The 252,159-nt window shown below is 45.1% G+C and overlaps 3 protein-coding genes across 5 annotated transcripts; 1 reads left to right on the plus strand and 2 right to left on the minus strand.

The window, feature by feature from the left end:
- The first annotated feature begins 4,008 nt into the window (after window positions 1–4,008).
- On the plus strand, window positions 4,009–55,206 carry CCNYL1 (cyclin Y like 1). Its single transcript, XM_077829601.1, has 10 exons — window positions 4,009–4,338; window positions 18,800–18,874; window positions 24,800–24,834; window positions 26,894–26,994; window positions 30,179–30,214; window positions 34,653–34,704; window positions 39,042–39,161; window positions 42,194–42,360; window positions 50,102–50,264; window positions 53,443–55,206. Exons 1-10 carry the CDS (start codon window positions 4,134–4,136, stop codon window positions 53,557–53,559), a joined length of 1,071 nt encoding a protein of 356 aa, XP_077685727.1. The 5' UTR covers window positions 4,009–4,133; the 3' UTR covers window positions 53,560–55,206.
- An 8,828-nt stretch (window positions 55,207–64,034) lies between these two features.
- FZD5 (frizzled class receptor 5) lies at window positions 64,035–65,936 on the minus strand. Its single transcript, XM_077829987.1, has one exon. The coding sequence runs from the start codon at window positions 65,934–65,936 to the stop codon at window positions 64,035–64,037; it is 1,902 nt and encodes a 633-aa protein (XP_077686113.1).
- A 5,729-nt stretch (window positions 65,937–71,665) lies between these two features.
- PLEKHM3 (pleckstrin homology domain containing M3) lies at window positions 71,666–224,554 on the minus strand. Of its 3 annotated transcripts, none has more exons than XR_013347492.1 (9): window positions 224,427–224,554; window positions 208,662–209,601; window positions 190,609–191,544; window positions 172,144–172,289; window positions 163,182–163,375; window positions 148,285–148,348; window positions 123,241–123,398; window positions 92,359–92,499; window positions 71,666–71,745 (listed from the first exon to the last, which is right to left on the minus strand). XR_013347492.1 is itself a non-coding variant. In XM_077829985.1 (9 exons), exons 3-9 carry the CDS (start codon window positions 209,263–209,265, stop codon window positions 101,547–101,549), a joined length of 2,280 nt encoding a protein of 759 aa, XP_077686111.1. In that variant the 5' UTR covers window positions 209,266–209,601; window positions 222,016–222,181; window positions 224,427–224,548; the 3' UTR covers window positions 95,540–101,546. The 3 variants fall into 3 exon arrangements, 2 of the variants coding, with proteins under 2 accessions (XP_077686111.1, XP_077686110.1); XM_077829985.1 differs by lacking the exons at window positions 71,666–71,745; window positions 92,359–92,499 and adding exons at window positions 95,540–101,724; window positions 222,016–222,181 and having other exon boundaries at window positions 224,427–224,548; XM_077829984.1 differs by lacking the exons at window positions 71,666–71,745; window positions 92,359–92,499 and adding an exon at window positions 95,540–101,724.
- Between the last annotated feature and the right edge of the window lie 27,605 nt (window positions 224,555–252,159).

Below are 252,159 nucleotides of genomic sequence, written 5' to 3' on the forward strand. Positions count from 1 at the left end.
CTATTCCGCCCCCAACATTCTTCTGTTCATTGAACTTTTTGAAACTTTGCACTTTTAGAGAGAGGTAAGGGATTGACTCTCTGTACACAAATTTGCAGAGGGACAATAGGGTCTGTTATTTCTCCCCTCTATTTATTTATTTATTTATTTATTTAAAAACATTTTTTGCAGTTAACAGGCATGTTACCTCTGGAGACACAAATCCACAGAGACCCCATAAGATTGGGTCCCTAATCCATGAACTATTGGAACTCATTTACAAAACTTTTCTTAAACATTACATGAATATATACTATAGAATTCATACCATAAGAATTAGAATTTATAATCCCTATTCCATGATGAGATATCTTTGAGCTATAATGTATCTTAGTTAAAACTATCTTTAGAGAGGTTTTTTCCTCAAAAAGCATTTTATAAAAAAAAATCCGATTTAAATAAAAAAAAATCAGATTTATCCACCCTAGTTCCCATCTACCTTTTATGACTGGTACTCTATCATAGGGTGAGTCCTAATGATCAGCTGGGCTGGAGTCTGGTTAACCACTTTTCAGAGTAATAGCCGTGTTAGTCTGTATTCACAAAAAGAAAAGGAGTACTTGTGGCACCTTAGAGACTAACCAATTTATTTGAGCATAAGCTTTCGTGAGCTACAGCTCACTTCATCGGATGCATACTGTGGAAACTGCAGAAGACGTTATATACACAGAGACCATGAAACAATACCTCCTCCCACCCCACTCTCGTTTTCTCACCCTGCGCCCCCCCCCCCCCCCACAAACTCACTCTCCTGCTGGTAATAGCCCATCCAAAGTGACCACTCTCTTCACAATGTGTATGATAATCAAGGTGGGCCATTTCCAGCACAAATCCAGGTTTTCTCTGGAAATGGCTCACCTTGATTATAATACACATTGTAAAGAGAGGTTTCAGAGTAACAGCCGTGTTAGTCTGTATTCGCAAAAAGAAAAAAAAAAAAAAAAAAGCTCATGCTCAAATAAATTGGTTAGTCTCTAAGGTGCCACAAGTACTCCTTTTCTTATTGTAAAGAGAGTGGTCACTTTGGATGGGCTATTACCAGCAGGAGAGAGAGTTTGTGTGTGGGGGGGCGGAGGGTGAGAAAACCTGGATTTGTGCTGGAAATGGCCCAACTTGATTATCAGACACATTGTAAGGAGAGTGATCACTTTAGATAAGCTATTACCAGCAGGAGAGTGGGGTGGGAGGAGGTATTGTTTCATGGTCTCTGTGTATATAATGTCTTCTGCAGTTTCCACAGTATGCATCCGATGAAGTGAGCTGTAGCTCACGAAAGCTTATGCTCAAATAAATTGGTTAGTCTCTAAGGTGCCACAAGTACTCCTTTTCTTTTTGGTTAACCACTGTTCCTCATCTCTGTCATTCAGTTGTCTTGTGTTTTAACCTGCAACAGATTTTTTGCATCCCCAAACCTCAGTCTTGGCAAAGTGCCCTTTAAGACCACATTGAAACATAGGGGTTACTCGGGGGCTAGGATTTGTCTACATCAGTGGTTCTCAACCAGGGGTCTGTGAGCAGGTTTCAGGTGGTCCACCAAGCAGGGTGATTTATTCACCCCCCTGAGCGACATAAATTATGCCAATACAAGCTGTAGTGTAGACCTAGCCTCAGTGTTTTGTGTACACAAGCCCTAAAAGGCTACTCCAGGGGTTCTCAAACTTCATTGAGCCACAATCCCCTTCTGACAACAAAAATGACTTCATGACCTCAGGAGGGGGACCAAAGCCTGAGCCCACCCAAGCCCAGGGGAGATGCATAGGGGGAGGTGGGCAGGGTCATTCCCCCCAATTTTTTGCTTGTACTGAGGCAGGCAGGGATCGCCTCTGCCCAAGACCCACTGCCCCGGGAGGAGAAGGGGGAGCCCAAGCCTCACCGCTCCAAGCATGGGGGCCAAAGCTGAATTTCAAGGGCTTCAGCCCGTAGTCAGGGGGCCTGCAACCTGAGCCCTGCCGTGCCACCCTGGGCTGAAACCCTCAGGCTTTGGCTTCAGCCTTGGGCACTGGGGCTTGGGCTTCAGCCCCATGCCCCAGTAAGTCTAAGCCAGCCCTGGCAACCCCATTCAAAGGGGGGTTGCGACTCACTTTCGGGTCCCGTCCCACCGTTTGAGAACTGCTGGTCTAGTCCAAACCACTCTTGTATTAAATGACACATTTCTCTAGGGTAACATGCCTTTAGACTTTAACAACATGTTACATGGACATAGGTGGTACTAAAGTTTAGCAGAACTAGCATGCAGGTGAAAAACATAATTTATCAGTATAAGGGTTTAGCCCACATGTAAGACTAGGACTATATAAATCAATAGGTTCCTGTATTTATAACACTGTTAACTCAGCTGGACTCTAGTCATATAGCATTTATAACTTCTTCTCTTCATAAGGTGGATATCTTGTTTCTAAAAGTATATGTTCATATATGCAAGATGCACCTTCAGTTACGATTATTACTACAAAACGGATATCAATTCCACTAATTTTTGGATAAATGCCTGTGTTCTAGGGTCCTTTATTTCAATATATTCCTGCAAAAATCTTATTCTCTTCAATCTTTTGTGGTTTCATTCTTATCAGGATCTAGAGTTATACATTTTTTTGTGGTGATACATTGCAGAGCCATGCATAGGTTGTACTTATCATGAACTTTGACTGTGTCATGAGGTATCTTGCCTAGTAATCCATTTTCCCTAGGGCTGTTACTCTGAAACCTTTCCCTAGGGTGTGATCTAACATTCCAAACCTCTCAGCAGCTGTCAGATAGCTGCTATTTACAAAAAACAAACAACCCCCCCCACCCCCAACATTTATTGGGGAAGGGTGGGTTTTTTTCCCCTCATTAACTGTAGGAGTTTTCTCCTCCAAACCACACTGGTTTAAAAATAGGATGGGAAATATTCAGTCCTGAACTGGTGATGGATTTATGGTTCCTTATCTCTCAAACCACCACCATAAGGCATATAGATTTTCTCATGGGAATCCCATTTCCCTACTGGGATACAACACTTGTTTCTAGCCCAAGCAGCTTGGTAGACCTTATCTTACAATGTCAAAATTGTGACTTTAGATGAATTTAGAGCCCTCTTCTTCTGATTCCCATGCAGTTGGACTTACGATAATTAAGGTTCCTGGTTTGGAGGTTGAGGGATAAATACATGAATTGCCACTAAAAATGTTTAAAACTCAAAAGATTTTAAACATACAGATTTTTCCATAAAATGAACGTAGATTTGAAACTCGGTAGGACCATCCTTTCTGGGTTGTGCATGTACACTGCGTCCGGGAAGGGAACCCCAGTCCCTGATTGGGGCCTCTGCATGCTACTTCCTGCCTCCTATGAAACCTCTACCCTGTGGGGAGAAGGGGAGAGCAGCACAAGGGGTGTCTGTGCAATATAGGCGCTTATGGACCCTAGGGAACTATTAAAACTGGATGAGCTGAACAGCTTTTAAGTCTGGCTGAGGCTAGACTGCTAGTAAACCGGGCTCGTTGGGCGGAAGTCACCTCAGATCCCGTCTACACTAGGGCTCCAGTCGGCATAACAATGAGTTGTAACGCTTGCCCCGCCTCAGGGGGCCGTACACCCTGTGGACCGGCCTGAGTCAGTCCCCTCTGCTGCACCTTTCACCCCCACGCGGGATGGCTCCGGCCCAGGGCCTTTCCCTGGAGGCTGCGGGGATTAGCCCGGCGTGCTGGGCCCTGGCACGGGCAGCAGAGGCGCCCCCCGGCCCCGGCCCCGGCCCCGCCCGGCACAGCGGAGGCGCCAGCCCGCAGCGGTCCCGGCCCGCCCCGCTCTGCAGGCGGGCGTGTGCGGGAGGGGCTGAGGGGGGCGGGGCGAGGAGGGGAGGGGGAGGAGCAGCGGCGTCCCGGATCACGCGACACGGCGGGCCCCAGCCCGCTCTTGCCCTCGGATTGGCCGCCCGGCATCATGTGACGGGCGGGGCGTTTCTCCGGGGCTCCTGGGAAGGCGGCGGCGGCGGCGGCTCCGGCGCTCGCGCTCCATGAGCCGTAGCTGAGGCAGCGGCCGGGTGCGTGGCGGGATGCGGCGCGGCGCCCGCCTGGGAGCCGCGTAGCGGGGCCGGGGGGCTCCGGCCGGGCCCCATGGGGAATACCGTCACCTGCTGCGTGTCGCCGGACGCCAGCCCCAAGCTCAGCCGGGCCCGCGGCGGCGGGGCCGCGCCGGGCGCCGAGCGCCGGGCGGACGCTTATCAGGTAGCGGCGGCCGCGGCGGAGGCCGAGGCGGGGGACTCGGATCCTGGGGGCGGCCCCCACCTGCAGCACATCAGCGACCGGGAGTTCCCGGATGGTGAGCGGCGGCGCGGGCGGCGCGAGCGGCCCGGGGGGGGGGGGGCGGAGCACAGCGCCGGGGGGCCGGGCCGGGGGATGTGGAGCGGCACCGGGCAGGGCGAGGGGGTGTCTCTGCTCGCGGGGGGCTGCATGTGGCTGCGCCCTTCTGATGGGGGGGCCTCTTGCGGTGTGATGGACCTTGCTTCATCCTAGTCCGGGAGGGAGCCCCCATCACTGGGGTGGGAGGGGGAGATGTTGCTACCTAATGTATCTCTCCCCTATTGGAGCCCCCCCCCGCTTTCTTTGGGATGGGTGCCCGTGGATACCCATCTCTGTGCAGTATCGATGGGCAAGCTGTAAGGGGTCTGCCAGGGCGACTAGATGCAGCATACCATCTTCTGCCCCTTGGGTAGATAAAGACCGAATCAGTTTCTCGTTTGGGCGTGTTACTGCTTTTGAGGTACTCTGAAGATCTGTGCTGTAATCCGTGGCTTAATTTTCTTTAGTGTTGCACCGCTCCCCTAGATGGTCTTCTGTAGATCATGAGGAAGCTGAAACAAAGATTCTTTGGGTTTTTCTAAATTTTATAATTCTCACAGATTACTGGGTTTTCTTCGTTTGCTAGAACAATTTATTTTTGGCTTGAAACTAAACATGCAAAATTTCAGGTCAAAGAACTTTTCTTAAGGAAGTTGGGGGGGATCAGAAATAAGGCTTAGAATGGAAAACTGCTGACAAGCTTAGAGGGATGTTGTTTGTTTGCAGTCTGGTCAGTGTCTTAAAAAAAGTTAAAAGTTCTACAGTTTAACCTGGAATTCACTGTCAAATGTGTGGTTTCACAAGATTTTCCTCCTAGACTGTGTGTGGAAGCCCCACCAAAGCTGGAGAGGCTAACTCAGCAGATAAAACAGTGAAGCTGGCTGTAGACAAGCAATCTCTGAAGAGTTTTTCTTTAAATTTTAGCTGCTAGTGGTAATATCAGTAAGTAAAACACTTTCAGGTGTAAGTGTTTTACATTGATGATAGCCCTTTAACTTTGGAGTCATAACTGACTTCATAAACTTTTGTGGAGCTGACAGTAGTTTAGCTGAAAGGAGGAGGAAGAGGGTTGGAGGGTAAGGGGATTATAAATTACAAAGATTGTGTGTAATGTGACACCACCCTGGGAGACAAGGACAATTTATAAACTAGCCCCACAGGGAGCTAAATTACAGCAGTAGACACGTTGCACTGAAAGTCCATTTTCACATAGCTCTTGTGGTTCTACACTTACTTCCCCATTGGCTCAAGGATACCAGATGTTTAACTGTAATCTGAACAGCAAACTTGGGTGTGCTTGTGAACATAATTCTGTAGTGAGACAAGCGTCGCAGGAAGTGCGGCTACTCCAATGAGACCCTGCCCCACGTCCTGTGCAGCTGCAAGCCTCACTCCAGAGCCTGGCAGCTGCTCCACAATGCCATCCAGAACCGCCTGGTGAAAGCCATCGCACTGTGCCTGGGGGAGGTCGCTGTGAACTGCACCATCCCCGGTACTGACAGCCAGTTGTGACCTGATGTGGTAGTCACCGACGAGGCCCAGTAAAAGATCATCCTCGTCGACGTCACGGTCTCCTTTGAGAACAGGACCCCGGCCTTCTGCAAAGCCCGAGCTCGTAAGCTGAAAAAATACACCTTCCTGGCCGACACCCTGAGAGCGAAGGGCTACAAGGTGCAGATGGATTCCCTGATCATCGGAGTCCTGGGTGCCTGGGACCCCTGCAACGAGCGTGTGCTGCGGACCTGTGGGATCGGTCGACGCCACGCACGGCTCATGGGGCGCTTCATGGTCTCAGACACCATCCGATGGTCCAGGGACATCTCCATCGAATACATCACTGGCCACTGACAATACCAGGAGGTGTGAGCCGGAATGACATCGTGCATCAATTATGAGAAAGGGACCGAGAGACTTTTTCCATTGGATCATATGAACTGGAACCATAAACTCACTGAACATTAAATCTCACCAAATGAGGGTAAATCCATCCTCATCATCGTATCCACTCATTATACTCCACACCTGAACATAGCAATTATATGAACAACATACCCTCATATCTCAATGTCTGTACTTTGATCCGTTAACCTTTTACCCCCAATTGGGGATATTGCAGATTATGTATTCCTTACGCCATCCGATCCTAAACTGAGTTTTGTACCCCTTGATAATCTGTACCTTATTCCCTGATAACCGGAAACTTCTATGCCTAAACTCTGTACCATTTTTTTTATTTTAACATCATCTAAATAAAATTATTAAATCTGTTCTTATCAGTTTAATTTCTAATCTCTCAACTGCACCTACCACCGAGGAAGAACTGACAGGGTCATGCTGTGGTGGGAATTGTTTAGACATCACCTGATGTCTTACTGGTGCTGCTGTGTGTGTGTGAACTTCAATTCAAATGCTATTACACTCAGTCTTTCACATTTCATGACTTTCTGCTTGGCATCTTTAACTTCTGACTTGTATAAGAAAGCTTTGCCATCCCATTTCATGATTATAACAACCACCACTATGCAAAATACACACAGTTTGAAAGTGACAGCATGTTTTGCCACCTGGTGTGTAGGATTCCTGCAATAACATTTAACATTGGTCTTCCATTCTTGTTCCTGAATTTTAGGGACACATTTTTGGCAGTCATTTAGAAACTGGTTGCAGAGGAGTGTGAGAAAACTGTCAGAAATAGGACGTTTTAACATCCATGGTTCTGCACACGGGACCATATGGCATAGCTGTTTTTATAGAAATGAAACTAAATAGAACAGCCAACTTTCCAGATTTCCTTTGAGACAGCTGTGTAATGTGGCAATGGGAAAAGTCACATTTATAGTTTAGGAAAAGGAAAATTCTAATCTTGAAAGAAACTGTTATGGAATCTATGAACTATTTCTCTCCTAATTCTTTTTGGGTGGGAGTGGGTGGCCTAAATTCTCTAATAAAGATTCTAGTAATCTGAGCAAAAATGCCTAAACTAAATAAAGCTGCTCAGAAATAAGGGCTGTGTTTGTCTGAATCTCTCAACTACGTAATCACTTCAGTTTTGATCCAGTGCTGAATAGCTATGGTAAGCTTAAGTGTGAGTTCATCCCAATGTCAGAATTGGCCTTGGAGAAGGGAAGCATATAATTTTCTGGGTTTGCAGACTATTATGACAGTCCTGTATAATCAAAGGATAACATATTAGCTATTTAACACAGATTGGCTTTGGGGTTGTGGAAATTTTGATCTTGAGGTTGGACATAATTCTAGAATTTGTGATGAGCACAAATTAGACATGTTATAAGAGACTTTCAGAGGCATAGTTATTCACACAACATTGCTCTTAATTCATTTTTTATGTTGCCTTTGGTAAGTTAGTCTTCATTACAATAAATCACTGACTGTTTCCTATATCTATTAATATTATTGTGTGTCTTGAATATATTTGGTTCCTGTTTATGAGGCTGTAAAACAAAACTGAATTGTCCCAGGTAAATTTGGAATGACAGTCATGCAAATAGATGTACTGTGGGCCACCACTACAACTGTATTTTTTAAAGCATTCTGAAATGAGTGAGTAACTTTAAAATGTGACTTCAGTAGTTACAGTAATATCTTGAAGTGGTTCACGTCACACCATGAAGGACTGTCAATATGCAAGATTTTAAAAATGAGCGTTATGAAGGAGGGTTTCACATAAAGGTTCAGGTTGTGCAGGTATCAGTATAATTTAAGTCTATAAAATGACAAGCTTTAACTGTAGCTGTTGTGTACTAGATACCTGTATTTATCAAAACGTTGAAAGATGCTAGCTTTGTCTCTTGGCACTCAAGACATACAAGCATCCACTATAACTACACAAGTTCCGTACTTTTGACTATTACAGCATTCCTAATATTGGTTGGTTTGCCCCAGCAATTTAAGGCCTTACATGAAAAGGGTTTTATGAAAGGAGTGATGTGATGGTTGAGGATGCTTCCAGTTGTACTAGTAACTGCTGGGTTGGAACTTATTAGCCAGTTTGCCTTTCTCTAATGATTAAAACAATTCAAGGGACAGAAGTAATGGTCATCCCAACAATTTTTTTCTGTCAATTATTCTCAAGGTTTTTGGAGCGCATTCACTTACTGATTACGCAGCAGGCAGCTAGTGTTACCAGATTTGCCCATTACTTTGGTGTACACTCATTTATTAGGGTTACTCTTCGGGGCTGGAGGGGGGTGTTCTGTAATTGTAATTCTATCAATATACTGCTTGTGTCAGTTGTGTTATCACACGGAGCACTACTTCTCCTTTCTACAAGTTCCCTCCCAATGGAACTATCCTGCAGCACCGAGGTTCCCCAGGGCTGGGTTCTTCCAGCCCCAGAATCTCTCACACATACGCACTCTCACACACCGCGTTTGAGAGGACCGGGTTAATCAGCACTCCCAAGCTGACCTTTGTATGTCCCTGGATGGTAGGCTGGGTCAGAGAGCACCTCCAAGCTGTCACCCTCATGCCATGGCACTGCACTGGAATAGAGCTCACCTGAGCAGGCCGGGTCGAGCAGCACTTCTAAGCTGCCACCTTCATGTGTCCCAGGTTCAGCACGTCCCTATCCCCACTTTCATGTCACAATTGTTCTGGTAGTAACCCACTTGATGAGCAAACTCCACAGGATTTTTGGGTGTTGCAGGGATCTTTAGCTTAGGTACGAGGAGTGTTGCTGCAGAGTGAATGAGGAAGCCAAAAACCAGCCACATGGAGTACGGGGGAGAGAGCAGCAACCAGCTTAACCCTGAAAGTTATTTATTGCCAGGTAATAACCATACAAGGGGAGCCAAACAAACAGTTATAATATTTAAATCTAACTTAAATTGGATTCTAAAAGTCAAGTTTAGAAAACTATAACTGATCACACAAGTCAGGGTCAGAAGGCTATACCTAGAGAGAGCAAGAGAGCTGAGTTCTCACCACTCTGTGAAGCTTGAATTGATCGGGGTTCCCAGGTGGTGGTGGTCCGGAGTGCTGGATACAGGCAGAGCCCCCAGCATGATCAGTCAGGAGAAGGTGAAGTTCCAGTGGAACTGATGGAGATGTTGGATACAGGCATCAGAACACTTACTTGAGCATGAGCAGGGGTTTTTGTAGGGAAAGAACAATGGTTCAGGGAGAACACTAGATTTGTTTATGGGTCAAGTGATGGCTCAAGGGAGTATACCAAAGTTGTTTTGTTCAGGCTAGACAATAGGAGCTGATCACTCCTGGCTGTGGGTGGTGGTCCTTCCAGGGAGCTCACAATGCAATTAGGCAGCTTCAGTATTTTGGATACCAAAAAAGGATTTATTACTAGAATTGGTCTAATAACTACTGAGCTGGGTGTGTGCAGGTGTGGGTTCATTAACATCTGGAGCAGAGGTCCCCCATTTTGCAGTGCTTTCCTGGTCCCATAGTTTAGTGCGGTTCTTGCCTTGGAATCTCTGTTCTCCATTCTGTATGCTAATAGGGATGCCTCCCTGTCCCATCATCAGTGCAAATGAGGCTAGGGGAGTTTCCTTGTCACCCTTGTCCGGAGAGGTTTAGGTGTGGCTCCCACTGCCTTTTCATTGCTTTTTGTAAGTCTTTCTTCTGATCAGCTTTGGTTCAAGCAGAGGCTGGGGGGCGGGGGGGGGGAGAGGAGGGAAGCTTCATGAATCAGACAGGCTGGATACTGTGACCTTGTTCCCCAAGAACATAGAGCTGACAGGTAACACTAGTGTCTGAAAGTGACAATAGAGACATCTTGCTCGATTTCTGGCTTGAACAGAATTCTCTCTGAAGTGCTGTTTGGCGGGACGATGACAGTAAAGCAGGGATTACACTTTAAATCCACACTTTAACACTCTTGCCTTTATTTTGCTGAAATTGAATGTTTCAGTGGCAACAGGAACTTGACAGCTAACAGCTGAGACTTAGCACTGTTAACCTGTTTGCAATGGAGCGTGGTCGGTGGTGTGGATCATTGGACTTCAGTATGAATACTCATTAAATTTAGTCATTTAAAAAGAAGTTTCTGTATTTATTGCAGGCTGATGGCTTACAGTCCTGATCTGAGATCAGTCGATTTGTGTACTCCTAGGGAGGACAGTATGGTGCACTGTCCCAGTGAGGATCGTTAATAGCACTACTTGCATTACATGAATCAAATCCATGTGAGAAATGCTACATGTATCAAATCTGAATTCCAAACAAGTCAGTGCAACTTCTTAAAAGCACTTTTGGAGGATATATATGGAGAAGAGAGGAAGCTGAACAGAAAAGGAAGAGAAATGAGAAGTAGATCTGAGATAACCAGCACTGGGTTGAACTAAGAACTGGGATAACCAGGAATGGGGAAGAGAACCAGGCAAGATAAGAGAGGCACCAGGTGGGATGAAATAACCACTTAAGGTTAAGATGAAGATCAGGGCTAACAAAGAATGGAAAAAACATAGTGCAGGGGAGAGAGAAGTGAAGTCTATCTGTTTAGGATGAGAACCTTACTACTGGAATACAGCACAGTACTTGGTTCTTGCTTTGACAAACCTGTCATCCTATTTTCTTCCCCTTTGTCAGCATTAGCATAATTTATCTAACTAGTCAAAGGCCCATTCAAAAGATGAAGGCTCTCCAGAGGCGTGCAGAAGCAGTTCCCTAGCTAGAGGAAGGCATAATCTGGGAAGACTCTTCCTGTTTTTTCTTCGTTATCTATTCAGTAATGTATTATTGCACTGTATATTCATTGACTAACTATGGTCTATTCGCAAATCTTCATTTCAAATTTCTAAGCACTATTCCATTTTCTAGCATAACATGTCAGCCTAAAGCGTGTGGGTGTTTTGCTGTTTTTGATCTTAGTAAAATTGTTTGCAAGCTAAATAAAAAATATCCTTTGATGCAAGGAGTCAATTTTTCCCCATGCTGGCAACTGCTGGCATCAAAGGCTTAACCAGCTTATATTGTGTCTTATTTTGTGGCTCATTGTGTGTGAAGATCAGTAGTGAAAGAACTGGTGCATTCAGTTGTCTGCTGAGGTAAAAGATGAAGTTGCTAATGGAAGACAAGCTTTGCTTGACACAATCGCAATCTCTTTTGTTTTTGTTTTTTGTCTTGTCCATTTTATGCTATTCAGGTTTGCTGTCCTGTTTGCATTCTGGGTTTTATCCTTATGATCTTCTTGCTCTTCTCTTTAATCTCTCCCTCTTGTGATCTTCTATTTTTCCCAGAATTACAGATGGTGTAACATGTTCACACACACACCTGCAGCACGTTGGCTCAATTCTTGATGCCCTATACTATCTAAAATGCATCTTCCTGGTGGTAGGTACAGTAGAACCTCAATGTTACGGACACCAGAGTTACGAACTGACCAATCAACCACACACCTCATTTGGACCTGGAAGTACACAATTAGGCAGCAGCAGATACAGTATAGTACTGTGTTAAACGTGAACTACTGGGGATAAAAAGGGAAAGCAACATTTTTCTTCTGAACAGTAAAGTTTCAAAGCTCTATTAAGTCAATGTTCAGTTGTAATCTTTTGAAAAAACACCATAATGTTTTGTTCAGAGTTAAACGTGTCAGTTATGAATAACCTCCCTTTCCAAGGTATTCCTAACTCTGAGGATCTATTGTAGTCGACACCTGATCAGAGGTCAACTTGATGAGTTCCCATTGGGTAGGTGGAAGTGAGGGGGTGGATTGAAATGTCTTCCCCATGAATGTACTGTATCCACGTGGTAGTTGACCACAAAGAAGAAAAAGGCCAGTGCTGTGTACCCATTTTATTTCTTCCATGCTTAGATGATACTAGTAACCAAAGCAGCTTTTGTTCTCCTCTCCATTTTTCCTCCATTAAATTCTGCAAATAATTCCGTAAACAGGGAATCTTATGTGATATGTTAATCTGTCTGTGGCTTGTATCTACAGTCCAGTTCATAAAAAGCCAAGTGTAGTTCATATGGAAAGGCAACTTATTTTATTAATTTATTATACTAGCTCTACTGCCCTGTGGATCATGCTATGTGGAACTCTTTTCTGGCTATAAAAATTCCAAGGAAGAGTGCTTTTCATGTAACTTTGGAAATGCTAGATAAAATATGCAACAATAAGAGCATACAACAGTAGCTTGGTTTGATGAAACTTACAAAGTAAGGGAAATTCAGGATTAAATTTCAACTCTCTGCTTTGTCCAGATATTGTGTGAGCTCTGTTTATTATCTCACTCAGAATTGTAATTCCTCTCATCTTAAATAGGACTTACTCCTTTTGATTTTTTTAAGACAGACTGATAGACCCGTCATAGGCTTACTTAAAATTTTTTGTTACTGTAAAGTATTGACCCTGCTGCAGAAAGGAGGTGGGGGGAGGACGCGGATAGCAGCAGAAAAGTGCATAAGAATGGGAAGAGAAAAATCAGTGGAATAAATTTCAAAATTTAAAGTAGGAGGAGCTTTTAAAATAACATTTCAGGTCTGCCTCCCACCCTGACTCCCTCACACTGAGAGCCCCTTTCCTTTTTTGCCTTGTTTAGGTGGCTTTTGTCTTGCTTCTCCCTGCCCAGGTCTCAGATCCAGAAGCAGCAGGGGGAAGGTGGCTAAGAGTGTGTAAGCGTCCATGGATATCACAGAGCCTGCTTAGAGCCTGCAGTGGTTTCATGCTGAAAAAGCTGGCTGATGGGAAGTCGGTGGGGACCGTGAGGCTTTTTGCTACTGGGTGTGGGAGCTAACTTCAGGCCTTTGACAGCACTTCATTTAGGAGCTGGGAAGAACAGGGAAGTGGGGCTGGGAGTGTAGGGCAGAACATTAGTGTGAAAATGGCTCTGAGATCTCGGATACACATCACTCGCCTTAGAACTCTAACTACAGCTATATTTCTCTTTATGGTTCTAGGGTAACTTTTTTTTCATTATTTTATTCCTTATCCATACAGATGGAACTGAGAATTTTAAAAAATATTGTATAGAAATAGATCTACAAAGGGAAATAAAACCCTATTTCCAGTGTCCGTAAGGAAGATAAACTGAAAACCCACATCAGAAAGAAGGTGATGGCTGTGCTCAGAGAACTCTACTAGCATAAATTCAAGCATATAGTAAAGCAAGAATACTAAAATTAATAAGATCATGAGTGTGGATTGATACAAATTAGGATTTTTAGATTAAAAAAATCCCAATTTGAGCCTAATGAAATTCTGTTGAGTTGTTAATGAAACATACTGATGTACAGAGCTGCCTGCCACTGCTGGAATTCTTATAAGACTCTTTTACTGTTTTTGTGCAACATTATAGATAATCTGGCTCAGTATCAGTTGTGACAAGAGCATGTCAGGAGTAAACCCTTTACACTGTTGAAATTGAGCAGCCCGTACTAAATTAAAAAAAAAAATTTTAAACTAAAAATGACATTTTTATCTAACCTCTTAGAAAACAAAATGTTAAAGGCTGAGCAGTTAGGCTACCAACAATCAAAACAACTATGAAGGGAGAATTTGGATTGGTGCCTGAAGTGACCTTTAAAAAGAAATTTGAAAAGTCCTCTAGTAACTTTCATAAAAGCCTAAGCCTCATATTTTAAGCATATAAAATTTTTACTGAGGGAAATTATTGTTGCATTTTCACTTCACTGTTTAAACTGAAGTTAAGAAACCCCACAACCTCCACATAATCAGGTGGCCTACTATGGAAATTCGTACGTAATACACTGCATTATTTTAATTTTATCGATAGAGACTAGATTAGAGGTGGGCAAACTACGGGTGTGAGCCAGTAAAGGATGGTTGCTTTTAGAAGTCATGTGATCTGCCCTGGGGTGGGGCAGGAAGAGATGCATGGAACAGCAGCACTGGTGTTTGCAGAGATTACGGTTTGCTTGGCTTTCAGACTACAGCCATCGTGAGGAAGATGCTCATAAATGAAAGTGTTGTAGAATAATGAAGCGTGATCAGAAACCTACTTTAGTTCCATGCCACTTTAGCTGAGCAGGGTGATCCAGTAATTTGAGAAGCTGAGGCACTTGGTGAATGAATTTTATTTTCCAAGAAGTAAAGGAATGGGAAGAAAGCTTTTTTTGCTAAATTGTGTATTTTGCTTCTGATTTCAGGATTAAATCTCTTAGTAATTTTGTAGTTACTATGGTTGTGATGTACGCTACAGTGACTTGATTTCACAATTGTCTGGGAGCTTTCCTTTCTCCTCTCCACTTCAGATTGTGGGCTTGACTGAAAAAAATTATTATGGGAAGACTTTGAGTGTTTTGACTTCTGGTCGCCAATAAAACTAAGAAGTTCAGGTTTTTTTTCCTCCCTGAAATTCTGTGCTCTTTCAGAAGATGGTCCCTTTACTTCCTCCATTTGCAAGGCCACTTGTCAAGCTTGATGATCTTTTAGTTATCGTGGAGTAGTAGCCAGACAATGACTTAAAAGCACATCTTCTCCAAAGCTGAGTGTGCTGGCTTCTGGCTCACAGATGCTTCATGCATAAAGGACTCGGTTTGGTCACGAATCCACTGTGTTACTAGCAGATCAGCCCTTTCCATGGGTTTTTCTCTCAGTGCACTCCACTTGCTTTTTTGTCTTCTTCCTCACTGCTCCTGATGTCCTTCCTATGTTCTGCTTTGTTCAGCACCTGTGCTGTTGCTCCTGCTTATAGCACTTGCCCAGTGACACAGATGGAAGTACCAGAAAAGTGAAACTGCCACAGCTGACCAGTTTTGTCCTGCTTGCGCTGTGCAGGAGGAACAATGTCGCTGTATAGATACCAATGCTCCATGGCTGCTCAGATGGTAAGGGCTTTGGAGTGGTGAGCTACCAAAGGCATCTCTTCCTCCCTTGCATTCTCAGCAGCTTTGGAGGAATGCAGCTCTTCTGTTCCTGCTAGTCCTTTCACACTACTCAGGGGATGAGAAGCTCTGGTACCCATGCAGTCCTGATCAGGTGTTGCTGGAGTTTTGTCCCAGGGGCAGCACAATGTGTTGTCTCAAAGTGATTTACTGGTATGTGTAACTAGAAGCAAGAGGGCTGTATCTGTATTTCTGGTAGTACTTTTAGCATTCTGTTACCTTCTAGTATCTAATACTATGAAAGGCTATTGAGACTGGCAGAAGAGAAGAATGAGAGGAGGCCAAAATAATGGAGGTGGTGTGGGGGTCAATTTAACCCAACAGAGTGTCTTGTCAGTTAGACAAACACCACTTTCACGAAACCTTAGAGAAATGAAAGAAGCAATAGCGGGTATATCTCATTTGGCTGACTTAAAAAAAAAAAAAAAAGAAACATTACTCTTTGGTCTTAAAACTTTTCATCCCATTTTTCATGGAGATATTGCTCCATTATGACGCATTAAAGGAGCTGTCCATCCAGTTGTCGTCTTTATGCTTTAAAACCATGATACTTGTCCCACAGCCTTTGTATTGCATTGACTTATAAACATCAGTTTGAATTGTGATATGCTATACCGTCTGCTTAGCTAATGGTGAAGTGTAACTTGCATGGTAGATGAGAGGATTGGCATCTCTTAATGAGATACAGAACACTTCCACTTCTGGGTTGCTGCTTTTTTCCATCCAGGTTGGTAGTGACTGGCAGTCAAAGTAGCAACCATCTTAGCCATCCAGACAGTCACACATAAAATGCGTTGATCCTCGTCCGTTTCGTAGTGGGCAGGTGTCCGTCTCACAAATCCTCAAAATATTAATGTGAAGTATTAAAATTAATACTCTTGTTGACAATCCTGAGCATGGAAAACAAAGGAATTAATGGGTGTAGAGGGTAAACCACCCTGTCTTCTAGAGGCGGTCCTGGCAAATTGTTATAGCCTATTGTTCAGGACTATGAGGAAGCTTTTCATGGGCACCATGAGCACTAAACTGTGTGTGTGTGTGTGTAAAATTGTACCAAGAAATTTTGGTTTAAGTTTTTTAAAAAAAAAAAGGGGGGGGGTGTCAATTTTTTAAATTATGACCTGTTTGAAGTGGGAGGACTGGAAGGATTAATAAAAGCAAAAAAAAAACCCCAAACCTTCATATTGCTAGAAGAGCTCTTTATGCACCATATTTGTATAGTAAGGTTCAGAATTACACTGTTGTGAAACTTGCTGTGTTCAATCCTGGACTAATGTCAAAACAATACTGTTGGACTGTGATCTGTGATGTTTTAAGCCAGATATTTGGCGAATGTCCAGGGATAGAAACCAATGTAGTGTGCCATTGGGGAATCTCAGTCCTTTCATTCGAGAGGAGTTGATTCGCCTAACCAGTAACTTGACTTAAACTATGTCTAAGCTTAGAACACTGTAGCAGCACACTGCTGTAGCACGTACGTGTAGACACTCACTACAGCAACAAGGGGGGTTCTCCCAGCACTGTAGTTAATCCACCTCCCTGAGAGGTGGTAGCTAGGTCAATGGAAGAAGGTCGGCTTAGCTGCATCACTCAAGGATGTGGATTTTTCACACCCCTGAACGACATAGCTGGATTGACCGAACTTTTCAGTGTAGACCAGCTCTTACCATGACACATGAGGAACAGATATATTATGGGTAGATGCTACGTAGTACAGAAGGCTTGTATGTGTGGACCTGGGGAGAATCCAAGGGAGATGCATGACGAACTGTCACATTATAGTAAGATGTATTATTTTGGCTACTAGTTATTTAATCAGCATTTTAGTATGGGGGTGGCGCCGGGATTAAGGGTGTAAACAGTTTAATCTCCGGTTTCAGAGTAGCAGCCGTGTTAGTCTATATTTGCAAAAAGAAAAGGAGGACTTGGCACCTTAGAGACTAACACATTTATTTGAGCATAAGCTTTCGTGAACTACAGCTGAATGCATCCGATGAAGTGAGCTGTAGCTCATGGAAGCTTATGCTCAAATAAATTTGTTAGTCTCTAAGGTGCCACAAGTACTCCTTTTCTTTAGTTTAATCTCCCTTCACTTTTTCTGGGGAAAGCGTATGGGGCATTTTAAGTTAGTTCGTACCCTTGAAGGAGTCACCAGCACGTTGTTTTGAGGTATTAAACTTCTTGTTCCTGGTTTGTATAGTTTATGTACTAAATGCAGCATATGTTGGAAGAGGGTTTGTCAGAGTGACCAGTGTAAGTAGTCAGGAATTTTGTGTCTTGGGGTGTAAGAGTGTAGTGGTTTTTTTATTTAAAAAAAAAAAAATAGTCCCACCAGAACATACATGAATTGGATCATGAGGCATAGGTTGGTATTTCTACAACATGAATCCCTCAGAACAACTGTTTCCCCTTTCATAAACATAGTGCCAGTTTGATATTAGCATGATGTTTACACCCCTTCAGTACTACAACTTTTCCAGGCACTATGCCTGTCTGTCTGCGTGAGTTGTAGATTCTTTTCTGATGTCTTTGATTCATCATGGCAAGAAATTTAGCAATTTTAATTCTGACGTTTCCTTACTTGACTACTTAATCTACATCAGTGTTTCATAGATTAGTGGTGGAGCAAGCTCTCGTGTTCATTTCTGACTGGGTAAGATTTTTAAAAGTAAGATTTTTAAAAGTTCTCCCCTTCCGTCTCAAATATTCATAAACATTTCCTGATTACCTAAAATTAATCTAAGTTTTATGAGATTAGTTTTCCACTAGTGCAGGCAGAGATGTAGTTAAGTATTTATCCCAGTTTGTGAAACGGCTTTTAAAGCCAGGTTAGCTTGTCCACATGGTATTCTGGGAATTGTGCGTCTGGCATAGCTTCTATAAAGGCAGGACTAGTGATGAGATGAAAATCAAACAGCTTGAGACTAAAGTGAGACTTGAGCATGCTATCGCTAAGTAAAACCTTATTTGAAACAGATGCGAAGCACCCTCATAGGAGGCAGTATAGTGTGGTGAAACAAGCACCAAATCGAAACCTGGCTGGCTGGGAATGGGAGTGTGTGAGCAAGAGGGATCTGACAACAGCAAGTACCTTTTCAGCTTACTCTGCTTTCCACAAAATAGGATCTCCTGTACTGGGATGGGGGAATTCCTGAAGTAGGGGATAACAGGAGATCGCTTCTTAGCCCTTGTGATGGCTCTAGCAAGAGGTGGCAGATCTTGCCTCTTCTCAGGACTGATGCTATTTACTCATATCAGGCAGCTTTTCTTTGTGGGAAAGGAAACTTTACTAAAGTGAAAAATCTGTTTTCTTAGTTTCTTCATTTTTTTGTCCTCTACCCTAAATAACCTGGTTTGTAAATTGTACCTCCATTTGCTTATAGTTTTAAAACTGGTAGTGTAGACTTGATTTTTCTTTGGGACATTAAGCTAAAAAGCCAGGATTTTAACACTGGCTCCTTGATTTGAAAGCTGATACCGCTCTCCAAGAGTCGGACAACCTTCAGAATGTTCACCTCAGCCTCATCAATAGTCATCCTCGCTATCCCTCCGTGGTCATTTCTTCTCTGTCCACCCCAAACTGAAATTCCATCTCTTTGTCCCTTGTCTTTCAGATTTAGCCTTGGAATCAAATCCATCTGACCACCCCAGAGCAAGCACAATTTTCCTGAGCAAGTCCCAAACAGATGGTAAGCGAACGCTTGTTTCCCTTTTTGAAAGGGGGTGGGAGAACAATGAAAAATAACTGGATATTTGAACTGCGGGTCAAGCTGAGTCTTAGAAACATAAATTGCCTTTGTATTTAACCTTAGTCACAGTAAGGAGTTACTAGCTTAAAAATTTGCAACTCTTCATAGTAGTGTCTTCATAGGCTGTTTTATTATGACAGTGCCATTTGTGCTTTATTGGTATCAAACATCAGGAGATTCAAGCTTCTTGATTCTAGTAGTCTGAGAGAACAGGTTTGCCTTATCTCATTTTGATATTTAGTTGCAGAAAACAGTTGTCTTATGACCAGGGCTTGAAAAAATCCACTTGCAAGTGGGAAGCTTGACCTGGGGAATGATGGGCCGAAGCCATGAATTCTGTAAGGAAGACTGTCTGTTTGAAATCTGTTCAGTTTTGTAAGTGTTAAGTAGTTTCAGAAAGCACACCTATTCTTGAGCCCCCCTAAAACACATGAATAGAATTACTAACTTAAAAAAAATCTCCTTTTCTGTGAAAGACCCACACATTGGAAATGGACTATTCAGGGTAAACAGTGAAGCTGTCTGATCAGAAAAGGCTGTTGAATGCACAAGCTAAACAAACTGAAAAAATGGAGAAATATATTCTCATCTGTTAGTTACAAAAATCTGTTATTTGTAACAATAGTAGTGTTAAAAAAAAAAAATCAGTGATTTAAACTGATTGGTCCCTTTAAGGTTCAGTTCTTTTAAAGTTTCTAACCCGTATTTGGAATGTTATCGTTGCAACCATAAGAGTTAAGGACCTACTTGCCTTGACAGAAAGCTTCAGTGTGTCTGCTGCTTGCTTATAGTTTTGCCAAAGAACAGTAGAGTTAAATTGACAAATCTGTTGGTTTCAGAGCTGCTATTCAAAGTCACCCTTCTAGGGAGATTCAGTCATGTCAGCATCATGATTATATTGCTTGGGAAATCTCTAAGCGATAGAGGTGGGCACTGCAGTTAGTCACGGGGAAGGAAGACTCCACCTAGTTCCCACCCTACCAAAAAGCCCCCCCCCTCACCAAAAGAGAGAGGTTGGGGCAGGTATAGAGATGAAGTTGCAAATATTAGAACTTAGTAACTAAATACCACTTTAAACTGTATCAGGGAACTTGACAAATTTGGGAATGTGGTTTCCTTCTGCAGTATGCAGTCTTTAAGCCATGCCAGAAATCTGTTAAACTATACGAAAGTCCTGCTGGCAGAGGCTCAGTCTTAAACGTGGGTCTGACATGTTCAGTATTCCTTGGAACTGATGTGTAAACATTTGTTTTGGAAAAGTAGTATGGATCTGCTAAGTGGATTAGTAACTGTTTGTGCTATGGTGGACAGGACTATTCCATGAGTAGAAGATGCAGAATCTTTTATTTAGACTGTACTGGATCTGCTTTATTTCTGAACTTTTTGCCAGGTCAGTAAAATCAATGATTTCCACTTTGAGACATTAACACTTATCGGGGCCAGTTTGTTTGCTAAAAGTGGTAGTTAGAGACTGACTGCTACTTTCTGTACAGACAGGTAGGAAGACAGTCTCTGCTTTCAGGAGCTAGCAATCCGTAAAGTCAAAGGCTGAAGGTTTGGAAAGGGGGTACGTTGTACAAGCAGCTAGCCAGACAGCTGATTATCATTCAGCTTGTCCTGTTTTTTAGAACTGTACATATAAATATCCCCCAACTGCTCCCTCTGCTTAGCCAGTTTTAGTTCTGTTTACTGCTGCTACTTTATAGTTGGCTTTTAATCCTTATTGTATTTTTAAAAAGACCAACACAGTATCAAGAGAAAATTGAAGTAGTTCTAACCCTCATGTTGACTTTCTATAACAAATAAAAGCATGGCCAGATGGCCATGAGCATCAGCTTGTGTCATCTGTGAAATGAGAAGTCCCTTTTCACCCTCTAAAGTCTGTGGCATAAAAAGACAAGTACCTCACCAAAGGCTCTTAAGTGAAGTAAGTTGTCATGGGATAAGAGAGAGGGGTCCTCTCATGGATTGTAACTGGTTAAAAGATAGGAAACAAAGGGTAGGAATAAATGGTCAGTTTTCAGAATGGAAAGAGGTAAATAGTGGTGTCCTCCAGGGGTCTGTATTGGGACCAGTCCTATTCAACATAATCATAAATGATCAGGAAAAAGAGGTCAACAGTAAGGTTGCAAAATTTACAGGTGATACAAAACTTCTCAAGATAGTTAAGTCCCAGGCAGACTGTGAAATGCTACAAAAGGATCTCTCAAAACTGGGTGACTGGGCAACAAAATGGCAGATGAAATTCAATGTTGATAAATGTAAAGTAATACACATTGGCAAACATAATCCCAACTATACATATAAAATGATGGGGTCTGAACTAGCTGTTACCACTCAAGAAAGAGATCTTGGAGTCATTGTGGATAGTTCTCTGAACACATCCACTCAATGTGCAGCGGCAGTCAAAAAACACAAACAATGTTTGGAATCATTAAGAAAGGGCTAGATAAGACAAATATCATACTGCCCCGATATAAATCCATGGTATGTCCACATCTTGAATACTGCATGCAGATGTGGTCGCCCAATCTCAAAAAATATATATTGGACTTGGAAAGTGTTCAGAAAAGGGCAACAAAAATTATAAGGGATATGGAACAGCTGCCATATGAGGAGAGATTAATAAGACTGGGACTCTTCAGCTTGGAAAAGAGACGACTAAGGGGCAGATGTGATTGAGGTCTATAAAATCATGACTAGTGTGGAGAAAGTGAATAAGGAAATGTTATTTACTCCTCATAACACAAGAACTAGGGATCACCCAATGAAATTAACAGATTTAAATCAAAAGGAAGTAATTTCTTCACACAATGCACAGTCAGTCTGTGGAACTCTTTGCCAGAGGATGTTGTGGAAGCCAAGACTTGAACAGGGTTAAAAAAGAACTAGATAAGTTCATGGAGGGATAGGTCCATCAATGGCTATTAGCCAGGATGGGCACAGATGTTGTCCCTAGCCTGTTTGCCAAAAGCTGGGAATGGGCAACGGGATGGATCACTGGATGGTTACCTGTTCTGTTCATTCCCTCTGAGGCACCTGACATTGGCCACTGTCGGAAGACAGGATACAGAGCTAGATGGACCATTGGTCTGACCATTGTGGGGAGGGATAGCTCAGTGGTTTGAGCATTGGCCTGCTAAACCCAGCGTTGTGAGCTCAATCCTTGAGTGGGCCATTTAGGGATCTGGGGCAAAAAGAAGAAAAAAAATTGGATGATTTAGTTGGGGATTGGTCCTGCTTTGAGCAGGGGGTTGAACTAGACGACCTCCTGAGGTCCCTTCCAACCCTGATATTCTGTGACCCAGTATGGCCACTCTTATGACTGTGTGTGACATAATGCCATATTTAATTCAATTTAAATGTACGATCAGTTAAGGTATTTTCCTGCTTTGTGAAACGTTTTATTTTCTCGGTGTGTGTTTATATCACTTCCATTTACTGAAACAGAAGTTACAGCAAGTTCATTCAGAAGAAATACGCCTGACTAAGACTTAAGCTGGTGAGCGTCATGCAAGTGTGTCTAGGGTTTAAGTAGGTAGGGTATCTTGGAAGAGACTTGGTTCTGCAACGTGGTGGCAATGAATGGACTTGTGGATCAAGCATTACCCTTCGCTCCCTTGTGGTTAATATGGAAAATAGTATTAGTCTCTGATCTGAGGGAATATAGCAGAGATGGCAGTAAATAAAAAGATATTAAATTAAAGATCTTGTTAATGCCCAATTTGAGTGGAATTAACCCCATGCTTCTCTCTACCTTGAGAGGAGAGGAACATAAGAACGGCCATACTGGATCAGACCAAAGGTCCATCTAGCCCAGTATCCTGTCTTCCAACAGTGGCCAATGCCAGGTACCCCGGGGGAATGAACAGAACAAGTGATCCATCCTCTTGCCCATTCCTGGCCCCTGGCAAACAGAGGCTAGGGACACCATCTCTGTCCATCCGGGCTAATAGCCAGGACCAAAGCTATTATGGTTGATAGGTAGCAGGAGAACTCAGACCTAAATACTGATATGCACATCACTTTATCCTTACCATTACTTAGTGTGAAAACATTATGAAAACTGGCTACTCATTTGGTGAGTGACTGCTTTTTCATCTAGTCTAATCGTCTTTAGCGGAAATGGCTGAGTTTTTTCTGAACCTCTGAAGTCTTCCCAAAATTGAGGCAGTTATCCTTGAACTGTGTGGTAAGGCCAGAATGCTGAGAATATTTCCATCTTGCATATGCAAATTAACAGCTATTTGTAAAATGTGCCCAACTTTGACAGATAAGATAATGTCTTGAATGTAAAACTTTTATCAAGTGTTTCTGGCTGCCAAATAGTTCAGTTAGCCTCCACACATGGTTTCAAGACTACTGTACTTTTTAGAAGACTATGCAACTGAAATACTGCAATTCTTAATTGTGGCTGTAAACTGAGTTTAGACTGTCATTTATGATTTTATTTGAACAACAGTATAATTTCCATTATCTGAATTGCCTTTATCCAGAAACCCTAGTTATACGAAGCCACGGTGCATCTCTACCTCCCCCACAAAAATCTCAGTTATCACCTACTGTTTGGTTAACATTAAGGTTGCAGGAACTGGGATTTGGGAGGATTTCTGGAGATGGGAATGAGAAAAGTGAGGTGGGGGGAGAATGAGAGAACATAGGGGAGGAGAGAGCAAGAAGGAAATGAGGGGTTCAGTGAGAAAGGACAGAGGGAGACTTGACGGATTAAGGAAAGCGAATGGGGCAGGAGGAAGGGAAAGGAAGGGAGGCAGAGGAGAGGGTGAAGGGGAGAGAATGGAAAGGAAAGAAGGAGGCAGAGCAGAGAGTAGCTGCAATGGGGAATAGCTTCCTTTGTGCTGCTTGGGCGCTTCCTGGCACTGAAAGCCCCAGTGGCCGGGGCCAGTCCTACCCCTCCCTATTTGTAGTGGTGCTTGCAGAGGTTGAGGCTGTTAAGGATGCTCCTGTGGCTACTCACCATTTCCTTTTCCTTCTCTTTACCTCCCTTTGGGCTCTGTCCATGCAGCATCACCTGGCATCGCTGCAGCATGCAGGGTCAAAGCACAGGAAGGCCCAACCACTGCCTCTTGCTTCCTCTGGCTTCTAGCACTAAATGCTCTGGCACTTCCATTTATCCAAATGCCCAGTTATCTGAAAATTTTGGCTGTCCCCAGGTCATTTGGATAAGTGGGAGCGAACTTATTAGTAATAGCTTTGTTTTTTAAATGTTTCACAAGTGTATTGATTTATTTGTCCTCAAAACTGAATTCCTGATATGGAAAGTACAAGAGCTAAAATAGCATCGTGTGTGTTGCTTGTTTATATTTTGGGAAAACAATATAGCTTGCTTGAGTGAGAGTGAGTTTGTGTGTGTGGTTTTTGGAGGGGGGTGAGGGAGTGAGAGAACCTGGATTTATGCAGGAAATGGCCCACCTTGATTATCATACACATTGTGAAGAGAGTGGTCACTTTGGATGGGCTATTACCAGCAGGAGAGTGAGTTTGTGTGGGGGGGGGGCGGAGGGTGAGAAAACCTGGATTTGTGCTGGAAATGGCCCAACTTGATGATCACTTTAGATCAGCTATTACCAGCAGGAGAGTGGGGTGGGAGGAGGTATTGTTTCATGGTCTCTGTGTGTATATAATGTCTTCTGCAGTTTCCACGGTATGCATCCGATGAAGTGAGCTGTAGCTCACGAAAGCTCATGCTCAAATAAATTGGTTAGTCTCTAAGGTGCCACAAGTACTCCTTTTCTTTTTGCGAATACAGACTAACACGGCTGTTACTCTGAAATTTGATACCACTGTGTGCCTTGCTATGGAACTTCTTAATTTATAACTGAGTTCATTTTCTTCCCCCATTCCTAGTGCGAGAGAAGAGGAAGAGTAACCACATCAATCATGTAAGTAAACAGCATCTTACGTCTGATGTTTGTTTTAAGGAATACTGTCAACTTGGAACCTAGTCATTTCAAAAACAAAATCAGAGTAGCTGTAGGTCCTTTATGTACTCCAAAGTCCCTGCTAACTTTATTGATTATACAATTACCTTTTCCAAGTTTAAAAAAACCCACAATTATTTTTTTCCTACATTGCTGTGTGAAAGATTACGCAAATGGAGGAAACAGACACAGGAGAGTACAGCGATGAGTGAGCTGTCAAAGCACAAAATAGCATTTTTTTTCAGTTCTACTGACCTTGTATATTAATTATAAACAGTCGTAGGGGAAAAATTCAGACAAGTGTGTGTGTTTAGTTGATGTCTCTTTAAAGCGGAAGTAAAACCAGGTACATTTTAAAAGCTGAGATGACAAGCTATTTAAATCTTAATTTGAGAAAGATTTGCTATTATGAGTGATGCTATCTAAAGGCAATATTAGGAAATGCAGCTAGTCTTCAGTGAAGTAATGACTTTTCTTCAATGCAAACTCTCTTGTTAAAAGGAATTAAAAATTGAGTGGTGGTGTCTAATAAACAGAAGGAAGTGCTCCGACTCTTCAGAAGTGCTGAGCATAGTAGCATTGAATTCAGTGAGAGCTGCAAGGATTCAGCATCTCTGGAAATTGGGCCCATGATAACCTAGCAGTAACTTTTTAGTAGGCAAAACTGTTCTGATCTTCTCATTTGCTGATACTTCACACATCTAGCTCACGTCCCTTTTTTTCCTTTTTGACATCGCACCAGAGAGAAATGCATGAGACTTTCTTATGCCACTGAACAGTAGGTCAAGGAGATGTCTTCTAATACTTATGTCTTCTCATACTTAAATTAGTAAAACTACCTTGGTGCTGAAGCTTTCTGGATGTGCCATTGAAAGTAAAATGTATATGCCCACATTGGTAGCACAACGACTTGTGTATTTTGTCATTCTTATTTTCATATATTTTTTTGTTTATATTAAGTTCCAGTTCTGTCTGCCAAAACTCAGGTTGAAGACTTTCTTGGTTTTGCTGAAGGACTTAAGAACTGCCATGGGATTTTTTCCCCAGGGCTCAGTGGAGGGAGTGAAGGGTGTTGGAGCTTACACAGCTTTCTCAGTGACTGAGGTTTGGTATTAAGTAGAGGTTGGCAAACCTTAAACTGTTCAGTTAAATCTCTTCAACCTGATTGTGAGGTCATGTTGCTTTAGTTGTTCAGGGAGTCCTCCAAGAAAAAGAGGGAAATCAAATCCTGATATTTTTAATACTAAAAGGCAGAAAAATCCTTTAAATATTTTTTTAAACAATCAGACTTTTCATACATCAGACCTTTTTCATACATCCAACACTACATAGTTGGAGGATAGGAAGTGGGTTATGCCTTACTAGGGAAGAGTCACTTATTGGTAATGAAATTATCAATGTTGCATCCTTCAGCATGCTTCGGTTTCTTCTGAGGTTTCCTATCTGAAGTACAGACCCTTTGCTTGAGATTACAGCTGTAGACTAAAACAAAGATCTCCAGATAGCTCACATTCTGGTTCAAAATGATAAACCGGATACAAGGAAGAGATTAATGTTATGAAGGGTTTATGGAAGTGTTGGGATTTAAAGGGAGGATGGAGTGCCCAGAAAATGGGAGCATGTTTAAAGTGCGGGGTGTGGTATAAAAGAAGGGGATAAACAAGGAGTGGGAGAAGGAGATATGGGAGCAGTTGGCATAGAGGAAGTAGGTAAATGTATTAAAGGAGGGAAAAGGCTGATACAAAACTAAAATTAGAACTCTAATGTTTGTCTTATGTTTATGTACATGAACATTTCTGTATGTGTTGCAGAATTAGCAGCATCTTGAATAACTGTACTGATACAGGGCAGCGTAGACGCAAAGAGCATTCATCTGCAAGTGCCTTCGGGTTGCTACTTAGTATCCATCTACATTATTTTGGATGTGTTGATGAAGTTGTACACCCAGAACCCAAACTTCTGTAAACAAACTTGTAGAAGCACTTTTCTTACATTTGTTTGGTGGTGGCTTTTTTTTTAGGTTTCTCCAGGGCAACTTACGAAAAAGTATAGCTCATGCTCAACCATATTTATAGATGACAGCACAGTCAGCCAGCCTAATCTTAGAAGCACAATAAAATGGTAAGTACCATTCTGATCATGCAAGAGGCAGAGTGATGTTGCGGGCTTTGAGCCTGGGATTGGCTAATCATGCTGGTCTCTGTCAGTTAAGACGTTCAGCTGGCTCTGATTTGACAGTTCATCCTGACAGTTTGGACACAGAAAGGGACTTGGGGCTAGCAGGGTTTTGGGAGGCGTGAGGACTGAGCTTTTCCCTTGCCATCCGCTAATGCCGCTTAGGGTGTTTTCACATGTCAGGGCTTATCTGCATAGGACATTACTTCATGGCAGGCTAGTGTACTGTAGATTCACACTCTGCTGCACACTAATGTCCTGTATAGACAAGACTTAGTTTAAACCGCGCTCAGTTCACTTGATGATTTTGTGCAGAACTGGAGCATCGATGTTGAATAAAAAGGGGCTTTTTAATTCTTTAAAATGAAAGCAAAGCAAAAACTCTGGATTAAAAAATGGGAAGTGGTTTTGTGTGGCGTTCCGTGTAATAGAGTCCTCTGGAACTTCTTCCCAAGCTGCCTGTAGTGCTAGTCTGCCCTCTAGTGGTAAGACTATACCTAGTGCGTAGTTTTAGTCGTCATGTATTTGAGCATAGTTCTAAAACGTCTTTCATCTAAAAAGAATGGACTCTGCAGCCTCTGTTGTTCCCCGTCTGAGGCTTCTTTTCGATCCACGTGCTGCTGATGGCATAGTGAGAACTAGTTCCCTACACAGCTGGTAGGGAGCCAAAGCTGAGAAGTGATTTTCCTTTCCTTGATGCAACATAGAGGAAGACTTGGTAGCTCCCCCATGGCATTGCACCTGCAGACAGATGCTAAAGTTTGAACAAATTTTGGAAGTGTATTAAGCTGCTGACTTGGCTATTGAAATCCAGACCTGAAAGTGAGACAGCTGCATGATGCACTGCTGCTGCTTGGCCAGAAGGGAGGTGCTGAAGGGGAGGAGTTCAAACCATCCCATCCCCTCTTGTCCTCTTACCTTGCCATATGCCTGGCTGTCCTTTTAGCAATGGGTTAGGTGGCCTGTTGGGCATGTCTGACTTTGTTTGGGACTTGATAAGTTTCTTCTTTTGGTAGGACTCTAAGGTTAGACTAGTAGAGGGCTGTGCGGCCCAGAATTGTAATGGGATTAGGAAGCTGCACTTCCAGCTTGCCTTTCACATCTGATCCAGACAAATAGAACTGTCAGACTTGTTTCAGAAGGAAGTCTTCCAGCCAAAGTGGAAAACGGAATCACCAGTTCCCCTTTTATTGGCCAGTACTAGCAATGAGTCACTGCCGTCTGAAGGCTGTTTCATTGCCCATGTGAAATGACTTGTTCAAGTTGGTAGTCACAACTGTTGTGGCCAGGACTGAACGGGCAAGAGTGAACTCTATTCCCGTCCGCCTCTGGGGTTCTGACTGACACTCCATGATGGGGAAACGGACACTGGAAGTTGCCCCTTATGCTCTTTTTCTCTGACTGTACAGATACTTTAGTCTCTACTGCTGTCAATGTAGTGTTTCATGATATTAAATTCATTACTCTGAATGTCCTGGCTTTTTAAATTTTGTACTTTTACTCAAACAAAGGGTTGTATCAAATCTCAGCAAGTGTAAGGAGAACAATTTTGTTGCATGCGTTGTAGGGCTTTAACTGTATTGGTACACCCACATCCCCCAGTATAAATGTGCTTATACCTGTTTTGGGCAGGGGGAACAAACTATACCAGCATAAGGCACATTTTGCTGTAACTGTGTCCATGCTGCGTATCAAAGTGCTATGACGCCATCAGTAAAAATAAATCATAGCCCATAACTGACCATTGCTATAGCAAAACCTGTGTAGACCAGCTTTTCTTTGCACTCTACACTCTGAGGAGCTGCGGTACCCCTTCAGTCAGTTCTGAACAATCCACTGACTAAATGCAGTGTCATTTGATTTTAGTTTTATAAAGGATATGGAAAGGGGACATCAGCTAAAAATCACTTGTCTAAAAATTTTGACTCAAGGTCATTGTGACTGAAATTACAACCATTTTTTCCAGACTTCTGACTTTGTACACTAGACATTATAGTCAGTTTTACTACTTAACCTTGTTTTTGTGGGTCTTATACACAGTAGGAAACAAGCGAAATAAATTTGGCAGGGGAGCTTGGGCAGGTGAAGTACTGAAACATTTAAAATCGGATCTTGAGGATATACTATGAATGTAAAATGCTCCTTTGTAGCGAGGGAACTTCCAAATTGAAGCTCTGCTTACATGTAATTAATTGTCTTTTTGTCTCCGCATGAGTCACAGTTTTTAAGGCTGTTCACTTCTTAGAAACCCCCATACAGAAGAACGTAGGCCCAATTGGATGATTTAAAGATAAAGTGAGACTCTTACTCAGAATTTTCTTTGGCCAGTTTTTGGAAACAAAGAAGACAACAGATCTAATTTAGAGGGTTAATGGTGAGCTAGGTATAAAATAAAAACATGACAAATTTAAAATGACAGTTTATAACTGAATAGTTTATTTTGCTAGTCTAGTGGTGTCCTGTTAATAAATGTGGAAATGTTTATTTTCAAAGCATGATACTGTCAGTATAACTCAGAATCAATAACTTGATTTGTTTCTGGTATATGTCAGTACCATACAGTAGTGGGTGCTAGCCTCTTTCCACCATTGCATCTGTTCCACTTACATGGCGCATGTCGCTGTAGTGTTTGAATACCATTATGAACTGGCTGCTTTCTGGTTGTGGAAGAAATAGGTGTTTCAGCCAATAAGCCCATCTTACCATTAAAGTACACTGTTTTTTAAAAAAAAAAAAAAAAAAATACTTCAAAGGGAGCTTATGATGAGCTGGCTTCTGGCATGCTGAAGCTTTTACGCTTGTTGCCAGTGGTTAATCAGACATGCATTCAGCTAGGTGCCACAGACTTTTTATGATACAAAGATGTATATATGTCATTTTGAAATGAGTTCAGCTATTATATCTGTCTTGGTCAACTTCCGTTCACAGGAGAGAACCAGAACCAGGCAATGAGAACTTAAGAAAAAAATGTATTTGGGAGATGGGGAATCACTAATTTCATTTCAACATCAGAAATAGAATAAAGTCATACTCTAAATGGGTTCTAGAAATCTGTTTTTGTCCTGAGCAACATCTGTGTCAAGGCAGAATATGCTTCGTAAAATAACCATTTTTCCCCCTTTCCTCACAGTGTGACGTTAGCAATATACTACCACATAAAGAACAGGTGAGCACTCTCTAAACTTCTCTCTCTAGTTAAGCAAAATCATAACTGTGGCTTAACAACAAGCAGCAGTTGTATGTCCCAGTCATTTGAGCTGTTGTTAGCATAATTAGTAATAATTTTTAGGTTCAAAACATCATACAGTTTTATGGAGCCTCTGCTTTTCCCTCATAGTTATGTCATAGGCTGATCGACCTTGTAAAACAATGCTTATGTTCAATATTCCGTCAAGGGTGAAGCACAAAAATTAAAGTGGCAGTGTTGGAAAAACATATTGAACTTGTTCTAGAACCTGCTCCTGCTTTTAAGTGTACCAGCACTTGATCTGGGCTTTGGCTTGCCTCCTTCTAAGTAAAATGGGGTTTAGATTATTACAATTTAGATGTTCATAAGAAAATTTTGCCCTGTGTACTACATTAATATGCAAATACCACATATTAGAATCCTAGAATATCAGGGTTGGAAGGGACCTCAGGAGGTCATCTAGTCCAACCCCCTGCTCAAAGCAGGACCCATCCCCAACTAAATTGTCTCAGCCAGGGCTTTGTCAAGCCTGACCTTAAAAACCTCAAAGGAAGGAGATTCTACCACCTCCTTTGGTAACGCATTCCAGTGCTTCACCACCCTCCTAGTGAAAAAGTTTTTCCTAATATCCAACCTAAACCTCCCCCACTGCAACTTGAGACCATTACTCCTTTTTCTGTCATCTGCTACCACTGAGAACAGTCTAGCTCCATCCTCTTTGGAACCCCCTTTCAGATAGTTAAAAGCAGCTGTTAAATCCCCCCTCATTCTTCTCTTCCACAGACTAAACAATCCCACTTCCCTCAGCCTCTCCTCATAAGTCATGTGTTCCCATCCCCTAATCATTTTTGTTGCCCTCTGCTGAACGTGTTCCAATTTTTCCACATCCTTCTTATAGTGTGGGGCCCAAAACTGGACACGGTACTCCAGATGAGGCCTCACCAATGTCAAATAAAGGAGAATGATCACATCCCTCGGTCTGCTGGCAATGCCCCTACTTATACAGCCCAAAATGCCGTTAGCCTTCTTGGCAACAAGGGCACACGGTTGACTCATATCCAGCTTCTTGTCCATTGTAACCCCTAGGTCCTTTTCTGCAGAACTGCTGCCTAGCCGTTCGGTCTGTAGCAGTACATGGGATTCTTCCATCCTAAGTGCAGGATTCTGCACTTGTCCTTGTTGAACCTCATCAGATTTCTTTTGGCCCAATCCTCTAATTTGTCTAGGTCCCTCTGTAGCCTATCCTTACCTTCCAGCGTATCTACCACTCCTCCCAGTTTAGTGTCATCTGCAAAGTTGCTGAAGGTGCAGTCCACGCCATCCTCCAGATCATTAATGAAGATATTGAACAAAACTGGCCCCAGGACCGACCCTTGGGGCACTCCGCTTGATACCGGCTGCCAGCTAGACATGGAGCCATTGATCACTCCCCGTTGAGCCCGATGATCTAGCCAGCTTTCTATCCACCTTATAGTCCATTCATCCAGCCCATACTTCTTTAATTTGCTGGCAAGAATACTGTGGGAGACCGTATCAAAAGCTTTGCTAAAGTCAAGGAATAACACGTCCACTGCTTTCCCCTCATCAGCAGAGCCAGTTATCTCATCATAGAAGGCAATTAGATTAGTTGGGCATGACTTGCCCTTGGTGAATCCATGTTGACTGTTCCTGATCACCTTCCTCTCCTCCAAGTGCTTCAAAATGGTTTCCTTGAGGACCTGCTCCATGATTTTTCCAGGGATTGGGGTGAGGCTGACTAGCCTGTAGTTCCCCAGATCCTTCTCCTTCCTTTTTTAAAGATGGGCACTACATTAGCCTTTTTCCAGTCGTCCGGGACCTCCCCCGATTGCCATCAGTTTTCAAAGATAATGGCCAATGGCTCTGCAATCACATCCGCCAACTCCTTTAACACTCTCGGATGCAGCACATCTGGCCCCCTGGACTTGTGCTCGTCCAGCTTTTCTAAATAGTCCCAAACCATTTCTTTCTCCACAGAGGGCTGGTCACCTCCTCCCCATACTGTGCTGCCCAGTGCAGTAGTCTGGGATCTGACTTGTTCGTGAAGACAGAGGCAAAAAAAGCATTGAGTACATTAGCTTTTTCCAGATCCTCTGTCACGAGGTTGCCTCCCTCATTCAGTAAGGGGCCCATACTTTCCTTGACTTTCTTCTTGTTGCTAACATACCTGAAGAAACCCTTCTTGTTACTCTTAACATCTCTTGCTAGCTGCAACTCCAGGTGGGATTTGGCCTTCCTGATTTCCCTCCTGCATGCCTGAACAATATTTTTATACTTCTCCCTGGTCATTTGTCCAATCTTCCACTTCTTATAAGCTTCTTTTTTGTGTTTAAGGTCAACAGGGATTTCACTGTTAAGCCAAGCTGGCCGCCTGACATATTTACTATTCTTTCTACACATTGGGATGGTTTGTTCCTGTAACCTCAATAAGGATTCTTTATGACCTAATCCCTTTCCATGCTATGACGCTTAATATTTGAATTGGGAACTGAAGCTTGAGCCTCGTAGAACATTTTGCCATTCAAATGAAGCTGCTAGCGCTGCCCTTTCAGAGAATGAAAATAGAGAAGAACACGAACTGTCTGATCATGTATTAAACAATCAGCAGCTTCTTAAAAACAAGCCAGATCCAGTCTATAAGATCTGGCAGCAGAGGGCTGCCAGCCATCTCTCTGTCACTGTCCGTCTTTGTGAAGATGTCACTTTTTTGTAGAGTTGGGATCTGCTGCAGTCTTTCTTTCACTAGAGGGCTTACCTAAGATTAACTACCTTGAGAGAACTGCCAGTGTGATGGCAGAGACTAGTCCCTAGAGTAAACCACAAATGTCTGGGGACTGTCTAGGCTAGCCTCTACAATCCTATAAACTGTCTTGATCAATTATGAATAGATTAATCTGAGGTTAAAAAAAACTCAGGGCGGAGAGTGGGCAGCCCCAAGAGTGGCGTGGGGTGGAGGCGGGATGCATATAATCTTAACTTCACCCCTACAGGTTTTACAGAGCTCTTCTTAGGGAAGGGAGAATATCCTTGAAAGGTATCCACCCTTCTTGATGGGCAAAAATGGGGCATGTTTTAACACTGTTAGCTCAATTGAGTTAGTGTAACAAGTTTGAAAAGCACTTTTCATGTTTGAGGTCTTGTATAGACTAGGATTTAAGATGTGATGTTAGCTAACATGCTGATACGTACCAAGTCTTTTGTAGACAAGACATACTGCCTTTAATGTATGTTAAACTAATCTAGTAAACGTCTAAGGGAAGCCTAGGCTTCAATGTGGCCAGCGAACATGGCTTCAAATGTGCTAGCTTGCAGAACAGTAAGAGGGCTTTTCAGTCATGTTCAGCTAACTTAATTCAGCTAACACAATTGAAAAAAAAATACATCAGGGCCTTGTCTTTACTAGAAAAAAAGGTGTATTTTCTAAAGCACATTAGCTAGCATGCTAAAATCCTACTGTAGACAAGGCTGTTGTAGTTTTACGAACATTAGCTGGCTGAGGTAGACTCTGGGGAGCAAAGGTTTCATTTTGATTAGCTAACACAAGTTAAAAATATAGTGGCTTTCCCTGTACTAGGATTTTAACATGTATTAATGATCACACCATTTTTCCTAGTGAGGACAGGGCCAACGGGAGTTCCCAGGGGTAGCTGCAGCTGAGGGAGTCACTCGTGTAATGCTTGCTATATCTTCCCTGGAAAAAAGGTGCTTTTGACATTGAGATAATTAACTCAAGTTAACTGTGTTGTAAAATCCTAATAGAGACAAGGTGAAGGTAGTTTTTTGCCTTGATGCCACTAGTTGAGGTCAACGCTATAGTCCTCACATGGGGTTTGTCTCAAATAGCTACACTGAGCGCAAACCACCTGTGCTTTGTCTCTGCTAGGATTTTACATCAAGACAGCTCACTCAAGTTAGCGGTTTCAATGTAAAAACATGTTTTTGGTTTCTTGCGGCAAAGACCTAGCAGTAGGTCCATTGGCACCATGCTGCCAGGGCTTGTCGCATTATATTTAGCTGCAGCGTACATTGTACGACTGTATGAGAAGTGTTTCTTTATAATGAGATGAAAGTTTGTTTTCAGAAGAGCCTATACAGTAAATACATTTAATATAATGTCAACTCTAGGGCCTTTATGCAGATACTTAATTTAACTTCTGGTAGTGAGAACATAGCTAGCTGTTCACATGCTTGATTTTGCTTATTAAATTCTTTCAGTTATGGAAAATCTCTTCATAACCACGCTGATAGGATTGCAGCAAATTTGCAGTGCCAAATTCCAGGAAAAACCTGCAAAACTAAAAAATGTGCTTTAATGTGGTGAACAATTTTTACAGTATCAAATGCTTTGCTCTGCCAATAGTTAAACTCCATTGGTAAAATGCGTACTCTTGTTTGATAGAGATTCAGTCAGATCATTGGATATTTTTGATGAAAAATCGCATCCTCTCACGGTAAGTGTAATTTTTTGAGCTTATTTTTGTTGTTACTCATGTATTTTCATCCTTGTCGGTCTTGTATATCCAATATAAATAGCATTCACTTCAAAAGAGTAAAATTACTTTTTGTTAATATAGATCTAAGTGCAGGCAAAGTTATGTGGTCTTCTCCTCTTGGAGCTTCTAAAACCAAATTGGTTTATGAATAGACGACCAACTATTTTATGTCAATAGGCAATTGCAATGTACCCTTCACTTTTCCTCATGGTATTTGAAGAATAAGATGTGACAAAGTGAAGTGGTGATATTTAACATGCATCATGTTGGTTCCATGTTTATTCTGATTCTTACTATTCCCTGTGTCTGTTTTTTGTTTTGTTTTTTAACACTATTTCGTGCCAAGCACTTGGTCAATGCTATATAATCATTTTGGAGGAAGCATGCTTTACCTTTACAGCCTTTGTGCCTAACCTTTAAGTGATAGCAAATAGGAGTACATAGTTCATAAAGCATCACACAAAGCAGGAGACGGTGAGTCTGGCCTTTAATGATCCTGAAAGGCAAAATTTTAAAGTAAATACGCTTAACGTCTCTTACCCTGGCAGTTTGAGGCATTCAACATATTATTCTAAAGTTATTAGTTTTCATGCTCCTGTTTACAGACAATCTTCTAAGGTACAAACCTGATAGTAGATTTGAGCTGAAGACTCTGCGCTTCAGTGTGTAGTTGTTGAGTGGTGTCAAGTTGACTGCCTTGCAGAGTCCTGGTCATTTACTTTGTTTTCCTTTTCATCAGGATTGAACTTAGAAGTGTCTGTGCTGGTTTAAAAGACTTTTGTGGTTTAGAAAAAAAAAGTTTGTCTTTCAAATATTTAAACAGATACAGCTTTGATTAATCTTCCTGCCAGATCCTAAAAATATGCTTTAGTATTAACATGACTATTAATGTTAAATAATAAATGATATTTCTGGTGTGGGGTGTGTGTATTGACTTATAATAGTTGAGTTTCATACTTTTTAAAGTAACTTTACAAGTCATTCTTTACAGTGTCTGTGTAGTGGCGGTGTTTGACCTCCTAGTATCTAAAACTTCTTTAAAAGCAGTTTAATTTGGCAAAAGAATTATTCTGTAAAGATACCTTCCATAGAGGAGTATCAACTCTATGTGTGAGGTAGGCAGAAATCTGCAAGCTCTACATCTTTTCTGTCCCTAAAGACAGTGATAATGAGTAGGAGTGCAGGCCACCTCTGCCTGTTGATCACTTGTCACCACAGAGATTAAGCTTTTGAAATTTTACATTCCTGCTTGTATCTCTTTGGCAGATGTTTCAGTACCACGTCATCCTGTCCAGCTTTGACTGTTCCCGATATCCTTTTCCATGACCCTCCCTGCCTTCCAGTCAGATCATAACTCTTTCCTTCACTTTTCCCCCTTTTATTTCCCTCCTGAATCTGCTGGCCTATGATTATCAGTAGGATTCCAGTGTCCAGCAGCCTCTGAGGAATCCTGATTCTGTGTCCTGTGTTTTATTTCCGGTGTCAGGCACTTCAGGTAGCTTTGCCTTAGAGTTCACTCACTCCACTGCTACTTGCTTCTAGAATTCCTTTGTCTGTTTCGGATATCATCCTCTGTTTCAGCCACTTGGGACGGGAGAAAAGCATCCCTTCTTCCCTCCTTTAAATCCCCCAGAAACTTATGAATCTGGCTCAGTGATTTGAAGGAGAAATCCTTGGCTTGTATGGCAGAGTCAGGTTTGACAGCTGGACACTTGGGTTGTGCCCTCCCAGACTCCGCTTCCCTTTCAGCCCAGAGATCAGAGTCCAACATCATCCCTTACAAAGATAGGAACTTCACCGTTTGCAGAGTTCCCAGTATCTTCTGGTCTGTTTTGAAGTCAGTAGTGCTGAGGTCTGTCTGTCTTGAACAAGACTTTATGTTCCCAAATGAAGCATTGGCAGGAGGTGCCAAGTGACTAGTTGCCCCTGACTAACAGCTGCTAAAGCCTTTAACTTAGGGTAGCTCCGCTTCAAAGCATATGTCTACACTGCAGTTAGACACCTGAGGCCAGCCTGTGCCAGCTGACTTAGGCTTGGGCTAAGGGGCTGCTCAGTTTCAGTGTAGATGTACAGGCTTAGGCTGGAGCCCAGGCTCTAGGACCCTATGAGGTGGGAGGGTCCCAGAGCTCGGGCTGCAGCCCAAGCCCGAGCCTCTACACTGCAGTTGAGCAGCCCCTTAGCCCAAGCTCTACAAGTCTGAGTCAGCTGGCATGGGCCAGCCACAGGTGTCTAACTGCCGTGTAGACATACCCAAAGATTCTAGCCTCTCCTCTCTATACAAGTTCAGAACCAGAGACCTAGCCATCTGAGTGCGGTACCACCTTAGATGCTCTCCTTAAAACTATATTGTGTTTCATCAGAGCTCTCTGGGTTAGAAGTCCTTTCCAATAAAGTTGTACCCTATTTCAGACCAATGAGTGAAGCTGTGGTAGATAATTCTCACCACTGGCCCTGTCTCAAATGTGGCTGAGAAAATATTGTGCTGAGCACAACTCTTGGTTAAGTCTTGCACCTTGTACCTGAAATCTTGCTGGTTGTGGATGGTCTGGCCAGATGGAAGAACAGAAACCAGGAAACCTTATGTTTGATACTGGAATCTATCCTGACAGGTTAACCAGTATGCAGCAGTAAAACATTAATTTATAGGCAACTGGGCCTTCATGGCCAAAAGGCAGGTGGACCTCAGGGCAGAGACCTTTTATCAGGTTGTCATTTCCCTAGACAAATGATAGGAGCTCAAAGTCAGGGCATGAGGGCCCGAGCTTGGCTCAGCATCAGGTGTGTGTGGCATGGCCTCTGATGCAGATGAACCTCCTGCCGGCATTATTCCCACGTTTGCATGCCTGTCCTGGAGAGGCCTTTCTTCACATATGGTTTGCCCAAAAGATCTTGGGTTTCTATTTGGCAGGAACTGTTCTCATCGGTTTTATTTCTTTTGACATCTCTTACGTAAGAGCACCATGTCTGACTTCCTGGGTTTTTTTGCTTTTTTAAGCCTAGTTTGAAGCCAGCCAGGTCAATGACAGCTCATTTGATCAGACACAAACCAGCCTCTGCCTGCCTATGTTAAGAATGTTGTTGTTAGACATATGCAAAGCAGGCATTCGATTCTCACCCCATTCATTTGCTGCCCTTTTGCTTTGGACTCGAGGAAGAACTCTTTTCCATCTCAGTCCTGCAAAACCTGTTTCTAAAATAGGAGAGCCCAAACTCTCACATGTCACCATAAAGTTTTGGATACCAGGATGTCCTATACGTGAGTTGGCCAGATTTTTGAAGACTTTGATTGTTTTTGTCTTAATCCTTATGCCTGTCTTCTCCCATATTCAAAAACATTTTATATTTGGCTTTGGCCTTGCTGTAGCTGTTGGTTTGTCTTACTGAAACTGTTTTGGGATTTCCTTTAAACTTCCTTTTTGCCAGGAGTAAGAATCCTTCACGGATGGTATCTTTTAAAGAAGGGATAGTTACCTTCTAATTTTGTTTTTCTGGGATCATTTTGCAGGATTTTTTTCTCATTCACCACCCTCCCCCTCAGCCTGGAGGGAAACCTTATGAGGTATCTGTATGGAGCTTCACTTTGTCTTTTGAAAAATCAGTGCCTCCAATATTTGTGATTGTGGCTTATTTTGGGATGGAATTTTTGCTTCCTGCTAAATCGGAAGGTTCCGTAGATGCGTTAGTCCCCCACGGGGTTCGTTCATGCTCTTGCCTGCTGCCCATAGGGAAGAATTACCTTTCAGAACTTGGAATTTCCCTTGCATCATGCTAGGTAGCTCATGCAGAGCAATGAAAATCTTGCGTGATACTTTCAGAGAAGCAGAATGCCTAGGGATTCCTGATGTATATGTAATTGCCATGTGGATATAGAAGAACGCAGCGTGGACACTGGTATGCCAAGAATGTTACCTACCATCTCGCCTGTCAAAATTACGTACTTCTAATCATCACTTCAAGGATATAACCAAGAAATGTAACTTCAGGATGACAGAGGCAGTCATCTGCCTTTCATTCAAACCTATATCCTTATAGGAGAAAAATGTGAATTAAAACTGGACTACAAAAGACCAGGTAAAACTATTGCTTTTGTTAGAGACCTCTCCTAATATTTACTCTTACGGCCAGTGCTGCTTTCTATCTTGTATAGAATTTTGTTCCTTCTCTTTCCAAAGCAAAAGTTTGTGTAGATTTGCCTTTCAGACTGGTGAAAGGAAACAATAGTGTATTGCTGTAAAAAGCAGTCCCAAGTAACATTTAGAAGTGCAGTGACTAACTCTAGGCACTTTCTATTTCAGCGGGAAGAAGTTCCAGATGACTACAGCAAGCATGACCCTGATCACAAGCACATTTACCGTTTTGTACGGACACTTTTTAGTGCAGCGCAGCTGACGGCTGAATGTGCAATAGTGACACTGGTAAGACATACTCGGTCATTCGGTTCAAGCTGTCAACATTTCTTTTCCATTGAACAAGTTGATTAAACTCTGCTGAATATAAGGTAGATGTAAATTGAAAAAGGAGTCTGTCTGGATGTAATGCAGATATAACTGCAAAGCAGCGTTTATCAATCAGCTGTAACATTTTATTTATAATTTTTCTGATATTTCAGGAATGGCACTTACAGTTCCTTTCCTGTGTCTGCATATGCAGGGTCTGGTCAGTTTGTAAAATGAACCATTTGTTCCAATTTGATACTATTAATGAAAGTGAATAGTTACTAGTGAGATGCAGTTATAGGGGAATGGTGACAGGGTTAGGGCACTTTAACGACTGGGCCACTGGTTGAATCTGGCCCCCGTCAGTAGTGATATTGAAAACAACCACTATTGAATGGCTGTTTGTTGGCCAATAAGAATGGAGTTGTGGCTTCAATATAATTCTTAAGGGAAATATCCACATTAGAAAGTTTATTGCCCTTTCTCATCGCACAGATGCCTAGGATTGAATTGACTGATCTGCTGTCTAAATCCTAGAAGCACTATGAAGCGTGCGATGTCTGCCCATGTGGTATCTGCAGTACTTGGTTTCCAGGACTGTCGGTCAGGCACGTTAATTTCAAATTCATGTATAGACTTCCCTACTTTTTCTTAACTGCAGATGTAGCAGTGACCTTCCTTTACAAGGTGGCCGAAGGCCAGTGGCCTTTGACATCACGTCTCATTTCACCTGAGGTATGCAGGCAGGGCTTGAAAAATCCATTCACCAGTGGTATGTAGGATAATTTTCCTGGAGAGCAGTGAAACTTTTCTAAAGGGATCTTAAGTAATCAGTTCCACAGCATTTTAAGCTTTCATTTAAAAATAGGCCGCTTGCCCTTACGGTGACTTAGATACACTCTTGGGTAAATTGAATCAGTGGAGCCCTTGCTGCTCATGCCTTTTCCAAGCCACAGTGTACTGAAAGTAACTGGTTTATTCAGAAACCTGTGAGCAACAGTAAAACTAATCATGTCCTATTTACTCTGCATGATACCAGAGGGATGGAGGAGTGATGTGCTGGTGGCGGAGAAACAAAATGTGGTTGTGTATAATAATATAGTAGAGACCTTTTGCAGAAATTGGGAGTTTAGAGGAAGATCCAGTAATGGACCACCACCCTAAACACTTCTAGAGTTGGGGGGGGAATTAACTCCATTTCCCTTCCATCACTTGAGGAGGTGGTCCTCTTCTAGTTTATCAGATGTATATTAGCCAGAGACTGATGTGGACGATCAAGCCCCTGAGTGGGTCCAGGAACAGCACTCTGGTAAGAATCTCAGCAGCTGAGCCACCTTGCCATTGCAACGCTGGAGCCCCTCCTCCCATTTTATCAATATCCAGCTGTTGAGTTTAGTCCTCTGACTGCTTCCAGGTATATTTGATAGTACCTTAAAAAAACCCATCCAAAACATACAACCATCTCATTATGTTCTTGCCATGTGACTTTGAAAAGTGCGGCAGATAAAAGAAACTGAAGATTGACACTGATTGTCCAAAAAACACTTCCTAATTTATAAAATTATTCTGGGGATAAGGACTACTGAAATTTGGGCTTTAGTTGCCTACTAAAACTATATGGTAATTTCAGTTTAGTTTCACATCTGGGATAGGAAACAATAATGCAGAGATGAGCAGAGGAGGAAAGAACTGCAACCAAAAAGAGGTAACAGAACTGAGTGTGGCAAAGAAGCGGACTCCTGATGTTAAGAAATGATTTAATAAAAATTGTGACCAAGAAGGCTAAATAACTACATTGAGCTACTGAAACTCTGTAAGCATTTTGTGTTGCTTTCCTAAAGCATGCAGGCATTTTTTACAGGGCAGGTCGTATCTGACCGCAGGCATTCCGGCCAATACACGTATTCGGAAATTAGCACTTCCCCTGAGCTGAAGAAGTTTGTTTTTAAAAAGTGGACTTCCGCCAGTAGGTGGCTCTATTAGCTATTGGAAAAACTCTGGGATTCCAGTCTAAGCCTACAAGCAGAAGGTTAATTCACTATTTATTAGTCCACTTTTTCCATTCAAAAAAGTCTTATGAAAAGGTATTGAAAACATTGAGGTCGCTAAGCTATAGTTCTCTCCAGCCCCTCACACCCACTTGTGAATGGAGTTTAAAATCTTGATTCACAAGTAGATTTTTTTCAAAAATAATTTTTTTCTATAAAAGTGCCAGCTGCTTGGCACAGGTAGCCCTGGAGTAAACCAGCATGTACTTGTAGGAAGCGCAGTGTCCGTAAGGAAGCAGTTGAGATTAAAGCTGCTTGGGGGCTGTTAGAAATTGTACCTGAGGAGGTAGGAAATTCATTTGGAACTTTGAAAGTTTTCTACTTGAGGCTTTGTCACCACTTACCTCTCAGTGCAGCAAGCTGAGACGTGAGGGTAGCTCTTACTGAGGTGTGTGTGTGGTGGCTAACAATCTGTTTCATTCAGATTGAAGTGGAGATGTGATGTGAAGGAACCTGGATGCCATAATGATGGGCATGGGGCAAATAGATGCAATACAGCTTAAGGCTGTGAAAATTTTTTGCTTAAATGCAGATCGCAATATGTGCTGTCTTGCTTTAAACACACCAGCCCAGCCATGAAGAGAGAAGGCTAATGCATTAGAGTGGAGTGGTTAATAATCCCGGGTTGGCATAAATGAAAACGTCACAGTGTTGTGAATCACTTTCATCATGAGTCTTACCGGTGCAGCAGAGCTTGTTGTTAGAAACTGGTTTTACTTCATGAGTTGTATTCTGCACTTCAGGATCATTCAGTCCTTTAATGTCTTGTATTTAAAATGGAATGTGTAATCTTTTTGAAAGTCTGAATGCTAACATTCAGTAATAGCCCCTAATTCTGGTAGCTTAATGGATATGGGATAAATAAATGAACATAATTGGTAAAGTCTAATTAAATCCAACTGAACGCTTGTTTGGAACTCAAACTTCAGATTGAGATGTCTAAGATGAGTTCTCTTTCTGTAGGTTTACTTGGAAAGACTCTTAACCTATGCGGAGATTGACATCTGTCCTAGTAACTGGAAGAGAATAGTTCTAGGAGCTATTCTGCTGGCTTCTAAGGTTTGGGATGATCAGGCTGTGTGGAATGTGGATTACTGCCAAATATTGAAGGACATTACAGTTGAGGACATGTAAGTTGCAAGTTTGGTCAATTTGCTGCTTTCTTAAAAACAGTGTTTTTTGGAGAGCTGCCATTATTGTAAAGTTGTCCATTCTAAGGCTGGTGTGCAGTATGGAGAATTGAAATAGTTCATGTTGTCAGGCTTCATTCCTTTGAAAGTAGAATTATCTGTCTGTTAACAGGGAAACTCCAGATAAAAGCGTTCTCTTAGAACAAGTCCATATTGGTGTTACTAATAACTTTTAATTTTTTGCTGTCTGCCATTTTCACTTCCCTTAGCCTGATGATAAAAAAAAACAAGCTAGTTACTAATCGATATCACTTTCAAGTTTCCGTTTGCTAGTGCAATAAAGAAATATTTGGTTTATAGACACAGTGGACATTTTTAAAAAAAAAAAAATCCATTGACATTTAAAGTAAGAATTGGTTAAAATACTTTTTGTTGCTTTTGGATTTTTTTGTAAGAGCTTTCAGGATTAGTTGTGATTTCTCACTCCTGGATTCATATTCCAGCTTTCAGCCAAATCAGGAACACCCCCTTCCGTTTAGTCCGGAAGCAGGTATCTTGTGCCAGAACCTACTGTGGCACATAGGCACCCCTAGTGCTGCGACTGCCTTTCTCTTCTGAATGAGTTGTTGAAAGCACTTTCCCGTGGTCTCTGCAATCAGTTCTTCAAATGTACTGCTCATCGTACAAATAAACTTGTTCCTCTTGCCTATTCTTTTTGCCTCAGGTTCTCCAATAGCAAATCTTAGGAAACTGTGAACCACCTCTGTGATTACACATAGGCCTTGAGCCTCACAGCTCCTGCTGTGTTCTTGTGGTATTCTGTGCTTGTGTTGATGGGTAAAAATGTGTGGAGAAGAGTTGGGTTGGGGGATAATACATTTTTTGGTTTACAAAACAACGTGAATGTTTTGAACGGTCACACTGTGTCCCTCGTGTAGAAGCTTGACTTGTATTTTTTGCCTCAGAGCAGTTCCTGACTGGTTTTGCAATGACACTTCCTCACATGGCGCTCAGGCCAAGACCTGACTCTCTGAATCTTTTCGGGCCTACTCAGAAGCATAGTTTGCTCAGAAGGCCTTAAAGGCTCTTGACCATGTGTGAACCAGCTGGTCATTAGTTCTTTTGGCACCTTGTGTGTTTTCCCATCAATAGGGCATCCCAACCTTTCAGCTCCTCAGTGGCCAGAAAGACCCAATATATTGCTTTCCTTAGGACGTCCTGAAGTTTCATACTACCTTCAGCGGTGATTGATTCAGACTCTTTGTTTAGCAAAACGTGTCTTCTTCTGAATTGCAAGATGGGTATGCATTAAGACTGGCCTATGCTGACTTCAACTTCAGCAAGCAACTGGTCAAAACCTTCAGGTGCCTCAGCTTCTGTCAGCAGGATTTCCAGTGCAAGACAGCAGGAAGCATCGATCAGCCTGATGCCTTTTTTTTTTTTGTTCTGAACTCAATGTTGCATCAGATTTCTACACTAAACCACTTTATGACATGGTATCTTAAGACCTAGTTGTCTCCTGTGCTTTGGAAGCAGTGCGTATATTGAAATAGAGGTTTGGACTCCCTCAGGGTGTACTGGTCTCTGGGCTGATGTCTATGGCTGAGCCTCCTGTGATGGTCCTAGTGTTAACACACTTACTCTCATAGTTTAGCTGCTCCTGCTTTTGCAGAAACCTGTAATGCTTGTTTGGGATTAAGGCAGTTTTCAAAAATGATTTGAGAGATTTAGATGGTAAGGAGGAAGAGAACTCTTCTGATGCAAAGCATCTCTTTGCTGGGGAAGAAGACAGTAAGCAAACTCTTTCCAGGATGATATTTAATGTTTACATAGTATTTTAAGACTCTGAACATGAAAATTACTAACTTTCTGGATTTGGCTTTCTACAAACTTGAAGATAAGGTCCTTTAAATTTGGAGACCATCTAGGATACAAAGCATACATATTAATGTATCTGGGAATAGGGTAATAGTACCCATCCACTTCCTTCTGAGCTAGTTGATGTTTGTGTCCTGCAACCGCAGCTGGGTCAAAGATGGTAGGTAAGTAGTACCTTCAACGTAGGAACACCAAGATGGTTGCATCACACTCCCTGTTCGATCCTGGTTCTAATGATGACTTCTGTCAGATTAGACATGTGGTACAGCACTTCAGGACCATCATCAGAAACACTGGGACACCTTTGGATGAAGATTTGCCAGTTCACCTCGATGGCAGGTGTCGTCATTGGAAACTACCTGTACTTCATGGACAGATGCTAACTAGAGCTGTGTTAGACAGCCCAGGCACTTGTTAGTTTCTCTTCCCAAACAGAATAAAGGTTCTCAAAAAGCTGATTTGGCAGGGTGGAGACAGCAGTGGTATCTGTCTCCTTGGACATCAGTGAGATGACAGTATGATAAACTATTTACAGTATTGATGTTTCCATGAGAACAAGACTGCCTTTTTTAAGACTTCACACACACGTTCAGCAGAAATTCAAGGATCTGCCAAAAGATGGATGGGGAACATCTTTTAGGCAAAAGTTAAAGACTAGTTGCAGATGCTAAGCTCGCTCAGTCCAGTCCTCCTCCAATCAAGTATGGAATAAAGAGACTGCATCAGGCAGAAGCCGGCCCACGAGTCTGGTTGCAGGGTTGCTTACTACATCCAAAACTGGTGTTCTGCCTTCCTGCGAAAAGCCAGTGTGTTCCAAGGACCTAAGACAAGAAGTAGTGTCAAGGTTTCTGAGGTAGGGAAACCAGCCAGACTACCAGGATCTCTCTTTCAGAGGATCTTTGTTGTAGGGACACCAAAAGCCTTTTTATCTCCACTTCCCCAGTAAGCTTGCATTGCTGTGGATTTGTGCCTCTTAGGCATTAGCTAGCGGGGCTAATTAGCTTCAGAGAATTCTCCAAACTGCCCCCTTGCGAATGCAGTTTGGGACGACAGACTACTCCTGAAAGGCCATCAGAAAAGGGGAAGATTTTATTCTAGCTACTTTCCTGTTTCCCCAAATGATGACAGGCTGAGGCCCATCCTGCATCTGAAGTCTTAAACACTTCAGGTTTCAGGACAGATAGTCTACACCAGGTGAGAGTCCTCAGTCTGGAAGATTCTTCATCTTGCTGCTTTTCCCCACCAGCCTTTTAAGGGCAGCAGTATGAAAGCCAGTGCAGGATATCAACTGAACTACCTGTTGTGGGTAGATTTAGAAGAAGCCAGGGAGGTAAAATAGCAGGTAGGGTAGCTAAAGAGCAGAGGAAACATTTCTTTTGGATGTGTGGGGTAACTTGACTGAGGTAAATTGATGTGGCTGTTAGTCTGTGTAACTAGGAGGCCTTTGCTGGAATACTTTCCAAAGAATTCACTTGGCCAGCTATTTGGCTTTACACACACACTAAAACTAGGTCACTCCTTCCGTAACCCCTCTTATTGGATTTGTATGGTGATTGGTGCACTCAAACTGCATGACATTTTATATTAATATGAACATAGTGATATTATTTACATCTACTCAGTACCCATGACCTTGTGTTCTACATATGTTTTTGTTCTCGTAGAAGTGACTTCATGTCAAACTGAACATCAAGCTCCAGGGACTAATCCATTTTATTTAATTCAAATAAAGTAGCGCTTAGGACAAATACTAAATTACCTACTAAAGTGGTTTTAACTGATACCTTTAATCAACCTGCTAATGTTCTAGAGAAGGCCCTTCTCCCCAGAACCAATGTCACTAGGCTTTTATATGGCGAGGACTTAAGCTCTCAAAACCCATCAGCTCTTGGTTTCAATTTACAACTCAGTAGGCTCGGTATCCAAGAGAACATTGTCAAAGCAGCAGTTTAATTATATTTCTTAGTTAATCTTGGTTTTATCTCTGTTCTCAATTATTTATCATCGTGGTATCTAAGCACCTCAGAGGATCCACAAAACATTGTACATAGGGAACTGCACACAGGATTCGGTGCTTCACTTCTCCCAGGTTCTAGCTAGCTCTTCTGTGTGTTAACAAAAACAATTAACAGCCTGACAGTTATAATTCCAAGTACATGTTCAGCCTTATTCAGCATAAGGCAGTTGTGTGTGCTATAACAGTAGGCATCTGGTTTCTTTCTCAGTGGTAGCTTTACAATGCAGAAATGTGACGTACTCTGCATATGTTCCCTAAGCACTGTACTTTGGATTCAGCCTCAAACTAGGGCTCAACATTTGACCTGTTGGTTTTAAAGGATTTTTTTCTCCAGGATATTTTTTTTTGAGAACCAGGGTCACACATTTCTCTTCCCACATAGTAATTGTACTTTCCGAAGAATAAAACCTCAGAAAAGTGTTTTGAGATAATGATCCTTTTAAAACCAACTTTGTGTTTATCATCCTTCACACCAAAAACATTCCTCTGTTACTGTTCAAGGTGTTTCCCTTGGCTTTTACTCTGTCACTGCTTGTTTTATACACACCCCTTTCCTGCAGACAGGTCTTCAAGAATGGGGCTCTATTGACTGTTTTGGAGGAGAAAAGTGGAACTGGTGTTCTTTTAGCAGATACCAGTTGTGATAAATCACCATTCACCTTAGCTCAAAGCATTCTTGAAAAATTTCACATCGGTATCACTGGTACAACTGAACTGGTGTTGGCAATACTGGGGAATCCTGCTGATTATTAACAGTCAGCATCTCATCCTTTAACCCTGCTAGGAGCAAATTGAATGGACATAGGGCTGAAAAGAAGTTTAATTTTTTAAGATGTTTTTCACTAGTGTGGACAGTTGCTGAGTTGAAGGTTCTGTGATCTTTTTGATCAAGTCTCTCATGCACATGGAAAACTTTCCACCATTGGATTGAAAGGAGCTGGCATTCTAAGAGAAGGTTCATGTTTCACTGCAGGGGTTGGCCCCTGTTTGAAACTAGAAGCTTAGAACTCCGAGCTTGGAGTTTGTGCAGAACAGACCCAATTGTGGTGGCCTAATGTGATCTAGATATTTAGGAACCTGCTACTGGTAAGTGATTTCCTCTTAACCAAACCTAACTTAGGCCCAATTCAATCTCAGTGTCCCTTTAATTAGTACTTGGCAGTGTATTTATTTGCCAGTATTAGCTGTTCTGCTATTTTAAACTGCTTTTCCAATGGTGGGAATTAAGTCCTTTTGTATGTTAATCCTACTGAGCGAAACACTTGGGAAAGAATTTCAGAAATGGTCATGTTCTGATGTTGGAGACAGCTTTGTAGCAAGTGCTAAGTTTGCCGCAAATGTTAAGCGGAGCCTTATTGTTTGAGTGACACCAGAGCAGCAGTCCCAGTGCAACTTTATTTTCCAAACAATTGGGCCATGTCTAAACACAAGCTGCTCTGATTTTAACTAAGGACTTGTCTAAATAAGGAAACTTACCAGGGACCCATACTAAATAATTATACTGCTATAGTTATTCTGCTGGTAAATTTCCCTGTATAGACAAGCCCTCAATCAATTGAGAAACAGATCTAACTAAACCGGTGTAACTCCTTGTGTGAACACTCTTAAATCAGTTTGTGTCACAAGGGTTTATACCAGTTCTACTTAAATCAGTTTGGTGCAACTTTTTAGTGCAAATAAAGCCTTTCACTCTCTACAGCTGTTGGATGTAGCTGACTCCTAGTAACCTGTATGCTTCATTTTCTCTGAGCTGAAATTTGGAAGATCGAGGACTATGATTGCTCTTTCATTCACACCCCTACCTACCTGAGAGTAAAAAGAAAAGGAGGACTTGTGGCACCTTAGAGACTAACAAATTTATTTGAGCATAAGCTTTCACGAGCTACAGCTCACTCTGAGAGTGGTAATTGCAGAACTGATGAAAAAGATGCTTTACAGTTCTACAGCCACTTATAAACCAAGTAGGCAGTGCCCCAGAAGAAGGCATATTGCAGAAATAAACTCACTTTCCACTATTTATAACTCCACTGAAGTGCTTAATTTTGCAGTGTGGTACGGTACTTGAGGTCCCAAATGCATTGGTTAGCTGTTAGAAGATTGGCTTTTTGGGGCTGTGGAAAGTGAACGCTATCTGAAGTTCTCTTAAGGGTATATGACTTTAATTTTGATATGAAGGGCAAATGGAGAGGCAACATGACCAAAAGTAAAGCATCAACATTCTGTGTATCGTCATCCTCTGCCTCACCTCAACCTCCCCAGCAGAAAGTTTGGACCAAAAGACAGTTTCTTAATTTCTTAATTGAAAGATTAAAAGAAAATTAATTTGATATTTGGAAATTCTTCTTTGCTATAAACTTTTCTGCCTTGATGGAGTTTGTGTCTAATCAGTGACCAAATTAACCATGCAGCTGCTAATCCTGTCAATTACATTGTGCAAAAGAGGGAACACGCTGTTCATTCTTTAGGCTACCTACTTTTGTACAGAAAACACATGGGTATTATGTTTTTGCTAGATTTTTTTTTTTAAACTGCTATTAATAGACTTGTTAATCCTATGAAGTATTATATTTTTACACAATTAAAATGTATTAGTGTAGCAAGAACAAAAGGGGTGATGAAGAGCATTTATTCATGGGATAAATCAAGCCCTGATCATCAAAACATTATCTGATTTACATTTCTATAGGCTTATGACCATATGAACAGGAAATTAATTTTGGCAGTAGGTTCAATGGGACTCAAGTCCACCCTGCTAGAAACAAACACAAAGCTACTATTCACATTATGAGACCAGCCATCCAACCCAAGACACAATCTGGATGATTCCTCGATTCGTTTTCCCTCCGGTGGGTAAAACATCCATCTTAAAAGCTTCCCAAGAGCAAGAATAACTTACTGAATTTTTTTGTGGCTTACCTTTCAAATTGCATATAGTTTGTTTATTCATCTGCTCACTTGTGTATTCTTGGGAACTATGGTGCTGTTCTCAGTTAGCGTTGAACTTCATTGCCTATTTCAGGTACCAGTTTATTTCTAGGTTTTTAAAACTCTTTATTTCTTTGTAAAATATCTCTGTGGTCTGTTTGATATCTGCAGTAGCCAAAGAATGCTTTTCTTCCCCTCCCTCCCCCCCAGTGTAACGGGCCTCTTCTCTCTCCCCCCCCCCAATATTTTGGACACTACAGATAGCATAGTGAGTCAAAGCTAGTGCCTGTGCTCTGACAAGTACTTTGTTATCCTGCCTAATGCCATTGAGAAGAAAATTCCTTTTCTCACCTAATGCTGCTTGCTTATTTATTTACTTATTGGAGATGAATCCATGTTGCCTCAAGAGGCTTTTTTCTCTGAGATAATAGCAGCAGCTCTTCATAGATCCATTTGTTGCCCTGGTGATATGACTACTCCTTTTGTTGGTCCGCCTCTACTTCAATAAACCCCCTTCCTGTTTTCAGCCCGGTGGAAATGTCTGCAAGTTCTCCAGAGCTAATAAACAGCATACATCATTCCTTTCATCTGACTTCTATAGTGGGGCCTTATGAGAGAGTGAGAATGGAGGACTTGTACAGCTGCACTAATGGAAGTCTGAAGAACTGACCTTCTAAGTCAGGAGAGTGAGTGTGCAACAGTGCACTAACCTTTCTCCCTAAGCTGAAGGTACAGGGGCTCAGAAGATGTACCTTGTTTTGAGCACTAGCGAAGTAATCCATTGGGTTTTGAAAACAGTAGTACATAATTTGAAGGACTGTTGTAAAACCGGTAATTGTGAAAGTGACTCGTGGTCTGTTCAGCTTGACTTGATTGCAAATGTTGAATCCCATTTCTTTGTTTCCCTACTACCCTTTTTAGGAATGAGATGGAAAGACACTTCTTGGAGCTGCTGCAGTTTAATATCAATGTTCCTGCCAGTGTTTATGCCAAATACTACTTTGACCTTCGCTCCTTAGCAGATGACAACAACTTGAATTTTCTGCTGGAGCCTCTTAGTAAAGAGAGAGCACAGAAACTGGAGGTAATGGCCTGAGACTTGGTGAGCAGGGCACTCCTGCGTCTGCATAATAACAGCATCTCTGGCTAATTGTATTATGTGGTGATTAGCAAAACTAAAAAGCTTTTAGAGTAGTGTATTAGAGAGGTTTAACCCCTTAATAATGACAGTGATCACTTGTAAAACACATCGGTGCTTTATAACCTAAGCAAATATCCTGAGGAGACGGAGTAAGAGGGGCTACAGTCTGTTTAGGTCCTTGAATAAAACACGAGGCATTAGTTTCTGGAACTGTAGTTCAGCTAGGTCACTTAGTTGTAAAAGCTGTATTTGTAATGGACTGTTTTTCTCTTTCCCTCCTCGCTTCTCCTTTCCAAGCACCCTAAAACATCCTATTCAAACCTGTTGAAATTATACTGGCTGCAGGTTTCCATAGCACCCAGTGCACAGCTCCTTTTAGCTTTAAAGGAGTTCTTAATGCTCCTAATTATGATTATTAAATTGGATGTTTGGTAGCAACTGTGAAAGTGGTAGTTTCATTTCACAACTTGAAAAAAAAAAATCACGGTGAACTAATATCCCTTTATCAATGGGAAGCACTATTTTATGAATAATCTTAAATCTCCACTTTCAGTGTTATGTACTTTTACTGACCTAGCAGAACTTGGCTAGTAAAAATACCTCCTGCCAGAGAGTCCTTATAACTGCTCAAGATCTCCATTACTGTTCTCTAGTATTCAAGTTCACATAATTAAAATAGACCTTGCTTTTCACAGCACAAACCTTTCTTCATGGTTGCTTTAACATGATACTGGGGTGCTATGCAAGGAGAACCGTTTGAACGACACATAAATTACCTGGGACTCCCAGGCAAAACTTCTGTCAGGGTCAACTCAATCCCTTCTCTTTCTGAGGTTGATACATTGACTACCATGCAGTTTGGTCTTTAATTTGAGACCTTAAAAACAAAGACTGTGTGTAGACACTAAAAGGTCCGATAGCCCCTTTCATAATAGTTTTGCTACATTAGTCTTGGCCCAAACCACTTTTCATCCACACCCCAGAAATCATGCAGCGTGCTGGGTTCTTACCTCCATTTCAGGAATGGTGGTATTCCAGGAGTTTTACAGGTGGAGTCACGTACTGACCCTTTGAAATGGTAGACAAGACATGCCTAACAATGGTGCTGTGTCATTTGATTACTTTTCTGCAGTTTTTTGTTTTGCTTTTTGGGTGTTTTTTGTTTGTTTTAACCTTTAGGTAATGTTAAAGCTCATACTGTCACTAACTGCTTCTGTGATTAGAGTGCAGCTCTGGGCAGGAAATGTCTGTTTGTTTGTACAGCACCTAGCACAGCAGGGTCCAGGTCCAGGATGGGGGCTCCCAGCTACCAGTGTATGACAAACTGAGGTTTTTTTATATTCGAGCACTCCAATACTACACTATGAATATATTCCTCAGAAAATTGTTCTCTGATCTGTCCCGTACATAGGCAGAAGTGGATGACTTCTGGACAGGTGTGAGCCCCAGTTTTGCTGCAAATATTCGGGTACCTGTTCAGTATTGCTTCACTGAGCGGTCTCAGTACAGCGTATGATTTGCCACACCATACTCACGTCTGTGTGTGTGTGTGTGTGTGTGTAAATTGTAAACGTTCTAAACGACAGGATATGCAGTAAATATTTTTCAAAGTATTTGCTAAACGTTTCTGAATTTTAAAACAAACCTGCCTTTGGCTTAAAAACACAAAAAGGTCAGTTTGGGAGCTTGTCTTAAGCAGTGAATTAGTATTCCAGCAGATTGAAAACTGATCTGCCCCATAGCGGGGAGTGGGGCTTAATGTGACACACAGGTTCCTTTATGATGGATATGCTAGCATTAATGCCAGAGAGGTTTTGTCTGGTCTTGCAGTGGGGGCTTGTGCAGCCAGTGTCTCAAAACATGCCACTCGTGAGTCAAATGAATGCCTCCAGAGGGAGGTTGACAGAAAGAAATGTAAATAATTATTTTAGAATACACTTAGCAATTTATTCATGCTGAGAAGCGCTGCTCACCTTTTGAACTTTGAGAATATTGGGCTGTGCAGAATGGGTGCTACCCTAGAGGGAAGGTGCAGTCTTTTTACTGAATGAGTGAAAGCTCATCTGGTGATGGTGGTAAATTTTTAATGGAAGTTAATGCTCACAACTGACATTCTGAGCCTAATAATAATGGGTCAGCATACAGATAAAAAGTGACGCCCTTCTGTATTTATTTATTTGCATTACATTGGCCCCTAAAGGCCCCAGTCAGGGCTTGGAACTCTGTCCTGAAGCATTTCTAATCAAATTAGTTGACACACCGATTTAATGGGAATCTCACTACTGGAATAACTGCACCCGTGTACATGCTGCTTTAATCGTTCAATAAACGGAGCTACTCTGCAGTTTAGTTAAAGCAGTTCAAATACTAAATACAATTCTCAGACCTGTGTTAATAGGACATTACTTGCGCTAAAGCAGGGTGGATGGTAGTGTACAGTTCAGCACCGGGATCTCCTTACTGGATTCACAAACCTTTGTGCTGGTTTAAATGTCAGCCAAAAAAAAAGGTGGCTGGCTCAGGAAGGGCACAAACACCAGCCCTAATAAATTTTCCCTTTCAGATTCTCCACTATACACCCTAAGACTTCTAGATGGTTGTGTTGAGCTGGGGGCAGGGGGGACCAGCAGCCAGCTGTAACCTCTTCCTTCAGGGCTTAGGAATCTCTAGAATCTCTCCTGAGCCTCGTATCCATAGCCTGGGCTCCAAACCCCATCTATTTACATGGAGTTTTGAGTGTAATTTGCACATGAACACACATACTTCAAGTTGGATCCAAGATTTCCATTAAGCTGTAGAGGCCGGTATAAGATTTAAGTTGCTTAGAGATGTGGAGATTTAACTGCATTTAAAAATCATCATCTCCTGTGACTAATAATGATACGGGTGAACATGGGGAGAGATCCTTAAAGATGCAGTTTCTACAGCCCCTTAATGTTTTCCCTCAACAAAAGGCCTTTTTTGTAATAGCATACCCAGGGCAGCAGCCAGTAGCGTCACTGAAAGACAAGGCAGTGTAAGTGCGCGGTCCATTAGCATTGCCATTGTAAGAGCTTTCTTAAAATGTTTGAACACTTCTAATTCACGCTTTCATTCTTTTGTATCTGAATGTATTTTACAGGCTATCTCCAGGCTCTGTGAGGACAAATACAAAGACTTGTCCAAAGCTGCTATGAGACGATCTTTCAGTGCTGATAATTTAGTTGGTATCCGTCGTTCTAATGCCATCCTCTCCTGAGGGGAGAGAAGGGTGCAGCACCGTGAAGCCAGCGTACGTATGAACCGGAGGAAGACCACCACTCCATGCACATAAGCCAGCAGTGATGGTGTCTTCCAGTAAGGGGAGGAAGGATAAAACCAGCCAAGGGACCCCAGGGTCTGAGGAGCATATTCCATTCAAAAGATGGGACCTTGTCAAATCAGTGCTCCTCCTTTTAATGTACCCAGAGGTGCAAAAACAAGCTCTCCCCTCCCCCCCACAGATGTTTGCTTACTGTGTAGGCCTATAGCTGTGAATGATGAGGTTTTTAATAATGAGTAGTTTTAAATTTTAGAATTTAAACACTAACCACATGACGATAGTTACAATGTTCTTCCCTCTTCTCCGCATCATCCAGAAGCTTGCTGCGTTTGCCTTTGAGTGAATGCAGTGTTAAGAAAAAGAAAAAAGGACTCTAACCAAGTATAAAACCACTCTGGAGCTTGAAGTAGTAGCATAGACAGGTGTTGAAGGGTTTTGCTATTCAAAAGCTGCTATTATTGGTGATGAGTTCAAAAGCAAGAAGCTGTTTGAGCAGGATATAATAACTGTGTACCAGCAGTGTCATTCCGGTAGAGACTGTCAAAGGATTTTGAATGTTTTGGGTGGAAGCAGAGAAATGGTGTTACATATTGATTGTTCAAATGTATAGGGTCCATGCTGCATTTCTTGTGAACTATGGTGCTTCTCACTTTCTAATACTTTTACTACTGCTTTGGAAAATATGCATCCTGTATATCTTTCTGAGGCATGGAATGAGAGAGCTGTATTGGAAACAATGTCACTATCCCAAACAATGTGGCAATCCAGTGATGAATAGCCTACTGCATTGCTTCTCTGAATTCTTCCACTACAGATCCGTTGTGCTTTATGCAGTGGAGTTCTGACGAAGTTGATGCTAAGATTATCATGTCTGTTTTGGTTCCCCTAGACTTCCTGCTTTCAGACAGGGGGTTTACTTTTGTGGTGGGACAGTAGTGAGTTTGAGGATCCTGGACTCACCGATGGGGTAGATACTTATTCCCTATTAGCACATAAGGTTTTGTTCAAAGGAGTTCTTAAAAAAAACAAAACCCAAATGTATAAGTTGTCAGACATATTTTTTGGAGAAGTGAACATTATAGTTTGTGCAACTCTGCTTTTCCTGAAGATAGAGTTTACTCCTCCAGAATGAGAATTTGGGATGGAGTTTCCTTTCAGACTTTGAAACTCTAAACAGGATAAGTATTAATAGACTTTTCCTGTTACAGGCCCTTATATACGTCCTTGTCCCAGTTCTAGATAGATTCTAGGCACTTTGTGCCATACTGAATGACATTCGTTCCTAGGACAAATTTTGTTCAACCCTGCTTCCATCCAAGGTCCAGTAAATTATCAGGTCCCCATGCCTTTGAGATTAGGGACTTCTGAGTATAACAATTTGGCAGCCTTCAAACTATTTAAATATGTATAGTATTTTAAAGTTTGCAAATCGACCAGCTCCAGGCCCATAATCCATGGAACTTGGAACTTCAGGTATTGATCACGATTCAATTTTGAAAATAATGCTACATCTTCAGGTGGTTTTCCTTTCTCATGTTTGTATTAAAAAATAAAAAGCTAATAAACACCTCTATTTTAATTAAAGCTACATGTGGTGAGAGCGTTTTGTACCATTTTCTCTGAGTTTGTTTGCAAATAACTTGTTGAACAGATTAAAATGACGACTTGGCCCTGTGTGGCTACTTTAGAATCTCACCAAATCTTAATCCTATGGTGTGTGAAATCCACCCCAATATGAGCTGATTAAATTTTTTATCTTGCTACCTCTTAGGAGCCAAAAATGAATATTAGAAGTTTCAAACAGCTTTGTGTCTGCTAGGGTCATAGAGTTTGCAGGCAACGGCGGTTTGTGTGTTTTAAGCTGAAGGAAGGGTATGACTGAATGACAGCTTCTGTGATTCCAGGTCCTATTTATTGTTAAAATCTGTGAACAATAATGTTTAAGTAACTGATGGTGACGGGTAGATTTTGGTTTAAAGGGAAGGAAACTTTCTGGAGGTAACTTGTCACACACTGCTGCATTAGTCCTCCTTCTGAATCTACGTTGGAACAAGGTTAGCTGCTTGTAATTTCCAATCTCTGGCTTTCAGGTTGACCTGTAACCTAATTCTTACAAGTCTGTGTATTAGTTAATACTCTGCAACCTGATTTGAACTTTTTGGCTTATATGAGGTGACTATAAACACACTTTTTTTCTGCTTATTTTGCTGATTGGATATACAGCTTTCACACACGTAGCAGGTGTGTGAACTTCGACGGAAAGAATCACCTGTGCCTGGTATTCACCTTTTCTTTGATGGATGAAATAGTGAAGGATGTAATGGCACAGTAAGAAAAGAGATTTATGGTCCTGGTTTGTAGGCGCATGACCGATCCTAGGATGTGTCAATAGACATCTCCCTAACAGCGTGGGAGAATTGGAAAAGAACTCCCCACAAAGTGATCTGAATCTACCGGATGTGTTGCTAATCTTTTGTGTAGCTAGTACAGGCTCTCCCAGAAGGCTAGGATTGTATCTGACTCCTCGTAACCAGACTGAAATCAGGAGCTTGCCTTTGCTCAGTGGCATTTTAAGTTACCAAGTATCATGCAGGATATGTGGTGCTGCAACATCATGAGGCATCTGATGACCCATGCAAAAGAGACGAAATCTGAATTTGAAAGTCAGTTTACCTGAAGGTAATCAACTTTCATTGATCCATTAATCTGACAGACTGGCTAACAAATTGCTACTTACTAGTCAGAATGCTCATTCTCTCCTTTCCACCTCCCCCCTATGGAAATCCACTTTGGTTCAGCCAGCCTTTGGTGACCACCCCTACAGATGTTACATGCAGTGTAGTTCTAGCTGTGTCAGTCCCAGGATGTTAGAGACGAGGTGGGTGAAGTAATATCTTGTGTTGGACCTTTCCCAGACCTGAAGAAGAGCTCTGTGTGGCTCAAAATCCTCCCCCCCCCCCAACAGAAGATATTACTTCACCCACCTTGTCTCTCCAACCTGTGAAAAAACCCTTGTATGAAATTTCTACATAGTAAGATACTTCCTAGGTTCTCTGCATTTCTACTGATATTTCAGTGTTCATTTTAGGTGTAGGTTATCATAGTTGTATATTACAGATGCTTTGAGTCTCCTTACCTATAGCTTTTAATGCAAAGATGTAAAGCCATTGAAAATGACTTAGGGAGGAATAAAGGATATGCTGGTTTTTTTGCTGCTTCATGATGTATAAAGGCCAGAATATTTTAAACACTTTCTTTGAAAAAGCAAGTCTTTACTACCCTGTTTTTGCAGGCGGTGTTGGTGGTTGACTGGAGAACTAGTGAGATTTTGCTATAACCAAACTGAAATCTGAGCTACTGAGGAGGGGGAAGTGATTTTTAATTTGTTTTAAAGAGTTTATCAGGAGTTAACAAAAGAACCGACAACCGCTTGTGAGAAATTAAAACTGGCAACATCCGTTCCCCTTTAACTGAGGACTGAACTCCCACTCCAGTGCTCTAGTTTTCCAGCAAAACCATAGAAGACAAACCTTTAAAATCTGTTCTTCAACCTCAGAAAAATCTGGGATATTAAATCTTTTGGACCTTTATACACAAAAGAAGCAAAGAAGTTGGGTTTTGCTTTTTGGTGCTGTAAAACGCCTTGAGGAGAGACAGCATCTGTGTGTTTCAAAGGGAAGCTCATCCAGTTTTTCCTCTGTAAACCTGGTGGTTTTTAGAAAAGGCTCCCTAGAAGGTGTCAGCAATGTCTTGTTTCTGAAACAGCAGGGTCAGGAGGGAATTTATTCATAATCACTATTGGAAATGTCCCTTTAAAAACAATAATTGGATTTTATTATAGAGGACAAATTAATCCTTTTTCTCTCTGCCTATGAGCCAGCCTGGCAGGATAGATAAACGTATGCATTGGGCTGTGTGTACTGGGTATAGAGAACCCAATTAAAAATGCACAACAATCCAACAATTGGATACTTAAATCTTTATTGAGCTGCAACACTGTCATCTTCTAGTCGTAGCTATGACACTCAATCGCTGAGAGCAAATTGCCCAGCTGCTTTCTTGCTTTAGTGCAGGCTAGTTAGAATCCACTCAGCTCCCATCCACAAGTAGTGTTAGGTGGAGATCAACACGCTACCCACCATTCATTGATATGTGGTTAGTCTGATAGAATGCAAACTTGCTTCAGTGCAACCTTTCCCTTTAGATACAGAAACTGTGTCTTGTTGCTAAGGCAATTGGGTATGAGACCCACCAAACCCACTTGAAGGGGTTAAGAGGACAAGTACTCCTGGGATAGAATAAATGTCAACACCACCCATATTTTTACCAAGAACAGGCATAATGTGGGAAAGTGGAGGAGGAGAAGGGAGTGATTTCAGGCAAGCACTGAAGGAGAGGTGGAGTAAGTGCTACAGACTATGTTCCAAGCACTTAAGTAGGGATGGCTGCTGATCAATGCTGAAGGGTAGATCTGAGTAGTGGAGAGAGCTCCACCAGAAAGGAAGTGGTATCATCTGTTCAGACCTAATTTCCATGTAAGAACGACAACACTGGGTCAGACTAAAGGTCCATCTAGCCCAGTATCCTGTCTTCTGACAGTGGCCAGTGTGCCCCAGAGGGAATGAACAATACAGGTAATCATCAAGTGATCCATTCCCTGTCACTCAGGTAGTTCTTGAGTGACCTGTACCCAGTTTTTGTAAGAAATATATCCATCCTTATGTGGTATATGTTCTTCTGCCAAGTGGCATGCCAGAGCTAAATGCAGAAAGGGTTTATAGAGTGCACCAAATTACACCCCTCTTTTCTGAAGAGTGTTGTCACTCTTGTCCTTAGCGCTCACGATGTTTACCTTCCTTTCTCATGGTGCATGGTATCTTAAAAGTTCTAGGCGCTGTGGGTCATTGGACCTGATCTTCCTGTCACATACACCTTTGTGGCTCCATTGAATTACTGCTGATTTGCTGTACTGGGTAGCTGATTAGCTAATGTGTGGGTCTGTAACGGCTATGCCTTGTTCTAGGGCAGCTGGGCTGAGGGGGGAAGGGCAGCAGGAGGAGGAGACTAATCGAAGATACATGAGTTTATCCCCTGTAGTACAGTTCCTAAATTTACGGCAGCTTTTTCACCTCACAAGACTAAGATCTTGCCAGCACTTGTTCCCTGCCAGCTCTTACGTGCTGTGACTGGTGCTGTACAAGACAATGGAAAAGGCAGCAGCTTCCCTGAGATTAGTCTGAATAGACAGAGAAGGATGGAACGGACCCTGGGAGATCTAGATTAGTGATGAGATGCCTAATCGTGGGATAAACTATTCCAATACCTTACTTGTTAGTAAGGGACTCACTACCTCAGGTGACTAGCAACCTGCCATGTACAATAACCAGCTTCCTTCCCCACCTGTAGGGATGAACTCTGGACCAGTGCTATGCGAAATCTTGTGTGCTACTTCTGCACACCTCCTATTCCCTTATGCCTTCTGATTGCCCCTGCAGCTCCAGGCCTCCAAATCCCAGAGCATGCCAGAGTCTAGGAGAGGGGAAGGCTGGAACAAGACAAGACTCAGTGTGTGTTTTAAAGCGTGTATTTAAAAGAAAGTGAGTGTGCCCTAGTTTATCAGAAAAGGCCCCATTCTGAGAGGTGCTGTCCAAAGGAAGTTGTGGATCTTGACGCACAGCAGGATCAGACCCTGTGACCATCTTCTTTGCACTGATGGAGAATGGCCAGACAGGTATTGGTGCCTTGGAATCGTAATCTTGGGGGTCAGTATCTGCATTTTGTCCACTATCTTTTGTTTAAGATCACTTCTGATAGCACTGGGGTGACAGAAATCCAGTGGATGCTAGGTGTGTACACTTCAAAGCTAACTGGATAGCTGAGTGCTGATTAGTCACAAGTGAGCAAGTATTAACCCCTTGCCTCCCTATTTTAAATGCTCTTCCTACAGCATCAGTATCTTTAGACTGAATCCTTGCAAAATGAGATGTTACCTCCTGCTGAGGAAGATTTCCAGGGTCTGCCTCGTAGATTATGTGGGTCTGCACCAAATCTGGATATAGGACTGAGATTGGCATACACTCCTAGTTGGTAGACACTTGGTAGACTGTGTTAACTGGTACGTACTGAGGGACAGGTGTACGGTGCTTGAGTTTATTGCTAGATAGGGACCTGACACTATTCCAAGTCAAAAGACCAGTACATTTTATAGTAAGGCCTATGCTCTAACTATGGGGTGTAATCCTGAACAGTCAGGGCAGTGCACTTTACAAGAGCTGTTATGGACACAAGCCACCCAGCAACACTTGCCTTGAAAGCAACTCTTGATCTGCTAGTATGTTTACCCTCTCTCTTTTTTTTTTTTTTAAGTCACAGAACAGACCCAAGCTCTCTTCTCTCTCTCTCTCCCTACCTTCCCCCCACTCCCCCCATTTCTGTAGCATTTCCTTAGAAGGCTTTGTTTATAACCTGTGTGAGGACTTCTGGTGGGATTCCACTAGCTGCATTCCTGTTTCCTGCAGGGAAATGTGACCTGTTTATTATTTGTATAATAATGCCTGGAGTCCCTAATGTGGGAATATCTTCATGGAGCTAACTACTCCTGTAAACCCCATTTCATTGCCTCAGGGCTATTCTCAACCCATCGCTTTCAGTGCCTCCTGCTGGTAAGAAACTGGGGAAAAAACATTCTCCAGCATGTTCTCATATTCCCCTCTGTTTGTTTTATTTTGCTCTACCGTCATCAGGAACAAAGAAACAAAAATAGACACTTTTGTTTTCTCATAAATAGCTAATCTCCATATTTTTTTCTTTGAATAAAATCTCAGATTTTCTTAACTTTTCACAAAATAGAATACATACAAAGTTTACTTCTTAAAAACAAAAAAAGTCACAGGGGCAGCAAGTGAAGGAGGTGAAGTCTAATGCGTAGGTGTTGGCCCTACCCCCTGCGGCACAAAACAACGTCTGCTTTTAGTTGCTGCCACTTGCAGTGCAGTGGTGAAAACTTGGGAGAATCCTGAAAGCCAGGGGCATGTAAAGCTTCAGCCGTTATGATTATCTGTAGCAAAGATTTCACTAGGCCACACATACCCTGCCCCTTGCTTCAACTATGCTCACGTTTTTCAGCAGTCCACAGTTTGCAGCTCATTTAAAAAAGAAACCTACACTGAGGCAGTTACACTTGAAGAAAAGTCCTTCGATGTGGTTTAGTTCGAGGTATTGCATGAAGCATGTCCAGCTGTGTCTACAAAAGGCCACTACAGCAAGACCCAGTTAAGATGGCATGAATATGAGTCAGGGCCCTGGACTACACTCTACTACTAGCCCCAGTGTAGCTAGGCTGAAGCTGCCTTGTTTAGTGAGAACAAACCCGTATCAAAGTTCACTAAAACTCTCTAGTATATACAGACCAGATTCCCTAGTACAATTATTTACAGGGTGTAACAGAACCATCTCCAGGTGAAGTACTGTACACTCACTGCACGGCAGTGCCCCTGGGTCCCAGCTGCTGCTCACTTGTGCTGGGGGAAGTTATTGTCAAGCTGGTGGTGGCTTGTTCATACTGCCTCCCACCACTGGATAGGCAAGACCTGGCCATCCTTGGTTTTCTGGCTGGCATCAGGCTCGCTTCCCATCCCTTTGTGTCTGCAGGGGGCGGAGAGCTTGTCTACAGAGCTACCTTGGGAGGAAGGGGGCGTGTGGAGCTTCCAAACCCTGCCCATGGCAGGGGAGTTCCGCTACCCGAGCAGTTGCTCTCTGGCGCCGCCTGGTGGGAGCGGCCATCTGAGGTGGTGCAGAACACCTGCCTTTAGCTGCTTGTGGGAAATCAGGGTTTATTAGCGCTTCCCCTCCCTCTGCTGCCCACCGAGCGAAAGGGGCCGCTGGAGTTGGGGGGAGGAAAAGCAGGTCATTGAAATATCCTGCTGCTGCGGGGAGGGGCTGTGTCCATTTTTGAGGCTGGGAGTGCAGGTCAGTGGTGGTGCTGCCTAGAGAAGGTCGATGCATCAGCCCTGCCCCCTTGCCATGGGGGCCCCCCTGACTGAGGGCTCACGGTCAGTGCCGGCTTTAAAGCTGCACCACGTTATAGTCCAAAAGCTGGTGCTGGGCTGCTGACGCATTGCATCAGAGCTGGAGGCTGGTGCAGGGATGGGGGCTTCTTAGCAGCCAGGAGCTTGACATCCAGCTCCCGCTTCTGGGTAAAGCGGACTGCCCCGTTTGACAATAGCTCCTTCCTCCAGCCTCGCTCAGTCCTGTGACTCCGGCCTGCTGGGCCCTGGCTGCCTTCACGGGGAGTAAGCTACTACATCTGCATCAGGGGTCAGGCAGTTGCACAGGGAGGGGAAGCTCCCTCTCACTGGCACTCCTGTGCAAGGTTCAGGAGCAGGGAGCAGTGGGACGCTCCTGCCAGCTTTCCAGGGGAAGGGGCGAGAAGCTGGTCTCTCCCCCACAGGCCGAAAACCACCGGCAAACTGGCCTGTTGCTCCCTGACCGCTCAGCAGAGTCCTAGCAGCCCGTGAAATTGACACGAGCTGAGGCAAAGCTACACGTGCTCCTGCTAAGGCCTCTCCTTTTCGAAACGGGATCTAAAGGGAAAGGGCCCCAGAGTAGTTGGTCCAAGTCGGGGCAGCCAGGCCGAGAGCGCCCCTGTTCTGCCCACAGCTGCTGGCAGATCCTGGCCGGGGGGAGCAGCGCAAGCGGCCGCTGCTTTGGCTTTAGAGCGTTTTACCCCGGCCCCACTCCAGCCCCACTGCCCGTCCTGGGGGGGCCGCTGTTTCCAGCAGCTGCCCAGCCCAGCCCGACTGCTGAATGCGGACGGCAGCCTGCCGGGAACAGAGCGGAGGAGGAAATGCCAAAGCCGGTTTCAGTCGTTCCCCGGTGGGCGTGAAAAGCAGGACCAGGGCTACTGCAGGCGGCAGCGGCCGAGGCTAAAGGGTGCTTTGAGCAGCCGCTAGGCATCTCCCCCTGCGGCCAGGGCCAGCCCAGCCCGTCCGGGCTTGGCAGCGTGCGCCCGGAGATGGAGCCTTTCCGCTAAGAGCTGGCTCTCGCGTGTCAGGCGATTGGGCCCTAACCCACTGCAAGAAACAGGAGGGAAAGCGGGAGAAAAGGCGGCAGTAAACTCCACCCTGGCAGGCTGGGGCAGGCACCGACCTTTGCCCTGCTCAAGACGGCGGCAAAACTTCCAGGTTGCAAATGCGCAGCGCCAATAAACGACCTTTAGCACCCAGGGGCGCCATCCCCTTCCCCTTAAGGGGGGATGAGAAGCGCCCCCCCCCTCCCAGCTCCTTGAAAGCCCCCCGTGTAAGGACACTTGGTTTCTGTAACTGCACCCTGCGCCTGCTTCCCTCGCCTCCCACCTGCTTTACTAACCCGGGCGATCGACTCCGTTTTACACAGGCTGACTTAAAGGCCCCCTGTAAACTACGACTCACCGCTTCCGCTGAGCTCCGTGAGCTTTAAACACGCCCCACGGGGCCGAAGGAAGAGGGGGTGCGCAGGGCGACAGGGGCATGCCCCCCGCCTTGCCTGGAGACGGGCGCTGGTATGGTCCCGGGCCAGGGAGCCGGGCGGGCTCAGCGGGGGCTCCTTGCGCTCGCACGCCCTGGACTCAAGCATCGCTGTGCGACGGGTGCGTCCCTGCCTCGCTCAGCAACCAGCGGGGTCTGGCCTTCCAGCAGGAAGCCCTTGACCAAAGGAATTAGTTTAAAAATCTCGGGATCCCTAACGAAGGGTTGGTCCGTATGGAAACCCCTTCTCCCCCCGCCCCGTCCCGGCTTGCCGGGCGCTGACCGTCCGCCTGGCTTCACCCTGCGAGTCCAGCTCATCCCCGGGCCCGGGCTCTGGCTCGGGCTGTCTCCGCTCCCGGCGCTGCAAGGGACTCGCCCACGGACGGTCCTGCCCGTCCCACGCACCCGCGGGGGGAAGCCCGCGGGAAAGGCAGCAAGTTTCTGCGAAAGGGCCATGAAAGCCACGCGTGTATTTCCCCCCCCCCCCGCTTTGTTTACAAGTGACACTGGAAGTTGATCTTCTGAAAGTCTCCGTTCAACGGGCTCCCTTTTCTGCTACCTCCGCCGTGGCCAGCTCGGCCTGAAGTCTCCCAGCCAGCCCTAGAGAAAGGGCCCGGCTGGTACCCGCCCGAGGGGCGCAACAGATCGGCCGGAGTTACCCGCAAGCCCAGGTACTGTACAGCGGCCCTTGGCGGGGCTGTACCTCCAGCGTGGCCGGCCTCAGCAGGCAGCTCTTCCCCGCTCCGGCCGGTGGGCCTCGGGCGCGGCCCAGCAGCATCCCCCGCCCGTCCCAAAGTGCGGGGTGAAGCCGCCGCCCTCCGGGCCCCCGGTGCGCAGCTCCCCCTGGCGCGTCGCAAAGCCTGGAGCGGGGCGCTCTGGCCCGGCCCCCGGGAGCCAGCCGGGCGCTCGTCACACCTGAGAGAGCGGGACGGGTTTGCGGTAGGAAGCGGAGGGCGCCCCCCCAGCCCGCCCGGTCAGAGCGGAGCCGGCTTCGGTGCACATGGCGGGCTTCCTCCCCCGGCACCACTTCCCCGTGAACCGCCGCCAGGAGTCCAGCGTCTTCCCGGACCAGATCCACACGCCCGAGGTGATGCCCACCACCAGGCACATGAAGTACTTGAGCATGAAGACGGCGTAGTCCGGCTTGGGCTTGCGCGGGTCGCCGGGGCAGGAGCAGGTCTGCGCCTCCTCCCAGCTTTCCCGGTAGTGCTGCTCGTACGCGTAGCACGCCACCACCAGGGTGGCCGGCACCGTGTAGAGGACGGTGAAGATGCCGATGCGGATCATCAGCCGCTCCAGCTTGTCGGTCTGGGTGCCCCCCTGCTTGATGACGCTGCGGATGCGGAAGAGGGAGACGAAGCCCGCCAGCAGGAAGAGGGTCCCGGTGAAGAGATAGACCACCAGGGGGGCCAGCACGAAGCCCCGCAGGTTGTCCAGGTTCTGGTTGCCCACGTAGCAGACCCCCGCCACCGGGTCCCCGTCCACCGAGCTCAGCGCCAGCACGGCGATGGCCTTGACGCTGGGGATGAGCCAGGCGGCCAGGTGGAAGTACTGGGAGTAGCCGGCGATGGCCTCGTTGCCCCACTTCAGGCCGGCGGCCAGGAACCAGGTGAGGGACAGGATCACCCACCAGATGGAGCTGGCCATGCCGAAGAAGTAGAGCAGGAGGAAGACCGTGGTGCAGAGCGCGGGGCCCGTGGTCTCGTAGTGCACGTGGCGGTACTCCTGGTTGCAAGCCACGCTGGCGTGGCCGGCCACCAGCCGCACGATGTAGCCCAGCGAGACGAAGAGGTAGCAGGCGGAGAGGAAGATGATGGGCCGCTCCGGGTAGCGGAACCGCTCCATGTCGATCAGGAAGGTGGCCACGGTGGTGGAGGTGGAGAGGAAGCAGAGGATGGACCAGAGCCCGATCCAGAAGCTGGCGAAGGTCTTCTCGTCCTGGGTGAAGTAGGGCTGGAAGCAGGGCACGGCGCAGTTGGGCACCTGGCCGGTGCGGATCTTGCTGTAGAGCGGGTGGGACTCGCGGGCGATGGGCACGAAGGGCTCGGTGCAGCGGCACGCCCGGCCGCAGTCCGCGCCGCCGCCCGGGGCGAGGCTCCTCTGGGGCCCCCTGGAGGCGCGGGTGGGCTTGGCCAGGGCGGGCGGCGGGGCGGTGGGCTCGCTGCGGTTGTAATCCATGCAGAGCGTGTCCGGGTCCCCCAGCGCCGGCAGCCGCTCGCAGCTCATCCGCTCGGGCCAGGCGAAGCCGTACTGGCGCATGAGGGGCGAGCAGCCGGCCTTGGCCCGCTCGCACACGGCGCGGCAGGGCGGCAGGGGCTTGGCGTAGTCCAGCAGGCAGATGGGGGTGTAGACGCTGCAGAGGAAGAAGCGCAGGTCCGGCGAGCACTGGATCTCCACCAGCGGCCAGAACTGGTGCACCTCCAGCCCCGCCTCGTCCTGCGTGTCGTGGTTGAACTGGTTGGGCATGTAGGTCAGGTTGTAGCCGATGCCCTTGCACATGGGCACCGTGATCTCCTGGCACACGGGCGCCTTGGCGGCGGCGGCCGCGACCGGCGGGAGCCGCAGCAGCAGCAGCAGGCTCAGGAGCCCCCGGCCGGCGCCGACCATGGTGAGCGCAGCGCGCCGCGGCTGGCCCGGGGCAGCAGCAGACGAGCTCGGGCAGGAGCTGCGGAGTCTCTCCCCGGCCCCCGCCGCCGCCGCCGGCGGGGACCCCGAGTCCGGCGGGCCGGGGCGCTGCCTAGGCACGGGCGGCGCTCGGCTCGCGGAGAAGTTTGGCAGCGGTCCCTGCGCCGAGCCCGGCCCCTGGGGCATGGCCCGCCCGCGCCGGGCGGCTCGGCGCTCAGCCCCGGCCGGCCCGCTGCCCCCGCACGCCGGGCTCCATGGCCGCGGGCAGCCACCTGCAGCGAAGGGGAAAGGGGAGCGCTGCCCCGGCCGCTGCGATCCGGCCGGGAGGGCAGGGCATCAGGCTGCCCCGGGCGCCCGGCACCGCGTGGCCCGCCCTCTGCCGCCGCTGCGCTCTGCCGCCCGCGGGCTCGGGCTCCGGCCCCGGCCCTCGCTGCAGCCACCGCCACCCCGACAGCCGGCGCGGGCGGAGTGGAGCCCCGGCCACGGCCACCTGAGTTGAAATGCACGGGCTGCAGCCCCGCCTCTTCGCCTGCTGGCCACGCCCCCTGCCGAGGGCCACGCCCCTCCGCGTTTAGCTCCACCCACTCCCCATGGTGATTCCCCGAGGGAGCTTCTCATTCCCCCCCTCCCATTGGGGCACACAGCGGCGCTGGACGGGGCGCCCCACCTCTGAATCTGCTTGAACTGGGGCCCTTCCCCGAGCAACCGGGGAGTCTCAGCTTCCAAAGGGAAGCCACTGCCACAGTCCTTCTCAGGCACAGCTCCCCATCCCAGCCACCCGGGAGCACCTGAGCCCTCAGCTCAACACAGGCACGGGTGGGGGAAGTGACTTGCCCTGTCAAATGCAAAGGTGGGTGTTGCGATGTGGCCCTTCCCTTGCCCTGGTTGCACAACATCACAAAACTGTGCCAGTACATGAGACCCACAGCCTGAAACTGACTTGCAAAGAGTCTCTTTGCAGCTCCCGCAAACCTAAACAGTAAACAAACCTATAAAGGAGGCTAGATCTGTCACAGTCACAACTATTGATTAATAACACAGATGAGGACTTTTTAAAATCTCAGCCTAGGATTTGTAAGATGACAGTGCCTCTTGAAACATTCTAGGTGTCCCAATATTTTAATTTGCTAATATTTCAACATCTCGAAAAGAATCCTATGTTTAATATGCTTGAGATGTTGTTCACCCCTTGCAGGTACGCAACGATAGTTTATGTAACCTTATATATAAGCTTGGCAATAGGTGGACTGGGATAATGGCACTCATTGAAACAAACTTAGTTCCCTCCACAGAGATAAGTTAAAGTGAAGAGAACAGGAAGGAACAGGATAGAAATAAGCTGTGGCTTTGTGCTTTCAACACCTAAGAAGTGCATCAATAACCTACTAATGCATACGCTGGAGAGCCCGATCTCTCATTAATTATACATTTCATTTAAAAATTCACAAACAACAGTTTTTGGATGTTTCTCCAACATATCCTTCTGCTATGAAAAGTAAACTTAGCAGGGAAACATTTATAAACCCCTTGTCTGAGCTATTTTGAATCTGTTAGTTTTTTCTAATTGGGTTCCTCTTGTTTGAGTTGCTGGTCTCTTGGACTCTCATCTAGCTCTTTCTGGCCCTGCAGAATCCCAGCTGCTCTTTCAGCAGCAGTGCGTGGCCCTACCACCCCGGGTCAGCTCACTTTCTTTGATAAAAAGCTGATTGAACAGCTCCCAGTTTCGCTTAGATACCAGACCATGAGCGCTGAGCATCTGATGCAGGGACACAGGTTAAATTCAGTGGGGAATTTGACACTCCCAGGAAAGAAGCAGATCTTGAAACTTACTTTTTCCTCTTCATCTCCTCACTGCTCCCTTCACTTCCCATCCCTCAAAGGTGCAGTATCTTTGTCCTGCTCCCTCCATTAACTTTCCCCACTTCACCCACTGAACACAAAGCAGAGTAGGATTTTGGCATGTAAGATGAAGCAGTGGGAATTGGTGCACGTCTCCAGGCCTTCAACCACCTATTTCCCTAGGCAGTCTGCTAAACTAGCCCCCTCTACACTGAACCAGAAAGAACCAGAGCAGGAAACAAATACAGAAACAGCATGTAGATTGCAAAGTCTGCTCTGTGTAATTGTGTCTAAAAGAGATTATTATTCATGTAAACAGCCCTTCCTTAGTCAAGGTTTGGGTGATGGTACCTACCTTGCTGATGCATAATGATGGTTTGGCTGGAGCCTGGGCCACTGCAGCTTGGGATGTCTCAGGAGTGAATCGCTGCCGGGCTAGCTCAGGAAGACGAGAACTCCTTTTGGAACGTATCCCAGAGAACATCCCATTACGCTCTCACTTCTGTATAAACAGACACAAGCTCTGATCCGCGCCTGTTGGAGACAATGGCAAAACTCCCATTGACTTCAATGGGAGCTGGATCGTCCCATATTGTTTCCCCTCCTAGGAGAGATTAGATATGACAGAGTCCTGCCCAATTAGTTTCTCCAAAGAAAATAAGGTCGAGGCTACACTACCAAGTTAGGTCGACCCAGCTACGTTGCTTGGGAGGTGCGAAAAATTCACCCCCCCCCGAGAGATGTAGGTAAGCCAACCAGTGTAGCCAGCGCTAAGAATTCTTCCCTCCACCTAGCTGCCACCTCACGGAGAGGCTGAACCCCGTCCATTGCTATACATGTCAATGCTACAGCAGTGCTGCTGTAGCATGTCGAGAGTAGACATCGAGCCTCCTGACTACAAAACCCTGGGCCTAGTGCCCACGGCTTGCCCTGGAGACCAGCTCATCAGCCCGGAGAAAGCAAATGATGAACCAGGGTGCACCTTGTGAGTCTGACATCCCATCCCTTCTCCTTTTAGGTGGGTGTCCCCTTGAATATTTTGCTTTAGTCTGAGTAGCAATAGAGCACCCTGGCTTGCAGAAACTGTCAGCAGTTTCTCTTGGTTCGTTCCACCCCCCTGGTACCACCAGGGGACAGCAGCCGTGGCATTGGCCCACCTTGGGTGCTGTATCCACAGGGAAAATATCAGTGGTCACCTCCCTGGCTACCACAGGCTGGACGCTAGCCCCAGGCAAGCGTCACTCAGCTGTATCATCCAGCTCACCGAGTGGCATGAAGAAGCAAGAAGTTGCTGATATTTTTCAAAACAGTAGCCAGCTCCTGGTTCATCTTAGCTCATTCATATTATAATCAATATACTATAACGAACACAGTTCTTGTATTTATAAGGTGCCTGTCACCTTAGGTGCTAATGCCCAACTAGTCAATGGAGTTAGGTGCCTAAATACCTTTGTGAATCCCAACTACAAGGCTCTGATTCTGCAAACACTTAGACCTTGTCTACACACAAAATGTGCACCAGTTTTGCTAAAATTGGATTTTTACATCGATTTCTTGAAAACAGTGCAAGGCCCTACATTAATTTAACCCTGTTTCGGTTTACTGATTTACACTGAATCAAAAGAAACCAGATTTAAACTGACATAAGATGCTACCAAACAGGATTGCACCAGTTTAGCAAAAGCAATTTAAACACCTTACCGTTCGTTAAATCAGTGCAGGTCTTTACGTAGCCATGTACTTCAGTAGATGCTTAACTTTACACATGGGACTAGTTCCATTGACTTCAAAGGGAGCCCTGGTGTGTATTAAGCACGGGCATAAATATTTGCATGACTGGGGGGGCCTAACCACCATTAGTAACCTGCTGTCCTGTAATAATAGTGACTTGTTCTTTTTTTTGCCCCTTTGTTGTCTACATATAAAACTGCCACTTTAACCAAAAAATAATTAGTTGATACTTATACAAGCGCTTAACATATTAGGAAGTGGATTGGACAAGCTAGAAGGCCTGGTAAATCTCTTTCTTCAAGCTCAATCTCACTGCTCCTGCATGGAAACGTCCTATAGAATTTAACAGGGATGAAACCAATCTGGTTCTATAGACACTAACAAGCCTAATGTCTGAGCAAATGAACTCCTTTTCCTAGAATTTTGGAAGATGCGTACAGAATTTAGAGGCCTGGAGCGTTAGCAGCTAGCGAAAGGAGCTTCTCTGTTCATATCAATAGGGCAGTTCTATAAGCGGATGCTATGATTCCTTCATGTTGCAGCCACTTCAGCATTCCAAAACTGAATGCAGTTTGGCATCAATATTGTAATACCGATAACACAATCTTTGGTGTAAATGGCAAAAATTGCAAAAACTTGGTTCCTTTTTGGGTGAAAATTTTTGATTTTTTTTTTAAACCAGTGCTAGCAGGGATTTAAAGCAACTAGGTCCCATCTTCAGAGTGCTTACAACCTTGTCACTGGCTCATTCTTTCCTTGTGGTCTCCTCTGTCTGCTGCATCTCATTGAATGCTGTCTGTAAGCTCTTTGGTACAGGGACCAGCTCTTTGTTATGGGTTTTTACTGTGTCTAACACAATGGGTCATGATTGTAATCTAAATAATCATCTGGCAGCCTGATATCTGCAAAACCTTAAGGACTGCATGTGTGAGTGAGAGTTTGCAGCATTGGATCAGCTAAATAACAAAACTACTCAGGCATAGAGTATCAGAGTTGGAAGGGACCTCAGGAGATCATCTAGTCCAACCCCCTGCTCAAAGCAGGACCAAGCTGCAATTTTTTTCCCCCCCAGATCCCTAAATGGTCCCATCAAGGATTGAACTCACAACCCTGGGTTTAGCAGGCCAATGCTCAAGTCAGGCATTGAGTGATAGGGGAGAGGATGGGAGTGAAACAAGAGAAAATGACAGCATGTTGCTGCTTCCAGGAAAGCTGATTCATTCTTACATTCATAGAGTTTAGGGGTAGAAAGGACCATGCAGTATGATCTCCTTCATATCACAGGCTATTGCATTTCATCCAGTTACCCTTGGACTGAGTCCAATAACTTGTGTCTGACTTGAAGCATGTTCCCCAGACAGGCATCCTGTTTTGATCAGAAGACATCAGGAGATGGAGAATCTACCACTTCCATTGGTGGTTGGTCTAAGGTATCCTATTTTGTATATTTCTTCGTTATTGTTAACAATGAAAAAAATGAATTAAATTCCATGCCAGCTGAGGGATTTTAATCCATTAATTGTGAGCCCCTGTCCCCCCGGAATGCGCTCAGTTGTCACTTTCAGTCACTTAGGACCGAATGATCAGATGCAGGCGTAAGAGGTGTTCCTGCTGATCTGAGTGTTTGCACATGCAAACTGGTATTTGCCTGTGTAATCAAAGCATTGTGGGAGCAAAGGTGCAGGTAGGTGTCCCAGTTACATGTAAATACTGCCCACATGTGCAAATGCAAGCACATGTACCAGCTGGGCCCCAGATTGAAAATACTGTCTTGTTTGGCTTGCAGTTTTAGAGAAACAATTGCACTGGAATTGTGTATTTATTTGCAGCCATCATTGCTATCCAAGTGGCAGGAATATGTCTATGAATTCAGCACTGGAGTCTGCCTCAGCATTTTTCAGTAATAAAATAGCCCTCTTTGGGAGATCAGACCCCATTTCCTCTGACCCTGGTAGGAAAAATTGCCTGACTGACTAAATTTGTAGATCTAGGTGGCAGGCTGGTAAAAATACCAGCAGCCACAGCTCCCACCGTTACCAGTCCCAGTGGAGCTGCCCTGGTATTAGAATAACAGTAGGAGCTGGTCCTACAGCTTTCAAGGTACACAAAGCCTGTCAGAGCAGGGAAAGCAGCAGCAGGAGGAGGAGGAGGTGCTAATCATTGTCAATGTGCAGCACTTAGCACCTCCTGGGCAGGTGCTAAGTGCTGTTAATGACAATGGGATTTGCCTAGGCAGGGAACAGGATGAGCTGTGAAAGTCCAATGAAAGGCACTGCAGCAAGTGGGGATTTTCATTTCACTTCATTATCAGCAGCTTTGGGTCAGTTTGTTGTTACTCTTGTACATCGCTTACACTAGTTCTCCAGAAGGTGAGCGGGTTCTCCAAAAATGCCAGTGCAGCCACAGGGCTGCTCAACGCTGAAAACTGGGGGGATAAGTTAGAACACAGCACAGTGAAATCTCTCAGGGGTGTGAAAAATCCACACACCACAATGACATAATTAAGCTGACCTAATCCCTGGTGTAGCTAGCGCTAGGTCAAGGGATGCATTTTTCCATTCACATAGCTACCACCTCTGGGGAAGGTGACTTAACTACCCCGATGGAAGAACCCCTCCTGTCGCTGTCTGGGGGGGAAGAGGAGGGGCAGGGGGCCGGGGGCAAAACGTGGACTGGTCAGGCCTGTCCATGTCCAAAAGTGGGAGGGCCTTGTCCCCGCTCTGTTCCAGGGCCCCTGACCAACAAGGCCCACTTCTGAGCCCAATGGACAGCCTGTCCGGCTAGCCTGCAAAAAGGAAGGGCAGGGGTGGTGGTGGGGGAACTGTTTTGCTGAATCTGTCAATAACTTGTTATTCGCTCCCCAAACAACCCAACCCCACACCCTGCCCATGATGCAAAAACCGCGTTAAAAAGGTCACCCCACTGCCGAATACCGTATTACATGCTGCTTATTTAAACCCTCTCTGCCCATTCAGCTCGCGAGGCACATAGCTTGGGAAGCTCCTAAACACACCGCGTAGCAATGCTGAGGAGACTGGGTTAAAGCAGCCTGGCTGAGAGCGAAGGAACACAAGAAGTCAGTGAAGTGAAAAGGTTAAGGTGCTGTCTAACCTATTAACCTTTCAACATGTGTCTTTGTCCTCCGTGTCTGTTCTAGGCATTTTAACTCAAACCCCCCCCCCCCCCCCCCGCCACCAACAGACCTCTCGCTCTTGAAAATCCCCTTCACAGCTCCACTGCCTCCGGGGGCGTCGCGTGTCCCCGTTTTAAACAGTTCATTGTTTCCCTCGCAGGTGGGTCTGTTTGGATTTTCTGTGGGCAGCGACGGCTCTCGCAGGTGGTCAAAGAATAGCCCAGAACCGGAGCAGGGCAATAGAAAAGAGAACAAAGCTGTCCTGTGGCAATGGATGGAACTGGGAGATGGGAGCTTAAAGATTATTTTCTAGTCTAGTTCTCTCCTCGCCCCTTCTGACTTGGCCGGAGGATTTGGCCTATGTCTGGGCGTTGGCGAACAAGGGTGGTGTTTCAGGTTCGTAATATGGACTTCTCCATAAAGGCCCCAGAATGGACTTTTCCCTAGTTGCTGTTTTTCATGCCCACTCACAGCCATTAGATTAAGTCCTGCTGCCCCACCCCCCACCCAGGACCCCAGGACTTTTGACATGTTTCATGGTCCCCTCCCACCCTCCAACCTAGCCCATCTCCTGGCGAAGTCATCAGGAAGTAGTGCTGGGGGAAAGGTGTTGGAGCCAGGGTGAGTCAGCAGTGACCACTGTTTGCTTTGTAACTGCAATCACACCACAGCCTTGGTACGAAGGTCATGGTAATACCTCAGCTCCCCTCCCGCTGCCTGGGTGTACTCCCTATACGGCAGGAAAGACTGTGGTACAGCTGCCCTGGGAACCTTTGCAAAACTGAGCCCCTCTTCAGGCAAACGAAACAAGCATCTTCCCTGGCCTAGTTCGGGGAGAGGTTATCTGAGCTTTTCAGGGGCAGGTTTTTAAAATACTGTATTCTGTGATTCATCCGCCTGGTTGCCTGCCGCAGGGAGGGGGAAGGCTGTTGATCTGATCTGGGTTATCTGAGCTTTTGTATGAATTGTATGTTGTAAATTACGTGTATGCTATCCAGCCTAAGGTTTGGGCCTCTGTTGCCAATCAAAATACATTAATAAATAATACACACCCACACCCCGAAAGCAGTGCAGTGACCTGGCTGGTGGAGGGTTCTTTCCTAACTGGCCCTGTTGCACAGTTACCTAGTGTTTATTGTATTTAGTGGGGCTGAGCATGGGATCAGGTTTCTCCCTTTGCTGTCCATCATTTTAATACAAAATATCCCCTGCAGTTTTTGTCGCCTGGCGGCAGTAGTTTAATTTGCTGCTCCTGTTGAAAGCTGTGCGTACAGCCATTGATGACATGGGTCAATTGCACCATCATCAGCTGACATAATGCTGTTAAAGTGTCATGTCCCCATTGTGTGCAGATATGGCCAAATCCTCCACTGCCAGCTAACAGGAAACACCAGATTGCAGGACTAGGAAATCACTAGGAAGTCACCGCTGCTGACTGCATGGATCAGTGCTAAGGCAGGGGCCTTGAGCAGCAGGGCCCCTGATAGCAATTCGGGGCAGGGGGAGGGACTCACAGCACTGACCCCATAATGATCCACCACCTTCCAGGTAGGCTTGGGTAAGCCATGCTCCTCCCCACAGCTTCCCCTACTTTGCTTGTGTGGGGGGCAGCTCCCCCTCTGCCTTCAAGCCACTGCTGACCTCCCACGCACACTCCCATGAGAATCTAAACAGCGGCCAGACGCAAAATGCAAAATAAGATCCAGCTTTTGCCTTCTTCTGGAAGTAAAATCGGCAGCCCATTGGCTACCAGACAGACAATATTTTTCACAGTGCCCCAGCCAAGCAGTGCGTGGTATGTGCCACGGGACATGGATGGCGTGTGTCACACTGGCCCATTTCACTCAGATGAAAGCATTGTCCTCAGTGCTCAGCCTACCAGGTAGCAGGTTAGGAGACTAAATCTGGACATTCCTTCGTTCATCAAGTTTTTCTTACCTTGACACGGACACTCCTCTGGTGGGGAAAATGTTCATCAGCTAGCTAATCTCTATAGCTATTGTCGGTATTTCTACAGCACCCATTAGTGTAGTGCCTTCGTGCTGATTCTGTGGTCATTCCTGTCAAAATGGTCACAGATTCACAGAGTTTAAGGGACCATTACGATCAGCTAAAGTAACTCTTGTATAACACCAACCAGAGATTTCCTCCCGTAATCCCTGCTTGTAACCGAACTAGAGCAGCCAGCCAGTGTTGATTTAAACGTTTTAGTGCCTGGCAGGCCAAGGTTTGTAATAATGATAGCTAGGCTGTGCTGTAACTCGTCATAGTTTTGGCCCCGTGTATTGTTTTCTGGGTTCTCGACACTGATACAATCACAAATCACATCCACGGAGCTCTGTTAAACTAAGGTTTGCCTGTGCTGAAGCTACACAGAAGCTGGCTGTGGCTATTTACAAGCCACCCTTCTCTCTGAAGTACAATAGCACACTCCTTGGCACGACTCGCAGCTTTTTAATTCTCCCCTGATCAAGAGTTTCTGTAAATTAGGAGACTGGCAGTAAACAATCATTGGAAATTTCACTATGGCCTTTGGTTCCTTATCCAAACTATGGTAGGTGGCAGAGGACATTCTTCTGTGATGTTTACTGTGTAATTAGGAATGGCTAGATGCAAACCCACGGCATCCTCTTCTTTTCCTGTTAGTGTTTTTTATTTTTATGAGTGGTTTCACGTCAGTTTGTTATAATATGTCCTGGGAAGTGTGTACATGCGGGTTAGGGGAAACAGAGAAGCTCTGGCTTCCAGTTGTTCTATCAGCTGTTAGTTTGTTGCAGGTTTTTGCCACTGGTCCAGATGCATCTAAGGGCTTGTCTACACTACCAGCCGGATTGAGGGGCAGCGATCAATCCAGCAGGGGTTGATTTATCGTGTCTAGTATAGACGCAATAAATCGACCGCCGATCCCTCTAGGGTCAACTCCGGTACTCCACCTCAACGAGAAGCGCAAGGGGCCTCAACGGCAGAGCGTCTCCCGTTGACACACCGCAGTGAAGACCCTGTGGTAAGTAGATCGAAGTATGTTGACTTCAGCTACATTATTCACATAGCTAAAGTTGCATGACTTAGATTGATCCCCTCGCATAGTGTAGACCTCTTAGAGCCTGGCTATAAATAATGCTCTATTTTCTATGCTGAGGATACATGAAATGTAGCAGGCATTTGTTGGCTTGTCTATGCTTCTGGGGTTTTTTTTTATGACTACATAGCAGAACATCCATAATAGGATTACGCATTGTATCAGTGCAAGCACATTTGATAGGATTACTACTTACCTCTACGGTATCGTAGGTGAGCATAATGCATTACAAACAAATTGGTCTTATAATGTATTATTTGTATTGTGGTCCCTGTCACAGACCAGGACCTCAGTTTGCCAGGCGCTGTATAAGCACAGAACAAAAAGACTGGCCTTGCCCCAAAGAGCTTAACAATCTAAGGGAGTACATGATTGATAAATATTGTCAATTTATAATGTAGCTCTTTACCTTTAGTCATAGAATATCAGGAGGTCATCTAGTCTACCCCCCTGCTTGAAGCAGGACCAATCCCCAATATCCCTAAATGGTCTCCTCAAGGATTGAACTCACAACCCTGGGTTTAGCAGGCCAATGCTCAAACCACTCAGCTATCCCTCCCCCCCATATAATAAATAAGATATAATAAAGTCCATATAATAAAGATGTTGGTGTATCCCCCACTCTACCAGCAGTTTCTGTTTGCAAGTCATGTGGCTCTTTCCTTCCAGGAGACTGCTGGCCTAGGCTGACATGAGATAGACCTTGTCATTGTAGATCAGTGATACTCAGACAAGCTCAGGAACCGCAAGTGGCTCTTTAATATGGCCCCTGCAGCTCTTTGCAGCACAAGATATTAAAACTGTGTGATTAAATTATTAACCAATCTAAGTCATTAACCAACCAGGATGCTTTTACTATGTTATTAGCCAATTGTAGACGACTCGGCCAGTCATTTTGCTGTGAGAATTAGATAGATAGATGGATCGATAGTAAATGAAACAATGAATTCACACTACTGTGGCTCTTTTGGGTAATGTTGATAACTAATTTGGCTCCTGAACCACTGAGGTCTGAGTATCGCTGTTGTAGATCATTTCTACTCACTGAGAGTGGAGCTATTCCTGGTAAGAATGAGACACATCAACTGGCAAGCATTTCTGTATTTGATTCTTTTATTGATCTTTTGTTAGCCTACAAGCATTAACTTGAATAATTATCTTGATGAGGGTATCCTGGGATTTTTGTACATATCAGCTGGGATTTCCAAAAAGACCTAAGGCAGTTGGATGTCTAACTCCCTTTGCTTTCTTTGAAGATACCAGCCATCCCCCTTGTCTACACTAGGTGAGTTTTACAGATACTTTCCATATTTGTTAATACTGTGTCAACTCCGCTGGCATTAACACTGGAAGCCCCAGTGTAGATATTTTGCTGGTTGCCACCATCTGTTTAAGTACCACGACAATTAGACCTGCTCCAAACAGGGTTAGTTGAAATGGTGCTAAAATTGTGAGTGGCCCATCTATGGTAGGCCAATCCCAACATTGCTAAACTCAGTACAGCAGAACTGGTGCGAGCAGTGGCAGGGAAATGTTTCCAGTTACACAAGGCTGCTGAGGTTGATTCTCCACTGCCTAGCCCATGGGTAGTCATTCACCTCTACCATGCAGATTTGGTAGCGCATTGCACCCTCTTTCCTCCGGTGAAAATGGCAACACCAGGTGCAAGGCAGAGGAGAATAAGTGCCTCCCCTCCCTCCTGCCATGTTGTCTTGGGGCGAAAATGCAGAGAGGAGTTAGTCAGTGACTCCAGCAGGTCAGAGCAGAAGCCACCAAAGCCGGGGAAGGGCCTGTGGACATTCAGAGAACTGCCTACAGTTTTGATTGGTCTGTCTCAGCCTTGTGCTGATTGGCCCCCATCGCAATCTCTTCACCTCACATTTATGCCACATCTGCCCTTCTTAGCCTCTTCTCCCCAGCTTTGTCCCCCTCCCTTTTCTAAAGTCTCATCCCAGCCTCATTAACCACACGCCTCCCCCCCTCCCCGCCACACAAAGTGGAACTTATATGCCATTGGCTGCCAGCAGATTGGTCACGCCGCGTGAGTGTTCTATCCCCTCCCCTGTCCTGGGTCTGGCTTGCCTAGTTACGTCGTAAACTCAAGAGGGCAGGGACTGTCACCTACTGTGTATGTACAGTGCCTAGCACACTTGCTGGGCGCTGCCCTATTAGGCATGATTTGTTTTATTTTTACATAATGCATATGTATCGATCAGATGCATGTCTTGGAAGACACACATTTTCTGTATCTAAACACTCAACACATGGGTATCTGGAATACATGTACGGACTGTACCGAAATAATTGCACTTGTGTGGCTTCCCTGCTCACGTGTTGTTTCACTGCATGGCCTTGCTTCTGACTACCTGAACCAAGGGAAAATGGTTTATAAATATGAAGCCAAGGCCCTACATTACCTCTGAACAATGTAGCCAGAGTCCCACGTTCAGGAACAGGGCAGCTTGCTTTGTGCGTCACAAGTGGGTGACGGACATACTACCAAGATAACAACGTGGGCGCTAAGGACAGCCTGTGAGCTTTACCTTTGATCTTCCTGGCGACCCTACTGCGGTGCATCAGAGCCCGACATTTTCCATATATGTACTTTTTGGAGCATCAAGTTGTAGTTTAAATTTTTTTTTTTTTTTACACTGGCCCTTGGAAAAGAGAAAAGGCTCTATGCTGAAGTTGACATGATGAATTACTATGGCTCTTGCAAAGCCTGCAGTGTTCATTGTGTAAATACTTATTTATGGACTTTAAAATTGTGGATTATGTAACTAGATGGTGAGCGACTTTAAGCCCTTTCCCCAGTCTATTGACTCGATAGAATCTAATGGCTCCTTCAAAGCAATTAGGGTCTATTGGGTTAGGGCCTATTGTGTATTTAGAAAATTTTAAAAACATGTGTTATTTACCCAAAAGACTTTAATGAGTGTTTAAATACATAGTTGGATGGGTTCTGAAATGGCTATTGCTACATATAGTGAAATGTTTCCTGAAAAGAGGTTGCTCTGGGTACTTTGCAGTGTGAAATAGCTTGCTCATTTGGGACTTTTAAACAGCAAGGGGGATGGTGTTGGGTAGAAATTTGTATGTTTAAAAATCTAGTTGTAGTGAATTTTGGGTTTCATGAATGTTGCCAAATTGAAGCACGAACTCCAACAGCTTCTTCCAGAGTCCTGGCCCCGTACTGTCCATCAATGTGTCTGAACTCCTGCTTCCTGGGGGGAACAAATTGCTCAGTGCCCATGGTTCACTCAAAATTTTATCGTGCAAAGGTGACAGTGAATGACAATGAGGTGGAGGTTTTCTTTGGAACTGGACTGAGACCCACTGGCTTATTTCTCAGACCCTGTTGAGCAGCCATCAGATGGGAACAACAAGTTCTGGTCAGTACAGACTTGTGCTGGATTTGAATTGCTGACCTATGGTCAGCTGGTTTTAAACAGCATAGCTCCACTGACTTCCTAAGAGCTCCCCTGATTTATACCAGCTGAGGATCCAGAGGCAAAAAGCTCCATCTCCCCTCTTGGAGCTATCCAGTCCCTCTATGAGATGAAAATAATATAAGCTAATTATTACGTGCTATATTTTTAGACCAAAGCTGTTTTTGACCAACAAACATCCTAATTGGTTAGTCTCTAAGGTGCCACAAGTACTCCTTTTCTTTTTGCGAATACAGACTAACACGGCTGTTACTCTGAAACCTAAAACAGCTATTTTCTCTTCATTCCTCTACCTTGAGCACCGATTTATTTGAGTCAAATATGCACAGCCATTCCATTGTAGCACAAGGCTTTGCGTACCATGTTTCAGACCAGAATATTTGGCAATGTGCTTATGTTCCTATGTGTTATACTCAGCCTTAAATAAACTCAGTTTCAGTTACAGTGTATAAACACCTTCACAGGGAGAAAGTACTGGGTGCTAAAGGGCTCTTCTCCAGCACAGAAAGGCAAAACAAGAACCAATGGCTGGAAGTTAAAGCCAGACAAATTTAAATTAGAAATAAGGCACACATTTTAACCCAGAGGAACAAACAATCAAGGGAAATGATAGATTCTTCATGTCCTGAAGCCTTCAAATGCCTTTCTGAAGGATATGCGTTAGCCAAACACAGGTTATTGGGCTCAGTTCAGGAGTAACTGAATGAAATTCTATGGTCTGTGCTATACAGGAGGTCAAACTAATTGATTCAGTGGTCCCTCCTAGCCATACAAATCTAAGGCTGTCACAGCTGAGCGTAGATGCAAACCATGTTCAGAAACCCAAATTTCAACCCATCCTTTCATTAAAATGTCACTATCTGGGACACGCACAGTAGGAATAAGCAAAGCCCTACACTGGCCCCATCTATACCGTAGCTCTTTCAAGAGGCTACAACCAAGCTTTTCAAAAGGGCCTAGTGATTTTGGGCACCCATCTTGAGACACCTTAAAGATGCCCAAGTCTCAGAAAGTAGAGGGCACCCACCTCCTGAAAACCAGGCCCCTGGAAGTGTCTCACGTCGGCCATCCAAAAACAGGGGCAGCCAAAATCACCAGTCGCTGTTGAAAATCTAGACCTGTGTGTTTTCCTCCATCTAGACGGGGGACCCCCCCCATACACACACACGAGCAGTATTTTCAACTGAGGCTTTAGATGAGCCAGTTAGTGAACTTCAGACATTGGGTGCTCCCAAACCAGCCTCCTATGACCTTTTAGACATTCTTGCTAAGACCAGACACTTCAGATTCTCAATATGTGCTTTTAAAATCCTTGAAACGCTCAAGTGGGTCAGAGGAATGTTTGGAGCCAGACCTAGTGTGTCACATTGTTTATCTCGAAGGACACAGCTCATGCTGAAATACAAATGAACCCAGTGCATGAACTCAAGATCAAATTTACTGGACACAAAAATGAAAGAAAGCTGGATGAAAAGAGAATGGCACTTTTTGGAACTGTCGCTGGTCTTGCAGCCATTTCCTACAGACACTTCGGTTCTGCCCATCAGCAAATCACTGCTGGGCTCATGGCAGAAGTAGATTAAATATGGGCTGGAAACCGGACATCTGCAGTAACCCAAACATTTTGACATGAGGAGATTTTGGGGAGTTAGGAAATAGCCGTGGCCCACAAAACAAGGGCTGTTTAAGAGCAACAGCTGTTGCAAAGAGACTAATGCTATGGAAATGGGAAATAAATTTGATGGGTAAAGGGGACACATCCAAACTCGTAATCCTGGCCCTCCTTGCAGCATGCAATATGGTGGCTCACACAATGACGACATCCTGCCAGCGAGAGAGGCCAGGGACCAAAGACATGGTCCACAACAGCTGTTGTTCTTCCACCTGGGCGTCAAGCATGTGTTGTTCTTCCACATGGGCGTGATGGAATACTGCCTCTCTGCCACCAGCGGGACCCAGGCAGCCCCTCGCTCCCTGCTTTCATTCAATATTTACATGCCACTGCCAGGAGAAACGATGGGACTTTGTGGGCTCAAATGTCAATGATATGCAGAAGTTCCACAACTTGGCCAGGCTGCCACAGCTGGCAGTAACCGCACTGACAGCCAGCTAGCCCAGTGCCTGGCTGAGCTCGGTAGTTGCAGAAGACCATAGCAAGACAGAGGGTATGCTGGTAAGCAGAGGAAAACACCGGTGACCTTGCTACCATGAGGCAGCCCCGATTGGTCCAGGACACATGCCCTCAACTCATCAAGACTCTTTGCAACCTAGGAGTCCATTGGGACCCCTCACAGACACTGATCTCTTTCAGAGCAGATTTCCTGAGAAACACCTTCTACCATCTCCCACTGGCTAGGAGCCTGCATTCCACCCTTGCTCATGGACGACCTGACAACGTTAATACCTGCCTCTGTTTGACTGATGGCAATGTGGCTTCTTTGAGCTTGACAGCCTCAGCCACGAGGAAACTGCCACTGGTGAAGAATACTGCAGCAGGGGTCACTGAGAGCACATCACCGCTGGGCGCCACTTTCCTCAACACCACATTACATGGAAGATCTTTGCCCTTCTCAAAGTGTTAAATGGTCTGAGCTCAGAGTCTCTCAAAGATTGCTCCCTTTCCGGGCCTGGACTGACCTCACCAGCGCTGATCCTTGGGCGCAGCGGAATCAGGTGAGCTCTCTTCACACAGGAGATGGGGTTTTCTTGGGGGCTATCACGAAGGTCACAGTGTCTTCCAGCCCATCTGCACAGCCTGCTTCTTCAATCTGCCTTCCCTACCTCCCCAGCCACGCACATCTAGGGTCCGTCTACACAGCAGCTGGAGGTGTAATTCCCAGTCCATCTGGCACTTACAAATAGCAATGTGGCATGGCTGGTGACTTGGGCTGGCTGCCTCAGTCCAATCCCACTCAACCCCCTCAGCACATATACGGGTGGCCCTCCTGAGATGCTGCAGCCACACACTGAGATTTTTAGGCACTAGCTGGAGCAGAGCTAACCCCTGCCCAGGCACTGTGCAGACTTACCCTTTCATACCCACTATGCCCACAAGCTTACCTCCAGGCAGAGGAGGAATGGAGAGGAAACCATTATTGAATGATACTGGGCTCCATTCCTGGCTGGAAGCATCTCAGCTACCATGGTGGTATCAAAACCTGAGAAGAACAGAGTCGCTTGGTGCATGGGAGTTAGGAGCTATTTAAATGGTTGCAATGGGATTTACTCTCTATTTGCTGTGTAACTTCTTAATTTACGATGGTGGTGAATTCAGCAATAAAGCTCTTAGGGGCTGGGCGCACTTGTTTGTACAGCTCCCAGCACATAACAAAAGGGAGACATTAATCAGCATACTGAAAGAAGGCACTGGGCAAACCTCCACCAGGGCACTTTATTATTTGTAGCACAGTCGAGCCTAGCAGTCCCGGTGGAAGATCAGGACCCCCGTTGTGCTAGGTGTACACATAGTAAAAGAGAGTCGCCTACTCTGAAGAGCCTACAGTCTAAACAGACAAAGAGTGGGTGAAAGGAAGTATAATTGTCCCTGTTTTATAGATGGGAAACAGAAGCAGAAAGGGATGAAGTGACTTACCCAAGGTCCCAAGGGATGTCTGTGGCTGAGGTAGGCAAGGAACACAGATTTCCTGAGTTCGACCCAGCACCTGATACCAGACTATCTTTGCTTCCACTGCAGACTTTCCTTTGTAGCTCAGTTCCAGGCTGTGTCCTGAAACACTCGAGTTAGACTGACAGCCAGCTGTGTCAAACTGTGTGCTGGGTTTGGGGGGGTGTGAATTAAGAGGTGCCAGGCAGCCTGCCCTGGACACCAAAAGCCTCCAGTCAGGGAAGGACAGTTTGGGCAACAGCCATGCAAGATTCCCCACATTGCCCTGCCAAAGCGTCTGTAGGAACTGACCACCTTAGGGGAGGGGGCATGAGAAGAAAGTTTAATCCTTGGCCTCTCAGTGCAGAGGCTGCCAGTGAGACGGCTAATTAGGGCCCAGCGATGGTTTGTGAGATATGGATGTGTACTGTGTTACTAGAGAGCACCGTAACCCAAGCCCCTGAAGGATGGAAACTGGGAGCTCTAGTGATCATGTGTGCACTGCATGAATATGTACCCGGCTCTAACGGAATTCCTAAAGTCCTCTACGTGGGCTCAGAGTCATTCCGGCAGGAAGGGGCAGTCTCTTTGCTGCTGCTCCCACGTCTGGTTCGGAGTCTGGTTACAGACTTGTTTTCACTGGGAACTGATTAATACAACCACACCTATTTCATGGAGGCCATGAACCAGCCACCTGATAGTAAAGACGTGGTTTCTATGACACTGAGAAATGTCCATCAGAGACTCCGAAACTCAGAGGGCTGGACTCGGATCTCATTACACTGGGGTGAATCCAGAGTAACTCTATTAACTTCTGTGGAGTCACACTGCTATACCAGAGATCAGACACTGCTCATCATCCCTTGTATCCTAGGAGAATTTGAATCCCGGTCCCATGAGATGATAAAGGCTAGTGAACTAAACACTAACCCATACAGCTCTCCATTGTAGATTTCATTTATGAGCCATCACTGTGTAAAGGAGAAAAGAATAACATATAATCCTGTGTCTGTATTTACTTCTGATTTGGGTTGAGATGCCCTGTATTGTTCACTGCCTAAGAACGATTGTATGAGGTTAAAACCTTCTAAAATTATTTTAGATAGATAGGAAGACATGGCAGCTGCTCAATGCCGGTAAATAAACAAGGAGGTGTCTGATAAAACCTAAACGTGAGCATTGTTTGAGAGTTGAGCGGAATCCTAACAAGACGAACTGTGCAAGAATGTACATTGTAACAGCTTGATAAACCTTTTTATGCACTGCCATTGATCCAACAAAGGGCCAAATTCAGTAAAGGAAATAAAACAGAGTCTAACCCAGGATACCACTCGCCGAGGAGAGAGTTCAGGTTAAGATCAAACACTAAATTCAGGGACAGGGAGCGAATTCTGCAGAGACAGCAGGTCAGCTGCTGTGCTCACCTCAGAGCAACTCCATTCAAGTCAGGGGATCTCCACTGGTGTAAAGGAGATCAGCATCTAACCCAGGGGGAGAGGGAGGAGGGCATTAAGTTGTTCCCTAGTGCCTCCTGCTGGTTAACTGAATGGGCTCCAGAGGAGAGATGGTGCCCCTGCAGCTCCATCTATACTGCAATGAAAGCCCTGTAGCATGGCGCGGCTGGACCAGGCCAGCTGACTCGGGCTCACGAGGCTCAGGCTGCAGGGTTACAAATTGCAGTGTAGGCGTTTGGGCTCAGGCTGATGCCTGGGCTCTGAGACCCGCCCCCTTATGGCGTCAGGACCGGGAGACGCTCCCTAAAAGTGTGTGGGGCCACCGGCACCCAAACCCTGGCCCCGCCCCGCTACTCCCATGCCGCCCCTTCCCTCTGAGGCCCTGCCCCCCCCCACCCCCCCGGCTCGCTCCTCTCTGCCTCCTCCTCCCCGTCGCTCACCCTTATGGCTGGTAAAAAGTGTCTGGGCCATGCCCCCGGCCCCCTCCGTTCCAGCGCCCTTGCATGGGGTCTCAAAGGTCAGGCTCTGGCTCAAACGCAAACATCCACATTGCTATTTTTAGGCTTGCAGCCTGAGTCCTGTGAGCCTGAGCCAATTAACCTGGGCCCTGAGACCCCGTGGCGTGGGTTTTGCATTGCAGTGGAGATGTACATTGAAGCCCTGTCTACATTTGGCCGGGAACTGGCTTAGCCACACGCTGAGTTTGGAAACCCTGGAACAGAATGTAAACATGGTTTGGCCGCCCTCCCACCCTAGCTAATGGAAACAAGTTCAGACAAACTGCGTTTTAGAGCATCTCAGTGACCACAGACTGGGTATGGCCTCACTGCACTTCAACAGCCACGGCTGGCCTGTTTCATCTGACTTGGGCGCGGGGGCTAGGGGGCTGTTTAATTTCTGTGTAGCCATTCAGGCTCAGGCTGGAGCCAGGACTCTGGGACCCTCCCATAGACGGAGCCTCGCAAGCCTAAGTCAGCTGACACGGGTGAGCGGCAGGTGGTTAATTGCAGTGTAGATGTACCCATTGAGTCCTACTGTGAGTGAGAGTGGGCTGGGGAAGGGACATAGAACAGGGGAGATGGGTCATCTCAGGAGAGACTCTCAGGGCAAAACGAAGACAGCCAGCTTCCATGCTGAGCAAATGCATACAAAGCTCTAGAAAGAGCTGGGATTCGGTCTGTTTGGTTTTTAACCAAGTGGATCCCTTATAGCCGCTAAACTGATGGGACCAGTTTCGTGTTGCTGCCACCTCCGGCCTCAGCTGAATTCCGTAAAAGTCCCAACTTTCAATCTATGTATTTTACGAGGAAAGGAAAAAAGATCCCCTGGAAGCACGTTGTGCCGATTAAAAGCACAAGAATGTGCCCTGGTTAAAAGCGGCCGAGGCTTGGCCTCTGCGCGCAACTCCCCAGGCTGCAAAAAGGGACGGGGCGGCTCTAAAGGTACTTGAAACAAGCCAAACGTTGACTGCAAAACCGTACCCATATGTCGCGCCCCGGCTGCAAAATACCCTGTGTAATTGGCTACAAGCTTCAGAGAATAAAATCCAATTTACCTGTCAAAAAGAAGCGCTGAATGGCCCTCTACAGAATGTGGTGAGCACTGAAGTGCCGCCGACTCCCAGCCCTGTAGCTTTTCTCCCCCCGCCCCGATTTGTAAGGGGAGGGAGGGGGAAGAAGTAAAAGTTGGAACAATCCACTGAAAAGGCCGAGTGTTCTTTGCACAGTTAGCCCACTAATTACTATTAAACCCTAGTTCCTTTTTGTGTTCCAAGGGGTGGCTTCAATGCAACGCTGGCTCTTGGGCCTTTCATGAGGTTGGCCTAACCCTTGAATAGCCAATTCCCCTCCCCACTCTCTTTTTCTACACCGCTTGCTCCCCCCCCCACCGCTTCTTCTGCTTCTTCTCTTTTTTCCCTTTGCTTTTCTGATAGCATTTTCTGTCCATGTTGTGTAAGGCCCTAAATGAATCTTGACTGCCCCCACGGCCGACTGGAGAAGCACAAAAGCAGCCCATTCCACTGGCTACAGCGCCATTGTGTGCCCGAACAATGCACTAATTGGCGGTGACAATTGTACGGTTGGAGAGGAAGAGGAGGGGGGCAGGTGGGCTTTTCCAATCAGTGCGCCCCCTCAATAAAAAGAAGACGACAAGGCGGGGAAAGAGAGCGAGAGAAAAAGACATACACACAAGCTACGCCGCCGGCTCGTTTGCACTGAGCTGGCAGAAAATTAATAATGATACGAGTAAAAATAATGATTTTTAGTGTGTGTATGTGTGGGATAAAGGGAATGTCTCAATCTGCCAAGCAGTCTCAAGATCCCAGCAGCTGAAGAGCGTATGTGACTGGGGTGGGGGTGGGGGGCACCACTTAAATACTCATGGGAAAAGAACACAAACAAAACCCAGTGAGGCCTGGTGCCCTGGTGCTCTGCTGTGTTTAAAAAAGCCCTGAATGAACTGGACTTTCAAACTCTTCTTTCTGCCCAGGACCAATGGGAAACAAGAGGTGACCGAGTACGACAGTGCTCTACTGTGTACAGTGGGGAGGATGGGTGGCTGGTCTGTGGCGTGGCAACTCCTGGGCTAGTACAACCAGAGGGGACAAGTGTGAACACACCTGGGTGTCATCTTCAACTGCGATAAAGCCCAGGTGAATGAAATATGACATGACATGAAGGGTCATAGGCCAAGGGAGCTAGTGTGACTATTGGGTGAGCTCAGAGTCTCACATCACATATCTTGGGGAGTGACTCCGTTCATTCCAACAAAGTTGCTCTGGCACAAGATCCGCATCTGCTCTGGCATTTGCAGCAGAAGTTCTGTCCGGATGGGTGAGAGGCTGGTTCAAGATCAAAACCCAACACCTCCAAACTAAGCATCTGGAATAGGAGAGGAGCAACAATAATGGGGTAGGAGAAAGAACAAAAGGCTGATGGGCTTGGAGAGGAAGGACCATCTGGTGGTCCAGGCTCTGCCAGACACCGCCTGTGTGTCCTTGGGCAAGTGACGTGGGAGTAGAGGCTAAAAACCTCCTCACCCAGCGGCCCCCACTGAGAACCATCCTCATCAGCTCCGTCTCAGAACAAATCTAGTGTGTCCTCTGTACCTCAATTCCACATGGGTGAAACTGGGATGCCACCCTCTGCCTCACGGGCACGTTGGGATGAGACATTCATTCCGCTGTGTCAAGTGCCCCATAAATACCTACACAGAAGTGATTTTCTTGGAAGCCTAGGAGGTTTTGGAGAAGTATAGTCCAGGACCGGGCCACCAGACTGCAAGCACGGAGACAACCCCCCCAAAGTGGAAAGCTGCAAGACAGCTAGAGGATGGGACATTTCAGCTAAATGCTTTGCTGTAAACCTATCCTAGTTACCTGGACAAAGAAGCAAAACCTCTGACTAGTAACAACAGCCTGTGGGAGACCAGCAACTCTCGGAAGCAAGGTGAATAAGGGCTCCAATTCTGTCTTGAAGAAACGTTGGCATAGTCATATAAAGGGATGCGAAAGTGTCTAGTCGAGATGGACCCACACTGAGCTTGGATCCAAACTTCCCCCTAAATCACGGTGTTTGGACCTGGGGTTGTGGTTTGGCCCACTATAAAAGTTGGGTTCAGCTGTCAAGTCTGGCTCTGAACCCCAGGTTCTGGGGACAGTCATGCCCACAATGCTGTGCTTTAAATAAAAGCTGGTTCAGTACTGCCAGCCCAGGGGGCTGTGTGATGAGTTGTCCAGAAGAGCAACTGGAGTGTGGCTCCGACACTCTGCTACCGAACAGCGTGTGCTGTTTGCAGTGGTGGTGCCATAAATCTGGCCCACGACCAGTTGTGCTCTCATTGGCTTTTTCTTTGTAGCACTGTCTCAGCGAGGCTCTGCCTTGAAACCACAAATGCTAGAGACACAGTCAAGAATTCCACTCTGGCATTAGCTTGCTCTGTGCTGCCTATAGCCAAAGGGTGTTAGATACCCAACCCCTATTGAAATTTCAGGATATTTGGGTGTCTAATGCCCTTAGGCTCCTTTGAAAATCTAGGTTTACACTCTACATAGGCCTGGGGTCAGTGAGATGGAAGCACAAGAAAAGGTGGTGATCCCTAGTAGTTAGTACCCACAAAAACTGCATTGTGTGTGAGTTTAGGTTGCCCTTCACATAACATACAAGCAAGGAAATGAAACACTGGCCTCTAGCATGGCATACTTTTTCCTCCTCCACCCAGAGACACACACCTCATCACTGGAGCCACCACTGTCCCCCACAGACAGCGCTACACAACCGCTCCCCCATCCCATTTGACATGTTCCCCTTCCAGCACCCTCCACAGGTGGAGAGGAGCTGATCAAATCAGAACTGCTGATAACATGGTTAGTTACATGCTGTCAATGGAGCACACAAGCCATCTGGGCTTCCCTTCCCTTTGTAGGATCCCATCTAGCTCCTACTGAATTCTCTGGAAAGAGTCATGTTGATTTCAGCGGGAGTTGGATAAGGGCCTTATTTAGGGAGCCTCTTTTGTCTGTCCCTTTGCCCTGACTCCTTCACAGAAGTGCTTTATGGCCCCGGAGCAGCACTTGACATAAACCTGTAGGTCCGGTTAACAATGTCACTACTGTGTACGTCTATTACACCCTCCTTATTTTACCCGGTGCCATCTCGGGTTAACTCGCTACCAAACTCACGTGCCCCCGGCTTCATCTTTACCGGGAATCTGCCACACTTGTCAACTGCTACCGTTTGTATTTCTCAACCCCTCACTTCAATGCCGTGGGTCCAGTTCGGGTCTCTCTCATAGTGGTGCCACTTCCACTGATGTCAGTCGGATCTGTCCCTGTTTGTGGGCCCAACCTTGCGGCCACTGAAACCATGCCCAGGGTAAGGTGCTATTCCCGGGTGCTGAATCTGGCCCCCGCTCAGCATGTTTAAAGCCAAGGTTTGTCCACAGCTGTGCATGCCCAGCAGAGATTGATTTCAACAGCAGGCGCACGCGTGTGCCTCAGGGCTGAATGTTAGCCTCAGGGCTCAGGGCTTGAAGGGCAAGGTTCTGTGCCCACTGGACTCCGGGACAAAAATTCAGCACAAGGCATTACTCCCCGTGAAGAGCGTGGCAGAACCAGACATTGGATTTTCAGTGCACTTTGGCTTAGCAGTTGCACATTATGTACCTGCCTATGGCATTAGTCACAGACCAGTGAGGTTAGTTTGTAAACAAATGTGCTTAAATACAAGGACACCTTGGTTTCAGTTGTTACATACGTAGGCTCGATGTCTGCCCGCTGCTGTCTTACTTGGGCCAAGTGACTACACGTCCTTACTCAGGCATTGTATTTACACCTTGCTTACATTGTTAATATGGTTCTTGCTATCGACTTGCTACGACATTGTACGTAGTGAGTAACCCTGAGTTCTCTAGTGAATGGAAAGTGCAACTCTTGAAACAAGCCCTTACCTTATTTCTCTTTCCAGATGAACCCACTAACCTCATTTTTAGTGTCTGAGCAATTCATCTGCAGAAATTCAAGAGTCTTTTACTATAGGCAATGAAACAGCTCTTCAGCATACTCACCACCCCAATGCCAAGGTTTTTATTTGTCTGTGCTTCAAATGGCTGGAATTTACTCCTAGTCACTGTGAAGACCTTGTCTGGTTTGACTTGTGACACCCGATTAGCTGATGTGCTTTTCAGCTCTTTGCCTTGATGGTAACACAAGACCCTCCTGACTAGCCTGGTGTCTGAAATGCTATTTTGGCTGCTGTTTAATTAAACAGGAGCCCTTTTAAAAGACAAACCATAACTGTGTACGCAAAGCCCCAGGAATCCTTTTCCTTTCCAGAGACGATTGGCATACTGGTTCATGCAGCAGTTCTCAGCCCCCCCCCATCATTGGTCATTTTGCTAATGGGATTGCAAGTCTCAGAGCTAGATGGCTTAGGGGGCTGGAACGCTCTACTTCCCCCAAGGGGTGAAAAGCTAACTCTCGTTGCTTCATTTACACCTGTAATTTCACACCAGTGCATTTCTCTCCAGAGTTTTATGTTTAGGGCCTTACTAAATTCACGGTTCATTTTGGTCAATTTCACGGCCATAGGATTTTAAAAATAATAAATGTCATGATTCCAGCTATTTAAATCTGAAATTTCGCGGGGTCATAATTGTAGGGGTCCTGACCCAAAAAGGAGGGGAGGTGGGGGTGGGCACAAAGTTATTGTAGGGGGGGTTTGCAGTATTGCTACCCTCACTTCAGCCGCTCTCCGGCCACCCAGCTCTGAAGGCAGCAGCGCAGAACTCAGAGTGGCGTGGTCTGGTCTTGCCACCCTTACTTCTGCGCTGCTGCTGGCGGGGTGCTGCCTTCAGAGCTGGGCGCACAACCAACAGCTGCTGCTCTCCGGCCGCCAGCTCTGAAGGCAGCACAGAAGTAAAGGGCAGCAATACCGCGACCCCCCCCTAAAATAATCTTTTGGGTCAGGACCCCCAATTTGAGAAACGCTGATCTCCCCTGTGAAATCTGTATAGTAGAGGGTAAAAGCGCACACAAGACCAGATTTCACAGGGGGAGATCAGATTTCATGGTCCGTGATGCATTTTTCATGGCTGTGAATTTGGCAGTGCCCTATTTATGTTGTACTGTTTATGCCAAGCGAGCAGGGAAGCTGACGAGGGAGGTAAAATGTTAGTTCCCTAGAGCTGGGGTCTGGCTCTGGATGGGGCACAAGCCATACGTTACTTTTATTTTAGAAAGGTTCCCATAGACTCATTGAACCTGGCCCTTGCTGTGGCCACGTACAGCTGGTAGAAAGGTTACATTCTAATTCCGCTATGTGGACTGCCTGTTAAAAAATGAGTAATTGAAAGATTATTAAAGTTCATAGACTCCAAGGCCAGAAGGGACCATTGTGACCATCTATCTAGTCCGACTTCCTTGGTAACACAGGGAAGTCGGGCACAACCAATTCACATTTTAGGTGGAAGCTTTCAATTCCGATATGAAAAGACTACTAGAGAAGAAGGGCCCAATTCTCCACTGCCCTGAGCCTTGGGAAGTCATTTACACCGGTGTGTTCTCGTTTGGTAGCCTGCGACACCCGCTTCGCACTGGTCGCAAATGACTATCACAAGGTGCCGAAGCAGACTTGGAGCACAGTGCTGGGATCATTTCTCCTACGCAACCCAATGGCGAATCATTCGGCCCTAGGCACAGAAAGGGTGAATTTTGAATGAGGAAAAGTGTTTCTGGGTAGATTAGTATGCTCAGGTGACGTGAGTGGTTATAAGGTGATTCCTCCACTGTGGCTTGTGAGCAAGGGGCTGGGACTACAAAGAATCTTGAGTTGGTCCAGCTGACTCTGCTGTAGAGCAAATAGGGCGTGAACAGGCAAAAATGACCTGAACATCTGGTTTCTCCCAGCGTATTGGACTTCAGAGATATAGCGACGGGGTGCTCTGCCTGTGATGGTGCTCCCAGAGGGGCCTCTAGCAATGGGTGTGCCCTCAGGATGAGGGATATAAATGAACCCACCAGGAGGAAAACAATGTAGAAGGGTGGCTGGGGCAGGGGTTTATTCAGCCTTATTCCCCGCGAGGTCCTCTCTGATTTATGGCCCACATCACCCTCACTGACAGCACACTGGGAGGGGAGAGGTACACTGCCCCTAGCTTGCTGATCTCAACTAGCACTCAGCACCTGGTTCCTGTGGGGCCCAGAGAGCTCACCGGATCCCAACAGGGCATTTCTACATCCTTCCATGCCTGGGCTGAAGAAGGTAAAGCTCAGCCCCACTGAGCAGTTAACAGAGCGGGTTAATATAAGTAGCAGTTAAGTACATTCTCACTCCATCTGCAAGGAAAACAAGGGCCTTCAAGGTAAGATTTTATTGCAGTAGTTATACTTTACTGCAAGGAGGCAGTTCCAAAGTGTTTACTATGCACCATAGGTTGGGAGGGGCAGGAAAAATCACAGCTATGAGGTTATTGACCCAAACTGAAATCAAGGTCCCTCGTGCCTCCTACCCGAAATGGCCCCTGGCAGCGGATGGAATATATTTTTGGGCAACTTAGTTAATTTAAAAAGAACGAGGAGGACTTGTGGCACCTTAGAGACTAACAAATTTATCTGAGCATAAGCTTTCGTGAGCTACAGCTCACTTCATTTAAACGCTCATAAAATGAAAAGGCGCACGATGGAAAAAGCTGCTTCCCAACCATCAGCCCTCTGCTTCCCACTGATGCCTAGAGATGAGCCAAAACTTCCTGCTGTGTCTAATCCTATTGACAGAAAAGGCGAGATGGAGGGAAGAAGATGTAGAAACACAACTCACTCACCTTGTAAGGCAAATAAGGAGGTAAGAGGAGGTCTTATCAGGAACATGGTTACACCGTGTGGCTCCTTTGGTTTCAGTCAAACATTAACTCGTTGCTCTTTATCACAGCTGGTTTCATCAGGGGGATGAAGTCCAAAGGCACCTGAGGAGTAGAGGATTTACACTCCTGATTGAATTTTTTTTTAGGGTTGGGTGGGAAGGGGTGGGGGAGGAATCACTCTGGTCTAAGACGTGACAACACAAGAGTCACCCGTAGACATTTAGAGGCACTTCCCTTCTTGTCCATTTTCTCATCATCTTTTTCTTCCTGTATTTTAAATAGTGGATTTAGTGCTGGCAAGAAGCTTTGGCTTCCCATCCCTGGGGCACGGATGCACAGACCTGATAGAGCAGAGACAGTGGCACTAAAAACTTCCCCACAAGGTTAACTTGCCTTAACCGTGACCTGGAGGGACCACATTAGAGGTGACAGGGTAGTTGAATATCCATTAAATTCCCGGCCTCGCTACTGAGCCTAAGGATGCTCAAGCACCTAAGTCCCATGACATCATAATGGGATTTAAGTGCTCCGGGCTTCCACCTTGTTTGTTTCAAATCCCCACACCTCTCCAAGGCTGATCTAGTTTATTAACCTTTGCCCTCATAGATTTTTAAACATTATATTTACAGAAATGAACCCAAGTGCACTTCAGCATAACACAGCAAATTAAAACATTGTCATCGGCCACAAAGCCAGGGACGGGGCATTTTTATGTATGTTGTCTTTTAAAATTTGAGAAATGCTTAGTCATCATATTCTTGCTGATGCAGAACAGTGGAGGCAATTCCAGGGGTGCCTCCTGGCCAGAGACAGCTCATTGTACTCTGTGATGCACACCAATGCGATCATTACCTTTGTTTTCACTTATGACCTAAATCAAGATCTGAACCCAGGTCTCCAAAGATGAAAGATCAGTGCGCTACCAAGTTCTGACAAACCCTTGGACTGAAGTATCCTGCCACCCCTTTCCAAAATCTTGCTCTTTGTTTCTCCATGAGGCCTGCTCTCCCACAGGAAAAGACTACAGAAGTAAGGAACAGGTGAGGACGGGCTCTGATCATGACACCAGCTGACTCAGTGGTGAACACTATTTCCCCTTGCCTATACTGACTACTCAATCACTGTCAGCTAAGACTTCTTGGCAACGGTCTTTGAACATGGAAACATTCTGTCAGGCAGACAAGCCAGAGGTGGCTGCATTTCAGTAGTGGGTGACATGGTCTTTCTACTTCACGGTGGTAGTGAGAGATTTATGGCCTGGTTTTCAAAGTTGCTGAGCAGCCACCGCTCTCATTAATTGCAAAAGGAGTGGTAGGTGCTCATCACCTCAGAAAATCCAGTCATTAATCGTTTGTAAAGTGCTTTGAGATCCTCAGATGGGAGGGACTAAAGCTCAAAGCCCAGTGAAATTCATTGACTTCGATAAGCTTTAGGCCAAGTCTACACTTAAAATTTAGATTGACATAGCTACGTCATTCTGGAGTGTGAAAAATCCACACCCCTCAGTGATGCAGCTATAGCAACCTAACCTCCAGTATAGATGTGGCTAGGGTTGATGGAAGAATGCTTCTGTCGCCCTGGCTACCATCGTGAAGGGAGGTGGTGTTCCTACAGCGATGGAAAACACACTTCCTTTGGCATAGACTGCATCTAAACTATGGGGTTATGCCAGCATAGAGACGGTGCCATAGCTATGCTGGTATAGTCTCTGTATTGTAGACATGGCATTGGATCCAACCCAAGAAGAGAAAAATATTATTATTAGCTAGAATCTAGAGGACTTTCCCCAGTGGGCTAGGGTTTGAAGGTAGATTAGCTTTAAGGCCTGAACAATCACCCAATCGCCCTATTCATGCCGCAGTGTTTCAATAAAAGAAAAAAATGGTGCCAAGGAGACTTTTTTTTAATACCATTTATTTAGATTTAGCTTTATACACAAGGGACTGGTGCTCTGAAATTATGTCACAAATAACCCTCACCTAGGTACACTGTCAACATATAATTCAATTCACTGAGCTTAAATGGTAACATTAACTTTGTTGATCATAAATTAAGGATATTGACTCAACAGTTGCAGATAATTAAAAAAAATCCTTGTCAAAAGTAAAAAAACACAAAAGGTTAGCAGCTAGACTAACGATGACTAGACAACAATGACTGTCCATGAACAAGGCCGCCTAAACCTAGGCGAGGTTTAGGTTAGCAGCTAGACCATGATGACTGTCCATGAACAAGGCCGTACAAACTCAAGGGACATCACCATCGATAAAATCCACGGTTCTTAAGTACTGTGGGTAAATTTGGAGATCATGGAGGGAGTGGGTTCAGGCTAATGCAAACTGTAGGAGCCTCCCCACACTGGCTTTTCTTAGATCTTGTCTACCCAAGAAAGTTGCCTTGGTTTAACTTTAATTGGTTTTGAAACTGATTTAGTTTAACTGGTGCAGAGCCCTGTGTAAATGCTCTCAATTCTTTTCATAAGTTTCTTATTTTGGCTTTGTGTAAGAAGGTAAAGGATTGACTTAAGCAAATTTGGCATAAGCCAGATTTAAACTGCTTTGAGTATCTGCACAGCCTTTTGCACCAACGTCACTAGAATCGGTCTGAAATCATACCTTTTGTTAAACCAGCGTAAACCTGCAGTTAGATAAGACCTGAAGCTAAACTGAATCAAGCCACCACCCTAAGACAGTGGTTTTCAAACTGCAGGTCGCAACCCAGTACTGGTCTCGGAATGGAAGGCACTGGGTCGTGGCGGCTCTGGTCAGCACTGCCGACCTGACCGTTCAAAGTCCCGTCGGCAGTGCTGCCTGGCTAAGGCGGGCTAGTTCCTACCTGTTCTGACACTGCTGACCAGGAGCTGCCCAAGGTAAGCCCACGCCCCAATCCCCTGCCCCAGCCCTGAGCCCCCCCCAAAACCTGGACCCCCTTCCTTTACCCCAAGCCCCTCATCCCCAGTCCCACCCCAGAACCTGCACCACCAGCCCAGAGCCCTGACCCCCTCCTGCACCCCAATCCCCTGCCTCAGCCCAGAGCCCCCTCCCACACCTTGAACCCCTCATTCCTGTCCGCACCCCGCAGCCCTCACCCCAACCCTCTGCCCCAGTCCTGAGCCCCTCCCACACCCCAAACCCCTCATCCCCAGCTCCGTTGGGTCGCAGACATCAACAATTTTCTTCAACTGGGTCTCCAGAAAAAAAGTTTGAAAACCACTGCCCTAATACACATTGGTTCCGGCCAGCGATGACTCTGGCTTTCTTGTCCTGGGTTTCTCTTGAGATTCCTGATTGGGCCAGAATGTTTGGTGGCTCTGTGATGTGGGTGACTGCCCTTCCCTAGGGACTGAGGGGAGACCAGCACTTTAAGTCAATATGTGATCTTAGGATGTGACAGCCCCTCTGCTCAACTACAGGGACAAGAATGCCATTTTTAAATGGGATTCCTGCTAGTGGTTTAGATAATGGGCTTAAAAGGACACACCAGGTGGCCAGGCTTTTCCCCAGGCTGGCGCACACAGTGGTAGGGCTTACTGCTTATTTGCCGGACTTAAGCAGTTTAACTGCCTTTCTAGGATAATGTCAATCAATCAGCATAGACGGGCTGTCATGTGTGACGTGTCAGCTGGTCTTGGGCTAGCCCATGGTTCCAGAAAGACCGGCTGGCACAATGTTAAACATGACTTGTCCCGGTCTACACTACAAAGAGGTGTTGGTCAACATGACTCCTCAAGCTCATGTTCTAACACCACCTAATTGCCTCATGAAGAGAAGCCTGCTAATGGAATTCTCCTGATCACAGGTAATAAACAATGAGTTACCTCCCCGAACAAAACATCCCCATCCAAAGTGCAGGCAGTTACGAAACCTCATTGTTACAGTTCTTGGTAAAGTGGATGCCGAAGTGAGCCAGGGTTGACAGCTCCAATCCAAAGTGTTTTTTAATTGTGACAGCGCATTTCTGACAGAGATCCTTCACTTTTGGAAATTAAGGCACCAAGTTAAGCAGAAGTGAAAGGTTTACATAGAGCTTGGTGTATGCAGAGCTGGTATATCCTGTCTGTGAGGATCCTGCGGGGGTGGGATGGGGCGCAAGGGAAGGTTAACAGGAGATTTAGTTGAGATCTACAAATTAATCAAATAGCAGCTTCCATCAGGAACCATGACACAGGAACAAAGACCCTAATATACAGTACTGTAAGGCACTCCTACTGGGGAGGGAGAATCGAAAGGCAAATTATGAAGACGGAACCACCAGACTCCACTGGTTCAATAGCTATACAATAAGCTACGAAGCTGGAAGTCTGGCTGGAGAGCTCAGGAAGACAAAGAGAGAGACAAAGAGAGAGAGAGAGAGAGCGAGAGCGCTTTCAGCAGGGCAGCAGAGCACAAGAGCTAAGATTGTAATGATTAGTCTATTAAATCCCTTCTATAGGTACCAACAGTCAGCTGCAATCTGGACATGACCTTCCCAAAGACAGGTTTTGTTCCATAGGGAGAAAGCAAACAAAAAGCTCTCAGGTTCCCCATTTAATTTTAACGAGGGTTCCCATTACAATACATTAGAATGTATACAGCTACTGATATTAAATATTAAGAGAAAGACTTGCCACCAGCAGCTCTCTCGGTCTCCACTCCTGAAGTGGTAATCAGGGCCGGGGTTCTCGCCAAAAGAGCCTTAGCTCAAATAGTTCAGAAGCCAACCCAATTGCGAGCTTCTAGCATCCAAGAAATGAGACTGGACCGGTATGTGCCAGTCTGGACACTGTGTCACGTGATGGAGAAATCAACTCTCATCAGCCGAGACTGACAAAAAGCAGGAAGGGCACAGACGCGTGTAAGAGAAAAAAAACTTTGCAGATCGGGCCCAAAGATCTCCCCGCAACAATTGGTGAAACCCATCCACTGGGAAATCCCTTGTTTCTCACATGTGAGAACAGCACGAAAAACTTAAGGTCACAGGAGCAAAACTGTTAACAGACACCAGTGAAAACCAAACCTGATGCTTGGACAAATGCACTTTGCACAGCAGAAATTAGGATGCCCACTGATTCAAGTGCACCCACTCAAGACCAGCAAGATTTGGGAAATTTCATTCAAGTGGTTGACAACATAAAAAAACTGCAGCTTTCATTTTCTAGCTATGTCTTTACTCCATAAGGCGGGGGGAGAGAATTGCATACATTTTTTTTTCAAACTCTACAAGTTTAAAAATAGTCTCAGGCTAACTAAACTAAGATTCAAAGTATTCTAAGTAGTCATAAGGATCAGGCTATAATCTAGCTGTTTCATTAAAGCACGCTAGATCTACGGTGACTATTAGTTCTGTACAAGCTTATAACAGTGGTAATTGCATGGATCATCATGAGCATCTTCTATAACCCTCCCCCCTGCAGCAGAGAGAGTGTTTCCCTTGTGTTGCAGACAAGTCAGGGCATTTTACTTCTGATTCACAATGAAAAGTTTCCGCACAAATTTTGCAAGCACAAATATAGGAGTTACACTCCAGGGAGAAAGGGATTTTCTTTTCAGGGAACGATCCCATGTCCTTTTCCAGTTGGTGGTCTATGCCAACCAAGGAGCAGGTGACAGTTCCAGCTGTGTGTAAGATGTCTAAGGAGCCAGGCAGAATGGGCAACGAATTGTTCTCCTGGATCAATGGCCAATAGCTATGTTGCTACAGCAGAGACTACAGAGAAACCCCCCTTCTCTCCAAAACAAAGACATCCCTGGATTGGGAGATTTTGTTGGAAATCATTCATCATCACAGATTGCTTCCTGTGTAGACAAGGGGTTGTTGCAGAAAATCGGCCCCTTTTCAGTGGATGCCAGCGTATACTTAGTAGAGGAACAGTTTTGTTTTTTTACTAATAGAATTTTAAAGTTATGCTTTTGCCTTGTGGTGCTGAAAGTTAATACGGACCCAATTCTACTCCTCCCGTAGTCAGGACTGGATGCTTCAATTGTGCTTCATCAGTGAGTCTGCTGGAAGGACACAACCTCTGATGCACTTTGCTGGGCATGCTGACATAGAACTGGGTTTAACTCCTTATGGAGAAACGAGCAAGACTTCCCCAGAGAAGAAAGCTTCTTCCACACTACGAGAAGTCAAGTCTATCATTCCCCTGGTGCGAATGTGGCTCCATTCCAGGAACTGGCTCCCTTCTAACACTGCTGTACGACAGCACTTCACATAAACCTTTGGTATTGGCAGCAGCTCTTACTCAATGTGATGTGCGAGTGTAGTTTGCTGTCGGGGTGATGGCAGCCGCTCCAGATCTGCTCTTTACATCAGACTTGCTATTCCATTTTGCTGTACATCTTGAAGTTAAGAGGCCAAGTTCTGCTCTCAGTAATACTCTTGTCAATCCAGAATAAGTCCAATGGGACTATGCCAGAATTTGGCCCAAAATATCCAGCAAAGCACTGGCACATTTCGGATGTTGCACATGTCAAATAAGTTAACATATGAAGTCTGAAAAGCGACTCTGCTCTCATACAGGGTGTGCCAATGCACTCGAATGCCTGGCAGCAAAACATCACTGTAAATGATCATGTGTTCTAATGGGTTATGCTCTGGAAACAGCAACTGGCATTTTTTGCGTGACCTGCCCTTAGGTCTGAAATTAATTCAAAATTGCACCAGCCACATCAGGTTCACTTCCGGGCTGGTGGCTTTGTCCCATGACTGGTCTAATGGACACACGCAGAAAACACGCTGGGGGGCCGGATTGTTTGTGTAGCCATTTCCTGTTTGTGTGACTGTAATTCCAGAATATCTCCCCAAGTGTTTGCATTTGTGCGTGAGCATGAAATGATGGAGCAGGGAATTCTTCTCGGAGGAGCCAGGCAGGACTCCCCCGGAGCACGCTCTAGGAATCATATTGGAAAGCAAAGCATTTCATGTATAGTCCATTGAGCTGGGAGGAGGGGTCATGCAGTGGGAAGGATGCGTGGCTCATTTTCAGAGAGCAAGTACACTAAACAAGGGAATCTCTATGCTTCCCTTGGCCAAACCCAATTCACTACGCGGTCGGGCAACCAGACAGCATTATCTTCATTAAAATGAAAACCAACCAAAAGCTATGGAAGCATAGTTACCCCCCAACACACCCCACCAATCCTAAGCTTTTCCAAATGAACACGTATATGGATAATAGATGTTTATTCATTTGACAAAGCTCAGGTTCAGCTATTTCCCCACCCTCCAAAGGTTGGGAAACAGAAACACCGGTGTTTGAATAGACGAGAGGATACATTTTTAGCCTGCCAACCACTTCCTATAAGTATTATACCCCCTTCTCTTTTATTTATACCATTCCAGCGATTAATGCAAAGTTCTGATGATAAGGGCTCTGGTTGCTCCCTTAAATACAACAGCTACCATACGAGGTTTCTAGGCCAGGCACAGAGACCACTCTAGCTATAGGGACGCTTGGCAGCTGCCCAGGGCAGCAGATTTCAGGGCAGCTTCCCCTCTGTCATAAGTTCAGTGGCGCTGTGATCCCGTGGGCCAGGTTGCAATGCCACTCGCTCATATTTGGCCCTGCCATCCCTCCATCATGATGGAGGTGCAGCTGAGTCAAACCTGAGTGGCAGGGAGGAGGGAAGCTCACTGGCTAGGCGATTATCTAAGAAGCATAGGTTGGTGGCCTGCCATTTAGCAAACCTGCTAGAGAGGAGCGATAAATAAATACACATGCACACAAAAAGTCTGTAAACTTTTCTCCTGACACTGTACTTGCTTTCTATAAATATACACATGAGTACATATGTATGTAATACACATACTGCTGTAGAGATCGGAGAAAAACTTAAGATACTTAATGGATTCAAGTGAAGACGATCTCAAAGACTCACTGGGGTGAAAGACATTGTCAGTGGTGAAACATACACGTTTTCCCAGTCAAATCGATCACACATTCTCTTTGCACAGAAGACATGACTTACTGTGTTTCATGTTTCCCCATATTCCAGGTATGTGGGGCAGAATACACTTCCGAGAATTGCCCTTTCCCTTGGTAAGTTCCTACTGAAGTACCAAAGTCCCCCTGGACCTGCATAATGCTGCCAGGGGCCAGTGCAGCACACAAAATGCACAAGAAGGGTACAGGAAAAAGATTAAATATGTTTCATGATTAGGGAAATTTTGCGTGTGCACACACACACACACATTATACACACACACACATATATATATTAAAGGCAGAAGAGATCTTTTCCTGTAGCTCCAGCAGATTCAGGTAAGGGAAGCATGTTTATCACTCCTATGGATAAAGCACTGCTCATTAATATAAGGTGATCTAAAAAACGAAATGATCTGGTGGTTTAAAATGGCTATGAATGTGAATGGAACACGGATTTGAACTAACATCCCATGAACAGAGGCCCACGTAGACAGCAGCAGCAGGCAGAAGGTGATGCTCCAATAACAGGGCAAGAATGGTATTGCCACCCTAGCCAAAAACAGCAATCAGTCCTCTGTTGATCTTATAGTATTCTGCTGGGATGGCTATAAATATAGACACACCCCTAAAGGAATTCTCCTTGTTCTTACGCTTGAAAACATCCTGAATAAAATCTGACATGAAAAGCTCTTTTTCCTTTGGGTGGAGGGAAAAAAAAAGCCCAAAGCCATTAGAAAAATGATCCATGCATCTGCATCAGATGAAACAGGTGGGCATGATACCATTGCTACTTTCTCAGTCCCTGAAAAACACTTCACCAGGGCCTCAGCCAAGATTAATAAAAATAATAGACTTAAATAAGCAACTGATTCACTGTTTCTGACTGAACAACAACAAAAATAACAGCGATGTGGTTGTGGCAGGAAATCTTTTCTGCCTTGAGGAAAATCTTCTCCTGAGGTGGAAAACAAAAGGTTGATAATTAATGAGCTTGACTGAAAACATTTCAAGCAAGCCACATTTTTCATGAGATCTAGTGGTTCAACTTCACCGCAAAATGCAATTTGGCTGTTGACATTCTAAAGCCATCCAGGTTTCATGGCTCTTTTGGCCAGTGCTAAGCGATAATCAGGATAAGGTCAGGCAAAGTCTTTGCAATCAGGTCGCTGCCTGAATAGCTAAGAAGCTGCTTGAATTGGTGACTGTAGAAGAGGATCTCTTCCTGTCAGCCAGTGCCTAAGAGAAGTCATGTGTTCTGGTAGGACAGCTCGAACATGGTGCAAGACTCTTCCAGGCTCTCGTCCATATTCAGTCTCCTCCAGAAGGACTTCTGCTTCTTCTGCAGCTCTTTGCGCACACACCTGGGACACGGGACAGACTTCACTTTGCACTCAGAGTGGAAGACAGCGCCACAGCTCTCACACCTGCAAACACCAATTAGTTCTGTTAATGAAAGACACATGATGACCAATCGCATGCAACTGATTAGAACAGGAGATGTGGACAGCAAACGCTTGCTGGGAAAGTTCTGGTAGCTTAGGCCTTTCCTCACATCTAAGTCTTGCAGATTTTTTTTCTGCTTCACATCCCTAAGACTCAACCTTTCCTATCCACCCACATAGCTCAGACTCTTGTCCAGGCTCTCATCATCTCATGTCTCAAACACAGCAACCTCCTGGTCTCTGGCCTTGACAAATGCAATCTTTTCCCACTCAGGGCCATTCATGGTTATTTTCCTAGCCCATTGTTTTGACCACATCACCTCTCTCTTTACATTCTTTCACTCGCTCCCTCTTCATCATATCAAACACAAGCTACTTGTATACATTTTCAAGGCCCTTCCTGACCTCTCTCTCATTCAGTAGGGAAAGGTCAACTCCTGGTTCCGATTGGCCCTTTACACCAGCTTCCATTGTTCACTTGTCCAACAAGCACCTTTGTGCTTTCTCCCATGCTGCCCTGCATGCTTGGGAGGAGCTCCCCGTAAACATCTGCTTCTCCTTCAGTTTCCTGCTCACGGCTCTCCTTTGTAGTGGTGCCTACACACAACTTGACAATAGTTAGGCTGTGGTGTGCTGAGAGCACAGCCTGTCATGCTGACCAATATGGTCTCATTGTTTCCTTGTGCTCCCCCGTCTGTCTGTATCCACCTGTTGTCTCTTGTCTAATGCTGAGATTACAGGCTCTTTCGGGCAGGCCTGTCTTTCTGTTCTGTGTCTGTCCAGCAAAAGAGAGTCTTGGTCCATGACTAGAGCTATGATAATACAAATAAATAATAATGAAAAAATGAATAAATAATAATAATAATAATAGGAAGCAAAAGTACACAGTACACACGGGTCAAGATTCTCAGCTGCTGTAAAAAACGGATGCAGATCTATTGAAATCAAAGAACCCATCTATATCTGCTGAAGATCTGCCCTAGGATTTCTGCTCCGTTAATATTAATTATTACCATGATGAGTGTTCATCTTGTTAAGTGTCAACGCCAAGGCTCATTAGGGAATAGGTATATTTATCTGTTATAGAGAGATTGTGTTCTCCCATTGCTCTTTTATAAAATGCAAGTTTTCTGCTTTAGTTTGCATGCTCAAAGTGATTGTCTCCACTTCTACTAATGCATATTTCAGATCTTGGAACAATGGAATTATGACATTTTCTCACTGGAATTCCACTGCAGTGGCCAGCTGTTCTGCGAAGAATAAAACTGCTGTCCACTTCTACCACAGAAGAAAACTAAGATATTCAACCAAGTACAAAGGGAACACAGAAAGTTATTGGGTGTTATTCTTCAGCCTGCGTTATGCAGCAGCTCAGACTACAGGATTGTAATGGTCCCTTCTGGTCTCACCCTCCATTACAACAGTGTTTTTCTCTTTTTAAATTTAGAAGACTCCATCGTTCCAGCAAAATGAGTGGTCTGTTATTTAACCATTCAGAGACAATGACATCAACACACTAATTCTGAATTAGGTACTGCTGTGCAGTATGTTAATGTAAGAGCCGTGTAACATTACAATAATTATGGAGAGCTAAGCAATTTTAAATTCTCATCTTTTCAGTGCAAATAGCCAGCTGTAGGGACGAACACGTCATGGGCTTGGTAGCTGCAGCTTTGTAGCCAAATAATACAAAAGGGATTAAGGGATAAATAATTTTAGATGAAGTGGGTGTATTAAATAATGAAGACAAGAACACAATATGAGTCCTTAAGGAAATTCATTTTTTAAATGTAGAGGTGTGGTCAGTTTTCATGATTTCACCACAAATCTTGTGATATCTGGTGTTTTCTTTAATCCCCAGCTGCTGGAGGCAGGTGATTGTGTGGGAGTCTCAGGTTTCATGTGAAAAGGAGCAAGTTTCTAATCCCCAAGATTGTGGAGAAAAGCTTGAAAATGGGAAGCGAGTGGTACCCTAATGGCTGAGAAACCAGGAGGCAAATAAGAAAAAACCATACATTTATTTAAAAACAAGCCAATCAGATGGTTTTTAGAGCCAGCTCATGATTTCTGAATAATGGGGTTGGCACCACTGGGGGAAGTCCAGGCACAAATAGCCATTTCCTCCTGTGCCTCAGCTCCTGACTGCACTTTAAACTTTAAAGCTTTGTCCAACTTTCACCTGCCACATGGCTGGGAAGAGGACCAGGGAAGACTTACAGGGGCACATCCTCATCTGGTGTAAATTGTCAGTTTCACTTATGTCAATGGAGCTACAACAATTTACACCAGATGAGGATGTGCCCCACGCTCCCGCTAAGGATGATGTTACCTTGCCCCAAGATCCGCCTCTCCTACTCTCTGAGAGAGAGAGAATTACAACCCGTATCCAACAAAGCACTTAAGCTTGATGTCCCATTGACTTCAGTGGGAGTTCTCACATGCTTCAAGTTAAGCATGTGCTTTTGCTGGATAGGGTCATGTACACATGCAAGCACACACACTTATATTACACATCTGCACAGATACAAATGAATGAGAGAGAGAGAGAAAACAGCCACGCCCTTTAAAACTTTAAATAACTCCAAACTGACACTAATGGTGATTTTATCAAGCTAATTCTCCCTGGTTAGTCAGTGATTTACAATTCTCTGGAAGTTGCTAGAGGCTAATGATTGATGATGAGTGTAATTTTGTCTTCATTCAGTGCCACTCCCTTCCCCCTCTTGATAATTCTCCCCAGCACTCGGGGAAGTGACAAAACTTATCAGGCACTGCTGTTGAAATGGATGCCTGCCGGATTACAGAGAAGCCGACCGCACCTGCTCTTGCTATCCAAAGGTCATTAACGGAGGGGGGGGGGAAAAAAAGGATTACAGATTTCAAAATTAAAACAAATTCATTTGTCAAATGCTTCGTAACTCAGCAATATGCTCAGATGAGGATCATTTGTGAAATTAACAAACAGCTCTCAGTTCCCCCAAAAACAGGGTGGAAAGAAATTTCTTGTTACTCTGATTTATTATTTGGACTGCGGCAACCCCAGACCAGGGCCCCACTGTGTTAGTATGGCACAACCACGATCTAGAAAGATGGTCCCTGGCCCGAAGAGCTCACTGCACTTATTTGGGAGCGTGAGCGGCAGTCACACAATCCACGTCCAGGACTATTGGTCTTCTCTTTGATCCCTAAGGACCCCAAAGTCCTTCACAAATTGCTCTGTTTGCTCCCCCAATGATGCCAACCTTGAGAGCCCATTTCTCAGCTTCTCTCACAAATGCACCTGTGCTTTCTGCCCCAACAGCAGGCTGAGCAAACAACACTGTACTCAGAAGAACTCTTATTTAGTGCAGGCAAACATGGCTGCCCACGGCCATGCCGGCTCCATGCAGGAGCAGGGCTAGAGGATGCTTCTGTTAGCCTCCAATGCATATGCCAATTTAGCACTGCCACAGAAACTCTTGGGGCTGGGGCTGATGCTGAGTTCGCACTGCAGTGATGTAAAAGAGTTACTCCACCGAAAGCGAGTGAGTTCCCTAGGGCAAAACAGCTGAGAGATCAGAATTGGGCCCACTGTACCTTAGAATACAAAAGATGATTTGGGGGGGGCAGGGGGGGATAGCTCAGTGGTTTGAGCATTGGCCTGCTAAACCCAGGGTTGTGAGTTCAATCCTTGAGGGGGCCATTTAGGGATCTGGGGCAAAAATTGGTCCTGCTTTGAGCAGGGGGTTGGACTAGATGACCTCCTGAGGTCCCTTCCAACCCTGAGATTCTATGATTCTATGATTTTCAGCAGCCCAGAGTACCAAGCCATATATACAAATGAAAGTAACCTACCAATATCAACTGACTGACCACACTTCAGCTCACTAGGAAAGATGTTCCAGCCATGACAGAAAAGTCATTCCCTGTGGGAATACTTCAGGCACATTGCTTCTTCCTTCATACTGAAATCTAATTTACCAGCATACATCAAAAACATGAATGGCTGCTGGGCTTAAAACTCCCAGCCAAGTGATTCCTCTTGACAATGTTTTTGTGAGACCATCTCCTGGCATACAGAATTTGGAGAACGTACGGGCACGGATTTGTCAATAGATACACATTTGTATTTAACAATTAGAACATCTTTCTACCTTCTCGAAGTCCATGAGGCAGAGACCTAAGACCAGGAATCATTAATAAAGTGCTTGTGGGTTGTTTCCCATAATTGGTTAATGTAATTTTGGGTTTGCAGGTGCTCCTGATCACACTTGGCCCAGAGCACACTACTAAACGTGGCAGCCTGTATCCCGAGAGATTCGCAATGCTCTGAAACATCAGCCCTGCCTTACACACCGCGCATTGACACCACAGCCAATTCTGTACTAATTTCTAAGCTGTACTGTTCACTGTTAAAGGCAAATCGATGATTGAGGCGTTGTCTAGTGCAAGGAACCGTTGCAGCCGTATTTATTGTCTCTTTCTAGCTGTGATACTACAAATATCCGTGATTCCCATGGTGTGGGAGCTTTCACATAATGTTAAAATTCAGGAAAATATAGCAGCCAGTGAAATGGCTCAGCGACCTGCATAAGCAAGTACCCCACAACTTGAACACCATCTAGTAACTGACGGGGACAGCAGCTCAACAGTGAACCAAGAGTGAGCCGTGAACTTGAACTGAACTCTGAAAGTCAAACCTAACTTATACATATCAGAAGCTACCAACTGTAACATCTCAGCAATTAAACTTTCAAATACAGCTCACATCCTGGCTACAACATAACCTCAAATTTGGATTAATGAAACAAAATTTCCCTCTTCCCTCTCCCTGTACGCCCCTCCACCCCAACTCCCATCTCGCCAGCATACAGATATGACTGGAATCTGGATCCGCTGCAGCTGTATTTTCTAAGGGCAACACGCAGCACCTGTGTTAGAAGAGAGGGCGTTTCTCATACGCATCTGAAACAACACCCCCTTTACAAACCACCCTCAATTATATATATATATGCTCCTCTCCTCAGATGCTTTTGTAGTGCCTTGGACAAATACAACAGGCCTTGTTGGGATCCACAAAAAGTAAACAACAAGAGAGACGTGTTGCTTTGAAGACGACAGAATAGAAGAACAAAATCAGACTTCTATGCAAGCCATTCTGGGTACATGCCTAAGAGTCAGAGACTCAGTGAGTCTCTCTCCCTGGGGGTCAATTTTTCTGCTCGTGGTCAGTCAGTTACTTTATATTCCTGGGGGATTTGGGCTCAACTCTCATCCTAAGGGATCTTCTGCAATGTTGGAGCCTTGAGCAGTCCCTTCATACACCCTTGGAGAACCGCATCACGGCTACCCCTCCCTTCTCGCAGAAGAGTGCATGTGACTTCGCAGACTACGCTGCTCTTTATGCAACCCACTGAGGTCGATGCTGACTGCCAAGGAACAAAAACACTCCCTCTTCCCCGGGCGTAGCATGCACTGCCTGCTTCTGCAGTGGGGCAAGAGAACAGCACCAGAAATCAAATTCAGGTCTCCCTCGGGGTCATAAATATCAATACATCAGGCCTGCCCTGATTTTTTCTCAGTTCTTGCTGGGCAAATATTAAAAGGGTTTCAGGAATAACATGCTGCCCTTTGCATCTTTAGATGAACTGATGTTCCCTGGAACAAAATTCCAATAACTTAGTCCTGAAAGAACTGCTACGGTGATCATGTGACCGAACAAAATGCAAGGAAGTCATTACAGGGCTGTTAGCTCAGTCTCACTGTGTGCAAGCATTACAGCGCATAGATGCCTGCATCTTGAAATCAGATCCACACAGGTGGACAGAGCCAACCGACCTCAAGGCAGCTCCTTGCAGGTGTTAGGTCAACCCGCACAAGTCTGATTGCAAGAATCTGGGCCTGTAACAGGGATTTGCAAAGATGCTGGCCAATGCTATAAATGCTTGGCTATTCCTTACTAATCATGGCACTACCCTATTACAAGTGGTACACAGAACTTCTATCCTTTCTTACACAGAAGTCCATGGAGGGGGACTATATATTCTCCCACCATTACGTAACATTTACTTGGTGCGGTGAAATGTTCTGATGGTATTTGCTGCAATGGCCAGAGACACAAAATAATTGATTTAAATGTAACATGGCTCCTTTGGTTCCTAACGCAATGTTTGTAACATTGGTGGAGTTTACAGTCATAAGGTAATTTTAGCATAATTTTTGTTACTGAATTTTCATTGGTTGTGACGTGCTCTAACATTTTGCCTTATCTCAACATCATAATACGCACAGATGTTTTTTAACAGGCATCATTTTCACTTGGACACCATCATGTGATCTTTATGTATTAGCACTGATGCCATCCTGTCAGTCAAGTTAGTACCAGCAGGGGTTGTGTTTTGATCTGTCTTCACCTTGTGACAGATGGGTGCCTGAGTTTTGACTCCATGCTATGGCTATCAGTAAATGCAATCACCATCATTTGGTGGTGGGCATCAGAGGGTACAACATAGACTAGTCAAAATCGTCTCATTTTGCTGATGGTGCCAACAATTTGAATCAGCAGAATCTACACAATGAACATTAAAAATAGCTTGGTAAACCTTGCTGCAAGGTTCTTCGTCAAAAAGAGAATGCCGTCCATCAATCTAAGGCTGTTCAATTACTCTCCAATTTCCTTGGTGTTCCTACTCTTCCCAATCCAGGTTTCCAAAAGTCTTTGCCAGCCTGGAAGTGACTTTTGTTGACATAAGCCTACACTTTCTCCATACCCACAACTGAGGTCAGATTTTCATGCGTGTTCAACTCCCAACATGCCAAGGAAGCTCTTTTGAAAATCTCTTCACTTGCTTGGGTGCCCCGATGGGACTGAGCACTTCTGAAAATTTGGCCTACGGTGTCTTTGGGGAGATTTTCAAAGGCACAAATGGCAGCGAAGCACCTAACTCTCAGTGACCCCACCTGAGTACACCCCTACCTGACCCTCTGGCTACGTACACGGGTGGCTAGCTCATGCCGCTGTGGACACGCTGCTATTTTTAGGCACAAAGCTTGAGCAGTTCTAGTGCAGGTACATCTACAGAAGCTGGGAATCACACCTCCCATCTCAAATGTAGATGTGCCCATAGCCTCTCAACTCTCCTTTTCAAATCTGAACATTATGGCTGTTTCTAGATGCATATTTCAAGATTCTCACATATGCCTGTTCTACTGTTTTTGTTTTCCAGTGCTCCTATTTCCATAGAGACAAAGCATGTTTTGCAGTCCACAAAAGACCATCTGCAACAGTTTGCCGCACTTGGTTGTCTGTTCCTTAACCTTACTCGTTGTCACAGGTGATCCATACTTAAGATATTATTTCTGAATCCTGATTCCTTTCATGGTTGAAGGCCGTAAGTCCCTGCATCTTTTGTGAGAGTTCTGGATACTACTGACAATAAGCTTATGAGTCTGTAGTTATTCAGGCCTTTCATGTTTCCTTTGTTATGAATGATGTCGTAATGTTCCACATTAATAATGATACCTTCCTATTCTGCAAATATCTTTTGAAGGACTTGAGAATGTATTATGTTGTTTTCATACTGACTCTCAACCTTTTAAGAGGGCATCTAAAATAGCTTCATCTCCTTCTGGTGCTTTATCTCCTTTCATGCTCTTTTATGGCCTATTCCGTGTCTGTCGAAACTTCAGGGTATTTTATGATTTAGGCATATTTTCTTCTGGGTTGCTGATTTGCATCGGTGTATAGTACCACAGAGAATTAGCATGTTCTCTACATAATCTTTGTTCCATTACGAAGTATAACAGAGAAGGAGCAAAATCCCCAAATCAAAACCAGAGAATTGTTATGCACCATATTGGTACTCTTATTATTTATTATTACATATTGCACCCCGGGTCACATTAAAAGAACAATAAGATGGCAAAGCCAAGCTCTCAAAAGTTAGGAAATACCAGAATTAAGGTTGCTTGTGCAGCCTTAATTTAGCCCCCTTGTGCGTACGCATTATGATACAGCCTTTAATCACATGATCACATATTATTTTTTCCATGGGATCCCTGCTCATTCAGCCTAAAGAACACGAAAATGTAATCATAGGAAATTGTTTTCAACTTTCTTTCGCCGATGTCACATGTATTCGTTCAGCAGAGCTCTGATTAAAATAATCCTAGACAGGCATGAGTTTTTATTACTATTTATTCTTTGCGTTACAGAAGTGTCTAGATCAGCGTTTCTCAAACTGGGGGTCCTGCCCCAAAAAGGAGTCTCAAGACAGTTGTGCGTGGGGGGGGGGGGTGTGTGTGTCACGAGATGGAAGGGTGGCAATACCGTACTTTCTGCACTGCTGCGGGCGGTGGTGCTGCCTTCAAAGCCGGGCGACTGGAGAGCGGCAGCTGCTGGCCGGGCGCCCAGCTCTGAAGGCAGAGCCGCCGCCCGCAGCAGCGCAGAAGTCAGGGTGGCCTGGTATAGTATTACTGTACTCCACCCTCCAGCAGTGTCCTTTATTTGGAAACTTGAAATATGGTCACCCTACTTTGCAGTTTTTTAAAGGCTTCACTGCCTTTGACTGCAGGAATAATGATTACATGCTTTATTTAGGGCTCCTTTGAGTATGTATAGTAATTTGCTATCACTTTTTTTTGGGGGGTGGGTGGGAGGGAATCATCACAGCCTGAAATATTTTCAAAGGGGGGCCCAGCAAAAAAAAGTTTGAGAACCCCTGTGCTGTGCAAACATACAGAGACAGTCCTTGCCTCAAAGAGCTTATAAATTAAGTGCACAAGCCAGACAAACGGTGGGTGAAACGAAGTATTATTATCCCCATTTTACAGATGCTATGGGGAAATGAAGAGAGTCGCTCAAGGTGACATAGGAAGCCTGTGGCAGAGATGGGAAATGAACTCCTGAGTATCATCACTCCAGTGCCTAGTGACAAGACCACCCTTTCTCTCATGTAATTCTATCAGCTGATTTTTATTTTGTCATACAAAGAACAATCTACTCTGTGCCAGATCTTGAAATCCCTTACTCAGATGAGTAATCCCTTGAAATCAATGGGACTCCATGTGTGAGTTAGAGATTGCAGGATTGGGCCCTCTCTCGTCCAGAACCCTGTAGGTGAAATTCACACAGAGACAGGGAGTGAAAGCAAGAGAACGTGGACAATTCATTGTATTTTCTAAACGGTGCCCTATGTGTATTTTGCATCTAGCATACTCAGGTTTATAGCTGTAGCCCAGCTATGGAAAAACCCACGTATCTAAACACTGCAGCTTAAACGAGCCTTGACTAGAGAAGACAACCAATGTGTAATCTTGTTCCGGGTGTGTGCGTGCGTGTGTGGGCAAGCTGTCTGCACCGCTCAACTGCGGGTAACACATGGGCACCCTGCAAAACTCTCAGAGAGGTTAACAGAACTGAAAGAAAAGGCAACAGACTAGTTTGCATTCACTTTCAAAACAAAACAGCCCCCAAAGGCAATGAATGCCTGATGCACATGTGCAGCAACATTGTTACAGTTGCCTAGGAACCAGTCCGAGAGGCATGCTGGAGAGGAAAATGGGCTCTAATACAGTAAATGAATGGAAGAGACTTGGCACTGATATGGACACAGGTTTTCCCTTGCATGAGGCGCTTGGCAGAATAGTGCCCTCCTCCCTTTGCTTTTGGCGACACACTTACTCTCTTAACCAGGCAGCTTGACATGGACAGGAGAAAAATTTTTATGCATTGTTTGAAAACTTCATGTCCAAATACAGTACTTCAGACCTGCTTTAAAAATTATGCATCTGCTATATAGATTACAGCATGTAAGGAATAGACACTATATCTGGACCTATGCACCCAGTCTAGGTTATTAAGCCTATGCCCAGATATCATATTCTGGAATTTCCCGCACTAAATACAGATTGCAGTGAAACAAATTGTAATTATGGCCCTCGTTAGTATACACACAATCATCAAATGAGGGCTGCTCTTAGTATGTTAATGCTTCCTGCTTATAGATAATATTCTAGGTTGAATGCACTCTGAGGCTAAAGAACAGTACAAACAACTACTTAATCCTCAAACCATCCCATGTGAGGTAGGCAATTGTTATCCCAGTTTGATAGTTGCAGAAACTGAAGAAAAGAGCTAGCAATGTGTGACCAGCAATGTGTATTCACTGAACAGTTTACTTTGATAACAGTTTACTCTGACAGCAAACCTAAAGCACAGATGCATGCTGGCCAGGTCTGAAACCCATGGAACATGTGAATAAATTAAATTAAATTAAATAGAGCCTGATTCTGCTACTCCTACATTGGTATAAGCTGTTGTGATAGTACCTAGGGGATCTAACCCAAATGTGCAAGGTGCCGTGCAAACACAGAACACAGACAGTCTCTACAAAGAGTTTACAATCTAATTATAAGACGAAAGAAAAACAGTGGATATAACAAACACACGAGCGCTCCCTTTGATTTCTATAGGAGCACTGGCATGGCAAGGTTCTACTCAACATTAGAATAGCAGAACTGGGATCCATGTCAGTACGATTTACTCACCTGTACAAGTGGTGCTGGATCAGGCTCAAATTTATGTAGCACACCATATATTGTAGTTTAAAATTAGCATTTGGAGCCAAATACGAAGACAAACACTGGGGATGATTCTGATCTAGCTTGAACCAGGGACAATCCATAAGACTTCACTAGAATTACTGCTGATTTACACCACAGCAAGTGATTTACGCCACTGGGCCTGATTGCAACACCCTGCTGTTCCCCGCTGGCAATGTTGTACAGCCACTCTGCACAGCTGAAAACTACCATGCAGGGTGCAAAGCTACAGAGAATCATGCCTGCTGCGTGCCTGGGCATAATCAGCTAAAAACCAACATTCACCTCAGAGTCTCCTATGACAGTGGGCTCAACAGCAGGGAAAGCACTTTGCTTTAACAAGCTGATGTTTCTGAATGACAGTTGTGTTGATCTACTGAATTAATGGTATTTATTAACATATAACAACAGGCTCAAGCAAAGTAGGCAATGTAAAGAAATTCTGCAGCTCTGAGGGCTATTTCTTCGGTTGCTCTTGGTTAAGGCAGCAAGCCTGTCTTTAACTTCCCGTTAATTATGTCTACATTTAATGCCGTTGGGTTTCCAGGGTGTTTTATGTCCCACTCATCTATTTATATTTCCAGATTTGCACTCAACAGGGAGCTTTAAGGGATAAGCATCAGTCACAGCTGGATTCTGTAGGTCTACAACTGAGAATGAGAGTAATGTGACAAATTTGGGGGTCAGACCTAGTGCACAGGAAACCCGAAAAGTGACACTGAAAATTTATTTACAAAAATTAAAAATGTAGAGCCAGTCCCTCGGCTAGTGTCAGCAGGCGAAGAGCCACTGTAGTCAAAAACCAGAAGACAAAGAAAAAGCACATAACCTTTATTATGCATAAAATATAATCTCATAATTTTTTAAGGGCAACATGATGATGTGTGAGCCCTTGGGGCTGGTGGTACTGCCAGCAGGGAGATGGGGAAGATTTAAAGAGAGCGGAGCTGCTAGGATGATGGAGTTTCCCCAACTGCAAACTGGGGAAAATGGTAAAGACCTCCTTTGTAAAGTTCTTAAAGATCTAAGGCTGATCTATGGCTATGTCCGAGCTAGGAGTTATTATTATTATTTGGTCAGAGGTGGGGTGTTTTCTGGGAAGCAGGGAGAGATGAATTGGGTGCATGGCCTGAGGAGTGGCTCTGCACTGGGGGAAGGAGAGTGGGGGAAGATCTGCGATGGCAGGTAGAAAGGTAAGTGGTATTTGATCTCGGAAAGAAGAGAGATCAGGGATGCAGATCAAGTCGCAGAAGAGAGTAGGAAGGGAGATGGGCACCATGTTCAGGCAGGAGGGAGGTGCAGCCAGGAGGTGGTGCTGAACTTAAATGATGGTGTGGAACAAAATTGTGGTGAAGCCACGTCCCTGTTACCCTGACTACATCCCTGTACACCTGACTCTGGGCCTGACCCTTCAAACATGGCCATGAGTACCAAGGCTTATGTGAGTAGTTCCACTGAGTTAGATGGGTGGAGCACCCAAATGCCTGAGTGTTTGCAGGACTGGGCCCAATGTCTGTTTTATGCAGGACACGTCTAGCCAAGATAATTTTGTTAGTAAAGAAGGTCTAGGTAAAAAAGAAAGGTAGCAGTCAGAACCGAGACTCTCAAATCTACCTTTTAAATGAATGCTTCTTCAAAATAGAATGCTTGTTAGGAAAGTCACTGTGTTACGTAGGCCCAGGTAACTATTCAACCTTTTTCCAGTTGCATATTCCAATTACATAGTTACGGTTCAACTCTGCAAAGACACCAAAACCAAAGCTTGGTCCAGAAGATTTTGACCAGATATGACAGATGCACATGGGGTCAGATTGTCAAAAGGACTCAGTTCCCATTTAGGTACCTACATAAAGGTCACCGTTTTAAAAAAAACAGGGCTCAACACTCTGCAGTCGACGTGCCACTTAGGGCCAGATTTTCGACAGATCAGCAGTTGGTACGCTGACCTGTTTGGAAAATCTGGCCCTTCTGGAAGTACTCTCTGCGATGCCTTTTAGTATCTGTACTCAGCATAGATCTTTGATATTCCCACAAAGGCTCAAATGCATTTTTCTCCAATGGCAGTGCAGCCATAACACAATACAGCCACGATCTTGCAAAGAATTACAGGTGTATTTAACTTTATGGACTGTGACTAGTCCCACTGACTTCTGTAAAACAAGGTGTACAGTTAGGAACATGCATAAGTCTTTGCAGGAATGTGGCTTAAGCTTACAGTGGCATCTACAGTGGTTGATACAGCACTGCTATTTTAAACCTAAGTTTTTATGTTTTTACCTTAAAACTTTATGCCTTACCTGACATTGGGAGAACATTAACTTTGCAAAGTTAGAACAGTTTAACCTTGACATAACAGAACCACTCTCAACAGTTCTAAAATAGAGATACAAAAACACATTTCACCAAAATACGAAGTCATTCAACAAGTGAGTGACTTGGCCTGCTGAATGCAAGGAGACTACTCCCAGGAGTAAAATCATTCATGTAAGTAAGTGTTGGCAAGATCAGGACCTTATTCACTGGGTAGCATTAAACTTAACCTTAAACACAAGACATAACATTTTATCTAAGTAGAAAGAGAGAAAACCCTTACAAAGGATAATCCTACTCACGGTGAGAAGTGACTTACTTTGGGTGAAGTCCTAATAAAACTACTTATGGAGTAAGGTGCAACTCAACTTAAGGGTGGCAGAATCGGACACAAATTAACCATTTCATTCAATTTCTGAATCAATGAAATTTTCCCAGGTAATTCATGAGATTTACAGCCCTGATGTTTTAAAAGGTTGTTCTGGGTCGTAATACAAATAAGCACAATAAGTTATTATAGACAATTTTACATCCACAAGGATGTTATGTTTTCATTTCTGATTTATTTATTTTATTTTATTTCATTTCAGGATGAAGAGAAATAAGCTTTCCACCACAGAGCTGAGTAAGCAATAGCAGATTATATCCATGTATAGTGACCAGGTACTGACAAAACAGAGGACAACTCTGAAAACCCATTTAGAATCAGGGATATTAAAGCCTACTTTGAGACATTTTGGTCAATAAATTAACAACCTAATAGGAGATGATCAGTTGTTTAGTTGGTTTTTTTTTTTTCTGCACTAAACTTAAGTCTGGAATAAATTTTAACTCCAAGCAATAAAAGAGAAGGCAGATCCTGAGCTGGCGTAAATTGTAATAGCTTCAGTCAAGCCAATGGTACTATGACTAAATTTATACCAGCTGAGGATCTCGCCCCCGGAGTTTAAAATGACTGATTGGGCTTTCAATACATTTCTAATTATTTAAAGGACTCCCAAAGGAAGCAGAGTCTATGAAGTTTAGAAAGATCCTTGATGAGCACTTACTTAAATAAAGAAAGGATAGCTATAGAGGAGGGGAACCAGCACAGGGAAATCAAACGTAAATTGAAAGAGGCTTCCAATATGACTGGCCAATTTGTATTTTGCTGCTTCTGGACTATGGCCTATTTACATTCTGCACAGGATGGCTGCCTCCCAAGAGAAGCCACAGAAAGGAAATACCCTTAAAAAGCTTATAACTTTGTAAGTCCTCCCCTCCAGCACAGCTAAGACAGCAAACTGTTGTTCTGTATTGTTGAACCGGATGTCAGAAGACTGCCAAGCACGGCCCACAGACCTGCTAATTAAGTGAACTGATTGTGTTTGTTTTGGAACCATTTGCCAACAAAGGAATGTGTCATGCTGATTAGTGAGAGGAGGGTATGTAATATATGTGTATTCAAACCCAGATGAGTGCATAATCCAGGTATTCACTCTGTTTGCTCAAGGACTGACAAAAATGAACGGTGAGCAAACAAGCGGAGCAAAGAGAAACACCAGTCCTTTAAGAGGGGTCCCTTGTGCTTCCCCCTTTCTTTCTTAGATACCTCTGTCTAAACAAGGGCCCATCCTTCACAAATTCCAACTCAAAACAAAGGAGAATATTTTGGAATGAGACTTTCCTCTGCCTCAGCTGACATGAGACTCTGCATACGTTTACGGCCCTCGAAAGCTGAAGTCTAGCTGGGTCTGAAAGGGCCGGATCAGTGGTTCTCAACCAGGGGTACGTGTGCCCCTGGGGGTACACAGAGGTCTTCCAGGGGGTACATCAGCTCATCTAGATATTTGCCTAGTTTTAGAACAGGCTATATAAAAAGCACTACTAAAGTCAGTACAAACTACAGTTTCATACCATGACCTGTTTATACTGCTCTGTATACTATATACTAAAATGTAAGCACAATAGTTATATTCCAATTGATTTATTGTATAATTCTGTGGTAAAAATTCGAACGTCAGCAATTTTTTGGTAATAATGTGGGGTGACGCTTTTGTATTCTTATGTCTGATGCTGTCAGCAAGTAGTTTTAGGGGGATGAAACTTGGGGGTATGCAAGACAGAGCAGACCCCTGAACGGGCTGCAGCAGTCTGGAAGGTTGGGACTCACTGAGCTAGACTAGGGGGTCTCAACCTTTTTCTTTCTGAGGCCCCCACAACATGCTATAGAAACTCCACGGCCCAGCTGTGCCACAACGGCTGTTTTTCTGCATATAAGAGCATAGGTGCCAGGACGAGGGTGTAGCCGCATCCCCTGGCTTGAAGTGACTTCCATCATATACAGGGTTCAATGGCTCTCACCTCCACTATACAAATTGTTCCAGCCCCCACTGTATAAAACCCAGAGCCGGCATTAGGGGGCAGAAAGCAGGGCAATTGTCCGGGTCCCCATGCCACATGGGGCCCTGCGAAGCTAAGTTGCTCAGGTTTCGGCTCCAGCCCTGGAGAGTGGGGCTCGGGGCAGTGGGATTTCGGCTTTCTGCTCTGGGCTCCAGTGGCTCCGCTTGGGGGACCCCCCTGAAACCTGCTTGTGGCCCCCAGGGGGCCTCAGATCCCGGGTTGAGAACTGCTGAGCGAGATGACAGCTGTTACTCTGGTCCCTCCAAAGTGTGTGAGCTATTTAGTAGGAAGCAGAAAGGCCAGGCTGTGGCAAAAACAACTCCACACCCAAATCAGGACACACAAACTCACTTTGCCTTTCAACCATTTAATGAAGGGGTCACTGAACAAAGAACAACTTATTTTTGCCATCAACTGCAGATCAGTTTATTACTTGTTTTCTATCCTAAATTTAATAAAAAGAAGCTAAAACAATACTAAGGTCCAAATTCTGTTCTGGGTTACACCAGTGCAATCCCATTGATTTCAGTGGGTATGTGCTGGGACAGCTGAGAGCAGAATTTGGTCCTCTGGGACACTGGTGACCACGTTTTCAGCCAGCCCCAAATACTTCCTTTTCTTCCACATGCCACTGATGATGGCCGCAAAAGTTGCCATGCGCCTCTTTCTGAACGTGAAGAATCCAGTTCAATTTGCTAGTAAAACCAGTTGCATACTCAAAAACCGACAAGCAACACCAAAGTAAATTAGGCTTCTGAGTTAAAGCTGCCATTCTCTTCTTATCTTCACATCTATAGCATGGCACCAAAGAGTCTAGATGATCATAGGTACCATGAGTTGCAACACTTGGGGGCAAGAATATGAGAAAATGAGTGAATCCCAGAAAAGTGCAACTGAAAGTGAAAACTGCAACTGAAACCTAATTACAGCCTTGTGAACCTTGTAACAGAACATCTAAGTTACAAATCTAAGGGCTTGTCTCCACTTACCAGTGGACTGACATTGTGGCGATCGATCCACCGGGGGTTGATTTAGAGGGTCTAGTTAAGACCCGCTAAATCGACCGCTGATCACTCTCCCATCGACTCTGTACGAAGCATAAGGTAAGTCAACGAGAGAGTTTCTCCCGTCAACCCAGCGCAGTGTAGACACCGCAGCAAGTCGACCTAAGCTACGTCGACTCCAGCTACATTATTCACGAAGCTGGAATTGCATAACATATATCGACTTAACCCCGTAGTATAGACCTGCCCTAAATTTGCACCAATAGTTGTTTAAGAGGCCTGTTGTTTTATATTCCAGTAAAAAGTACAGCACAAGTCATGTCTTCAGGTTTAGATGAGTAAGAGCATCCAAGTTCTCTGAATCTTGTTCTGGTTTTCTCTTCTCACAGGTATAGTTTATTCTGTGTATTGTAACTATTTCTATCTATCTGTGTAGGTCCTTATATTATGCCTATCACCATGATGAGAGGCTAGATCAGCAATCTTTGTCATGTGTGTCACACAGTGGCATATATGAAAGTTTCTGCTTTCCCCTCTGCTCCCCATGTGCTGGTGGAGCACCAAGTGAAATATACAAGCTCACTTGTCAACGTCACTTGCCTCTGGTTGCAGGTGGAATAGAGCAGGAACATTAAATTGAAAGGATCTGGTTAGTTTCTCTTTCCTGCTCTGCTGCAAGGCAGAATGGGGTATTGGCAAGGAGAGGGAAAAAACTAGTGAGGAGGGAAAGCGGTGAGGCTGGGGAAGGATGGGGATAAAAGCAAGGATTAGCAAACGAAGAGGAGGGAGGGGAGCAAAAGAAATGAACAGCTAAAAATGGAGAGCAACGTTGGAGACCCTTCAAAGATTAAGAATGAGCTCTCAAAACTGGATACTCTCATAAAAAAAACAACCTTGCACACAAACTTCCTCATGACTGGACTTTACAAAAACTAGACAAGCCATTTACAACACACACTTTGCTTCTCTACAAAAGAAAAAGGACACTAAACTATCTAAACTACTACATGCCACAAGGGGCCACAGCAATGGTTCCCTTAACCCACCCAGCAATATTGTTAATCTATCCAACTATACTCTTAGCCCAGCAGAAGAATCTGTCCTATCTCGGGGCCTCTCCTTCTGCCCCTCCACCCCCACGAACTTGATACAGTTCTGTGGTGACCTAGAATCCTATTTTCGACATCTCCAACTCAAGGAATATTTCCAACACACCCCTGAACAACATGCTAATCCACAGAGACCTTCCTACCAACACTACAAAAAGAAGGATTCTAGGTGGACTCCTCCTGAAGGTCGAAACAACAGACTGGACTTCTACATAGAGTGCTTCCGCCGATATGCACGAGCTGAAATTGTGGAAAAGCAGCATCACTTGCCCCATAACCTCAGCCATGCAGAACACAATGCCATCCACAGCCTCAGAAAGAACTCTGACATCATAATCAAAAAGGCTGACAAAGGAGGTGCTGTCGTCATCATGAATAGGTCGGAATATGAACAAGAGGCTGCTAGGCAGCTCTCCAACACCACTTTCTACAAGCCATTACCCTCTGATCTCACTGAGGGTTACCAAAAGAAACTACACCATTTGCTCAAGAAACTCCCTGAAAAAGCACAAGAACAAATCCACACAGACACATCCCTGGAACCCTGACCTTGGGTATTCTATCTACTACCCAAGATCCATAAACCTGGAAATCCTGGACGCCCCATCATCTCAGGCATTGGCACCCTGACAGCAGGATTGTCTGGCTATGTAGACTGCCTCCTCAGGCCCTACACTACCAGCACTCCCAGCTATCTTCGAGACACCACTGACTTCCTGAGGAAACTACAATCCATCGGTGATCTTCCTGAAAACAGCATTCTGGCCACTATGGATGTAGAAGCCCTCTACACCAACATTCCACACAAAGATGGACTACAAGCCGTCAGGAACAGTATCCCCAATAAAGTCACAGCAAACCTGGTGGCTGAACTTTGTGACTTTGTCCTCACCCATAACTATTTCACATTTGGGGACAATGTATACCTTCAAACCACTGGCACTGCTATGGGTACCCGCATGGCCCCACAGTACGCCAACATTTTTATGGTTGACTTAGAACAACGCTTCCTCAGCTCTCGTCTCCTAATGCCCCTACTCTACTTGCGCTACAATGATGACATCTTCATCATCTGGACCCATGGAAAAGAAGCCCTTGAGGAATTCCACCATGATTTCAACAATTTCCATCCCACCATCAACCTCAGCCTGGACCAGTCCACACAAGAGATCCACTTCCTGGACACTACGGTGCTAATAAGCGATGGTCACATAAACACCACCCTATACCGGAAACTTACTGACCGCTATTCCTACCTACATGCTCCAGCTTTCACCCAGATCACACCACACGATCCATTGTCTAAAGCCAAGCTCTACGATACAACCGCATTTGCTCCAACCCCTCAGACAGAGACAAACACCTACAAGATCTCTATCAAGCATTCTTACAACTACAATACCCACCTGCTGAAGTGAAGAAACAGATTGACAGAGCCAGAAGAGTACCCAGAAGTCACCTACTACAGGACAGGCCCAACAAAGAAAATAACAGAACACCACTAGCCATCACCTTCAGCCCCCAACTAAAACCTCTCCAGTGCATCATCAAGGATCTACAACCTATCCTGAAGGACGACCCATCACTCTCACAGATCTTGGGAGACAGGCCAGTCCTTGCTTACAGACAGCCCCTCAACCTGAAGCAAATACACACCAGCAACCACACACCACACAACAAAAACACTAACACAGGAACCTATCCTTGCAACAAAGCCTGTTGCCAACTGTGTCCACATATCTATTCAGGGGACACCATCATAGGACCTAATCACATCAGCCACACTATCAGAGGCTCGTTCACCTGCACATCTACCAATGTGATATATGCCATCATGTGCCAGCAATGCCCCTCGGCCATGTACATTGGTCAAACTGGACAGTCTCTACGTAAAAGAATAAATGGACACAAATCAGATGTCAAGAATTATAACATTAAAAAACCAGTCGGAGAACACTTCAGTCTCTCTGGTCACTTGATTACAGACCTAAAAGTCGCAATATTACAACAAAAAGACTTCAAAAACAGACTCCAATGAGAGACTGCTGAATTGGAATTAATTTGCAAACTGGACACAATTAACTTAGGCTTGAAGAGAGACTGGGAGTGGATGGGTCATTACACAAAGTAAAACTATTTCCCCATGTTTATTCCCCCCTCCCCCACCCCCCACTGTTCCTCAGATGTTCTTGTCAACAGCTGGAAATGGCCCACCTTGATTATCACTACAAAACGTTCTCCCCCCCACCCGCCAGTATTAGCTCATCTTAAGTGATCACTCTCCTTACAGTGTGTATGATAACACCCATTATTTCATGTTCTCTGTGTATATAAATCTCCCCACTGTACTTTCCACTGAATGCATCCGATGAAGTGAGCTGTAGCTCACGGAAGCTTATGCTCAAATAAATTTTTTAGTCTCTAAGGTGCCACAAGTCCTCCTTTTCTTTTTATAATTAAACCTGTTACTGAAAAAAGCTTCCTTTGGCGGGCACGACTTCAATAATTATTTTGCATTTGTTGCATTGTGCCACTTGAACAAAAATAACTGCTGACCTCTGCATGTACAAATAGAGAGAGGAGCTGTTTCACTCGGCTTTCACTAGCCCTTTGAGAAATGCTACCTGTTTCAGGAAAGTTTTAAATTCTGCAAGTGTGAGGTACGCAGTCTCTGGTTTCAGTTGCCAGGCTGTTGACACTACAAACGCCAGGGCTTTGGTGGCCAATCAAACATTCAACAGGCAAATTGTGTACACATACACACTTCAATTAAGCTTCACTACCTGACTATTTCACTACTTATTTTTCTGTTCTCATCATGCTTTGTGGATATCTTTAATTGTTTAGTATGGTCTTAATAGTCTTCTTACGCCATTTCATCTAAGTCTTTCCCTTTCCAACTTCTCCGTCCAGATACATTTTTCTTGCACACCATTTATAAAACAAAACTGCACACCTTGTTTAATTTATGTCCCACGCTTTGTCTCCACATTTCTTGGAATGTGAATTCAGAGAAAGAATGTGCAAATACTCTTTGAAAGACATGTCAGCCTGAAACCCCCAACAGGCTGGCCTTGGCCACTCCTGACACAGAGATCTTTGTCAACTCAACGCTGAATTTTTAACAAGCTGATCCTGATCATCCCCAGAGTAGGCTCCTCTAACTTTTGTTGCTTTAATTCTACTAATGCAACCTGACAATAAATTAAGATGACGGTGTATTTGCAAAGGACAGATTGTACTGCTGGAGGTGTCATTGCCTTGATGGATAAGAAATTCAAGGTCTTTACTTCTTGTGATTGTTCTAAACCCAAGGAACTTCTTGAAAAAGTAAGAACATTGCTCCAGTGTTCTGGTCAAATTCCAGTTTGGGTTACTGCATTGAGCCTTGTTAGATTGTCCATGTGATTTCAACTGGATACACTATCCATCCTCACTTCCTGTTCCCAGACTGTTATTAAACAGCTGTTGTATTCTCACCTAGAGGCAGCTATATTTTAGTGGTGGGTGGGTGAGATGACTTCTGTCTGTGTGCGTGCGTATGTGTACACGTGGATGTCAATATAAATCTATGTATACACACACGGACAATAGAGTATCAGTTATATCCTTACCCCACAGTAAGGGAGCGGCTGTAACTCAGAAGAGGTGATTATTATCTAATAACGCATGGGTACATTCTTCCATAGGTCCAGTGAAATCGAAGGCAAGAAAGACCTAAAAAGACATCCTCAGCTTTGGATTTGTAGGGCCCTGTGCGAACTCAGTTGTATTTAGCCACAGGGAGATTTCAAGCATTCCTGCTGCAAAGCAGCCCCTGGGCACCTCTATCCTTTTGAGCGTTAGCAGTGGGATCTACAGGTGTTTGAGAGCTATGTGAAATGGGGCTTTAGGTCCTTTTGAACCAGATAAATGACAAAGTGGCCCTTCTCCATCTATCTGCATGCAGGCTCAGGGATGGCCTCTCCGGAACACAAGTCCAGGTTAAGACATCCTTAACTTCGAACTAGTGAGGCCCACTCCCCACAAGCGCTGAAATGGAATGTCATTTGACCTGGAATTTGAGAGGATAAGACATACAGGTAAAACATATGAAAGGAAGCATACTGTACCTGCTTGTTGAAATATCCTCAAAGGGGTAAAGGATCTCTCCATTGTTACAAATCTCACAGATGAAGCCCTTTTGGCTACAAAGGCTGCAGCTGTACACATGAGAGGTGGCAAACTTGATTACCTTCCCCAAGAAAGGAGCCAATTTTCCTTCAATGACCTGGAAGAAGAAAACAATGACATTAACAAACCCATAAAGGAGCAGGATTCCTTGAAACAGTGACAGGTTTGTCTCACTTTCATTAAGACAGGGAAGTGTCTACTCACAGCCAGCTGAAATAATCTGGAAATAAGAAATAAGAAGAGAACACTTCAACCTCTCTGGCCACTCAGTAAAAGACTTAAGGGTGGCAATTTTGCAACAGAAAAGCTTCAAAAACATACTCCAAGGAGAAATTGCTGAGCTTGAATTAATATGCAAACTAGATACCATTAACTTGGGTTTGAATAGAGACTGGGAGTGGCTGGGTCATTACACATATTGAATCTATTTCCCCATGTTAAGTATCCTCACACCTTCTTGTCAACTGTCTAAATGGGCCATCTTGATTATCACTACAAAAGTTTTTTTCTCCTGCTGATAATAGCTCATCTTAATTAATTAGCCTCTTACAGTTTGTATGGCAACTTCTACCTTCTCTGTATATGATATATCTTCTTATTATATGTTCCATTCTATGCATCCGATGAAGTGGGCTGTAGCTCATGAAAGCTTATGCTCTAATAAATTTGTTAGTCTCTAAGGTGCCACAAGTACTCCTGTTCTTTTTGCAGATACAGACTAACACAGCTGCTACTCTGAAACTTGAAATAATCTGAATATAATTCTCATTTATAGCTGCATGAAAATCATAAGTATGGTCAAAGTAATATTAATGGTCAAATCTGTGCAGAACTGACAATGGTAAAAAGTGGAAAATTCATGGGATCGCTCCCCCGTTAAGCGTATATATGGCAACAACATTACTGAATAGTGGATCATTCTTTGTACTACATATGTTCAAATACCAAGGCACGATGGGATAAGATAGGGGTTTGTCTACACCACGGGGGAATGCGCTCTAGGGGGTGTGATTTCTAAAATGCACTAACTGGTCTGGGCAGACTCTGCTGGCGGACACTAATCATTTCCTAGTGCCCTTCAACGTAGTGCTGTTTGAAACACTACTACGTTAAAGTGCACTAGGGAACTTTTAGTGCACACCAGTGGCGGTCACACAGACCAATTAATGTGCAACGTGTAGTGCCTTTAGAAACCACACCCCCACAGAGCGCACTACCCCACCGTGTAGACAAGCCTAAGAAGAGTTTCGTTCTTTCATATAAACACAAATGCAGAAAGATCTGTGAAACTACCTTAAATTCTTTTCCTTTACTGTTACTTTTTATTCATATTTTTTTGGCCCAACCTCCAATGATGTTTTAAAATCCAAATTTTCTCTTCATTCACTTTTATCAGGAAACACAACTCTGCACCCAAATCTGTTTTTCCCATTGATCAAATGGAGGTTTCTAATTCTAACAGAGGTGATTTTTTGGTACATCGATAACCATTCCAACATTGTATTTATTCTTTTCTACAACTAGATGAATTCTAAAATAAATTATTCAAAGGAAATGCCAGTTTCCCCTTAAGTGACTAGTTCTCTAGTCAAAAAGACCCACATCAATCCACTATCAGACAATAGTGTAAGGCAATCAGAAGTGATTTGCACTCTTTTATTGGTGTGAAAAAACTGTCATGTAGATTAAGCCCCTAGCCACACCACTCCTCTAAATTTCTGATTCAGTGACAACCTTTCAGTAAGGGCGCTTCAGGCAAAATACTTCTTCAGACAAAATTTCATGAACTTTAAGAAATTCTGCTAGTGTAGGGAGTAATGAGCAAAGCACAGGGCCCTCATATGATACCTTTCCTCCCCTCTCTTCCCATGGTGTGAATGGCAGCCTGCTAGACTACTGGTAGAAATGTGTCGTAGGATTTCATACTGACCTACAGTTAATAGGAACATCATAACTGTTCTTTAAAGGAGTATGCTAAAGATGCCCCCAGCTCCCAAATAGATGAAGGATCATATTTAAACGTGTGCCTAACTTGCCAGGTTGGGCTCACATGGATTTTCAACACATTTTGCCCAACGGTTTTAAATCACATGGTTTCATACCACTTGAGTTTCACTGGATATTTCAAGTTGATACAAAGCCAATGTGGCCAAGGTGAAGCTCAAAGCAGGTACTCCTTTTCTTTTTGCGAATACAGACTAACACGGCTGTTACTCTGAAAACAAAGCTGGTGAATACAAATCCCAGTAGCATTCTTCATCTCTGTCTAGCAGTGTTATTTCTTAAGGCCCATTCTATCCCACCACCCTTCCCATCACCATCACTGGGAGAACACGAGCAGGAAAGGAAATTTAATGGATGCCACTGAATGGAAGTGTCCCCTCCTTGCCAAAGCTCTGCACTGTTGAGAACATCTGCGAGAACAGGAAGCGGCGATGTTATTGCTAGCATTACAGATAGGACATCTGCTCATGTTTGAGGGGAAAATGACGTTCCTATTGCATCCTGGCATAGGAAGATCCCTTATAGTGGAACATAAACAATTCAGAAAGGTCACTGCATGTAACGGAACATGAAGGCTTGGTTCAAGGCACTGACACTAACCTTATAGGAAGATCCAAACCTGAGGAGCAACAAGTTAATGCTGCAGTGTTAGAACGAAAGTAAGATCTTTTGCTTTCAAACTCAAGAGGGTCAAAAGTCCAAATCAAGCGGGGTGGGGTGGGGGGGTGGAGGACGGAAGTTTAGAGGCATCCAAGAAGCATGAGACACAGCCGCTGTGTTGCTTAAACGTCTTGTCTAGAGTTTCAAAGCTGGCTAGTGATTTTGGGGTGCCTCAGGTATTTTTTGGGTCCCAACCCGAGCCACCTTAATGGGACCTGAATTTCAGGGTGGTTGCTGAGCACGGCCTGAAAGTCAGGCCTCTTTTACATGGGGCACTGAGCAGCTGAGTTGCCCCCAAATCACCAGTCAGAAAACCTTGGCCAGAAAACCATAATTGGAACCAACAGACTAAGAGGACTGGCTAAATGGGGGGAGGGAGTTATTATGTATATTTGAAGGACTCTTGTTTAAATATTAAAACAAAAAGAAATCAGGTCCGTGTCAGAATGCAAGTAACGTGTGAGGAGAAAGCAGGGCCCGGAGTTTCGTCTTTGTCATTTAAAGAACACTTCTCCATGATTCATTCACTCCCTGCTCCCTCTCCAAGCCTGTGGAAATGCTTCAATTTCTGCACCTCAGAGAGCGTTAACTCTCTGGGAGCGGCAGCAACCCCCCCAAAGAAAGGCTCTTCCAACACCGACGCATGGAATGTACACACACAGCTTCAGCAAAGGCAATAACTTACAGGCATTTTTCTAACAGGAAGGCACGGATAATGTTGTAGCCCCTGACAGCACATGCTGCAAATTACACATCAGTAAAGCGAGGCCTGGTTTTAACATTAACCCATTACGCTACACGGGCACTCACCCAACAGCACCCCTTTGAACAGGAAAAGATCCTTTGCAATACTCCTAGGGATCTAAGGACTGATCCAGCACACAGAACAGGGTGTAGCAAGTGCTTGGTCCTATGGGCAAGATACAGCTGTTGCTTCATACAGCACTGCACTAACTTCTATATGCATTTCAGAGGTTGAGCGATGCCACCTGGATAGTTACGCTGGTCTACACTACAGCGTTAAGTTGACGTAAGGCAGCTAATGTCAGCCTAACTCTGTAAGTGTCTACAGTACAATGTTGCTCCCGCTGATGTAAGTTGCCCACTACACTGACCTAATAACTACAGCTCCGCGAGAAGCGTAGCACTTAGATCAATGTAGTTAGGGTGACGCAGTGTGAAGTACCAGGGTCAGGAACGGGATAGCTAATAAATCAGACGATATCATAAAGCTCTGGTACGCCCACACTTTGAATACTGTGTGCAGGTCTGGTCACACATCCCAAAAAAGATTACTTTAGAATTGGAAAAGGTGCAGAGAGGGACAACAAGAATGATGAGGGCGATGGGACAGCTTCCTTAAGAGGAGAGATTAAAAGGACTGGGACTGATCTGTTTAGGAAAGACCCGACTGAAGGGGGATATGACAGGGGTCTATAAATCATGCCTGGTGTGGAGAAAGTGAATAAGGAAGTGTTATTTACTCCTTCACATAACACAAGAACTAAGGGTCACCAGATGAAATTAATACACAGCAGGTTTAGAACAAACAAAAGGAAGTGCTTCTTCACACAATGCACAGTCAGCCGGTGGAACTTGCTGCTATGGGATGTTGTGAAGGCCAAAAGAATAAATGGGTTCTAAAAAGAATTAGCCAAGTTGGTGGAGGATAGGTCCATCAATGGCTATTAGCCAAGATGGCCAGGAACACAACCCCATGCTCCAGGTGTCCCTAAACCTCCAAGTGACAGAAGCTGGGCCTGGACAATAGGGGATGGATCACTTGATCAGTTGCCCAGTTCTGTTCATTCCCTCTGAAGCATCTGGTACTGGTCACACTCACAGATAGGGAACTGAGCTATGTGGACCACTGGTCTGACCCAGTATTGCCATTTTTGGGTCAACATTCCAGCCAATATCTGGATAACTGGACTCTTTTAGTCCTTCCTAATTCACATTTGAGGTAGGACAAAAAAGTTCAGATCAAAATGCCAATCCTATAGCCATTTAATCTTTCATCTTATGTTAACTTCATGCAGACAGTCCATCTAGGTTTTACTCAATACCCATATCACTTTTGGTAATCGTTATACAGCTGGCCTTGTGACTTAAGACCTCAATTTTATATTCTATTTTTTTGTATTTAGTAAGCACTGACAACAGACTCAGGTCTACACAAGACACAAAATACAGTGTTCTGCTCCAGAGAGCTTACAATCTACACAAGATAGACTTAGACTAGACAGGACACCCAGAGAAATGCAAAATTTGGGTTTTACTAATGCATTGCAAATTACTATGATTAATGTGTATTCCAATGTAACTCAGTGTCCTCTATTGAATTCATGCGCTAATGCGCTAGGAGCTGTGCAAACATACAGTAAAAATCAGTAACTTCCCTAAAAAGCTTTCTGTCTTAATAGACAAGACGGGCAAAGGGAGGGAGAAAGGAAGTATTTTCATTCTACAGATGGAGTATTGAGACAAAGAGTCAGTATGTGATTTGACTGACATCACACAGGAAGACTATGGCAGAGCTGGGGATTAAACTCAGATGTACAATGTGCATCACCTAATGGCAAACCAGTTCTGTCCACAAAGACTTGCATGGTCTCCGTGAGAAAGCCTAGATGGCCAGAACGGTGAGGACAGTTGATGTATATTTTCCATGAAACATTTTTTATCAGAGCAGTGTATTGGCTTGACTGATAATTCTGGTGTGTATACATGTTACTGCAGTGAAGATCCAGTTTTCAAAAGCAACACGCACCCCAATCTGTAATATGAATAATAGCTTCTTTTACGGCATTTGAGGATGAGGACAAAACGCAACATCAAACTGACATTATCGCCATTTTTAGTGTCTGCAAATTCAGGGTCATTTCACTTCATCACAGACCATTGCTGATCAGTGGATAGGACATTTCCTTGCAATTTTTTCATTTTAATGTTTGTATCTCATGAGAATGCAATACTGATCTCCATCTGGCCCTGCGATCTGTGGATTTTTAACTATGGGTCCCAGAAAACAGTTTCACCATAATGCCTCTGCAATGGGCATCTTATGGCTGAGGGAAAGGGAGCATGGGACCTGTAACCAAGCACTCTCTAGAGAGAGACTGAGGCCCAAGACGTCGATTTTTAGACATTTCAGCACTAGGAAGACCGAGTCCCAGGATGAAAGTCCTGCAAATATATGCTGAAATCAGATCCTGAGCCTTATGAAAACATATAGATGGGGAAAGGAGGAGGTGTGTTAAATGAACCTAGTCAGATAGGGATATAGCAGACTTTGTTTCCTCTCAGTCCCCTACAGAAAGGGGGGGGTGATCAAGCCCGAGGGGTTAAAAGCAGAAAGAAAGAGGAGCCACAGAGTCCTTCCCAGGGGAACCAGCCTGTTTTCCTCAAGACAGAAGACCGTGGTCCCTTGGTTATATGTTTGAGTCATGTTCATCTTGTGCTGCAACAACGCAGCCATATTTCAGTAGACGCTTTTAGTGTTAAGACATGAGGTAGCTAAAGTTTTCTTTCATTGCATCCTAGTGGAGGGTGCGTCCTCTCAGTGCCCCTCAACGGAAAACCTGGTGAGTGCAGGTGGAAAGGATATGGCCCATTTTCAGAGCAGGTAGGGGAGCATCTGAAACACAAGTCCAGCCACCAATGAGAAGCGCTTGTGCATTCCAAGACGAACTAAGGAGACTGTGGCCCACAGTTTCAAACCAGGTGTTCAAAGTTAGCCCCCTGAATCAGGAGCCCGAGGGATTACAGCTTCTGCTGAAGTCAACTGCCTAAATAAGCAGCTAGATGCCTAGATTTCAAACCTGAGGGGCTCTAATGCACTGGCCTGTGTGACTGTGGTGAAAACAGGAGTGCCCCATCAGCACTCATCACAGGTTAGAAGCCTGAACACTTTACTGAGGTGCCCACGACAGGAGCCAGTGTCGATCATTCACTCACTAGGCCTCTATTCAGCCCAGCTTTTTGCATGTCAACCTAACACGTCTTAGTTTTGCGATGTGACAGTCTATTGAGGCCATACTTGTTACTTACAAGCCCACAAGTCTGGGTGGGGAGCAGCCCAGCGCTGGCATTGTAGGCCAGTTGCCATAGTGCTCGAGAAGGGTTTGACTGTAGTTCTTAACCGGTGCCAGAGCTCACTGAGGAGGAGATACCCTGCCCAAGGGCACATGGGGAGGGGCACCACTCACTACATCTGTAAAACTGGTGCTCCCCCCAGCGCAGCCATCCAAGTGCACTGAGGGCAGATCCCTGGCCTTTTTCCTCCCCAGGCATAGAAACAACTCTTCAGGGGCCATCCAGATGGCCAGCAATGCAAACTGAACCCCCTGCACTCCACACTGTGCCTGGCCTCTGGGTAGGTGCACTGGTGAGGAAGGGCTCTTCCTCCTCAGGCACTCTAGGGTAGGAGGCGGCATCAATTTGCTTTGAAGCTTTCTTGCGGAGCGATCAAAAATTACAACTATATGAAAGAAAAAGGAGAGCGAGCAAGAGCCTCATGTTGGTTTCTCAAGACCACAGCTCAAGTGCAGCTGTTTATTACTCAATGTGTTGCACAGGGAAACTGCAGTGTCATGTTCAAGTGCCGCAGCCAGTGATGGTCTGTGGGATTGGAAAAAGGCTCACACGATCCACCTATTTCAGCTCTCCCCTTCCACCCTCCCTTGGCCAATCGACAACATTTACACCCACTGCAAGGAAAAGCACAATAATTAGGAGAAAAAGGCAGCGTGAGGGAGGACACTTCTTTCCAAACCCATCATTAGTCCATCTAACTGATCAATCAAGCTCTTTAAAATAGCAAATGTTGCCTTACTGGAAGGCGCTCAGACCCCACGGGGACGTGTGTGTTATAAGAACCTGACCAGAACAGAAAAGAAAAAGGACTCTTCACATCTCATAGAATACTTACCATGGGCTCATTTATTCCATTACAGTAATGTGACCACAGCTGGTAATTTTTGGTTTCTATGTTTGAGGGGAAAAAATGGAGCCTCTTGATTTTATATGAGACAGAAAATCTTGCTAAGCTATATTATTAAAACTTAAAGCCACATGCCACTCACTGGAGCAGGAGAACTTGGAGACTGGAAATCATGACACTCCTCAGAATAATTATTATTTGTTTTACAGTAGCACCAAACTGAGATCGGTGCCCCACTGGGCTAGGTGCTGTATGTAATATAAGAGTCTCAACACATAATGAAAAAAGCTTTAAAATCTCCCAGATAATTTTAACCAAAAAATAACCATTGCTGGGGTTTAAGTTCTACTTCACCTGTGGTGGGGATCACAGACTGAGGGTGTAGGAAAAGTCTGCCTTTTAAGTCAAACTCTGCAGCGTGTTAAAAAACGTGGTGGAGGTATGTTTTAAAACGATTTCCTTACTGCATTTTACATTGAGAGTGTCAGGATTTATTTATGGTGAGGGGGGTCCCAGTCATGTGCTGGCACGCAGCAGTTCCCTCACTAAAATGGCCCAATTAGTCAATCTGTAAATGATTTTGGAGACACTGAGCCATCCCCTCATGGCTATTCTAAAATTGGTGCGATTATAGTACATTACAGCACCCTCCTTGACAACTACAGGAGTAATGGGATGTCACTCGAACGGCAAGCTAGTACCTGTAGATTCACACCCTGATTTGCTGTGCACTAGCGTTCTGTGTAGACAAGCTCTGATCAACAAAATGCATGCTGTTTCTTGTACCAAACAAATGGCACGTTTCCCAGCCCAGAAAGGACAAAGGAATTGTCCTAGGTGACTTTTAAAACACACAAGCCACCCCCAGCAAAGTCAAGAAATTATGAAAACATGTAATTCAAGCACTTCTCTCTTCTCTGTATTCTCTCTCTCTCTCTCTCTGTTGCGTTGTTCATTCGGTTAGGTAGTAGCCTGGATGTAATTTGTAAGGAGCAACCAAGCTTTGTAAAACCTGGAGGATGCTGAAGATGAAAGGGAGCAAGGGCTATTGTTCAATCTGAAATCCCTGTGGACATCAGATTAATGTGAACATGAATGGTAACGTGAACTTGTTGAAAGCTTCACTGCTTGTCAGTACGACTGCAGCCCTTAATGGCTGCCTGACTCTTCTATAGCAGGAATTAGTCCGGTTTTCACTTCTTTATCTTGTCCTTTTAGACTAATATATATAATAAATATTGTCCTGCCCAGCTTCATTGAATATCTTTCAGCTATAGGCTTTTAATCTGTTGTAATTCAAATTCTTATTGTAAACAGAGAAATATGCCGTAAGAGCCCCTTACTGACACTGATGAGGAGTTACTCACATCCTAGTCCCCTTGAAGTCAATAGGCTACTTGTATGAGTAAGTGCTTACCTATGTGAGTGAAGGTTGCACAATCCAACCGCACTACAAAAGTGTGAACACAATGTTGCAATAATTTTTCTAATATTAAAAATTAACTAGGGGACTGGATGGCTCAGCTAAACAGTAGCAGAGCATTTCACCTCTAGATCACTGGTTCAAGCCTAGCCGCAGTGGCCGGTGACTGAAAGTATGAGCGGTAGGTGACTATTTGGTGATCTGTTGGTAGACTCAGTTTAGTTCCCCATGAACAGACATTCCAGTTAGAACAGACATTGTAACTGGCACCCTTGCATTGGCAACCTCAACAGAGAGCCCAAGGATCGATTGGACAAGATGGAGACTGAATTACCCTCCAACTCAGATGGTATTATTCAACAGAGATGTACTGGGAGAGTGAATCTCTGGAAACTGGAAGTGGACAAAAAGAAATGATTGGCCAAACTCCCTGCAAATTGAGACCACCAAGCTCCATGAAGGGGACTGACAAAACTTGCAAAGCTTAACAGTTTGTGCCTCAATACCCTTTCATCCATACATCCTCACACTCAAGTCCAAAATCACAGAAATTCCTGCTCCTTGCATCAAGGCCACTTTGGTTCCCTTTCTAAAAACTGTCAGATGTCTGAAAAAACTTAGAACATTCATACATTTCCCCTGTGTGTGTGTGTGTGTGTGGGTGTGTGTGTGGGTGGGTGGGTGGGGGTACGCGGGAGGAAGTTGCTAACAATGCCAGATAAGAAAGAATATTTCAGGAACCAGAGTTGTAACCTCCACTGAAGTCCATGTATGATTTGTACTTGTGGGGTTTATCAGATGTACAGCAATCCTTGTGTACCTTTGGCTAACTTTGTGAAGCACACCAGATGTTTGCATAGGACAGATGACACCAATATCATTGGTGACCTGCATAAAGATTGTCAAGACTTTTGGTAAACAGTATAAAGTTTGCACGAGACCACCAGAGAATTCATATATCCCTATTTCCAAGATGAGCAACTCCAAAAAATAAGCACCTGAACGTCTGAAAAAGTCACACTGTATTCGATTGCATCAAGGGCTCCTGAATCAAACTAGTTTGGACTTGGTGGGCCATTATTTCTGAGTTACCATAGGATAAAAATTAAAATAGAAAACTTCAAAAAAAGAAAGGATTTTTTAAAAAAGGACATACGACATTTGAAAATGAGGATGCGAGGACAAAAGCAGCACTTCAGTGGAAACCTTCGTACAACCTGAACTAAGGGCAGAATTCTCTATATGTGTCTGTATGCTAGATGTATGCCACACATGCCTGCTGAGGTGTGACACAATGACAATAACCATGATACATCACGTAACGTCATCTCTCGAAACATACTGGCCCAGATTTTTACAAGGTATTTAGGTGTCACTGTGCTTGGCGTTGCAACACCTCAGTGATTTAGGAGCCTAAATATAATTTTAACGGGATTTAGGCACTTGCGGTTAAGGTTCTGAAATCAGTGAGGCATTGCAACAGTGAGCACAGCAGCACCCAAGTACCTTTAAAAATCTGGGCCATTGTCACTATTCCATGGTGGAAGAATGATCAGAAAATAAACATCGGTAAGAAAACCAGGAATATCCCAAATTTTCTGAACTTGTATTACTAGATGTTTAGCTTCCTGAGCCACTAAAAACACACAAGTGAGGCCAAGTTGCACACTCTCATTCATGTGACTGCAAAACTTCTGAGCAGTCCAGGGTTAAGTATTTCAGTTACAGAGGTGAGAACACGTAAAACTCAGATACTGTATAACTGCCACTGCAAGACAGTAAATTTGCCAAATGCCTCTGTGACCCCACCCTTGTAAATCAGCTTGTTAATCATTATCGTCACAGACGTGATAAAGTTGTTTTATAAGCCAACACTGAGGCAGTAACATTAACTACTTATGTTGGGGCTGGTGTATTTCCCTGAAGATAACATTTATTAGAAGGCACTCACTTTAGAAACACTGGTTTGCCTAATAAACCTCATCTGGAGCATTGGACAATCTGTTCAACTTCTCCCTCCACTGGATTTACATGTAGACACAAGTGAGGCACAGAGGGGATGGGGTAAGTGGTATGTGATCCCTAGAACAGGGGTTCTCAAACTTTAGCTATCTGAGAACCCCCATTTTGATTTAAATTTTTTCGTGGACCCCCAAGTCCCTCTGCTCAGTCCCAGGCCCCGCCCCCTTTCCACGCCTTCCCCCAAGGCCTAACCCTTGCCCCACCTATTCCCGCCCCTGCTCTCTCTATCCCCCCTCCCTCCATCGCTCGTTCTCCCCCACTCTCGCTCACTTTCACCAGGCTGGGGAAGGAGGTTGGGGTTCAGGGAGTGGGCTCTGGGCTGGGGCAGGGGTGCAGGAGCGGGTGAGGGCTCTGGGAGGGAGTTTGGGTGCAGGAGGGGTGCAGGCTCTGTGCTGGGGCAGGTGGTTGGGGTGCAGGAGGGGGTGAAGGGTGTTGGCTCCAGCCAGGTGGCCCTTACTTCAGGCGGCTCCCGAAAGCAACCGTCACATCCCTCTGGCAGCGGCTCCTAGGTGGGGGAGGGTAGGGGGGGTGGTCAGGGGGTCTCCATGTGCTGCCCTGCCTGCAGGCACTGCCCCTGCAGCTCTTATTAGTCGCAGTTCCCAGGCAATGGAAGCTGCGGAGTCGGTGCTCGGGGCAGGGGCAATGCGTGCAGACCCCCTGCCCTCCTCCCAGGGGCCACAGTGACATGCCAGGTGCTTCTGACAGTGGGGCGGAGCCAGGGCAGGCAGGAAGCCTGTCTTAGCCCCGCTGCACTGCCGGAATTTTAGCCCCTAAAATCTCCTGGAGATAGAAGAAGGGGGAGGAGTTGATCAACGGGGCCCATGGAGCCCCCTCGTGAGAAACGGTGCCCTAGAACATCTAGAATTACAGATTCAAACCTTGGCAGCATTGTCCCAGCCCTTCATCCTTTTGAAATAAAGTTTATGATTATTTATCAAGGCCAAGAATACACCTGATGCTGTACAACGCACAGACAGAGACAGGTCTTGCTCTGAGGGGCTTATTCAGCGTAAGAGGGAGACACAAAAAGGACAAGAAGCACTGGGAAACCAGAAGTGGTGTCAAACATTTTAACCTCAATCATCATCCTTAGCTATACAATGTAATGGTGGAGAAGCCCTTTAAATACTGTGGATTAGTGTCTTCTCATGAAAGAAGGAAGCCTTAAGGAGGAAACTCATGGAGCATCCTATGATCTAAGGACTTCTATACTCCAACCATCCTCTAAATCAATTTCTGGCTCCTCCTCTGGAGGTTTCCCTCACTCCCCCAGAATCAACACCATCTAATCCAAATTGAGCCTTAGCCTACTAGCTCTTATCTGTCCATTGCTACAAAAATTCTGCCGGTAAGGACACTGTGGAGAAGTACATACCCCAGCATTCTTTCCTCACCTCCATGGCAGCCAAGACACAAGATTTAAAAGAAAAACCCTGATGTTGCAATGTGCTTCAGAAAGCGTTTTCAGCCTCTTCTCTTTGTGCTTCATCTGTTACAGGTGATATGCACTATATTCCTTGAAAAACATCAGGAGACCTGGGTGAGGGAAGGTTGGACTGAGGGCCTTAACTATGAACAGTGGTTCTTTATGCTGTTCTTAGAGTGGGAATGGGGGTATTGAAACACAAAGGGTAAAACTCTGGTTGAAGTTAGCGGCAAACCTCCCACTGACTTCAGTGGGGCCAGGATTTCACTCAAAGGTCTTCAAGCTGTGGACTCAGGAACCAGTGTGTCGTAATATAGTTAGTTAATGATAACACAAGTTATAGCCAAATATACAAGGGAGGGGAAAATACATGCCAGTAAGTTTCTGACCATTTCGAGTGAGGGAGCAGATAAGGAGTGAGAGAGTGTGAGGCGAGAGGAGGTGAGGATTTTCCTAGGTTGCCAACGATGGATTTCCTGGAAGTTTTTTCAGTTTGCCAGATCCTGAATTTTACAATGTTCTTGTTACAATTTCAATACACAATTCATCTTTAGTAGAGATGAAAAGGGAAAAGGGAGGATCTTGTGGCTAAGGCACTGGGCTGGGATTCAGGAGAGGCGGGTTCAATTCCCAGCTCTGCCACTGACTCCTTGTGTCACCCTTGTCAAGTCCCGTACTCTTTCTATTCATTAATTCCCAATCATCTGTTTTATGCTGTGCCACTTTCCCCACCCTTCACCCATCTAGCATATTGAAATTGTAAGCTAGTGAGGGCATGGTTTGTCTTTTCATACGTGCGTAATACAGTGCCTCGTGCAAGGGGCCATGAAGTTGGTAGGTGCTACGAACAAATAAAACAAAGGAGGTGTTCCTTTTGCATGTGTTTGAGAGCCGTGTTTCTCCTCTGTAACAGGCTGTATTTGAACTAAACACAAGTTAGCAGCTGCCTCCAGCAGACTTGGAGAAATGGAACTTTCCCATTACACAGGAAGAAAAATCATAAGATTTAGCTTGATAACACAGCAACTGCTGTAGGCATCAATGAGCTTCAACACTAACTGGGAACATCCATCCATGTCCTACAAGCGCTGTGTGCAGGATTGGGACCGGACGCCAGGAATCTTAATCGCTATTGCTCCCCTCCCCCACACAATTCCTGTCTTGCACAGGAATGAACTTCTGCTGCATTAACTAATAACAAACCCAGAGCTGAGAACACCACCCCCAAGGAAATTTAGCAATACACACTGGCAAGAATTAAAGAGAAAACAGAGTCAGTTCAATTAAACGTCCGTTGCTAACTTGCTTTGAGATGCCTTGCAACGGGCAAGGTGCACTTGCTTCCTTATATGCGATAAAACTCTCCCTTGCTGCACCTGGAAACCCTCTCTGAGCATACAGCACTGCATGGCCCTCCAGTGAAATGAGACACAGTCTCCTCTTATGAACAGGCCACTGTGTTAACATGAAATTCCACCTAAGGAAATCAGTCTATACCTTTTGAGATGGGGGAGAGAGAACAGGAAAAAAACCCATAAGATCCACAGATAATAAAGATCATCTGCTTCTCTGTAACATGCAAATATATAATTTATGGGACGAGTGGGGAAAAAGAAAGGCCCTCATGAAGCACGTCCAAGCAATGCGGTGAAAAAGCTCAAGCTGACACAAGGAAGAAGGAGCCAAAGCGCCTCAGAGTAAACAGCATGGTTTGAAACTGCTGGTGCCAGACCCACACGGAGCTCCACAAGGTGACTCCTGTGCCAAAGCTTCAACCTTCACGTTCGTGGCGTTTCGTTTCCCCAGCCTCTTTCTTCTTTCCCCCAAGGTTTCAAGTGGGGTTGCCAACTTTCTAATCACACAAAACCGGACACCCTTGCCCCGCCCCCTGCCCTGCCCCTTTTCCGAGGCCACGCCCCGGCTCGCTCCATCCCCCATGTGTCGCTCGCTCCCCCCACCCTCACTCACTTGCTCATTTTCACTGGGCTGGAGTAGGGGGTTGGGGTGCAGGAGGGGGTGAGGGCTCCAAGGTGGGACCAGAAATAACGGGTTCAGGGTGCGGGAGCAGGGGGTTGGGGTGCAGACTCTGGGGTGGGGCTGGGGTTGAGTGCTTTGGGGTGCAAGAGGCAGCTCGGGGCTGGGGGTGGAGCTGAGGGGTTCGGAGAGTGGGAGGGGGCTCTGGGCTGAGGCAGGGTGTTGGAGGGGGTACGGGCTCTGGGCTAAGGGTGCAGCTTCCGGGGTGGGGTAGAAATGAGGAGTTCAGGGTGCAGGGGGGGTTCCGGGCTTGGGCAGGGGGTTGCAGTACGGGGGGGTGCAGGCTCTGGGACGGAGTTTGGGTGTGGGAGGGGGCTCAGGGCTGGGGCGTGAGAGGGGGGTCCGGGGTGCAGGCTTTGGGAGGGGGTTTGGGTACAGGAGAGGGCTCCAGGCTGGCCCAGGGGGTTGGGGTGCGGGAGGGGGTGCAGTGTGCAGGCTCCGGGAGGTGCTTACCTCGGGGACTTCCCAGAAGTGGCAACATATATCTTCCAGAGTAACAGCCGTGTTAGTCTGTATTCGCAAAAAGAAAAGGAGGACTTGTGGCACCTTAGATTGGTTGGTTAAATTGGTTAGTCTCTAAGGTGCCACAAGTACTCCTTTTCTTTTAACATATATCTTGGCTCCTAGGCGTAGGGATGGCCAAGCGGCTCTGCATGGTGCGCATTGCCTCTGCCCTCAGGCACTGCCCCCGCAGCTCCCATTGGCTGTGGTTCCTGGCCAATTGGAACTGTAGAGCCGGCACATGTGGCGGGGACAGCACGTGGAACCCCTCTAGCCGCCCCTGCACCTCGAAGCTAGAGAGACACGTTGCTGCTTCTGCGAGCCATGCAGAGCCAGGCAGGGAGCCTGCCAGCCCTCCGCCAACCGGAGCCACCAGGGTCCCTTTTCGACTGGACGTTCCAAAAAAACCCCGGACACCTGGCAACCCTAGTTTCAAGGCTCCAAGATGGCATCACTACATGTAATTTCCGTCACACCTGGGCGTTCTCCTCATCTGGTAGTGGGGATGAATGATAGGTGGTTTTAAGAAGCAGGTATTGAAACTAAGGTCAAAGGCTGTGTTAATCAAACAAGGCATAAAGCGTACTGGGAATTTGCATGTTAGGGAACAGAGCACCATTTCCTTAACTTGAAAATGCGTGCACGCACGCACACACAGACGCACACACGAATACATACATAGGATGCGCCTGATCTAAAAAAAGCTAGGATGCAATTAGATGCTCAGCTGTGCACTTAATGATTGACACTGTGAACAAGAAACATTTCCGCCTAGCACAGGGGTGGAACCATTTGTTCGGCTCATCTTATTTTAAGGAGATGCCTTTTGGAACACGGTTGTTCCCAAGACATGACCTACCCGGGGAGCGAAAGATCAAGGACATTGCACCTCAGGGCGTCTCAGAAACCCCTACTGTTGATGTATGTCCAGGTCACCTTCTAAAACCTTTTTGCCTTTATCTCATTGAAGGGGACAAACCTGAAATGATACTTGCATTTTAGTTTTTAGAAAGGGTCCTGAGTCAGTGGCTTGGCTGGACAGGCAATGTGTTATCTGAGGGATGGGAATGCAGTCAGAGCCCAATCCTTCAAGCTGTGACTCCGAGTTTGCCGTATCGGGCCCTTGGTTCTGTGTGGCAAAGAAGGACAAAAACCACAACATAACATAAGGTGCAGCCGTCACTGTGGGGCAGTCAAACTTCCTGGAATGGAGACGCAGGATGAGCCAGTGGTCAGGGTGCTGGCCTGGGACTTGGGAGACTGCACTGAATTCCCTGCTTTGCCACAGATTTCCTCTGTGACGTTGAGCAAGTCATCTAGCTCCTTTGTGCCTCAACTGCCCATCTGTAAAATGGGGATAATATCAGTGCCCTACCTCACAGGGGTGTTGTGAGGATAAATACAGTAAAGATTGTGAGGTACTCAGACGCTATGGTAATGGAGTAGATAGAATGAAAGAATTTGTTTTGCAGAATGGTTTCTCTACAAGGAGAGGTTCACTGTAACCAGGTTCACAACTGGCATCCTGTGATGCAGGGCTTCTCAAACCTTTTCCCAGCATGGACCATGTTTTTCATACAGAGATTCCAATGGGTCACCTCTCCCTGCAATATGCAATTGTGAAACATCCTGGTGGCACCCACAGCAATGCCTACATTGACCAACGGCATAAGGGGAAGTAATGTGCTTTGCTGTCTTTCATATGGTCATGCCGGTGCAAAGGGGGAGCCAGCGCCATGTGTCCAGCCAGACAGCACAGCCTGGAGCCTCTGAAGCAAAGCATTGAAATCAACAATCCAGGACATTGCTTCTACCCCCTCTGAAAAAGGAGTTTTGATGCTGGTTCAAATCCAAGCCAGGGTGGTAGCCACCAAAAGCTGTTCGCTACCTGGTGGCTGTTCGATGGCTAGAGTAGAATGAGTGTGGACTCAGTCTGGTTCCCTGTCAACCAACGTTCACATCACAGTAAATACCACTCTCATTAGTAATCATTGTCTCCCCTTTTGTACAGGCTCAATAAGGATAACAAGGACTTCCCCATATCTATATCTACTGCCTTTCAAAACAGTGCAGGGGACAATGTGGGGAAGCTTGTATTGCCGCTAGCCAGGTGTACCTGAAAATAATTCAGTTTCCAGAGCTATCAATCCAGCACTTTGCACAAGCAAATACAGTCACACTGTTTTTTGCTTGTTTTAAAGAAAGTTTCATTACAGCAGGCAGGTCCCACTGCATTCTCCCCACACGATGGCCTGGGAGTCTGACTACAGATCTAATTTTTAATGTGCTGAATATAGTTTCGAAGCCCTGTTGCAAATTTGGGGTTCAAGCAGAAATAAAAAAAATAAAAAATAAAAAAAAAATAGCCAAGACCTTGACATATCTAATTAAACTCATATCCACTCATTTCCCAGGCCACCATCTACCACAATGACTTTAGCCTCCTTCACGATCCAAAATTCTCTCTAACCGTAAAATGCCTTCTGCTGCCTGATGCAGTGTACCAGTCCTGTTGCCACGCTGAATTACAGCAACTCCCTTGTTCCCAAGTATTGAGGTAAAAGGAGAAAGCTGGCCAATCTTGTCATTACCACTAAATGTATCTCGAGCTGCCAGCAATTTGGGAAATTAATACTCGCCTGAAATATCAGCTGCTCCAGAGAGTCTTCTGCTTGGCGTTTCGTGCTGGCCCAGTTGACGGAAGTCTCAGAGCTGGCAATCTTTGAGGTATAAAGTTTCCAACCACACTGAAGTGGAGTGACTGTGGCAAGGAAAGGAGCCCTAGGCACAGGAAAATATCTGAGAGGCTTAATCACTAGTGAGAGGCAGGGTGACTGTTTTGGAGGGTGATCTGATGGCAGATCATTTAATTTTTATGGTCATGCACTCCTCTATGTGTCTGTTTATGCGTGCACTATATACACACGCATGCTGTATAAACAGGTACAATACGTGATACCGTGGTGCGTTTAAAGGGTTTTTGGGACAGCTGCATCACTCACGAGTGGCAATGCCAGAGGGGATTTTGACTGCACCCCCAGCACTGCTTACTCTGTGGAAGCCACACACATGTAAAGAAAAATTATTTTATGAAAGTTAGGAGAGTTCTTGCTTTGTTTTTGTGTGTGTTTGTTTTTGAAGCCCTGTTTTTTGTATCCCTCCATTTGTAAAGTTACTACTCATCCTACTGTGCGAGCCTCAGAGGAAGCCATACGCAATGCCATAAACACACAGCCATACACGATGCCAGCGAAAGCTCAGTTTTGCTGGTGCAACTGCGCCTCTACTAATGGCTTTTGCCAGCACTGCTGTCACCAGGGATTACACCTCCTCACGCCCCTGACCCCTACAGCTAGGCCAGAAAAAGTCTGTGGTGTACGGATTGCAAAATTTATGGGAAAAACGTGGGTTTCAGAGTTAGTACCTTGGGTGGAAAAGGAGACTGCCAGCCCTGAGTTTTAGTCACTAAGCGCTGCATTATAACCCAACCACACACCATTTCTCAATAACCATACTAGGATAGAACAGTCAGACATGCTGAATGATCACGAACTGCGAGGAAAAAATAATTAGAGTTCCCCACTCTCTGTGATCCTGAAAACAGTACTGCAATTAGCAAGAGAGATGGACAGGATAGAAAAGCTGGCCTTTCCGGCAAAAGATTTGAGATTGTTAGAAAAGTGAACTGGCCCTGAAAGCATTTGTATTGCTCCTCAAAAGTGCTTCTAGCTCGGTCATCACAAGACACTGGAGCGTAGCTCAGGTGAGATGCAGGCTTTGGTGAAGCATTTTTTTCACATTTTTAGTTATCAGGCAATATTACATTTATAAAACATTTCAACAAAAGCATAGGAATTGCTGTACCAGATCCGAACAATTGTCCACCTAGTCCAGTATCCTGTCTCGGACAGCGGCTGGTACTAGATGTTTCAGAGGAAGGTAAAAGAAATCCCCATAAAAGATATTCTACCCATAGGGGACACTTCTTCTGAATACTAGTCAGTTAGTGGTTTGTTTACTGTATACAGCTTTCTTTAATTTAACCGGATATCTTGTTTGCTTTCTGGGCCACTCCGGTTTATTGAGCAGATATTTTCACTGAGCTGTTTGTAATGACACCTTTGGTCTTTTCCCTGAATGGTTACAGTTAATTCAGAACCCAGCAAAATGTCCAAGTAGTGAGAACTGCATCAACCGTCACAAGAACTACATCTGCTAAAAATCATCATCATAACATTTTAGGTCAATATTTACCACTTACTACCGGAACGTCCCCTTATCTAAGTCTTTAATTGGTTGGAATAGCCCTGGATAAAGTAGCTAACAGAGATTTAGTGATGTTTTAATAGAGGCCTCATTCCTGACTCACACCAGATTATTCTCAGGGGCTTATGAAGAGCGATGGCTGGAGCGGAACACAACCATAGCCAATGGGGCAGAATAGGTGAGCTGTCACACTTTGTTTTTCTGCTTGTTAAATCTGAATGCTCTTAATTAGTTATCTTGCCTGTGAATGCCTGTGCGAACAATGAAGAAGAGATCAGGCTTCGGGAATGACTAAGAATACATGCTGCCCAAGCTCCTGTAGCTGGGCTAAGCTAGCTGTAAGATTGGGTGTCATCAACTGGGGCACTGTTTTGCTGTGAGAACTTGATTAAAAAAAAAATCCTTCTGTGAATAAAGAACGTCACCTGTTTTCTCTTTGGTTAAAGGGCAGGCCTGCCAGGTTGCTCACATCTGCATTAGCTGTGTCTGTGAATGAGCAAAGTGCTCGCTTAGCGCTATCCCATTAGGAGTTTGGCAGCTTTCCAAAACTAATGACATATTACTTGGCTGTTTTCCTTCCTAGGCTAAGCCCTCCTGCACTAGGCCAGCACCCCATCCTTATGGATCACAGCAATAAAAGCCCCCCCACCATTAGCTAATTACAAGTAGCAGAAGCCTAGGCTGTCACCCAAGTGTAATTTGTAAAGCCACATGTGTCAAAAAAGCCAAAAATGGCTGAGAACTTAAAAGCTGGTCAGTAACACAGAGCAAATCCCAGGGATGATGAAACCTGGTGATAGTTTAAACAAAAAGAGCTCTCAGGCAGGTTTGCAGCTGCTTCCATCATTTCACACTGACTCAACAGACATTCTGAGCTTCAGAGTGGTGTTTGGGGTTACTGTGTATGCTGGCTGCATTGATCTGTGTTTGGGGGGTTGTGCTGGGACATTGGCGTTGATCTTTGCAGGTGGTGAATGAGGCGCATGTGAGGTGGTGAGGAACTGTGTGTGTTCAGGGTTATCATGTGGTGTTGTATGGGTGATTGTGTTGATTTGTGTGGGTGGGTGGTTGTGCGGATTTGTGTCGGGCGGGGGATTGTGCTGGGAGATCTGTGTTGATTTGTGTGGGTGGCGGATGGACACACAGAGTGGCAGATGGGCCAAGTAATTCACACTCTCTGTGTGGTCTCCCTCATACAACCAATGAAACCATTCCATACAAATTAACTGTACAGTAAGGGTGGGGATATGTTGAGTCAACTCTGATATCACAATGCTCCAGGACTCTTGGCAGGGCATAGAGACACGCCTTACTGCAGCTGTACACAGCATGGGGGTACAATGGTTAAGTCAAAATGGCTGAGAACTTAAAAATGGACGGTAGAGACCACACATCCCAGTGGTGATTGAACCCGGTGATATTCTGAACAAAAAGAGCTCTCAACCATGTTGCAGCTGCTCCCTTCGCTTCACACGGAGCCACACAGACAGAGTGGCGATGCTGGAATCTTACTATCAAGATGCCTGTTTGTTATTTGTACTGTGGTAGCACCTAGAAGCACAAGTCAGACACCAGGACCCCCCACTGCACCAGGAATGAGTCTTAAATTAGATTTCCCTCTCAGTTATATTGTGCATCACCATCTTCACCTCAGGCAAAAATGAATTTTCATTCAGCTCTCTTCCTGCACCCTCAAATTCAGTGTGCAAATAACAGCCCCCCAGATAGCACATTTATAAAAACACAGCTGTCCAGCAGAGAGAGGTTTCTTGTTTTCTGGGCATTTTAAAGAGCCCTTTGCAGGGCAAATACATCAGACTATGGCTTGGAGTCACTTGCGGGGAGAGGGCACCATTTCTGCAGATTACCACTCCCTGCTTTTCTAATTCACTCACCATGCCTTATCTTTCTATTATCCTTTAATAAACCTTTTGGTTAATTCCCCCAACACACACATTCTACATGACAGCAGGGCAGAGTGTTAAAGCAATCCCAGGATATAAGGAAATGAGCAGGGGAGGAATCAAAAATAGGGGAAATACTCAGGCATTTAAAAAAACACACACTGGCAGCCAACAACCAGCAACAATGGCAAAGTACGATATGGGGGCTAAACAGTGTCTTTAAGGGCACTAATTCTCCTCTATTAGTTCTATTCTATCTCTCTCCTCCTCATATTGGTTTCACTTTGACAGAAATAAGCAACCTGATTTCAAATGTAGAGACTCTGAAATGAGGAAAAGACTCCCCAGGCTGACAACAAGGATACAGCTAGATTAAAAGCTAAATCCAATTTAACCCGCCCCAGCAGAAACAGTAATTGAATTACACTGCTTCTAACCATGATAAATTTGGGGAGTCAGGGGAAGGGGGGTAGGAAGATTGCAAATACAAATAAACACAAAGAAATATGTTGGAAGGAACTGCTAAATAAATGGCTGCATTGTGACTCCTGCCCATCCCCACTCCCACAGGGACTTTGCTAAAATGTTGATTGCTTCTAAATCTCTACTGCCAATGTTAGGAACTGATTAAGCAGCTTACAAGGCACTGGGGGCGAACAGACTGGCCCACCAGGGAGACTGACACTTCTGATTTAAGCAGCTTGTGATTTCATGGTTTGATTATGAAAGAAGAGACAGCAGCAAATCCTGAAAAGCCACGAAAGCAGTTTTATTCCTCAGATGACTGGCTTTTTTAAAAATGTGGAATTAGTCCCATCCCACAACTGCACCAGCCCACAAACTACTTGTTGCCTCAGCTTTGGGTCACTGTGTATTTGCTGCAACACAAAACTGGGATTCCCAACTCCCCTCAATTCCTATTGCCAAGCTAATTCTTGTCATTCCATCTGTCCCATGCTGAAATATGGGTGCTGCATAGCAGACTATCCGTTTAGCTTGTTTAGCACAGACTGAAGCAAAGAAGTGTATTATTGGGACACATCTGGTTGATTATCAAAGGCTACAGTAACCCAAGATAGCCTGATTTTAAGTCACGTGTCTGGTTAATTGCCTCATTATTATTCATTTGTTGTATCCCAGAAGGTAACACATTTTTTGTATCACACCCAGGAGCCCCAGGCACTGACCAGCTCCCCATTGTGCTGGGTGCTATACAAACACAGAACAAAGAGACAATTCCTGCCTCAAATCTATGTAAACATTACTAGTCACACTAAAGGGTTAAACTCCCCCAGGGGTTATTCCTACATTTTAAAGCAATCTCCCCTTTCCTTTTAGGGCAAAGTGAACACAATGGAGTGAAATACCAAAATCCAATCTAAACATTATGGTGACCACTCTGAAGTAGAAAAGGCAAGAAATGCAAAGTGAAAATGAGAAATCGGCTCATATGAAAACTCCCAATTCAAAACACCCCTGGTGTTTTAAGTGGTGCTCAAAATCCACCCCGAATCCAGATTTTGAAAGCGGTAGAATTTTCAAAAAATGCCGAATCTGTTCTCTATAGATAGCGTTTATACTGGCATAACTGTATCAATTAGGGGTGTGATTCTGTGCTGCTGCGGTTATACCAGCACGACGCCTAGTGCGGATGCAGTGACCCTGTATAAAGGTGCATTAGACAGGATAAAAAATTCATAAGGGATAAGCCATAAAGCAGCGTCTTCCTGCCTCAGGATGCGAATAAGCCAGTAGCTGGTGGGGCTAAGGAAAAAGTGTTCTCTTAGAAGGTGTTTGGTGGCATGTGCTAACAAGGCCTTAACTACTGTATCTTAGTTATGTCTGCATAGCCACATAGTGTGGATGCTGTCTACAGCGACGGAAGGGATTTTTCCTTCGCTGTAGGAACTCCACCTCCCCGAGCAATGGTAGCTAGGTGGATGGAAGCATTCTTCTGTCTATGGCTGGGGTTAGGCTGGCATAGCTACGTTGCTCAGGAATGTGAGCAACATAGCTATGTCAACCTACATTTTAAGTGTAGACCAAGCCTAACACATCCAAAACTGTGGAGACAAGGCGGAGCTGTACTTTAAGCAGGTATGAGTTAGAATCATAGAAGAATCATAGAAGATTAGGGCTGGAAGAGACCTCAGGAGATCATCTGGTCCAACCCCCTGCTCAAGGCAGGACCAACCCCAACTAAATCATCCCAGCCAGGGCTTTGTCAAGCTGGGCCTCAAAAACCTCTAAGGATGGAGATTCCACCACCTCCCTAGGTAACCCATTCCAGTGCTTCACCACCCACTCAGTGAAATAGTGTTTCCTAATATCCAACCTAGACCTCCCTCACTGCAGCCTGAGACCATTACTCCTTGTTCTGTCATCAGCTACCACTGAGAACAGTCTAGATCCATCCTCTTTGGAACCTCCTTTCAGGTAGTTGAAAGCAGCTATCAAATCCCCCCACATTCTTCTCTTCCGCAGACTAAACAATCCCAGTTCCCTCAGCCTCTCCTCGTAATTCATGTGCCCCAGCCCCCTGATCATTTTCGTTGCCCTCCACTGGACTCTCTCCAATTTGTCCACATCCCTTCTGTAGTGGGGGGACCAAAACTGGACACAATACTCCAGATGTGGCCTCACCAGTGTCGAATAGAGGGGAATAATCACTTCCCTCGATCTGCTGGCAATGCTCCTATAATGCAGCTCCTACTAAAGCCGTTGGCCTTCTTGGCAACAAGGGCACATTGCTGACTCCTATCCAGCTTCTCATCCACTGTAATCCCCAGGTCCTTTTCTGCAGAACTGCTGCCTAGCCAGTCGGTCCCCAGCCTGTAGCAGTGCATGGGATTCTTCCATCCTAAGTGCAGGACTCTGCACTTGTCCTTGTTGAACCTCATCAGATTTCTTTTTGCCCAATCCAAGTTGGCGCTCAGGATCCCCATTCAGCTTCAATTAACACTACTCAGCAATGAGTACAGACAGAGACTCTTGAGGGATGATTGGGACAAGCTAACCAGGCTTTGTCTGGAGCTACCCAGAGAGTTTAACACAACACTCATTAATACTTCTGCGACTGTGTTAACGCACCTCAATTTCCCAGTGTAGGCCAGGCCAACATTTGCCCCACAGCTACTTTACCTAGGTTTCCACTCCATCTCTCCAACGATGCATACATACTTCCTTTTGGTTACGCATCCACTTGCGCCATCGGGACTAACTTAGGCCATGTCTACACTTAAACTGCTACAGTGGCACTGGTAGCTGTGTTTTTTTAGCCCTTCAGTGTGGAAACTCACTACAGCCACGGGAGGAGCTTCCTGTCACTGTAGTTAATCCACCTCCCCCAGGGGAGGTAACGAATTTATACAAGAATTCCTCGCGCTGCCTAAGCCGGGGGTTAGGTCAGCATAGATATGTCTCTCAGGAGTGTGGATTTTTCACACCCCAGAGAGATGTAGCTGTGCTGATGTAAGTTTCCAATGTAGACCAGCCCTTATTTGTGTGGTCCAAACCCTGTTGTCTTGACTCAGGAAGAGGGAGTTTTCCTTGTATAAGGATTGCAGAGACTTGTTCCTGGTTCCAGCATGCACACACGTGGCATAAACCTTTGTTTTGGGGCTGAAACATCCCTGTTTGCCAAGATTTGTATGCCAAACGACAAACCTCTGAGAGATTGGGATGTGTAGCTAACTCCACCACAATTAATAGCTGGGGAAAGCGTGTCATTCTTGTCATTCGCAAAGGATGGGAAATTACTGGGCAAACAGAAGAAAGGTACAATCAGCGCAAGAAACTTACCTGCTGTAGGTCTGCAAGGGAATACAGGTGGATCTGCTGAAGGAGGTATTCTCTGGGGAAGATTCTGAAAAGAGGGAAATAGATATGAGTGGACATAAAGCTTCTGAGAGACAGACTCTTCTCTGAAAAATTCCCAAACCAGGAAGACCTCCAAATTCTTCAGCCATCATTGGGAAATTGTACATTCTCTTCCAAGGACTCTACACAGTACTGATGTTCGATACAGTGGTAGTTAGGGGTTGGAGTTATGTTACCCTCCCACGCATCAGCTGCTTGGACAAGATTCTTTTATTTGTCATCCTTACCTTCTCCCAGGGAAAGAATTAATACAGTGGGAGTCCCTTGAGTTTTTCTACAGCTGTCAGGGAAGCACGTGCAATGATAGTTACAGAAGCAGAAACCTCATACTGTGGAAAGAAAAAGCCTTTCAAACAAAGAGTTGACTAATAAAAAAAAATCATTCAATGTTTCTGAGGCTTTGGTAATAAAGAACTGGTCTGCACTAAAAAGTTGTATTCGTATAATTATGTCGGTTAGGGGTGTGATTTTTTTTTTTTAACCAGTAAAAGCCTCAGTGTGGATACAGTTATACTGGTATAAAGGTGATTTATGCTGGTTATAGTAATTATTCTTCCCTTACGGGAGTAGCTAACACCAGCATAACCAATATAATTGCATCCAACCTAGCAGGAGTTGTACTATTGAAATTATACTGGGTAGAGTGGTAAAACTTTCTAATGTAGACAAGGCCTTATTTTCAAATCAGACCAAATACACACTTCAAATGTCCCATGCTAAAATTAAAATGGAAAATCACAAGTAGTAAATTTGTGAAGCTACATTTTTATGAATCATACCTGAGCTCTGAATTAGTGGTATGGCTGTGCACTACCTTCCTAGGGACTTGGTATGATTTCTGGTCACGGTCTCTTACTTGGCTTTCTCCGAGAAGTCAGAGACAAGGAACAGGCAATCTATAAGATGGGTCTCTCTCTCTGACACAGGGCACAGCACTACCACTGGATTACCAGGCCAGATATGGGCAGGTCACCTGTCAGTAAGCAGTCAGGGAGACAATGTTGCCTAGCAGCTATCAACCTGGACTGGGACTCAGGAAACCTGGGATCTATTCTTGGCTCTGCCACTGGACTGCTCAGCGACCTTGGGCAAGTCACTTCACCTTTCAAGCCTCAGTTTCCCCAGCGATAAAATATGGATCACCATACTGACCTTTACAATGTGCTTTGAGATCTATGGATGAAAAGTGCTATGTAACAGCAGGTATTATTAAACAGTTCATCCATTCACCTGTGTCGTTCTGTCTACTTTTTGTTTCCCCATTTTGCAATTTAGTTACATTACAGCCGGCATGGGGCTTGTCTACACAACAAGCCACTGCCCGGCATGCCAGGATGTGAATCTGCAGCGCACCAACTTGCAGCACAGTCACTGTATGGACATTGCCGTGCAGCAGTGGAAGCCCTGGAGTGCGCCGGGTGAAACTGGGATCCAAATTCACACTTCGTCAATGGATAGGGGTGTGCAAATACGGAGTTTTCGTTCAAGTCCATCTCTACTTTTTACAACAGACTTTCATGGGTTTCATGCAGGGTTTCCCCTCCGGTGTTCAGGGAAGAGTGAAGACTGATATCATCTGAGTAGGATCAAGGAGTTGCAAACGGTGGCCAGTGCGGTCAGTGGATAAAGATCAAGATCATTTGACAGGGAAATAACCCTTCATACTCCTGCCCCATGGTGGGTGACTGGGGATGGGAAATAAAGACCAAGCTCTTGTACTCCTGTGGATCAAACCATTATTACGTAGCATTAGAAGAAAACAACTTTGGCAAGAACGGATCGATTGAGCTGTCTAAATCTTGCAGTCTGGAAGGCAATGGGGCACAGAGAACTGGTGGAGATGACTGCCACACTTTTCAAGCAGGAGGTATTGTGGGAAATCAGAAAGGGTGAAACCCTCCATTCCACATGGGAGGTCCAGGAGCACTAGAGAGCTCCAGTGATTTAGTGGGAGCACGAAGGAAAAACAAGCTGCTAGACAAAGTCATTCAAAAATGTTAAGAATCCTGTGAACTACTCAAGAATGTTATTTAGGAAAGGCAAATTTTTCTTACAAGAAACAAGATGTCAGGTAAGACCATGGACCCTTCCATTACAGATCTGTGTCATGAAGTCTTGTGAGTCTGAGCAGACAATAAATGGACGAATTAGCGACTGAATTACTTATTGTAAGAAACAGACTCGACTTTGCAAAGATCTGCGAATATTTGCAGGGCTAGTGAAAGCTGTGCTTCTCACATGGAAATGGTAAGAAGCAGGGAGAGAACTGAAATGCATCTAATTAAAAATACATACCAAGATAGACTGCAAAGGGAAACAAATGGCACATCAGATTGGTCTGCGATCAGCATGAAGGCAATGCAAAGGTGTCCTGTGCAAGGGATATACTGAGTCAATCCTGCAATGAACGCAACTATTTTGCAAAAGTCTATTGCTTTCAGCACGAATTGCAAAGCAAATACAAAACCAAAAATACATCCATGGACCTGCAGCTGGAGGGCAAAGCTCTAATGATGATGAAGAAGAAGAAAGAATTCTTGGTGGGGTTCGTTAATAAAAGTACAATGCAAGGTTCTACGACAGATTGGGGTGTGCCGATGGAATGAAATGAACCAAAACAGCAATTATAAACCCAAAGAGAAAACAGGTGAAAAGTATTCAGGGGCTGATAAGAACTTTAATAACAACATAAAATCCATTAGAAATTACACTGGAAGCCACTGAAGAGGTTTTAGAAACAGAGACAAATATAGATCTGGACAAAACAGCAGTTGGTTGACAATATCTTGTACCAACTGCAATTTCTGGACAAATCAAGCCAAAAGATTGAAAATCAAAACATCAGCGAATCCAAAAAATAATAAAACCTCCTCATTTAATTTTGCTCTATTGGTTCTCATAAACAGTTATTTTAGGCTGAGATTTTCCAAGATGTCTAGGAGAGGCTTGGATTAAAATTAATGGAAATTGTGGTATCTAAATTCCCTGGGCGGCTTTGAAATGTTTAGCCTCAATATTTTGGACAAGTTGTAAAACCACGGTTTTGACCATTTGTGGCTATTAAAGATTCCACAGCACTCTTCTCAAATAGGGATATGTCCTAGCTATATTTCAGCTGAAGGAATTATATCCTATCTACCTAATTCTTATCTGCAGTTTCATATGGATAGGGTATTCTTCACTTCCTGTCCTAAACTGTTGCACAGACAGGTGTGTTCAGCTTACCAGAGATAAACACATTTCAGTTGTGAGCTAAGTAATCCCTATATGTCCCTCAGCTACAGGTTAAGGGCCAGCCACAAAAACGTTTTCCAAAAACTAAATCCAAAGATAACACTGCGCTTTGGACTTGTCCGTAGGAGATTATAAAACTGATCACTAAGAAGTCAGCATTTTGAACCAGCTAACAACATTTCAGTCTAACTAGAATTTATTTTATTAACACACCCGACTGTATTCTTCTGATCATGCAGGCAGTCAGTCAACACAGTAATAACATTGGCAGGAACTGTATTGTGTGTTGAAGTCTTTACAGCACTGCTTCTGCTAAGAAAAAGAATTAGCTACTGAAAGGTTGTATTTTTCAGGTTATTGAAAGTCAAGTCTGAACCCCCGTTAGACAGTAGTTGTCAATGACTGATATCAATGAGTAGTCATAAGATCCCTGAAGTATGGGCAACATTTTATGTCCTATAAACACTCTCTCACATGTGATAACAGACATGTAATAAAAACCAAAGTGAGGACTGACTCCACTTACTAGTATGTCATTATTTAAGGTGACCTCAGCCAATCGAGGCCAAGGTGACAGACATTCCTTTCCTGTTCCCATCTCCCTTTTTTGGGTCATGGATTAGTTTGCAATTTACACTCCAAAATTAATGTGCTTACTGTTATGTGCCAGTGGCCAGCGCTGGAGAGAAAGCGAAATACCACCCCTTCCTCCCAATTCCATCTTAAGAGAAAGAAGCTGGCGTGCCTTCCAGCTCTTAGGTAAGACTAAGACACACACATAACAACATAATGCCATGAGCATGTGAAGAGGTGCTCAAGTGAGAGGAGCATTTATTTCCATTACCATAGAAACTGGGCCATGGAAAAGCAAAGATGGTCTGGTTTCATATTTGTCCGATCTCTCTATTAATGATAGAAATGTATTCTCGTTGAATCGGGATGGAGATGAACAGCTGGGCAGCTAATGCCTGCATCCGCAGCAGCACCGCAGACCGCATTAGAAAATGGTAGAACCCGAGCCTTCGAGGGGTCGAGAATGTCCTGTGTGGAGCGTGGGACACCCTCAAATCCCACCGAAGCCGGGAAGGGTTGAGGGCACTCCACCTGGGAGGCTGCAGCCTACGAAAGGGTTTAAAAGTGGGCGGCACAGTCCGCGCACTGGGCAGTTTTAAACAAATGTGCTGTGACCGTGTTGGAGCTGAACTGGGAGTGGTTTCAAGCACCTGGTGCAGCATACGACGACACAAGGGAGATCCAACAGTGGGGCTGCACTACGTACATTCGGCAAATTGTTTAAATTCTGATTGTGAAACAACTTTCCAAAATGCTTTAGTTTTTTAAACTGTCTTGTATGATGTGTCATTCCCTCCTGGCTCAGGTGCTAAGGGGCTCCACAATTAAATCAAGGCAAAAACACCACCATCCTTATTAAAACGCAAGCACTGAAAACAAACTGATGAGGTTTTAATACAAATAGAAGAGTGGGGGAAGAGTGAATGGGGAAGAATAAAATATAGGGTCAACATGGATCATATTCATAAACTAACATTTTTTAACTAAAAGAAGCAATCTTAAGAAGTCCACCACCATCAACTTGAAAAAAAAAAATCACACTTCTCCCTCAAAACTGAGCACCTTCTATAGAGACAACACATAATGGCAGAGATGCTGTCCCTAGTCTCTGTTTGCCAGAAGCTGGGAATGAGTGACAGGGGATGGATCACTTGATGATTACCTGTTCTGTTCATTCCCTGTGGGGCACCTGGCATTGGCCACTGAAGACAGGATACTGGGCTAGATGGACCTTTGGTCTGACCCAGTAGGGTCACCCTTTTTAGAGTACTCAGAAGAGAAGGGCTTCTGGCAGCCAGCAAGCCAGAATCTTTAACTAGGTTCTTTGAATATTTACCTGATCCTGAACAATAAGTAATGTACATCATAGCATGTTCACATTTTATTGCAACTTTGCATTAATAAAAAGTTAGTGACAGATGTTTGCTTTGTGTATGTAACGGTGTTTTGGATATAGTCTGTTTCATTGCTCCTGTGTAGGGTCACTTACATCTCAGTCCTGCAAAGACTGAAGCATGGGCTGGATCTTCGCAAGTTCAGAGCTCTTATTTTCTCCCTGGACATAAAGATTCTTTATAAACATCAAAAATGGGAGTGGTTAAAAACTCTTATAAAATGATGGTGAAAGGAATATCAAAATATTCAGGTCATCCCACTTTAAAGGATGCTCTACAGGAATTAAAAAAAAGTAGTCAATTAAAAAAAAATTCTAATTGACTGTGTCCTTTTCACTCAGCTTTCAAAAGTGGGGAGACCAGAATAGAGATGGGGAGACAGGTGGCAAATTCCACATCAGCATGTCCTGGGGCTCACCACAGCAAAGACCTGATCTCCTGCTGCCTCGGGATCTGACCCTGGGATACCTGAAAGGCAAGTAGTATCTGAGTGCAGCAGCACCCAAAAAACTTGTCCTATGCTTTTAGATAATTTGGAGAGACAGTTCAGTCTCATCTACACTGCAAGATGGAACTGTGTTTTTATCTGCACCAGAGGACTGCTGTGTTGTAACTGGATCATAAGTCACGGTTAAGTTTGCGGCGTACAACATGAGTTCAATGCTAACAAGTCTTTTAGATTTGCCACTTCCCGAGAACAATGAAATCAGAAGTCCTGTTGGTTTAAAAGACTCCACAGTGTTTTACCATAACGTGCTCGAAACAAAAGCAGTCAGTGCAAGGAAAGCAAACCTTAGGAGACGGTTAGCTCCAACTGAAGGGAATAAGTTAGCATTCTATGCAGTCTTCTAAGTTTCCCAATTGGTGATTTTTTTTTTTTTTTTTTTACAACACTATGTAATCTGCAGAGCACCAGTCATGCAAGACATTTCATCCCTGCCCTTGGTGTGATCTTATCAGGTAAGTATCTGCACAAACAAAAGCTTATCTTGTAATGTCCTTCTGGAAATAGAATCACTGATAAGTTTTTGCTTTTTGCATTTAGGCAAAGTTGCTGTGTTTGTAGCCAGGGTGCTTTGTTAGCAGTAAGTAATCGCTCTGCATTTAAAGTCTGTTTATCATCAGCTCCAGTAATTTTTCTCCACTGGTTTAAATACCCTGACAGCTCTGCTAAAGCTACAGCAAATTAATCTGCCCCAACCTGACACTCTAACTGAAGTACAAATGTGATAAGCAGAGCAAACTCTTCATTTCACACCGCAATCAAAAGAAATCAAGTTAGGTGGCAGATGGGCACAATCAAGCCCTTTTGTACCAAAGAAGCCCACGAAGAAGGCAGAAAAAATAGACTGGCATCACTATTTCATATGCCAGCCACAAGTGTCTTATTTGACCAAGTTTAGAATTTTTTGACCTTATGGGACTTAAACCATTTCCTGATCTCTGTGATGAGGAGGGGGAGCGGAAGCAGGGAGGAGGATTAAGAGGAAAAAGTGTGATTCCTAGGTCCTATTTTTCCTAATAGATGTTTGAAAACCCTTAAAATGTGAGAATAATAGTGGGCAGAGGAAAAAAATTTTTAACATGACGCAAGGTAGATCTTATTCTATTCTCAATCACACTGTGTCAAATTTTTCAGTAGTCTTATTTAACTTGAACAATTACAGGAGAATTCAAGTTAATTTCCACTCATCCCAAATATGCATGCAGGGTAAAGAACTGCATTAGGCTTCCAAGCAGATGCACGGGGTCTTTTTGTTAGATTTTATGTCACAGTTCATCTGGAGTGCAATTTGTCAATAAAATTAAGGTACAGATTAAGGAAAGTGTGGTGTTTTTCCCTATTGCCAACTCTTGTGATTCTACTGTGAGTCTTTAGCTATGTGGTATTCTTCTGAAAGCCCCAGCTCCCGCAGTCGTGTTATGAAGGGAGAAGCTCAACTTAAGTGAAAGTTTGTGAGAAAAGCTGGTCTATGTGAACCTTGAAGACTTAAAAAACAAAAGGCAAATAAAGTCCCAAATTTATTATTTAAATCTCATGATTTTTAAGCCGCTCTCATGATTTAGAGGGGACTGACTCATGGTTGTTGAGTTCTAGAGGATGTCCATACTGGTGCATGTAAGCAACTTCACACATACTGCCTACAAGTATTTTGTCTAATTATCTTTTAGAAACCACCAATCCCTGGATATATTTCATAGGTAAGGATGGTTAGATGTATTTCAAAATATGTCGGTGTACGATGTGGATTGGCAATCCATTACATCTGAAACTCACTTGTTTTAGAAACAGTAAGGCAAACCAAACTGATTTATATGGATTTTGACCAGGCCCATCAGGCTTAGCAAATGGAAACTGTCATTGATTTCAGATAATGGCTAACCATTATTACACCCACTGCAAGCTGGAGTGTTAGAAATCTATTTGCTCTAGCCCAGACTGAGCTAGTAGCGGAGGAGTTCAGGAAATTACAAGTTTCCTTTGCTACCATACAGGAGACACACTGGCTAGAGACTGTCAGAAACTAGAATTTCCTTTACTCCAGACAGACAAATGGGCAAATGAAGCATAGGGATGGGATTGCTGTAATAGTGGACAAGAGAACAGTTACCTCAATGAACAGCTGGAAACCAGTGTCTGAGCAGATTGTCATAGCAACATTTACTAATGCCTACAATAAACCATACATAACTGTGATCTGCATTATGTCCCAACAGAAGCAGCAGAAGAGGAAAAGAGGAATGGACTATATCAGCAGATAGCATTATAGATGAGATTCCTGATTGTGACAGTATTCTGATAATGGGAGATACAAATGGAAAGGTTGGTAGCAGACAGGGTAAGTAAATGAATAATGCTGGACCACCCGGCTTTGGGACAACAAACGATAATAGGAAAAGGTTACGAACTCGCGGTGCGATGCACAATCTGATTATTGGCAGGACTCGGTTCCTCACAAAGACATGCAGAAGGTTACAGGGGACTCACCAGATGATCAAATCAAACACTAGATTGATCAATTACCATCAGTGAAAGGCATAGAGAGTCACTGTTGGACATTGGAAGCGCCGAGTGTGGCAGTGATCCTGAACTACTAATGGGAAAGGTGAAGATTAACTAAAAGATGGGTACAACAGGAGCCAAATTTGATCCTGATAAGTTAATAGCTCTGTGAGGGAGGCATACAAGGTGATGCTTGGAGGATGTTTCAGGTCATTATTTTGTGATGATGAATAGGGCTTCTGTGTCTGTCCTGGAGGTCCCAGAAGTCATGGATTCCATGACTTTCCACGAATTCCGTGACTTCTGCAGCAGCCAGCGTAGCTGACCCCAGGACCTGCTCAGGCAATCCCCAGGAACAGCCGCACCAGCTGCTGCTAGAGCGGCCCCATAGCCCGTGCAGCCAGCCGCGGCTCAGGGGCCAGTTGCACCAACGGCTGCTTGGGTGGCCCTAGGCAGCTGGCCCCAGGGACTGTCCGAGCAGCGGCCAATGCGTCCGGCCCCGGGGACCGCATGAGCAGCGGTACCAGGGGTGGCCAGAGCAGTCACTGCTGGGCGGCCCCCAGCAGTGGTCCCGGCTGGCTGGAGCTGTGGCAGGGGGGGCGGAGCTGCGGGTGGCTGGAGCAGCCGCTGCTCGGCAGCTAGTGCTGCTGGCCCCAGGCCTCTCCCTGCAACAGCATCCCTTGGCCCCTCCCCAGCAACGCTCCTCCTCTAAGATTTAGTCATGGGTATTTATGTATAAGTTATGGACAGGTCACGGGCCGTGAAATTTTTTTTATTGCCTGTGACCTGTCCATGACTTACACTAAAAATACCCATGACTAAATCGTAGCCTTAATGATGAATAAATCTCACTACTTATTAGATGGGAAATATTTGAGGAAGCAATACAAAACACAGGAGAGGAAGTTACTGGACGGCGTTGGCAAACAAGGAAAAATTGGACAAGCAAGGAAACAAGAACTTTACAGGAAAAAGTGTAAACAAGCCAAAACTGCTGGGAAAGCAGAAGTAGTAAAAGAGCGTTACGCGAAAGATGGAAGGTATAAAATGGAATGATTTAAAGACAAATGAAGTTAGAAAGAAAATAAGATGTGAAATCAAGGCACAGGACTGGCTACGTTGAAAAGATTAAGATGGTGGGGACACTGCTGAAGAGAAACAGGTGAAAGGAGGCCAAAGAAAATAATGCAAACACAACGAAGTCTGACTTAGAGGCTGACCACCGACTAGATGGTGGGACATCATACCCAGGGATATGGCCAGGTTGGGCTTAATGGAGGAACAAGCCATGGACAGGAACAAATAGCGACGCTGTCTTCCTTGTGACTACAAAGATGCTCTGGGAGGAAAAGAAGACATGCACTTCATACTTGTTTTGAAATTAGTAGCCAGGTTCCCCATCAACACACAGGTAAGACTGGACAAATGAAAATTATATTTTTGGTGTTTACCGGAAATCCTGCTTGAGGACATAACATTTTTTACTTAAGAGCAGAAGTTCCCAAACTCTTCTCTCCAAGGTAAGTAAGATCATGAGAACAGTATGAAACTTAAGAACTACTATAAATCAAAAGAAGGAACAAAGCATTATTGATTTTTAGAAAAGAATGAGGAGAAATAGTTCGGGACAGACAGTTTCTACTTGGAATTAAATAGCTCCACCTTTTATCTGCTTAGATCTTCCAGCCACCTTAAAATGAAATGACAAGCAATGAGGTATCCTCTGTTCTTTCAGGTGCAATTTGGAGTACTTGGAGTTTGCAGCAAGCAGACTCTGAAGTGATCAAATTAGGGTGAATGTGGGCAGAGCTAGTATTTCAAGTAGTGCTCCCAGCTAATGAAAACACAATTTGGAATCTAAGTGGGGTATTTCTAAAGCAATCTATCTTAAACAGAAGAAACAAGGCTAAATCATTTTAGATGCCTAATATTACTAATCTATTTGACAGAGGGTGACAGATTGCATTAGACATCATGTCTGGACTCAAAGATGCTATGTGAATGAAAGGATTCTGTTATCCTCTGAAATATTTGTGCAAGTTTCTTAGCAACAACTTGAAATGCTTAATGCAAATATTTTGAAAATAATCTAGTTCTGAGGCAAAAAGAGATATTTATTTCTAAGGCCTCATCATACGAAATGACAGAATTCTTCTTTCAACTTCAGTGGGTTTGGGTTCTTGTTCTGCGAAGAGCTGACAGTATTAGCTAGGGGTACATATTTGTGGCACTGGAAATGGAAACCTGATTGCAACAGCGAGCTTTAATTCCATCTCTCTGTAATGTGCTCTACGTAAAGCAACCAGTGTCAGGTTAAACTAATATAAAACTCTGTCATGAAATTAATAGAAAACTACAGTCCTGTAGAGGGGACAAGTGATTAGATGCAGAATTCTGCTTAGTCTTCTACCTCCACGCAGAAGGAGCATGTGTTTACAGATGGAAATCACTGAGGTAAATGCTAAGGGATAGGTGGACCTGTTGCAGAGCCAGAGACTGCGAAAACAAAAACAAACTCTGTGATAATTCCTTCACCAAGAAGCCTTCCATTAAGCCAGAATAGTAGGAAGAGAGACCATAGTGGTTAAAATTACAAGCCCTTCTTATATCTACGAGAGACAAGGAGACTCCTCCACACTTAAAGGAGGAATACACAAAAAAAGAAGGATGCTTCCTTCAATTTACATGTTCACATACATTGCATCACCTGTTTAACGGACAAGAGCTCCTCTCCTCTCCCCTCAGCACCAGATACACTGTTTCCACTTTGTATGTTTGCGTTCTCTCGTAATACTGCAAGCAGAAGACTGTTGGGAGAGCTATACAACTGCAGCTTGCATCAGTTCTATACAAGCACTAGATTTAAGTCCGGTTTGTTTCTCCCCCAGGAACTGACAGTGCGCATGCATCGAATACAACCCCAAATAGATAAACCTGCTCAGTTAAAAACAGGGAAGGCAAATTCGATTTTGTTATATGGAGGGCCGTAGCAATATCCCTTATGAAATGGAGACAATGGGTCAGATCCTCAGCTGGTATGACTCAATTTACACCAGTTGAGGATCTGGCCTAATGGGTCTAGCCAAACTTGTTTTCCTTTATTGTTTTATCTTCCCGTATGCCTTTAAAGTCTACTTCGAACTACCACCCAAACAGCCACCATTGTTGCCGAAGTTCAACAAGTGAACTAGAATTCTTAAGGACAATAAGGGCTGCCAGTTCCCTGCACCTTGAACCACCATCTTCCGAGATCTTTAGCTATTCTTTGTTTTTTTAGTCACTTGCCTTAGAGTTCACAGTGCGACTCAGCCCTGAGTTTTCTGCGGAACGCCAAGTTTTACAAAGTTCCCAAAGTACCTATGTATACCAGGCATTATAAATAATGTTTCCACGCTTAAGTCAACTAGGTCCTGAGCTAAACTGGTTTATAGCCATCTGGAATTCTTCAGAAACGGTGACTTATAAGCACTGTAAACACTGTAGTCTTCATGGAGGACACAGAGAACTCTGAAATTAATTGCCATCTTGGGTTTGAGATCTGGGTTCAAGAGGAAGGGATAGACTTAAAAAATGATGATGATAATGATAGAACACCCCAGAGCAATCTGCTCTTTCCCTAATAAGGAAGGCTATCAGTGTCCCACAAGCAGCAAGGTGCCAATACGATTAATCAGTCTGTTTTTAGTTCTCTCTAGACAGCAATATTAACAGTTTGTTTCAGTCTGTTTATATGGTTCTGACAGGTCTTCAAGATGCTGTGCTCACTTGCCAGTGATTAATAGCCAGCCATGTACTAAGGTGAAGATCAAGCTGAAAAGAATGCCTTTGGAACAGGACAGATAACTGGATTCTGGATTCTCTCCCCCAGCCCTTTAAATTCTGACTAGGAAACAGCACTAAATTTAGTAGCACTGGCTCACACAGTTGTTTAAACTCCCCTTTCCTTGTACCTTGCCCATGTGATGAGCTGATGGGTAATTTAAATCACATGTTTTCTTTGTGAATAGATCTCATTTTCTCTGTCCAGCTGTTATGCTGAGCCGTGGGGTCTGCATACTGGGATGCGACATATTCAGAATAAAGGTCCTGGAACACAATTCCTGCAAGGTGGTGCTGCTTCAGCCTTGTTTTCCTCTCCAGATCGGTCCAGCCCCTTCGGGTAGGCCACCAGGGACCAACCTGGTGCCAAAATCACTCTGCTGGAGACTTCCACAAGTGCGAGTCAGGCATCCAACTCCCATAGACTTTCAATGGGAGTTGGGCACATACCTGCCCTTTGTGTCTTTGAAATGGTCGCTCTCTGGCTTTTGGAGCATCCCACAAGTTCCTACCAAACTGGACACTCTTCCCTATAACAAGGAGCAAGAGACAAGGACTGTGCATAAAGATCTAGCCACAAGCCCAGCCCCCAGCCATGGTGCTCCTCTCTCAGCTGTGTATTATATATAGGTCACGGGGAGAGAGGAATGGGAATTTCAGGCAGCGCTAGAAGACCAAGCTTAACTCAGGCTTATGTCATCGCGAGCGTACGGAAAACGGGGCACCCAAGAACCGTCATAAAACACCCATCAAAATTCTCTGTTTTAATCATTGGGAGTCTGGAGGTCTGTAAGTAAGGAAAGGGAGTGTGTCTCCGACCCATCCTTTCCCCTCCCTCTCATTTATTAGCACCGTATGTTACTCAGGGCTTTTCCTTCTGCTGTAGGGAATGTGCCTTCAGCTGCAGCTTGACAGTGTATCGCCAGGAAACCACCATACAACAGATGGCAGACATATCCTACCTACTGTCCTCCTTCGTCTTCTCCTTTCTGTCTACCCACAGAGCTGCACCTTACCTTACATTTTACTCATTTTGATTACTTACTGGTATAAGAGTTTTATGGGTTTTTTTTGTCATCCCTTTTCTTCTAAAGCCTCGCACCTTTTCTACATTTCCTGATGAATTCTATATTGCCTGTCTTTCCTACCCCATCTCCTGAGCTGCCTCTATTTCTTCAGTCTTCCCCTTTTGGCCTCTTGGTAGTTCCCCTCAATTCTTATTTTCTCAAATTCTCTCTTTGTCCTAGTCCCTTGAATGCCTCTTCAGTCCCTTTGGACCCTTTCCTCTCATCTCCTTCCATCAGCTCCAGCTCAAAGTACCTCCTCCAGCCTCCTTGCTTTCCCCTTCGTCCCATTTCCTCTGGCCCCATTGGTTTTCTTTGTTCACTTCTCCTTTGATCTGTTTTCTTTCACTCTCTTCACCGACACTCTCTATAGTCTTTCCTACTTCCTCCTTGCTGTTTTAATCAGAGCATTCAGCATTAATCAAAAGCCGTAATTTCTTTTCAGCCACTTTTCTCCAGCCTCTGTCAGGCTGCTCTCCTTTTAGTTTTATTGTAACTGATGGAGAGAAAATAGGACCGATATTACAACTGTACCTGAGGACAGCCAAAGTGATAATACTGTGCACAAGAGCCAGAGAAAATAGGTTTAATTTTAAAAATCCTGCAGATGGGCTCCCCGAAAGTTGAAGAAGCGAGTCTGTGTGTTGCCGCTCAATTCCACAACACATATACACAAATATTTACACACAATAGGTTTAGTCTAGGAACTCACCTGTTGCTCTCTAGAACTTTGCCCCCCTTTGCTTAGCTGTACTTTGTGTAATTATTCAAGGCAGTGACATATAGGTTATCTAATGAATAGCAATCATCACCTTGCTTCCATTCCTGGGATAAAGAAGCCAGTGCAAACCCCCACGGCAAATTACACCAACCCTCTGCATCCTCAAAAACATGTATCCACAATACAGGGAGTGGGACAGGCCCTCCATTTACTTTCCCTCCCTTTGGCAGTTGAACATTTCAAAGCGGCCATGTTTCTAATGAAGGTGACAGATTTGTTTTACTAGCAGACCTGAAAAATACAGATACATAAGAGATGCATGTTCCAACAAGCCAGTTGCATTTGTCTGGATTCATTCACCTCACAGGGGGAAAAAAAAAAAAAAAAGACAGATCCAAAACAGGCCTCCAGCCTCTTTCTTCAGGAGATCCAGGGTAAAAACAAAGTTGGCCTTTCTACAGTTGATCTGCTGCTGGATTTGAAGAAGCTGTTTGTCTTTCAGAGCTGTTTGGAGAAGATCAGCAGCAGCTAGAGTGGACTAAGATGCTGCATGTTTTAAAATGAATTGTGCCTTTGAGAAATAAACTTGTGGATTGCAATCTGCCCATTTTATTTTGAGGAAAAATCAACAGGAAAGGAGGAACCGACATTACCCAAATCACACACTTTCCATTATCGCAGTGATGGCCTGAGATAATTGTGTATTTTCAGCTTCAGACGCACCACTGAGGAGAAGCAGCATGATCCTGTGGGAGGAATGACTTTAGGTACCCAAGCTCTGCAGTCAGCCCGCATGAATCACTGGAACAGGCTTTCCTATGGCAGCAGACAATCTCGTTGTATAAAAAAGCCTCTGGTGACAACTACAGCGCAGCTGGCTTTCACAATGGGTAATGGCTTATGAATTGGATCATGGGAACCAAGAGGAGGCAGCGAGGGCTGAACACGTGCAGACAAGGAAGAGGCAGGACAACAGGAAGCTTGTGCTGCATGTTGTCCATGGTGCTTACCTCCTGCGCAGGTCTTCTGCCACTGCTGCTCTGCAGCTGAACAAATAGGCTCGGAGAGATCTCAGCTGCTGTCTCAGACGGACTACAGTTGCCAGTGGCTCGACATGTCTGTACAACATGGGATTTTCCTGCTGGATGTCAATTAGCGGCTCCTCGTACACGTACTCCAGGAACTCTTTGGCTTGCTTTGATACCTGAAAAACAAAGCACGCAGCTTAGATGTGCTTTCTTTCTGCCCGTCTTTAAATGGTTTTATTCCTCTCTCTTATGTGCGTTTTTAATCGTTATTTGAATCTGAAACCCTCTATTGGAATTTCCATTGCCAACTCTTGGAGAAGGCAGAGTTGAAAGTGATCCCACTGTTAACCCTTCTATCGATAGCCAATCCCTACTTTATAGAGCACATTACGATAAACTTTAAGAACTACTATCCTATCTTTTCAAATCACAGTAATATTCATAGCCATACAGATCCTTACCACTTCCCTGTTGGTGATGATCATGTACAGTATCTGTTTGATATTAGATAGTCCTCTATTGAGGACATTATCCTGCCATTGCAGTGGGATGACGTTAGTGATTTATTCTAATAGATCTTTTACGTGTCTAACTATGATGATCATCACTCCCTCAAAAGGCCTTTTCCTGTCTAGGAATGTTTACATGTGTTTGTGTGCATATACACAGTGATTCTGATAAGTTGGATGCAATTGACAAAGAAAATTAATGAAATATTGAAGGCCCAATCCAGCTCCTTTTGAAGTCAACTGGAGTCATCTCAAACTTTAATGGGAGTTGAGTGGGTCCCTCAAAGAGAGTCAAAGGTATGTTAACGTGTACAACAGATTCCATTGTATCATTAGCCGTTCCAATGGCAATTTCTTCCATGTTTAGCTGTAATGTAAAAATCACATAACACTAAAAGAACAATCAGAACCACATCCAGCAATTTTTGAAAACAAACATAGATGAAAGATGGGTATTATTATTGTTCATGAATTATGGTGTTTCATTTTCAAGAACTTTCTCTCTAGCCCATTCCATCGTATTGTTCTGTACATCTGCACCCACAATAAGTTACTGTAACCCCTTGGAACTTTTTGTCCTAACTGGGAAGGATACTTCCATTTCAAAGACCAAATACTCCGCCCCAGCCTCCTTCTTTATTTCTGCATTTTATCCAGGGTGAAAAAAGAGCCGGGATTATGTGCAATGAACTGCAAACCACTTGAAACTGTGCTGTAGAAAAATGATGTTTCGCAATTCAATCAGTCCTTCTGGTCCTTAAAACCAGTGTTTACGCTGAAGCCAGGCACCAATGAATTAGGCTAACAAAGCTACCTTTTATGAGGTGAACAAAAGGGCAAAGGCTACACTATAGTCTTCTCAGACTTAAAAGGCCTCTCCCTTCAGATGCTGTAGAAGATGAGGTAGACAAAGCAAAATATGTCCTTATAGATGGTACCAGCTAGTGCAGTGGTTCTCAGCCAAGGGTACATTTACTCCTTGGGGTACACAGAAGTCTTCTAGGGGGTACATCAGCTTACCTAGATATTTGCCTAGTTTTACAACAGGCTACATAAAAAGCACAAGCAAAGTCAGTACAAACCAAAATTTCATACAATGACTTGTTTATACTGCTCTACATACTACACACTGAAATATAAGTACAATATTTATATTCCAATTGGTTTCTTTTATAATTATATGGTAAAAATGAAAAAGAAAGCAACTTTTCAGAAATAGTGTGCTGTGACACTTTTGTATTTGTATGTCTGATTTTGTAAGCAAGTAGTTTTTAAGTGAGGTTAAACTTGGGGATACACAAGACAAATCAGACTCCTGAAAGGGGTACAGTAATCTGGAAAGGTTGAGAACTACTGAGCTACTGGAAATAGGAGCAGGTCAGGGAAGGAGATGTTACAGTGAGAGATGATCCCAACTGTAACTCTTCACAATGAATAATCTTCATGTTAACAAAAATATCATACATAACGCCAAGTACTGGCTGCAGGTTAGTGATTATGCAGATAATACAATGTATATTTTTAAACACGGGAGATACTGTAAGGTGAATTAAGGGTCATGGTTCCACAGACTTCTATGGCTCAGAAGCTGTATTAAACATCCCACTCATCTCTCAGCTTTTAGATTTTTTTTTTTTTTTTTAAAAAAAACAGTGCACACCCAAGGAACTGTGCTGTCCAAACTGAGGAACGGAAAATGCCCTGTATCAGTAATAACCCAGGCAGGTCGGGTAAAGACCAAAATTCTTCAGATCCCAAATGCTCCAAATGCACACAGAACTTTAGCTCCAGGAAAGTTTGGTGGCATCTCTTGGTTTTGTTCTGTTAGCGAGACTTATACAGCTGCATGTTAGAGAGAAGAATACAACTATCTTCATCGTCACACTGCTTTTGCACACATTAAACCATTTAGCCTTACAACACACCTGAGAGCTACCATACCTATAATAAGTATTATTCCTCTTGTATTGGGGGGCGGCGGGGAGAAGAGGGGAGTTTCACTCAGCGATTCACTCAGCACCACACAAGCACTCAATATCACAGCTTGGATTGGAACTCAGGAGTTTCTCACTCCAAATTCTGTGCGAGGATCACTCACATATATACTTTGGTCCCCATCAGCACAGCATTCAAGCACACGCTGAAGTGCTTTGCTGTATCAAGACCTAGGAACGTGCAAGTACGTAGTCTTAAATTTGAGAGCAGCCAGCAAGTGGCATGTAGAACACGGGGAGGTTTCCAGATTTTCTTCCATCGCAGAACCTGGTGCCAGTATCCCCAGGGGCTCAGTATTCCTTTTGGAGAATATTCTTTCACTGTGAATCAGGATTGAAATGATGGGAAACCCCACTTGCCCTCCCGCGGCCTCAGGGCAGATATAGGAATGAGCAGGAGGTGATATTTTATTTTTTCCATGGGGCACAGTCATCAGCAGTGCACCCATGGACAGATGCACGCACACATACACGTTAAAAGATTACTAAAGTTCGCAAAGTCAAGCACCCAAAAGTTAGGAAATGGCAGAATCAAGGTTGCCTGTGCAACCTTCATTCAGCCGCCTTATGTGCATACTTTATGGTACACAGTCTTTAATGACAAGATCACGTTGTTTTTTTCCCCCAGGACCCCTGCCTCAGGGAGTGCACAGAATGGACAGTTAATTTATAACTCGGCCAAACTTGGGTGGATTTTCATAGGGATGACAAAAGGCACGTCCCTGACCCAAACGTCACCCCCTACCCACATTTTACATCCCTGCTCCAAAATATAGGAGTGCTAGCGTTGGTCAAAGAAAGAGTCACTAGTTGGTTTTTTTTTTTTTAAAACACAGGCAAAACAATGTATTACTTTCCTGTAGAATCATTTTCAGAAATGGCTGAACTGTTTTGGCTTGAAATTTTCCAAAAACCTCAGCCTGAGCTAGGAAACGGGCAAGTCAAATTTCAGCCCAAATGGTTAACGTTTGGCAAAGTTATAAGCAACTGAAAACAGGGGCAAGCTTAATAATAGGTAGCGCTACCAGCCCTGCCTATAATACACAAATACGCACACGTATAATTGTATTAGAAACACCAGAAAATTCCATTTAAATACAAGAATTAAGACTGAAGAGAGCTCTTTAGCCTGAAATGTCAAAAGAACAGGAATGAGGGGGAATACCATGAGGAGTACTTTTTTCTGGAGGCTGCCATCTTGTGCTTCAGAATTTAAACGTTAATTTACGAAAAGTCCGACGCATGGTAAACTCTTTGGAGCAGGGGCGGTCTCTTTTCTTGTGTTTGTGCAGCTCCTAGAACACTGTTGGGTGCTCCTGGAAGCACACAGCAATACTTATTACCTTTTGCATGTAACAAAATAAAAGTTGCCAGAGAGAAGAGGTTGCGAAAGGATTGGAGGAAGAGCTATCTAAAAGATAATCTCCCTCTAGAACATGAAAAAGTCTACTATGGAAAGGACTGAGAACCATAAGCAAAAGTGGGAGCTGGGAGAAACTGTCTGAACTACGATTTTGGTTAAGAAACTCCAGTTGCTGTGTGAGGAAGCACGGTGGATAAAAAAAAAATTTTTCAAAAAAAAATTGGATTTTTTTTTATTTAAATTGGATTTTTTTGATAAAATGCTTTTTGAGGAAAAAACCCATCTAAAGATAGTTTTAATTAAGATACATTATAGCTCAAAGATATCTCATCATGGAATAGGGATTATAAATTCTAATTCTAGAGTATGAGACAATATATTCATGTAATATTTAAGAAATGTTTTGTAAATAAATTCCGATAGTTCATGGATGAGGGACCCAATTTTATGGGGTTCCAGGGGCTTCTGTATAGATTATTTAGGTTAATCTTTCTATCTACCCAATGGCACTCAGTGCTCAGTCTGGAAGATACCATCAGAGATGCTTAGTTTTGCAGTTCTCAAACTGTGGATTTGTGTCTCCAGGGATAAAATGCCCTGTCAGCAAAAATGTTTTAAAACAAACAAATAAATAAATATATAGAGGTGAGAAATAACAGACCTCAACTCTATTGTCCCTCTGCAAATTTGTGTACGCAGAGTCAGTCCCTTACCTCTCTCTAAAAGTGCAAAGTTTCAAAAAGTTCAATGAATAGAAGATTGGTGGGGGCAAAATAGATCTGGAAAGGAGAAGAAGTCTGGAGATAAATGTGAGAAGGGAGGGACAGGCAGTAGAAACAAAAGTGAAACTGTTTGAGCCACATATTCCAGAAGTCTTGAGGTCTTTCTGAGTGTAGCCTTCATTGATTTGAGATCTACCATATGACTCTCACTAGAAGAGAAAACCTATAATGCCAGCAGGCTATAAAACAGACCCAGTTGGGTCTCATCTATCTCTGAATTGTGAAGAATATGTATTAAGGTTATAACAACCAACAAGAATGCACTTTTATGTAGAAATCCATAATTAAATCAAGTTTTCTTGACTAGTGATTTAAATCATGATTTAAATCAAATCCACCTGCAGAAACATGGCGAATGGGCATGTCCTTTGAAAGGGTTTCTGTTAAATAATCAAGGGGTTCTTTCCCTTAGTAGCCAAATGCTTTTGTACACAAATATAGTGTAATTCTCAAGATCCAGGACACGGTACCACTCAACTCTACGGATTTGTCCTGACTTCTGTTTTTTAACAAGTCTCATCCTGTTAGAAGCAGACAGGATCTTTTCTGACTGTGAAGGCCAAGAGTTATTATGATACATTGTGTTCAAGTGCAGTGAATCCCAGGGAACAATTGAAAACATATACCTAATTGTATCAGTGTTACCAAACAAGACCCAAGCTATAGATCATACACTGGGGCTTGCTCCCTCAGCTTCGCTAGTGGCAGATATTATAGGTGCCAATGCACCTTGCAAAAAGGGACGAGATGGCTGGGGAGAAATTATTTCATGTTCTTCATCCACTGTTACTCTGTTCACTGGTCAAGTGATGGACACATTTTCTAGATAGCGTGAAATACAGAAGCATTCAATAGGTGGAAGCCACACTCACATTCTCTCTGATATCTCACCAGGACTGTGCCAAGCACGGTCCACTTTGGCAAAGCCCCGTTCCTATCAGCCCCCATCGGTATATTATGCATCAGGTTGAAAGGGGGCCTACTGCTGGAGTAGCTCCTCCTTAGTGCATTGCTGCATTGTCCTTGATGGACAGGGCTGCCTCTTTGGTGAGGCTTTGGAGCTTGGTTCCATTTTGGGAGTGCTGTTCAAGAGATCTATCTGTGTAGGTACTTGCAGGACACTCAACATCAGCTGCAATGGCAGTGCATGAGGATATCCTGCTTTGAAAGTGAGTCCAAGAGAAACAGAAATCATTAATACTAAGAACACCTCAGGAGAGTGGGACGGTGTTTCTGTCTCTGCCAGACCAGGACATATAGTCAATACACTAATAAAGAATCATGCAGCCACATTATTGCTATTAAATACTGCAGACAAAACTAAGAAACTTTTTTTTTTTTTGCATCTGAAGTATCTAAATGGATTGTACAGTAGTGACACAGCATCACACTCTACATCTGAAGTATGCGAGAAAGGGAAAATGGAGATAAATGAAAGACTAAGGGTCATCTCAGGCCAGTGTGCTCCACAACAGAAGAGGATTTGCTTAGTTCCAATGAAGAATACAATGAAGATAGAAACAAGGCACAAAATTGCAAAATCCAGTATAAAGAGACAAAACTAACAGATACCCTTAAACCTGATCAGTTACATAATGGGCTAGGAGACAAAGGATGGTCTTGTGGTTAAGAATGGTCTTGTGGCCTCAGGGGACCCAGATTCAATTCCCAGCTCTTCCTGTGTGACCTTGGGCAAGTCACATGATCTCTCAGTGCCTCAGTTCCTTGTCTGTACATTGAGGATGATGATACTCCCCTACTTTGCTGGGCTGTTGTGAGGATAAATTAACACTCCTGAGAGACTCAGCTACTCCGGGGATATATGTACTTACAGAGAACTTGACACTGCTCCCAGCCAAGTGAATGTTCACAACTGTACTGTGCTTTTGCAAAGTGAAAATTGAGAATTTCTCATTGTTATAATCAGAATTAATTTGATTTTAAATTTAAGCCTAAAAACTCTGTTCTGCCTTTGTGCCCTACGTCTTTGAACACCGGCTGTTCCTTCTCTCCTGTAGCCAGACTGTTTGAATCAGTACAGGTTTTAAATTCTAAATTAAAAATCCAGTTTCTCTTCTTGATGGTCTCATTGACACACGTTTACACTAGACTGCCTGTTTTACCATCCATTTGATCCACATTAGAGGCTCTCATCCCATCCCAAAGGAAAAAAATGTAATGTCTAATATTTAATATCTGGTCTCCTGGGGGAAAAAAAAAGATCCTTAATCTGTCTATGCAAGAACTTTATTAACTCCTGAAAAATCTGATATTATTTGGCATCAGATTATCATTTTCCTAACAGCAGGCTCCAGTTTCCTTTAATAATCTCTGTCTTTTGACAGATTTTCTTCTTCAAGAGAGCCTGCTTTTTCCTCCTAACAGAGCATTTACCAGTTCTTTTATTTCCTTTTCAAATAACCCATAATAATATTATTCGCAGACCTTAGACATCAAACAGCCTCTCCTAACAGTGTCTCTTATGTTTGAAGCTTTAGTACAATCTCCCTTCCTCATAAGTCTGTTATTGTTTCAGCACACTCCCCCTGCAAAGCCAAAACAACATCGTTAACCCTATGAAAACATCCAACGGGAATGCACATTCTGTGTACCATTTCTTTGGTGGCCTTTGGGAAACATGCTAAGATGTATAAAATAGCCACAAGTATATATCTGCCTGTCTATCCTTTCATCCATATTGACATATCTATCCATACACTCATGGCATCTGAATGTTAAAAAAAAAAAGAAGGTAGAATTCAATCTAAAGAACTGTACTTAGCTTCCACCTCATCCTCATACTATGACTCAATGTGCAAACCTCTCTCTTTACATTACTTCTGTTGCTTATGCCCAGGGAAGTGTTGAAGTGCCATCCTTCTGCTTTTATAAGAAGACCTGTGCTCAGAGATGAAGTCCACGATGTTCTGAAGCTAGAGAGATCTGATTTCCCATAGGATGGAATTCCATAGCATTAATGCCTGCCACAAAAAAAAAAGCCCTGATCTCCAAGCCCTCCTCTTGGGATCCATCAACTGTAGAGCTCCTGAGAATCACAGCTCTTGGAGCTGCGGCGAAAAAGGCAATGTCTGGGATAGCCAAGGACTAGTCCATGAGCCTAGGGAGGTTGTGGAATCTCCATAATTGGAAATTTTTAAGAGCAGATTAGACAAACACCTGTCAGGGATGGACACTTAGTCCTGCCATGAGGCCGGGCACTGGACTAGAAGACCTCTCAAGGTCCCTTCCAGTCCTGTGATTCTATGAGGACTCTGAAGATTAGGACCATGAGACCCAGTAGAGAAGAACCCCTGCCTCTTGAAGGACTACAGCAGTCGTAAGTGGGGGCAGCCAGGAGGAGAAGTGTGGCACCGTGAGGCGCAAACAGGAAAGAGACATTGAGGTGGCTTCTGCAGATTTGAAGACGTGCTGTGGAGGGGTAACAGACTGAGTAGGCGAGACATGTGAGTAGGGGACAGATGAACTCTCAAGAATCAGGGCCAGCAACAGAGCCAGTCTCTGGGCAATCTAACGAGTAGTCGGCTAAATGATTGGCTACACAGCCTGATGGTGACATAGGCGCCGACTCCGTGGGCACTCCAGGGCAGGAGCACCCACGGGAAAAAAAAAGAGTGGGTGCTCAGCACCCACCAGCAGCCCCGCCACTCAGCTCCTCCCCGCCCTCCCAGCGCCTCCTGCCCACCGCTATCAGCTGTTCAGTGATATTCAGGAGGCGCTGGGGGTGAGGGGAGTGCGGGGGCAGGAAGAGGTGGGGCAGGGCAGGGGTAGCGATGGGGGCTTGGTGAAGGGCTTGGAGATAGGGCAGCGATGGGGGCTTGGGTGAAGGGGTGGAGTGGGGGGTCGAGCGCCCTCCAGGAACTCAGGAAGTCACCACCTCTAGATGGGAAGAGTCAGCAGACCTGCTCTTAAGCCTAGCAGCAGTTCGGGGGCTGCTTAAAACATTTGCCCACAGCTGTTACAGCTCCTGCACCTGCCTGTTCCTAGGCTGGCTCCTCTTTGTTCCAGTCCTGCTCCTGCCTTGTTCCTGACAGGGACCCAGCCCTGCTCCTGCCTTGCCTCAACCCAGGTAACCCAGCTCTGACCTTCAGCTCCGACTTCCGACTTGGATTCCCACTCCAACCGCTGGGCACGACCTCTCCCGCCCCGGTCAGGAATGTAATTGACTGGATAATATTAGTCAACTGTAAAATTAGATTTTAACCTTCAGCGTCATTTGTGTTTCTGTTACGTGGCATTCAGTGTATTTCTTCTCAGACCAACACAGGTGAAGATTACCTTGTATTTTGAAGTGTCCCAATTATGAACCAGTCGTGCGGGGATTAGAAAGTTGTCATCCACATGGCAGGTGATGCAGTAATACCATCCGCTGTAACCGCACACCTTGGCTTTTCCATTGGACAAGCCTATGGAGCGCTGACAACCTGGGAAAAGGAAAGAAGAAAATGATATCCATTTTATATCCTTTGCTAATGATGTTTCATAGGGTGCGATGAGGGAGTTAATTAACCACTTCCCAGATGAGAGCGGTTTTAGAAAATGAACTGTTTCATATCCCTTGCAAATAACAGAATATATGTGGATAATTCAGCATTCTGGTCCAAATTTCAAAAATGTCTACTAATTTTGGGTGCACAACTTGAGAGACTTACACCGGATTTTCACAGAGACTGAGCAGCACCTACCACTCCAACCAAAGTCAACAGGAACCGTGGGTACTCAGCAGTCCATTCCTACCTGTCTCAAAGCTGGGCACTTCAACAACTGAGATCCGCTCAGGATTTTGACCTGACAGACACACAAAAACAACATACCTGGAAAATCACTGTCTTTTTTTTTTTTTTTTACAGCCCAAATCCTGGGTTCAGGATTTTGTGTGTCTATCATAAGAACTGCTGATATCATAAACATCTGAAACTGGTTAGAAAGTGCTGGTTTAGGTGGCTGTCAGATTGTGAGATGTTTCAGGGATTAAAGGTAAATCTCAAACTCCAGTCTTGGTAGCCAAATAAGGAAAAGAGAGGAGCAAGGGTTGCCAGCTCCGCCCCAGACCCTACTCTGCTTGGACAATATCAACATCAGTCTCATTTGGTTTTGGTCCTGACAAATGAGCAAACACATCTTCCTTCATCGGGAATCGCTCTCGTTGTCCCCCCGAATCAGATGTTTGACTTTTGTTGTTTTCTTTGAAAGAGAGTCAACATTGTAATTTTCAGCAATATTTTTCATTTGAAAAAAGGACAGTTCTGCAAGACAGCCATGATCTAGAGAGAGCTGCTCGAGCAAACCATTAATACCACGTCTTTCATACAGATGCATACCACCAACTTACATAACATCATTTATTTGCATACTAGACCCTCCCTCCCATTGCAAAATCCTTTATCTGTTGCTGACTGAATGAGAGCAAGCTAGCCATCTTCTAACAATGGGCACTGAACTGGCATACAATGATCACACAAGGGGAACTGAATTGGCACGTACAAGTAAACCACACAGTACAATGGCAAACAATAACCACCATATTAGCAACAGGGAGGACTTTTTTAGTTTTATTAATTAGATGCCATGGGTTGTTGTAAACATATATACATTGGGAAGGATACATTGGTACATTTCTTCTTTTCCCTTTGTTGTGTTCATTATTAATAATTACTTGTATTATGGTAGCACTTATTTGTATTACGGAGCGCCCAACCAGGATCAGGATCATTGTGTACCTACACAGTGAGAGACAATCCCTGCCCTGAAGAGACTGCAATCTATGGCCAGGTCTACACAAGACTCTTTTGTCAGTATAACAACATTGGTTTGGGCTGTGATTTTTTATCACGTCTATGCCAGCAAAAGCCCAAGTATAGATGCAGTGCTTTTGCCATTATAACTTATTTCATTCTGGAAACAAGCATAAATTACACTGGTAAGCTACATCTACACTAGGAGGATTTGCCAGTATAGCTAGACTGGTGAAGGCAAACCTTTTGTAGTGTAGTCTAGGCCAGAGGTTCTCAAACTGTGGTCCGTGGACCATCAGTGGTCCACGAGCTCCATTCAGGTGGTCCGTGGATAGTTCCCTCTAAGGTGCGCGCCTGGGCAGCTGCACACGAGAGAATGAAGGGCCACCCACCTAATTAGTGGAGCCGCACAGGCATGGCTCCATTAATTAGATGCCTGGACCCTGGAGAAGACGCACATGTAAGGTGAGGTGGTGGCCTTTGGGGGAATGGTGGTAGGTGGGAGGGGGCAGTGGGGTGAGAAGAGGGGGTGGGGAAATTTGGGATGTGCAGGGCTGCAGTGGCCAGAGAAAGAGGCAACTTTTCCCAGCTCCAGGGCTGCGGCTGCCAGGGAGAGACCCCCGCCTCCTTCCCAGCCCCAGCTTGGGGGCTGCTCCCCTGGGAGAGAGAGGGAAAGACCCCCCCCCTCCTTCCTAGCCTCAGCTCTGCGGCTGCTGCAGCAGGGGAGAGAGGGCACATCCATCGCATTAGAAAGGTAAGACTACTGATATTAAAATATGAGTTGTGTGCTTTTATTTGTAGAACAAAAATAGTTAATTATTATCCAAAGCGGTTACAGTAGTTAGCTAACAGTACAAACAGCATTTGGAAAGATCAGTAAGTGGTCCGCCGAGACCCTCAGCAATTTTCAAGTGGTCCGCGAAAAAAAAAAAAAGTTTGAGAACCACTGGTCTAGGCCTAAATAAAACGACTTCTCTTTCCCCACCTCAGTATCTGATGCTACTTTGGCCTTGTCTACACTAAAAAAGTTTTGCTAGCGTAGCTATACCGGTATAGCTGTACCAGCAAACCCTCAGAGAACCTCAGGGTTGGAAGGGACCGCAGGAGGTCATCTAGTCCAACCCCCTGCTCAAAGCAGGACCAATCCCCAACTAAATCATTATCCTCCTACTACAGATGCAACTTATACCGATGTAACTGTCCTGCCGGCGTAGCTTGCAGCAGGTCCCCACAGACAAACCCATACCGAGAAAAGTACCTTAATGCCCGTACTTTAATGCAGCTACACTAAATGTGTATCTACCGTAGGAATGCTACAGCGGCACAGGACGCTGGGGCGTAGACACTATCTCCAGCGATGGAAGGAGTTCTCTGAGAGGCAGTAGCTAGGTCGATGGAATTCTTCGATTGACTTTGCGCAGTCTGCACTGGGGGTTAGCTCCATCTTCACGGCATCTCTAAGGGATGTGAACTTTTCACACCCCTAAGCAATGTAGCTGGGACAAACTAACTTTCTAGCGTAGACCAGCCCCAACGCTGGCAAGGTGCTCAGATCAATGGTAGTGATAATATGTGATAAGTTCCCAGTTAGGGAGAAAATAGTCCACTCACAGTATGTTTGAATAAATCAAACTAAGTGCCATACGGCTTTTTAAAAAATTCTTCTGATATTGGATTCTATTTATCTTTTTTTAAAAAGCCATATTTCAAGAACTTTTCCCTCCATACACTTGACAATCGTTGAAAGCCCTGATGCCTAACAGAAAACTAAAAAATGTTCTAAAAGTATTTATAAATCATATTTCTACATTCCTTTCTTCTCGCATTTTCATTACTAAGAACATGGGCATCGGAACAGGATCTTTGTGGCCAAGGGATTCACGTGCTTCTGCCACACGCTGCCATCACCAAGTCCCTGTGACATCATGATGAGTTGCTGTGGAGACGTCTGTGAGATCACAGAGGATGTTAAGGAACCTACGTTGAAAACCTCAACTCATGCGAGTAGTCTATTGAACTCAATGAGGAGATCTGTGTATAAAGGTTTGCAAGACCCCCAAAATCAGCAATTAGCAGCAGGAGCAGATTAACTCTGAAGCAAGAAATATCTCCTTATCATGAAAGCATCCTTACTTGTGAGATACAAGGGGAGAAAAATAAAAACCTGATAACGTGATACATGCCGTATCAGCAGAACTTCGCTAACAAACACTTTCCAAAGTGTCCTATGAGAAGTCGGCAATTTTTGAACATGAACTAAAATAACCAGCTTATCCACTCTACTTTTAGGGTAGAACAAGCCTTATAAAAAGGCTATTATGAAGAACAGGCCCTAAGCATAACCTACTCGTGACAGATGAATATAAAAGAAAAGTGGTTTTTTCAGCTGAAAATTAAAAAATGCAATTTTAAAAAGACAATTGAAAAAAAGATATAGCACTTATTGGTGGGCCCAAACTAAAAACATCACATGCTATGACATGGCATGCTATGATCAGGATAGCACATAAAATGAGAAGTCATGAATTATTAACATCAACTCTCCTAGAACATTTTCCATCCAGACATCTCAAAGAGAGTTACAAAAGTAGATATTATGTCCATGATACAGATGGGTAAGCTGAGGCACAAGGCCCACTTTTTCCAAAAAAGTGTCTACTGATTTTGGATGCCCAACTTGAAATACCTGGGGACTGATTTTCAAAGGTGCTGAGTTCCCAGGCCTGTATTTAAAATCCCTGGGAGCTGCAGGTACCAGACACCTCTGAAAAATCAGAATTTAGCTGTCTTCCAAAAATGGTGGCACCCAGAATAACCAGAACCTTTTAATAGTCTGGCCCTATAGTAAGTAACTTGCGCAACATCACACAACTAGTCAGCGGCAATGCTGGAAACGGAGTCCCATTTAGTGTCTCCCAGTCCCTGTGCCCTCGATACTGGACGATTCTACCTCCTGTATGCCCACAACACTGCTTTCCTTTCCAATATCAGAACGATGGATCTGAAAAATGAAACAACGAAGAACATTTACCATGATCAGATGACACACAATTTTAAACTAAGGCCAAATTTGGGGCACAAACACTTTGACCACATCCCTTACAACCAGCCCCCAGTTGCAAATTTACCTTGTCTAAGAGACAAGTAAATCTGATGTGACTATGCAATTTTGTAGCCCTAGAAATAGTCCAATATGTTCATACTCCCATCTACGCTCAACAAACATTTATCTGGGGTAGGATCGCTGGCTTATTTATTTAATAAACTGCTTCCATATTCACCAGTTTACAAGAGTTTCCACATGGCCACGTCTCGCTGTGTTTTTATGTATAAAGTTAGGTAGCACACCTAGGTGGTGAACTCTGCATAGATCAACCATACCACTAAAAAAAGTGTGTTAATACATAAAGGTGCGGTGTTAGAACAGCTGAAGAGATTTTTTTTTTTTTTTTAAAAAGTACACTCTGTTTGTCTGACATGCCTTTCTATCAGCACTGCAAGATGCCGGTAGAATGGACTCACTGTTGCTAGGGTACCGATGTTTTTAAAAGCATAACAGAGGTAAGTCTTGCCTCTCTGAAAAGAAAACACAGAATGACACCCCTCCTCTCAAAGGGCAAGATGGAGAAGTCTGATTAAAGTGAACACGCACCTTTCCCGAGCAGAATGGCAACAGCTCATAAAGTACGATAGATAATGTTTGATTAGCAATACACCACGGTACAGTAAACACTGCAGTGCCCCCGCCTTACAAAAGAGCGGCAGTGAAGGATCTAAATCCCTTTTTGTCATCTGCCTCAGAATTTCAAATCACGGTGTGAGCACAGAAGACTCAGAGTTTGTGCACTAACTAGTTACAGTTTTTGCATTTATTCCATGTAGCCTTCTCTTATAAACTGGATGAAATACAGTAACATGCGTGATTTTATTCTCTTGAGTTTGTACTGGCTGATTTATTCATGCATGGTGAAGCCACGAGTGAATTATACAGTCCACTCCCAACTGAGCGCCACTAAAAGCTTTATAAACATTACAGATGATCCGGTATTTGCCAGAAACACTATTCTGGAAAGTTTCCCAAGTCTTACTGCAACCGTGTTTTGTATCTCTCCACATAGGATGTTAGTTTGCATTTGTACCTTAAGTCCAACTCACTGGGTGGAAGGAGGAAATAAATTAAACTATACCTCTGAGAGTTCCAAAAATGATCGAAAATAATTTCACTACAAAGCAGGATGTCACCATTTTAAGGCCTATCCTCTTGCAACGTGCTGGAGCTAGATGCGAACGCCAGGCTGAACAGAAGTTCCTTATGACAGTCCTATTGCAATCCACTGAAGCACTCTGGGGTGTTCATTCCACTTCACTAGAGATTTTTCACCACATCACAGTTAATTAGGAGTGAAATTCACCCCAATGAGCGGGTGAGCCCCAATCCCGCAAATCTTTACTTACAGGAGCAGTTGTCACTCATGGTTTGAAATCAGTGGGACTGCTTATGTGAATAAGGCTTACTCACCTGAGGAAATGTTTGCAAGGTCAGGCCTTCAAACCGCACCGTGGAGGTTTTGAATGTGACTTAAATTATGCAGCAGACACTGCTGGTGATGTCAAACCATGGGAAAGAAGACTCTATGCCAAATCCCAGAGATCAGCCCAACTAACTGCAAGCATAGGTACGTGGAGTTTAGGTAACCTCAGAGTTCTTGGTCCTCCAGTTCCTAGAGACATGTTGGGTGGGCAGACTTAAAGCAAGTGTCTTGTGGGTAAGAGATCACTCCCTACCTCTCTGCTGAAGCACATAGTGGCTGTGGCCGTTCTCTCTGCTCCGATAACAGGCTGCATATAGTAATGTACAGTGTGAGGATTCTCGGTACGTGGACGAAAGATAAACAGTCTCAGATACACTCCCTGTATGTGCTGAAATCTACATTCCTCACCTGGTAACCTATTTACTTATTTATTTCTATGTAAACAATAGCTAAAAAATGCCCTTCCAAGGCTGTAGGCACCTAAGACACCCTTAACAATACAATGAATCTCAGCAGCATTAAAGTGATCCATTCAGCAGGAGCTCAGCCAGCCACTCACATGCAAAAACAGCTAGCTACCTCCTCACCCCGATCTAGATTTTACTTTTTGTCTCTCCATACAGTTCATTCTGCCTTTCACGGGGCAGCATAAGTCACAGGGTTTCTCATCTTAATGCACAGCTATTCACATCTGCCATTCTTATTGGACTACAGAGGGGATATGGGAATAAGTCCTAATTTATTGAGTTAGAGAACAGATTCTAGCTGTGACAGACTTCACATTCGTCTAGGTACGATACCCTCAGCCCTCTCCACACACTCTCTCAAACAGACGTCTTGGGCAGCATGCCCAGAAGGTCACCAAATTCAGGCTATTTCGGACCAAAGATAGGAGCAAGTTCCAGCATCCTGGAGCCCTCACAGAGAGTGCCTGGCCAATCGTCTCCTATATTTTATAGTGAAGGGGATCCTCCCAAAGGAAAGCCATTTCTGCTAAAGCAGCTGTCCGTTCTTGTACTGTTTGTTTCACCCATTCCAGTCGCGCTTGTCCTGTTAGTTTCGCATTTGTTTTCCAGGTCCTCGGAAACACATTTCTGACTTGGTTACAGTGTATTTCACACGACGCTGCAGGTCTTAGTGTCAGCTACAACCTGCACATTTGGAACAGCCAAGTAAAATTTGCACACATTGCTCTCTTTCTGGATCTGGCCACGGCCACTGTACCTCTGTCTTCCTCCACCTTACAGACTCTGCTCTAAGAAAATCTCTCTCCTTTCCCCTCCTTGAACCGTGTTATCTGCTGTGTTTCATAATGGTGGTTATTTCTACAACTCTTTCAAACCAAGTTATGAAAGCAGTGGATTCCTTTGATGTTACATGGTTCAAAGCAATGTAGAGCAACAAATATATTTCTGTGACACACACCAATTATGCTATTTGTTTTTTTTAAAAAGGAGGAGGGGAGAAGGGGCAGCACAGGGTTTAATGCCTTTGAAATTCAGGCTCTGCATCTAAGGGTTAGAACACAAAACCTGCCATCACGTTCGTTGGAAAAGAAAGCACTGCCTTTTCCTAATTGTAAACCTTCTGAGGCTGAGTGAGAGAATTAGGGACAATTGACCTCTTTAAGGAGACAGTGTTAAGTGAACACGGGTCTTCCCAGTGAGGGAAAGGGTCAGCAAACAGATTGCCCTCTTGCACCTCGGCCCCCCCTCCCCAAAAAAGAGACTTTGCATCATACATTCGATTTCCTAGCAAGCTCATTTTTACACTTGATGAGCATGTATGAACCCCTATAGGAGAAGCCAAAGGAGGGGGAAACGTACTATCGTACCTGAACCATCCCTGACTAATGGGTATTGGAAAGTAGATATGGCTGGGAAACATGTAGCAGTGGGTATGGTCTTTGCAATAGGGGAAAAACAAGCACCACCCAAAAGCTTTCACCTCAAACATGTCAAAGAACATGGGGCTAGTCCTGAATAGGAAGGCAAGGGAGGAGAAAGAGGGGCTGCAGAAATAGCAGCAACAGAGTGCTGTGTACAGCAGTGAACCGCTCTGGGCTTAGTAATGTCTCTGCTGGCAGAATCGCAGTACCAGCGTCAATAGGCTTTTTTTCTAGTTCTAACTCTGTGGGAGGAAAGAGCCCAAACAAACTGGATGACACAAGGATTCATAATGCACATCTTTCCTAGAGCCAGGGTGCTCCTATGCTAGGAAAGGGGGGCTCGTGGTTAAGGGGCTGGGCTAGGATACAGGTGACCTAGGTTCAGTTCCTGCCTCTGCCACAGACTTCTTGTGAGACCTGGGGCTTAGGTGGAGATTTTCCAATCTGCCGAGGGAATTTGGATGTCCAGGAATGGGAAATGGGAATCTAAATCCTTTAAGTGGCTTTGAAACTCTCAACCTTAAACTCTCTGTGTCTCAGTTCCTCATTTGCAGCAGGGACTGTACGACTTCCCTACCTCACAGGGGTATGGTAAGGTGCTCAGATACTATGATAATGACAGGCCTAGAGTTATCTAGACAGACAAGTGTACTATTTTTTTTAACCCACTGGCACGCAGGGGCTGGAAGAGCTCTGTAGCGAAGCAGAAAGGGGCAGTCTAGCTTTTGATAGAACCAGTTTTCCTTCTTTTCATCAAGTGCCCTGCTTGGTGTCTGAAGAACGAGACTCTGCGATCTTGTCACATCCATGACATGGAGTCAGAAGTTGATTCTTTTAGAAACAGCGTAAAGGAGAGGAAAGGAAAATGGCACAGAGTTTGATATGGCCACCTCAAGTTACCACCTTCCAGTCTTCATGAGCAGTGGGTTTCCTTAACTTTCTATGTTCTTAGCAATGTACGTGATTAATTCCTAATGGAACATACACGCTGACTAGCCAATACTGCCAGTCCAGCAGGCAGAGGGAGAAAAATAATTTAAGAATAACTAAAAATTACATCCCGGATCCTGCAAATGTTTACACCCACGTTTAACTTTACACATGCAAACAGTCACTTTGCAAAGCTCCTCGTGTTCGTAGAGCTAAGCACGGGCAATAAACATTTGCAATATCAGGGCCTCGTGGGGAATTCGGCTGAAAAACCTGTACTTCACTCAATTTTCATTTTTGCTCTGCGGTTCATTGAAGGGGCACTTAGCCCCACCCTGTTTTCTCATTGACTTTCAACTCATTGTAGACCTCGTGGTTTGCAGAGTTTGTGTTCTTTGATACAGCGGCTGCTTATTTAGAGCGCCTCAACAGCACTTCAGTTTAGATGCAAAGGGTGGTTTGTACCTCTATCTTGGGTAATTGCTGCCCTATGTTGTGTGTGGTTATTAAAAGCAAATTCTTTTAGTTTTGACAGGTCTTTGTTCAGGTGAATTTCCTCTCGCTAGTCACTATGTCAGTTATAGCATTTGCACGTATATTTCATTTAGCAACAAAGGTATGCTTAATGCTTTACAGATGCATATGAAGATTTATGGCCCATTAACTATCCATGTAGTAGTCAGCCTCTAATTTAGCCCGTAATTTGCTTTGATGAGTGAAAGCTGCCTGGATTGACTATCCCGATTTCTCAGCCTGACAGAATAAAGTCATATCTCATAAAATTACTTGTTTGGAAAATGTAACCCCTGAGGCTCAGAAGCTCTCTCTACATCGTTCAGTTTTCTGTTGCGGTTCCTTAACTGTTTTCTGGACAATGCCTTTCCTACCACAACGCGTGTGGGAATAGGACGTTTACAGATGCTGCTTTTGCAGTGCTGTTGTAGCTGTGTTTGTCCCAGGATATAGAGACATAAGGTGGGTTAGGTAATACCTTTTATTAGACCACCCTTGTTGGAGAAAGAGACAAGCTTTTGAACCTACACGCAGCTCTTCTTCAGGGCTGGCTGAAGAGCTCTGTATAGGCTTAAAAGCTGGTCTCTTTCGCCAACAGAACCGCCTCACACACCATGTCTCTCTAAGACACTGCTTTTGGCATTTGCCTGGTCAGACACAACAACATCCACAACAGATGCAGCTCATATGCTCTAGCGGCACTCTAGTCACACAAAAACGGGGTCCATAGGATAAATGGACACAAAACCACATTAAGTGAGCTGTGACCGTTGTGTTACGGCGTTTGTAATGGCTCCAAAGGGCTTGGAAATGCAATGCAATCTCAGGTTTCAGAGTAGCAGCGGTGTTAGTCTGTATCTGCAAAAAGAAAAGGAGTACTTGTGGCACCTTAGAGACTAACCAATTTATTTGAGCATAAGCTTTCATGAGCTACATCCGATGAAGTGAGCTGTAGCTCACGAAAGCTTATGCTCAGATAACTTTGTTAGTCTCTAAGGTGCCCCAAGTACTCCTTTTCTCAATGCAACCTCAGTCACACTCCTGAGGTTGCAAAGGCATAACAGAGGGAAAATTGTGGCCCTGCAAATGGGAACTTAGATAATAATTCTGTTTGAGATGCTCACCTCAGAACAGAATCCAGCTCATCCTCCCAGTACTGTGGATAACGGGAGTAAAAACTTATTTTTGTCAGTAGAATAAAGAGACGATTCTGCACACATGTAGCAGATGACAAAGAGAGCAGATTGAATCGGATGTCTGTTTTACAATCACTGTTCATCTTAGACTTGGATCAGAAAGCTCAGCTGAACAAACACACCCTGCCTCTAGAAACCAAAAGAAAATGGCTTCTGCTGTCGCCTCTCGTTACATGTGGCACGCTTAGCCAATCAACACCGCAGGAGAGATATGATCTGATACGTCCTGTGTGATCTTCCCGAACAGGAGCATTCAAACCGCTAATGCACTGATGACCAGTAGCCTCATCGTGTTTCTAAATATTCACATTCACCTCAGAGGGGCTCTGCCAGGGGGCCAGGATAAATCCCAAAAGGTCTAATCGCACACCAAGGCAAAATTACTCCTGTATCCGTCTGAGAATGTGACAAATTGAGCTTTCGCCTGCAAGCCAATTCAGAATCCCATCTGGTAGTCCTTTGCCTGGAAAAGCCCACAGAAGCCAATGGCTTTGTCCAGACTAGGTGTAGCTAACACCTTCCAAATTCTAGTCTAGACAGGGCCAGTGGAGTTTTTACGTGAGTACAAGGAATGCAGGACCGAGCCCTAACGGTCCCAAACCTACTTCCACTGAACTCAATGGAAGTTTTTCTATTGATTTCCATGGGCTCTGAAAGGGCAGCTATACACCCATGAGAAACAATGGTTTATAATGCACCATTACAAATGCAATCTTTTAATGCAACACACACTCTCATAGGGATCGTTATAGCGACTCAGAAGGAGGAGATGAGGAAAAATCCCTGGAATCATGGAGAGACAGAAAAATTAGATCAACTGAGGTTACGCTAAATAGAACATAAATGGATATGTACAGCATTTAGACACCACAGAGGCAGATGCCTTAGATAGGTAAGATTGAGGGGCTGCTGGATGGAATTAATGAAATTGCAATAACCTGGGGCTGAAGGTCTTTAAAAGGACCTTCTGATATAATAGTATCACACAAACAGCTTATTGAAATTTGGCCTGTAAGATTTTTAATTCAGAAGATAGGTGCTACTGAATTTCTAGGACGTAACAACAACTTACAAAGCATCTGCTGAATTCAAAGGAGGGGCACCTCTAGCTGTCCACTAGCCATTGTTTTAATGACAGTCAGACCAAGTCAGTACTGTAGCTGGATTTTTTTTGAAGTGACTAAATAGTTTTGTGAACAATAATATTTGCTGGTTTGCAGGGAAATTAAGGGTAAACATATTTCATTCTGCAAGACAAAAACCAGCATTTTCCCAACTGCGGGTGAGCTCCACACTAGCTCTAGCTAGCAGAAAGAACTGCAGGACCTCTTTTCTGCTCTGCCAGATCCCCCCGACCAGTGGAAATGTGATCACAACATAACCATGGGTAAAATGCCTCCTTGAAAGCCACCAGCCTTCCACCTGCTGCTCCTGTGTGGCCTCTACTGCAGGCAGCCACAGGAGTAGCTCATGCATACAGGGCTTGCTGGCCCAACCCTTGCCTCTCTGCTCTCATGACGTTCACCTTAGCAGAGAGAGCACATGCAGCCAGGTCTATGGAGCCCCAGCAGCAGTGTGTATCTTTCTGGCAAGTGTGGGAACAATGAATCGGAGTCACCTGGCACAGCAGGAAAGAGAACGGTGGGAGGGGAAAAAAAAAAAAAAAAAAGCAAGGATGGAAAATAGAAAGCTACAACAATAAAGAGACTGAGCACATTTTGCATCAGGATGGAAGGCACATATTCATTAGGACTGGCAGTTCGAGCTGCGTGTGTTTCCTTTTATTAATCTAATTACAATTAATTGTAAAAAAGAAAAAGATGAAGCGGGAAAAAAGACCCCCGCCCACAAAGGAGAAAGAGACTAGTAACTATGCCAGAGCACAGTGCAAGAAGATCAGGGGAAAAGGCAGCTCATCTCACCAGAGTCCATTTCAAAACTGGGGGCACGACAAAAAAAGGGCTAGGAGCCCCAGGCGTAATCTGATCCCCTTAGGTCTATGGGAGAAGCTCCTTCCTTTCCCCTTGACCCCATAGTATTGAACAAACAGCTGGGTGCTTTACTGCAGGGACTGGGTAGCTACACTTTCCTCTGGAGAATAAGCTACTAGCCACTGCCAGATGCAGGACACCGGACTTGATGGACACATGCTTTGATCCAGGCTGGCAAATCCTATATTCCTAATCTGATAAATTCAGGGATTTTGCCTGTATCCAAACGAAGTAACTAAATAGCGGATCTATCTGTGACACAACCCATTAACAGAAAAGGACCTTGTGATTGTGTAAACTTTTCCCATATCTGCACGTTAAAAGCCAAACCATGAAGCTTGACATTTACTAGCTTGAACCACAACCTGGCAAAGCACTTAAGCAGGTGTTTAACTTTAAGCACATGGAGCGGTCCCCCGAGTTAAATTATGCATGTGCTTAAGTGTTTGTAGGATCAGGGCCTCAGGCTTCTGATCCCGTGTGATCATCTAGCACGGAACCCTACACCTGTACGGAGTTCCACATATTCACCACCAGTGTGGGCACTTGTGCTAGGGAATCACAGTGCAGGATCCGGCTCCTCGCTTGTAAGAAGAGAGTCATGGGGCACATTAATTAGAGACCGAGGAGAGGCTGACTTTTTGGGGCCAAAGGAATGTGCAGATTATCCCACTTTCTCTCCAGGAAATATTTGTCTTCTGAGCCAAATATGAGTACACACAACAAAGCATATAAAATATATGCAGTCTTAAAAATCTCCACTCCCTCCTGATCCTTTTAATCAACAGCCTAAATATTAGCTCCCCATCTTGAAAACACAATGTGAGAAATGGAATGGCCTGCCCCACAGTAAGAAGGAGAAACCAGTGTGGGGCAATACACAGACCAAGCTAAGGCATCAGTGTGGGGCAATGCACAGACCAAGCTAAGACATCAGTTCCCACCAAAGGAAAACTGTTTTTTTAAACTACCCTTCTCACCCCAGCACATCAACAGTCTGTCCCCCCTTTCCCCTCCACCCTGTGGCTATGTCTGACACTTCTGCCCTGGCTTATATCGATGGTTGGAAAGTGCTAGTCAGCCCCCAAGATAAACCTGTCAAAAGCTAGGCACAGAGGTTTTCATTCTTCTCTACCTGCTTGTGAGTGTCAGCTGTTTGTCTGGGAGCTGTCCCTGAAAAGCTTTTAAAAGGAAGCGGGGGGAGGGGGGAATGTGGAGTGCAATTCAAACAAAAAGAAACTCCAGACAAAGAAAGATGTGGGGGGGGGGAACCCCATCAAACCTCCCAACAAACTTCTTTATCAGAGGTTCATTGTCAATCAATTAGCCAAGGCAGCAGGGGTCTGTAGGGTGGGCGGTAGCATGGTAGACAATGGACTGCCCTGTTGTATTACTGTTTAATCACTTTTGCTAAACAAATAAAGCAGCCCCGAGGTGCTGTCATGTCAAGGGAATTTATAACAAAAAAACTTCATTTTTCATTGGTCATTACTTTTTTTCCTGAAGGACAAGAGAGGGTTATTACTGTAGCCTTAAGTTCCATCTTTGTGTTGCTCGCCTTTGATTCCCACTCGGACCCTGCCACTTTCCGGCACTAATTTGGCAGGCTGAACAAAGAAGGGATTTGTACCTCCTGTAAGGTCTCAATTAGGAAAGGCTTCTGCTGTATTATGTGCCATTCAGAAACGACACAATGACGGTAATTACAGGAATTTGCACTAAATGGCTGAAGAATTCACAGCAAAACTCCCCCCCCTTCCAAGATTACCCCTCCCAGCAGCCGGGGTAGGAGGTAGGGTAGGGAGGGAAAGCTCTTAATGCCTACAAGATGTAATTACAGACAGCAGTCCTGTTAGGTTAAACAGCAGCCTATGAAGTAAAACAGCAGAAACCGCCTGTATAGCAATGGAGATCTTCAAGACTCTTTATTCCCCAAAGTCTCCTTGGCACAAACTTTTCCTCTCTGAAGCAAACAGGATAGAATTTTCCCAGTTATGATTAATTATTATTATTTATTTGTATTGTGGTGGCAGCTAGAGGCTCCAAATTGACTCTCCGGGACCTGGGGGACAGGCACAGCCCACAATGAAAAAAGACAGCACTATGGACATAAACCCTTCTCTAAAACTGGGTGTTGTGTATGGGTATATTGACATTCAAGTTAAAATTATGCCCAGTCACCTGATTCTCAGTCTCAGAGATGCTGAGTGCCCATAAATCCTACTGTGGGAGCTATGCTTGCTCATCACCTCTGAAAAATCAGGGAAGCACAGGAAATGTCTAACAAATAAGCAACAGGGCTCTTCTTCCGATACAGTTGAACTGGTGCAGCTGCAGTGTTTTAGTGAAGACACTACCTACGCCGACAGGAGAGACTGTCCCATTGGTGTAGTTAATCCACCTCCCTGAGAGGCAGTAGCAATGTTGACCGGAGAAGCTCTCCTCTCACCATAGCACTGTCTACACCAGGGGTCTCAAACATGCAGCTCTATTTGTTGCGTCCCGCCAAGCTCCCCGCACCCCTCCTCCCCCGGAATTATTTCCTGCAGCCACCAAGCTCCCTCACCCGCCGCTCGCCCTTCCCCCCAGCATGCCGTGTCCCTGCTCCACTGTCTACCACCAAACGCTTCCCGCCGCCAAGCAGCTCTTTGGCGGCACTTAGCGCATTCCAGGAGGGAAGGGGGAGGAGCAGGGAGCCGCGTGCTCAGGGGAGGAGGCGAGGTAGGGGCGAGGATTTGGGGAAGGGGTTGGAATAGGGGCAGGGAGGGGGCGGAGTTGTGGTGGGGACTTTGGGGAAGGGGTTGGAATGGCGGTGGGAAAGGGTGGGAAGAGGCGGGGCAGGGGCCAGGGGGGGCTTTTGTATCTTTATATGAAAAGGTGTCAGTGATGCGGCCCTTGGGCCAATGTACTAGTCCTCATGCGGCCCTCGTGGTGATTTCAGTTTGAAATCCCTGGTCTACACGGAGGGGAGGTTAGGTTGGTATAACGATGTCATTCAGGGGCGTGGGTTTTTCACACCCCTGAGCAATGTAGTTACACTGAGACAGGACTGTAGTGCAGACCTGGCCTCGGAGCATCATGAAAGCTACACGTGGCTTTTTAAAAATCAGAACACAACTTAAAAACAGCACTCACGCCCCAGCAAGGTCAGGGTGCTTTATTTCTGCGGGGAAAGTCTGAGTGACTTGAGATGCAATGTAGCATGTTTCAGAGAGGAAATCCATCCTTTCCCACACAAAAGGCTGCTCCCACAGGATAAAATCCAGAATACCCAAAATACTTCTCAAATTAAAGACGATGGGTTATTTGTTTTTCTCCCATGGCCTGCTCCTGCTGAGGTCGCTGACAACACGCTCATTAGCTTTCTTGGAAGCAAGGCAGCAATGAAATGGTGGCACTGAAGGAGAGAACGTTTCTTTACTGAATTTTTTTTAAGTGAAGAGAATTAAGAAGAAAGGAAGAAAATGAAGAAGGAAACCCTGAAAATATCTTAAAATGAGACCACTGACTTTGCCTCCACTGGAGTTTAATAAACCCTGACTGCTAGGTAACAGATTAGAGAGACCAGGTAAATAAAGTCATAGCTTTTACTGGACCAGCTTCTGCTGCTGAGAGAAACAAGCTTTCGAGCTTACACAGAGCTGTTCTCCAGCTCTAGAGTGAAAGTTTGCCTCTCCCACCAACAGCAGTTGGTCCAATAAAAGATATTACCTCACCCACCTTGTCTCTCTATTATCCTGGGACCGACACAGCTACAACAGCACTGCATACGGGTAACAGATTAGACAGATCTCTCTCAGGTCCTTGTATGGCTCCCCATCACTGTAGGCCCAGAACCTCCAAGTTATTTAGGTTCCTAACTTCCACTGATTTCAACAAAGGTGGGAGACTAAATACCTCTGAGGATCTGGGCCCGAGTGCCTCACTATCCATAATGTATTTAACCTCACAACACACATGAGGTAGGGAAAGGCTATTATCACCATTTTATAGATGGGGAACTGAGGTACAGGAGACTTAGGGCCAGATTTTTTAAGGTATTTAGGTCCCTAAAGATGTAGGTAGTAGGAATTTCAAAAGCACCAATTAAATTGTACCCTGAACTAGTCAGTTCTCAAATGAATTAAGGTTACGATTAATCAAACAAAACAAACATTGATGCTTGAGGCTGTGACATTAAATCCACTTCCAGGGAAGGAAAAAAGCAGATAAGCACACATCTAGATCTCATGCCTAGAACACACACAGACAGGTGACCGTATCTGAAGGAAGGGCGTGATAATCCAAGCAAACAGGGAGTCTCCTCCTGAAGCCCAGGAGCTGAACTTGAACTTCTTTGGAAAGGAAAGACTCAGAGAAGATACAGCAATGAAAAAATTACACAGTCTGCAAGTTCGATAGTTGGGGGCTGCATAGAACTCAGATCCTCTTGGTCCTAAAACACAGGCCCCTATCACTTGAGTTACAGGAGGAGCTCTAGTAGCTGCGAATAGAAAGGGCCCATGACAAAGTACCCTTGAGCAGTTCCAATTGTACACATACATACTGGTCTGTTTACTCGGGCACTTTTGTAGTGCCCAGAACCTTAGGGTCTCAAAATTGCTTTACTAACATCAATTGATCCCCATAATCCATCTGTGTCTGGTAGGATTTCTTATCCCCATTTTATAGATGGGGGAACATGCAGAGAGAGACTAACAGGCCTAAATTTTCTAAAGTGACTAGATGTGACTAGTGATTTTGGGTGCCTCCATTGTTAGGTGCCCAACTTGAGACATTTTAAAGGGGCCTGTTGATTGGGGGGCATGCTCAGCACTTTCTGCAAATCAGACTCTTTTAAGGTATATTAAAGTAGGCACCCAAAACCTAATGCACCCCAAATCACTTTTGAAAATTTAGGTCTCTGCTAGTCACCTCATGATGCACTATGAGTCAGTGGCAGAGTCAGAACGAGAATACAGAATTTCTGACTCCCAGTCTTGTGCTCTAACCACTAGGCAAGACTTCCTCCCTATGAATCACCTAAACCTCCAATTAAATGCAACAGCCACTTCACAGTAACACAGCACAAGTTGGAAGAGGAAGTGAATAATACTTGTGTATTCAGCTGAGGCTAAAGGGTAAATCTTAGGTAGACAGAATATGGTTACTCAAAGTGGAATTGGTCCCAGACAATGGCTTGACACCCTACTCTTACAAAAATGCTGTAGTCTTCCTAATAACCATAAGTGGTCAAAGACCTGAAGTTTACACCTAGAAGTTCACACCTTTCACCTCACATGTTGGGTGACTCAGAGGGAAAAGCACTATCTATCATCACCGCTTTCTGTAGCCCCTCAGCGTGCTTTTGAGATCCCCTATCCAATACCTACCCAAACCTGCTTAGGCTCAGAGATTGCATGACATCACATCGCAAAGTGTTGTGCCTTCACGCCTTATTACCATTAAAGTAAAGTAACGCCTTTGTTGTCATTAAAGGGGCACCTTAGCTCCAGAATTTAGCTTCAGCATTATTTCTATTACATTAGCGCTATCAGGAACCTAGCCCATTTCATTGGGCTAGGCACTGTACACACACACAGTAAAAAAAACCAAAGAGAACAATCTATCCACCCGCAGAAGGTTAATTTAAAAAGGGGTTTGCAAAACCTAATATGATAGGAGATGTTCTCACGGTTTCTGTCACTGTCAACTGTCGTGACTCAGAGGGAAGAGCGCCACCTACAGCACCAGCCCTCACAACGCCTTCTGTTTCTCTCAGACATGCCCCAGGCTGCTAATCCAGGCCAAAACCAGCCAGATCTGATGCCTTCACAGCCTGTGGCGTTACAGGGATGGAAAATGAGTGCCCATTTCCTGGACAAATGTGCATGAATCCTTACAAGGACTTACAAGCAGTTGCTATTTTATCCAATATAGAGTATGTGAGCGCAAAGCTACTGCAACGAAGTCGCTTACCTGCACACTTGAAGCTCTGGGCCGTGAGTCCTCTTTCCAAAGACAACGTGGTCAGAATGCTCAGAAAGCTGGTGGTCACAGACTGGCGCTTGCTCTGCCTAAAGACTTTCCCCAGAGGCTGATCTCTGGCTTTGTTTCTGAGAGTAACCTGCAGGTTTGGACCTAAACTTCTGGCTGCGTTGGCTGCAGATTTCAGGGCCTCCATCCACTCCTGTGCTCTCTGACGGGTCTCTGCACGCAGCCGGAGGACATCTTGAGGGAAAATGACCTGAAAGCAAGAGTCACAGTCATCCAGAATATCTGTCTGGACAGTCAGGCACACGTCAATGTTATAGCTCAGGAGAGGGTCTTCATCGAGACTCCCGGGCTGAAATGCCATGAGACAAGATCTGCTTAGTACAAAAGTAAATGCTTTCCAGTTATTCTGGACCGTCAACCTATAAAGAGTCCCTGACCTGAGAATGTTTTGGTACTCCTTTGTACTTTGGCTCAAAGCTGTACACTGGAAAAGCTCAGCAGGCTTCTTTTGTAAGCCATGAATCTGGGGAAGGTCCCTGTTGTTGTCCAGCTTCTGTGAGTCCTCTAGGTCTTCCTGCTGCCTCATGAACAATGGCACAGAGGAATGCCCCACCTCCCAAAGCTTCTTTCCCCAGTCCAAAGTCTCCCACGGCGACTCTGCCTTCAGCTGCAGCTGGGAGTTATCCGACAGAACGGCATCCACCATCTTTGTTTCAGTGCTGCCTGTGACAGTGACACTTTGGAAATGTGAAAGCGGATACATGGTAGGAAAATTCTGGTTGCCACTACTGTCAAGGTAATACAGGTACAGTTTGTATGGAGTGAGCTCTGCATAACAGGGCTGCCAGCAGCTGTCATGGTCCTTTCTAATTTCTAGGTATCCCTTCTTCAGAATATTTGGGAATGTCAGCTTGTGTTCTGGAAGAAACCAAACAAGACAATTACTTATTTCCCAACAATTCACTCTATAGTCATTCTGGCTCACAGCAATTGCCCAGTATTCCTGGGCACACCAAATGAAGTATTATGATATTTCTAAGGGGAACTGGTATGACTGGGACAGTCTTGGCCCAAATAAAATATTTTCGGCAGGGACATATGATGCAGGAGAAGCAAAGCTTGACACATCCATGCAGCCAACTGCAGATTAGGATTGAGATGAAATGATAAACATATTAATACCCAGCTTTCCTGCAGCTCTTTTCAGTTGTGGATCTCAAAGTGCTTTACCAAGGAGCGTCAGTATCATTCCACCACATTTTACAGATGAGAACTGGAGGCACAGAAAAGGTGAGGTGACTTTCCCAACGTCACCCAGCAGGTCAGTGGCAGAGCTGGGAATAAAGCCCACGTCTCCTGAGCCCCGGTCAAGTGCCCTATCCACTAGGCCACATTGCCTCCCATGGTATAGCAAAAATGGAAACCCTAAAATGCTAAATCATATTAAAAAAAGTGGCCAGGCTCAGCTGTATAATATTTTCTAGAGGTTCTTTCTAAAGTGGCTCTATCTATGAACATGCCATACATCCTACCATCTAGAACAGGGATCGGCAACCTTTGGCACATGGCCCCTCAGGGAAATCCGCTGGCGGGCCGGGACGGTTTGTTTACCTGCAGTGTCCGCAGGTTCAGCCGATCGCAGCTCCCACTGGCTGTGGTTCGCTGCTTCAGGTCAATGGGGGCTGTGGGAAGTGGTGGCCAGCACATCCCTTGGCCCACGCCATTTTCTGCAGCCCCTATTGGCCTGGAGAGGCGAACCGCAGCCAGTGGGAGCTGCAATTGGCCGAACCTGCGGATGTTGCAGATAAACAAACCGGCCTGGCCTGCCAGCGGATTTCCCTGATGGGCCTTGTGCCAAAGGTTGCAGATCCTTGATCTAGAACCTCCCACGCAGTTCAAGTATTGAGAAACACACTACTTTCTCTATGCTTCTTTCCCAGTGGACTGTGGGAGAACTTGTCTATCCTTTGGAGTGCAGCAGGGGGAATTGTGGGAAGACACTGAAGAGTTATGAGCACTCAAGTGGCTTAGCCTGTATCCGCACTGCACAGTGGGTGGGGTGGGTTACCAGCCCGAGTGTAAGCAGAACCCAGACTCTATCCTATAGTCCCACCTGGGCCAGCTAACTTGGGTTGAAAGCACCAGACAGCACAGGTCAGAGGGTTGTGTGCGTGGATACAAGGAACGTTAAGGGGAACACCAGAGTAAGAGCGCAAATTAATGCTGCAGGGAAGACATACTCAAGGGTTTGGACTAAGAAAAGTGGTCAAATTAAGGTCAGACTTAGGTTCTGTCTACATTAGAAATGCTGAGCTGATGTAGTGGACATGCTTACTACAGCAACAGAAGAATCCCTTCTGTTGCCATAGTAAATCCACCTCTGAGAGGCAGTAGCTAGGTTGACAGAAGAATTCCTAGCGGTGTCTACACTGGGGATTAGGTTGGCCTAAACTACATCACCCGGGCCACTATATTTTTCATTTCGCTAAGCTATGCAGTTAGGTTGACCGAACTTTGTAACATAGACCAGGATTTCACTAATACTTGACCTTTTCCCTAGTGTAGTCACAGAAACCTGGGCTAAACTGAACCAGCAACAACAACAAAATCGAGCTCAGGGGGCTACCCTACCTTTACACCAGGAAAAAGGTCACGTTTAGGTTGGGCTTAGCTATCATGTCCTAAATCGACCACTCTCCTGACAAACACTAAGGACAAAACTGTGTTTAACATCATGTTAGTTAACATGTTTTTAACATGATAAATTTTCCCAGTGTAGACAGACTTTCTGTGCAGCTGTTTTCAACTATTTCACTGATTTAAGCATTATCCTGTCTGATATGGATGTAAACACACAAATTTAAGTACTCCCTGCAAATGGACAACCTACTACAGAGTATTTCGGCTAAAAGGGAAAACCATAGATCTAAATTGTAAAATTGCAGAGAAAAATTAAACTCAGACCCCAAATGCAAAGGGGGGGGGAGGGGGGTGGTGGAGAAACCAATTCTGTTTGCCTTACATCTCTGGCCTTGACATTCATTAGTATTTCTGTGCTAACTCAAAAGCCATTAATTTCTTTGAAACCCACACTAATCCCTTTGTAGTGCAGATAATGGGTACACATTCTACAGTCATCTTCCTTCTCGGTTAATCCAATAAAAGAGGTGGTCCTGCTGCAGACCCAACAGCAATCTCACTCACTCTCTCTGCTTCCAAAGTACAGACGACAGTTCAAGCTTCTTCCATAATAAGACAAACTCATAACCACACCCTACCCCCAGGCCTCGTTCAGCTACCCAGAAATGTGCTTGTCTTTTGGTGAGTGACAGAAAGGCTCTCTCTCTTTCGCTAGGCATTCCCTCTCCCCTTCCTTCAAGCTTCTATGAATTGGCTTCACCCGCTTCCACTTTAACTGGGACAAAAACATCAGCCATCTTGATTAAAATTCAAATTCATACTGTTCGGGTCAGGGCAATGGATGCTGGATAGATGGGCTGTATTAGAAGGTGCCCCTCCCTTCACCCTCCTCTGCTCCTTCATCTCCTTGATGCATAATAAGCCAGATAATACCCAGCCACTGAGTGCTGCCATCTTTCTGTTCACCACATAAATAGAAACAGCATTTCTCTTCTTCCTCCTCCCGCCCCAAAACCAGGGAAATTAAATTGAGGCACAGTAAAAAGGGAGATAATCACAGTAAATAACCCACATCTGGGTTCATGCTTTTTTGAACTGTAATTTCTTGAAAAATAAGAGGAAAACAAACAGACAGCAGCTGGGAGCAGCCGAGAATTCTCTCTGCAGATTACCTCCTCTCTCTGGGTAGTTTGTTTGGATTACATCTCATTAAAATTTCTTGCACCGAGTGTCCACCTGATATGGTGGCTCACCACCTCAAATCATCTCTGATTTCCACAAGCATTGGAAGAGGGGAGATCAGAAATGGTTTAAGCAAAGCTGGGATATTTTTTCTCATTGCCAAGCAGATTGTATTTGTGTTTCTGTTTGTAGGCAGGCAGCCTGCCCCTTCACACGCCAAAGTGAATGCTACTATTAAAAGACAAACAAATGTGTTTTCTCACATCCGCGTTATTTGAATATATTTTAGATTAAGAAGTGCTGTCCAGAGACAGAGAAGACAGCTCCTGCATTCCGTTCCCAGACTGGCCCCTGACTGTCTGCATGACCTTGGACAACGCATTTAAACTCTTTGTGCTTCAGTCTACTTATCCGTAAAAGGTGTACAGTGCCTACTTTATTGGTGTGCCATGAAGTTTAATTCATTAATGTTTCAAGGAAAATCCTTGGCCAAAAGGCTATGCTTTAAACCCCCGATCCTACACTACTGAACTCAGTGGAAGCTTTGACAATGATTTCTATGGCTGCAAGATCAGGTGTCCACAGCTTTCACTATTTTTTAGTCTTTAGCTTCAAGGAAGGCAAAACCGACTTTGAGAATGGTGAATTAGGCTACCTCTAATTCTAGGTTTGTCCATTCTTGGGGGAGTTGGTTTAATCACATTTTCAGTCATGGTAAATGTGCATAACGTATTCGAAACAACTGCACCTTGTTCCTAGGGGCAATTGAAATATGCAATCATACCCAACTCCTCCAATAAAAAGAAGCGAAGATTTTCAGAAACAGATCAAACTTGAAGAAAGCGGAGGGGTCTATTTCAGGAGTGGGTGAGGTTCTGTGGCCTACACTGTGCAGGAGATCAGACTAAATGATCACGATGGTCCCTTCTGACTTTAAAGTCCATGAGTCTATGAGCACACACGCCTGTTTTTTAAAGTACAGCTTTATTCATGCTGTCTGTTGTTACACACCCGTTAATATCGAAGGACCAGGTTCCTTAAACCACTTCTACAAATCAGGTGTGTGCTCATTTCCAATAAAATGTCCACATGGCAGCTATTCTAGCATATGATTCAATATAAAGATGCAGAGTGAAATGAACTGTCTAGCCAATCAGAGAGATTTAAAAATAATTATTTTCTCCCTGTTTTTCTACGTGCAGCGACAGGGAATTTTTCTGAATCAGGGGCCGGACTTTGCTCTCAGTTACACTGGTATAAACCAGGAGTAAATCCCCTGAAGTCAATAGGCCTTATACTCCATTGACCTACACCTTATCTAGTGATTTATGCCAGTGGATAGCTTCCAGGTCAGAACAATAGCATTTTGCACAGGTGGCAGTCACTGTGTAATAGCGACTCAGGCCCACTTAATTCTCAAGTGACAGAGAGATGTATGGGAGACCAGCATCAGGACCCCCATTCATAGGTATGGAAAAGGCAGAAGGTGCACACACTACAAAAATGGTTACCTATTAGTGGCTATTAGATACATGAAATGTACGTCCCACGCTTCTAAAGGAAATGGGAATACCGAATGAAAAAGCATTAGCCAGCTTTTGTATAAACTCCCTGACTCAGCTTCAAAGGGAAGGAAGAAAGGGATGAATGTGACTAACAAAGCTATTTAAAACAGGTTCAGTTCACATCAGGATAGTTACCTTGGCATCGGCCATAGGGGAAAAGTCTTAGAAACCAAGCTGGAAATGCTATGTAAAATCATAACTTTATTATAAGCAGCTAGCACGGCCCCAAGAGTTCAAAATTCCGTCTCAGTAACTCAGTGAAGTTCCATAACTCCGGAGCACAAAGTCCCATAGTGATAAACTATTTTCCCCACCACACTTGCAGCCAATAATTCAGTCTGAAGAGGCCCAGTTAAGCTTCGCATCCAAGCTCGTCAGTGTTATTCCATAACCCTTCTGCCCTGGCGGCTTGTCTTCCGTGTCTGTGCCCCTCTCACTCTCTCTTACTGGATTCTCCATCCCCATTCACCTTCCAGAGCCTCCCACGTACACAAGACGGCAGAGCAGGTCATGCTACCCATCTCTGTAATATAGCTACCTCACCTACCCATTCCCCAGGGTTGCCAATGTAGCCCCACCCTCAGCATCACCACTGAACTTGCCTTGCCTCACGTCTCCTACCCCAACGGTGTCCAATCCGAGGGAGCGGTCAAGATCTGGTGAGAAGCATCTCCCATGCGAGTGGACGAAGGGAGGGATTTAGAGAAATAGTGTGGTCTGGTGGATAGGGCACTGGACTGGCAGCCTATTTCCTGGGTATGACATTGACCTTCTGTGTGATCTTGGGCATGTCACGTCACCATGCTGTGCCTCAGTTTCCCCTTATGTCTTTTGTCTGTATTGTCTATTTAGAGTGTAACCCCATCAGGGCATATCTCTTACTACGTGTGTGTGCAGTGCCTAGCCACAATGGGGCCTTGAACTCACTTGGGTCCGCTAGGTGCTATTTAAAAATTAAATAATTTATTCCAGGTCTGCCTTCCAATATTCGGACTCCCTCCGCCATCCTCCCCAGTGCTTTTACCGCATCCACGTCTTAACCGTGGGAATAAGGTAGCCCCAGGTGACAGCCACTCTGAAATTAACTTGATTTATCAGGGATCATTTCTAACTCATACAAGGCTTTCCATGCCTTCCTCTTTCAGGAGCAAACATGATGTCTCTGCAGATTTCCCAGCTCGCAGGATCAGAACCTTAAATAGAACCCAGGTCTTCCACCTGGCAATGCAAAGCAATATTGCTCTGCCACCAGGATGACAGCAACTGGATTATTTTGAGAGCTTTACTGCCGTAGAATCCCAGAAATACAAAAAGGCACCACATACAAGAGTTTTTAAATCATGTAACCATTTTACACTGAAGACTGATACATGAAGTGTTGCATCAAAGAAGCAGGCAAACAGACTCAATCTGGTAGGCTATTTCTGTCACTAAACTCTAGTCCCATTGACTTCAAAGTCAATTTACACCAGTGAGGGTCTGGCCCTATTACCCTACTTTGGTTGTATATGCTATTTGTAAGCACATACCCCAAGTCATTAGTTGTTCAGTTGATCTTCACTGCAATCATTCTTTGTACTGATTTCTCTTCCTTCTCCAGTTTTGTATCACCAGCAATTATCAATAATCTCTACACCACATTCCCTCCATCCAAGTCATTGGCACATCGGGTAAAGTGTGGACAAGAAGCAACCTTAGTCACCCAGCTCCTTCACCAGGAGGTATCTCATACAGACGCACTTGCTGTTGTCAATCTCCAAGCCAATTCTTTATCCCCACAAAGAAGCTCATGGCTACAAATTTAATTGTGATTATTTTGGGATCTCGGTCAGACAAGGCTGTAATGGCTCATCCCTCCCATCTACACTGAGGTGTACCAGATCCAAGTTTGTGTTCTGCAGTGCTAGATGCACGGTGCAAAATACTGTACCTAATGTCCCCTCACGCCTGGTGCAGCCGCTACATAGATGGCTTCCGTGTCACAAGCTCTGAGGCAAGCGCTTCAGGGATAGATTTTCAAAGACACACAAGACAATTAGGAACCTAAAATCTGCCTGGTAGGTGCTCCAAGCGCTAGGCCCTGTGGGCTCTACTCTCGGATTGGTCACAATAAGCACTTCACCAGTCATCTTTAACATCTCGCTCCTCTCAGGGTCCCCACACACCTGCATCTCACCACCAGCCTTTCAACTACCACATCTTCCCCGCCTGGCAGCGTTCCTATAGGATGCTCCAATAGTTAGAACACTAGCTTCAGCCTTTGAGACCCAGATTTGATTCCCTGCTCTGCCACAAGCTTCCTCTATGACCCCCAGGCAATTCATTTAACCTCTCCATGCCTTAGTTTCCCCTCTGTACAGTGGGGATAATAGCACTGCCCTACCTCACAGAGATGTTGTGAGGATAAATACATTAAAGGTTTGAAGCGCTTTGAGATCTGCTGATGATTATTATAATAGGTATCATTATTACACCCTCTCTGAGAAGGAAGAAAAGAGCAGCAGCAGATTCATAGCACAGCCCTCTGCTGATTATTACTGCTCAGTCCATTCAGGATGATAACAACCAAGCTAGAAAGAAAACGGTGATGGTATTTTCAGTGAAAAATTTCAAAAGAAATGAAGAATGGTCCCTTTTTTTCCCCAAAAAATTTTCCAGGTTTTTTATGAAAAACCAAAAGCTGAATTTTTTAGGGCTTTCAGTTAAAAAAATCATTTTTTTGCAGAAAATGTTTGTTTAGGAAAAAAGCCCACTTTTGCTCAAGGAAAATGTTCAAAGCAGCTCTAATCAACCCTTTTCAGGGGAGCTGTAATGAGACACAGAGACTTTCCCTCCTAAGAGCCTGATCTGGCCAACACTTATGCACTTAACTTGGGGAGTCACATGGAGGGGGGGAGGGATAGCTCAGTGGTTTGAGCACTGGCCTGCTAAACTCAGGGTTGTGAGTTCAATCCTTGAGGGGGCCATTTAGGGATCAGGCCAAAAATTGGGGATTGGTCCTGCTTTGAGCAGGGGGTTGGACTAGATGACCTCCTGAGGTCCCTTCCAACCCTGATATTCTATGATTCTATGATCTTAATGACACTACTCACAGGCATAAAGTTACTCATGTGTCTCTTTCTGCAGGACTGGGGCTTAGTCACTGGTTCAAACATGGCCAAAAGTTGTTTGCCAGCTGAGGACCCTTGTGAAATGCATTGCTGATCTCATTCCATTTCCTAGCAAACAAAATGTCCACACCACAGTGGTGATCCTGGAGAAAGCGACGGATAAACAGGTCTTTACCCTCCTAAATGACTCCCTCAAGCCGACATGAAATTCCTAAACAGCATTGCTGGGGCAGCATGAGGACATCCGCACTGCTATTGGCTTATGCTGTACCTGCGTCTATGAATGACAACTCCAGGCCCCGGCGCGGTTATGCTGCCATCTTTCACAAACCATACATTCCCTTAAAGAAAAACCTGCTCAGTTTCTCCTCACCAGCTACTGTATAAATAAACACTCTGCTCAGAAGAGTCTCCCTGCTCCTAGGCACTGAGAATTATAAAAGTTTCTGTAAGAGTGTCTGGAAAAGGAAGAGCCAGGGCTTCTCTGGCCAATATGAGGCAAAGGGCCATTCGTGTTCAGGAACAGAAGAACGGGAGGGAGAGCAACGCTCACATGTTTACAGACAACTCAAAAGTAAGTCGACTGCAAATGATCCCAACAAAGGAAACCTGCAAGCCCAAACTTCGTTGTTCATTAACGGAGGTTTATGTATGGCTCAAAAAAAAAAGAAAAACAAACCCAACCCAGTTCAGAGTGTACTATATAGCCACAAAGGAGAGCTCAGCTTTCTATCATTCTACTCTTGCAACAGTATATAGATGTCATAAGCCCAGAAGACAAGATTCCCTCTTTAGAGGTGCGGGGCCCGAAGTCCTTACTCAGGCAGAACTCCCAGGAAGTTAGAGAAGACAATGTTTCCCTGCCTAAACTGACTGCAATGCAAGCTTCAAACCAGCAGAAATGGTGAAAAAAATATACATTCTGTAAGTTTCCAGCTTTATGGGCCACTATTTATTAGTTGCACAGATGAGGATTTTTAAAAAATACATGGGGTGAAATCCTGGCCTCACTGAAATCAATGAGAGGTTTGCCATTGATTTTTCCGGAGTCAGGATTTCACCTTGGCAGTCAGGAGAACCGTGGTCATTTCCCTGGCTCCACTACTGACCTGTTGGGTGACCTTGGGTGAGTCACTTCATCTCTGTGTGCTTGTGTCTCTTTCACCTTTTTTCTCTTTTGTCGATTGAGACCTCAGTCCTGCCAACATTTACACCTATGCTTAACTTACTCCCATGAGTAGTCCCAGAACCAATGGAACTAATTAAGCACAGGTGTAAATGAGTGTAGCATAGGAGCATTAGACTGCACCCTCTTTGGTGCAGGGATTGCAGAGCCATTGGCCATTATCTTTGAAAACTCGTGGCGAACGGGGGAAGTCCCAGATAACTGGAAAAAGGCTAATGTAGTGCCAATCTTTTAAAAAGAGAAGGAGGATGATCCTGGGAACTACAGGCCTGTCAGCCTCACCTCAGTCCCCGGAAAAATCATGGAGCAGGTCCTCAAGGAATCAATCCTGAAGCACTTACGTGAGAGGAAAGTGATCAGGAACAGTCAGCATGGATTCACCAAGGGAAGGTCATGTCTGACTAATCTAATCGCCTTCTATGATGAGATTACTGGTTCTGTGGATGAAGGGATAGCAGTGGATGTATTGTTTCTTGACTTTAGCAAAGCTTTTGACACGGTCTCCCACAGTATTCTTGTCAGCAAGTTAAAGAAGTACGGGCTGGATGAATGCACTATAAGGTGGGTAGAAAGTTGGCTAGATTGTCGGGCTCAACGGGTAGTGATCGATGGCTCCATGTCTAGTTGGCAGCCGGTGTCAAGTGGAGTGCCCCAGGGGTCGGTCCTGGGGCCAGTTTTGTTCAATATCTTCATAAATGATCTGGAGGATGGGTATGGATTGCATTCTCAGCAAATCTGCGGATGATACTAAACTGGGAGGAGTGGTAGATACGCTGGAGGGCAGGGATAGGATACAGAGGGACCTAGACAAATTGGAGGATTGGGCCAAAAGAAATCTGATGAGGTTCAATAAGGATAAGTGCAGGGTCCTGCACTTAGGATGGAAGAACCCAATGCACAGCTACAGACTAGGGACCGAATGGCTAGGCAGCAGTTCTACGGAAAAGGAACTAGGGGTGACAGTGGACGAGAAGCTGGATATGAGTCAGCAGTGTGCCCTTGTTGCCAAGAAGGCCAATGGCATTTTGGGATGTATAAGTAGGGGCATAGCGAGCAGATCGAGGGACGTGATCGTTCCCCTCTATTCAACATTGGTGAGGCCTCATCTGGAGTACTGTGTCCAGTTTTGGGCCCCACACTATAAGAAGGATGTGGATAAATTGGAGAGAGTCCAGCGAAGGGCAACAAAAATGATTAGGGGTCTGGAATATATGACTTATGAGGAGACGCTGAGGGAACTGGGATTGTTTAGTCTGCAGAAGAGAAGAATGAGGGGGGATTTGATAGCTGCTTTCAAACTACCTGAGAGGTGGATCCAGAGAGGATGGTTCTAGACTATTCTCAGTGGTAGAAGAGGACAGGACAAGGAGTAATGGTCTCAAGTTGCAGTGGGGGAGGTTTAGGTTGGATATTAGGAAAAACTTCTTCACTAGGAGGGTGGTGAAACACTGGAATGCATTACCTAGGGACGTGGTAAAATCTCCTTCCTTAGAAGTTTTTAAGGTCAGGCTTGACAAAGCCCTGGCTGGGATGGTTTAGTTGGGGATTGGTCCTGCTTTGAGCAGGGGGTTGGACTAGAAGACCTCCTGAGGTCCCTTCTAACCCTGATATTCTATGATTCTATGATTGTTTCTCATTATGTGTTAGTACACCACCTAACACAACAAAGCCTCACCACTTTTAATTGGGGCCTTTAAGCCCTAGAGTAATACAAACGAGAAGAATAATGGATGAGAAGCATTAGAGCATGTACACTGCTCAAGAGGTGACTATGTTTGAAGAAAAAAAAAATCCATGTGAACAACAAATATACCTGATCACATATTGTACTTAATAGTCTAAGTGATCCTTCTTTGGGTGCTATGGATACTTTCCCTTTGGTTGGACAGGCTGCCTCCCTAAAAAAACAAATAACTGTCCTGAACTTAAACTTCCCTCTTCACTAGTTCCACTAACCACTCAACACTGAACTCTTAACAGAAACTGGGAAGAAAAAAAAAAAGCAGTATTTGTTTCTAATGCGTAAGCAGTTTTGCTGGCAGGCACAAGGGGATACCACTCCCATAAGATGCATTTTTCAAATCCTTTCCTTCCATGATGCTTGGAAAGGATCCAGTTCCACTTGTCTATGTCGTAAAAAAAAACAAGTAGCGGGAACAGATAAGCATATAGTACTAAATACTCTAGGTAGGTAATGACTCATGAAACAAACTGGCCAGTCTTAGAAGGACTAAGAGAGCCTGCAAGCTACACGGGAGATTCCTTTCCAGGAAGCAGGTCCAGTGAGGACTGAAAAGAAACAGCTGAGTTTTAAGGGTTCTAGAAAGGGCTATCTCACTATGGGTGAGATAACAGACTTTTCCTTCTCTCTCATTATTCATATGACTCCCCCCATTACTAGAACAGCTGCTACGTATGCTTAACATGAATCATGGGGTCATTTTTAATACATATTTAGGGACTTCCATGAGAAATATTTACCTGTCATGGGTACACATGGTTGTGCCACCCACTTCTTGTCTTTTTTCACAGTAGCTGCCAGTTCTTTATAAGGTGCTCAGGACCAAAGAAAGGCCTCTATTAACTCAGAAGGCAGAAATATAAAGGCTACTGACCTCTTAACAGCCATAAATTGGTTGAGCGGAAAGGGGGAAAATATTCAGACAAGTTTAGCCTGTTTTCAGAGCATAAAAGAAGGTTTTTTTTCCTATGGAAAAAACACTACAGATCTGGAGACATCTTTTGGGGAAAGACTCTTAAACTTACCCTTCCAACCTTCCCAAAATGCACCTAACTCCTACATAAACAGCAGTCTTCTAAGGGTGGGGCTGGTGTACAGGAAATAACCATCCCAGGGATTTTGGAGAGATGTAGTTTTGCCGTTCTTGTTAATATATTTCTCTTTCCCCTGCCCTGCTCAGTTTTCCTGTTGTGGAACTTGTCAGTAAGTATAATCTTCTGCACAAAGTAATTTTTAAGAGACTAAGGCATTTGACTATTTCAGTGTGTTTAGATTTCTCAGGCGACTTGTTTCAGGCACCTGCGGAGAATTCTGGGAAAGGATGGGCTATAAAAGGTAGCCCCAGTGCATTGGCTGCCAATTTTGAGAGAGGAATGAGTAAGCCTGTTATAGTAGGGAGTAGGCTGTTAGCTGGTATCACTTATATGGAGTCTGTTAATTTCTAATGAAATTAAAGTTACACTCAGTCAGTGGGAGTCAAATTTACTGAGATAAGGGAGTGTGGAGCAAGCCCTTCCTACTCTGGTAATGGAAGATCTCTGCTTAGGGTGACCATATGTCTCCTTTTGGCCGGGACAGTCCCTTCTTTAAGCCCTGTCCCGGCTGTCCAACTTTCTTTTCAAAAGAAGGCATTTGTTTCATTTGCTCTTGCTGACTTGATCAGTTGGCAAGAGCAAATGGGATAAATACCCACTTTTGTAAAAAAAAAAAAAAAAAAGTGGGGTGTGGTATGGAGGAATGTGTGTGTGTGGGGGGGTGGTGAGTGGAGATGCCAGTCCCCTGAGGGGGGGTGGAGCACAGATGCGGGGCAGCAGGGTTCCAGGGACAAGCAATAACCTCTTGAGGGGGTCCCCGCAGGGTTCCAGTGACTGGCAACAGCCTCACAGGGTGGGGCGAGGGCGCAGCTCCTCAGGCAAGTGGCTGGGGGTATCCAGTTTTCTCTCTGGGAAATACGGTCAACCTATCTCTGCTGTTGTACCTTTTGCACTCTTTGCCCTGTTGACAGGAGCCTTGCTCAGCTTTAGGCATAGAGAAGTAGACATAGGCTGCGGGGGGGGGTCCTTATTCTGCCTGGGTGGGAAACAGGTGAACTGGGCGGGAGGCAGGGCAGGGAACTCCAGGTTTCAAGAGAGGCAAAGGGGGTGGTAAGAACACACAGCAGTGGGGGTAAGGAGCGAAAATGCAGAGCTGAAATGCAGAGTTGCCTGCCTCTCTTGGCAGTCATAGGAAGAGGGAGGTCCCTCAGTTACGTAGATGTGGGCAAATAAAGGACAAAGAAAAAGCAGCCCCTGCTACAAACCCATCTTTGGCATCAGCCTTGGCTGGTAGGCATCTGCTAGACCTTCTGATTGCTATATGGAGCTCTCTGGATTCCCCCCCTTGGGCTACCTTTGTACTGCACGGTCACAGGTCAGTGGCCGCTCTCTAATAATGCTTTACAGCTTCAAAGCACGGTACAAACCTTCACCAAGAAAGGCGAGCTCTCTTCCCCATGTGCCGTACTTACCACAGTGACCACTGAGGCAAAGCAGATATCGTACTTTTGTGACCACGCTCTATTTCTTTGACTTCACGTCTGCTAAGGCCTGCTCTAAACACAGGATTTGCACTGGTGTATTTTGGAGAGGGTGTGATTTCTACCAAGATAGTTATACTGGCACAACCCCCAGGATGGATGCAGTGATATTGGAATAAAAGTGCCTTATATACTGGTATAGCTTAATCTATTTCCCTTATGGGGATAAGATAGACTGTTATAAGGTCACTTAAGTCGGTATAACCGTGTCTGTGCTAGGCAGGGATGTACCACATAAGTACAGTGGTATAATTAAAGCAGCACAACTTTTGTTGTAAACAAGCCCTTGGTGACCACATGTGCCAGTTGACCAGGCGCCCGGTGGCTTTTTTTCAGTCAGAGCCAATCGTGCGGCAGTCAGAGTTTGTTCTGTTTTCAGTGGATTGTGGGAAATTCTCTGCAAGCCTGTCTGACCTGCTGTGGATGTGCTTCTGCATGCAGCAGCATCCCCCCAGGACGTCTAGATGGCTGGTCTCTCCATTGTCTGTTAGCCCTGGGCAGAAGGGACACCTGCTCCTGAAGGGGAACAGCTGGAACAGGAGCCATTTAGGAAAAAGGAAGGAACAGCAAGTCTTGCTTATACAAGCAGAGAGGGTCCCTGGACCTAACTCAAGCCTGTTGCAGGAAGTGAAGGAGAGAGATTAGAGTGAGAGCCGCTTTTACAGTAAACAAATCCCTGCACTCTGATGTAATGCTGCCCTACGGTCCCTGTTCCAAATTGTGTTAGATTTTCTTACAGTGTAAAAAAGAACTCCAAAAGCAACTAGCTTTTTGGATCACTCTCTTCTGCCCGCCTAAATTCCACCTGCAGTTTCAATACTCTTCTCGGCGTCCTTTCCTAAACAGTCGTGGAGTGCTGTTGTGTAACATGGCATGCTTTACCCCATGGGTGGTCGCACCTCCCTGTGGCTGGAGTGATTCCTCTTATGGCTTTATATCCTTAAACCCCGATCTGACATTGAGCTCTGGGTGAGGACAGGGATGTGCCTCACAAAGCAGTCGGTGGTTTGCAGTGGATTGGGATCCTTCGGCGCTTCCAGAGGACAGTGGCAGTGTAAATATACGATGGTACAAATCTGAAACTATAAAAGGAGGCAAACAAAAAGCTCAACCCCTTCCCTCAGGTAATATGTTTATAGTATACAATAAAACTAGGAGAGTCATGCAGCTTGTACAGGCTAAGATCATGGCACATCCTTGCATCCCATCGTTCCCCCCCACAAGCTCTCTGGGTACCCCCCATACCCTTCTATTTCAGGGACTCCCTGCAACTCGTCCCATCTCCACTTGGCAGGGGTTCTGGCTGCCCCCATTCCTCCCAGGCCCCATTGTAGGATCCTCCAATATACCTCCAGCACGGGCTGTGAATCCTCATTACCTTCTTCCTCCCATTTTCCCCCTTTCCCTCTATGCCAGCTGGTCTGCCTGTCCCCCATTCCCACTTACCAACCATGTTAGGAGCTCTGTGTGCCCCCTTTCCTTCTTCCCCCATAACAGGGCCCCCATCTCCCCCCCACTGCCAGGGCTGTATTTGCTCCACGCCACATTCCCTGTATTCTCACCCCCTTTCCTCCACTCATTATTCCTCTTTCTGTCTGGGAGATAAGTCATTCAGGCTGTCAACGTGTTAATTAAACTCTGTTGGGAGGATGGACAGAGATGGGATAGAAGTATTGCTATGCCACAAGGCATTGATGGGTGCCATGGACCAACTGTGGGGGTGCTAAAGAACGGGCACAGGCATCATATGTCTCCCACTTTCTGCCTTTTGGTTTGATTTTTCCCAAAATCAACAGGGCACTGGCCACTGATGCCTCAAATGTTCCCAGAAATGTTGGAATTGAATGGATGCGGTGTTCAAAAGTTATCACGCTACAGAACGAGAAATGCCACCAACCTGAGTGTAAAGTTCTCAGAAACTTGGCCAACAATACCAAACACCCATGCTGTAATTCACACACACACACACACACACACACAAAAAGAGGTGAGATCCACAATCTATAATCCCGTCAAGATACATGTCTTCCTCTATAGGGGCCACAAAGCCTGGCCTTTCCATGGGCACACAGGACCCTTCCCCATTCTGGGTTAGCCCATGTAACGACCAGACAGAGTTACCATCCCTGCACTCAAGGGAGCATAGAGACAGCGCTGTCCATACTCTCCCATGGGTGCACTGCTCAGTATGGACTGGGAGGAGGTGGGGCGGAACAGGAGCACAGGGAAGAAGGATGTACCCTGAAGGGATGGAGCAGGGGGCATGTTCCCCTTGTGAGCTGAGAGGCTGCAGGAGGCAGAACCCCGGGGGTCCCCTTGCAGGAGTACAATGTACAGGGCAGATTTTCTAAAAAGGCTCAGCTCCCATTCAGACACTACGTTTTGATGGTTAAGAAGGAGCCAACCTCTTTGGCAAATCTGGACTTAAAGGCATGCTTTAACCCGGGGCGGGCAAAGGGCCACATCGGGGTTCCAAAACCATATGGAGGGCCGGGTAGGGAAGGCTGTGCCTCCCCAAACAGCCTGGCCCCCACCCTCTCCCACTTCCCGCCTCCTGACTGCCCCCCTCAGAATCCCCAACCTCCCCTGCTCCTTGTCCCCTGACTGCTCCCTCCCGGGACTCCCCGTCCCTAACCGCCCCCTGGGACCCTACCCCCTATCCAACCGGCCCTGTTCCCTGTCCCCTGACTGCCCCGCCCCCTGACAGGCCCCCTGTCCTACTCCCACGCCCTATCCAACCCCCTCCCCCGCTCCCTATCCCCTGACTGCCCCCAGGACCCTAGGCCCATATCCAGCCCCTTACCATGCCGCTCAGAGCAGCAGGACTGGCAGCTGCGCCGCCCGGCCGGAGCCCGCTACGCCACCGCGCTGCCAGGCAGGAGCTCGCAGCCCACCGCCCAGAGCGCTGGCGACGCAGTGTGCTGGGGCTGCGGGGGCCAGAGGACAGCAGGGGAGGGGCCAGGGGCTAGCTTCCCCAGCCGGGAGCTCAAGGGCCGGGCAGGACAGTCCTGCGGGCCGTAGTTTGCCCACCTCTACTTTAACCCTAAGCCACGTTTCTCAACCTTTTTGATACCAGGGACCAGCTTCCTCCCTTCCTAAACTGTGTCAGGGAAATCTCAGGGACTGGTACCAGTCCACGGACCAGTCATTGACAAACACTACCCTAAGCAACCACACAGTCTGGCTATTATAATTATCGTCCTCCTTTTCCTTTCCCCTTCATTTATTAAGCCATGTCCTTATTTAGATTGTATGATCTTTGTGGCACGGGCTGCGTCTGCTATTATTATTACTTTTGGCAGCTGCAAAATAAACAATCATCCAGCAGGAGACATTAGTTCGGGGTTTCTGAGGCCTCCAGCCAAGTCTCTTCCAGCGTCCTGCTCGAGAGAGGAAAAGGGAAATGTGTAGCTCATTGAAACATTGCTTCGTTTGTGTGGCTCACTGAGAAAGTCTGTGTCCATCCGATAACAAGACTTCCTGAATCCCATACAAAGCTGACAGAGATGCATTAATATTGACAAGGGCACAGATTGTGTGCTGAAGTTTCTGTTGTTTCTGAATTGAGTACCCAACCTTTCTTAAAGGGATAGTACAGAGCCATTTAGGCCCAAAAAATAAAATCAGGTTTTTTTCAATATTTATTTCTAACATTTTAGTGAAAACTACCTTTTTTTTGAGATTAACCAGTCTTCCAATAAACTAGCAATCCAAACTGCCTAGTACCTGAGAACCTGCAAATGAAACTAACCGGAAAGAACCAGAAACATATCTTTCTTAGCCAATCTGAATTAAATGAAAAATGTAAAGAAGTGTACGTTTAAAACCGAGAACAAGAAACAGGCAGGGAGGGAATATTTTTAAAAACATGGGTCAGATCCTGAGCTGGTTTTAAAATGATGTAGATCCACTGAAGTCAATGGAACTATGCCAGTTTACAGCAGCTGAAGATCTGGCAGCTAGCAGTTTCCTTTTCAAGACAAGATCAATATTAAAAAGAAAGCATTAGTGAAAGCAATGAAGCACCAGTACGTACCAGTGTTCCCTTGAATGTCCTCTCCCTTATTTAGCGTGGGTGATTGGCATGAAAGCCTGGAGCAATTGGTGTCCTGACTTGACGGCGGCTGTACAGAGGCACCTGTGAAGACAAGTCCCCAGTCTATGTGGCTTGCATCCGAGCGTGACCGATTATGCCCTGGCTTGAAAGTGGAGGCTTCCTCGTTCTGCACTAGGATATCGTTCACAGAGCGGGGCCTGTCTCTCCTCCGCTGACAGAGATTAAAAATCTTAAAAGTCGAGGCTTCCCTTTGCTCCACCCAGGAGAGATTATCCGGGGCTGTCTCCGTTTGCCCTGTAAACGGATCTTTGGCAGGGAACGCTTTTGGAGCGTTGGCTTCCAAGAGGCCATTTCTGCAGCGTTCCCAAATGAGGCTGCTTTTAGCTAAAGAAGTGATGTTTCTCAGGTCTCCGCTGTCTGTTATCTGATTGAATACTTCATGTCCTACCAGCTCAGGAACCTCCTGTACCCCATACACCTCAGACGGTTGCACAACCGTGTCCAGCTTAGCATCAAAACTATTGAAGAAATCTTCAGTCACCTCCAAGGCCGGGCTGATGTCATCAACTTCTAATGCTTCCATTGCTCGTGTTGCTGGAAGGCCTGAGTTGTCAGTGCTGGTTCAGGAAGATGCTGCACAAATGTCCAGGCATAGAGGATAAAGATGCCTGAGGAAAGCTTGTGGCACCACACTGACCTCAATATGGCGGGAGAAACACAACAGCCACCAAAGCCTCTGGTGGCAAAAGCTGTTGGTATCGGAGTTTGACTTCAGATGCGCTACTTAACTTCCAGGTGGTAGGATGCCAGGGATGAATTGCTCCTCCACAGCTTTTTGCTGAGTGTTAAGTTATTTACGCAGATCCTGGGAATGCGGTTAAGTTATTCAGTGTAACCAGTTCATGGCAATCTGGAGTTCCTGTGAAGCAGAGCACAGCACCATTTTAATAAACCCTCTTTCATTCAAGTGAAGCTGTTTAATCACCTGATTTTTCCCACCGTCATCATCCCCTCTTTCCTTTTGGCATCAAAGTTACTGTGTACAAAGTTTCCTTACAGGGCTTCTGTTGTCCACTAAGTGGGAGATTACTTGTTATCACTTTTTGAATTAGAACCTGTATAGAGGAGGGTGGGGCACCAGATAAGTGGGAGCCAAGGTGATACCATTTATTAGAACAAGATAAGCTTTTCAGAGCTACAGTGAAAGGTGTTCTTTATTAGCCTTCTGCGATACGGTGACCTATGGAACGCTTGGTGCAGGCTTCTATGAGGATATGAGGGAACCTAAAAAAAACCCTGGGAGACTTTAGGATGTGAGTCGTTCCAGAAACATTAAGGCTGAACTAAGTTGTGCTGAGAATACTTTGCTAACTGATCCTTATTATAAATAGCACAGTGATCACCTGGCTAAAGAACCAGGGCTAAGAGGCTAACGCTGACCTGGACTCTGAATTCCTTCCTTACTTTCTGAACTCTCCCAGGGCATTCGAGAGACAAAGTGGGTGAGGGAAAAGCTTTTCTCTGTCAACGGAAGTTGGTCCAATAAAAGATATTACTTCACCCCACCTTGTCTCGCTAATATCGTAGGACCACTAAAGCTACATCAAGACAACCTATCACAGGGCATGTAAAACAGTGGTGGAAACCTAAGAGCGTAGCAACACAATGCTAAACAAAATCCAGCATGTCCAGAGGCGTCATTAACCAGCAGACCATCACCTCTGGGCAACTGGCTCTGATGTCTCTGCGAAGTGCAGAGGCAGAGAAGAGTTTTGAGGCCCAAACCTGCGAAGCGCTGAGATGGGAGCTGAGCGATCACGGCTCCTCAGCACTCATTCCGGTAGAGTAAGGGGCTGCTCCATTCCCAGGGAGTAAATTCCAGTCTCCTCACCCCTGCTGCTGTGTCACCCATCTTGAACTGGGGCTCCACTCACTATGCTCCTGTTGTTTGGGGCAGGCACAGCTAAAATTGATCCAAATCAATCAGAAACACACCTCTATAGATTCTGGTCACCATCTGTGGAGGGATTTCTATTAGTTTGAGTGCAGGCCTCTAGATACTGTATTTAGACAGACCTCACTAGTGCTGGAGGAAGCCAGTGTTGACACTGAACTTAAGAGATTTTCCAATAAAACTAAACACAAAATAGTTAAATGTTTATTTATTTATTTTTGAAAAACTCTGCACTATTGTGTGCCCTTGCCATTTCAGAGGCTGCTCCCCATAGGAATATAAAAGTCCCCTACTGCTATCAGCTAGAGCAGTTACTCCTTTAGCCAAACTGGTTGAAGCTCGACTTTTAATGTAGCAGATCCTGCAGCTGCTCCATCTTAATAAACAGAAGACAATTCAATTTGTTCAGAACAGAGGGGAACGAACAGTCTTATACTGGGGAGGGTTTGTATTCCCCAATAAGTCGGTTTCCACCCACGGTTTGCTCTATTGTGGCAAATAACTTATTTTACTGTCCAATAATATGCAGCCTTCCATCATCTTTGCTATCTGGGTCTTAGTTGCTGCAGTTCAGAAATGGTGGTCTTTGTAAAATGCTTTCCAAGACATGTGCTTTAAAAACAAAAATATGCATAACCACGGTAACTTCAAACCTTATCCTGTTTTTTCTCGGCGGTGACTATGGTCTTCAAATCATCATGCTTCAGACAGCAGCTTCAAATAATATTGCCTTGGTGCATATTAACTACCTCCCTGTGACGGGCAACATCAGCAAGAAGAGCATTGGCTCACTGATTTGCTAGGCTGCTTCTGACTAATTGAGTAGAGATGGGGCCGGAATCAAAACGGTGAAGCTGAACAAAATGGGTGTAAAACGGTGTCAAATCAGAATGGGGGGTGTGTAATGGTCCCTCTGCACAGGTGTCAATGGCTAACAATGGCCAAGCAAAGGACTGATCCAAGCCCACGCTATCCCCCTCACAGTTTTCATTCTGGGTCAGACCCAAAATTGTAAGGAGCCAATTTGCCATTGCTAGTTCAGGTGTAGCTCCCGTCTTAAGGGAATAGCTGACACTGGGAGATTTCCAGCATTTGGGGCCCAAATCTCCCCAAACCAGATTGTGAGCTTCCAGTGCTGTCAAAACTGAACCTGAAACCTTATTCAGGCTTGAACCAGAACACCAAACCCTAGCCTGATCCTAACCCAGATCTGGACATCAATTCTGTGGTCCATCTCTACAGCTTGAGGAAAATTCTGGCTCCACTGAAGTCAACGGGAGTTTTGCCATTTGTGACAGATGTGGTGATTTCCTAAAATATCTGTGGGAGATCTCACTGTGTTAAGTTTATGTATCATTCTGGGCCAGGGATTGTATGTAATTTCATGGGGGAGCGTGATCACAGCCCTCCGGGAACTAAGAACAGTGTGTGGGGCGGTGGTGGAGCTTATGGGGCTAATTCATTCAGGTTTTGACACCTCCAGAGAGGTACCCCCACCTGAACAGGCTCCCACATACTGGTTCACACTGGATTCTCCAGAGACCAAAAGACAGAGAAGGGACTTTTGGATAAATACCCTGAGTTTAAAGTGACTAAGGGCTTTCTGTCTGGGGGGGGACACAATCCTTGTTGAAGGACTATAAGTAATTGGCCTACTGTTGGGTGATCGCCGATAAGCTTATTATTATGAGCATGCTTGTAAGTTCTTTTACTGGTTTACTATGTTTTCTCTGTAAGGCTTTCCCCTTAAGAATAAAGGTCTTTGCTTAGAAAGGGCCTTGTGGTGACTTATAACTGTGGCACTTAGGCTGTTTGTAGCCTCTGAGGAGAAAGGGAAGCAGGCCTGCTTAGGCCGTCTGGTTTGCTGGGGAACTCACAGTGCAAGCAGGGAGCTGTGCAGCCTGGAAATACTCCAGGCAGGAAGGAGAGGGGACGCAGGTCTTCACCAAGAGAGTGGCGAGCTGGGAGCCTAGAGTGTGTGCAGTGATCCTGAACTATGACACCATTGACTTTAGCTGGGCTGGGATTTCACCCCTCATTTCACCACTAATATGCAGCTGTCTCTGAAGAGGAGGGCAGAAGCAACACAGAGCATATTGACCGCTCCCTGCCCCAAATCTCCTCTTGCAAACCAACAAAACAAGAAAAGGAGGACTTGTGGCACCTTAGAGACTAACCAATTTATTTGAGCATAAGCTTATGCTCAAATAAATTGGTTAGTCTCTAAGGTGCCACAAGTCCTCCTTTTCTTTTTGCGAATACAGACTAACACGGCTGTTACTCTGAAACCAACAAAACAAGAGTGTCTTGGGATAACTGGGCAGGCACCATGCTCAGTGCCTGGACAGCACAAAGCAGAGCAAGGAGTAACTTCCATGGGTTGCAAAGGGAGTTGCATTTAGAACTCCTCAGCCAGGATAAGCACGTGAGCAGAAGGCTTTTGCATGGGAGAAAACAAACGGAGGGAGAATAAAGGGCTTCCATAGCTGTAACCGACCCACCCTCAAACCCTTCACTGGCATTTCTTTATGAGCGATGGCTCATACCAGGACTGCTGGATATTCATTTACAAATTTGCAGTTAGTGTTAGCTTGGGCAGAATCAGCACTGAGATATAGTCAAATGCCAAACAGTGCAAGTAACAGGCTGGCCCACACAAAGAGGCCATTTCACCTGCGTTGGCAGAGAACCCAGCCCTGCTCCCACTTGATGGATTTAAACAATCTGAACAGCAATGATTGGAGAAGGGCTTGTGACCTGTACGGCCATATTTCAGGGGAAGACAAGGGGCAACAAAACACACTGTCCCTTTGTCCCCTAGTCTACATCAATACAAGACAAATCAATCAGCATACCCAAGAAATTGTACACTTTTACTTAGCAAGTTTATTACCAAACACTGGAGACCCTGTTTTATGGGGCTGCAAGTCTGTCCTGATTTTGTGGGATGAGGATTATCTCATGTCACACAACCTCCCACATTCTTGTAAAGCCACGGGATTGTCTCCAAAATGACTTCACATTCCGGAAGCACATGGTGATACTGAGTCACATGGTGACAGGATGATGGGATGCTGCACCCTGACGTGACTTTGCACCATCACCACCTTGGGATACAGTATGCCCTGCACAAACTGTTATAAAAGGTCACCTCAGTGGGGAGTGGTTACCCCTTTCTATAGAGTCTGGGGAGTGCTTCCTTAAAGGATGAAAGGTGCTACGTAAATGCATAGCAAATTATCAGTAGTGCTTAGATACTACACTGATACGTCCTCTATAAGAATACCTTACATAGGTTACATCTGTCAATAACGAACTCTAAGAGTTCCACTCAGGCTTTTGCATTTAACTTGGATCAAATGAAACTAGATTCCGGTACCCAGATAAACACAGGAATAGGAGGGGTCCAGAGACAAGTGACTCAGAGTCCATATGAAGAGAAAGGGAAGAGAGTAACACTCTTTAGTTAAGGGAAGAGATGAATAAAAGAGGGTCTGATCAAGGCATATAAAATAATGAATGCCATACAAAGAGTCAATAAGGCATTCCCATTTATTCTTCATAATACCAGAACAAAAGGAACATTCAATTACATTCAAAAGCAACACAACTAAGACTGACAAATGATGGGAAGTACTTAACCTGTGGAGCGCCATGCTACAGACCTTGGCAGCGAAGAGGCACTTTAGAATAATTTACCAAGCGGGTTAGGAGTCTAAGTGCCACTGAAAGTCAGTGAGACTTGAGCTCCTAAGCCACTTAGGCACCTTAGAAATTTTTAAGCTAAAACATTAGTAGGGATTGGGAATTTTGATAACTTGGCTACAGGGAAGTGCTGAGTGCCCCCTCACATCTTCCCACCCCCCCCCCCCCCAGAAAGCTAACAGTCTCCTCTTTGCAGAGCTCCTCTGTCTAGCCTTGCAATCATGAGTAGAGCCTGACCAAAATGGACTGTGAATTTGGTAGATTTCACGGTCATAGGATTTTAAAAATCTTAAATTTCATGATTTCAGTTATTTAAATCTGAAATTTCACAGTGTCGTAACTGTAGGGATCCTGACTCAAAAAGGAGTTGCGGGGGGGGGGGGGAGGGTCGCAAGGTTACTGTAGGGGGTATTGCAGAGCTGCTATCCTTACTTCTGGGCTGCTGCGGGCGGCGGCTCTGCCTTCAGGGCTGGGCAGCTGGAGAGCGGCGGCGGCTGGCCGGGAACCCTGCTCTGAAGGCAGAGCCGCCGCCAGCAGCAGGGCAGAAGTCAGGACGGCCTGGTACGGGATCGCCACCCTGACTTCTGCGCTGCTGCCGGCAGAGCTGGGCCCGCAGTCCGCAGCCACCACTCTCCGGCCACCCAGCTCTGCCAGCAGCAGCGCAGAACTCAGGGTGGCGTGGTCTGGTCTTGCCACCCTTACTTCTGCGCTGCTGCTGGCGGGGTGCTGCCTTCAGAGCCGGGTGCCCGGCCAACAGCCGCTGCTTTTCAGCTGCCCAGCTCTGAAGGCAGCACAGAAGTGAGGGTAGCAATACCACAACCCCCCTAAAACAACCTTGGACCCCCCTGCAACTCCCTTTTGGGTCAGGATCCCCAATTTGAGAAACACCGGTCTCCCCCATGAAATCTGTATAGTATAGGGTAAAAAGCACACGAAAAACCAGACTTCATGGGGGGAGACCAGATTTCACGGTCTGTGATATGTTTTTCACGGCTGTGAATCTGATAGGGTCCTAACCATGAGAGACCAGATTATAACCTGTCACCAGGATAGGACAGAATATCACCCATCCTGCGCCACACAGGGTAATTTTGGAGGGAAATTCTATGTTTACAGGAAAAGGAAGGAAACATTTTTTTCTGGCAGGCTGTTCCTTTCTTTATGGCTGCTGCTGGAAGCTGGAACTTTAGGAATGGAGTTGAAGGGATGGGTAAGTAGGCCGAGGGCATGACTGGGCTGCAGTATTTTCCTACAATTAGAATAATTTGATTTTGTTAAAGGGTGTTTTTTTTTTAAATATGCTTTTTAAAACTTGACAGTCCAACTGTAAAATCCCGAGTAGCAGCATTTCACTATCAGGGACACTGATTTCTTTTTCCCCTTAAAGAACACTCAGGCACAAATTTTCAGGATGATGCACAGGGATTTAACTGCCTTGCATTGCAAGCGGACCCCTTAGGCACTAGAGATCTAAAACAGTACAATGTTGTCTCATGAAACCTTGTATTTACATAGCTCCTTTCACCCAGGCACTTTACTAACTGCATATCGGGATCACCCACCTACCACTGAAAAAAAAAGACCATTTAGAAATAGACTGCTTGCCACATCAGGAACAGTTATTTTAGAAGGGGAAATACAGACTAACTCCTTCAGCTCAGGCTACAAGGGGGAAGACCAAACGTAGCTCCCGAAACTGGGCCAGTCAAAGCCAGATGAGGGCACAGCCACTATAAGTCTGTGCCTTAGGACCCAGCTCCCTGGGTCACGTGATCACATCAGACTCTCAGCTTCCATTTAAAAATAAAAAAGGATGAAGTTTTTAGCCTTTGCTTTTTTCAAAAAAAGCTTGAAAAAGTCACCTGGGTTTAACTGATGCAGCAGCCTCTGCCTGAGTCTGCAGACAGCCTGAAACACATCTGAGACGGGTGACCTGTCGCATGCATCTCAACGGGAGCTTCAGTGCAAGGCTCTCTGCCAACACTACCCTAGCAGAGCATTCTGTGTGGTGGGAGAAGAGAGAAGTGGGTCTCTGCCCACCAAAGCAAATACAACCTGGTTCCTGGGGTAAATGCTGGGGCCCTTCTCCTTCACCACTCTAGGTGGAGGCTAGGGCCACAGTGTGGGCATGAAGCTGTCTGCAGGGCCCTGTGTTGTGGTATGCCTAAGGTCTGGATTGCCTTAATCCAGGCCTGGGCCAGGACACCCTAACTCTTACAAAACATGCCATGGGATCTACAGGTATGTCTCCACAGCACACTAAGCCCAGATCTGTGGAACCCAGGCTTGTGGATTTGGGGTTTCCAAATCCATGCTGGTGCGTCCACATTGCATTTTAAACCTGGCTTTACAATTGCTGGACCTGGGTCCCACAAGCCCGCTAATGTGTCTGTATGGCACTACACCAGCCTTCTGAATCAGGTGTGTACTTGACCTGCATCTGTGCTGCAAAATGGACAGGGCTTGGATGCGAGTTGCAGTGGGACTCAGGCTCTCAGCCAGCCCGCTCACACGGTCCTAGGACCCGGGTCCTCAGTGCTTAGTGACCTGAGTCAGACTGATCTGTGTGTGGACAGAAAGGGGGCTTGGGCTCAAAACTGAGTCAGAGCCCGGGCTTGGGAGAGTGCAGTATAGACACGCCCTATAGTGAGAAGAAGTGACCAGGGCCTTGGATTCACTTCTCATCCAAAAGAAGGATTGACACCTCTTTTGCTGTTTTCAGAATCTGCACTCCATGACTCCCGAGATTCAGGGCCTGTCGGCCCTTAACACCTTATGTTCTTTTCCATGAATCATGCTCTCAGCTATTTCAGTCTGTAACTTTCCTTTGAGGAATGACACACCTTGAGCAACTAATGCACAGATTTTTCTCAGGACACCTTGCACTTTTTGCAGCTACCAAGATTTTTAGATGGCTGCATTGGGTCAGGTGATCAAAATATTATCCAGAATCTAAATTAGCTGTATTTTGGTCACTTGAAATCCCTGAGAACCATACTTATCTGTGTAGCAGCACTGTAGGGTCACTATCAAACTAGTTAGCTAGCAAGACAGATCAAGTCACTTCAGAAGTCACTTTCATGATTTCAGAGAGGGAGTATATTTGACTGGTTAGAGCGGTGGCTCTCAACCTGTCCAGACTACTGTGCCCCTTTCAGGGGTCTGATTTGTCTTGCGAACCCCCAAGTTTCATCTCACTTCAAAACTACCTGCTGACAAAATGAGACATAAAAATAGAAAAATGCCACAGCACACTAGTACTGAAAAATGGCTGACTTTCTTATTTTTACCATATAATTATAAAATAAATCAATTGGAATATAAATATTGTACTTGCATATCAGTGTATCGTATGTAGAGCAGTATAAACAAGTCATTGTCTGTATGAAATTTTAGTTTGTGCTGACTTGGCTAGTGCTTTTTTTGTAGCCTGTTATAAAACTAGGCAAATATCTAGATGAGTTGATGTACCCCCTGGAAGACCTCTGCGTACCCCCAGGGGTACCTGACCCCTAGCTGAGAACCACTGGGCTAGAGTAAAGGTCTAGGCATTAGGATTCCTGTGCTGTAATTTCAAATCTATCACTGACCGGTTGTGTTTTGACAATAAATGTGTGCCTCAGTTTACCAATACTTACTTACCTCTCAGGGATTTTGAGGATCAATATTTACAAAGAGTTTTATATTTAAGGGATGGAAGATGGCAGAGAATGCAAAGTATTAGTGCATAGCGCATTGTTTTCCCAGTTCTATCCACCCTGCAGACCAAATAATGCCCCCAAAAGCAGATATTAATCCTTTGTAGTGGAGTAGTACCTACAACATCGGTTCTCAACTTTTTCTTACACAACCCCCTTTATATCAGGATGAGCCCAGGATTCCTCTCTCATCTAGGAGAGACGCCGCTCCCATCCAGCAATCTGAGAAGGGCTGGGTGGTGGCAACCCCTAGTTTGAGTACCCCTAACCAGCAGGCCTCGATCAGGGATCAGGGCCTCGCTATGGAAGGTGTTGTACATACATATAACAAAAGGAGAGCCCTTGCCGCAAAGAGCTTACAATGTAATGCAATGTACTGGGAATCGCAACTGCATGCACTTATGCTGGTTTGCTCATTGCGAGTCTGAATCTGTAAAGAGAACTTCTGCCACTTTTCCCTGTTCACTACAGGTTGCTTGAAGGGAAAAAACACACAGCCAGAATCCTGAAGTAATTTGAGTACAATAAGGGACAGCTGTCATAAGGCAATTTTAAAGCATCAGCCTTAACATGGTCCCTTTCAAGATTATATGAAATAATTGTTGGATTGAGTATTTAAATATGTTTTTGGGGGTGGAAGAATCGAGATCACGCCCCCCCCCTTTAATGTCTAAATGGGAGGTGAGTCCCCAAACCTTCTTCTGTTGTAACATGGGATTAGAGCATGAGAAAACACTAATATATGGCATTCATCTTTCTTTAGATCAGGTGGCTTATTAGATTTTGGGCCTTAAAACAGCTGCTAGCCCCCTGGTCTACCAGTACTTTTTCGGCACTGGTCAGCGAGTAAATATTACAAGCCCTGGTCAAGCTTTGCACAAGGAGAAGAGTCTCTAAACAACAATTTTTAAAGTACTTGTAAAAATAACAACTTCTCATTATTAGTTAAGCACTGGAACTGGTAACCGTGGGAGGGCGTGGACTCCTTGTCCTTGGGAGGTATTTAAAAACAATTAAATATCTGTCAGTGTGCAGAGATGGACTAGGTCAGTGGCTCTCAACCTTTCCAGACTACTGTACCCCTTTCAGGAGTCTGATTTGTCTTGCATACCCCCAAGTTTCACCTCACTTAAAAACTACTTGCTGACAAAATCAGGCATAAAAATACAAGTGTCATGGCACACTATTACTGAAAAATTGCTTACTTCCTCATTTTTACCTTATAATTATACAATAAATCAATTGGAATATAACTATTGTAGTTACACTTCAGTGTATAGTATACAGAGCAGTATAAACAAGTCATTGTCTGTATGAAATTTTAGTTTGTAGTGACTTCGCTAGTGCTTTTTATGTAACCTGTTATAAAACTAGGCAAATATCTAGATGAGTTGATGTACTCCCTGGAAGACCTCTGCATAGCCCCCGGAGGGTACGCATTTACCCAAGTTAAGAACCACTGGACTGGATGACCTCTTGAGGTCTCTCCAACCCTACATTTCTATGATTCCATAATATAAATCTGAGACATTCAGCTGTCCAGGAAAAAAGCTGGGCCCAGTATAAGAATTCCCCATAGTCCAGGTTACACCAGTGCCCTAAATACGTACTTTACAGTATCATATATATTCTGAGACAATGCACCTAATAATTCTAGGAGAAGCTTACAAGAGCCAGAGCAAAAGTATTCTCAGTCAAGAGCTCTTGAATGCTGGATAAACTAGCAGAGAGATAAAATTGATCTTAAATTAATCCAGATTACTTAATTAATTTCATGCTGCAAAACTTAACTGTCTGCTAGATCCCTCCTGCCAAGAAGAGTGACAAGGAACACCCATGCCCACACATACAAAACAACAACAAAGACAGGTTTCAGAGTAACAGCCGTGTTAGTCTGTATTCGCAAAAAGAAAAGGAGTACTTGTGGCACCTTAGAGACTAACCAATTTATTTGAGCATGAGCTTTCGTGAGCTACAGCTCACTTCATCGGATGCATACTGTGGAAACTGCAGAAGACATTATATACACAGAGACCATGAAACAATACCTCCTCCCACCCCACTCTCCTGCTGGTAATAGCTTATCTAAAGTGATCATCAAGTTGGGCCACCCCCACCCCCCCGACGTTCTGGTTAAACTTGGATTTGTGCTGGAAATGGCCCACCTTGATTATCATGCACATTGTAGGGAGAGTGGTCACTTTGGATGAGCTATTGCCAGCAGGAGAGTGAGTTTGTGTGTGTATGGAGGTGGGGGGGGGGGTGAGAAAACCTGTATTTGTGCTGGAAATGGCCCACCTTGATTATCGTGCACATTGTGAGGAGAGTGGTCACTTTGGATAAGCTATTGCCAGCAGGAGAGTGAGTTTTTGTGTGTGTGTTTTTTTGAAAAAAGGGGATGGGGGGGTGAGAAAACCTGTATTTGTGCTGGAAATGGCCCACCTTGATTTTCATACACATTGTGAGGAGAGAAGTACTTGTGGCACCTTAGAGACTAACCAATTTATTTGAGCATGAGCTTTCGTGAAGTGAGCTGTAGCTCACGAAAGCTCATGCTCAAATAAATTGGTTAGTCTCTAAGGTGCCACAAGTCCTCTTTAACAACAAAGACAGTCTCCTCGAAGCTGGGAGAGGCAAAGAGCAGAATCAGCCATGATGACCTCTATGGATAACACTAGGTAAATCTAAAGGGCAGTATTGAGTGCTTAGATGCTACAGAGCTCTAGAAGTAACTGAGAGAGCTGAGGGGTGGGATCCCGTTAATAATGACATGTACCTGTGCAGCTGTCGGGGTTCAAAACTATATATCCTGGGGAAAGTTGATGCAGCTCTGCTGTCTGATGGAAGTAGGTTGATTCATGCTTGATAAAGATCTAGCCCAGTCCCTTTAAGCAAGAAGGTTCCCAGAGCATTCTATGGACATGACAAACTGTACTACATATCTAGAGAACTCTTCACCCATCATCACCGAACGTAATATTAGTTAATAATTGGCACCTACAGTATACCGGGCTTTTAATTTTCCCAGCACTTCGCAAACATTCATGAAAATGCAGCAACCTCTAGGGTAAAACATGGATGCAAACAGCCCATGGCAACAGTGCGCAACAAGCACAGTGCACAAAATGAGGTGAACATGACGGGCAATGAGGAAACATGGATCATGTAAAGCTTTCCCCCACCCCCCGGGACAGGTTTGTGTACAGCGCTCCAGAGATCTTTATCACACAGCCTGGCTGACTCCCTTGCCCTACAGCAATCTGACACATACTTCCCTCCAGGCCGAAGAATGCCCCGAGAAATGACTGGCTGCATCACTTCCTGCTGGCTTCACGGGGATTAGCTGTTTGAAAGCTCTCCAGCTGGGCGGTGACCCTGGAAAGGAGCAGGGAGTCTGGGCAGAGATGGAATAGAAGGCAAAGCAGCCTTGCAGAAGGGCAGCCGTATAGCAGGTTTTCCAGCATGTGTGCACACAGCACAGCAGCACGTGCCCCAAGTCAGAGGAAAAAAGCTAAGGCCCCAATCCGGCAACGCATTTAAGCCTGTGAGTCACCTCAGTGAAGTCACGAAGCACATTGCTGGACTGAGGCCTTACGCAGTCTGGCACTGATTCAGCAAGGCAGTGAAGCACATTCCTACCTTCAAACACATGAGCAGTCCCGCTGCCTTTCAGCCGGATGACTCATGTGCTTCTCACTAGGCACGTGTGTAAATACCGTGCCGAATCAGGGCCCTAATGAACACTTACTGTACATCACCATCTGACAAGCCTACACTATGCTGCAAACTGGGCCTACATCTATTCTTTAAGTGGGGATGTTGGCCTGGGCTTCTACAGCGATCAGCCCACTTGCCTCCCTGGAGTTCTACCCAGCCCCGTCGGAGGCAGACGGCATCCTGGGGGACCCTGGAGGTTGCCCAGTTCTGTTTCTTTGCTTCATGTGTGTTTACTTAATTCACATTTTGTCACACTGACCTGGTTAAAAACCCCGCACCTTCTTCCAGCCAAACAGGCAATTCAGAAACACAAGAAGAGAACAGGCTGTGTTAGCTTCCGAGATCAGCACAAAGAGGAGTGAGCCCTATAATACTGTAGCCATCAGATGTTGTTATAGGTGATGTCACTGGGAGGACCCACGAGGCTGCAAGCACAGAGGGGGTGGTGTAAAGACCTAACTAGACATTTTAAGAGATATATTATTCGGGTTGATGCCTTTTACAACTGGATCTGCTGTGCTTGATCCATTTGTCTCCAACCAGAAAGTACAGGTGGGGGGGGCGGGGGCCTCCCAGATTGCAGCTACCAATAAATAAAAGATCTTTTAAAATTAAATAATCTGCCTTGAGGTTCTACTAGAGCTGCACTCTCATTCCTAAAGCCCCTCTCTCATATTTCACAGAGCTGTGTTGGGAGCCAGAACCAGTACTAAAAAATCCAATAGTACTTTTTTTCCCAAATGGAAATCTGAGTTGAAAATGGATGGAGATTACTGGAATTTCTACTCAAGTTGTCCCTCTGCTGTCGTTTGTGCACCAGGGTCCTGCTGGCAAGTGTCCCCCACCCAAGAGATGCCTGCTTTTCAGCTGAGAAGCGTATGTATGTAGGCCCAGGAGCTATTGGCACTCAGCATCTCACATATAGGCCCCAGAGCCATTGGGGATCTTTCTGGATAAAGAGCTATCCAGCATAAATGTAAAGGATTATTATTCTAACTTTAGTATCTAGACTCCAGCCAATTCTCCTAATCAAGGACAGTACTCAAGGAGCTGACCCTGGATAATTCAAAGCTAATCACACTAAGACCTTGGAGTTCACCTGAATATAAGTGCATGTATGATTATATTTAAAACACCGCCATTTAACAACAAGCATAAAATCATTTAAAAACAAATCTTTTCTGATTTCCCAACTAGTGAGTCCTGGCAGTGTGACACATTTATTATCACCAGAAAAAAAGAATAACCCAATGGAGACTGAACTTCAAAACAGCACAGCAACCCAACCCTCTGAGATCATGTCAACCCCATGAAAATCAGCCAACTCAGGGGGATGGTTACAACAGCACATTATTGTTATAACACCGTATTATTCCTCCTACACGGTCACAATACAGATTGGTCTCACAGTTTACTAACAAAAAAAATTACAAACTTTATCTCAAGCGATCTTTGCAAAAATTCAGCAGAAACCTGACAACAGCTGATTGACTTAAATGCAACATATTATTTGTAAGCTGCAAAAACCAGTCAGATCCAAGGAACTCAGATACAGTGGTGATGGGGGCCATATATAAGTACCTAGCTAGTGTAGATTAGATCCTTCAGCTACATTATGTAGTTCCCTCTCCCACTACGCTGAGTTTGTGATTTTTTTTAATCTGAAATTTAAAACCTGTAAACTTCTGATTCAAGAAAAATGTCACTAAACCCTAAACCTCCCAAGCTATATATTGGGGCTACTGTTGCCTGAAATGACTGACATCCTGCTCCTTCAAAGATTTTCCACATGCTTATCTTTATACATTGTGAGTAGCCTCATTCACTTCGGTGGGACTACTCAATGGGAGTAAATTTACATGTGTGCGTAAATCTTTGCAAGATTGGATCCTTGAATATTTGTTTTCTGAGACAAATCAGAGACAAATAATGCATTCTCTTTGCAAAACTATTATTTCACTCTATCCTATTGGTGCCACTGACCATAGCATCTAAACTAACACTATAGGTATTATACAAGGAAGGCATATTTATTGGGATTACTTAATCCTACAGTTAATAATTCTATTTATTATGTTTTGGGAGTTTGTCCCATAAGAAAGCAAAAACTTCATTGCGAAAAATAAAAGAAAAGAAAATAAAACACTGCAATGCACTTCCCACCAGCATAGAGTGATGTATTTGTGTTGTACTGCAGATAGGTACACAACTGCACAATGGAATTTGATTCTGCCTACCTGGAGCAATGAAAATTCCAGCTGAAGTCATTAGGAGTTTGGGGTGTTGCAAGGATTTCAAGAACTGCGCCTTTAATTATAGAGTCTCTGTGTGTGTGTTTGTGTCTGTTTCTCTGGCTAGATATATTGCTACATAGGTGTATGTATATATACACATCTCTGCGTGCTACATATAAACACACACATATTATATACACAGAGGTATGTATACATGTGCATGCATGTCTGTATACAATATATAAATACAAATATAGCTGCAAGGTGATGGGCACCCCAGGAAAACCTGAGCTAGACAACTGTCTCTCTCTGTGTGTGTGTTTATAAAACAGTGAGAAACAGCACAGAATGATCAAACCTTTGATACATTTCCTGATATGTAAAAAACAGAAATCCAACCACAAACCCGCAGATTAACAACAAAGGGAACATTTACCTGGCCCTCTGGAACTCCAGAAAACCCACTTTGCCATTTCTTCCTAATAGATGATCTTTGCTGTACAATTACTCCTCATTCTGCCAGGACAGGCAACATATGTGTCCTGCATTATCCATCCTTCTCTCTGCTCTGTGTTTACAATCTGCCTGCCTCAGTCCCTTCTCAAATCCTTCCCTTCCACCACCGGGGAAACAGGTCCTCTGACAGCAAGGTTCCAGCTCACAGAAGTTCCTGCTTTCTGCCACTTCGCTCTGTGGCACATAGCTGGCCATTAGTCATCACTATGTGACACATAGCTCTTCTCCCTGTTTCTTTTAGTCCTGTGCACTGCTTTCATCGTCTGCTCTCTCTCAGATAATGCAATACCTATGACCGTTAGCTAAAATGGAGATTAGCAGGTGAAAAATTAACCCTCGAGCATGTCTGTGTTTTCAACCCAGTTTTCAGTCTGCGTACCTCACTTCCCTGTACATTAACTCTATGCATCTGCTGCAATGTGTTGTGAGAATATGGGTGTGTGACCTAGTGGATCACGCACTGGAATGGGACTCCGGAGCTCTGGGTTCTATTCCCAACTCTGTTGGTGGCCTAGAACATGTCATTTGATTTCTCTGTGCCTCAGTGTCTCCATCTGTCTAATGGGGATAATGATGCTGACCTCTCCATTTTAAGCTCTATTGATGAAAAGAACTAGGTATTATTATATCATTATACAGCAGCTGTATCCATCTGTGGTTTCCTGTCGTATACTTATATTGTAAGCTCTTTGGGGCAGGGACTGCCTTTTTGTTCTGTGTTTCTACAGCACCTAGCAGAGTGGGCTCCTTGTCCATGACTAGGGCTCCTAGGTGCTACAGTAATACAAATAAATAATAATAAAGTTATAAGCATATAAATCAGTTAAAGCGATAAGCAACTGAAAATGGGGTCTTATAATGGGAACAGTCAGACAACCTTAATGATAAGCACCACTACTAGCTCTGCCTATAATAAATAAATCCTCAGTTTTGCCAAGCCCAAGTGTTCAAAATTCATGAGATTGGCATAAAAATTATGTGAGGGTCTTTTTATTTGCCTTCTATTTTTAAGCCTTTTGGGGGGAGGTACGGGGGGGGTCACATTTTCAAGATCTTTTCTGTGACCATGAGGGCTAGAAATTTCCTTTTAAAAAACTGAAAGCTGAGGTTCTCACACAGTCATTTGACTCCAGGAGTGGGGGCTTTAAGAAAAACATCAACTATAATGAGATTTGTGATAAAAATCCTGAGTGCTGGGAGACTCTTAGCAACTGAATGTTGCACAAAGGTATATAAATATTTCACCCTAGATTTGCAATAAGATCTTCAATTCAACCTGTTCCTTTAGGTGTTAAAAAGTACTTGTTTTATTATTTGTGTGTGTTAGGATATAGATATTCAGGCCTGTCTGCAAAGGCCGGTACTTTAAGAATTTAGGTGTATTCTTATCACTTGGCTAGATAGAGGCATAAAAGAAAGAATCAAAATCACTGTCTGCCCCTGTAAGGTTCTTCTCTTACTGTGACAGTCTGAGGCCCTGTTCTTAGGCTAAGGCCTTTGGCTAAGCAACAGAGGCAGCCATAAGCTGGGAGGCGACAGGTCACATCCTCACATTCCAAACTAGTCACATTGAAAGAAGATGCTACTGGGCTGTTAGGAATACAATCCTGTCCTGATAGTGCCTATCACCTCCAGAGAAAGGGAAGTGCCTAGAAAATGTAAAAGGAAACTTAGTTTGATAGCATCCTGTCTGACAAGAACTCACTTAACAATAGCTGGGATGTGAAATCGTCATTTCTGTATTGTTTTGTCATTATAGTTCCCACTTTGCTATTGTTTGTCTGTATAATCTCTGTCTGGTTCTGTGATTGTTCCTGTCTGCTGTATAATTAATTTTGCTGGGTGTAAACTAATTAAGGTGGTGCGATATAATTGGTTACATAATCATGTTACAATATGTTAGGATTGGTTAGTTAAATTTCAGGAAAATGATTGGTTAAGGTATAGCAAAGCAGAATTCAAGTTTTACTATATATTCCGCAGTCAATCAGGAAGTGAGTGGGTGGGTGTGTGTGAGGGAAATGGGAACAGGGAATGGGGGTGGGGAAATTGGAATCATGTTTGGCTAAGAGCAGGAATGGGAACAGGGACACAGGTGTAAGGTTCTGTGGTGTCAGAGCTGAGAAGGGGGATACTAAGGAAGGAAACTGGAATTGTGCTTGCTGGAAGTTCACCCCAATAAACATTGCATTGTTTGCACCTTTGGACTTCGGGTATTGTTGCTCTCTGTTCATGCGAGAAGGACCAGGGAAGTAAGTGGGTAAAGGAATAAGCCCCCTAACAGTGTGGTACACTAAGATTGCCAGCGATGGACATAAACTGAACAACCAGCCAGACCACCATAAGGCCCCTTTTAAAGATCGGTCCAAGATGGCACTTGATCTGCCAAGAGGCTACATCCTTTGGGGATTTGCCATGAGGATGATGATTTTACTTTTATTTGTTATTAGTTATTTATAGAACACCAGAGCTGGTCAAAGAGAGAAAGAGTGTGTGTGTGTGTGTGTGTTGGGGGAGGGGAATCACAAACAAATTTAAAATGTCAAAATTTGGATATAAAATGTAACTGAAGTTTTGAATTCCAAAATATTTTGACCAGCTCTGTATAGACATGCATGGTGCTTTTCTGAAGTTGTGATCTCCATTCAGGGAAACAGACTTTAAAAAAAAATAGATTTACTAGACTTTTATTAATATACAAGGATAGAACCATTCAAGTATAAAATGGAGCTAATTTACACTAAGCAGACTCTTACCTTAATCAGCTGACTCTAGAAGTGGTATATTTTCCACACTATCATACAGGAATAGAATTTGTACTGGCTAGCTTAAAATAGATTAAATTGGTCATTGGAAATTTTGTGGCAAAGTATGTGAACAGTGTATTTTCATTAGCTTTTGTGGTGGCATTAGGGAGACCAGGTGTCCAGTTTTCAACCGGAACATGTGGTCGAAAAGGGACCCTGGCGGCTCCGGTCAGCACCGCTGACCGGGCCACTGACTGTCTGGTTGGCGGCGCTGTGCAGCAGGGCTGGCAGGCTCCCTGCTAGCCTCCGCACCACGTGGCTCCTGGGAAACATTGGCATGTCCCCCCTCTGGCTCCTACATGTAGGTGCAGCCAGGGGGTTCCGTATGCTGCCCCCGCACCGAGGCCTGCCCTCGCAGTTCCCATTGGCCAGGAACCGCGGCTGATGGGAGCTACAGGGGTGCGCCTGCAGATCGAGCAGTGTGCAGAACCGCCTGGCTGTGCCTCCACGTAGGAGGGGGAACATGCCACTGCTTCCGGGAGCCGCCTGAGGTAAACGCCTTCTGGAGCCTGCACCACTCACCCCCTCCCACACCCCAACCCCCTGCCACAGCCCTGATCCCCCTGCCGCCCTCCAAACGCCTCAGTCCCAGCCCAGAGCACCCCTCTACATCCCAAACCCCTCATCTGCAGCCCAGAACACCCTCCTGAACCCCAAACCCTTCATCCACAGCCCCACCCCAGAGTTCGCACCCCCAGCTGGAGCCCTCACCCTCCCTTGCATCCCAACCCAGTGTCTCAGCCTGGAGCCCCCTCATGCACTCTGAACTCCTTATTTCTGGCTCCACCCCAGAGCCCGCACCCACAACCGGAGCCCTCACCCCTCCCGCACCCCAGCCCCCTGAGCCAGCCCGGTGAAAACGAGTGAGTGAGTGAGGGTGGGGAGAGCGAGCAATGGAGGGGGGATGGAGTGAGTGGGGGCTGGAGCCCCAGAGACGGGGCGGGGCATGGGCAGAGCCTCGGAGAAGGGATGGGGCAGAGGCCGGAGCAAGGGTGTTCGTTTTGTGCGAGTAGAAAGTTGGCGACCTTAGGTGACATATTCAATTCCCAATTTAGCAAGGCATTAAGTACATGCTTAATTTAAATCCCAGGGAAGCCAATGGTGCTTTGCTGAATCATGCTGGGATTGCTTGTGTGCTGAACTGTAATCACACGATAAAGTGCTTTGCAGAATTGGGACCATAGAGTGGAAGCAATTATTGATATCCAACAGAGGAGGAAGGGGTTATGGTGAGTTATTTTTCACACACACACACACACACTCACTCTAAAGTAATTTATTTTAATTCTAAAGTAATATTCTACCTACGTTATATTGATGACATCTTCATCATCTGGACCCAGGGGAAGGAAACCCTGGAAGAATTCCACCATGATTTCAACAGCTTCCACCCCACCATCAACCTCAGCCTGGACCAATCTACATGGGAGGTCCACTTCCTAGACACCACGGTGCAAATAAGTGCCGGTCACGTTAACACTGCCCTATACCAAAAACCCACCAACTGCTATGCCTACCTTCATGCCTCCAGCTTCCACCCCGGACACACCACACAATCCATTGTCTATAGCCAAGCGCTGAGGTACAACCGCATTTGCTCCAACCCCTCAGACAGACCAACATCCACAAGATCTTCACCAAGCATTCTCAAAACTACGATACCCGCACGAGGAAATAAGGAAACAGAGCAACAGAGCCAGACTTGTACCCAGAAGCCTCCTGCTGCAAGACAAGCCCAAGAAAGAAACCAACAGAACTCCACTGGCCACCACATACACTCCTCAGCTAAAACCTCTCCACCACATCATCCGTGATCTACAACCCAGCCTGGACAACAATCCCTCACTTTCACAGGCCTTGGGAGGCAGGCCAGTCCTCGCCCACAGACAACCCGCCAACCTGAAGCCTATTCTCACCAGCAACTACACACCACACCAACTCTAGTAACTCTAACTCAGGAACCAATCCATGTAACAAACCTCAATGCCAACTCCGCCCACATATCTACACCAGCCACACCATCACAGGACCTAACCAGATCAGCCACACCATCACCGGTTCATTCACCTGCACGTCCACCAATGTAATAAATGCCATCATGTGCCAGCAATGCCCCCCTGCTATGTACATCGGCCAAACTGGACAGTCCCTACGTAAAAGGATAAATGGACACAAATCAGATATTAGGAATGACAATATACAAAAACCTGTAGGAGAACACTTCAACCTCCCTGGACACACAATAGCAGATTTAAAGGTAGCTATCCTGCAGCAAAAGAACTTCTGGACCAGACTTCAAAGAGAAACTGCTGAGGTTCAGTTCATTTACAAATTTGACACCATCAGCTCAGGATTAAACAAAGACTGTGACTCGTTCGCCAATGACAAAAGCAGTTTCTCCTCCCTTGGTGTTCACACCTCAACTGCTAGAAGAGGGCCTCATCCTCCCTGATTGAACTAACCTAGCCTGATTCTTGCTTGCATATTTATACCTGCCTCTGTAAATTTCCACTACATGCATCCGACGAAGTGGGTATTTACCCATGAAAGCTCATGCTCCAATACGTCTGTTAATCTATAAGGTGCCACAGGACTCTTTGCCTAATTTATTTTTAGCATACTCCTACAGATATGGTTGGCATAGTGCACAAAAGTAATTTCACAAGGAGTATCTGATTTCAATGAGAATGCCGATGCACAAGTGCCTTTGGCACAAATAAATAGTAGTTTATGAGTGAATGAATGAAAATGAATCAATCCCGGCCTACATGAAAATTGAATGGATCTTATTGCTCAGTGATGAGGAACATATCACCCGAGCACATGAGCCCATCCAAGTAGAGATGCCTGAACAGCACCTAGAATATAGGCCAAATATCAGTTCAAGGGTCTTGCCCTGTCTATAACCATGCTAATACAGTATCCTTATTTATCACTTTATTTATTACTGTTCATTCTTCTCACAGATGCTAGTGAAGGTTTGATTTAGTTCTTCAGCATGAAGGAGAGGTCTCTACGCAACTGAGACTTGATGATGCTCCTAGCTAAGAAGTGCAAATGGTCCCAGCAGTTCTAGGAGTCTGCTTCGATGTAAAGTGAGCTGACAGCAGTGGGCCAGCAGGCCCTGCCTCGATGTCAAAAATGGAGGACAGAGGGCTATGTGAAAAATAATAATAAATATGTCACTCTTATAGGCCCTGTTTCAGCTATTGACTTTAATGGGGCCGCTCACATGTTTAAAGTTACACTCCGGCTTACATACCTTGTTGATTCATGGCTATCTAGCACTTCTCATCCATAGATCTTAGATCCTCTTGTGACCCCAGGAAGACCTTAGTTTAGACATAGGGAATGGAAGTCGTTCGATTTAGTAATGTTAGGGTATGTCTCCACCGCAGCTGGGAGTGTGCTTCCCAGCCCAGGTGGACAGACACGCTAGTTCTGATTAAGCGGGCACGCTAAAGACAGCAGTGTAGCTGGTGACATAATGGGCAGCTGCTCAGACTAGCCCCCTGAGTGCATACACTGGGGGTCCAGGCAGGTTTGTACTCCAGCAGCTACCCCGAACTGCCCCCTGCTGCTGTTAGCATATGAACTCTAGAAAAACAGGCACACATTGGTCTACCCAAGCTGGGAAGCACGCACCCAGATGCAGTGTAGACGTAGCATAGTAGACAGTTCAGAAGTAGGGAAGGGAAAATAGTAAGAGAGATTTGAGGCCATGTTGGGTAAGGCCCAGTCGTAGCTCAGAGCTGTCATTGGCCTTCCCTTTAAAAACAAGTGAACTCATGTAGAGCTTTGTATCCATGAATATGGAAGGACTGTAACCCAAATGTCATGAACCTCAAAAATTATTAACTGTATTAACATCCTTTGGGGTTCCCCACAGGGCTGGTGAGGGATGATGATCCCCCCCTTCTTAGCCGCCGCCAAACGACTTCTCCCGCAGCTAGAGATACCTATCCCTGCACTCAGGTTCCAAGGTATGGGGGTACAAAGCCCCTGAGATGGTTGATGCTCTTTGCTGAACAGGCAGGGTGTAATCTGCATGCAAGAGCACCCTTTGCTAAGGCAATAATTTGGACCATGTCTTTTACTTTTAAGTTTTTTGAGATGAACAGCGAAACCCCACCATTTTCTGCAGCGGGATGCAGTGCCTGTGATTTTATACCTGTGATCCATAAGGAATCCATCTGCCACAGCTGAAAAACAATTTGCTATTTCTGAGATCAGACAGCTTGCTTGCTTGCTTTCACACTTAATTAATTGTCATATATGGTACTGATATTCTGCATGCTTTTGGATAGATTGAATAGCCCACCTTAACAGACTACCTTAAAAATTATGGGATGGCAGCTGCTCTAACAAGTCTCTCTCTGAAGGAACATTAAGAATAGAGAGTTGGTTGTTGATCTGCAGTTGGATTCATTCAAGCATCTAAATTCCAGACTTAACAGATTTGATGTTTACATTCAGTCCTTTCATCCTGTCATGAAAACTCAGATTTTCTTAAACAGGTTGTATTTATTAAGGAAACAGCTACAGCTATAGACACAATGAAACAGGCTTCCACACAGCTTGAGTTCCAGCTTTGTCCCCCTTGTTTACTAGGATCCACAACCTGTCTGAAACTGTGTACAGAACAGATATCTAGTGGCTGACTAATATATCGCAAATAAAAGTATCATTCCATATTTATATCATCCATATACAGAAGTGACTTAAGCATTTTAATGCGTCAAACACCCTCTCTGCTTTTTTAAGACATTGCTGAGGGCTCTATAGCAAAAGAGGTAGAGGGCAACACTGTTTGGTAACTCTGTGATCTGAAAAACAGGGGTCTTCAGCTCATTTCTTTGTACGATAACCTCCAGAATTGAGTTATTGCCTACAGAAGCTGATCGTCTCCCACTAGTACTCCAGAAGCCTTTCCCTTTATTTCAGAGCTTGGTTCCTTTTGTCAGAATCTGACCCTCTCTCTCCTGAACCAGGGAACCCCCACAGAAACCTAAGGCCAAATCCTCACCTGGAGTAAATTGGCAGAGCTATGCCAGCTGACTACTGCCACTGAAGATCTGTGCCAACCTACACTAGCTGAGGATGCTGTCCACCATCTTTTCCTCTTCCCTCTGGAGAATGAGCCTTTATTTCACACATTGTAATTACTAACTCCTCACATGGAAGCTGTTACTTCATGGAAAGACGATTAACTGGTACATTAAGCACAAGATGAAACCTTCCCGATAATTGCTGGTAAGTTCTCGTTTGTGAAAATAAATACCATAAATACCATGATTAAATTAAACACAGAAACAGCCCCGCTGTACACGACTTTCACTCATTACATAGAAAGAAAGATCAAAGAGAACACATGGGGTAGAGTTATCTCAACTCATCCAAGTTTACGATGCGGCCATCTACTTAACACATTAATTAGCCTCATAGTCAGTGGGAATGGCAAAGAGATAAATACATCAGAACAGGGCTGGCATTTGCATCTGTCTTGTGGTCTGTAAATTACCAGACACTTACGAGGGTGATGGGCACTTTAAAAATCAATTGCTTCTTGATTCTAAATTACATACTTATGGGGTGGGGTGGAGGGAGAAGGAAGAGAAAAATGGGCCAGATTCTGAACTCAGGTGCACCTTAGTAACACTGTTCCCTTGATTGGAGTTACTCCTGATTTCCACCAAGATGTCAGCAAGGTGAGACTCAGACCCAGGAAGAGGGAGTAAAAGCTGGAGGAACCCACCAGCACCCCTAGCGTTCAGTGCCCCAGCACTTTTTTATTCTCTTGCATTCAATTTCCCCCTTTGAGCGGCAGACTTCCCCATCCCTGTGGAACTTCAAGCCTTTCTCCAGCCACTTGGCTCAGACCCTGCGTAAATAGGGAGATTGTTTCTGAAGTGGAGTTTCATCCGAGCCTTTCCCTGCTTTGCCTTCTCCCGTTGGGGGAGGGGACGAGAGGAGAGCAAGCCGTGGGCATGCTTAGCCCTAGTTCCCACTGTCAGCCCGCCAACACCAGTGCAAACACACACACACACATCCAGAAAGCCCTGCTATTCTCCTGCTAATGGGATTGGCACTGCTTAAAGCAGTCTGCTGGGGCATTGTCTGCCACCACGGCAAGGGAAACATTATTCAAAGGCCTTTCAGGCCCTCAAAGCAGCAGCAGAGCAGAGTATTTATCGGAGGCCCTCCATTAACAAGGGCATCTTTGCTCTTTGTCTGTGTTGGTTTAATAAGGCCTGCTAATGGGGTTGTGGGGGAGGGGCCCGCTAATGGTTCTCAACAAAACTCCTTTGCTCCCCTCCTCCCTTGTGATGAGAGGTGGCTTTATGGAGACGGCCAGCAAAGCCGTAAGTTACCATATTGCAAAGGGACCTTCAGCAAAACTTGGTGTGATCCCAGCTGCTTTGAGCCCCCCACTCTTCAGCACCGTGGGTGCATCGTTTTGGTTCTCCGGGCTCTTCCACTCTTTCCCGTATGTCCATGGGCACCCCCCCACCAATCATCTTGTGAACCTTTCATGGCTGGAAACAACAGCGCTCAGTGGCAGTAATGAGGAGCAACAGTGCAGACTAATTCCTTGCAGCAATATCTGGTGCTTCTGCCCGTTACTCAGCCTGGAATCTGCTGGTGAGTCACTGGAGCTTGCTTCAATTGGGCACTAGAAAGGTCGAAGAGCAACTGCCAGCTCTGGGAAATGAAACTCTCTCCAATAGCACAGGTTCAGGTTGAGCAACAGCCAGTTTGACCCCCGCATCCAGCGATGGGTTGGAGGGGATTCTTGGGAGCCCTCTGTTAAAATTCTGTGAAGGGAAGGTTAGGCTGATTTCCCTGCCCTGGATGGAGTCACTCCCTCTCAGAACACTGCTCAGCTGTCCCTGTTGAGACGACAGCCATGAGGTGCCAACTTTGGAAGAGCTAATGTTTGGTCTTTGCAATCAGCCAGATTGATCCAAGTGTCAGGCCCTTAAAAAATGTCATGCAGAAGAAGAGCCTCCGCAGGACACCTCTACAAAAGATAAATGCACACACCGTGCATATAAATAATACAGTATTATATACCTATATAAAATAAGCTACTAAGTAATAACAGAACACAAACAAACCAAAATAGCCCTTTTCATGCATAGATCTCAAAGCACTTTACAGACAAGTATACATACACACTCTTTACTCATGGGGAAACTGAGACAACAGTAACCTGCCCAAGGTCACATGACACGCCTGGGGCTAGACCCCAGGTCTCCAGACTACTAAGCCGGGTCCCCTCGCCATTATACAAGGCTGATTTTACAGTAGCCAGCAACCTCAGTTTCAAATGAGATTACTTGAGCACTTTGCTGTACAATACACAGTGTAGGTTTCAGGAACAGAGTATCACAAACAGATTCCCAGCAAATGCCCTTCATAGAAGTTTGTTTGCCAAGTGATGTCAATGGCGCCTCTCTCTTTGGTTCTGGTTATGAAGAAGTGTTTCAATAGGAAACTAAACAAACAGATTCTCAGGCCTCTCCACCTAAGTTCCCGCTAAGCGGCCCCCCCCCTCCCCGGCCCCAACCCAGCCCAGCCCCAGCCCTGCTGCAGCTGGGGGAGAGGCCTACCCTCTGGCCCCAGCCCCAGAACTGCCACGGCAGGGAGAGGCGCCTCTCCCACCCCAGCTCGGGTGCTGCTGCAGGAAGAGAGAGCTTGGGGGGGAGTCCTCTCTCCCCGCCGTAGCCCCGGAGCACTCTCCTGCACCCCAAACCTCCCATCCACAGCCTGACCCCAGAGCCCTCACCCCCAGCCCGAACCCTCACTGCCCGCACCTCAACCCTCTGCTCCAACTCTGAGCCCCTCATCCCCAGCCCCACCCCAGAGCCTGCAACCCCAGCTGGAGCCTGCACCCCCCTGTACCCCAACCCTCTGCCCCAGCCCCCGCCCACACTCCAAACCCCTCAACCCCACATGAATGTCACACATCACCTCCATACTGGTGCACATAACAAAATTCATTCTGCACATGCATGGGAAAAATTTGAGGGAACACTGCTCTCCACATGCAGGCGTACCCTGGCCCAGGGGGATTATCACAGGCTAAAAAGGAAAAATGTGGCAGACCACACACGCTAGGCAGATCCTCCATACAGGTGCTTGCCATCACATCCTAAGAGCTCTGCATTGTTTCTCCAGGACTGTTTCTCTCAAACTTTCCAAAATCCCACACAAGAACTTTACAGATCTTCTAACTAGAGGAATGTCTATCTAGGTGCTCACATGACCCCTTCTACCATAGTATCTGAGCATCTCATAGCAGCCCTGTAAAGCAAGGGAGTATTGTTTTCCCCATATTACATGCAATTGAGTCACAGAGAGATTAAGTGACGTGCCCAAAGTCACACAGGAAGTATGTGGCAGAGCCAGGGCTTGAAGGCACTTCTGTGTCCTGAGTCCCAGCACAGTGCTTTGAACTCAATACCATTGTTCCTCCCCATCTTGAAATCTCTGAAGAGGTGTCCTGCTGGGACAGAAGAGCAGACCTCCAGTATTTCATCCTTCAGGAATGTGCGAATCATAATTTTCAAATATAATCTTGATGCTGTTTAAAAAAAAAATCAAAGCCCAAAACTGAGGAAGGCACCGCCTCAGCCCCAAGGAGTTTGAGCTCTGAAGTTCGAAAGCCAGTAGAAGTTCGAGTGCATAAGGCAATGGGCTATCAGGAGAGGAACTGACCTCTGGTGCAGCGTTGGTATTTCAAATACACCTCCTCTCTTTCTTTGGTGGATGAATGCTGATAGGTCTGTGCTTGTGCTTTGAGGAGGGATTTGAATGGAGACAGGTAATAATTTTGAGCCCAAGCAGATCGAGGGCATTGAAAGAGCAGGGGTGAGATAGAAGAAGATGTGAAGATGAGAGGGAGAAGCATATGAAGTGAGTTTTAATGGGCATAGGTAGTGTGAAGGCAGCATGTGGGCCAGCAGTCAGAAAGGTAGGGAGGGGTAGAACTGTGTGGAGCTCTGAGAGGCTGGGACCTGATGCAGAAGAGGAAGGTTTCAGAGTAGCAGCCGTGTTAGTCTGTATTCGCAAAAAGAAAAGGAGTACTTGTGGCACCTTAGAGACTAACAAATTTATTTGAGCATAAGCTTTCGTGAGCTACAGCTCACTTCATCGGATGCAACAGACTCCAATGAGAGACCGCTGAACTGGATTTAATTTGCAATGGAGAGTCTCAAAGAGAGGAGATTGTTTGAACAGTGCCATTTCTCATGGACTTGAAGACATGATGCAGGGAGGCCAGAGGAGGGGAAGTTGCAGTGGTAGAGGAGAGGGCTGACCAAAACATGGACAAAAGGGGTATGGAAAGGACAGATTTCAGACCTGATGGAAAAACCTGTAGGTTCGGCAACAGCCTGTGAGTGGATGAATAAAGTGAGAAGTGAGTACAATCTGACACTGCGGTTGCAATGCTGGGGAAGATAGCAGATGTCTCAACAGTGATGGAGAAGGGAGGGGAATAGGATGGTATGGAAGGGAACATGGGAACTTCAGCTTTGGGCTCATACAGTTGGATAGGATGGTAGGGTATCTAGGCTGAGATGGAAATGAACAAATAGGGCAAGGTACAGGGACAAGGACTTAGATTTGAGAACCGTCAGTATAAAGTCATGTTGCTGGGCATTGTCCAATCCAATTAATCCTCTACTGGTTAAGCCTTCCACAGGAAAAGGGAAAATATTCCAGCTAGGCACTGTGATTTCTCAATCCACTTTTCTTTGGATTCACTAGTTTACTCCACAATTTTAATGTAAAGACTTTCCCTCCACAGTTCTTACTTTCTTCTATATATTCATTTTGCTGCATATCTTGGTGCTGCCAGATGATGGTTTTACATGGATTCTTTACAGGCTGGTCTTCTCAACACCACTTCTGGCATCACATCACATTGAAGTTGGAATTTTGGAAAACCAGGTAAGGGTCTGATCTGAAGTGAGTGGAAAGACTCTCATTGACTTCAATGGGCTTTGTATGAGGCCCTCAAAGGACAGTTGCCAAGTTCCTTAAATGTTACACAGAGCTGAGCAGTTTTTCAGTTGTTCCTGTGTACTGAACCTCAGCAAAGAGGAACAGAACTAAGGAATGTCTTTAAGAAAAATCAGCAACATATTTGTTTGCAAACCATTGTGAGCGTAGGACATAATGATATATTGGACAGGAAAAAGCCATCAAAGCTTTGCACGCATGCCCCGGTTTAGTTCAACCCCACTTCCCTGCTTTGTCTCTGCATCCTTTGAGCTCTTCTCTTTCTACAAAACATGAAGTGGCCTTGCCAGTTTATTTATATCCTCTGCACCAATGGCATGACTTGGCAAGGTGTTCCTCATGTTCTCTGCTGGTTACCCGCTCTTCTATTTTCCTTTTGCTGAAAGTGGTCCTGGTGAGAAGTGTCAGATTAGTAACTGGGTAGACTAAAGTCCTGGGTCATCACCAGAACAGGTGGCAGCAGCTATAACTCAAGCTTCATCACACTTCTCTACCAAGGTGGCCCTGATTTGAAGAAACCACCTCCAAGAGTTAAGAAGGGAGGACGACCTTGTGGCTAAGGCACCAGATTAGGTCTCGGAAGACCTGACTCCAATTCCAAACTCTGCCACAGACTTCCCTTGTGATCCTGGACAAGTTGCTTAATGTCTCTGTACCATCATTCCCCATCTGTAAAATGGGAACAATAATACGGTTGTAGGGCTACATGCACAAATGTTTGTGATCATTCATTGTGGTGGTGCGTCCCAGGTAGATAGGTAGTAGTTCAACGGTCAGTACTTGGCGTCTCTGCTCAAACTTCCAACAAAAAAGGCAATGGGTGCTAATTATTGTAGTGTAGGGATGCAAATACCAGAAGCTGGACTGAGACCACTGAGGAGCCATGACCTGGTAATGACTTTCAATCCCTACTGACCTGCATAGGGTTTGATCAGGTACCCTTAAACTGAAAGGCTATATACACCCCATTATCAGTTCCTTGGCTTGAGCTCCTAACTTTTAAACATGAGTTTCTGAATCTCTTACCCGGATGACCAGCTAATTTGACTCAATTTTAACAAACCTCTTCCTAAATTAGAATATTTCATAATCTTCTGCAAGGAACCAGCCCTCTTCTTTCCGTCTTTGGAGTAGAGATTTAGATGGTTAGACCCAATATGGCCCTTCTGCACCACGCTGGCAAGGCAAGTGGTCTAACTGTAAGGTTGGTCAAACTGGCTTGGGTGTAGCTGGGGAAAAGGAGCACATCTGGAGTGTTGCTGCACTCCAGAGATCCCCAGTTGCTGTCACAGCTGCTCAGGGACATTTGCACCTGGATGTAACTTATAGCAAACCCAAGGCTGCTCTAAATTTTTGTAGAAACTGAAGCAGCACCAGGGTATAAATATATATATGGCATCCAGCTACCTTTCTCTGCCTCACAAGCCCTGCGCTGAGGATCTAGTCCTTAATTCGTGGGATTAGATAGAGAGATTGTGGAATCTCTGTCACTGGAGGTTTTTAAGAGCAGGCTAGAGAAATGCCTGTCAGGGATGGTCTAGATAATACTTAATCCTGCCTCAGTGCAGGGGACTGGACTAGATGACGTACCAAGGTCCCTTCCAGTCCTACATTTCTGTGATTCAAGGCATTGCTCCCTGTAACCAAATGCAACCCTGTATTCACACACTACACACTACTGTAATAATCTTTGTACAAAATATGCCTTGTGAGGTATCATCTGAAAACTAACAACTCACTGGTCAATAATATCATGGTGAAATGTATGTAGCGATGCTATATATAAAGTTATGAATTCCCCCTGTATGGTGCTGGTGGCACATTTTCAAACCCAAGCAGCCCAGTTAGGCAGGAGAGGTTAAGCAGGTCTATCTTAAACAAAGGAATGTGAGTTTACCGCCATTTACATATAAGTGGTAAACAAGATCCTTGAGACAGGAAGAGGGAGACAAGGCGAATCTGCATTTCAGCATACATAGGGGAGAAGAAAGAACATGGGGCCACCTTCACCCTCAGACACCCATCGCTCGATGTTTAAATAAACTTTGCTTTGAGAGGTAATCTTGCAAAGGAAGACTAGACTATAAAAGTGAGGAGCAAAAACATACCTGGTCATCTCTCCCTGTCCATCTGCCTTTCTCCTAAGAAGACAAAGGAACCAGCCATTTGACTTTGGGGAGAGATCCTGACCTAAAATTTGGTCAGCATTGTTGCTGAGAATGTGGGGTAAGGATTTTACCTTGAACCAAGTCTAGTTGGTTAAGTTTTAGTACTAGAAAGTGTTTATCTTTATTTCTCTTGTAACCATTTCTGACTTTAAGGCCTTACATGTGCGCTCACCTAAAATCTCTTTGTAGTTAAATAACGTTATTTTTATTCTTTAATCCAGTGTTGTGTTTGAACTGAATTGTCTGGTAATGCCGGTTAAAGTGGCAAACTGCTGGATATTGTCCCTTTTCAGGGGAAACAGACCTCAAATATCTGAACTGTCCAGGATAGAGCTGGACAGCGCAGAACACAAGTTTTGGGGGGAAATTCAGGACTAGGAGTGTGTTGGGGTCATGCTGCAAGCAGTAACTAAAGCTGCTGGAAGCCAGAGTGTGGCTGGCAGACTGCAGCTACACACAGTCACTCATGCTGGCCAGCTGTTTGTGAGTGGCCCAGGTAGGAGCTACAGCAGCAGAGGATTGCGAGGCACTCTAGGTTGCAGGGTGAGCTATTTTAGTTTGTGTGTTATGCTTCTGTTGGCAGAACACACACCAAAGGGAATGGCACTGTGGGTGCTCACAGAACAGCCCATTACGTGAAAAGATTGCAGAGGTGTTTGTGGAGATGTATTGTGGTGGGGAGGTAACAATGAACATGAAATGTCTTTGGTGCTGGACTGTCTCCTCCAGCTGTATGAGAGCAAGCCTGCCAGACTCCTTCCCCTCCTAGCACTGTGCCCTTTAAGAATAATGCCCAAGTAATCTGGCTTCCCCTGGCTGTGAAACATGGGGTTTGGGGAGAAAAATGCAGCACCCCCTGATCTGAGGCTGTGGGTAGCTCAACCCTAGTAGCTGCTGTTCCAGCCCTGGGCTAGAACAGTAACCAGGGCAGTCCTTCCACACCTTAGACTTAGGGTTCCTGGTTCTTAACGATGTGTAGTCATGGGCTCTGCGTGCCATGTCTCCCAAGCCCTTTCCATGGGGCTGGTATGCAGCCCTGCTATTCGGGGTGCAGGGGTCGCAGAATTCCCCTGGTGTGGCCATTCCACCATCAGCCTCCCTAACAGAGTCTATCCCCAGGTGTAAGTGGTGCAGAAGGCTGTGTGCCAGTCCACCGCATTTTACCCTGGGGGGATGTGGGTGGTGGGGGGAGGTTTTGTCAGCCTGAATAATTATTATGGCTCTTGTTTAATATCAGTCATATTTATACCATGCTCTTGATGATGGGCCTCATCCAGTGCCCATTCAAGTCAGTGGAAAGACTCCCATTTACTTAACAGGTGTTGAATCAGGCCCAAGGGCAGCTGAGTGCCCACTAGATGGGTGTGGCTTTCTCCTTGCTGATTTAGGGGTGAAGAGAAGAATCATAACACTGATATTCCACTTGCCTCTCCAGTGATCCACCAGGAATAAACCAAATGTCTCACCTTCTGTGCCGTACTTCTGTGCCGTACTTATTTATCTTGCGCTAAACATTGTCCATTTAAAATGAACGGAGTAAGGAAAAGAGCAGCTCAGTTATAACAAAGTGTGATAGCTATTAAAAGGGGCCATTTACACACTTCAGCAGCATCACCGAAGCTGAACTGACCCATCTCTATGTGCACCACTGCAGTCTAATGGCTAGAACTACTCAATTGAGTAAAAAGAAAAGGAGTACTTGTGGCACCTTAGAGACTAACCAATTTATTTGAGCATAAGCTTTCGTGAGCTACAGCTCACTTCATCGGAGTAGCTCACGAAAGCTTATGCTCAAATAAATTGGTTAGTCTCTAAGGTGCCACAAGTCCTCCTTTTCTTTTTGCGAATACAGACTAATACGGCTGTTACTCTGAAACTCACTTGAGTGTCATCGGCTTGCTACTGCTAATGGAGCGTCCTTTACCTCCAACACTAAGGGGATGGGAGTTGTACGCTCACTGTTTCTGCAAAGTTTCACATGGCTCTGAGGATTTCATTACAATGTTGTTAAGTTCAACAAGACTCAGTCACTGGGAGTGAATGCAGGTTATAAACTCATCTGTGAGAGCTCTGGAAGATGAAGTGGGCAGCAAATATCAAGTTTAATTATGTTTTATCCTAACTGAACCATTTAAACAGTGAGCCCATTCGAATGTAGCTATTTTTTCTCCTGTACATACCTATATAAATATGGCTATACTGTTCTTTTTCTAAACTGTCATCCACTACTGCTCCAGATTCTGAGTGCAAAACCACCAAACTCCCAGATTAATGGTAAAAATTAAGTGATCTATAATCACGTTGATGGAGGGGGTGATTTTTAAAAGCACGTACAAGATTTAGGAGCATGAGTCCTCTTGACTTTCAGAGGGATTTGTGCTTCTAGGTACTTTAGAAAATTTCCCCTGCAATCATTCCGTAGAAATTTTAACAGTAACTACAATGATAAATGATAACATTAATGCCTGGGCTACAGAGTTTTCAAACAGTGGTCATTCCACAGCACATTCCAACAGCTTTGTGCATGCCAGATTCCAGGCCAATCAGATTTCAATGACTTTGCCGGGCTGAGATGTCATACTGAGCTCCCAAGTGTGATTTCAAAATGTATGGGAGAGACTGTAAAAATCTCACTGAAATACATTACAAAATCCTTCACTGTGAGAGCTGGATATTTTTCCTTCAGTTTAATCCATGATGAGTGAAACATTGTAGGACTTGTGATTTCTATAGAAACAGCTGTATTGAGGCCACATTAATGAATTAAACTGTCAAGCCAAGCAAGACACTTTTAGGACTAACTCATTTCTCTCCCCTCCTTAATACAGATCTCCTACATTCATTATTTAGGAACGCTGCTGTCTCCTCTCCCAAGTCCCCTCAGTACTGTTCCAAGCATTGGGTAGGGAGGTCCTCTCAGGAGTGACACAATCTTTTTGCTTCTCCAGATCTTTTTTCCTTCAATTTCCAGTGGATTGTTAAGCAGAAAGTAAGATGTTGGACTCAGGGGACGTCTGAGAGTCAGCATAGTTAGATTTAGCCAACCTTTCCAGCCTGCTAGAAAGATTGTTCAATAGAAAGCAGTGATTTCAGTGGGTGTCGATTTGGACCAGGGATAAGATACTATATTGAGCTGGACTATAATTTATTGACATGGTTGGGTGGATAGGGTGTTGACTGGGACATGAAAGATGCAGGTTCTATTCCTAGCTCTGCCAGGTGACCTTGGTAAAGTCACTTTGCTTCCCTGTGCCTTCATTTTCCCTCTCATCCTTTGTCTGTCTTGTTTGACTAAGCTCCTCAGGGCAGGGGTCTCTCTCACTACGTATACATACAGTATCTAGAATGTCAGGCTAGTATAATACAATTGCTAGTGTAACAGAAGTAATGCTACCATTAATGGAAATGGTCCCATGGACTTCAGTGGATATTGGATCCAGCTGTACCTCATGATAATATATTGAGACACAATATAATTCATGGATATTTTCTATGCAACTCTTCTTATTACTGTTCATAGAAGCGGTAGCAGTTCAGTATCACTGCAAAGATGCTAGGCATGTAGGATGAAACAGTTCCTGCCCCAAAGAGCTTATGATAAACAGAGGGTGCGAGACAGGGCTCCATCCCTGGAGCTAAGCGGGTGGGAGAGATCAGTACTCACCTTGTCAGCAGCATATTGGTTTTGTTTATTTGTTTTTAAGCTCTAAACCATCCCCAGATGCCCTGTAACCAAAGCTTTTCTAGTTCCTGGCTTGGCCATTATCTACATGCCTGTAGTGACCTTAATTATTTCCCCCACAACCCACTAAACTACCCCCACACCCATAATAGTCCTCCCCCAACACAGCAAATCCAGGCATCTTGCCAAGAATCTTCTTCACCCCTCTGCAAAGGTCACCCTTACTCTGTTGCCTGTTATTGTAAACCCATTTGCAAAAGGACCCTGTCACCAGGCAGGTACACCCTGTCCCCCTCTTGGGCGAGGCAAGGGTACTGCAGCCCCATGGCTAAGTCCACCTGACCACCCTTACCCTTGGGTAAGACTGGCCTTGTGGCCAGAGCTAATGTAAGTGCCCTCTCTCTCAGGGCATTGTGGCCCAATGGCCAGAGTCAATACGGCTGCCCTCTCCCTTGGGGCTGGGTGGCCAGAGTCAATATGTTTGCCCCTCCTCTCAGGGCTGTGTGGCCTAGTGGCCAGTATCAATATGGCTGCCTTCCCTTGCAGGGCTATGTGGTCTGGTGGCCTGTTAGGGGAGTGAGCCGCCACCCAGGGGTGGGTGGCAGCCAGGGTAGGGGAACCCAGGCCCTCCCTACTCCATGGGGTCTCAGCCCAGGGCTCTGTCAGTGGCAAGTGTACTTGCCAATGCTCGTATGAGGATCCGACCGGAAAACACCAACTTATTGCTACAACCAGATCAGTGTATAGTCCCCCTGGGCTACTTCCTAGCCTTTCTCCCAGTGCTGCAGTCCAGGGGTCCCTGGGTTCCTCAGCCTGTGTTGCTCTCAGCAGCTCTGCCCTCCCCTGGGCATCTTCAGGTAGCCGGGTATATGTCTGTGTCTTGGCGGGTCTGGCTTCCGTGATCTGGGGCTTCAGCAGCTCATGGCTGGAGCCAGCAACATGCATCTTCCCTCTTCAGCAGTCTGTCCTGACTGAGCTGAGCTGCTCCCTTTTATACTGGTGGTCCAGTTGGAGCATGCCCAGCAGGAGTTAGGGGGGCGTGGTTTCCCCGGCCCACAGTGCAGGGTTAACCCCTCCTCATCCAGTGCGGGGCGAGTACACCCCATCACAGGCCGCACTCCCCCCAGGGCACCATCCTGCAGCCAACCACACCCACAACAATAGAGGTGAGGCCTGCCTGCCCTTTATGTTGCCTTCTTTTCCACCACCGATCAGACCAGCAGCCATTTCACTTGCCTGGAAAAGGAATGAAGTCTCTCTCAGAGTCCACATCCAGCCCTACTTCTGGGTATAATGATTAGTACAATGTCAACCTTCAGCCAGTCCCTCAAAGTCAGACCGTTCTCAAGAGCCCAGAGTACAAGAGGTTAACACACTGCCGTTCTCCAGCCTCATGCCAGCATTGTCCTCTCTGGGTCTCCCACCGGACAACAACCACTTTGCTCCTCTGGGCTCAGCTTTCCCAGACTGAGAAGGTTCTTCCCCGTTACCTCGGGGCCGCTGCACAAGCATTCCACTCAGCAGGGATCCCCACTCTGGCCATTTCTCTCCACAGCGCCCATCTGCAGCACTCTCTCAGCCACTCTCTCTTGGTCTCTTCACCAGCAACTCTCAACTACGGCTCTGTCAGATCTCATGCAGCCCTCACCTGCTCCTTCCTGCTCCCCTTTGGTGCTCCGGTCTTTATAGAGGGCCAGTGCCCTCTGTTGAGGCCCCACGGGGAGGTGACTGACTAGTCACAGGTGAACTGGACCCATTTCCTCTTAAAGGGCCAGTCGTCCCATGACACCGATTATTATTATTACATTTGTGTTAAACCACTACACTCCTGAGCCGGTCAAAGTGTCCCACAATCCCCGGGGCATCCACCCACGACTGCTCTTGCACATAGCAACCCTCTGCCATCCTGCCTATAGTCTTTCTACCTCTCCCTCCCACATCCAGGGCCTTCTCCCTGTGCAAGTCCACCCCCTCTCCAAGGCTTTTGCCTAGGGTGACCAGATGTCCCGATCTTATAGGGACAGTCCTGATTTTTGGGTCTTTTTCTTATATAGGCTCCTATTACCCCCCACCCCCGTCCCGATTTTTCACACTTGCTGTCTGGTCACCCTACTTTTGCCCCGGTGTGTGGTTGCACCATGAGAATGTTTGCTTGCAATATAATATTCAGCCACTAGAGGGGGTTGTGTGCCGAGTAGAGTTCCAGGCAGGAAGTGGTACCTGGTAAACATAGGTGTCAGGCTGCAGCTAGAGCAGCTGCTGGAATGTCTGTTTATTTGCTGGTTGTTTCCTCTCACTAAATCCTGGTGGCTCCATATACTATGACATGGTGCGTCTCCTGCTGTGCGGGGCGGAGGGAGAGTGCAAGTGGTGAGGGTGCTGGCCTGAGCCTCAGGAGACCTGATTTCTGTTCCTGCTCCACTACAGACTTCCTGCCTGACCACAGAGCAAGTCACTTGGTCTCTCCGTGCCTCAGTTCCCCACCTGTAACACTTCCCTACCGCCTGGAGGTGCTGTGAGGGTTCATACATTAGAGACTGTGAGGTGCTCAGATTCTATGGGAATGGGAGCTGTATAACTACTATAGATAGGCAGAATGTCCAGCGTTCAGATTGTGTGCCGCAGTCTGAGACCCAGCTGACACACGGGGTTTCACAAGCAGCTCCCACACACGGGGTTTCACAAGCAGTTTCACCTCCCCCTACCTGGTGCTGCTGCAGGAAAAGCCCCTTCTGGATTCAGTCCCCGGATAACCACGCCTTTTACTACACAGTCAGAAATTATCCTTCACGTCCTTCAGAAACCTCTGCAACATGGAACAATTTCCTAAATCGAGGGCAGGCCTCCCTGCTATTTCCCATGCTGCTGAATCTCTGGATCCGACGGCGGGCTGGAACCTTACGGTAGGATAGAACAACCCGGGAAGGAACGAGGTGAAAAGCTGAGTGCTGGGAGCTCAGATACAACGTGCAACCTGGAAATTACACCGGAGTCTTTGTTTTACCCTGTCTTCCAGCAGCAGGCTTTCAAGGGTACCTTTATGTCGCTGATAGCAAAATTAGTGTTGGATTTAATGAGATCTCTCTTTTTATTTGTGCCTTGTCTCTTTTCTTCCTTCCTTTTGATGGTGTGACCATTTGCTCTCATCTGTCTCCATGACAACACGCCTCCTTCTTCCCCCGCCCTCCAACACATCTTTCCAAGCCTTAGGTACTTGTGATGCTGTGGGGCTCAAGCCTGAACGCTAAAACCTTCTCAAATAATGTGGAGAAACAAATTGGTCCCTGTAAATAGGCCTGGTCTTCAAAGTACCATGACTTCCTGTGAAATTGGTCTCTGTTTCCCTGCTCGGCAAGCTAAGTACTGTTTATATAGTTATTATATGCAGCTACAGCGTATATAGTCATGTGTACAGCCTATGCTCTGCATACACACAGAGGTATGCCTCCACTAAGGGCCTGACCCAAAGCCCTCAGAAGCAGATGGGAGTCTTACCAACCATGCCAATGGACTTTGGAGCTGACCCAATGTCTGTGTAATAAGTCATGGTCCTTTTTTAAACACTGAGGAACCCCTTTCATGGGCCAGATTCTCAGCTGGTGTAAATCAGCGTAGCTTCATGACTTCTATGGACCTGTGCTGATTTACTCTAGCTCAGGGATCTGGCCCATGGTTTCTTGAGCTTCTCAATTTACCTGGCCTTTCCAAAGCCTCAGGTTGTTCTTTGTTCACACATCAAAATATTTGCTCCAGTCTTTATCTAACCCTGGTACTAAAGAATTAAGGTCCACATGGAACCCCTCTCTCTCTACCTTTGACATTCAGATCACAGCAAAGGTCTGATGGTTTAAGCCCAGAGTAGCAAAATAATTGTTTTGCCCTCACCCCGTGGTAGCTAAGTGCTATGGCAGAGGTGGTACTGGATGTCCTAAGTAGGTGCTCAGTTGTCTGCAAACGTGGGGAGGCTGGAAAGGCAGCCCTTTAATGTTATCTGAAGATAGTTTGATGTTGGGGGGGGGGTGTTACTTTTCTTTTTCTGGCAATAGGATAAGTCTTCATTATTGCAATGGCATTTTGCGGGGAAGGGGGTTCCTCATGCGGGCATTTTTGGGCTCCAGAAGCATTAGCTTCAGTGCAGTCTGGGTGCAACGGGTGCATCACAGTCAGAGTTTGCAGCGGAGTTGCAAGGTCCCTGGACACCTAAAGACTTGCGAAGTGCATTGGTGCCTGGGAACAGGCCCTCAGGTTAGTGCACAGATCCATGGCTGCTCAGCATGGGCTCTGGTGCTGTGGTGTCTCAGTGTGGCCCTTGGCCCATCAGGGTGTCAGACTGGCACCGTGATGCATTGGCACAGTCCTCATTGACCCAGAGAAGTCCTTGGTGGGCCTTGGATGCATCAGTGTCTTGATGCAGCCATACAGTGCTTCAAGGCTTGGGCATGTTGGTGCAATGCATTGGTTCTTGACACATCAGAGCACAGGAGGCATTCAATGGGACTGTCTCCTCCATGAGTAAAGGTCTGAGGTTGGGCTTCTAGATCAGGGGTGGGCAAACTATGGCCCCGGGGGCTGCATCCGGCCCTCCAGACGTTTAAATCCGGCTCTCAAGCTCCTGCGTGGGAATGAGGTCCGGTGCTTGCCCTGTTCCGGCGCTCCAGCCGGGGAGCAGGGTCAGGGGCTTGCCTAACTCTGTGTGGCTCCCGGAAGCAGCAGCATGTCCCCCCTCTGGCTCCTATGCATAGGGGTAGCCAGGGGGCTCCGCACGCTGCCCCCACCCCAAGCACTGCCCCTGCAGCTCCCATTGGCCGGGAACCATGGCCAATAGGAGTTGCAGGGTGGCGCCTGCAGACAGGACAGTGTGCAGAGCTGCCTGGCCACGCCTCCACGTAGGAACCAGAGCGGGGACATACCGCTGCTTCCGGGAGCTGCTTGAGGTAAGCCCCTCCCAGAGCCTGCACCCCTGAGCCCTTCCCACGCCCCAACCTCCTGTCCCAGCCCTGATTCCCCTCCTGCCCTCCGAACCCCATGGTCCCAGCCCGGAGCACCCTCCCGCACCCTGAACTCCTCATCTCTGGCCCCACCCCAGAGTCCTCACCCCAACCCCTAATTTTCTGAGCATTCATGGCCCGCCATACAATTTCCATTCTCAGATGTGATCCTCAGGCCAAAAAGTTTGCCCACCCCTGTTCTAGATGATAATCTCTAAGTGGAAGGAACCTGTTAGGCACCATGCACATCTGTGGCATTGTATAAACAATAAAGAACAGGGTGCAATAGTCACTGTGGATGCAGATATTTTGTTTTGCACATTTTGCCATAGTACTCTGCAAAAGTCTTGTGCTGTGAGTAGCCATACATCACAAAGAATACATTTGTAATGTTTACCCCATCTAGCGATAGTTCTCTCTCTGGATCTGACCATGCCCACCAACAATCTTTGTGGTGAGCTTCAACAAAACTGAAGGGCCAAACATACATATTGACCTATCTGGGAAAGGAAGGGTGGGTCAGTACCTAGGGCGTTAACCTGGGACTCAGACCTGGTTCAGTTCCTCACTGTCCCAGACTTCCTGTGTGACCAGGGGCAAGTCCATTAGAACAGCTGGCTGAAGCTGAACTCAACAAGACAGAGGTGATGCTGGTGGGCATAGGAAAGTATTTTGCATAGTTTGCAGCCACAATGCTCTCTCCTTGGGCATCAGGTTCACATCCACTATTAGTCAATGCAGTCTGTGATCCAGCAGTAGTCCTGGATTCCTCACGGCACTGAGCTCTCACATAACAGCCGCAAGTAGTGCTTTATTGTCTCTGTTTGTCTGGGAGACTCCATCCCATGTGGGTGAACGATAATCTGTCCTCAGTTATTCATGCGTTCACTGCCTTTTGGCTGCACTACAGTGATGCAATGTACCTGGGTATGAAACCTTCCGTGCTTCGGAAGCTCCAGCCAGTACAGAATGCTGCAAACATCTCCTCAGAAACACAGGCTATGGTGGGCACATCAAACCTGTCTTCTGCTCAGTACGCTGCCTTTTTCCCCTAGAAATTTGAAAGTAGTCCAAGGTCTCATGCTTATCTTCAAGGAACTGACTGGCCTGAGCCCAGGATATCTAAAAGACTGTCTAAAGCTCTGGGACAAAGACCGTGACTGAGAATGTCACTCCTCTGGGACAACAGATCTCTCTACAATAAGGGTAAAGCTCATCTGTACAGGATAGAGTGTTCTGAAGGCCCCGTCCAAGACTGTGGCATAAACACCCCCAGGAACCAAGGACCGTCATAAACCTCTCCACTTTCTGCTCCAAGTGCAAGGTGCGTGTCTTTGACCTTGCCTCAACCAGCACAAATACATAGCAACAGGTAGATTTAGTAAAATAAACAAAACCAAAAACCCTATCACAACTAGTCACTCCAGGGCACCTGCTTCTCCCTCTGGGGAGAGGAGAGAGAACAAACAACATGTGCCAGATGTTAGTCGCGTTGCGTAATGGATTGCCGGAAGGCACTCAGATACAACAGTGATGAGCGCAGTATGAAAACCTATATAGAACAGAAGCTGTTTAGCCTCTCTGTGCCTCAGTTCCCCATCTGTGTAATGGGGATAATAGCACTGCCTTACCTTGCCAGAGCTGTTGTGAGAATAAATACATTACAGACTGTGTGGCAGCCAGCCCAGAAACTATGGTAATGGGGGTCATATAAGTATCTAAAAGAGACATATCTCAGCCTTCTTAGATGGCCCTCAGCACCATATTATCTGAGTGCCTCTGGGTGTCAGACACCTAAGTTCCTCCACTGGTTAAATTCAGCCTTCGTATTTTGCCAGGGTGATGTGAGGCACATTGTAATCACCAGTGGCACTTTACCTCCATTCTGGTTTTCTGCTTCTCTGTCAGTGCACAGCCTACAAGCACCCTCTAGTGTGAACAATGTCTTAATGCAGCTACAGGTAACACAGCAAACGTTACAAGGAAATGTATTTGTAAATATTGTCTCAGATAAACACTGTGAATTCCCTTTGGACTTCATGTCCCTGTGCCAGGGCAGCCTGCGTTCAGTTAGCCTCGCCTTGCTACTCCTGGGCAGAGTGGGGGACTTAAAAGGAAAAAGCCCTGCAGCAGGAGGCTGATGGGGGTGCGGGTGGGTTGATTGCTCCTTCCTGAGGACCTTGGTTAGCCTGGGACTATTGGGGCAGGAGAGAAGCAAAGAGACTCTAGTGAGAGGGATGTAGAGGACCCCTGCAATCAAGGGGAAGAAGGAATGTGGTTTGCCCTGATACAGGGGAAGAAGAAGTAGTTACAGGCCTGAGTGTAAGGCCTCAGTGGTACCCTGGACTAAAGGTGACTTAGCTGGAGGTCTTGGTTGCTGAGGCAGCCCACAGGACGCATTGGTGGTATGGAGTTGTGGAAGCCCAAGAGGAAACTGAAACAAAGCTGCTGCAACGACCCACTGTGTTTTGAGGTGGCGGTCTGAGACAGTGAGTTTTATTACAGTCCCTTGTCAGTGGCATTCTGCAACTGTTCATACAATTATTCACTAGAATGTTTCCAAGGAGCGTCATAAACACTTTGGCAGTGAATTTTTATGAGAACAGACATTTGCAAAAGTTCTTGCACAGTTATCTGTAAAGCGCTTTGTGGGTTTGGTGATCATCCAGTCAGAGAAACAAAACCATGTGACTTAGGTGACCAGTCACACAGTGTCAATAACAAATTACCCATCGCCAATATTCAAAGTTGGGGTGACCGTTCATGAACAGTCCGTAGGCTGAATATTTTGGAATATTGAACAAATTCATAAAATTCTAAGCATGTCTGTGAATAATTTGTGAACAGAAAGGAGGTGGCTGAACTCATTGTGAGGAAGGATGTGTGGTGAAAGTGCTGGACTGGGACTCAGGAAACCTGGATTGACTTCCTACCCCTACCACAGATATAATGTGTGATCTTGCTTGAACAAGTCACTTTAACTCCCTGTGCCTTAGTTTCCAGGGTGTAACAGGGTGGTCTGCCCCTTTAAGGTCCAGAAGACTGTGGGCTAGTCAGCCCTGTTCTATTAGCTCCACCCTGCTACACCTGTGCAGGGTGTGAGGCTTAGAAGGAGGCAGCAGAAGCAGGGAGCCCCTGCTAAAGGATCCCCCCCCAGCCTAAGAGGGGGGTCCACAGGACCTGGAAAACCAAATAATTATGGGGGACAACTAATGAACAACAGGGACAGGAGTGTGGTCAAAGGGTCAAACAAAGGGAACCAGACAGGCATCGGAAGCAGGGAGGGCAGGCAGGCAAAGTCTCCTGTGGCTGGTCCTGAGGAGAGAGGGCTGCCAGAAAGGAGGAGAGCCCTACACATGAGGGCTGGCTTGGTTGGGGTAGCAAGCAGGCTGCTCTGATGTGGACAGGAATCTGGGCTCAGGCTAGGAACTGCCGGAGGCCTGTGGCCTGCCAGAGGCTTTGCTAGGGGGGAGTTATCATCCAGATGGGTTGGGTTGATTGGAGCCCAGGAGCCAGTGGTTAGACAGTGAGGTGGGCCATTGCTGCAGGGAGCTTGCCTGTAAGGAAGGGGGCTGAAGGCTGAGCCCACCGGGGCCGAAGACCCTTTTGCTATGATGGACTTGGACTGAGGGACTCTGTTACTCTGGAAGGGGTTGAACTCTCTCAAGACTGGAGGGCCACGTCACCTCTACGGCTGGCGTAGGCTGAAGAGAATGGTGTGGAAGCTGAGCCAGAGCATCTTCAATGCCCCCTGTGCTGTGAGAGGGTGTTCTGGGACAGGGAGTCTTGTAGCATTTCCCCTCTGTAAACTGGGGCTAATTAATTAAAGCCCTGTTCTCTTACCTGTGTCGCTCTTGTCCGTTTACACTGAAAGCTCTTTGAGGCAGGTGCTGTCCCTGATTATATGTGCATGAGCGGCACGTACTACAATGAGGCCCCAGCAGTAATACTAGTGAGTTTAGATCGCTGTATGCTCTCT

Source organism: Eretmochelys imbricata, chromosome 11, assembly GCF_965152235.1.
Source record: "Eretmochelys imbricata isolate rEreImb1 chromosome 11, rEreImb1.hap1, whole genome shotgun sequence".
Lineage (NCBI taxonomy): Eukaryota > Metazoa > Chordata > Testudines > Cheloniidae > Eretmochelys > Eretmochelys imbricata.

Coding starts and splice junctions, on each gene's coding strand:
- PLEKHM3 (XM_077829984.1), bottom strand. CDS start 209,265: ATGGAAGCATTAGAAGTTGATGACATCAGCCCGGCCTTGGAGGTGACT. Junction 172,290..190,608: donor CCAGAGCTTCAAGTGTGCAG/GTAAGCGACTTC, acceptor TCCTTTTCCCAG/GTTGTCAGCGCTCCATAGGC. Junction 101,725..123,240: donor GAGGATATTTCAACAAGCAG/GTACAGTATGCT, acceptor TGGTGTTTGCAG/GTGTGAGAGCTGTGGCGCTG.
- CCNYL1 (XM_077829601.1), top strand. CDS start 4,134: ATGGGGAATACCGTCACCTGCTGCGTGTCGCCGGACGCCAGCCCCAAG. Junction 30,215..34,652: donor TACTACCACATAAAGAACAG/GTGAGCACTCTC, acceptor CTTGTTTGATAG/AGATTCAGTCAGATCATTGG. Junction 50,265..53,442: donor AGAGAGCACAGAAACTGGAG/GTAATGGCCTGA, acceptor TGTATTTTACAG/GCTATCTCCAGGCTCTGTGA.
- FZD5 (XM_077829987.1), bottom strand. CDS start 65,936: ATGCCCCAGGGGCCGGGCTCGGCGCAGGGACCGCTGCCAAACTTCTCC.